At 37.5% G+C, this 287664-nt stretch overlaps 1 protein-coding gene across 1 annotated transcript; it reads left to right on the forward strand.

Annotated features, from left to right (window-relative positions):
* Window positions 1-5479: 5479 nt before the first annotated feature.
* Window positions 5480-236568, forward strand: TRDN (triadin). Its single transcript, XM_087719027.1, has 80 exons — window positions 5480-5944; window positions 19130-19336; window positions 28952-29089; window positions 32982-33011; window positions 34866-34895; window positions 46067-46126; window positions 46604-46672; window positions 56088-56192; window positions 57936-58049; window positions 62268-62327; window positions 67124-67180; window positions 72346-72525; window positions 80224-80283; window positions 92852-92917; window positions 102002-102031; window positions 105055-105117; window positions 105238-105297; window positions 109086-109148; window positions 109798-109860; window positions 149109-149144; window positions 151383-151439; window positions 156566-156604; window positions 157475-157507; window positions 157626-157664; window positions 158400-158432; window positions 158537-158575; window positions 160018-160050; window positions 160163-160201; window positions 160695-160727; window positions 160848-160886; window positions 161009-161041; window positions 161146-161184; window positions 161974-162006; window positions 162944-162982; window positions 163105-163137; window positions 164417-164449; window positions 164872-164910; window positions 165293-165325; window positions 167561-167593; window positions 167713-167745; window positions 168011-168043; window positions 169194-169226; window positions 169329-169367; window positions 169559-169597; window positions 171284-171316; window positions 171432-171470; window positions 172101-172133; window positions 172233-172271; window positions 172595-172627; window positions 172731-172769; window positions 174285-174317; window positions 174428-174466; window positions 175603-175635; window positions 175758-175796; window positions 176133-176165; window positions 176270-176308; window positions 176851-176883; window positions 176988-177026; window positions 178318-178350; window positions 178465-178503; window positions 178656-178688; window positions 178770-178808; window positions 178896-178928; window positions 179054-179092; window positions 180828-180860; window positions 183485-183511; window positions 185630-185677; window positions 191271-191309; window positions 196024-196074; window positions 196338-196385; window positions 198699-198749; window positions 203256-203294; window positions 213405-213431; window positions 214531-214578; window positions 225145-225183; window positions 225970-226017; window positions 226190-226234; window positions 227408-227452; window positions 228471-228500; window positions 235825-236568. Exons 1-80 carry the CDS (start codon window positions 5923-5925, stop codon window positions 235938-235940), a joined length of 3843 nt encoding a protein of 1280 aa, XP_087575153.1. The 5' UTR covers window positions 5480-5922; the 3' UTR covers window positions 235941-236568.
* The last annotated feature ends 51096 nt before the right edge of the window (window positions 236569-287664 follow it).

A 287664-nucleotide genomic window follows, 5' to 3' on the forward strand; every position in this document is an offset into this window, starting at 1 on the left:
ACCATTTACATTAAGACTTTGATAAAAACGCCGTTGGTCTGATCGAAATTGCTGATTTTGTTTATATTGGATGATTCGTGCCTCATATCTTTCAATTTTTCTAGCTGTTGCTGTTATCTGCTGTTTTACAATCTCTACAGCTTCATTGATGTTTCTTGTATCCAATCTATATCTCCTGATTAGCCGATCTATGATTTTGTTGTTTTTAAGCCGTTGCTCATGCATGTTCTTTAAGTTACTAGCATCTGCCCTTAATTTTTTTATTTTTTGTTCTAAACGGATTTTCCACTTTGGCTTTGATGCTTTTTCTGTTGTATGACTAGGTACTTTAATTTTAATGCCTAGTTCATTAATGACTATTACAGCTGCGCTGTACATTAACTGGTTTGTTTCCAAGATGGATCCTGGTTCAATTGTTGAAAACACTGCATTAACCATTTTCATGATAGGGGCCAAAATTTTCTTCGGCACAGTTTTTAGTGATGGTAAACGTTGCCTTTCCTCATTAAGCAGAAAATGCTCCATGATCTTATCCTTCAATTCTTTTTGTTTTTGAGTTAGTTCATCAGTTGGTTCAGTGATAACTGGTTCTAGTGGTGGTGATGTTATTTCCTCCCCAAGATCTTCTTCTGGGAGTTCTACTATAATGTCTTTAGTTGTGTCTTGAATATCAGTTATTTCCGCTTGTGATATTGTTTTTTGGGTTTTGCAATTTGCCTGAATTTCCTCATGTTCAACTTCACTAAACACTTTATTCCGTATAATAAATCGCCTTTGATCTGCTAGTCGTTGTTCACTAACATTTGAATCTGGATATTGTTGTTTCCATAATTCATACATTCGCTTTAAATAGCCTCTTTTTTCTGGCTCTGAGTTGTAGTAACAGGCCATTATGGCACGGTTTTCATCTGCACTATATTTTTGTCGTTTTGTTGGCTGGTCCACTTGTAGCCCACTTGTCGACGGATGTCCAGGGACCCCAACATCCGCCGCGGCCCTTGTTAACCCGCGCGACGACCGATGCGGTATGGAATTCTTATTTGTTTTTTTCACCATATTGTATGGGTTGGCGGGGGTTTTTTTACGGGACCAGATGCCAACCTGATCCCAACCTTCCTCCTTTCTCATCCGGGCTTGGGACCGGCAATGGCGGAGTTTGGGACCGGCAATGGCGGAGTTTTGGGACCGGCAATGGCGGAGTTATTGGGATATTATAATAATAATAATTATTATTATAATATTATTATTATTATTATTATTATTATTATTATTATTATTTAGTAGATTTATAGGCCGCCCAATCCCCGAGGACTAGATAGATAGATAGATGATAGATAGATATAGATATAGATATAGATTATATATATATATATATATATATATATATATATATATATATATATATATATATATATATATATATATTGTTTTTTATTTTTTTATTTTCATAACATATAACTACATGTATTCTATTACATAACCAACATCATATTGTATTATTAAATGTTTACATCAATTCATCTTACCATCAACTCCCAAAAACAATTATTGGCTCTTCTGCTCTCCATACACCATATTTGTACCTTATCCATTACTTTCTTCTCCCTCTCTCCTGCCCCCTCCCTACCTCCTTTCTTCCCTCTGTCACCCTTCTCTTCTCTATTTCCATTCGTCTCTCCTTCTCCTCGCTCCCCTTTCCACTCCTCCTTTTTCTCCTTCTCTCCCCCCCTGCCCTCTCTCCTATCCCTCTCTTCTTCCCTTACCTCTCTCCTTTACTTCACACTCTTCATCTCATTTACTTGGTGTATTTCACCTTCTGAGCAAGCTCCATTTTATGCTGATGGTATTTATAATTCCTTTTCAGTATACATATTTAATTTTAACATATATCTTCCTCCTTTTTTTTAGAAGAGAGAACAAAAAAGTATACATATGTAGTCATTATACTTTTAAACCCTTCCCCCCACTGCCTAATTTTGGCCGAGATGTACACCTGGTTACAATTCCCAGCTATTCTCATCATTATGTTTTTATAATTATACATCCTCACACGCCCCCACTTTGTAATTCCTTCTTTAAATCTCAATAGTTTCCCATTGTAAGTATATTTCATGTTCCCTCTCCATTTTTCCATATCTTGGTTTAGATTACCCTTAATTGTCTATAAATGGCAATCCTTACTGTTCAATGTTCATTACAATTCCCTTAATCTACTATATAGAATAACAAGCGGTACACATCTCACTTTGTTCATCATCTTAAAAGTTTTATATGTGTCCATATTTCATATATTTTAATCCATGTTTAATTTTTCCTTCTATTGTCATATTCAATCAATTAGCAACTCAGTTTAATTTATATGTATAAAAGTGAATCACATACTTCTGCTTTACAATCTCTCCATATCAGTTTCATATTTGTCCATATTCCATATGTTTTAAACTTCATTTAATTATCTTTCCATTATCATATTCAGTCAGTTAGCAATTCCATTTTATTGTCATATTTAGGAATAAACCCCTTATCTTAGCTTTATATTTTTCCATATAACAATTTCTAATTGTTCGATTTTTTTCCTAGTAAATCTTTTGTCCCACTTCTCTATTTCTGCTTTCTCCCTTTTCTTTGTTTTGATATGTCCACTCTTCAATTTTCCCCAAGCCTCCGTCAAAAAGATCTTTTATATTTCCCTTTGTTGGGGCGTAATCTCCTATTTCAATTTTCCATATGCCACTGTCAACCTCCAAAACATCTTTTGTCTGCTTTTTATTCCCTTTTGTTGAGACAGATCCCCCCACCTTTACAATTTTCCCTATACCACTGCCAAGTCCTATGGAGCTTTTTATTTCCCACCGTTTCTACCCCTTCATTGTCTCTCCCCCTACTTTCTTCCCTTCTTCCTTAAATACCTGCCTCCCTGAATTCAAAATTCTATTTAGGTTTGATTTTAATGATTTATGCATATTTTTTATAATTTCACATAGTTCTTCAAATTCCCACTTTTCCATATTCTCCAGTCCCAAATTTACAGTTAGTCATACAATTCTTATTTCAGAGTTCTGGTCCACCTTAAATTTATCTACATCAGCTGCTGTGGGGAAGGGTAACAGGAGCCATCTTGGTTTTTTGTTTTTCCTTAATGTCCAGTTCCAAAATTGCAGTTAATTATACCAATCTTATTTTGAAATTCTGGTCCACCTTAAATTTAGTTAATTTAACTACTGTGAAACCGGAAGAGAAGCTGGATCCATCTTGATCTTTTGCAGACAAAAAAGAAAAAAAGACTTCGTATTTACCCAGTTCTTGATTTTGTTATTATTTTTCCTTGGTACTTTCCACTTCTCGTTGGTTATAATTGCTCAAAATATATTATTTGGAACAAACTTGCATACAGCCAAATTCGTGTATGTTTCTCTTCCCTCCTTTTCCAAGTTCTGATTTATGGCAGTTGGTTAATTAAAATTTCCCACACAGGAAAGATTAGGTTATCAGTTGTCAGTAAGGAGATGGTGCTTTTTTCTTGATCTTTCTCCCTTGTTGCATTCCAGTTCTCATCAATTGGAGTTGCTTAAGCTCTGTTAGTTAAAAAAAAACACTCAGATGAAGCAAATCTTCATGCTTCTAGACTCCTTTAAAAACACAATCTTTTCAAGACCAAAACCAAATTTAGAGTTTGTGTTTAAGTGGGTTATGTTTAAGTGGGTTTGTCACTTCTCTTCTTTCCCCTTTCTATCCAAATTATTTCAAGCAAATGGCTCTCTCTGGGGCTAGTGATTCAACCCTCCATTTTTCCCCTTCTTTCTTTTTGCAGAAATCCCGATCTGTCCATCAATATTATTTATGCTCTCAAGATTCTTTCCCTTTTCCAAATTTTGATTTATAACATGGGTTAACAGATCTTACCAAGCTTTCATCTTGCCTCTGCAGGCGAGTTCAGCTGCTTTGGCCTGGGGCCAGCTCTTGTGCAGCCATGATGCCATGCTGCTGCCTGGCTCTGATTCAGAGGGCAAATCTCTGACCTACAAGGGACCTGTTGCACTCTTTCTGGATCTGATGAGACGCTGCCCCTTCTTCACCCCCCCAGGGGGGTTCTGATCCAAAAACGGATCTCGGAGACAGTTTGTCAGACAGGGTTCATGTGAGATTCTTCAGAGCTCACATCCCCCATGTCTGTCCAGCTGGAGAACTTCAGGACAACCTACTTGGATGCTATATGAGCTCTAGTTGGGTCAGATCCCAAAAAGAACCAAGCCATTTGGAAAAGCTTGGCTAAAGTTACTAAGAAGCTTGCTTTTTCAACTCCTCATGACCATAAAATAATGATGAGTTTCTACTAGTGATCAGATTTGAGATGAGGTTATCCTCCTGCATTCTAATAATCCACTACCTCTTTTAATTGCTTTCAGGCAAGAGTTTCTGTCATGGGAGAAGAAATTCTGAAATTATTGCATCAACCATCTTGGTCACCTCTGTATTCCACATGCAGCTAAATCTTCTAGAGTCCATTGGAATCATCCAGCCTCTGGAAGCAGGTCATCTTAGTCGATCTCTTTTCCTAATTATTCCTACAGAGAGGAATAATTGCTGGAAAACTAAATCTCAGCAGAACATGGTTTGATTGTAACAAGGGAAGAAATATCAGATCTGATTTTCAGCTTACTATCTTCCTACCTTACACAGGGAAACTAAATCACAGTGGGTCCTGCCACATTGAAGATTTCTCATCTTGCAGTCTGTCCTCCATAACATTCTCTATAACAATATGACATTTGTCCCCTCACAAAAACAGAGTGGATGCACAGAAATACAAGGATTTGAAAATGTATGGATCTAGGTTCTCAAAATGCTGTTTCAAACACATCTGCTCAAAATACTATTTTAAATATATCCCATTGTGAACGCTAGGAAATTCAAAGTCTGATCTAGGCATTATAAAGCATCAGGTAATTTGTTGAAGATTCCCAAACTTGCCTTAGTTGTTTGAGCTTTGACATTGCAGACATTTTATATTAAATTACGAACAAAACAGGCACACAAATAAACAAATTATCTATCCATCAAGAGTTAGACTGATACCAGTGAACGTCAGGACTCTGCATTCACCAGTAACCATAGCTATTAATATGCAGACTCAGAGATTTGAAAATGCATTAGAAGAGATTCATTCTTGGTATGAACCAGAAGATTTCTTCTTAGAAACCGAGGGGCAAGAACTAAAGAAAGAAGCAGAGGGTGAGGTGGAGTATTTCAGTGATTTTAAATATCAGCAGGGAATTCAACAGGGGAAAATTTACCTAAGTTAAATTTTCTTCTTCAGTCACTGTGGCTGACCACGGTGTCCTTCCCAACCCAAATAAGGCCCGGAAAGAATGTGCAAAGAGTATGCTAAGAATACATTTCAGCTTGGTTGGATAAGATTACCGTCAAGTCTGTATTTCATGTTTTCTGCCATAGACCTCAAAGAACTGTAATCATATTAAAAGAAGCGGCTAGGGCTTTGACAGCTCTTTCCAGTTCCTTTGTGCTGCCTTTGCTTTTACCCGCTTGGCTTTCTAGTTTGGAGCTGGGTGCTTAAAACTGAATAAAATAGATCAAGTCCCTGAGTGGTGCCTAGGATGCCAAATAAGCTGAGCTACAGATCTGCTGAGAGCCATGGCTATTTTTATTAGAAGCTGATACTTTAGTGTAGCTGTGAACACTGCCTTGGGAGAGGGTTAGTTTCTAGCGAAGGTGGAAAGGCAAGGCAGGGCTTTGTAGAGAAAGTAGCTCAAAAGAAGAACCCAAAGAAAGTTAGAAGTGCAGAGGACGTCCCACCTTTTAATACACCAACTCCTGCGAGAGTCAACATTGGCCCTGTCAGATCCTCTGAGCTGCTAATACAACTTGACCTTTTTTCACAGTGCATTTCTTACCATCAACATTATGACTGAGATTGCAGCAGAAGGTACTGTAATAATCTTGATGTTCTAATTGTCTGAAAAAGATTTCTACTCACTATTTTTAATAGACTCAGCCACTCAGCATGATCTATATTATATATATTTTAGGAAATCGTGGCTTTGCTGAAGGGCATGCTTGAAGGGAAGAAGCTGCTCCTCTAGCAACTGGAATTTGTACTAGTTAATAAAACCTGATCATCAGTCACCTCTAAAAATAGCCTTGGTCATATAAAGCTTGTAAAGGCAGGCTTAGACAGAGAGGCTGCAGAAATTAAAAGGACAAAGAAATAACAATAAAGCTGGGATGGTAGATTTTAAAGCTCATCCTAGTTGTTTGGCATTTATGTACTTTTCTTCTTTCTGATTCCGTCTTACGCTTTTATTATTTTGATAAGTAAGGCAGTGAACATACTTAATACTTCTTACTCTTCCTGGTTTTTCAACAACAACCCTTGAAGTGATTTGAGCTAAGGAAGAGTGACTTGCTCAGAGTCACCTGGCCAGGTTTCATGCCTAAGGCAGGATAATTCCTGCTTGATTTTATTTATTTATTTTTATCTTTGTATCAAATTTAGAAACCTCCCATCTCCCTCACAGAGGGTCTATGGGCTGAGTACAAGTAAACTATTAAAACATAAAAACTGTATATAAAATTTAGATAAAAGGCAAAAATAGGTGAAATTCAGAATTAAAAAGTGGAAAAGAGGGTCTTTAGGCACTATTCAGCCCCACAATTGTGTGCTTCTCTGTGACCGCCAAGCAAGATGGAGAGCAAGGTGTTTCGAAATTTCCAAAAGGCCAGGAAAGTGGGGGCGGGGCTCACCTCTGGGGAGAGAATGTTCCAAAAAGTGAAGGTAATACCAGAAAAGGCTTCCTTCCTGAGTGCCACCAGTTGAAATTTTTTAACTGACAGGGTCTGTAATATACCAATACTGTCTGACTGGGTGGGACAAGCTGACATAATAGTGTGAAGATGATCCTGCAGGTAACCTGGCCCCGTGCCATGTAGGGATAATTTTAATTTCTTGTTTCATACATTTTACGTTCTGCTGATTTTTGCATTATTCCACTTCACAAATTATATGAGCTCAAAACTAGTTTTCCACCAAAGGTATGCCCAACAGAATAATGGTAGAAATAATGCAATTTCAAATGCTGTTTTCCATGTTGTCACACTATATTTTAGGTTGATGTATACATACATACATACATACATACATACATACATACATACATACATACATACATATATATATATATAATGTATTTGGTTTAACGTGAGCTGCTGTTTACTAAACAAATATTTCTATAGTGCATTTGTTTTCAGATCATGCGTTGAAAATATGCAAATATTTCTCTCCACAAAAAAGAAAAGTCAGGATTCTGATCTCCCCCACTGTGTTTAATTAGGGAAGTGCAGCATGGGTTGTTACAGAAGTAAAATGCAGGATTTGAACCTTGAGGCACAAATCACTTAAAGGCATGATGCAAATGTAAATGCTACACAGTATGCCTTATCAAATTAAATCTTTGAAATACATTCGGTGCTTTGTAAGACTAGATGCTATTAATCCTGAAAGTCTTCAGTAATTATATAGTTTTGGAAGCTGTATATGAGGGTTGCCTGAATGAAGGCTAGAGAGAATAAAATCTGAACTTATAAATAAAGAAATGGTTATCTTGAAAATATCAATAGTTCATGAATAATTTTAATATGTCCAGACTATTAATGTATACAAACGTTTTATTCAGTACAATAATGAAGGATTTTTTAAATGTAGGTTTTTAAATATACTGTTCAATTCTACAATGGAATCTCATAGCATTTTTTTCCATTATGAATCTTTGCATTCTACTTTCCCAAGTTTATAACCATCCTTTCTGTAACAAAAGCTCTTATTCAACAGACCAACACTGTGTCCCAAATCACTGCAGTTGTTAATGAAATATGAAAGCAAAATAAGTTAAATATAATAGAATTTGTATTGGATATTATTGGAGACTGAATCTGTTGCTTTCTATTTCTGGGATGCTTAATATTCATGTTGAGTGGTATGTTTGTGAAGAACAGGCACAAAGCCAATATAGCTGTCTACTTTGATCAGAGTTTGGGTAGATGTAATGAAGTATTTGAAGAAGAACATGTTGAAGCTGGACAAGATCAGGTTCATACAAAAGACCAAAATTCTTTAAAAGGTAACAATCTACTTCCTGGCTCAAAAGGTTGAAACCAGTGACCAACACAATATAAAACTTGAACAGGTTAAGGGATGTAATATTAAATGGATGCTAAATTTTGGACCAATTTTGGCACTGGAAAAAATGTGGACTAAAATTTACTCTGCTCAACAATTTAAGAGACTATCTTTATAAAATTATATATTGATGTCATTTGTCACCTATGAAACAAAAAATGTATAAAAATGTTTCAAGTAAAGTTTTGCAATATGGAAAAGTGGATGGAACCTATTATCATATGCAATGGAATTATGAAGTGACCAAAATTTTTGGTTGATGATCCCCAGGACATTGGAGAAAATAATGGGAATCCCTTTTTAGATGATACCAGACCTTTACTTATTAGAGTCAATGGAAGAAGAACTGAGTAAAAAGTATGAGTCTTATTGTTGCACATTGTTAGAGCAGCAAGATTATTATATCCATAGAAATGGAAAACTAAAGAAGCTTCAAACAATGAAGAGTATCAGTATTTAAATAGTGAAGGCTATTTAAAGTTACAGACTTGTCAGAGATGGACAAAACTTACTTGTCTAACGAGAGAAATCTACAGAGATTTTATTAAAAATTGGAGTTACATTACAAATGTAGAGAAAAATAGTTTTATGATAAAGATTTTTATAGATTAAACAAGGGGAGATCATGGGAAATGTAAATAGTGATTAAAACATTATAAGAAATGGTTAATGGATGCCTGAAGAAAGTAAAGGATGGAAATAGACTATGGAATTTTTTTCACTTACATTAGATGGTTTGTTTTGTATTTGTATGCTTTTGTATGTGTTCTTATGTCCATTTTATATGTAGAATTTTAATAAAGTTTATATAGAAAATTCTCAAGATTTAAGAATAACTGAGTAGCTGATGTAACTAAGAATTCTTTTTTCTGAGAAGAGTTATGGGGAGTTTTTCTACTATATAATTTATTTGATGTAAACATCTGCATTATTATTGTGCAGATACTTACATCTTGAGTCTTGCAATTATTAAATGTAAAGCTCACTTGGAATGTTCTAGTAGAGGGGTAAAATATAAAAGATAGGAAATTAAAAAAAAGAAAAAAAAAGTTTTGTTTGGATTTTAGCATCCCAGAAGATCATGGTAGCTTATAGATAACAAAAAATAACTTTCAAAGGAAAGCAAGGGCTTTGACAGATAGTTGGGGCAGTTGTACAGCGGTTCTTTTTTTTAGTTATATATTTTGATAATATATAATTGTATCAAAATTTTAAAAATAAAGATTACAAGTGAAAAAGAAATGAAAGCAAAAGCTAAACATGCAAGAAAGAGAAAAGAAAAATAGAAAAGAAAGAAAAAATATAAAGACATCTCCAACCTTCTTTACAAGAATTATCCAATCTAATAAAACAATATGCGTGGGTATAGATATAGATCCATAGAACAATCATTACCTAAAAACATTGCATAACAATTATTTTAAAAACATTAAAATCTATAAAAATAAATTAATAAAACAATAAAAGAAAATAATAGATATAGGGATGTGAATAATAGTGGTGCCACTCATAGTTTCACAAATCCTCTGGTTTGGGTTAAAAAAATCCATTTATCATGCTTTATATCAAGATCAATCTTTCTTAAATACTAGTATTAATTTATCAGTAATTTATGCTAGTGTTTGGTAATGGTTTCTTTTTTCTTATAAATAACAAATGAATGAAGGCAAATGTACGTGTTGCAGGATCTAATCTCAGTTTGTCACCGGGAACAGACGTTCAGTCTTCTGAGCTTTTGGGCTCATGCTGGAGCCCATCCACATTCTGATGAGAGAAAAGTTCCATGAGGATAGACTCCAGTATGAGTCCAAAAACTTGGAAGACTGAATCTCTGGTCCCAGTGACTGACCCAGATTGTATCCTGTAATAACAATAAAAAATTTTCTAAAAAAAAAACATAACTGTATTGAGCAACAAATGAGGGTTTTTTTGTCTTCTTCTTCATATGCTGAAAACGGTTTTAAGTGAAAATAAGCAAATAAACAAATGAAGATTTTTTTTACCAGGGTTTAAAAATTACATTTAATTAGCATACATTTATGTAAGATAACTTCCATTATTATCCACAGCAGGGATTCTTTGAGGTTGCTTTCTATATAAAATCTTATTAAGAATATGTTCCTCTTCAAATTACATTTGGCATATTTGTATTTGTCAACTTGTGTATGGTATAATCTCACAGTAAAAGCTGATGAAGTCTTCAATATATAATGTCGTAAACAAATGGAATGATGGAGAGATTTCTATTTAGTTAAAGGGAACTTTTCCAGCATTCATTTGAATATGAGCAAAACATTCCTAACATTCAAGAGATTCTGTTTTCTTGATATCCTTGATTCTATAGAGATTCTGTTGAAAGTAACTTTCTGTGCCTCATTATTCTGCTCAACACGGGAAGTCAGAAACTGAGGCCATGGTGTTAGCATTTGCACAATCAGTTGTCAGAAGAGGCAAACCTCCAGGGATGCTTAAAGAGCCAATACAATACAATATAATGGTAAGGCATGGAAAAGTTAAGAAACTTAAACAAAGGGTATTAAAAAGTAAAGCCACACTTTTAAATATGTTTCAAAACAATCAAGGCCTTTTTGATATATCCCATGGTAGATTAATAAGACAAGAACCATTACATTTAAAGTGAAATAAGAGCTGTGGTGGCATAGTGATTAGAATGCGCTATTGCAGGGTAACTCTGTCGACTGCCTGGAGTTTGATCCTGACCGGCTCAAGGTTGACTCAGCCTTCCATCCTTCCAAGGTTGGTAAAATGAGGACTAAGATTGTTGGGATCATTATGCTAATGCTGTAAACTGCATAGTGAGGGCTATGAAGCACTAGAGAAGCACTATAAAACAGTATATGTCTAAGTGCCATTGCTAAATTGTTAATGATTTTCTCCAACATCTTTAACCCCAGCTTTTTCCAGGTCAGTTTGTAACTCCCTTGAAATTTATTATCAGAAAACTGAATGAATAACAAACTGTTCGTTGTAATTTTTATCTACTATTTACAATTTGTTTCTTTTATTTTATTAAATTATTGGATCAAAGTATCCTATATTCCAAAAAAAACCTAAAGAATAGCATATGAAATCCTGATTGTATTTATGGATTCCTTCATATTTTTCTGGTTTTTTTCCCCAAAATACATGTATATTTCAGTGAATACATTTTGGTTATGCAGATTGAAGTTAACCAAGTGTGGTAAGAAAGAACAATATCCTGTTTATATACATATACATACATATACATATACATATATGTGTGTGTTTGTGTGTGTGTGTTTTATTTGTGCTGATAAATAAATAAAGGGAGACTAATATAGATCTATTTCAAGCTATTTAGCTCTCATCAGCTAGCCATACCCTTACTGGGATTTGAACCTGGGCTACATTACATAGTAGGCAAACATCTTAGCCGTTAGGCCACAGGCTCTTATCCGTTATCAGCAAAGCCAGGATGAAAGGTATCTATTAGATTTTTACAACCCCCGGTATGCCCAAATTATGGGAGGAAGCTTACTGCTTCCATCATCTGTCAATCGGCAGAAACCCAATATTTTTACTGTTGCCTTTGTTATATTTGTGATTTTTATTTGTGCTGATAAATAAATAAAGGAATACTAGTATAGATCTATTTCAAGCTATTTAGCTCTCATCAGCTAGTCCATACACTTACTGGGAATCAAACCTGTGCTGTATTGCGTCTTAGGCAGATGTGTTAACCACTCTATTTAGAGTTAACTAACTCTAAATAGATAGATAGATAGATAGATAGATAGATGATAGATAGATAGATAGATAGATAGATAGATAGATAGATAGATAGATAGATGAGAGAGAGAGAGAGAGAAAGAGAGAGAGAGAGAGAGAGAGAGAGAGAGATAATTATCTGTCAAATACTTAATTTTAACTGATACTTTCTGGGCAAATCTGTATTTTATTCTGATTTGTTAGTTTGAACTTTTCTTCAGAGGTGACTGGTTGGCTTCTGTAAGAAACAAAATGTTGAAAAATGACATAAAGAGAGAAGAACTATTCTTATAATCTTGTGAACATCCTAAGCAAATTTTGTCTGGACAATAACCACATTACCTTCTGGCTTACTGGGATACCAAAATTGTTTTTGTTTATTCTAGAATGTTTTGGGTTCTATCCCCGTCCAAAATCTATAATGATTACACACAAGCTAATGAGATGCAGGTTCCCCTGTTATCAAGTATTACAATAAAATGCACCTTCTAAAATATTCTTATACATTGAAAATGTAAAAATCATTTTGTTGGGACTCATTCTTTCCTGCATGAAATCTATTCAATAATTAGCATACAGAAACAATATCAAAAAGAATAGTTGGCCAGTTATTGTTCCTTCTGGGTTTTACCATCTCTGCAGAAATGACTATACCAAGATGTTTGTGAAACTGCAGGTGACACAGTATACCCAATGAGGAAAAAAAACAGTCAAGTCAGCTCTTTTGTTCTCCCAAGAGAGATCAATCTGCAATCTGAACTTTTGCACCTTTATCTCTTTGCATTAATTTAAAATAGAAATGTTTGTGTGGGACTACATAATGCATTCACAATATGCAAAAGAATTTTGACAGGATCAACAATGCTGTTTTATTTTTTAAAAATCTAACCCCTTTTTGTATTTGAATAATGCTGAAATGCATAAAAGCAATTTAAAAAAAACACAAATAATAGGAATAAAGAAGTGGGGGGAAATTATATGGTTTATATAGGAATTATATTCTTTGCCAAACCCATTCACAGTAACTCAGGATGTTTTTAGCATTCTAATCTAAAAGTACCATGACATTACTTTTAAATTTTAAAGAAAAAATATACTTCAGTATCACCTTATTTTTCTATCTTGAAAAAGTTTACAATTATCTGTATGTGTGGTCTAAATAGATATGTTGCATTGAACTTAAGCGACTTCCATTTTCTCTCATAGTACTCTCAAGGTATTCTTGTGTGTACTTTCTGGAAATATTGAGTCTTTTCTATGTTAGGTTAGGTTAGGTGTTATAATATGTTATGTTATATTATGTTATTTACTGGAGAGACCATCACATTCCACTGGCATTGGCATATCTCACCTGTGCTGCTAAAGGAGGCATGCCGTGAGCACTGTCAACCTGATTATTCCGGTGGGTGAGGTCCAGGACCAGGGCCTTCTCTGTAGTTGCACCTATCCTCTGGAACATGCCTCTCCCGATATGTGGCCAGCCCCAACCCTCCTGATTTTCTGCAAGAGCCTAAAAACCTGGCTCTGCCAGCTAGCTTGGGGCTTCAGTGGGGGGACATCAGTGGGGGAACAACAACCACCTCCATCACAGTGGAGGTGGTTGTTTAACAACAGATCTCACCTCTCCCCCATCCTACCCCCACTCTCACCATCAATTGGATTATAGCATTGGGTTTGTTTTAGCTTATTAATGTATATTTATCTTTTATGATTGTAAACCACCTCAAGTTACCTTATGGTAAGATGAGTGGCCAATAAATTTTATAAATAAATAACTCAAAGGTCATCAAATTATCTTGACTTCATTTGTGTTGCTTACTAGGATGCTAGAATCCATCATGGAAAATCAGAAGGAAACACATGCCATCTTATGCTTAGAATTAAGGAAATAAGAGAGTTGTTGTACCTTAGAATTGCTATGCTTTATTTACTGAAATTCATCTATAGGTAAATTAGATCCAGAGGATGTCAACTTACATTTAACATCTCTTTTCTCCCATTATATCTTACATAAGGCAAGTAATCAGTAGCTTTCCAGATGTTTTGAACTAACTCAAACAATTATTTTCCATCAGATTATTAGTTCTGCCTTCTCTTTATTTAATTCTTGATCAAATGAAGTAGACCTGATCAAATGAAGTAAATTTGTGAATTGAAGTAGAGACACCATTTGAGTGTATTAAATCAAATCATGTGATAACTGAAACATGTGAAAATTGGTTTTGCCTGAAAAATCCACCAACCTAGCTATTTTAATCTCATTCTGTAAAATATAAAATAGAAGCTTTCATATTATAGATTATGGATAAATATTTTATGAATTAAATTATTAAATCAGTTTCCCCTTAGAACTTATTAAAGGACAAATTGATTTGTATTTTCTTGAATCTTAAATTTCCAGTTTGAATGGATCAGTTTGATTTGCCCAAGATCTTTTAATTGGGAATCTACTTGTTTGGAAACATTTGAGATGACCCTGAGCAGAGGTGGTATTCAGCCAGTTCTAACAGGTTCTGGAGAACCAGTAGCTGAAATTTTGAGAGTGGGGAGGGAATGGAGAGTTTGCAGTATCCTTCCTCTGCCATGCCCACAAAGTCACGCCACAGAATCAATAGTAAAAATGTTTGAATCCCACCACTGGCCTTGAGGCACCAATAATTTCTTTCCAGCTTCTAATCTTTTCATCATTTCTTGTCTTCATCATTGCCAGACTTGAAGTATATAGTTAGATAGAAGGAAGCAAATGCACTTTTTTATTGTTGCTATTGACAATTATTAGAATCAGAAACCATAACAAATATAGATATGCCTCATTCAGATACCTCATGAACAATGAATGAGAAATGCTAGAAAAAAGTACTAGCCTTATGATTAATTTCAATTATTAATGTGAAAAATCTATGAGAACACAACTATATTTTACAACACTACCTTCTTCTTATGAAGTACATTTGGATTTATATCTTTCTTTTAAAAAAAAAATTCAAATTTTCCAGGTGTTTTGTTCTTAGTTAAAAGCAATAATAACCTTCACAATAGATTGATGTGGAAATTATTATATCACAAAGGCAGGTTCTAACCCCAAATAGATGTAAGCAGCAGGAGGGGAAGAACTCTGTAAAAGAGATACTTTATATCCATATTAATTCATTTTTAAAATATAAAAGACAGAAGCAATAACAGGTCACATACTGTTTTAAGGAATATTTTCTGTATCCCTTAAAAGCAGTCCTGAAATTGATTTTGTTGTAGATTTTTCTCATTCAAAACTCATTTTCTCATTCAAAGCTCATTTTCTCATTCAAACTTCTGCTACACATTTTCATATAGAAAATGTGTTTGTACATAATTTTGTTTGGTATGTTTATATTAATCCAATTTTTATAGAATAATTATCTCTTCTAGAAGAGATGAAATATGTATAGTATAGTACTTGAATATGGAACCATCTAGAAAAGTCAAATCACTTATGCAGAAAAGGTTATTTAGGTTTTTGAGTGCAAATCTTGCTCAATGCAGAAGGTAAAAGAATACTATACAGTCTCTGCTAAAATGCACTGGAAAAGTACCGTATTTTTCACACTATAAGACCCCCTCCAAATGTGGGTGGAAATATCTGTGCGTCTTATAGAGTGAATATTGCCGAAGCCCCGCCCACCTGCTGGCCCCCATCCATTCTCTGTGGCCTCTGAGCACCCCAATTTTGGCCTCCGTGCATCCTGTGTTTGGCCTGTTCCAGGCAGCAGAGATCGTTGCTGCCTATCGCCATTGTTACGGCTCGCCAACATTGCTTGCTGCTGCTGTTTACCACTGGTGATATGGAACAGGCCGAAAACAGAATGCGCAATGGCCAAAAATGGGGTATCCAGAAGCCGAAAACACAACGTGCAGAAGCCAAAAAAGGGACGGGTGGAGACCAAAAACGGGACATGCAGAGGCAAATGGGATGCATGGAGACTGAAAATGGGATACATGAAGGTGGCAATACGCGGTGGCGGCAATGGGCGGCAGCAATCTCCGCAGCCTGGAGCAGCCGATTGGTGGTATTTCGGGAAGCCAATCAAACCATCAACCAGCTGCTCGTGCTAAATTAGGCTGGAAAACATGCTGAAGCTGAGCAGGCTCTTTGCTACTTGCTACAAGGACGCTAGCCAGATGACTACCGATGGATGCTGGAAACCAGAGGCAGATTTTGTTTTCTTGTTCCCCCCCCCCCCCCCTGAAAAGCTAGGTGTGTTTTATGATCCGGAGCACAAAAAACAAACAAAATGTCTCTATTCCTTCTTTTCTTCTGAAAATGAACGACCTCAGGATCTAAGACATGCTAAAATGGTCATAAATGTGAAAAATGGTCATAAGTCACTTTTTCAGTGGCGTTGTAACTTTGAACAGTCATTAAATGAACTGTTGTAAATTGAGAACTAGCTGTAATTTTTAGCACTGAGTAATATTCCATTTTCAGTATTTAGCAGCAGAACTTTTTGGAGAACTCAGAAATACATCATTTTACCTACACTATTTTTCTTCAAAATATTTCTAATCCTAGTCATCACATTTTTGAACTAAAAGAGAGAACTACAAAATGAGATAAATACATATAACTCAATCTGCATATTAATCCAGGTGCTGCAGAGCAGGTAAACTTGAATCAGAGTTTGCAATCCTTATGCAAAGATTTTTCAAAATGGGGCAAAGGAATCAGGATGACTTCAGAAATATCTGTTTTCCCTTTGATTTTCCAATATGTAAATCAACTGTTGCTCATGACAATTTTAAGGTCTCTGGGCAGGAAGTTCTTTTGTAGTATAATGCCTTTCCAGATAGCTGTTACCTTTGTTAAGTGTTATATAATAATAGTCATCATGAAAGAATGTGTTTAAGCAGCATCACCTGTTGCAATCATACAACTGTTCCACTTTTGATGGAACACATAATGCTACTGATTTGGAATTTGGCATTTTGTAGTAGAGCTTTGTTACTTGGCACACTTTATCTCCTGGAGAAATTTGACGGAACCAAAATTATGCCTTGGAAAGTGGAAAAAGTGTTGCCTTTTAACATGTAAAAATATTTTTAAAAGCATACAGATTGCATCTATGTACATGAGTGTACTAAGTTGAATACATCATTCATCAATAACTCCCATTTCATACAGGTGGCAAAAGCTATGCCAATTTTGTTCAGCTTACATGACATTTCAAGGTAGAAATCATAAGTTTCAAACAAATCACTTGATCAGCAGAAGAATGTTTGAAAAGAATGCAAATGAAAAGAAGACAAAGAACAAGGGAAATTGTGTACAATGCAAAATGGATAAAATTGTCCTGCTGATAAGGAAGCCATTTAGAATTATGTCTGTCGACTTTGAAAAGCATTAGAATCTTTTCTAGCAAAGCTGGGAGATTGTATTATCATCATGAATGATTGTAAGGACACATATGAACGACTCTAATTCTGAAAATTGGAGGAACTGTTTCAAAATTTCAGTCACCACATTTAAATCTGCAAAGATTTCACTCTGCCTAAAATCTGCAGCAAAATAACTTAAACAAGCATTGATTATCATATTGACGTGGGAAGTTATTGCACTCATTTGGGAATCATGGCAGAAGTACACTTTCTTTCCTTAGATACTGTTTATCACTTCAGATTATATGTCATTGTGTAAACCTAAAATAATGTACACTTGATTTTTTAATGCATTAAATTATAATCAAATTTTACCACATTGGTAAATGTTATGATTTACACTGAAATGATAACTTAAAGTTACATTGTACAGAAAATCAAATTATTTCTATTATGATTTAGTAGAGTTGTTTAATGTTTGATATCTTATCTGATATAAAAATAAACATTAGGAATAAGGTACAAATTTCTGTACAGAATAAATAATTTGTATAGAAACTCTTAATGAAGTTACTTGTGAGACATCAGGTAGAGTTTATTCCTGTTCTCATATGGCAATCTTACTTTATATATGTTGCCCAAATAAAGTTTAAGTCATTGAGACAAGCCACTCAAAATGAGGGCAATGCCAATTTGCCAATTTTAGAATCATTGCCTTCAGTTATATAAACTTATAGGCAAAATTTATTCTCTGGATAATTGAATCATATGTTATTTAAGTGCCATCCTTAGGCTGCTTACTGGAATGCTGTTGTTATTTATAGGAACATATTCCTATAAATCACCAAGAATCCAATTTGTCTCAAAAATGACTTTTGACTGTAAATATTCTCCATATTTTTTAAAAATCTGTTGCATAATATAATGCATTTAACTGTCAAAATAGAAGTCTGCTAGGTAATCTTGTACTTAGGATATAACTTTCATTGGATCAACAGACAAGTTGTAACAACAAATTAATTTTCACCTTAAACTTGGCTTATTATTTCTGGAAGATGCTTGATAATAGGCTTATCTATGTGGACAACTAAAATAGGGTTAAACAGAAAGCAACTTACAAATAACAAGAGTAATGAAAGCCAAGGTACAATTGAAGGCAAACTGCAATCAAATTTATAATCCCAAACCACAGCAAGATGGAAATTATGGTTTGGTAGTACTGAAAAATAGTTACAACAGCTATAAAACATTTCTTTAGTGTACAGTATTATTCCTTAAAGAAAGCTTCTGGATTCTTTATTTTTAAAACCTCTTACAGTAGAGTTAAGTGTTCACTGTAAATAAAAGAAAAACAATTTCAAATGTAAATTTGAATAAAAACCATTATACATTTGCCTTTATAAAATATGAATATAAAGAACAGCAAGAAGCTAAAACATTTAAGGGTTCATTTTACTGTAGAATATACTTATAATGAAAGAGAGAAATTGGGGCCCATTCTACAGGGATCTTTCAAAAGCTTGCTGTTTCCTTTCCCTTGGTCCTGTGGATGTTGTCTTTGACTTTTTTTAATTCTGTGCTTTTTCTTTACTTCTTTTCATATTCTCTTCTCCTTTTCCCTATATTTCTCCTAAGAATGATGGTTGGTTGCCAACTGTCTTAGGAATTCCTTTCCTTTTGGCTACTTCCCCTGTCAATCTTTGCTGCATTGAATGCTTCACTTCCTGCATTCTCTTCTCTTTTTCCTCTTTCTGTTTTAGTGGAAATGCAGAGTAATGGTGGAAATGCAGTGTCAAGACACTGTGCACTGATTTAATTTATTTTACTTGTTGTTAGGACACGTGTCCACAACGACTGTCATAGACAACAAGAATGGATCAGTTCCTGTGCCGCATATGAAAATGTCCAAGAGATCAGTATCAGAAGATTTTGCAACAACCTTCAGTTCACCTGCAGCATGGCTCCTTGTAGTTGCTCTTATCATTACCTGGTCAGCAGTGGCTATTGTCATGTTTGACTTAGTGGATTACAGAACCTTGGCAGGTAATATTCATATTCATATATGCTGTAAAATATAAGGTATCCATGCATGCAGCAGAATCTGGTGAGAAGTGTTATGTGGGAACTTACCAAATTCATTGTTCTCCACAAATTAACAGAGTTATGAATCAACATAAACCGTTAACATTAATTTCAGTTTTAAAATATCTGGGATATCTAGTTATGCTACCTTATTTCTTTTTATTTAATTATTTATCAAATTCATATATTATTGTCCACCCTAGATAGTTCAAGATTTTGTTTACAATCTTTAGCTGAATAAAATTCTATCCTTTCAGACCTACCTCAGAAACACAAAGAAATGCGGAGGTGGAACTGAAGCACATGTGTCTGTTAATCTCAAAATATTCTTTTTGTGTAGAACTGAAAGATCTTAAAAGTAGTTTAGCACTTTCATTTAATTTATAGAAGCTTGCATAACAAATAGTACAATGGGAAAGTTCTTCTGTAGAATGTTTTCATTTGCTTGACTTGGGGCTACAATATAAATCAAACTTTTTAAAGCTAAAAAAAATTGCTAAAATACTTTGACTAAGGCCAAAGAAGTGAGGAACAAGGAAGAACATTCCTTGTTTGAATTCAGTGTAAATGTAATTTACATTTAATTCAACTAATGTGATTTGTTTCTTTCCATATGACAATTTTCTTTCCTGTGAAATTAAAAATTACAGTTTGACATAAGCTTTTGGAAGGATTCTGGGATGTAGTCTGCTGTAATCTTTTAGTATGATTTCTTAAGAACTAGCAATAGGCAATGCTATAATACTGGTATCATTATTGTATTGCCCATTGCTGGTACTGTAGAAATAAGAAGTTATTATCTAGTCATATGTTAAATCCAATCCATGGGCCAAAACATTGCATGAACATCCCTTTCCTTCTTCTCTGTCCTGTTATCTAAATTTCATCCCAATCTGTGCCTGAGATAGTTTAAGGTTATCCTTGGCTTCTTTGTATTTCCATCTTCTACTGGCAATTTTGCCGTGGTTAAAATCTAGTATCTTCATTGACAAATTGGTTGCTGACATGGTCAGACCTTGAAATTTGCTCAGCCCTTTCAAGATTGCTTTCAGTTTCTGAACTTATTATACCAAGAAATCTTGATGCTCTTTCATTGTGTGATAGAGGATAATTTTTTTCTGAATATACAAATTTCCAAAGAATTCTGAAATCTGCAAAATTCAGCTGAGCTCTAATTATCATTGTTCTATATTAACGGACTCACAGATTTGTCTGGGCAAATTTCATTTAGCTTTCCAATCTTAACGAGACCATTGAGGATTAAACTTTGGTCTCCAGTTCATTTCTGTGCTTGCTAAATAATTATAAATCATATTTTAATGGTTTGAATAGACTGCACAAAGATTTGTTTAGTATTTTTTCAATTATATGTGAGTGGGGTAATATATTTAATGCAATAAAATAACTGCAAATGAGAGTAATTTATGCAGGCAGGATAGATATCTTCTTTGCTAATAATGGCAAACTGTTACTGTATATGTGTGTATTCTCTTAAATTATTTTTTCCCCGGATATTGAAAATAGGAAACACTTTCATTAAATCATATTTAGCATCTGTGAGCAGCAGCTGATGCAAAATGCAGCAGCCCATACATGTGCCTCAGTGTGTGCATGTTGCACATTAGCTAAATGAGCTTCATTGGTTGTTGTCTCTAACCAATGGCAGCCCATTTTCCCCTGAGCTTCAATTGGCCCTAAATCTACTGACCCTTCTAAAAGCCCTTAAGACTGATCATGTTCCAGGCATGGGAAACATCATTTTAGTGACAATATGTGACATGCTACATTGTTTAGATTGGTTTAGTCTCTTGATTGTTTGGGGTGTAGCTGTGTTTTATAATATGTTTTGTATTGTTTTTGCTGCTGTAAGCTGCACATAGCTGCTATAACTGAGATGGGCAGTTATATAAATCAAAGAAATAAGGAATGATAAGGAGAGTGACATCATTGCACACTGCTGTAGTTGTATATTTGCATCTCATGTACTCTCCTGACACTCCTATTTTCATTCTTTCTGACCCCCTCCTTTTTTCTTTGAACTGCTGTTTTCTGATTTCTCCTCCTTTTTCTCTGTATTTTCTACCTGGTTAGAAGAAGCAGCTCAGCCTTTCCAAAGATCTATTTTTCCCCGCTCTCATAGGTTTTAAAAAAAATTAGATTAAGAGTTGTATTATATTAGGCAGAGGTTCAAAAGAAGCTGCGGAGCTTCACATAACTTCCCCCTGCTTTTAAAGAAGTGTATACATCCTCCATTTGGCTTATGTACATGTGGCTGGAGATATAGTTTGTGACTAAAAGCACATTACTTGTCTTCTCCAAACATTGTCTAATAGGGTTGGGGAATTTCTCAGAGCTGTATCTATAATTCAAGAGTGGCCTGCTACTTTGATTCCTCCAACGAAATGAGTCTATGTGGGGCTTTTGTCTTTTAGATGAAAGATAGAGAAATTATGAAAGAGCACTCAGAGGTATATTAAAAAAGGAGAGAGCTTCTGATAATTATAAAACAACACAGATAGTTCCCCAATGTCTTATAAATAATAATAAAATATAGAGTGCAATAAAAATAGTGTGCTTCATCTTCTAACAAATCATCGTACAATTTAACAGCTTATTTCAATCCATCCTTAAAATCATCAGATTGATTCAGTAAGCCCCATTGGTTGCCATAAAGTCATTGCTTGAAGTTTAGTATGTATACAGTAGGTTTACCTAGAAGCCCAGAATTTGTTATCATTATCGGTGGGTAAAGGTTTTTGTTGTAAATGAATTCTTTAAATTTGAAAAGTAGAATTAGATACACAATTTTGGAGTAGGTCAAAGTGCTTTCCTGAATTGTGCTACTAAGAAGTGCTTTTGCCAAAAGGTTTTAGATCTCTGACTTCCTCTGTGGTTGGGGCTTTGATTCTCACAGTTTCTGCAACATTTACTTGCTTGAGTGATGATCATTAGCACAGAAATTTATACACTCATGCACTGTGGTCTGGATACTGATATTTAATGGAACAGTAATCACTGAGGCTAATTCATGGAGACTGCACAGTATGGGCAACCTTGATGTCACATGATGCATTTTAATATATTTGAATTTCCCAGGTTTATTCAGATAATTTGAATTCATTAGAATCTTCCTTGTAGAGGTAACCCATGTTCTTCATTGAAACAAATAACTACTCATGCATCATCTGGTAAGGTTCTTAATACCAATACAAAGTTGATTTAAGACAAAAATGTAAAACAGCAATATGGGAAGTCTACAACCAAGCTGTTCAGATATGTTTCTAGCAACAGATGTATTTTGATTTCAAAGTTAGAACTCCTGAAATGCAGCTTTTACTTTAACTAGTAACTATAAATTACTCTAAAATGCGGTCTTAAAAATACAAAGGAATATCCCTTAACTAAAGACAGAAGGGTTTACCCTAGTGAATATTTTAGATGTTCATGCTCACAGAAAAAAATTGAGAGCCAAAGAAAATGCTAAATTAGAAAGGTGTTGTTTCATCATGTGGTTGATTTTACTAACTATGAAAAAACAAGTTTCCTTTCATATTTTGAACTGAAGTGAAGTTTTTGCAACAATGATATAGAAAAGCTACAAAGAAGTTTGATTTAAAAAAAGTTTGATAATTAAAGCTCACTAAATGTGATTATCAAAGAAAATCAAAGCTAATTCAGATTTTATTGCATGAAATGGGCAAAATAAACTCTAGAATAATAGTTTTAGTTTTTTAATAATTTTGTTAGGGATAGCTCAGATATTTAATTAGACACACACACACACACACACACACACATTATTTGACTTAATCTATTTATTGGATAATTTCTAATATTAAATTGTTGAAACTCTTTTATAAAACAGCCTAAACTAAATCAGATTAGAAAGATATATAGTCCCAAACTAGTTGCAAAAATGAAGATTCAAGCCTATCTAAATCTGAATTACATACAAGTTTTAATTACTACATAGCTTAAGAACTCCAGTGAGAAAAATCTATGAAGCTGTAATTCAAATACAAGAAAATCTATGTACAGTTTATAAAAACAACAATAGAAATAAAAAAATCTAACTGATAAGATACAAACATGAAAGTACCAAAAAGTATCCCAAACTTTCTGGTTTTTCTTTGAAGAAGTTTCTCCATAGACATCATAAAATACGATACATATTCAATAGCTGAAGAAGCTGTCAGAAAAAAGAGTTAAAACCACATCAGGGAGACAAAAATGCCACTCTTGAAAAACATTGACCTAGCCCTGAAAGTCACTAATAAAGGCATCTAGTAAATTCAGAAGTCAGTTTCCTTTCTCGGGGTTAAGGTCTCCTTAGTGGCAGTTCAGGAAGAAGGGCTTTGAAAATCCCCCAAGGATAAAGATTAAGAAATAACCAAGAACCGGAGGATCTTGAGACAGAGATGTTAGCTGTATCAGCAACCTACAAGCAGCTCAGTTCAGGCCATGGAATGTAAAGTGTTTTTTGAAATGTGGAGCAGGGAAGAATACGTGCATTATGGAACTGTAGCCTCATGCTGACAGCAATCAACTGCTTAATATGGTTTCAAAGTACAAATGTATTTTGCTAGAATAGGACCAGGATCAGGTAAATATATGGCTGCTTTAAAGAGTTGCAGAAAAATGCTACACTTCTTCCTCTGAGAGCTCTAATGCATTTTAGTATGGATCTTAGGGTTCCTTAGGTAATTAGTTCTTACACCAAGTAGAAAAAGTAGCCTCTTGAACTGCACCACAGACAAACTGATATTTGATTAAGGGAAAAATAGAATTGGTATAAATAAATAGATAAATAAGAGAGATAATAGATAAATAATAAATATAGGAGACCCAGTGGTAGAATAATTAGGATGCAGGCTAACTCTGTCCATCATCTAGAGTTTGATCTTGACGGACTCCAGGTTGACATAACTTTTCTGAGGTCAGTAAAATGAGGACCCAGATTGTTGGGAGCAATATGCTGACATTGTAAAATGTTCAGAGAATGTTGTAAAGTGCTATTGCTATAAATAAATAAAGGCAAAAGGCTTTAATACAAGGTTACCATATAAAGGAGTTTAGCATTGCAAAGCAGGAATGAATAACAATGTAAATACTTGTTTGAAATTTTATCACAAATATCTAACTGGAGCAAGTTTGTAATTCTACAGGTAGTCCTCATTTAAGCAACCACAATTGGAACTGGCAACTTGGTCCTTAAGCAAAGTGGTTGCTAGTGAACCCATACTGTAGTTTATAATTTCACTTCAGCTACCCTTTGCTTAGAGATCTGCAAAAGTTATAAATGTAAGGATTGATTGCAAAGTTTTTTTTTCATTACCACTGTAACTGTAAATGGTTGCTGTATGATAGAATCACTGAGCAAGGACTACCTATAATTCAGGGATTTTTTTCCCCTACTATTCAGTCACATCGGATTCTTGGAACCTGTCTGGAGATGTCCTTGCAGTTTTCTTGGCAAGATTTTTTTCAGAAAGATTTTTTCCGAAAGCTGAGAGAAAGCAACTGGCCCAAGGTCACCCAAGGTGGTACTAGAACTCATGGTCTCCCAGTTTTTAGCCTGATGCTTTAAACACTACACCAAACTGGCTCTCTATTTCAGTTTGTATCCCATATCAATTTTTGTTGACCCATATTTCTGTCCCTGATCTTGTTTCCAAGATCAGGAAGGTGTAGCAAATTGAGCTTTACTGAAGCAAGTGATAGTATCTATCTATCTATCTATCTATCTATCTATCTATCTATCTATCTATCTATCTATCTATCTATCTATCTATCTACCTACCTACCTACCTACCTACCTACCTACCTACCTACCTACCTACTTACCTATCATCAGAATCAGACAATTGAATAAATTCTAGCATGATAATTAAAAATGGTAGTTGTTGACCAGTTTGAAATATAGCAGCCTGGGAAGCAGGATTTTAAAAAAATCCATAGTTCAGTGACCAGCTGTTGGTGGGATGAATACTGTGGCTATTTGGAACTGAGATTGTCACTAAATAGAATAAAGCATTGCAGACCACTATCCTGAAGGGCTTAAGATGGTTCGGGTAAAAAAGAAAAACCTGAAGAACAGCTGGAAAAAATAAGTATGGAATATACTAGGCATGGATTTAAGATGACATCATCTGTTCCTATTATTCAAGAAACAGTGGGTGGCTTATATTGCTGGTGGGACAAGCAGAGAATGCAATCTGCCCTAAATGTTCATGTTTGCAGTTTTTAATAACTTCCTTATGGCTAAAATATCTATTAGATCAATTTTCTACTCGATCATTTTTAGAGGTATCCCTGCTACCATCACCTTTCCTGAGTTGTATTCAGACATTATGTTTAGTTATAGTTTGCTGACTACGCCATCATATCCTGATTCATATATCATACTACCCCAAACTAAACAGACCACAGTATAATTTAGCACAATCTCCCCATTGATGCACTTTAGATTATATTTAATTTCTACAATTTTCAGTAATGACCATGCTTTCTGAGAGATGTTTGGAAGATGTAGTTTATCTTGATATGAGAATGTACCTTATTACTTGTAACAGTAATGATAGGAAATAACTTCTTTCCCCAAATGAATCTATGAAGAGTGAGAGAATTAGTTTTTTAAATTTATACTTTTTTCTGTGCTGGTGGAAATGCTAATCTGACAAGCTAATCTGAAATATCAAGGTTAGAATAACTATTCTTATTTTAACTTGGGTGATTTGAACAACAGAGGCAGAGATGGGTTTGTGAAGGTTTGTACATCATATGTATAGGTGTCCATTTCTAACCACAGCAATGACAAAATGGCAATGTATGTATTAGGATGTTGTGATGCAAGCTGTATGCTTTAATATTTGCATCATGATGTTGCACAAAATGCATGAGAGGCAGAGTTTGAATTGACATGTCCTGACAAACTTTTTATCTCTTTATCACTATTCAGCTCCACCAGTACTTATAATCCCACAGTGACTTGCCTGCCTAATGCAAAGTTAGCAGATCTTACATTGTTTTACATTGTTTAAATAAACAGACAAACAGTGTGATGGATAAGGCAATGATCCTGGGTCTCCTTTGACACAAGTAATCTAGGAAAATGCAGTTAGCCTGTCCTGAAAAATCAAATTCAGGCTGCTAGATAACAAATCGAAGCCTAGAAATTAGAAAGTTCATTACATTCTTAGACTGCTACCTGCTCTACTCATAGGAACAACTAGAAGGGCAGAGCTCAAGGCTATCAATGTCTTGATGAAATGTAGTACCCAGTGGAAAGATTCACATTTGACAGGCCTTGGGGAACATTTCTGGACAAACAGAATTGGAGGGATGGACTCTCCTTGACCTGAAGTGGAATCAAACTGCTGACACTTAACATCAGCACACTGCCAAAGCAACTTTGAAGTAATCCCCTGGGGGGAAGTTAACAGGGTCTAAGCAGTGTCAAGTTTGGAAGGGTGAGAGGTTTCAGAAAATAATATAAGGCAATATATTGTTGGTAGATGTCACCAGAAAAACTGTCTAGAATGTTCAAATTTCTGTTGTAAAAAAGCTAGACCGTTTCAGATTCAATCACATATAATAATTGAGAAAATAATAAAAATTTAAAGATTAGTACACAACTTAAACCAGAGAGTTTAAGGGACTGATGGATAAGTAGATGGGGAAAAATATGGAAGTTTGTTTTTATATGCGACAAATGCATATATTTACTCTGAGAAGTAAACTAACAGTATATCTGGGCTTGTCTGCTGAAATTAAGCTAACTGCTTGTGTTTGCCTGTAACTCTCCTGCCTTGTGTTTACTTGGAAGAACCACCTGTTGTTATTGTATATTTATTCATCTATTCTTATGTATATAAAGAAGTTAATGAATCCTGCTGCATCAGTTATCTGTGTATGCTTCTGGATTTGAATTTATGCAACAAACTCTGACAATGTTACTTTTTACTGAGTAAAGTTATAAAACCTAGTCTATTATGAAGATTGGTCTCCTCATTGGATTCCTGTACAAGATCTTTAGTCAGAAATATAAATTAGATCTAGAGATACATTATCAACCACTAGATCAAAATGGTCAAGTCATGCAAGAAACTGTTTATCTTTATGACATGATTGAAAAAACCAAATTTCTTGATTCACTAAAATGAATGTACTTTAGAATACTATAAAAGGAAAATATTCCAAAATGAATGGATGGATGAAAAAGAAATTGAAAGAAAAAGTAAACATAACCAATTCCTTGATAGTGTGTGTGTTTTTTTTAAAAAAAGTAGACTTAATTGAGACTCAGCAAGAAAAATGGATAGTCCTCAACTTTGGACCACAATTGAGCCTAAAATTTATGTTGCTAAGTGAGACATTTGTTAAGTTTTACTCTGTTATGACCTTTCTTGCCACAGTTGTTAAGTGAATCACTGTAGTTGTTAATTTGGTAACATGGTTGTTAAGAGAATTTGGCTACCCCATTGACTTTGCCTGTAAGAAGGTCATCACATGACCCAAGGACACTACAGCCATCATAAATATGAGTCAGTTGCTAAGTATCTGAATTTTCATCACATAACCATGGGGATGCTGCAACCATCATGTGAAAAATGGTCATAAGTCACTTGTTTTAATCATAATTGTAACTTTGAACAGTCACTAAATGAATTATTGTAAGTCGAGAACTACCAGTATCACATTGTAAGAAAGGATCAGCAAATCCAGGAAGCTAACCAACATAGATTGATTGTAGTGCCCAGGAAACTCTAAAAGTAGAAAGGCTTTTTTCAGGAAATAAAAAAAGTTGTTACTTATATGTATCATCATTAGAAGCACAAACTCTTAGAAAAAGTAAATAATAATTAGTAAATATGCACTGTGGGAAATGTATATTGAAATAGACAATTAGCTAGAACACCAAGAGAGAATCAGGACATTTTAGCCTTGTCAGTTTAATGCTTTTTCTGAATGAAACAGTAATTATACAAGAAGAGGGAGAAGAAAGTGATGGATAAAGTACAAATATGGTGAATAGAGAGAAGAAGAGCCAATAATTGGTTTTTGGGAGTTGTTGGTAAGATGAATTGATGTAAACATTTAATAATACAATATGATGTTGGTTATGTAATAGTATACATGTGATTATATGTTATGAAAATGAAAAAAATAAAAAACTTTAATTAAAAAAAAGAAACAGTAATTATATAAGCAGTAATTAAGTGTATGGAAGGGTAAGTTCTACTGAAGGAAAATCAGTATGGATTTTTCAAAAATAAATCCTGCTTCATCCACCAATCTTCTAGAGCTGTTTGAAAGAATCAACAGGCTCTTGGATGAAGGTAAAACCCAAAAGCGACTGTGAAGAATTGAAAAATGTTCTCTTTAAATTGGGTGAATGGTGAACCGAAAGATCCAGCAGGGCTCCTCTAATGCTGTAGTCTCATTATAACTTATATCAAGGATAACTCCTTAGAAGAAGTATTCTTTTAAAGGGGTTATAAATCAGTTAATTAACTCAACGTTAATCAGTTTTTACAATATTTCTTCTTTCCTCTTATCTTTCTATTTTGTATTTAGGACAGTCCATAAACAAACTCACCACGGATCCATTGAGAATCATGCATGGTGCTATGGAAGAGAGCACCAATTCCATTTATGGCTTTCTTTCTTTACTGTCTGACCTCATATTTGAAGATGACGATGAGAATGGAAAAGGTAAGTTTAAGTTAGTCTGTTGATTTGATTTATCTTGCTGCACAATTTTTTAAGCAAAAAATGGATATGAAATGTGACTCTTAAACCACTAAAGTTTACAAAATGGCCAGCATAGTTCTTTTTCTTATTTTTGTAAAATAAATCCATGTGCTATTAAGGGAAGAACGCCAGAATTAAAACGTTAGCAGTATTTTCAGCCTTTCTCTAAAATATATAAAAATGATAGAACTACAGGACAAACATGCTGCCAAGGAATTAGCTTCAGCAGTACTATTCATAAGCCTTACATTTTAATTTTGTGTGAGAGAGGAATATTTGAGCAACAGCAGTTCTAAATGGACATTGGATGCTTTCAAATCTAAGGGTGTTCACTTGTCCTACCTCACATTTTGTATTAATCAGTAGGTGTCAGAGCTGCTGGCATCAACAATAACATTTCAGTCCAACTGAAAGAAAATCTGAATGCTAATATGCTACCTGTGGCCTTGTCAACATATACATTGGCAGTAATTTGGGGAAACTGCATAACTAAGTCCAACAACTCAGAGGCTTTTGATTGTTTTGTCTAAACAACAGCTCATGTTATGGGCTTGGGGAGCTTGGGATGTAATGGGGACTTTCCCCCCCTTTTAAAGCAATTTAAAAATTGGTTATGTGCCAATCCTTGTGAACTTCTAATGAAACTCACAAATAAATGGCTTAACAGCTCAGAATTAGCTTCTTTTTAAATGAATTCACCAAACCAGATTTTTTTTCTATGGCATGGTAGGAATTATTGTTTAGACATAATAATAAAACAGTACATATTTGAGGCTCATGTTTGTGTAGTTGATAATTTCTAGGCAAAATGATAGCTGTGACAATGAGGGGTCTGTAGTGGGTAGGTTCTTGAGTGATAATGGAATTTTTTGTGTATGCATATATATGTATGCTGGTCTTGTTGTATTTGGGTCTTTTCCTGTGTAAGATTGAGATTGTCTTGGCAACATTTCGGCGAGGTCTCACTTTCCATCCTCAGGCGAGGTCTCACTCACCAACACCAGCCTGAGGTTGGTGAGTGATACCTCGCCAAAACATTGCCAAGACAATCTCAATCTTACACAGGAAAAGACCCTAATACAACAAGACCAGCATACCTACACCCATGAAAATCTACGAATAGATAGATAGATAGATAGATAGATAGATAGATAGATAGATAGATAGATAGATAGATAGATGAGAGAGAGAGAGAGAGAGAGAGAGAGAGAGAGAGAGAGAGAGAGAGAGAGAGATAGAGAGATAGATAGATAGATAGATAGATAGATAGATAGATAGATAGATAGATAGATAGATAGATAATCCGGGCCACACAAACAAGTAAAACCCCATTCACAGGATGCATGCAACACATGAACACATGAAACCACACCTCCTCCAGCCTGCAGAAAACCTCTCTCCACATAACCAGACCCTGGTGCCAAAAAGGTTGGGGACCTCTGAAGTACAGGTAGTCCTCGATGTACGACCTTAATTGAGTCAAGAATTCATATTGCTAAGTGAGAAATATGTTAAGTAGGTTTTGCCCCATTTTACAACTTTTCTTTCTAGTTTTGTTAAATGAATCATTGCAGTTGTTAAATTAATAACACAGTTGTTAAGTGACTCTGGACTCCTAACTGACTTTGCTTGTCAAAATATCGCAAAAGATGATCAAATAATCCTGGGACACTGCAACCGTCATAAATTTAAACCAGTTGTCAAGCATCCAAGTGTAAATCACATGATCATGGGGATACTGCTATGGTCGTAGGTGTAAAAAATGGTCATAAGTAACTGTTTTCAATGCTGTTGTAACTTTGAACAGTCACTAAATGAACTGTTGTAAGTCAAGGACTCCCTGTAAGCAATGATTTCATGATTGCGATGTTTCTTTGTAGCCCAAATCACGTCTTTTTAACTAATATATTGTAATTAAAATTCAGCTGGAACAAAAACACCACTCCTGACAAGGACATTTGACAGCTTGAAGTAGCACCTAATTTCAGCCACTGCGGGATCTTCGATTAGTAGCACCTGCAAATACTAACCATTATGTTGTTTTACCACTGAGTCCCATTTCTTGATAGAGTGTCAGACCATTTACCCATGTTTACTGAAGCAGAAATGCAGCTCTCTAGTCCTTTCTAAACAAGAATTGTCACATAAGAGTTTTTCAATTGTGACAATAAAAGTGTAAAACTGTAATAACAAAACATAGAGTTACTGAGAGAATTTCAGTTGCCATTTACATCCTTTATTTTATTTGAAAAAGAATTTAACGAATTATATTCTTTCTCAAACGCAGCAATACTTTCAAAAGTCCGTAATTTCTAATTAAAAATGTGTACATTATAGTAATAATGTTCATAAGAGCTCAAAACTAAGGCAGATTAGAATTTTAGCGTTTGAAGATTCTTTGATGTTTTTAGAAACCATGAACTGCATACACCAATTAGAAACTCCAAAAGAGGGAAGATACTAGAAGTTTTCCTATTTTTAAGACTTGATTGAAAGATATTTTTCTTTTAAATAGAAGAACTGCCATTGTCATTATTAGGAACAGACAAAACTTTGCTTTCCAAAACATGAGGAAATACAAACATAGCACCTCTCAGATATTTTTAATGCTGCTTCATCTTTTTCCAGGATCATGACAATTGCAGAGGACATCTACATAATCCCAGAAAATGTATTTATACATTTATAAAATGAATTCATTTATTACTTTAGTCTACACACACACACACACACACACACACACACACACACACACACACACACACACCTTGCAATTGCAGACAGATGCTATGTTACTGCTTCCTTACACGTTGAAGTACCATTTAGGAATTACATTTGAAGTAGCCCTGGTAATGATAGCAACCTTTAGCAATCTGATACACTCATTATATTAGGTTGCAATTCATGAACATCTGGGAATTATGAAAAAATATCATTCAGCTTATCTGAAAGGTCAAAGGTCCCAGACGGGAAGTAGTTGACTTCAATGATAATTTGTTCAAATTAATTGTAGTCAATGAATGTCAAAATCTCAAAGTTAAGGGATTTTTAGAGGCTTTTTATTTAATTAGAGCTTTCCAAACTGCCCAAACAATTGTAGGACATATAGGGGCAACCCAGGGCTGGGGTCAAGGAAAAAGCCCTAGCTTTCCCAAATAATAAAAAAGAGCCAAAACATTGCCACCATATCATCTGACGCTATCAGGACAAATAAAAAAGATGACAGAAAAAGAGATGTGAGCATGAGTTTAGGGAGTGAAACCAGATTTGGCACAATAGATGCTATTGGAATGAAAAATACTGAAATTGCAATGAAAAAAATCTGTTTGGTGCTTGGACTACTTGAATTCCATGTATAAAGTCATATTTGTCCATTCCTATCTCATATCACAATCATTTCCATAAATCCTCAAATGCTCATAAAAAATAACAGTACAAAAATCTCAAAATGGAGCTTCTCTCTCTTTTTTCTATTTACCAGTCATAATGTTTGAATGCATTTAAATGTGACAATAATCTAGCATGTAATAAGAATGCAACTAGATTATTATTATTATTATTCAAGATCTGTGGTGGCGCATTGGTTAGAGTGCAGTACTATAGGCTACCTCCGCTGACTGCTGGTGTCTGCAATTTGGCAATTTGAATCTCACCAGGCTCAAGGTTGACTCAGCCTTTTATCCTTCCAAAGTGGGTAAAATGAGGATCCAGATTGTTGGGGGCAATATGCTGATTCTGTAAGCCACTTAGAGGGATGTGTAAAGTACTGTAAAGTGGTATATAAGTCTAAGTGCTATCACTATTGCAATTGCTGTTCATTTTATTCTGCTTATTATTTTCTCTCTTGTCTTAGGTGAAGGAGAGCCATCTCTGAAAATAAAAGGTTTGTTGATTTTTTAAATAAAAAATCACATGCTTTGTGCAATTAAATGGGTATTAGGGCAGAAACAATTCAGCTTTGTACTGTCAGGACTTTGCTAATTATGCACCTCCCTGCTAATTGCACGTTCCTTCTCTGGATAAATGGATAAATATTATTTGAAAGCCATGCAGAATAGTCAGCTTCTTGCATGTTGCATGCCTGAATAACTAAAGGTATTCTGTAGTAAAGGTAAAAGCCTAAGTAAGTTGCTACTGCCCTAAATGGTTTGTTTTATTTTTTGGTAAATTTCCTGTGTCTTTAACAGCTGTGTGATATTTAAATAGGAGAAGACATTTTCCAAACAATTTTTATATTTGGAAAAATTGAATATGAATTCTTTAAAAACCAAGGAAAGTGGCTGCTTGCCCATATTTAAATAATATTATATCAAAGGATCACTGATCTAGGAAAACTGACTTTTTAAAGATTCCTTGTATAGAAATCTAGTTGATCAAGTTGACTTTCCCCAAATGAGGAAGTCTTTTTCATTAGATTTTGTCTTAACTCCTATAAGTACCCTACAAAGAACTGAACAGAGACTGAAATGGCATGGAGCTTAGCACATTTATCTACATTGTAATGCCTTTGCAACTAGGGCCTCTTCTTAAGCTTGTGCAGTTCTACCAAAGTTAATGCAGAAAATGGAAAAGAAGCAAATAAGGCTGCCCATTCAGTGGAGCCGATGGCTTTGTCTGAATGTAGTGCTTTCATTTTAAACTCTATAGGCCACCTAGCTGAAAGATACTGTACAAATTAATGACATTGCATTTTGCATAAGAGATGCAAGTACTGTCAGAGTATTAATGATGGACAAGGATTTATTACTTGAAAATATTCTTCCTTATTAACTGTGAAAAAACAACTGATATTTGTCCCTCGCTCAGGAACAAATTATGAGGTCCCTATAGTGGTGGGTTGCTCCCGGTTCGGCCCAGTTCGGCTGAACCGGTAATACCGGCGGCGGGAGGCCCCACCCACCTGCATTGCGCATGGGAGCTAGCCCAAACTGGTAGTAAAAATATTTGCAACCCACCACTGGATCTCCGGCCCTGATGGAATCAGTTCTCTATGGAGGAGAAACTTAGCAGCTTTCAGTTCATGTCCTCCAAAATGGAGAAAAGTGCTCTGATATCCAGTTCTTACCATATCCAATGAAATAGCTTTTGTCCAACAGGATGGCCTGTATGAACAAGAGGGAAAAGGAACATTTAAATGGAATTTATCAGGTTTAGCTATAAAGTAGGATCAGTGAAATTCTTCAGACTCATAAACTGGTGAAGATAGTGAATCAGCAAGAACCCGTATATGCCATTGTACTTAAATTTATAGTGCTTCATTGCTGGAGGTTTTTAAGAAGAGACTGTACAGCCACTTGTCTGATTTCCAGAATGATGTCGTATTGAAGAATGTGAGTCAGCATTAAAGAAGCCAGTTTAGTCTAGTTGTTAAGGCATCAGGCCAGAAACTGCAAGACTGTGAGTTCTAGTCCCTCCTTAGCCATGAAAGCCAGCTAGATGACTTCAGGCCAATTCTTCTCCTTCTCAGTCGAACCCATCTCACAGGGTTGTGGTTGTGGGGAAAAGAGGAAGGAGGAAAATTAGGGAAGATCATTGCCTTGAGTTGTTTATAAAAAACAATACAGTAGAGACTAAAAATAACATATAGAATCAGTTACTTCAAAGCTCATCCTATTCAGACAGAAGTTAGGCCCTTCGTTAATTTTGTCAGAATTTCTTTCTTTTTTAATTGTTTAAGACTGCAGAAGAATGCCTTTCAAATTCACTAGTAACTTTGTGTTTTTTTTCTCCCATGCAGAAGAAATTCAACCACCAGTCAAAAAGAAAGGTGAGCAAATTTAAGAACAAATTAGGTTTCATCTTTTATCTTAACATTGGATGGCAGCTTTCTGTTGATTTACTTTATGGGTCACAAAACAGTGGAAGAATAGAGAAAACGATGAAACGGAGTGGGTGGAATAAAAGTAATAACTACCTTTGACAAGTAGAAGAGCTTTTGGAAGAAAGAGGATTTTCAGAATTCCCTGCCCTGTTAATTTCTCACCTTGAGAATAAAAAATTAGAAGAAGCTGAACTTCCTTGCAGATAGTGTATTAGTGGAGATTCTGATAAGAACACAGATAAGGGTTCAGCTATGTTAAGACAAATTTGTTCACAGCTCCCTAAAGATACAAATATCTTAGCTTATAGAAGACAGAGAAAACGGGGCTTACCTGTTCATTCATATCCTGCCTCTTTCTGATTCATTTCCATTGGTAAGCACCTGAACACTTTGTTGATTTTCCTTCTGTAGTATTTTCACAATTGCTAAAATTGCCTGTCCTACAGATTTCACAACTACAGTAATTTCTTTTCGGCTTCTCAGGAAGCTCAAAAAATCTCAGGACATCTGCCAAAGAGAAGGAAAAAGGATGGTGCTACAGGATGTAGAAGATTAGAAAAGCAAGACAAAAGGGACTTTGATGGAAATCACTGAGTTATGTCCTAGATTTTATTATACATTTGAGACATATGATGCCTGGAAAGCCATTAAAAAAGGTCTGGACCAATAGAAGTGAAGTTGGGAAAAGGCAAGACTCTGAAATGTTATACTAATATGAGAACCTGAAAAGACAGGCAGAGAGAACAAACAAAACAAGGGAATTTTTTTAAAGTGTGTGTGTCTGTCATTGTCAATCATGACTTCCTCTTAAAATTTAAGTACTGTTTAAAATTTGTGACAAAATATTACAATAGAAAGCTTTTCATGCTATCTAATTAAGCTTAGTCTTACATTAAGGAGTGTGTCTTAATAAGATTAAAGAGAGTTTATAAATGTGCTGTGCTGTAATAAGGAATCTTTTTAGTTGTTCAGTATGAAGGTATAAACTAAGGAACTTTAAAATATAAATAATAAAATATAAAGGTAGCATATATTGTACAGAGCCCCGATAACAGAGATCACATACATCACACACACACACACACAAACAAACAAACAAAAAGAGAAAGAGAGGGAGGGAGGGAGGGAGGGAGGGAGGGAGCGAGAGAGAGAGTCTTTTCCAGTACATCTCCCTAAACTTTTCTTATGCCTATAAAGGTCAAGATAATATGTTGTAAGAACTGAGTCATTATGGCTGGAATATCATGGTTTATGACTTCATGTTATACCCAGTCACCCAAGTGTGATTTATTTACAAACCATGACTTGGTATGCTATGTGAAGCCGTAAATCACCATGCTTTCCGCCTTTCTTTTAACCATAGTGATTGTAAACAATACTGAGATTTCCATCTTTTTAATGACATGGTTAAAACAAGCAATGAAAAATAGAAAACAAGACATGTTTTAAGCTGCAGAACAATTTAAAATACAGGCCATAGAACAGCTTGATTCTCTCCTGAAAACCTGTGGACTTGATAGAGTTTGCCAGTATGGCAGATATTGGCACCAGTTGGCTAATTAGTTATTCTATTCATTCCTCTCTAAAGAATATCTCTATTTGCATATTTAGTGCTTTCAGAGTTTAGCTGATTTTCTCTCTATATCTCCATATGGCAATGTGCTTTTTTTGTATTTGAATTGCTTTTGCCATGTTTTGGAATGGGGCTTGCTGTCTCTTAACTGCTTCCCACTGGCTGGTGTTTTTAGAATCTTTGTTCATGTTTTTTTCTGTTGAAAAATACAGTTTTATTTCCAAAGGTTCCTGAATTACATAAATATTCCCTTGATGTGCTTGCAAAGCTTATTTTAAATTTTGTCTTCTAAATATTGTTCTTGATTATTTGCATCACCCATGATTAATGCAAGGTTTGGATCAGAGCTACCCATTTTAGTGAACACATTATTAAAAACTGTAGGTGGCAGCTAGTGGCATTATACAAAGCACTACACTTTATATATGTCAGGCCATTTGTAAGCAACATTGACTGACTGACTGATTGATTATATGCCATCAAATTGTTGTCAACTCTTAGCAACCACATACATTTTCTCCGTGATGATCTATCCCTAAACTTCAGCTCTTCCAATAGTGTGCTCACTGCCATTTAACCAAGTCCATCTTCCTTGCTGCTGGTCATCCTCTTCTTTTTTTCCTTCCACCTTTCCCAACATTAGAACTTGTTTCAGAGAGCTGTGTCTTCCCATAATGTGTCCAAAGTAGGTTAATTTTAGCCTGGTCACTTCTGCCTTGAGTGAGAAATTTAGGTTGATTTGTTTGATGGCCTATTAATTGGTTTTCTTGATTGTCTATGGTGTTCTCAGGACACTTGAACAACAAGAATTTTAAAAGCATCAATAAGCTTCCAATCATGCATATTTGAAAGCCCATTTTATTTCAGATAGATGACCCTTTGATAAAATGAAGAGTAAACCCGTTCTTTTATTTAATTCAGTGTATTCTATATGATACCTATCCTACTTTAATTAATAATACAGCTTTGGACCAAAGAAAAGGCAGATATACCCATTTTATACCACTGATCTGCAGTCTTTATTAACTGATCCTAGCAAATGGTTCTTGAATATGTATGCATACATGCCTGTATGTATGTATCTGCTGCTTAGTGCTTATACTTGTTCTATAATGATCAATGCCTCAATGCTGGTTTTTAAACAGTCCTTTCCAACCACTGGTAGAATTTCACAATGTCTGCTACTATAGTTAACTGCCAAAGATACACCCTATGCAGGGTCTTCTCTTGCTATGGCACTTTCTCTGCTTGATCTTCCTTTCATTTCTATTGTTGCTACGGGCATTTTTGGATGCCATGTTACTGCTGTACTCCTAGATGCTCTTTGGGACCTGTCTTATATTTTGATGGGTATTTGATTTTTGCTTGGGATTTCTGTGGTCTGCTCTCAGGGTCTGCCTTTGCTTTGCACTGGTGTCATGTGGCTTTTCTCCTTAGCCTTGTAGCCATTGCTGTGATACTTTAGCAATCTCAAGGAGGGTCAGATGGAGCCAGGCTATTGTATTTTTTTTTCTTCAGTAGTTGAGACTTATCCTTAATAATGAAATGCTTCTGTAATTCCACCAGCTGACTAGCTTCTCTCCGAGTTGCCTTGATCTTAACCAAGCCAAGACAATGTTAATTACAGCCAAAAACCAGAATTGTAACCTTTTATCACACTTTCAAAGGGTGGTGGTGGTTATGTACTGCTGTTTTTCCAGATTGTGTAGCCTGTCACAAAACATCTGCACACCAGAAATGGAGCCAGTTGCCAAGATATGACAAATCAGCCTACTATGACCATCCAGAAGCCCAAAGGCCTTGGAAATAAATAATTTTAATTTGTAATTAAAACCGTAATATTTTTATACCATGTAGATCAGGGGTGGTCAACTTTTTTATACTTAGCGCCCACTTTTGTATTTCTGTTATAGTAGTAAAATTTTCTAACCGCCCACCGGTTCCACAGTAATGGTGATTAATAAAGTAGGGAAGTAACTTTACTTTATAAAATTTATAAAGCAGAGTTACAGCAAAACCCTGCCGCCCACCATGAAAGCTGGAATGCCCACTAGTGGGAGGTAGGGACCAGGTTGACTACCACTGATGTAGATGGACTAGGAAGCCTTATAGGCACCAAAAAAGGCACCTAGAGACACTTTGTTTTCCCTAAGCATCACAGTACCTAGCTCTACCTCAGTTTTAGCAGCTTTTATTTTATTGTATCCAACTCTAGGCTGGAATACTGCAATGTGCTCTACATGGGGCTGCCCTTGAAGAGCATCCGGCGACTTCAGCTAGTCCAGAACGCGGCCGCGCGAGTGATTGTGGGCGCACCGCGGTTCGCCCACATAACACCTATCCTCCGCGAGCTGCGCTGGCTACCTGTTGATCTCCGGGTGCGCTTCAAGGTGCTACTTGTCACTCATAAAGCCCTCCATGGTAGTGGATCTGCGTACTTGAGAGACCGCCTCCTGCCAATTACCTCCCTGCGACCAATTAGATCGCATAGATTAGGCCTCCTCCGAGTTCCATCTGCCAGTCAGTGCTGACTGGCAACCACACGGAGGAGAGCCTTTTCAGTAGTAGCTCCGACCCTTTGGAACGATCTCCCCATGGAGATTCGTACCCTCACCACCGTCCAGACCTTCCGCGCAGCCCTTAAGACCTGGCTAGCCCGTCAGGCCTGGGGATAAAGATAATATGTCCCCACCCGAATGATGAATGAATGTTGCTTACTATTTTACTTTTATGTATTCTTTGCGTCTATTGTCTGTACCCTCCCTTCCTTATTTTATGTAAGCCGCCCTGAGTCCCCTCAGGGAAAAGGGCGGCCTATAAATACTAATAAAATCCTAAATCCTAAATCCTATCTCCTGATAAGAATTGTCAAATTAAAAATTATTGATTAAATCTGAAAAGGTCTGTTTAAACAAAACCAAGAAAGCAGAAACAGAAAAATTGTGAGCAACTACTTAATATTTCATAATGCAAAAATTCTCTTTCTGCCTTATTTTTTTGCAAAACAGCTGCTTGCTCACAGGAGAACTTGTTGTAAAGTTGGATCTGGGCCTCCTTGTTATAGTTGAAACATTTATTTAGGATTTTTAAAATAAATTTTAGTCCGGTTTTAATAATTTTTATAATCATGAATATTTGTCAGGTGCTTAGAGCTACTGGGATCTCTATCTCTCTTTCTCTTTAAGAGACTTGACAGTTTTATTTAAGTAAGTATTTAATAAAAGTGCAAAGGAACTTTCATTTTATTTTCAAGGAAAGTAAAAATGTAAAGGAACAGAGCTGGTTGAAGAATCTGTATTTAGTTTTTCACAATAGATTCTTCACAATTATCTCATACATGTTTGACAAGCTAAATAAATAAAATAAATAAACAATAACTGCCAGCAGCTTCATAGGAATTTTAAAGAGCATATTGTACAAAATGGAACACTGCAGGAAACAGCTAAATAGAAATACTTTTATTATTCATTGCATCCACATTCTTAAAGATTTTCTTCCTATATATAGGAATTTATACTTAGCCACAAATGTCATGAAGGCTGCATACTAGACACATTTATAGGAAAATGTCTTTGATTTCTCAATCAACATAGTTTTGATGACAAAATAAGTAGTCTTCACTGCATTAATGATAAAGAGCTGACATTTAGGAAAGTATAACCGTTCTCTTGCAACCACTTTTAAAATCTGCTGTGTAGACATTTTAATAAGTTTGTGTGGCTTATTGAATTGGTTATACTTATGTTTGATGTTGTTTTGTTGCACTTTATTGTGTTGTTTATACTTTTAACTATATGCTATTGTAGGAATCAAACTGAAGGGCTATTCACATTTTTCTACATAAATAAACATAAGCCTTCGCCAGATCTCATGATGCAGATAGTTACTGTCAATTTGCCAAAATACTTAATGCTGTCCATACCATATATTTACTGCACTCAGTTCTCATTACCAATGATTTTGCAGCACAAGATCACACTAATTAAATTCAAAGTCACTTTTTTGGGAACACAGATTCTCACTTAGTTTCACTATGTAGTGCCTGGTATCACATGAAGCTTAGCACGATGTCAGTACAGGCAAAGCTTTGTGATATCATTAATTCCTTCCCCTCTGATCAGGTAGGAGAAGAATGAGTGGAGCCAGTGGAAATACTATTGTACTATATTAAACATAATTCTCCTTTAAAAAGAATGCAGTGTCTTTTAAATCAGACCAAAGTTCAATTTGGATTTGGATCGGATGTCTCATAGTGGCCAGCTAGCTAACTTTCAACAGCTCACAATTGAAAGTAGAAAGGCAGTTGAGTTTCCCAATTAATAAATGATTACCTGAATGCAATTTGTCAGTGAAGTGAAAATGCTTTGCCATTATTTATTACCAGGATATTTTTTCTATCTTTGCAATCTAACCAACAGATCTGAAATTCCTTGAGGATCTCCCATGTAGAGCTTAACTTCCAAGATCAGTCATAATTCAAACAGCCACACTGTGATTAGCATTCCTTTTGAATTGAGATTGACTCCTGAAGATTAAGATGGAGGTATCCATACAACTTTCAGCAATTACAGTAATTTGCCATTGTTGTCTTCTCTAGACAACTCAGCAAAAGCTGGCCTTCATTCAGCTACTAGTAGATTTAACCCTGTTTAGCTTTTTAGATCAGCCAGATGATGATAGATATCACCTATTTAGATAGCTCATAAATAGGCCTATTGAACTTGAGGCCTTTTATTGTTGTTATTTTGAAGAATGTAAGTCAGTCACAATGTGAAAAGGATAACTACAAAATGATTAGGGTTTCTATCTAAATGCATTGTAAGGATGTTATTTTTGCCGTTTACCAAATCTATAGAAAATGGTTTTAAAAGTGCTTTCATGCAGTGCTTTTTTAGACATATTGCCCAATAAAAATAATCAAAAATAATTCCTTCAAATCAAAGTATTTGCCTCTGTGGGAAGTATGATGTGTTTGACTTGCCTGCAGTAATATTTTCATCACTGAAGACTTCTGTAGAACTATGCACAGTGAGAAAAATGCTTAAAATTCTCAGCAGTAAATCCCTAATCCATGTTAAGTCTGTGTTGTTCACTTCCTCCAAACAAAATAGTGTTAATATTCGGCTGCATCATAAAATCATACCGTATCGAGTACCTTCTTGGTAAACAATGAAGTACTGATTTTAAGACCTACAGTTGTTTGCTTCTCAGTTATATAACTATGTTGTTCTACAATGTTTAAGTATATAAAAGAAGTCTACTTTGAATTTATTTGTCAGTAAAATGGAGCAATCTACCACTATAAGTTCCATCATAGCTCAACCCAGCTCAGATACTTGTAACATTGATAGATTTTGGTTGAAAAAAATCAAGCAATATATGTCTGAGGAATTAAAGTATAAAAAGATGCATACTTTGGAATGTTGTGAAGAAAAGAAGCAAGTTACTAAGAACTGCATATAAAATGAATATTAAAATCAAGTCTCATTTGAGTGAAGCTTGAGTCCTGGTGATCTCTTAGACATGGTTGGGTAACCTTGGAAATAGTATAGAAATTATTTGTCATTGCTTGCTTTCAGGATATTTTTTAACATCTTAGTCTTGGTTACAGATATGCTATCGCAGGACTGCTTTTCTTTAGTTGTTTTTACCTATCCTATAAAATTAGACAAAGTTGGAATACTTTACTGATGGGTTGATATATCTTTTTATGGGGTCTACGAAGTGAACCTCCTCTGCAGCTATGCTTATTTTGACCATATAGATCTTTAGGAAGGCACTTAAACCTGGCTCTTCCCAGAGACATTGAATTAGCGATAATGTGCATTTGTGCAAACCCACTAATTGTGATGTAGGTTGCTTCTTCTTGGTATAGTTTATTTTTTATTATTTGTTTAACTTGTTCTTATTTCTACAAGTTGCCTAAAGTCATTGATGAGTGGGCAGTCTTAGAATCTGACTAAGAAAAAAACAGAAAAGAAGAAGCAGATTTTCTTGTGATTTTTTTAAAAACCTAACAGATAATTAAAGAAAAATAAGAGATTCTGGCACAGACCATATTTAGACTGATCTAAATATTTACACATTTTTAGTGATGGTGATTCCAATTATTTTTCTACAGTTAAGATTTTTACCATAGATTCCTTGTTTAGTTTGGCATACAAATGACTTAAAATTAGCACCACAGCACACCTCCCAACAGAATGACAGAGTGTAAATTCCATCTGTCATTTACACTGAGCATGTATTGAAGACTTTAAATTGTTGCAGGTCAGGATACCTTTACTTGCCTTATACATTTCTTTTTTCCCCTCGCAAATGAGTTTAACTTGCTGAATTCACATTGCATTCTGTAGGAAGTTATGTGATTCCTTTTAGATTGCTTTTAACTAGTGTTCTTGTAATATCTTACACAAGAAACTGTGTAAGTGGGAACATGAGCTAAAAGTTGTAACAATTATAAATTCTTCAGGTTGACTATGGTGTATGGTCATGTATTAAGCCAAGTGGAAATACCTTCTGTGGAAGGAAATGCTGTCAAGACTCATAAGAGACTGAAATGCTTTGAAGAACTGAGAAATAGGATCTTTCAAACAGTTAAAATAAGCATGTTAAGATACTGTTCTCATTTCTAATGAGGAAGAAAATAGGTAGATGATAGTGATTCCCATTACTATCTGATAAGACGATTCTTTTACCTAAATGTCTCTTGCCTTATACCTCTCTTCTCAACTGTTTTATGCAGGGAAAATATCAAGATACTGTAATTATTATTATTTTTTACAGCTTTAACATTTTACAGCATTAACATACAATATTTTTTACAGTTTTATATTTGTTTGGATATTATCAAAGACATTAATAAGTGTGAGATTTATCTGGTCACTTAATATCAATCTACTTTTCTTGAAACAAAATTTGTACTTTTCAGTTCCATATATTTTAACAGATTATATGTCTGTATTGCACTGGATTGCATTGCACTTACTATATTAGGTAACCTTACCTAATCTCTCTCTTTCAGTCCAGTTCATCTCACAAGGTTGCTGTTGTGGGGCAAATAGGAGGAAGGTTTGTTGGATAGACACACTGCCTTGAGTTATTTGTAAAAATATAAAGATTGGATATAAATAAACAAATAAAAACATTACTATATGAACACATTACATGTAGTGTAGTCATTTGCAAAGGTAACAGGTTGCGCAAAATAGAACAAAAATGAAAGAAATAGAACAAAACTAAAATTGCTGAAGGAGTTGTAGCAGTACTGTAACATCAATTGATCAAAGATTTTGTGTGATATATTTTATTTAAAAGCTTTCCTTTGCATTGCACCTAGTGTTTGTAGCACACTAGAATATAATTTTTTTTTGCATTTTAAACCTGGAAAACATTTTTCTGAACTGTCTATGGACATAATTTGTTACTTCTGTGCTTTTCACATTTGGCATTACATGGGCTATATAGATCAGCCAAAAATATTGAGAATCATATCTTGACAAATGGTTTCTCAACAAGCTTTTAGTTTACAGGATATAAAACATTTATTTAACTATAGTGTAAGTACTTTGTATCCTCATGTCATCAGTGAGGAAACTTTTATAAAATTGGCAATTTAAGAAGCTGTGGATTTCCCCCTTTTTTGCTCTGTTTCCTTGTAGCTAATGAAAAAGGAGCAACGGAATACATTTTAAATACATACTCTCTCACAATAATTTAATAAACTGTGGTGCCATCTCATGAAGAATCGAGGTGGTTGCCTTGGTGACAGAGATTATCCTTGCTGCTGAAGGATTCTGGCAGTTTTCTAAAAATGAATTCATAATATTTTGGATTTATTAAAAAATATGCTTTTCTGATGGAGATAAATTGCATCCTTTCAGCTGGCCATGTAATGCTTCTACAAAAATACAACGACTTTAGCAACTCAGCAAAAATATATTATGTGATTAGTTGGAAATTAAAGTGCATGCTATTTTAAAAAGTGAAAGGAAGCTTCGGAGAATGTGATTCATTCCACATTAAATTTTTAGCATTCCTTTAGGTTGCTGACTGCCCACACAAATAATTTCTGTAGGATCCAGTCTCCATGTCAGCAGTGCTACATTTTGACAGCCTTGCATTTTGGAGAAAGAAATCCACAAATATATATTCAACTCACTCTATATCAGTTATCCACTTGCTGTTTCTGGCCACTAAAGGTGGCAACTATGTTTGCCACAGATGACTGGCCTTTTTATAAAACTCTATCATCATGACTAGGAATTGACCATCATGGATTAATGATTAGGTTAAATGGCCTAGACTTCAAACCTCCCCCACTTTCACCTATTCAGGTGACCCATTAGTTACTTCAGTTTCTCAGATTTCAAATTTTAAAAAGAGCAAATTTCACACATAGAACCCAGAAAAAACTTGCTTCTTCTTTCGTGGTGAATAACTAGAAACTAGTCTTAGAAACTAAGGAGAAATTTCCTGACAGTTACAACAATTAATTAGTGGAATAACACGCCTCCAGAACTTGTAAATGCTCAACACTGAAAGTTTTTAAGAAGAGATTGCATAACCATTTATCTGAAATGGTATAGGGTTTCCTGCTTGAGCAGGTGTTGGACTAGAAGACCTCCAGGATCCCTTCCAACTCTGTTATTCTATTCTATTCTATTCTATTATTGACTACTGACTGAAAACTCAATAGCACTAATTTTGAGCAGTGCTTTTTTCAAAGGGTAAACATATTTATTTATGAATCTATTTATTTATATCCTGCTTTTATTATTTTTATAAATAACTCAAGGCGGTGAACATACATAATATGTGTTTAGTTATATTAGTTGGTCAAGATCCTCTGAAATCCTAACATCTTGTTGGTACTCACAGAGGCAAACAATTCCAGCTCTTAAGAAAAATTCAGTTGGCTCACTTTTTAAAGCAAACTTGCTCATTTCATAATGTCTGAACCACCAGAGAAACCACAACATATTGTGCTTACTATTTTCCAAATTTTGTGACCAACAATCTGTAAGGAAATGTATAGGAAAGATAGTATATCATGGAAATCTAATATTTATAATTAGAATTACATATGAAAATGTTTATATGTGCCAGTTTCTCCCATCAAGAGTTCCTAGTGATAGTGATACATTTTGCTGTTTCTCTCAGTGAAAGAATAGGTCTAAAACCAAACTTGGAATTTGATTGAACTGGAATGGTAAAATCCATTCTATTGCAATCTGATTAGACACAGAGCACCTTACCCAAGGATTTTTTTCTTCACATCTTGAGTATATTTTCAGGCAAAGCCACTGAGAGAAACAGCAAAATGTATCACTATCACTAGGAAAATGGCTCAGAGCAGTTCCATTACATTTCTCTGAAAGCCAATTCTGAACTGAATGTTGAGGTTTTACCTTAAGTGATTTTTTTTTGATGGAATACATTTTGAAAGCAGAAATCCTACCAAGAGCAAAGTATAAGGAGTATCTCTATACTTCAAACATAATATTATAGTCATTATGCCTCTGTAATGTTTTCTCTGTTCCAGAAATCCAGATAGACAAGGCTGAAAAAATAGAGAAAGTAGAAAAGAAGCCAACAACAAAAGGTAATATTATATCTATTTCAGTATGTATATATTCTGTGCTTTGGCATATCTGGTATAGCACTATCTTGCACAAAGACATACAAAGGGGTTATAGTCGATGCCCTCAGCAAGCATTAAATGCAAGCCTTGAAACCAATTCTACCAGAAAATGCATTTTTTGTTGTCTAAGTTATCAAGCAGAATCAAATGCCTGATCAACATAGTCTCCTCTCATTTTTATTGGAAAATAATCCACAACAGCATACAGGAAAAAACCCTATTCATTCCTACTCACCCACCCCCAAATTGTGGATAGTTAAAATAGGACTTATCAGGGATAATGTCTTATCCATTTGAGTATATTATTGAACAGAACTTCCTATATTTCAGTTGTGCATTTGTCAACTTTGATGTATTTGCACTGGACTTCCTTCACAGTGTTCAAACCACAACCGTTTCCTTTTCCTCTAATTAGCTGGTTTTCTTCTTTGCTTGTAGAAATTCAGAGAGACAAGGAAAGGGAAAGGGAAAGGGAAGAGAAAATAGAAAAGAAACTACCGCTCAAAGGTAATTAGTTTCATTTATTTTATCATCCAAATGTTTTATATACAAGAATAACATACAAAACTGCCCCAAACTTTGGGAAACAAAGACAGTTACATGAAGGGTAAAGTTATATAAAGTTTCACAAAGCAAACTTTTTGCACAATAGATTTTCCCATGACTATATCACACATCATTGATCTGCTCTGGGAGATTAATGGGTTTGGTAGTTGTTTCATCAGCTCACTCATAAACATCCTTGGATATAACCTGTGATTAAAATAATAACTGGCCAACTAAAAGTAGATGAAAGCCTTAAGGATACCTTGAAGGAAATGCCTATATATTTCTCAGTCAGTTATGGTGAAGAACCTTATAACAAGCACCTGAAGGCAGGACAAGGAACAATGGATGGAAACTAATAAAGGAGAGAAGCAACCTAGAACTGGGGAGAAATTTCCTGACAGAACAATTAATCAATGAAATGACTTCTGTCCAGAAGTTGTGAGTTTTTAAAGAAGAGATTGGACAACAATTTGTCTGATGTGGTATAGGGTTTCCTTCCTGAGCAGAGGATTGGACTAGAAGACCTCCAAAGTCCCTTCCAACTCTGTTATTCTGTTATTAGTCTAGCAGTTTCTTCCCATGAAGGCTAATCAGATAACAAAATAATGAAAAATTAAAGAGTGAAAAATCTCATTGTTTGAAAAGTTAATATCTTGGCTAAGTCTTTATGAACACTTCAAATAAAGATGTCTTTGTTAACATTTGCTGGTTTTTTTTAAGCTATATTAATAAAGTATTCTGAATATATTACCTTTGTCTATACAAAAGCAGACCTTTTTAATATGTGTTTAAAATCTTTATATGATTTGTTCTTTCTTTATATGTTTCATTTTCTTGTTCTTACTTTTCTTATTAATTTTATCATATTACATTCTGAACATTGGAGTTATTGCATTGATCAGAAATGGCACTAAACCACAGTAGAACCGTCTGAGCACTGGTTTAATAGCACAAAGAAAAATGGAAGAAATGAAAGCTGGCAGTATCATTTGAGTCTGCAAATGCTGAATATTTTAGTCTTTTCACCTGGATTGCCATCGGCTGACCCATTTCTGCCAGGGCCACCTGCTGCTGTCTGCCATTTGCTAAACTGAGCCCAGATTAACTTTTGACATTTGATTGCAGCTGCTCCCAAAGCTGCAGTGGCTGCATTTAAGAGCTTTGAGATTCTATTTAATGTGTAGTGGGCAGCAGTGGGCAACATGTAAATAATTTCTTCCATGTCCAATTCATTCCACGCTTGCAGGAAGACAGCAAATTGTTTGCCCTAGGCTTGCTCAAACTATGCAAATTAATGCTTAATTATGGCTATTAACAATGTGGTCCTTCCTAGATTATCTCAGTCTTGAAGAGAATAGTGTGGAGTAAACCAAATTAGGAAAAAAAGAAATATGTTTTAATTTGTGCCAAGGTGTTAATTTTTAATATGAATGTGTATGTGTACACACAAACACAGACACACACACACACTAGAGGTGGGTTGCAAATCCCGGCGCTACCGGTTTGCTCATGTTTCCTCATGTGCTCGTGCTTGCTCGGGTCCTTGCTCTAGGTGGGTGGGCGGAGCCTACTGCTGCTGCCATTACCAGGCCAAACCGAGAGCAACCCACCTCTGAACACACAGATTATTAAAAGCATTGCATTGCAAATGTGCCAGTTTAAGACAATAGATGTTTTGCTTCAAGTTTTTTAAAAAACCTACATTAGTTTGAAGAATTGCTAAACATAAGAAAAGAAAGAAAAAGAAAACACAAATCTTTGTAAGTACGATTTTAAAACCCCAAATAGATCTATCCCAAAATCTCTGTCTTCAAATAATGATAAAAGATAATATATTAGAAATACTTTGTTAATATGATTAAAAATAGAAAACAATCTTTAACTGAGGTGTTTTAAGACTTAATCCTAAATGCTGGATTAGTAAAGCGGTGATATTGCTTCTACAGACAGTACCAAATTACCTGCCCCCTTTCCTTATTTACAGTTTGTTGTTGTTTTTATAGATTTATCTATATTCTTGCTAATGTCCGAACACTAATACTACAGGACTGTACAAGACTATGCTTTATCTCAGGGAGACACTTTGCTCCACAAAGGTGATTTCCTTGTAAAATTGCAGGTGTGATAAAATTAATGTCACAGAGCTGAGGAGGCTGTGCAACCATAGACAAGGTACTTTACATTCTTATAAAACTTTATCAAGTAGATAAGTTTTCAAAGCAATACTCTTCACTTCAGGAACCTTAGTAGGTGTCAGGCATGCCTCCATCAATAACCAAGAAAGAAAACTCCCAACTTCATTGTTTGTGGATTAAAATACTTTTACTGGTTATGAAAAGATAGCAGCAAAAGTAAAGCAAGATCTGAGCCAAAAGGCACGTACAAGTACATATCAAATGATAACCCAGCCCCCTCCCTCCAACGACCCCACCCCAGCATCCAATCTGCAACTCCCTTAGGTGTCATGTGGATTGCATCTCCAAAAGGCATCATCATGTTGGTATGCAGGATGGTTGGCCTTGACCAGGACCAAACACCGGCCACCAGCATGCGCAGAAGATGGTGAGAAGAAAACTCCCTTTTCCATATCACATCCTGTACCCTTTATTCCCATCCCAAATACTATGCCTCACCCTCCCCTTTTCTATCGCAGTCAATAGCAAGTGAGCGTAGCAGAGGCTGACATCAGGTCAAGATGTTTCAAACAGGTGCTCCACACAGACCACTGAAGTGAAGCATTTCTTTGAAGCTTTGCATAGCACCATCCTTTAAAAAGTCAACCCACTTTCAGCAGATACTCTTCTCTTTAAATGTGCATTGGTAGCAATGTGACAGAGGCCACACAGAATAATTTGGGGGTAAGGGAGGGAAATAGTGTGTGAGTCTAGATGTTTACTAAACTAAAATAATCATGGCAAAATTATATTTCATTTTTTTTAAAAAAAATCCCGGTATAGAATTTTCATGGAGATCATACTGGCCTTGGGTTAATAAACATACGCCTGTGATATATGGTATATTTAGCTGACCTTTTTTTTTTTAGTTTGATCTGTTTTCATTAAACTAGAGATGATTATCTCTCCCAGAAGAAGGAGAAAGTGATTACTCACTTGCATAATTCTAATGTATACAAATGATTTTAATTTAAAACTGCTTGTATAAATTAGAATGCTATAAAACAAAGCCAAGCATTATAGGTATTCCTACAACATTGTACACAGCCTCCGGCTCATGGCAACTGCATTTAGAGGCAGTTAAAGGCTGAGCAGGAAATAAATGGATTAATAATATTTTGGTATGTCTAGGGGAAGTCAGGCAAGGGAGCTTCTGCTCTCAATTTAATGTTTCTACCCAAAGCATTGCATATGACAGTAGCTTCAATGGCATTTGGAATTGTTTTCTGAGATTAATTCTCAAAGTGCCTAAAAGTGTGCCTGCTTGTTTCCTAAGAATGAAAACCAGGAGCTATTTATGGTTCTAGGACCTTTTCCAACTAGTCTTTAATTACTGGCTAAGACTTAAAGAGATGCCAAATTGCCTTCCCAAGATATGCTTACAGGAGCAACTAAGCTTCTGTAAAGGTGACACCTGGCATTAGCACGTGATGCTATTGATACTGAAAATGGGGTTCTCTAACGTTTATTTTGTGCATCAACGTAGTGCAAATGTCAACCTTGAAATTAAGACTTGGATCCAGGATATTTTAATACAAAATTATATTTCCCAGCTTAGGATAAGAAAACTGCACCATTGCTTATGATTCTCAATAAGATTTTGAGGCTTTGGTCACAGTCTTTTGTCCATGAATGGAGGGCTATGGCACAAGGTAAAACTTATATCAGGACAGTATGATACGGTTTTGGTCATTCTGTCCACCCCACACCCTTGTCCTTCTCTGTATACATTATTGCCAAGGTTAAAATGCCTCACGTTCAGAGCTGGATTGGTTCAGAGGGAAGTCGGTAATCTGAGGAGAGGGCTGATGCTGACAAGGTTGAATATCTGTGGTGCCAAAGACAATTTTAGAAGAGAAACTGGCAGGGGTTCATGTGAGTTTGGGTTCTAGTCTTGAGGATCGGGCAACAAAGAAGATCTCTATCACTTACAGCCCCTTCCTTCAAAGTATCCGGAATAATTAAGCTGCAGACTTCATCAGTTACAAGAGACCCACCAAAGATCAATTCTTTTATGCTTTTTAATACAGATGCCAAAAGGGGGATCCACATTCTGCTTAAAGCAGAAAAGGGTTGTTAAAACTTTTACACCTTATATTGTGAAAATTAAAGTGAAACAGTTGACAGTTGACACACTAAGTAGAGATTCAGCCCAAAATTTTACAATCTTGTATCTAAATAAACCATTGGTTATAGATTTTATGGTAGCCTCTAAAAACGTTATGTACAATTTTGTTTAACCTTTTGTATAAATAGTTTTGCACACTTCACTTGATCAATCTCAGGAAATTTGTAAGTTTACACTGGAACGTCTGTGGTCAGTGTGAATGGTGTCTTAGAGTTTTAACAGAATTTTGAACATGTGATAATCTTTGATTCTTTATTATTTTACTCTGATTGGTGTGGCTTATGTTCAGATAGAGTTGACTTAGGTTTTAAAATTGCAAGTCAAAGTTGACGTTAAAAGATGAAAGTGGGTGTGAAAATGAAAATGTTAAGATTGGTCTACTTTAAACTAATCTCACTATATTAGAATTTCTAAACTAGAACAAGACCAATGAAAGCTTTCATTTCATGTATATAGTTTTCAGAACTATTTACACACACATGCACACACACACACACATAGATACACACAGATTCACAGAGAGATACACACAAACTAAAAACCCACAGACACACGCAGAACATACACACACACAAATATATCTCAGTGTTATACGCTGTATGTGCTTGTATCCGCCAGGGGCTAGAAAGTGCTGCCTTGATGTCTCTATGAAGCAGTAAGTTAACTTGCTAAGTACAGTGGAATGTAGATTAGTTTATGTAATGAATAAATATATATTTTCTACTGGTCAGCATTGGATGGTAATGTGGTTTGAAAGCCCTGCTCTTTGGATCTTGGCATCCTGGTTATGATAATCTCAGGCTGTAGAACAGTGACCATTAGTTCCTCATAAGGACATGGAAAGAGGCATAACTTCAAGCTATGTTCTTATCTAGCACAGCAGGTGTTGGCAAAATAAGAAACCTCAAGTTTCAATGATGATTACACATTTTGACAACTCTTCCTTGGTGACACTGAATATTTACAGGCCATGGGAATATCAGGTTTTTTTTTGTTTAGAATATGTGTGTGTTTGTGTTTGTTTATCCTGGTATCTTTTTGTATATTTGCTTACACACATGCATTTATAATGCTGTTATTAGATGACTGTTTAAGACTTTGATATGATTTAACTTTGGCATTTTGTATTGGTGGTGAAATTGTAAATAGCTGCTGTACATAAAAATTCTACTGAGGTCAGTATATTTTATTTCAGGGAATGAGCAACAGCCACCTGGAGTCTTATAAATAATAGATTAAAAAACAAATTGTGGGGAATGGGTTATTCATCAGATATTTATTTTTGTTTATTATAAAATGTATATCATATTCTTCAAGTGCTTAAAAACCACCTGCAGCAGCTAAGTGAATTTGGTCTAGTTGTTAAGGCACCAGATTAGGAGAAAACTGTGTTGGATATATTTTCTGCCTTTTGTTATTCATAAAAAATAATCAAGTTGGGATACAAATAAATAAAATAATACACATCAAAAATAAATAACAGAAAGCTTTGCATATTTCCTAGGCTACCAGATATTGGATGTAAAAACTGATGATCATTAGATTTAAAAAAAAAACCTCTTTGCAGTTATATAGTTGTCATTCATATTTTAGCAAGCAAGATATGCAAGTTGTTGATTTTTGTTAAAGGTGTGGGCCAAGGAGTGGGCAAAAGAGAGTGCCCAGTGAGGCTTTATAGCTGCAGGCTCTATGGTGGCTACCTACTCATCCTTTACTGTACCTATAGCACAGATAAGCTGCTGGAGGAATTGTTGGACTGAGATATGGTTACTAATGTTCTGCTGCCATCAGTGAGACATCCGTAGTTTTACAGTCATGATATGATAGACCAATTCTAATTCCAACAAGTTTCAATTTGTTGAATTACAAATTGGTCCAATCTTTCAGTCTGGTGGTCGTAGCCTAGCTTAAAATTACAAATAGCTGTGCCATTGATATTTTGGCATTTATTGGAGGGGACCTCAGGACTGTAGGTGGCCTTAGGTCTCTTGTGTTGCTGATCTGAAATAGAACCATTAGTTCCAAAGAAAAAAGAGCAATAGTCATCATCATCAAGTCAAACCACAGTGGTATGATAACTTACAGGTTCAGTCACTAGTATACTATCATATACAAAATCTTTATGATCATAACAGTGCATCAAGTCATCTCCTTAGTAAGTAGATATAGAAATAAATCAATTTCTACTGAAAAAAAACCCATCAACTAGGGGTGCAATTCTACTGCTTTAGCAACTGGTTTGCTGAGCATGTGCTCTCTCATGCGCACACCTAACATGCCTGACATGTGCATGCGCAATTCACAGGAAAACAGTTGAGGCACAGCAATCTACTCTGCCACGCCTATCAACTGGGCTAAAAAACCAGGGAATATAAGTGAGTATAGCCCGGGGCGGGCAGGTGGGCCCACCTGAAGGTCAAAGTTGAACTGGTTCACTCTCAGCTGATCTTCAGGCCTACCAGTTTGCCTAAACCGGGCCGCACCAGTAGAATCCTCCCTCTGCCACCATTCCCCCCAATTTTGTAATCACCAGATAAATTGGATTTCAAATTCTCAACATTTCCAGTCAGCATAGGAATTTTAATAAAAAAGCAAGAAATAGGGAATGCATTGTTTCTACTTATATTTGCTTCATCAAATAAATTTAGCCTTGTGTAATAAGGAATATTGTTTGAGGACACAAAAGTGTTTTTTTCTTTGTGAAGCTAGAAACCATTTCCTTAATGAGCTGAACAATTTTCTCACTAGTTTCAGAACAAACTTAAGAATCTTAAGCACATAAACAGGAATGACATCGTGGGTGATCGAACAGCTGTTTGTGGGTGTTGATTCTGTACGTCCACATACAATAGTCCCCTAGCTAGCTTGATTTAAAAATGCAATGCATCCTGAAGATGTGTTTAAAGAACACCCCATTGTTAACTCATGTCCTTGCAGCTGAACTATTTTCCAAAAATAAAAACTTTACTTGGCAGGCAATGTGTTTTTTTGTTAAGAATAGAAAGTTGCATTGGTAAATGGCAATCCATTGAGCTAGCAAATCAGCATACTGATGTAATATGAAAAGTTAGATTATGCAACAGAGAATAGGTATAGCAATAGCACTTAGACTTATATACCATTCCATACTACTTTAAAGCACTTTCTAAGAGGTTTACAATATCAGCATATTGCTCCCAAGAGCCCTCATTTTACTAACCTTGGAAGGATGGAAGGCTGATTCAACCTTCAGCCAGTCATGATGGAACTCCTGTCAGTGGGCAGTTAGCCTACTGCATTCTAATCACTGCACCACCACAGTTCCTAAGGTCTGGAAAACAAACAACATCAATGTAGAAATATCCATTTTGTAACATCTACAATAAGCACATGGATGAGGGAAATCCCACCATAATACACTATATTGCCAAGAGAATTCACTCGCCTGCCTTTACTCGCATATGAACTTACTGTAAGTGACATCCCATTTCTAATCCATAGGGTTCAATATGATGTCGGTCCACCCTTTGCAGCTATAACAGCTTCAACTCTTCTGGGAAGGCTGTCCACAAGGTTTAGGAGTGTGTTTATGGGAACTTGTGACCATTCTTCCAGAAGCACATTTGTGAGGTCACACACTGATGTTGGACGAGAAGGCCTGGCTCTCAGTCTCCGTCTAATTCATCCCAAAGGTGTTCTCTCAGGTTGAGGTCAGGACTCTGTGCAGGCCAGTCAAGTTCATCCACACCAGACTCTATCATCCATGTCTTTATGGACCTTGCTTTGTGCACTGGTGCACAGTCATGTTGGAAGAGAAAGGGGCCAGCTCCAAACTGTTCCCACAAAGTTGGGAGCATGGAATTGTCCAAAATGTCTTGGTATTCAGAGTTCCTTAGCCCTAACCCTAACCTCACACCATGATCCCCCCTCCACCAAACTTTACACTTGGCACAATGCAGTCAGACGAGTACCGTTCTCCTGGCAACCTCCAAACCCAGACTCATCCATCAGATTGCCAGATGGAGAAGACCAATTTGTCACTACAGAGAACATGTCTCCACTACTCTAGAGTCCAGTGGCGGCGTGCTTTACACCACTGCATCTGATACTTTGCATTGCACTTGGTGATGTATGGCTTGGATGCAGCTGCTCAGCCATGGAAACCCATTCCATGAAGCTCTCTGTGCACTGTTCTTGAGCTAATCTGAAGGCTACATGATTTTTGAAGGTCTGTAGCAATTGACTCTGCAGAAAGTTGGCGACCTCTTCGCACCATGCGCCTCAGCATCTGCTGACCCCACTCCATCAGTTTACATGACCTACCACTTCGTGGCTGAGTTGCTGTCATTCCCAAACACTTCCATGTTCTTATAATACAGTTGATTGTGGAATATTTTGAAGCAAGGAAATTTCACGACTGGATTTGTTGCACAGGTGGCATCCTATCACAGTTTCACGCTGAAATTCACTGAGCTCCTGAGAGCGACCCATTCTTTCACAAATGTTTGTAAAAACAGTCTGCATGCCTAGGTACTTGATTTTATACACCTATGTCCATGGAAGTGATTGGAACACCTGATTCTGATTATTTGGATGGGTGAGCGAATACTTTTGGCAATATAGTGTATCTCTATTCTCTATGTATCTATACTACATGCTGATGGGATCCAATAAAATCCTTCATAGGTACAAGTAGAGGTGAAGGCATGTAGACATGCCCATTTTGGCGCATAGCAGGGTTCAGGCAGGGTTCATGCAGGCCTCCTAGGCACAAAATAGAGTGGGGGGCACCCTTTTTGGCTCCCAGCAGGCTTCAGGCAGGCCTCCCACCTAGTATGGAACTATGGTTGACCTACACGTGATGTGATGTAACTACTTTTACTGTGATGTAATTAAAATTTCAAAACTGGTACAATATATTGTATACAATCTAGTCTAATATTTGTGTTGAATCTCATTGGTTAACTCATCTTTGTCATGCTATTATACTTCAAAAGGGCAGCTTTACATTTGTATTTGATAACATTTCATGTTATGCTTCTAAACTGTAGATCACTTAGAAATGTCAATGTATTAATATTGTTATTTATAGAAATTCACAAAGAGAAACCTGAGAAATACGAGAAGCCTAAAAAAGTAGAGAAGACCAAAAAGCTTGAAAAAGTAGAAAAACCTCAAAAAAGGGAACTTACTAAAGGTGAGAACTAACCACTGATCATAACCTTGGAAATCAGATTAATCCTATGGTTGCTTTTTGGCATAGTAGAGTATGTAATCCACTGCTGAAATTTAAGGGACCAAAACCAGAATAGAACAACTTGACATAGTCAACTTGTTGAGCCAACTTGCCATGGCCAAAGTGCTACAACCAACTCACCATGGCCAACTCGTTGCATGACAACTTGCCACAGCCATGGGACAAGTGGCTGCGGGAAAATTTAACAATTCAGTTTAATTATTTAAAATAAATAAACAATTATTTTATTTTTTGGCACTTGAATTTCATTCTGTTCCTCCTTTTGCATCCTTTCTTTAATGATTCTATCCCACCATTTATTTCATATTAATGTGACTCTTGTCCCGCAGCAAGTTGTCCCATGGTGAGTTGGCCGTAGCAAGTTGGCTGTGGCAAATTAGCCATGATGAATTGTCATAGACCCAACCAAAACAGTACTAGAACAGTTTCTGCTCTTTTCGGAAATGTGAATTGTCAGTTTTTCCAACAGATGCTTAGATAAGATTATATTTAACAGGATTTGTCACCTCTTTGCTTCCTAACAAAATGGAAAAATCCAACCATATCACCATTGCAAGAGGAAAAAATAAACTCTCTCTCTTTCCCCCCCCCCTCTCGCAACTACAGTATGATGAAGACCATAGAGAGCTTGAATCAACAGCAAAGAAACAATATCTGGTTTTAATTTCTAATCAAATGAAGAACTGAATGAGAAAATGTGAAAATAATAACAAGACTAGATTTAGAGGAAGGATTATTAGCTTTCTGATGAATGGCTACCATTAGAGGGTTAGAATACATTCACATTCCTGAATATCTTCCAACAATTTGCATTCTTTTAGTCAGAATTAGAAGCAATTTTCTTGTCTTCTTTACCTTGGGTTTTGCAAAAAATTAAATTTAACTTTTTACTATACTTGTGGTTCTGTGCTGCTGCAAATGTACCCACAGATACCGATTTCTATAGAGAATGGCATATTAATGTTCACTGTAATAAATTGCAAAGCTCGCTACATCCTTCTTTAATAAAAAAATCCAGCATTTTGGAATCAGACTTTACTTGATTTATTTGGAAATATATTGATCATATTGTCACATTTTTGAACTGATTTATACTGTGACAGTATTGAGGAACATTTCATAAACCAATAAATTGGATCAGCAATAAGAAGTAACTTCTGTGAATAGGATTTCTATAGAAATCTACTATACCAGGGGTGTCAAACTAAATTTCATTGAGGCCACATTGTGTGCATGGCCAAGGTGGACATGGCCGGCTTGACATCACTTGTGTGATCAAATGCCACTTTTGCTAGTAGTGTGTTTTGCTAGTGAAATCAGAACTCATGAGGGCTGTGCACAGCCCATCTGGGCTCCGTTTTGGGCTGCAACATGCGCCTGCAGCCCTCTGCCAGTGAAAGGGAGGGCTGCATGCAGTCTTCCCAGGCTCCATTTTTGCTGGCAGAGGCACCATGGGCTGGTACTTTGCTGTTTCCAGGGTGGTCTTGTGGGCCAGATCTAAGCACCCTGTGGGCCAGATGCAGCCTTGAGTTTGACACCCATGATCATGAACAGAAGAGAAAATGTAGCAGAGTAATGTAGCAAAATAAGACCAATATCAATAGTAATTCAGAAAATGTAATTGCACCATTTTGGTAAGATGACATTTTTAATTGTATATCTAAATATATTTATTTGCTTTAGTGATACACAAAGAAAAACCTGAAAGACATGAAAAAGTTGAAAAAAGAGAAAAACCTGAAAAGAAAAGCAAATACGAACAACCTGAAAAGATGGAAAAGAAGGAAAAAGCTATAGGTAATTATAATTTTCGTTAATTCTAAAGGTGAACAATTCAAATTGTAATATGAAACCCCATAGGAGATAGGGAGGAAATATTCTGTTCCTCAAATCAATTTTTGCTGAGAGATGGAACATGAAGTTAAATTTGACTTTCATTTTTATTTCATTGTGTTTCTCGGAAATTAGTTAAAATCCACAACTGAAAAAGGACCAATTCCTTTTCCTAGACAAGGTTTCCTAGACAAAATATATTCTCTTATGACTTAAGATGAATTCTCTCATTCTTTTGTTATTCTGCTTTTTGTAGACAATCATTGCTTTCATTTATGGGAAAACAGTGGGTGATTTACACCACTTTCAGTTTTTAAAACCGTAACATTTTATCTGATTAGTTGCAAGCTATTGAAATTTGAGGAAGGGCAGTGAGTGACAGAAGAAAAGAAAATAAGTTTTAATTAAAAGAGATAACAAACCATTGTGTTGCAGCACACTAAGCGGGTTTACAAAAGACTAATTCATTTGGCAATATCCAAACTGTTTATAGACAGTATCATGCTCGGTGTTAATTCCTTTATTCTTTAGGGACTTGGATCACCAAAGTTCAAATTGTTGCCTATTAATAGGCCTTTTTGGGCACCTCACTGCTCTTGCACCACAAAAATATGGTTTCCTGTTCAGTAATTATAATATTATTCTCATGATTTTTACAAAGGTATTTAGGGGGAGATGTTCCCACCATATATAAAAAATGTGCAACAATACAGTATGTTTCTGTTTTTATTGAGATCTTAAATAAACGTTATGGTAAGCTATGAATATCCAGTTCAAGAGAAATCAAAATTGGTGTATCACATCTGTTGTGACTGTATTTAATGAGTAGATCTCCGAGTATGCTGCATTTTTCCATTCCTCCCTTTCCCTCTCCCCTACATAGCCCTAAAAATCTGTTCCAGAGGATCCCAAGTCCCCAAAGTAGAATTAGGGGTGCTGAAATCTGCAGGGAAAGATTAAATCCATTCCATTGGCAGATGTCTTTTCTTCAGCAGATAAACACAAATTGCTCCCACCCATTATGATTACTCCACGAAATTGTCATGAAAATGATGGTGCTCTCCCAGGCACAAAACCCACTTGTGTACTACTTTGAAAGTTGATGGATGATAATAAAAAGCTAATTATATTGTACTTGCCTGCAAAGAGAATGACTTGCTTAAGGCAAGAGGACATATGGTATTTGTAGGAGCACTTATGGTCATTTTTCACTGTAGTGTATTGAATTTAACATTTCTTTATGGCACAATCATGGCCAATTGGGGCTAAGGATCATATATGGCAGGAAATTGAACTATTGACTGTCATAGCTATTATTGGTGTGCATCATTTCAGTTGATAAGGCAAGTTTTAAGAGGATTTTTAATGGAATTAGCACTGCAGGAAAGGGTTTTTATGTATATTCCCCTGCATATTTATAATAGCTCCATAATCATTCGTGTTTCTCTTGTGGTTATATCTTAAAATGTAAAGGCCTTTATTTAAAAGCTGGCTATTTTGAAATCTTACAAGTGCATTAAAATATTTAAAAGTCCTAGTGGTAATAAAAAAAGGGCAAGGAATCTGAACAAGTGTGGTGTCAAAAACCCTAACCCTATACCACTTCAGATAACTATTTGTTTGAAATGGTATAGGGTTTCCTGCTTCAGCAGGTGGTTGGACTAGAAGGCCTCCTAGGTCCCTTCCAACTCTGTTATTCTGTTATATCTCACAATTTAATGAGCTGTGAGTGAATATGAAACAGTTTAAGCTGAATTCATATTCTTTCCCCATTTCTGAAGAGATATTTCAGATGTGGGCTTTTTAAAACAACAACAATAACAGCAATAATAACAACATGCACCTGTTTCAATACTCTTTAAAAACCAAAAGTAAATTAAGAACTTATTTTTGGTGGCAGAAATATGGGAATTTGTAGAAGCCACACAAAAGATTCACAGTTTATACTTGCTGATTAGGCTGGCTCTGATGATTATTTGCTAGCTTTGAAACCATATGCTTGGCTCTTCTCTATTGCTACCAGTAGTTCCTCTGGTTCCTCTCGAAATGGGGAGAAGATACTTTTTCAAGTAGTTTTTTTTAGTTAGCAGGTGAACACTTTCAGTCATTAGTTCCCAGTGCTTCAAGAAACAAACTGAACAATAGAAATCTGAGGTTGCTAGATTAGGATATTTAATGGTGTAGTTCAAATACCTCCTCCTAAATCCAAACCAAGTGTTTGTTTTGAGGAGATGAAGTGTGTGAGAGAGAAAATAATTTTCTATGTACACCCAAAGAGTAAAGACCTTAAAGTAATGCTAATAATGTTGTTGGGCTTTGTAGAAATGAAGTTCAAACATTTCCCTCTAAGGAGGCCATTTGTATAGTACTCACTTTTTATGCCAAAAGGAAAAATAAGGAAAATGTCCTTGTTTGCACACATTTATATAGTGTTTATTTATGTATCTATTTATACTGCCCATGTCCCCTATTCGTGTTCATATCCTATCACACTGTTGTTTTGCTCTTTTCTTTAAATCCTCGCTGGTATGGCTGTTTACCTAGCACTTCACCCCCCAGCAACTACAAATGAAGGCAGCAAATGAAAGCAGCAGCAACAGTTATTTTTCTTGTAGTTGTAGTTGGGAAAAGTGGGATGCTATTATATGGATGAGTACTGGGCAGTGGCTGATTCCTTATATAATAAGTAATTTGTTATTGAGTTTGTATCTTCTCTTTCTCCCGAGAGCTTAAAATGGCTTAAGGTGACTTCCATAATTATATTGCCAACAACCATCCTATTAATTAGGTTGGGCTGAGAAAAGATGACCCAAAGTAATGCTGTGAATTCAGTGATTGATCTTAGAGGAGTACTTTAAGCGATATATTATACAGGCTCTTTGCATATCTAGAAACATATGGTATATCTATATTTACACCCAGTCCACTATTCACATTAAGAGTATGTAACATCAAACAACAGAAAAAGGAATAATAAATTGTTAGCAAAAGAAATGAATAGATGATAGATAGATAGATAGATAGATAGATAGATAGATAGATAGATAGATAGATAGATTGATAGATGATAGATGATAGATGATAGATTGATAGATGATAGATGATAGATGATAGATTGATAGATGATAGATGATAGATGATAGATGATAGATGATAGATGATAGATGATGATAGATAGATAGATAGATGATAGATAGATAGATAGATAGATAGATAGATAGATAGATAGATAGATAGATAGATAGATAGATAGATGATAGATGGCAGGCAGGCAGGCAGGCAAGGAAGCCAGCAGGCAGGCAGTAGAAAAGAAATGATTACAGATATAAAAAGGAGATACATAAACTCTACATTTGACTGGATTTAGTTTAGCAACCTTTGGAGTTTAATGGGAAAAATCTGCTGAAGAAGTTTATGCTGTGCTAGAATATCAGCAACAATTGAGGAAATGTGGAGATAGGGCACTGGGGATATCAGCGGGCTGTTGGGGTTCACTTGGGATTACTAAGAGGAAGAGGAAAGAGATGGAACACACTCGTCTTTGATTGCCATTTCCCCACACCTACTTAAGCTGAAGACAGTTTGGTGCAGTGCTTAAGGCATCAGTCTGGAAACTCAGAGAGCACGAATTCTAGTCCTGCCTAAGGAACAAGGCCTGCTGGGTGACCTTAAGTCAATCACTCTAGCCCTAGGAAGCAGACAGGGGCAAACCACTTCCAAAAAGATTTGCAAAAAACTGCATTAGCCTCTCCAGGCAGTTGCCAAGAGATAACACTGTGAACACTGACTTGAAGACACAGACACGCATACCAAACCCAAATAAAAAATATATTAACAAATATTTTGCCTTTATAGCCTACTTTGAATGGGATTCATACACTTCATCTATAGTGCATGTCCATTCACCCAAATACATGGTATAGTGTGATATCCTGTTACAGTATTATACAATTGTTGGCATTTCATTCTGGTGACAAGAATGTAATGGGCAGTAATATGCATAAGAGGTTCTAAGAAGTTCTATACTTCACTGACATATATATCTTTTGTTTCTTTATTATTTTCTAAGATCTGTTACTGAAATATAATAATTTTCTCTTATTGTTGATTTTTCTATATTATATTCTTGTTCCATAAAGGGTCCACATTTATATGGTATTCTTTTTTAAAAAAATGTTTCAGTATCTTCCAAGGAGAAGACTGCAGAGCAAGAGAAAAAGAAAGCAGCTCCTTCCCTAAAAGGTAATTTTACTAATTTTACTTTACTGAGAAATAATTCAACAAGTAGCACATTTTTGATGGAAGGAGAACTGAATGCAGATGCTCCTTCCCATGTATCTCTGTTGACAAGGGAGTTTCCCCATATAACTGCTATTGAAATAGCACTTGTGAGTCCAGCTATCTTCTGCATGATCTGTGTCGAGGTATAGATCCCCTCTTGAGCTTTTTATTTTGGATTTTCTTCTCCAAGAACTTCAATCATGAATACCATAGGAATGGTTTAACTTTAGGCTGTCTTTATTTAAAGAGCAGGTATTCTTTCATTGCCCATATTTGTTTCATTGTCAGCAGATTGCCTGTGAAACTTAGCAGGTGACAAAATTGTTGTGCACAAATTTTTCAAGGCAAATGCCTCTTTGCAGTCAGAGGCAAGACATTTGCCTATTTGTATCCCATCTGTATTATTTTTATAAATAACTCATGAACATATCCAACACACTTTCCTATTGTTCCCATAATAACAATCTGGTGAGGTGTGTTGGGCTAAGAGAGTGACTGACCCAAGGTTGTTACCCAGCTGGTTTTCATGGCTAAGGCGGGACTAGAACTCACAGTCACCTCCTTTCTAGCTTAATGTCTTAACCACTAGACCAGGGGTGTCAAACTTGCAATGTCACGGCAGCATCATGTGATGTATTGCGACCCCCCCTTTCGTTAAATCGGGTTTGGGTGTGGGCCACGGGTTTGACAGCCCTGCATTAGACCAACCAATTGTTATTTTCAGAAGTGGTAATGGTGGTGGTTTTTTTTCTCCAAAATTAGTGGCAGAGAAAAATTTATAATAAACCTTTTACCTGCGTATTACTTTTAATTAAGTAAGAGTCAGGCTATTTCCAAGGTTGTTTGAATTGCTTTGTATATGACTTTCATCTAAAAATAGATGTTCACTTTATGCTCTATTATTTACTACATCAAATATTTACCACATTACTACTGTATTTTTTTGGAGTATAAGACGCACCGGGGTATAAGACAAACCAAGGTTTTGAAGAGGCAATTTTTTAAAAAAAGTAGGTAGGTAGATAGAGGGATAGAGAAGGAGAGAAATAGAGAAATACAGTAGGGAGGGAGGGTTGTTAGGTAGGTAGGTAGATAAAGGGAGAGAGAGAGAGAAATAGAGAGAGGTAGAGAAGTAGAGAAATACAGTGGGTAGGCAGGGGGAGAGAGTGTAGGTAGGTAGAGGGATAGAGATAGAGAAACAGAAAGAGATAGAGCAAGAGATAAATACAGTAGATGGGGGGAGAGAGAGTAGGTCGGTAGGTCGAGGGTTAGAGAGAGAGAAAGAGAGAGAGAGAAATACAGTAGGTAAGTAGGGAGAGAGAGAGAGTAGGTAGGTAGGTAGGTAGGTAGGTAGGTAGGTAGGTAGGTAGATGTTTCCAGGTATATTTATCCATGTGCTGGAGAAGGAAATTGCTGACAATCTGCAGCATCTAAGACTTTATTTCTGCTGGCACAGCACTTGATCAATCTAATTCTCATCAATCAGTTAAAGAGCTTTCCAAAAGGGGGAAAAAAAGGTTTTGCACTCTGCAAACCTCCCAAAATGGCCTGTTTATTTTCCAAAAAAGAAGCATGAATAGCCTTGGGGGAGCTTTCAGAGTGCTCTTGAGAGGTGGGCGGCAAAAATGAGCAAAAAACGGTCCATTTTTCATGAAAACGGGCCCGTTTTTTGTAAAAAAAATGCATGCATAACCTTATGGAGATTTATAGAGTGCTGCTGGGGGCTGGGGGTGCAAAAAATGTCCTGTTTTTTGCTCATTTCTGCCCTCCCCAGCCCCCAGGAGCTCTCTGAAAGTCGCTATAAGGGTATGCATGCAATTTTTTTGACAAAAAACGGGCCCGTTTTCATGAAAAATGGACCGTTTTTTGCTCATTTTTGCCCCCCCACCCCTCAAGAGCACTCTGACAGCTCCCCCAAGGCTATTCATGATTCTTTTTGGTGAAGGAGCGGGGCTTCGGGAGGCAAAAAATGCTGTATTCAGTGTATAAGACTCACCCAGATTTTCAGCCTCTGTTTTGAGGAAAAGAGGTGCGTCTTATACTCTGAAAAATATGCTAAGTTCTCTCACTGACAGTTTATTCTACCACTGGGGGTGGGGAGATGCTAGGATAAGCTGTTCATTAAATTGCCACACACCTTGTAGGGTAAAAGTTCTGAGAGAGGAAGTTTGCAATTCCTTTTATTGGCATTGTACTTTTAAATAAACTTTGGGAGAAAGTACAGAGGAATCTATATGTTTCTCATTGGTTTCACTTTTTCACTCTTCATATATGTGCAAGGGTAAAACCTACCCTTATAGTTTTTATATTTAGGTGCTTACTATAAAAGTGTTAACTCTACCTCATATTCCAGTTAAATTGGATATTTTTCACGTGTCTACTCAAAAGTAATCTTCACTGAATTCAGTAGGGCTTATTCCAAAGAAAGTGGATGCAAGATTGCAGTAATCCTATTGAATGTCCTATTGAATCCTATATGATCTTTTCCCTGATTTTTGTCATTTAGAGAGTGCCACTTATCTTAAAACAAAATAAAACACCAACTTAAACATTGACAGCAATCATTTGGTTGAATCCTCATTTTAACAGAGTAAAATGTGGGGAAGTATAGTCAGGAATACTAGTAAGACATTGTGGGGTTATTCTTGATAAATAATGACTTGCACAGAAATGATGCAAATGGCACAAATTCTGTCATTTGCATAATGGTGACATAATGCAAATTATATAAACTGTATATTTTCTGCAGCTTACAAGGCATCTTGCATCAAGTCTGGTAAAATTAGGTTTGCTATATTAGGAACTAAAGCCTCAAGCTCTGCCAGTAAATAAACCAATAGGTGTCTAACTTTCCCAATATAAGCAGAATAATTCCTAAGGCCTGATTGAGGAAGAAAAACAAATTGATCTTATTTCAGCAGGCCACATCCTAAAATAAACTGCATTAAAAACATTGCTCTTGAAATCTTATGTCTGTTCTGTCACAAAGAACAGTATTCAGAGTTGGAGCTGTTCTGGTTAACACTGGTGAGAATGAAACTATTATCAAGAGAGACAATTTTGATGTTGTTTGGAGAGTGCTTGAAAAATAAGTCCCAACATTTTGAACTAAACTCAGAATAGGCTTGTTTTTCTTAGTGATTCATTGGAAAATTAGTGTAGAAGTCATGTGGCACAGTAGTTAAAATGCAGTATTGCAGGCTAATTCTGTTTACTGCCAGCAGTTTGATTCTCACCAGCTCAAGGTCACTCAGCCTTCTATCCATCCAAGATCTTTAAAATGAGGACCCAGATTGTTGACTCTATAAACCACTTAGAGTGGGCTGTAAAATACTATGACGCAGTATATAAGTCGAAGTGCTATTGCTATTGTGGCACCAATTTTATTTGTAAGCCTTCCAGAATGGCTTTGCAGAGTAATATGGGAGGCATATAAATTTAATACATAAATTGTGTGCAAGTTGTGATCTCCAAATTTCCTTCAAAGGCAGTTCAGAGTAAATGATGTTAAAATAAACTCCGCAAGGGGTCTCCTTCTCTGACAAACGTTAGAATTTGAAAGTTACTCTGCTCATTACTGTGATCTGCTTCTCTATATTTAGGTAGCAAATTTCTCATCTTCTATAATTCTTCTACAATTTTCCAAGAGCCAAGAATTACTTTATTAACCATACCTCTATGTTCTGTCAATTTGGCTTAATCATGATAAGACTGTAAGAGACGCTCTTGCATGTTTAGTTAATGTTGTAAACTCTTTTAAAATGTTTTCTTCCTCCACTGCGTATGAAGCAAGTAGTTTATAATAAAAGTAGTATGGAGAATGCCCTGAAAAATCCAGAGTCTCAGGTTAGGTGGGAAGTCCTATTTTGTTCCTGAGATGGAGAAAATAGACTTGAGACTTAACTATTGTCTATCATTTAAAACAAACTTTTGCTTTTCCACAGCTGGAGTAACAGTTATGCAATTTGCTGTTTTCTGCTTCAGTATAAAATATAATACAAATATAGTATACATTTGTTTTGCAAATACATGTTCTTAATCAACTAGGAAAAATGAAGTGATGTAGATGATCTCAGTTCTTCTATTCTTTGTCACTCTGTATTGATGGGAATAGTTTGCAGAAGTTTGTTTTATCTAGTTACATCATTCTACAGCTCTGGGAACTCATATCATTCTTATAGATAAGTTTTCTTTTTAAAATGGAGCACTTGCAAATGATTTGTTTATACAAAGATTGATAGTATATAAATAGTGTTATTGTCTGTTGTATCAAATTACTATATTACTCCACAGTTTGTAATTTGCACCAAACATACCAGGAGAACTGATCTGTAAATCATCATAAAACAATTACATACATTTATGTCTGCCATTGAAAACCCATTAAAGCAAATGTGTCTTTACCTATCTATATTGTTAGGTGGCAGATAATTGATGTGATTACATATGTAAGTGTTCTGCATCTCATTCTGCATTTTAAAGATAATGGAATTAAACAACAAAATTACCTGTAAAAAAACCTTTTCAAAGAAATTAAGGATCATGTATCTTAGTATACTTCTACATATTATATAAAGCGCTGGTAAAGTAATGTTAATATCTTTAGTGATGATTACATAAAATTTTATTTAACTCTTTGAATTAAATCCACAGGCGTGGGGTTCTCAGTGCATATCAATTACTTTTTCTTAAATGAACAAATTAACAATTGTGTTTAATAGATTGACTGGTAAAACAAGATCGTTTTCTCATTTTAGTAACAGAAAAGAAAACTGAACAACAAGAAAGGATGGGAAAAAAAGTTGTCACAAAAGGTATTTCTTTAGTTGTTAATAATATTGAGGAGTGAACTTCTTTAACTTCTTTAATCACACAGTAAGAACAGGAATGCAGAGGCCAAATCACTCCAGGAGGCTATTGGTAAAATAATGATAAAGCCAGCAAGATTTAAACATTAGTATGAATCACATCAGATATGGAATTCAACACTCCAAATTCTAAGCAATAATTGTGAATTCTATGAGTTGAAGTTTACATATCTCAATATGGCCAAGCTGGAAAATCCTTGTCTAAACATTACATTATTCTTCTATTGGGCAGAATTTAAATCTTAAGATTAATTGTTGTTTTTAAATATTAAGACATCTAAGAATTTATTTATTTATTTTATTAATAGAATTTATATGCTGCCCAATCCCGAAGGACTCTGGGCGGCTTACAAAAAGAAGAGAAAGAACGAAATTATAAAAAAGACAGATTTAAAAGCACAACACATGCATTCATTCTAATTGGGGCTGGACCTCAACAGTGAGGTCAACAGCCCCAGGCCTGTCGGAATAGCCAGGTCTTAACAGCTTTTCTGAAGGCCATGAGACTGGGTAAGGTCGGGATCTCTGGGGGTAGCTCATTCCAAAGGGTCAGAGCAGCCACAGAGAAGGCTCTCCTCTGGGGAACCACCAGCCGACATTGTCTGGCTGACGGCATCTGAAGGAGGCCCAATCTGTGGGATCTCACCGGCTGCTGGGAGGTATGTGGCAGTAGGCGGTCTCGCAGGTACACTGGCCCTAAGCCATGTAGGGCTTTAAAGGTAATAACCAACACCTTGAATTGCATCTGGAGACCAATTCGTAGCCAGTGCAGCTCGCGGAGGATAGGTGTAGGTACACCCAATATCGCTCGCGCAGCCGCATTCTGGACTAGCTGCAGTCTCCGAACACTTTTCAGGGGTAGCCCCATGTAGAGCACGTTGCAATAATCTAGCCTTGAGGTGACAAGGGCGTGAGTAACCGCTTGAAGTGCCTCCCGATCCAAATAGGGCTGCAATTGGTGCACCAGGCGAACCTGGGCAAAGGCCCCCCTGGTCACAGCCAACAGATGGTGTTCCAGTGTCAGCTGTGAATCCAGGAGGACTCCCAAATTGCGGGTCCTCTCTGAGGGGTGTAAATTTTCATCCCCCCAGGATTAAGGATGGACTGTCTAGGCTGTCCTTTGGGGGCAGCATCCAAAGCCACTCAGTCTTATTGGGATTGAGTACAAGTTTGTTCACCCCCATCCAGATCCTGACAGCTTCCAGGCATTGGCACATCACGTCCGCCGCTACACTGAGGTGGCATGGGGCAGAAAGATACAGTTGTGTATCATCCACATATTGATGGTACTTTACCCTGTGCTGTCGTATGATCTCGCCCAGCGGCTTCATGTAGATGTTAAATAGGAGGGGGGACAAGACTGAACCCTATGGCACACCACATTTAAGGGGCCTAGAGGTCGACCTTTGCCCCCCGACTAATACCGACTGCGACCTGTCAGAGAGGTAAGAGGAGAACCACCGTAAAATGGTGCCTTTCACTCCTACCTCCTCCAGCCGTCGCAGAAGGATACCATGGTCAATGGTATCGAAGGCCGCTGAGAGATCAAGAAGCACCAGGATAAAGGAATGACCTCTATCCCTAGCCCGCCAGAGATCATTGGTCAGTGCGACCAAAGCTGTTTCCGTGCTGTACTCAGGCCTGAAACCAGACTGAAAGGAGTCTAGATAATCCACTTCATTCAAGGTCCGTCGGAGTTGAAGCGCCACCACCTTCTCGACAACCTTCCCCAGAAAAGGAAGGTTGGAGACAGGATGATAGTTCTTAAGAATATCTGGGTCCAGAGAAGGCTTCTTGAGGAGGGGTCTTACCACTGCTTCCTTTAATGGTTGCAGGAAAGACCCCTCCTGCAAAGATACATTCGTAATCGTCTGGAGCCAGCTTCGTGTTACCTCTCTGCTAGTCGAAACCAGCCAAGAGGAGCACGGGTCCAGTAAACAGGTGGAGGCACTCATCGCTCCCATGGCCTTGTCCACTTCCTCAGGGGTGACAAACTCGAACTCATCCCAGCAAATCCGATTAAGACTCTCCTTCGGCATCTCAGCTGGTATTGCCCAAGTGGAGTCCAGGTCTGCCCGAATCTGAGTGATTTTATCCGACAGAAACTGAACGAACTCCTCAGCTCTTCCCTGCAGGGGTTCCCCCGCCTCCTCACCTTTCAGGAGGGAGGGGGTCACCCTAAACAGGGTGGCTGGGCGAGATTTCACGGACGCAATAAGAGCGGAAAATGTGTACATTTTGCCACCCGTATCACCACTAAATAAGTCCTGATAAAGGCTCTTAATAGTGCTCGGTCAGATTCAGTGTTACTAGCCATCCAGAGTCGTTCTAGGCATCTCTTGTGGAGCTTTATCTCCCGGAGTTCCTCAGTGAACCAAGGTGCCCTCCTGGATCCACTGCCGCGGAAAGGCCTCAAAGGCGCAATCCGATCCAGTGCCTCAGCCGCCGCAACATTCCAGGCAGTGACCAAGGACTCCGTTGGATTGTGGACAAGGGAGTCAGGTATCCCTCCAAGCTCCCTCTGAAATCCCTCCGGGTCCATCAAGCGCCTGGGGTGGAACCACTTAATCGGCTCCACCTCCCTGCAATGGGGGAGTAGCATCCCAAAGTCAAGCCTCAGCAGGGATTGATCTGGCCATGACAAGGGCAAGATTTGTATTCCCCTTAACTCTAGATCACGTCTCCACTGCCCCAAGAGAAATACAAGGTCAAGTGTGAGTCCTGCTCTATGAGTTGGACCCTGAACTACTTGGGTCAAGTCCATGGTTGTCATGAAAGCCATGAACTCCTGTGCCCCGTCGGAGTGTTCACCAAGAGACAGCAGATTAAAGTCCCCCAGTACCATTAGTCTGGGGAACTTCACCGCCAACCCAGCTACTGCCTCTAGGAGTGCAGGCAGGGCTGTCATGACGCAGCTGGGAGGTAGGTACGTCAAGAACAAGTCCAATTGAACCCCTAGGTCCAACTTTAAGAGGAGAGACTCACACCCCACAATCTCTGGGGCAGGGATCCTGCGAGGAGCTAACGACCTTTGGATGATAACTGCTACTCCCCCACCCCTTTTTCTGGTGTCGTGGTTGGTGGAGCACCTGGAACCCATCTGGGCACATTTCTGAGAGGGGGACTCCTCCCTCTTGGCTCATCCAGGTTTCAGTTATACATATCAGGTCTGCCTCCTCGTCTAATATTAAGTCCCGGACGAGGGGAGCTTTGTTCACCACAGACCTGGCATTTAGCAACAGCAACCTGAGACCAGGGCCCTGATCTCCTCTGCCACCAGGTTCTTGAGTTGAGCCTGAGGGGCTGGAACAAGGAATCGCTGTATTGTAGCGAGTCCTTCTTCCCTGGTAATGGCTAGCCCTACAGCTCCTGTCATATCTGCCCCTCCTGGTCGTAACCGAAATGTTCCGACCCTCCCCCATCCCCGTAGACCCTCCCCCCTCTCCCATGGCCCCCATTCTTCCCCGCAGGCCACACACACCATTCACTCCAGGATGGGAGACGAATCTGGGCCCCCATCCACTTCTGCTTCTGCACTCAGTGGAGGGGGCTCCAGGTCACACTCCCGATACTATCATATGCACCAATCAGACACTCTCCTCATACACACCCCACAATAATCATTAAAATACAGTAAAATAATGCAATAATTAATTAAATTAAAAAGTGGGCACATTCTCTCTCACATTCATACATTCATACACTCAGCAAACTGGCTAAAAACACAGTTCTTAAATCCGCAAAATGGTCAGTGCACGTTCGAAGTGGCTGGGGCCAGTGGTAGTTTGGGAGGGAAGGGTTCCTCATTCTTCCCTCCTGCGGGGCCTGGAAGAATGTCTGAAAGTCTGAGGCAGCTGGGGGAGTTGGTGCCAGTTGGAGGGGGGTAGGCTACCCGTCCCCGTCCTTCTCGTCCCCCGTCCGCTCCCTCTGTGATGGCTGTGAGTCACAGGACAGAACGCAAGGCAGCCGGCATGGCAAAAGTTTCCCATGGCCGCTGCAGCAGCTGGAGCGGCGAGCAAAGAAGGCCCCCACAGCGGTGTTGTCCAAGGGGCCAAAGCGGAGGAGAAGAAGAGGCCGCGTCTGGAAACAGGAGCGCCAGAGGAAGATGGCCGTTCGATCTCAGGGCACACCAGCTCCCCGGAATGGCGGCGCAGAGGCCGAGGCAGCCGGAGAGGGTGGTGCCGCGTGAAGAGCCACGCCCGGACAGCAGCGGTGGCGACGGCAGAGGAAGCTGGCTGCAGGATCTGAAGAAAACTGAGGCCGCAGTAGCCAAAGTGTCGGGCAGAGAAGGCCCCGTGACGGTGTTGCCCGAGAAGCCTCGCATCGGTGGTGGTAGAGAGGCAGAGAGGCCACGGTGGAAGCAGAAGAGGGGGGAGGGGCACGCCCGGGGCGGCAGCGGTGGTGGCAGAGGAGGCCGGCCGCCTAGTCCTAAGGCACACCAACACAGACTCACCAGCTTTCCGAGGCAGCGGAGCACAGTGGAGCACAGGCACACTGGCCCAGGCTCCCCAAGGCAGCGGGGCCGAGGTCGTGGTGGTTGGAGCAGGAGTCATCGTCCGAGAGCAGCACCGTCCAAGAGCAACGGTCTTCCAGGTAGCCGCTTCTCCAAAACGCTCTTGTATTGTTCTTGAAGAGTTCTTCACTTCACTGCAATTCCTAGGCTCCGGCTCTGTTTATTTTTTGGCCGTTTTTTCCCTCTCGAAACCTGAGCAGCAAAGCTCAGGCAGCCATCTTCCTTGTGCATGCTTTAGCAAATCTTGTTTGATTGTGTTAGTATTTTGCTATTGTCATGCTATTGTTTTGTTTTACTCAGAAAACTAGATAAACAATATTTCATTAAATACAAGTGTGTCCAAGTGCAAATAAAAAAACCTAGGCATTATTCTCTTGAAATTGCTTTTAAAAAATCTGTAGCTATTTGAGCTAAGAATTAGGTGCTGTTTAAACAGTGTGCTTAAAACAGTTGTCCTTTATGCTTTCCACTTATGGTTAATAATGACACTGTGGTTTTTAAAAACTTCATAAGCTGTACTGAAGATATTTTTAATGCCATATGGCAGGGATTTGTGAAAAAGTGACTTTTGAACCTAAAATATTTATGTTGTATGCAGATAAAAAGAGCATCCAAGTTGAAGAAAAGATAAAAAAAGATGTGAAAGAAAAAAAACCCGAGGCCAAGGCACCTGAAAGACTAAAGACCAAGGAAATCAAAGCAGCGGAAGTTACATCATCAAAAGCCAAAGAAAAAAAGGAGACTGTCCTGGCAGTCAGAGAAAAAATTGATCATAAAGGTAAACAATATCAGGAGGAGGTCACTAAGAAATGTTGAAGTGCAGGAAGGAATTCAGATTCCCCTTTTTAGAAAGAATTAATCCATAGTTATGAGAAGGAGGGGGGATGTCTTCCTCTTGGATCTACTGATGTCTAGTTTTTTAAAATAATAATTCTTTTAGGAACAAATTTCACTACAAAAACATTTCCAGCATAGGAACAAAAATGTGAAACCTCTTAACTTTGTCTGTTAGCGCCTATTAGGCCCCATCTACAGATCTTCACATCTTCAGATTCTTAAATCTAATCAGAAAATTTGTCAAGAATTGGAATGAGAAAGGGACAGGGGTAGGCAGAATTTGGGGAACATAGATTTTGAGTTACATGAAATTTATCTCTCTCTCTACAATATGTGCAATGAATGAGGAAAAATGTGGGCATGAGGAGGATTGATCTCTCTGAATGCTTTTGACATCATCAGCCAGCCAGCCAATCATTTTGCTGGCTCTTCTGTGAGATGTATGTTTCTGGAATGTATATTTATTTATTTTTTAATCCATCCATTTATTCCTCATGTACCAGTCTCAGGGCTGTTTTCGGGTGGGTTAAAATAGAGGTCCCTAGCCCCCAGGTCATGGCCTACTACTAGGCCTTGAGCCAATCAGAAGCAGGCTGCAGAAGTGGTGAACGAGTGGTGAATGTGTGAGCAGCAGGTGAGCGTATGTGCTCCATTTGTATCACTCTAATGGAACCATCCCCTCTTCCCCCACCTACCAGTGCACAAAAGTAGAAAGGTTGGGAAAGTCTGGGTTAAAAGAAACATATATAACAAGGAGATAAAATCCAAAGTATAATTTAAAAAAGACTTAAGTAACCTTGTGCAGTCTGGTGCCAATCTCCAAGAGGAATCCCTGAGGGAAAGGGTTCTTATAAATTCTAAAAACCTATCTAGCTTATTAAAAACAACAACAAAGTAGCTAGTTGAATGCAATAGGACACATATAGTTAGGACACAATTAATATTTGATTACCAGTTTTGGACTCAATCTGGACTTCTTTCCTTCTCTCTTAGATAGATATTTTTACTTATCCACTTCCACCCAACACATTCCATTTTCTCATTGCTTTCTTTTCCAAGTGATTTAGTTCTTGCTTGTGGTTCCAGCCAGCCATTCTCTTTAAAAAAATATTCCAATTCACAGGTTCTAATGTTCATTTCCTCATCTTTGTAGTCAGCCAACCTGATTTTGGTGAGTAGAATGGAAAGTCAGTCCTAAATGAGCTGTTTTCAACTTCACTTGAACTTCCCTTCCCTTTGAAATTCCATTCCATATTGGGTTATTTTTTCTTTTTCTTCTTCAAATGTTGAACCTCTCCCAAGACTGCTGATGCTTTTCTTTTAAGCACAAATGGTGGCATTTTGAAAACATCAGGATTCATACAGGGAAATGGTAGTCAAAACATATTATTAGCATGCATGATGTATCTTTTTAATGACTTACAGAATTTTGAAAATTTTATACAAATCTTCAATTTGAGCTGCTTAAGATTTTTGTAAAAAAAAACCACATTTTTTTCTTTTTAGAAAAAGGAAGGAAGAGGGAAATGAAAGTTTTCCTATTCACTTTCAAGCTGTGCAAAAACACTATATTTTTAAATTATTTAAGGTTAGATCCCATAATCTGAGTTATTTCTTAAAAATTATTAGGATTATCTCTTGAGTAAATTGATATCAATGTAACTAAAATGACAGCACACATCAATTTTTTAAACTCTTCCTATTCATTTGAAAGGCTATACAACATTTTAACATTTCAAGTCCTCTTATAGAAATCATTTTCTTTGAGACAACTAAACCCGTCAAGAATGGGTTTTTCAATTTTTTTAAGTTTTGTCAGGCACGAACAACCAGGCCCACATGTGCAGAGTTTGAGCTAACTACTTTATTATAGTCTGCATATAATACAGGAATCTCCCTAGTCTGGTAGTTCTTTCCTGGGAATAATTACATAGAGAAGGCTCCAAGGAATTCAGTGGGGGCTGTTTCTGACCCTTTTAGAGTTGCATAGTGGCTCTAGCCCTGTGTTTTAGCCGTCCACCCTGCCAGTCTGGATGATTCCTAAAAAGTTCAAATAATTCATCCCAAATTTGTATTAAAATTATTGGGCTTTTTGTTTGGATTTCTATTCTTGCATGCATGTTTCTGCATACCTTTCCTGGTATTTGTATTTCTCCAACCAATTTCTCATAATATTATGTGCTTATGTGCATATTTATTCCAATAAACACATTTTTGTGCTCATTATTACCTAATATATGCATTTTATGTCTTTTTATTTCCTTGTGAATTTTCATTGAACTCAGGACAGTGTTAGTTACATCCAGAAAGCTTGAAGGGTGTGAATATTGTAAATCTGTATAAAAATTAGATTGAAAAATATATATGTCCCAATTAATTGCACTATGAATATGGATATTATTCTTTAGCCATAGCAAATTAGGAAATAAAATCAAAATTTTGATTTTTTTAAAAAAAATCTTTAAATCTTAGCATTACTATCCCTTCACATTCGTTTTTCTGACCTGTTCAATCATTTCTGTCTTTTTGACAGATGTGCCATATAGAAATTGGGAGCACTTGTGGTAAGCTCATATCTGAAGAGATTGCTCTCATTACTCTCTGAATGGGCTTTCAGTTTGAGTAACATGTACTGAGCTGACAAAGGGCTGATAAGGTTATGGAAGAAAGATTGTATGAACTTAACATTTCTTCCTTTGGCAGAGCAATCCTGAGTGCAGGATTGCCCTACAAGCTGCAACCAATCAGAACAAAAATGAAAATTGCTAGATTTCTGCATTTCCCCTGCTATGTCACTTCTGCATTATAAAAAAGAGATTTCCCTGCTCTAGATGTAGAGGAAGACGGGAACATATGGTTCCTGAACCCTTTCCCAAACATTTTCCATTCCATTGCTTCAGATTTTGTGTTTCCCTGAATTTCAGTCGTCATTTTTTTTAAAAAAAACCTATTAACCGTCTTTAAAATCTGCACTTTATGATCAAATACGGTTAGAGGTGTGTTTATCAGATAATGCCTCTATAAATATTTTATGAGGAAAATATAAACATATATTTAAATATGTGCTAATGTGTGCATTTTGGTGGAAAGCTTTACAAATATTTTTGGCAGAATGGTACATTGAAGTTTACACAAGTTTACACATGAAATAGTGATGAAATATACTGTATTGATTCCCCCCCATCCCTAGTGGTAATCTATCAGATCAATGTCTGATAACAAACTACAGTACAGGTACCAGCCCTCCATCTACAGTGTTCCAGCGCAGCTCTTTTTTGGCCTTGATTTTCAGCCGTTTTTCACCCTCAGGAGGCTTTCATGAAGCGCAAACCAGAAGTTCGGGAGCAGACTTCCGATTTGTGCATTGAACTTTTTTTTTCGTCCTCCGGAGGCTTCAGGGAAGCCTCCTAAAGCCTCCAGGGAAGCCTCCTGAAGCCTCCGGAGGGAGAAAAATGGCCCAACAGGCAACCTGGAAGTCTGTTCTCAAACTTCTGTTTTACGTTTTGGGATGTTTTTCTCCCTCCGGAGGCTTCAGGAGGTTTCCCTGAAGCCTCCAGAGAGTAAAAAATGGCCCAACATGCAAACCAGAAGCCCAGAGGCTTCATTGAGGCCTGCGCACATGCGCAGGGTGAAGGGCATTGCATTATGGGTGTGGGCATGCATGCGTGCGACTCCCCTCCATGCGCCCTCCGTTTTTGGCACACCTTGATAAAAAGGTTAGCCATTACTGTGTTATCCAGTTTGTGTTGGAAAAAAATATTTTATTGATAGCTAGAGTGAGATGTAAAACTGGTAGTCTTCAACACCAGATCTTTTGCCAATTCCAATTTCCTGTGAAAGACACATCTTAAAGGTGAACAAAAATTAAAATTAGAATTATTTATTTGTCAGTGCACAACATATATACAATGAGATTGATTAGTTTCACTTCAACCCCCCACCCCACCCCCCAAATAGGTCTGGAAATGTAATTCATGATGTAATAGATTGAAAGAGAATTCAATTGAAATATACAGTGTAAAGTTTTTAAATTGATAACTGACATACATGTGTCATAAGCATAAATCAGCCCTTTATCGCAATGCACATGCATTTTTCTGACTGGATTTTTTTTTTTTAAAGTCAGGAGGTAATATGCATTTTCCAAAGCCATTCAGAAAAAGTGGATGGAAACTGCAAAGCAAAACTAAACAACGTGCAAATTATATAACTGCTGCAATTAGTCATGTTAAAAATAATAATTTTAAGATATCAGGATTATGTTTGTGATGTGAGAAACCTAATGTTTTCCCCAAATTCCTTTGATTTTTTTTAAATATGTTCATCCTGGACCTTGGTTCAGTACAGACCTCCATATCCAAGTATTGCCTGCCAAGGAGTATGAGCTTTCAAGAACAAAAATGCTGGGGGGAAAGGGTTACATATCCTCTTCTGCACCAGTTGATCATAATGCAGAGTGGCCCTTAGTGTGCTTCTAGGGAAGCCAGGAAAATCGCAGATTGGAGCAGGGCAATACAACTTGTGAGTTATCTAATTTAGACTTCAGTGGAAACCACAGCTGATGTTTTCGTGCATTCCTCTTCCAGATGAATATCAGAGGTGGCAATTCATAAAGCTTAAAATCCAGTTCTTTCCAGTGGAATTAGTAGAAAAGCATTGCTAATGGAAATAGTCTGTGAAGAACCCAGAAAGGCAAACTTGACCTGAATTCTTCAGCAGGAGCCCAACATTCTCCATCTGTTGAATGCGGTAGCTTTTATTTTGTAGCAGCTGCAGATAAATTAAAAATAAACTTAATATATTTTATTTAATTCAATAAGAAAATAAATTAGAATCGATAAATCATTTTCTGCTGCACAGATTTATCATGCAGTTAATTTTCTTCTGCCTCCAAATGTTTTAATTTTAAATGGTCTGCAAACTCTTTTTATAATTGGATCACAAATGCTACCCCAAGGAAAGGGAAATTTATTTTTGTGGAGCAGAAAATGAAAATTATGCTGAAATGACCACTACAAGCTCTGCTGACAGTCCAATGGCCATTGCTGCTTTCAAAATTGCCATATAGCCCTGCCAGGGACTAGAGACAAGAACTTAGAAGGGATGCAAGGAACTTGGCCCTGGTGAAAGGGAAAAAAATGTATCTGAGATCTGATGGTAGTAAATTTGAAAGTTGTCTTTCAATACAAATACTTTGTGCCAAACAGAAATTTATCTTCTGAATGCAAATTCTTTATAGGAGTCGTATAATCACAGAAGTTAATTCTTTTTGGATTTATGGACTTAGCATGTTGCATCAATTCTTTTGCAGATGTCTATTTTGTACATGCAGATTTACCTTGTTTTTTTTTTAAATGTGCTTTTTAAAATAAAGATGTAGAGCCAATTTGATGTAGTAAGTAAGGTACCAGGTTAGAAACTGGGAGACTGTGAGTTCTAGCCTGCCTTAGATATGAAGCCAGCTGGGTGACTTTGGGCCAATTCTTCTCAGCCCTAGTGCAGAAGATGAAGCAGAAGAAGAAACATAAAACATAGAATAATAGAATTGGAAGGGACCTCAGAGGTCTTCTGATCCAACCCCCTGCTCGAGCGGGGGACCCTATACCATTTCAGTCAAATCTTCAGTGATGGAACACTCATGACATTTGAAGGCAAGCTATTCCATTGATTGAGTGCTCTCACCATTACAAAATTTCTCCTTAGTTCTAGATTACTTCTCTCCTTGGTTAGCTTCCAACCATTGTTTCAAGAAAAAGAAGGAAGAGGAAGAAGAAGAAGAAGAAGAAGAAGAAGAAGAAGAAGAAGAAGAAGAAGAAGAAGAAGAAGAAGAAGAAGAAGAAGAAGAATAGTAGGAAGAGGAGGAGGAAGAGGAGGAGGAGGAGGAGGGGCATTTGATGCACTGGCTGTCAGGCCTGCATTTATATTCCTTTTAGAATTTTGGCCTGCCACAATTTCTCTTATTTCATTATGCTGTTTCTTTAAGTATAGTTAATGGGAGGGGGGATTAGAAGGAGTAGAATTTTGGAATGCATTGTTTTTTATTCTTTGCTAGAAGCCAAGGTCATCCTTTGTCTCCACACCAGTATACCTGACCGGAAGAAGCTGGGCATGGACACCAGTGTAGAAGAAGGAGATTGTACCATGTGATGGATTGTGGGTGTGGGGACAAGATCATGAACTTTTAACTGGGTGGGATTCTGATGTAACTTCCAGAGTTGGGATCCCACAGCTATGTGCCAACATGGCTGCTTTATTAAATTGGAACTTTAAGCATAGTTTTGCCTTCAATTCTGATTTGATTCTACATGGTATTTGGAACGCTGATACTGGCTTTCAAATTTATATACTTTATTAAAATGATTGTGTGTAGGCATCCTCTGAAGTGCAACTGACAAAATTGACACATAGAATTGTGAGCTTTATTTAACACTTATTTCCACATTTTAGCCTATATATAAATTTGTCACTGTTTAATTGATAAATTGCATACATTTGCTCAAGGTAGAGTTCAGTGGTTCTCAACTTGTGGTCTGTGGACCCCTGAGGGCATACAATGTCATCACAGGAGATCCATGAAGGCTTGAAGAAATGTTATGATTTAAATTTTGAGTTAGGTCTTGGGGTCTGTGGCCGTGGGCCTTGGCCACAAAATGTAAGGGGTCTGTGGTGAAGAAAAGGTTGAGAACAACTGGTCTTATTGTCTATTTTCACTTGTCCATTAATATTTTTAATTATTATTTTAATGGGAATTCTAGTCCTTTAACAGAAAATGCTCATGGCGCTGCAATAAGAATTTGTTTTTATCTATTCTCAAAGACCAGTATTGAACAGAAAATATTAAATTTTAAATTAAAATATCTATGGTTATTTAAAGTGACTTAAATCAGTCTTGGAATGGAAATAATGATTAACAAGTAGATGGCTCAGTGGCTAAGATACTGAGCTTGGCGATCAAAAGGTCGACAGTTTGGCGGTTTGAATCCCTAGTGCCGTGTAATGGAGTGTTCTCTCGTTACTTGTCCCAGCTTCTGTCAACCTAGCAGTTTGAAAGCATGTAAAAAGGCAAGTAGAAAAATAGGAACCACCTTTGGTGGGAAGGTAATAACATTCCGTGTGCCTTTGGTATTTAGTCATGCCGACCACATGAGCACGGAGATGTCTTCAGACAGCACTGGCTCTTCGGCTCTGAAATAGAGATGAGCACCATTCCTAGAGTTGGGAAAAACTAGCTCATATGTGTGAGGAAACCTTTACCTTTACCTTACTGTTGTCTTATAAATAAATACCAGAAACATTCCATAGTTCATGAATAGCCCATTTCATGTTGCTGGACTCCAGACACTCAGCTTTACTCCCCATTGAGCATGATAGCTAGGTGATTTGGTCCTTAAAATTAAACGTGATTTAGAGCGTCCTGGCCATTGGAAATACCATATTGGTGCAGAAACCTAAACAAATTTTCTATGGAAGAGTCTTTAAAAAGATACAGAAATACCAATGTTATCATTTATTTCATGATTGGTTACTTCAAGAAATAAAAGCTCATTAAGTGTTCCAGTGCAGTACTCTTTTTTAAATCTTCATTTTAAAAAAATCTAATTATGTCTTATTGCTCTTTTTCTCCCTTATATTCTGCCAGATCAATTTGCATTCTGTCGTTATATGATTGACATGTTTGCACACAGGAATTTGTACACAGGTACTTGAAATGAATACTGTCAATGAAATGTTTGGTTTTTCTCAGAGCTTCTACTATTTTGTGCTCTTCAAATATCTCTGTGTGTGTTTGCGTGTGTGTGTTGTTAAACATGGAAACTGAAGAGTGCACAGGTTAAATAAAGCATATTAACAAATGGCTTGATCCATTAAAGCTTCTAATAATTTTTTCTGTAGTTGCATGCATTTAAGTTAATGTCAATATAAAAAGATGAAATCAGCAGAGATTTGATAAAGAAGTAAGATGCTTTCCTTAGAAGATGGACTGATTGTTTGCATGATGCTTTTATGCCATATAAAAGATAAAATATTTAATTTAGGTAAGATTTTGTTTGTATTTTCTTAAGATAGTAGAAAACATCAAAAGCAGCGACAAATATCTCATAAAGATATTTTAAAACCAGTTGCAGTTTTTATGGTAAAAAAAGTGATTTTGTGTGTGTGTGTGTGTATTATACTGGTATATAACCACACAAACAAACAAACAAACAAACACACACACACACACACACACACACACAGGAAGTACCAGGACCATAGATAAAATCTCCTTTCTGTACAGTTTGCTAAAACTTTCTGACCATAGCTGATAACAATTAACATCATCATGTCATCAATTTTGAGATGAATAACAGATGAAAAAATTGTATTCAAAGCCAAAGAGTGGAAATATAACATTTTTTAAAATCCAAAAGAAACATCCCAATATTTTCCCCCAAACTCTGTCCCTCCCATCTACTTTGCAGCTCTGAAGCTTGTGCCATTGTGATAATAAGGACATGATTGTTTCTGGGGAGGAAAAGTATGGCGACTTGCTAAAATATTTTAGGAAACTAATTATAGTCAAGAAAAAACATGAATTAATTTAAAGTGTGTGAAACTTGAAAGACATTCAAATCCTCTATGTAATAAATATAGTGATTAGGTAGGCTGCCTTTGGAATATGAATAACAGCTCATTTTTTTCCCATTGATCTTGATGAGATTCAAGGTTCTTCAGCTTTTATGGAAAGGGATATAATTACCAATGCTACTTGCCTCATGTTTGTTGACAAAATTAAAATACATTGTGCCTCATGTAGGATATACATCCACTTCCTTTTCTGATATGGCACCCTCTTCCCTATCTTTTCCTAGAATGCCATTTTAAAAACAAGCAGAAATGTATGTTTTTCTGAGTATTGCCAGTTTAATAGACCAAGAATATAAATGTATTGCTTTTGTACCTGGGCATTTTAAAGTGAGTTGCAAATGCTAAAAAAATCCTACAGAAATATTTCCAAGGTTTGTTTCTCAGTATTTATATTCCTAAAGAGCAAATAATTCAAAAAATGCAAAGAAGTATATTCCTAAGAATGTAGTTCTTATCCCAACTAACATAAAGTAAAAGGACTTAAGCAAATGGTTTCTTATTGTTTAGAATGTCAAGACCAAACTCCAATCCACTTCTGAGATATTCCGACAGTTTCCACAACCAAGTTAGGTAGGACTGATAAGGATTGAAGGATGCTAGAGCGCACCAGTTTATTTAATTCCACTATAAATAAAAGGGCTGCTGACATAACCATTTACATGGTTTGGGTGGGAGGCCTATGCATAAGCATAGAAATTGAGAAAATTGACCAAGCAATTAATCATGGTGTGGTTATAGTTATCTAATTCCCATGCTCAACTAACTATGAATCTGAGGGTTAATTGTCCCTTCTGACTTCTGTAACTAAGGCAAACACCTAGAATGGCCCATGAAAATGTAACCTTATAGAATCATAGAGTTGAAAGGGTCTGCTGCAGTCATATGATTCAGTGTCTGGCCTCTCTATATTCTTTGTGACTTTTTGGTCTTTATCCTCCCTCAATTCTAATGGGTTTGAAAAAAGGGACAGAAATGGAAAGGAATGGTTCCTTCTAAACTTGTCAGTAGCAATACCACCATCAATCATTGTGCCACCACAATTGAAGAAGGAAATAAACAGGAAGTGGGCAGTAGGTAATAACCTCCTGGCCTTTTTGCAGTAGCTGCATGCTACTGCATAGTAATCCTGAATAGCATGCTGTTGTGTTTGCTGCTGCACAAAGTTGAGGTAATTGGCTCTGTGTTGCTTACATTTCATAAGCAAGTGAATGTCCTTTGGTAGAGTTCATTCACTAGATTCCAAAATGTAAATAATAACAACAGATCACAGTGAATGAAAATGTTTTTCATGGATTTTATAAAATTTCACATCCTGCCATGTACATAAGTTAGGTTACTCTTTAGAATTCTTGTGAGCTTTAACTGAAGAATATATATTCCTGTTTTTGCATTCAGCAAATATAATTTCCCTTTATGATGGCCTGTTATATGTGGAAAATTCTTTCCTCTGTACTTCTATATGCAAGGGGTTTTGTAATATGCATAATACTGTGCAGAACTGAGGAAAAGAAATACTTCATATTTTACAGTAATGCTTTAAGATAAATCTGGGAAATCTATAAACTTGAAGATGTTTGTAAACAATAATTTCACTAATTCTTGACCATCACTTGAGGCTCCGTTGCATCTTCAAGATATTTATGTTTATTTTAGATCGATGAAATGTTTAATTTCCTAGTGACACAAAATTCATTTTCACTTTCTGTTGATCTTCTGATCAGTAAGAATAAGTCTCCATCTTGTTGCCGGTGGGTCAGAACTTGCAGAAAAATAACCAGACTGTTTTTGTCCCCCCAAAAAATGGGTATTATGTTTCTCATTCAAGAAGCCATTTGGTTTCCCCATATTCCTCAAATGTCCATGACTCTTGCTTGAATCAGTTTATGTTTAGCAAGTATAAAATGAAACCTGGACACTATTACTGCTTTTCCCCCAATAATAATAATATTTTTGATTCGAAGTGTTATTCTATACATATATCCAATCAAGAACTAATTTGAGAAGTGAGGCTCCACAAACAGGTTTCTTAATGCAAGACAGTTCTATCCAAAAACACTAAGCTGAATCAAATGTTCATTCTATAGCCCTCATCAACCCAGGAAAATTTTCAATTACTGTTTATGTCTGCTAGTAGCCACCCCATTAAGTTACTTCAAATGTTTCCCATATTTATCCCATTCTCCTGCAATCTATAGAAATTTTAACCTGCCAAAAAATGGCTTTACGGACCAGCAGGGGGGATAGGAAATGGTTCTGTGCCAGCAGCAGACAACCGCATGCACAACTTCATTTGTGTGAGCGGCAGGCATGCACACCCACCACTCACACAAATGGTGCATGCCCTCATGTGCGCATTTGCTTCTCACGCAAGTGGGGATGTACACTCTCACCCACCACATCCGTGGCGTGGTTCTGAATGGCTCAGGTCCTGGTAGTGGGCCGCAGCTTGGGGATTGGGTATCCCTATCACAGATGACATATTAAATGCCATTCAGTCATGAAATTAGCAGGTAGGTTTGGACGGTTCACACTTTCACAGTTTAACCTAGCTCACACAGTTGTTGTGAAGAAAAGATAAAGGGGTGTGGGGGGGGGGGAGACTGAGTTCCCAGACCAAAAACATATACCAATGAAATACTCTTTGGCTGTAGTCAGCACAGCATGTGGCTTACAACTGGAAATTATGCTTTGCACTGTCCAAGAAACACCTACACTATCTAATTATAAAATACAATAGCAGAGGTGGAAGGGACCTTGGAGGTCTTTTAGTCCAACCCCCTGCCTAGGGAGGAAACTCTATACCATTTCAGACCAATGGCTATCCAATATCTTCTTAAAGACTTCCAGTGTTGGGGCATTCACAACTTCTGGAGGCAAGCTGTTCCACTGATTAATTGTTCTAACTGTCAGGAAATTTCTCCTCAGTTCTAAGTTGCTTCTCTCCTTGATTAGTTTCCACCTGTTGCTTCTTCTTCTACCCTCAGGTACCTTGGAAAATAGTTTGACCCCCTCTTCTTTGTGGCAACCCCTGAGATATTGGAACACTGCTATCATGTCTCCCCTAGTCCTTCTTTTCATTAAACTAGACATACCCAGTTCCTGCAACCGTTCCTCATATGTTTTAGCCTCCAGTCCCCTAATCATCTTTGTTGTTCTTCTCTGCACTCTTTCTAGAGTCTCCACATCTTTTCTACATCGTGGTGACTAAAACTGAATGCAGTATTCTAAGTGTGGCCTTACCAAGGCATTATAAAGTGGTATTAACACTTCACGTGATCTTGATTCTATCCCACTGTTTATGCAATTAGAATCCTTTACAATGAAAAAAAGTAAAAACAGTAAATCATGTTCAATGGGTCCACAACTTCTATCAGATCATGATTCTTACCCCTAGAGTCAATTAGTCCAAGGCAGGGTTTTGGAGGTTTCCATGTATAAAACGATTTTCTTCTTTACAATTGACCCTTTTTTTTTAAAAAAAGAGGCCCCTTGAGGCTTATGGTTGATGGCTGGTTACTCCCAGTATGCTGTTTTAACAGCCGTGATATTTATATTTAATTGTCAACTTTGTAATTTTTTTATTTGTAGCATAAAATAACCAACAAATTATACCAAAGCCAATTAAAATTATTAAATATAAATAAAAACAAAAGGACCAAAGAGATTACAGTGTCGTAGAAAAGAGAGTCAGAGTTCACTTAGAAAAGTGAACACATCACAATAGTACAGGTAGTCCTTGACTTACGACCACAATTGAGGCCAGGATTTATATTGTTAAGTGAGTTTTGCCCTGTTTTACAACATTTCTTGCATCAGTTGTTAAGTGAATTACTGCAGTGGATAAGTTAGTAATTTAAGTGAATCTGGCTTCCCCATTGACTTTGCTTGTTGGAATATCTCAAAATGGGGGACACAGCAATGGCCATAAATATGAACTATTTGCCAAGCATCTTAATTTTGATTACATGATCAGAGGGATGCTGCAAAGGTAGTAACTGTGAAAAATGGTTGTAAGTCCTTTTTGCAGTGCCGTTGTAACTTCGAACAGTCACTAAATGAGCCATCGTAAATTGAGGACATGATGAAGCAGTTGGGAATGCATTTCCAAATGGAAGCAGAAAAAACTCATTTCCTATGTCCAACCTCTTAGCAAACCTGCACGGTGCTTCTCCTGGCAGATCAGCTGGAACAGGTAGTTGTAATCAGGGAGAGGAAGTCTTCAGATAACCTGGCTCCGTGCCATGTAGGACTTTCAAACCAGCACCTTGAATGGTAATCTGGAAGCAAACAGGTAACTAGTGCAGCTCTCGAGCAGAAGTATAATGTATGTCCTTTAAGGGACACATATCACTGCCCATGTTACTGCATTTTGCACCAGGGTAGCCCATGTAGAATGCATTAAAGTAATTCATTTTGGAGGTGACTAAGGTATGAGTGTATAAACCCCATAATCCAGGAATGGGCACAACTAGCGCATAGCACATAGCACATAACACAAAGATACACAAAGGGAGGAGAAATTCAAAACGAATGGAGAAATTATGAGAATACACATAAATGTTTCTGATTTGGCAATCAGATGTAGAAAACAGCTGAAATGAATTTACAGATAGGAACAAATGAGACTAAGCGTAACTAAATTGGAAATACTCTCCTTCTGCTACTCAACCACATGCCTTCCTTTAATTATGCACCATGCTTTAATTATGTGTCTGTGGGGAATTTTAAAAATTCTAAGTATGGAGGGAGCAATATTCATTAAGACCACAGTACATGGGGAGGGGAAGTTTAATTCTAACAAAATTGCCCTCATGCTGTAATTAGCATCAGGGAAACAAGTTCTCACTAGTGTCACTAGTGTCTAGTTTTAATTTTAGTGCTTGGAGTAGTTTTTATCAGGATAATGACTGGAGAAGAAGGATTACATTTCTCTTCCCCCTATCCAGATTATTATTTTTTTTAATTTCCTGAATTGCTTGAAAGATACTGCATTAACTCAATCACTGTTGCTCAGCCTGGTCTACCTAGGAGATTGCTATGAAAATAAAATCCTGGCACCATGGAAGAAAGATAGGATATATATTTCTAATTGTACATCAATAAAGTGGCATAACAAGGAAATGATTTACTTTGCAATTTAATGCAATGTTATTGAATTCTGCTCCTTTGAACCATTATGTGAAATGTGTTTTTATTTTGATATTCACTTTCCGGAATTGTGTCATGCTTTTCCCAAAGAAACGTTATGTATAAGAATCTACATTCTGTTGGCTTTTCCAGCAAACCAGCCTGGCCTGAACAAAACAAAATAAATTATTGATCACTGTTAATTTTAATTCGATTTTTTTAAAAAAAATGTCATTGTCAATTTTAATTGGGTTTGGGATATTCTATTTAATATTTTTTTAACTTTTGTATTATGTGTTTCTTTTAATGTTGTACGCCGCCCTGAGTCCTTGGGAGAAGGGCAGCATATAAATCTAATAAACCTAAACCTACATGCATATGCTATGTCTATTTAGTTTTCAGCTGAGTAGGCAGCCCACCCTTAATAATCAAATGACATCCCATATTGATGGCAAAATGATCTATATTAGATACCATGGTTTGCTTTATGAAAATTGTGTATAAAACTGCATATGAGACAATGAATCCAATAAAAATACACACAAATCTTCAGAGGTTTTTTTTTTTAATTCCAAACTGAAATCTAACTAGCATTAAGAATGAGGAAAGGAGAAATAGGAAGAAGAATTGAAAATACTTCTGTAGAAAATGGTTTGAAAAGATCAATTTGTGAATTGAAGGAATCCATGAATATGCCAAGTCAATTGAACTATGTTTTCCTGAAAATAAAGGTATAATCCTACTACTCCAGTTAGACACAACAGCTAATATCCATTTAAACATATTTATGTAGATAGTTAGGCCTGAATGCAGTATGCCTCTGCCAAGCCTATATTTTGCATGCTAAAAAAACATGACCAATATGTTGTAAAGAATTATAGAAAACAAGATTAGAAAAAGCTTAGCCTGCGAACTTGAAGAGTCATAGCCACTTAAAATACTAAGTAGGTATGCTGTATTTAAAAAGTAACATTTCCTTTAAGTTAAGCTAATCTTCATAGACATGTTCATACAAATTGTGCTGGATAGATTTTTCAGGTTCCAAACTCAGGAATTCCTGGTGATCTAAGTCCATCCTGCTTATCTTCTGAACCACAAAAACCAGATTTCAAGGTGCCTAACACAATATAAGGTCCTTCTATGCACTATGATCTCAAGGTTTATGATCTCAACACTGCTTCTAAATCAAATTATTTCGGAATGACACACAATACCAATAGCATCGATAGAATTTGCCTCAAAGAGGTTTCTTGGAGATCATGCTTGAAGATTTTCCTTAAAAAAATAAGTTAAGTAACACATACTAAATATTTTGAGGGTAAAATTTTAATCACATAAGAAACAGATAGATTTTTAAATTATCATTCATTTTGTCTCTGTTTGTTTATATGTGTGTGTGTTTATGCAAGCTTCTAGGAACATTAACCCTCTGTCAAAAATAACTGTAGTATACCGATAGTAAGAGTAGAAGGACATCCTATTATCTTTCTCTGCTCAATAGCTAATCTATTAGATTTCATAAGCATGTAAATGATTAATTGCACTGGTGCTTATTATTTCTCACTAGACGTATTATAGGCTCCCCACAGGACAAACTGACCTCATGGTATCCTGCAGTGTGCAAGATATCAGCAAGAATATTTTCATTAAGCATTTTGATTACAAACTGTGTGTAGCACTCAGTTGCATTTGGAATTGTATCTAATCCCCTGCTTCCGAAGATAGCTGCAATAATGGGATCTCATTATTTATGAGAACTCTACTTTTAAGCCAGCAGTGTTCACAGCAAACTAAGATGGTGCCAGGGATTTTATTACACAAAGACTTCCACTGTATCCTGATAGCTGATAGAAGTATATAATTCACAGCATTTATATGATGATCTCCCTATGCACATATTGTAGTTTGTGGTTCCTCAAGATTTGCTACAAACTAATAAGAAAGATATAGTTGAGTGAAAAGCTGGACTTAGAAGTTTTGCCAGACTGTTGAATCATTATTTGAATTTACACAACCCTTGAGTTTGTTGACCATTTTGTTTTTACAAGGAATGTTCTCTCACACAGAGAATTAATTAATATGTTCAAGATTTTTTTTTACAATGAGATAGTTTGCAATGACACTGAGAATACCCCATTTCCTAATAAAACAGACTAATTAATAAACAGTTACTGCTCTTTTCTTTTTCCTGCTGCTTTTCATGGTAGCAGAAGTTGCCTTATTTCTATAATGTTATGTGTATTTATTGTACACATTCATTCTCAAATCACTCTGGGGAAAGTATCTGCAAGCATGAATTAGTTCTATCATAATTGCAAACAGTGGTAACAAGGTCTTTTATTTGACTTCCACCAGGCCTTAACTTTCTGTATTTTTACCCTGGTTTTCTTCTTAACTCCTTAACTTCCTACGGTTGGAATGTTGGTTTAGGTTAACCTTGGGCATTTCCTTTGTCTTCTTGTCCTTATTGGTTTTCTTATCTTCATGATTTGCCAATTCATAAATCTTTACACCCAGCTGTTCTTCTATCCTGACTACATTATGACTCCTTGAGATTTCCACCACTTTCTTAAACTCTGTGCTCAAAACTAAACTTCTCATCTTTCCTTCAAAAACTTTATTCTCCTCATTACCTTCTGTGTCCACTGGTTGATATACCTCCACCTCTCTATCAGGTGTGAAGTAATGTTGTTTATAATCTCCTTTCTCTCAAACCTAGTTACCTAACATATTTAAGTATCTCTAATCTTGTGGATTCTGACTTCCTATAGGATATTTTAGAGAACTGCTTAGACCCAAAATTCTTATTTGTCCCCAAAGGGAAAAAATAGTGGAGAGATTATTAAAGAAGATGTACTTGGGATGCTAATTTGGCTTTTTGAACATAACTTGTTTAAATGGAAAGGTATTGCATTTTGTACCAAAATGGTACAAAATGATCCTTCAGGCTGGGATCTCCCACATGGGTTGCAGGGTTCCTTGCAGTCTAGATGTTCTCCCAATCTGGAGCCTTCAGTCAAAAATGACATGTTCACATAAAAGGAAGAATAACATGTCTTTTGCTTTAGCTTTGTCCTGTTGTTGGTTAAGCAAGTTCTGGCGATTATAGAATGATAATGCTGAAAATAAAAATCTCAACCAAAAGATTAGTATTATTGGCCAATATTTTCCCCAGATTGGTGACCCCTCTTTACAGAAAATGTTCTCATTTGCTATTGGCTAATATATTGTAATTTACAAAGTTAGAGTCCAGGGAAAACTTTTAAGGTGGCTTGTGTTTTAAGCATTCAAAGCAAATGAGATAGGAGAAGAATGTTATTTAAAATTACATAGTGATCAGGTGGTGGAAAATATGAGTTCTAAAAAGAGACAAATGTGAAATTGTTTCCTAAGAAAATGTGCTGTTTCCTGAAAAATGATTCAGCCTGTTCTTACAAAAACGTCTGTGCCGCTTTTGAATTTATTTGGTACATCACGCTTTCTCAAAATATAATGTATAAATGAATCACATTATTTTTTCTAGTAAAACCTTACAAGCATACAACATGTAAAACATTTGCAGACATAAACACAAGGTGCAAATACACGTACATACCCTGCTCCTGTCTTTGTTTCCTTTCTGGAGACAGGAAGAGCATGCTGAAACCCACTTAATAGTTCCTCTTGCAATTTTGTACCCAATTCTCACAATTTTTCAGTCATCTGCTTCTACCTAAACCTGTTCTCATTTGGGCAGCATTTCCAGAGCAGAGCTGAATGGATTCAACTTTGCTGCAAGTGGGAGGCAAGAGAGGGAAAGTTACCCATTATAAAGCAACATCTGAAATCTGAGCTATCAGGATAGAATTAGATGGATGCTTACTGTATATTCAAGATTTTAATTTCAGACTAAAACCAATCATCACCTAGTTATAAGGGGTGGGGAGGAAACTGTATGAAGTTTACTGAGCTGCAATGTTTGGAATGTATAGTTCCTACATTTTGATATGCTCTGGTAGTCTTATACAGGACTTCCTGGGGAAATAGGCTCATAACTAGGTAATGCTACCCACTTGCCCTTTTTCCATATTCCTGTTGGTCAGAAGGTTTGGTCATCAAAAATATTGAAGGGAGACAAAAAGTAGGCAAGATAGGTTTCAGGCTGCGGGGTGTCTGTGCATCATTGTTTAGCTCCAATAGAAGTTGGATACCTTGTCCAAATACTCAAAACTGCCTATGTTACCATTGTTCAATTCTGTGGAACAGACACTCTGAACCTCTGAAATCCATCTCATTCTAGAAGAAGAGAGTTTGGTCCTGGCTATCCAGGGACGCAATGGTTCAGTGGCTAAGACGCTGAGCTTGTCGATCGAAAGGTCAGCAGTTCAGCGGTTCGAATCCCTAGTGCTGTGTACCGAGGTGAGCTTCCGTTACTTGTCCCAGCTTCTGCCAACCTAGTAGTTTGAATGCACATAAAAAATACAAGTAAAAAAATAGGGACCACTTTTGGTGCAAAGGTAACAGCGTTCTGGGCACCTTTGTCATTTAGTCATGCTGACTACATGACCATGGAGACGTCTTCGGACAGCGCTGTCTCTTCGGCTTAGAAACAGAGATGAGCATCTCCCCCTACAGTTAGGAATGACTAGCCCATATGTGTAAGGGGAACCTTTACCTTTATCCAGAGGATGGGCTTCAGGGTTTTTTTTTTGTTTTTTTTTACAATCTAGAACAGCCATTCCCAGCTTGGGAATCTCTTTGTGTTGCTCTTCTCCTAAACTGAAACCGAACAACTTTGAAGTCCTCTCATATGGAAGAGGAGACATCAAACTAGTTGTGGGTGAAGTATCCCCCTATGGTTAAGGGCTCTTCGATTTAGTCATTCTTTCATGGATTCTGGGATTCAGCGTAACCCAAGCTGGTGCGGTGCAGAATGTGATTCCTCTTAGATGCAATGTGGAGAATGTATGTCTCAGCTTTCTCCCACAGTGCTCACTGAAGAAGTTCCTGTCAGCCTTCTTTTATACTGCAAACTGTGAGGAAAAAAAACCAAGGGAGTCACTGAAGCAGAGCCACATAGCCACATCATTTAGCTCTTGAAAGGGAGCAGACCAGGCAGGCTTCACTAAGCAGCTTCAAGGGACTGCTTGGTTCAAAGCCTTGTCAAATTGAAGCATGTTGAAATTCCTTTCAGAATGAAAGTGTACCAGAATGACCTCATCCATGTTCAGTCAGAAATTGCATTATATATTTCATAACTTATATCTCCCTTAAAAACTGAGATTTTAAATTCCCACTTGAGAATAGGCAGGTGGGCTGAGTAGGTATTCAAAGTTAAAATGTAGAAGAGGTAAACTATATTGCCATATGTTTGTCAGTGTAAATATATTGCAAATTTGTCAAGGTAAAAGTTTCTATGCCAGTGTGTAATAAAATAACCTAATACGGCAGGCATAAATTTTTATGAATGCATTTGACTGTATTATCTCAAAACTTCAAAGCTTTGGCTGTCATAATCCTGATTTATATCACTAATCATTTTTGTGAGTTCATGCCTGTTTTCAAGATGTATGGAAAGTAACAATAGAAGAAATAAGTTATATCAAAGTATTGTATTATATATATTTTATTAGAGTGAAGGTGGAAAATAGAGGGTTCATGTTTAAAAGAGAAACTAGCAGATTCAGAGGACATTTATTGCCAATATATCCCACATGCAATGGGGTGAGAAAAACATTTTAGCCAGAGTTAGTCTACTTTAGTGGACAAAGGTTTTCTTAACCAAATTAAACATGATTTTGCCCTTGATCCTGGAGAAACAATTTTTTAGCTTTGGTTATGACTCCAGTTATGTTGCCTATGCTAGCCATCTTCTAGAATGGATCATCTGTGGCTGTGGTCACTTGTGGAAAATGTAGATGTCTTTTGCCTGTGTATTCTACCCAAAATGTGGAGAGTAGTAATTCTACTTCTTTCCTTTCTTCACAAAATGATAACATCTTTCACTGAAAAATACATCATCTGCTCATGTTACTCTACAGCTGTTGTCATGCTGACATTTCTACAAAGGTTTGGTAATATGCTACACAAAGTAAAGCAGCTATTAAAGAGTTTATGTCTCTACAACTTGGTAGATGTTCATGAACTAGAAAAGTCCTTTCTATTGCAAGTAGAAGGAAACGGGCTTTCAGGCCAACAATCAAGGGCTATAAATGTGTGATACTTGATTGTATAGATTGATGCTTTTTTTAAACCCTGAATACAAAGTGATCAGCAAATAATTCAGCATTTTTAATTTATATGATTTCACGCTTACTCATCTAAAACTTCAAATCAAAGGGTTTTATTTGTTCTGCCCTCTTTTATTTCTAGGAGATACTTAGCAATATACACAGCAATTCAGAAGAAACTCAATTTTGCTGAGAGACTGGTTTTTGTTTTTAAAGTAATCTCCAAGTGTACTTCATTATATATTATGTATTATTTTGCATATTATTATAATTAATAGCCTTTCATGCCTCTCTTGTGTTCAGAATCTTATCCCCCCTTATTTTTGGAACCGACCTCGGCAATCACAGCTCTTCTCCCAGCTGCTGAAGGTAAGTTCAGTTAACTTCTATTAAAAAACCATTCAGATATTTTTACAGATTATTTTGACCAAAATAGATACTATTATTCAAACTAATATTAGTATCCTATCCTGGGTCAGGGCTGGATATGGAAATAAAGGAAAGCTTAACTTTATCATCCAGAGTCTAAATTCAAAATAGTGCTCAGGATCAAAACAATACAAAGTTTCTAAATTAATCCAAAAACCAAAGCTAGACTACTCCAAATCTATGCTGAGATTCCAGGAAACACAACACAAGAGACAATGCAAAGGAATCCACTCACCAGGTTTCACAAGCAAGCTATTGCTTCCAATAATAAACTGCTCTCATGAAAGAATGTACTAAAAGTTATAGTTACATGATCAGTTGGCTTGAGGTTTGATCTGCCTTAAGCTCTACAAGTATTGAGCAATTCTTAAATGTACTTTTATTTTCAAGACCTTCTCTTGTACATTTGCACACTGATATATCTTTATCGTCTCACATTTGATTTTACATATCTGCCATTTTCATGGACTGTGCTGGTAAATATGGGTCAGAGTCTTGGTCAACATATTCTGGGTTAGTGGAAATTGATTATGGCCAGAGACCATCTGGGTCATGTGATCCAGAGAGCTTAGTGAGATCCCCTGACTCATCCTCTTTATCTCAGAAGTCTTTCTCAGATAAAGTCATAACAATCAGGTTTAAGCTACGAAACTAAAATTGAATCAGCTTTGTTCATCCATTTTTTCTCCAAGATTACCTCTAAATTTGATGACATGTAAAGATTCAGGTTTTAGTCCACTAAAATTTACAGGACCTCTCACTTTTAGAATGGTGTGGGAATAAATGTTTGTCTTTTCCTGATGTTTTTTTGTTCTACTGATGAACATAGTGAGTTAAAGGAGAGAGAAAAGAATTGCCTCCTTGTTCCTTCCCTTGTCATATGCATAGCAGACTACTCTTTGAAATTTCTGCAAATAGAAGCATATAATAATAATTTTGTAAAACTAGGCAAGTAATTGTCAAGTTCTTCATATTACAACATCCTTTAACAATGTCTTTATTTCTGTAAGAAATAAGTAAATAATTAAAAATGGAAAATATGCTCCCAGAAAAACTACTACAACCCTAGCAGGTATAGAGTGGTGGTGATAGTTGTTTTGGTGCCTGACTCAGCATTGGCTTCTGGGGACTAGACTAGTCCCTGAGTTTTCCTTGGCAAGATTTTTCAGAAATGGTTTGCCATTGTCTTCTTCCAAAGTCTGAGAGACAGTGACTGGCCCAGTTGTCATCCAGATCCAAGGTCATCCAGTTGGCTTGATGTTGAGTAAATCATGTTCTCTCAGTTTTTAATCTTGTGTCTTAATCACTGACGCAAACTGGCTGCCATTTCATATGCCCAGTAGTACAATTGTTTAATTCTTGCTGTAAGTATATTTCCATTTCTAGATTTTTTTCTCTCTCTAAACATACTTTCTCTTAGATAAAGACTGGAATGTCTCATTCTTTCAAGAATATCTAGAAATAGGGTACTTCATTAATCAATTAGTTTCCCTTGAAAAAGTTCCAAGCAAAGCTTTTTTTGGTCACTCAAAAAGCCATGAGTATGAAGTATTTAGAGATCTAGCATTGTATGATTGAATAGGGTAAGAGTAGAACTCCATGTAAGAAGCAGGATGAGAAGGTAATAAGAAGCAGATCAGTGCTTACTTTAATGAGACTGTAGCACCTGAAGATGATAGTTTCTTTCCAAAAATTGGATGATAGTTTGACTTCCATTTCCTAGTAAAATATTCTCATATAAATATAGAAGGTAGAGCTGAATTCACAATTTAGTCCCCAAATGCATGATGCTAGGGAGGACATATTGCTTCTGCTTTTGATGAATGCATCTCTTCAGCTTATAAAAAAAACAAAAAACAAAAAAAAACCTTAAGAACTAAATGCTGTTGTGCCACCCTGTTTGTCATAATGGTAAATATTCATTGTGTTAAGTTGTAATTAGTGTTTTAAGCTTTAAATGCTCTGATTTAGTTCCTAATTTTCAGAATTATGAGTTACATTTTGCTTTTGCTGATCCTCAAATGAATTGTAGCCATTATGGGATTGGTTGTGTATATGTTTAATACCAGTGGTGCTATATGCAATCATATTCATAAATTGATGCATGCTGCTGCAGAAATTGAGAAAATATAGCCCCTACACACAGTTGGATCCATATAAAAGTCTATGGACCCAATTTTTCAATAATCCCAACATCAGGAGTTAATGAAATTCAATCAAAGAAAGAAGGAAAGGAAAATAATAATAATAAAATACATGCTTTTTGTAAAGTCCCAGGATAGCTGTCAGGCAGTGATCTAAATTTCAGAAAGATGTAAGAGAAATGTTTCTGGACATTATTTCTAAAGTATTAAAACCTAAATTGCTTCCACCTGTCCTATCTGATCTCGCAAGAAAGGGCATACTCCGCATATAACTACTAAGGAATGATAGCTAGCTAGATCCAGAAGGCATGGGTTAGAGCCCATCTCTTGGTTGTGTGAATGATTGTTAGTTTATGCCTGCCTGCTATGTGTTTTCTTTAAATGTTTGCTTCTTATATTTTGTGTTTTATTTATTTATTGTAAGCGTATACAAGTGAGATAGGAGACTGTATAAATCAAATAAATAAATGCTATTAATTCTGTAAACTGAAGATAAATTTAGTGTCATATGTAACCGATGCAACACTTTGCATATGAAAAGCTCTGTGCAAAGATTAACTAGATAAAGATGAAAAAGAAGGATAATTGTTCTTCCACTGTGAGAGTAATAAAACCATTTGCTGAACTGACATATAAAATTATAGGTTAGGTCTAGTCCACTGCATCCACATTAGAATCTAGATATAGAACTATATCTCTGATGCTGGTCTCTTACTCCTAATGTTAACACAGTGCTATGTTTTCTCCTTAGACTTATTTACAGTTTTATATGACTCATTTCTGTGAAGCTATTAGAAGCAGCCTGCAAGCAGGTGACAATTTAGAACAGGGATCCAAGAGTCAGTGTGATATTTAATATAGAGACAAACAAACAAAAATCAATATGAAGCCTTCAAATTTGGAAGCAATTCTATACCAAGCATGAGTCCAGAACAGAGAAAAAATATTTACCCCATTTGATGTCTAATGCTGACAATGGTATCTATAAAAGTGAGAACAGTACAGATGTTCCAAGAAGGCTGCACAATATGACTCAGTACTGAAAGCAATGTAGAATGGTTTCTACATAAAACTAATTTCAGAGTTCTGTAATATATATATATATTGGGTTTCTGCCTGGATGGTCTCTTGTGACGAGCCGAAGGACAGAGAATGGAAGTAGTGATCTTCCTTCCATATTTGGGAGACTGTAGCACCTGAAGGGGGTTTGGGATTTCCTTCCATATTTGGGAGACTGTAGCACCTGAAGGGGGAAAAATAATAATTCATTAAGAATTTTTTTTCCCAGACTAAGTACTGATTAATATTTTTGCATGATTATCTGTGCAAGTCTAGTCCCTATCAAATTAATTATGTCTCTAGTATGAGAAACATCGCTTTTGGTTCCATTTCTCTGAAATTGCTATTTTTATTTCTTTTTTATACTAAATTTCCATATGGTGTTGGCTCCAAATCAGTCTATTCCAGTATTTCTTTGCTACTTCCATGTCCCGTCCCCCCACCAGCTTGTGGCAATTTTCTTCCAATCTTTCATAAAATATGATGGCATGTCTATTGTGGCTTGTAAGAATGATTCTATGTTTAATTAAGTTAGGCTGTCTCTGATTCCTTTTCACAGTAGCTTGGGGATAACTGATGAATTGCCCATTTACTCATCAATTTCTATTTCTCTCAGGGAGCACTTTATTTATAGTTTTTCTTCCTATTATAATGCTATTTCATTATTTAAAAAATATGGAAAAGTAATGAAAAACTTTAGCTACTCAGCTAGGATGGAATACAGAAGCATGTTAATTTCTTAACGCATTATGGTATGACTTGGGCCCAGAGATAGGACCAGCATATTTATTTACACTTTTTAGTATAGTAAGCCTTCATTACTCGGAAAACCTGGCTTGGGAACTTGATCCTTGGGAAGGTGAAAATGAAGTTCAGTTGTGGGACTATGAAAAGTCAGGTAGATGCAGGGGTGGGTTTCAACCGGTACGGCCCGATACAGCCATACCAGATGGTGAAATTTAGCATGCCTTCCCGTACCCGTTGGTCAGGAGGCCCCGTACCAGAATGCTCCCTCCTCTCCTTCACTCTTTCACTCGTCCTGCCCATCCTCACCATGCTGCCAAAAAGTTCTCAAAAGAAGAACCAGAAGAAGAAAGAACTGGTGAGTGGCTGGGGTGGGGGTGGGGAGGATGTTGGGAAAGAGGGAAGAGGCAGAGGGGCTGCTAGAAGAGTGTGTGCTGTGCACAGGCTGTGAGTTTTTAAAACTTCAAGTGAATCCAGGAAGAGGGAAGAGGCAGAGAAGCTGGAAGTGTGTGTGTAAGATGGTCAGTAATGTTGAAGACCGGCAAGGACAGCCATATTTCCTCTGTAAGTAGCTATTTTATTGTTTTGTGTACTTATTTTATTCTTATTTAAGTAGTAAGTGCACAAAATAATAAATTCCTTTTTTATATCTTCTTTTTGTAGGTCATTCTTTGGGGCAAAGAATTCAGTGACATTGACTTGGCCACTCCCACCCAGTCACATGATTGCCAAGCTACTCCCACCTGGTCACATAACTGCCAAGCCACTCCCACTCAATCACATGACTACCAAGCTACTCCCAACTGGTCACATGATCACCAAACCACTCCCACAAAACAGGCCACACCAGAATAGGTTCTAAAAATCTTTGGAACCCACCACTGGCAGATGACCTGTAGAAGTCTCTTGAATTTACTGTTGAAATCTTTTCTATAAAAAGAAAATGTATATAAAATAAATCTCCCTTGTGGGATATGGGCAGTATAGAAACATAAAATATAAATAAATAAATCTTCTGGGAATTTTTTTTTAAATGATTTCATTTGTAGCTTACTCATAAACCTTGTTTCTGATTTGGTCATCAACAGGTTCACAATTACAATAAAATGCCTGGTATACAAATAAAAGAATAGGCAGTGGAGTTGTAGCATTTCCACTGCATCCTTGGCATTTTTATTTCATTTTACATTTGGCATTCACTGCCAATTAACTTTGGAGAGCCAAACTTCCATATTATACTTTTAAATCTGAAGGCAATTTGTTTTCTGCTAGCTACTACCTTCCTTAATGGGTTACCATATTTTAAATGACTTTAGGTATTCTGACCTGTGAAAGAAGATTTTAAGCTCCTCCTCTCGACAGCAAAGTTGAATGCTCACGGAAGATCCATAACAAATTCACATCATTTGAGTATTAAGAATATTAAATGCGCCTTAGCCATCTACTATTCCATCCCAATAGCAAATAAATTATAGGTTGGAAAGGCAATAAACAGCAGAGTAGATGATTTCAGATACTTAGGGAAGCTATGCTATCTCCCAGAATGACCTATCTGCATCATTATACCTTAGCTTTCTTAGTCCCAAAGGGTTTGGTTATATCCAATCCAAATAACAGACAATGTGTTTAAAACATTAGATTAATGTATACTATAGTTATTGCAGATAGTTATTTCTGGATTAGCATTCTTGAGACAAGTCAAACAGATGGGATTCAGAATTTAAAAATATAGCTACTCTCAGAATCTCAGATTGATTTTATTTACATTTCCTTGACCTTTGTAAACTGCCTGATTACATCAGGATGGCACAGCTATGCAATGCTGAAGAGAAGAATAGAAGCGAAATGAAACACTCATTAAAAAAAAGAATGTTTGAAGAGACCCTGTCAGATGAGATGAGCTCAGAGGCACAGCAGGCTTCAGAGAAGTTCTAATATACCAGGAATATTATTTCTATTCTCAGCTGATTTCAATGAATATTAATACTTTGAATACTTGGAATCTGAGAATAGCCAATATATTAACTGTTTCATAAAAGGAAAGGAAATATCCATGCTGGTTAGGAATTCTGGAAGCACCAGTCGCAATATTTCTAGGCACCAAAGGTGAGGAAGGCTGAAAGAGAATATACCTTTAAATAGTATAAATAGAACTGAACTAGATAAAATGAAATCTAGCATTAATTTTAAAATTATTTCATGCTGAACTATATCTCAATAATGCTGTATTAGTGGGGACTGATATAGATATGAAATCAAGATCTAACTCAAGCTTAATCTGTTTTGTATTTGGAGGGACAAACTTCCATATTATACTTTTAAATATGAAGGCAGTATTTTAAGGGATATCGAGCTACTGTCATGTGTCCTTCACAAAAATGTGTTTCCATAACCATTCTTACAGTTTTGATCAGAAGCACCAAACGCACCCAGGCTTCAAACTGAAGAAAGCTTCTTTTTGCTTCCATATGTTCCTCTTTATCACCAGTCTTTTGGGCCCTTTTTCTTACCTCCTCCTTTTGCTGATGATGGATGGGCAGCAAGCTGTTTCTGAATCAGCACTAATGTCACTTACTTACTCCCTGTATCATCTTGGAACTTAAAGTGTGAAAATACAGAGCTTGGTAATGTGTCTCTTCGGAGAGTCTCAGTTGTGTAGCACTATGCCATCTATCTCAAGTGCTTTGCTATATTTAGAGATTCTCATCACAGGCAGATCAACAGGCAGTTGCTGTGCTCTAATCTACTTTGAAGGACACTTGGCATAAATCCAGTGCTGCTCCTCCTTGCCTTCTCCCATCTCTTAAAAGCACTTGACATCCCTGGTGGAAGACATAAGATGTTGTAGAAGTCATTGAAGACCATTTTAGAGCAATGTGCCTGACCTTTTGAGGCTTAAATTAAAACCCTTCTTATTTTTCTCATCACATCTTTCTCTCCTTCATTGATTTTCCAGTTATTATTTTTTTACTTTAGAAAGAGATCTTTTTGATTTGGGAATTTTCTAGGAACTTGTTCTATTAATGTGGGGTTATGGAAAGTAAAACAAAATTTGAAAAAAAAGTCACATTCAAGGAAAACCTTGGTAATAGTTCTTTGTTTCAGATAAGATCCTGCATTCTGAACTGGAAATGGCAACTCTTGTTAAAATTGGATGGGGTCATGTGCCATGGCAATGTGAATGTGCAGGATTCGTTTATTCATTTCTATTGTGAACTATTAAATGTATTTTGTGTTTATCAGGCTATGGATGGGAAAGCTTTTTTATTTAGCAGATCTATTTTGCAGTAGGTGAACAATCTGGGATTACATGCAAAATTGGCTTCTGGGATCTGGCTTCTGCATATTTAGTTGGCTTCTGCATACTTAAAATTAAGAAATCTTAGTGGGAAAATATCTCACCACATGTTCAGGCCCAGAATGACATTTTAAGAAACACAATTACTTAATTTATTTAAGGTATATATCCATTTCTGGCCACCTGCAAGCTACCTTTGTTTATTTAGCCTGATTTTCAACTTTTTGTAACTTGTGAAATGCAAAATCTATGCTAAGAAGCATATAATACATATTAAAATTGAGTGGAGTGACTTAAAATTATTGTCCAAATCAAGTTATTTACTTTTCAAAGAACATGCACTAATAGCACCATATTTTCTACTCCATGTTCCCATTGAATGCTGCATATTATTCTCCCTTAGTCTCATAGTTTATGTTTGCCAGTTGCTTTTCAACTTTCATTATTAGGGTCACTTCATACAATTCCTTAGTTTGCTCATATGGGACTTAAAATGAATTTATGGAATGGAATGAATTTATGACCAGAATTATGCTAATAAGAATATTTATAACAATGATTACCTGATAACCAAAAAGGATTCTTACCTGATATTTAATTTAAGAAGAAATATGTGCCTCTCACTAAACATCACATATTTTTTTATTATGTAAAAACTTTGCCACATTTTTTTCTGTGATCATTTTTTCTTCTGATGGTTCTCCTAGTTTCCAGATATATGTGTATATTGCATGAACTTAGCGCGCATACTTGCACCTCGGGGTTTTTAAGCACACAAAAAAAGTACACCTTTGGTTCACCTTTGTCCAGGAAATTCAGGGAGTTGCAGTTCCAAAGGCACACAAAAGAAGGAAGTCTGCTAGTGTCTAATAGTATTGCACATCTGATAGAGATGAAAGTAAAGGCCTTAATTCTGTTACTGTCTAGACCAGGGATGTCAAACTCAAGGCCACGGGCTGAATCTGGCCCACTGGGTGTTTAGATCTGGTCCTTGGGGCCAAACTGGAAACAACAAAGGACCAGCCCGCAGTGCCTCTGCCACAAAACAAACCTCATTTTCCCTGGCAGAGGGTTGCAGGAGGCTGCTGGTGTTGAAAGCAGAGCTCAGGAGCCCGTGTTTGCTGCAGAGCGCTCAGGTCACCACAAGCGCCCCTGACATGAGTGACATCAAGCTGGCCATGCCCACCCTGGCCACCCCCACCCCTCTGAGGTCAAACACAATCCTGATGCGGCACTCACTGAAATTGAGTTTGACACCCCTGGTCTAGACCTTTCTAGTAAATGTGCGTGAAACCAAATGCAAACAAAGTTTTTGCTTCTTGGAAATTTTTACACTTGGGTAGACCCTTTGTGTACAAAGAATGTATCTGACCTATTGATATATTTGTGTTGGATTGGAATAATAAATCTGAGTTGGTTCATGGCTGTGAAGTGTAAAGAAAAATGGTATATATATTTAATATAAAAGAAACTACTCATAGCTGAAAAATTTAACAGATATTTTATTGCACTGTGGGTATCCCAATATTGGCATACAGACAGAATCAATTTTGTAAATCTCTTCCCTCCCATAGCACATGGATGGTGCTTATATTTATGGAACCAATATGCAGAAAGACTATAGGGTTTATAGCTTTTAAGAACATATCTACTTTGTAATACTCGCAATCATATATTTGCTGGTGCTTCTGCAAACATGCTGTCCTTTCTCATCCCTTGAAATTCATTGTTTGCATTCCTTGGTTTAACTTATTAAAAATTATTCTTTTGCTCATGCAGTGGGAAAGCTTAACGTGACAGCTACAAAAAGTAAGTAGTGCATATTGTATTCTGTTGTTTGCTTTTGGCTAGATAACTGTACCAGTTCCACCTGAAATGGTCATGTGATTTGTGGATAGACTCTTCTCGTATCCAGAAAAACAACTTGTGTATTCAAATCAGCATGTGTGGGGAGTGTTAGGATGTGCCCAAATAAACCATGATTAAGCTAACTTAATCCTGTGTCCTTTGAAGGGAAATGCACAGGATTCCAAATCACAAGGATATTTTAAATGTGGTTTCAAAGGTCCTCCTCTGAAGATAATCAGGTTGTATAAATGAATGGAAGAGGTCAGAACAGAGTCTAGTTAGTGCCATTCTCTTCTCCCTTTGTATGTTGATAGAATGTGTGAAGCATTTCTCTGTATGTTGGCAATAAATAACAAAATATGTTAATATTAGTGACACTGAAAGTGACACTGAAATTGAGGGCAGAGTTAAAGATAAAACTTCATGTTTGCTTTTACTTTCCTTCTCTCATGCCTAAAGTTTCTTAGTCATTTGTGAGAGAAGCAGCTCCTCATCATGACTGATCTGAAGTCCATAAGAAAATATTTTAGCAAATTAACTGAATATGGGTTTATTAGAAAAACAGCTTCCTCTCTTACTTCTTTTTCTTCTTTCCAGACACTTGGTATAACCACATGCTGTGTTAACTGCAATATATAGTAGGTCAACATAGCATTTCAGGTTGCAAATGGGAGCACATATGATTGAATACTTTTTTTAAAAAGTCCTCTAAAGACAATTCATTTGAATGATTTGGAGCTAATCTATCCCCCAAAATTTTGAAATTATTTAAACCTCTGTTTCTGTGTCTGTTTGCCTTTGCCTTCATCTGCATAACTCTGTCTCAGTCACTATCTCCAGCTTTATCCATCTCCTTCACTGTCTCTATAATTATCCATCTCTGTCTCCATCTCTGCCTCATTTACATCATCCGTATTTGGATCTATTATCCAGTCTGTATCTGCAGCCTGAAGGGATGTAACTGAGACACAAACTGATGAAACTGAAGCAAGGCTAATTGTCTACTCTTTCAGAGGGTTAAACAGAGCTCCCTTGGACCTGAGGGAGGCCTTTTAGATGGGGTTTCTCAACAGAGACGGCCTTAGTAGCAGCAGAGTTGAGCTGAATGATCATTGACCTGTACCTCATCAAAATATTTTCACTTCTAGATCCAGAATGGATCTATCTCCCTCCTCTTCAGAATACCGCCATACATATTCAAGATCCTTCCCTCAGATAACCCCCTGCAATCACCCTTAGACTTATTTAGCTAGGGTGGAAAGCTCTGGATGAACATTAAAGGGCAGCAAAGAGTTTTCAGTCTCTTTCAGCTGCCATCACTCCCCCTTCCCTTTTTCCTTCGGGAGCACAAGAAAAGGAAGATAGCATCCAGGAGCAATCAGCATGGAAGTTGCCATAGACTCTAATGGTTCTGTTTCCTACACCTGCCACAACAGCCACAGCAGTGTTAGTGGCTCTTCTGTCACTCATTCTGCCTTCCTTTAGAGCTATCAAGCAGCATGTAGTTGACAATGGACGTGGCAGCAAAGAGAAAAAAGCTGACTTGGCTTCCATCCAATCACTGCCAAATATAGCAAACCAGATAGGATAGCCTTAATCACCTTACCTGGTTTGTTAAAGGTGTGGGCTAAAGAGTGGGTGACAACCAGAAACCTAGTGGAATCCCCTTTATTAAATGTACAGCATTACTCTTCATCTAATCATCTTTTTAAAAATGTGCTATTATGTGGAGAAATGTAATATAATCTGAGACTGGGCAAATGCATCAATATATACATATGTAAAGGTTTCTCTGTCCAGTCATATTCAACTCTAGGGTGCGGTCCTGATCTCTATTTCTTGGCCAAGGGAGTCAGTATTGTCTGAAGACATTTTCTGTGGTCATGTGGTCAGCATGGCTATATACCAAAAGCACACAGAATGTTGTCACCTTCTCACAAAAGTGGTACCTGTTAATTTACTCACATTGGATGCTTTCAAACTGCTAGGTGGGCAGGAGCTGGGTCAACAACGGGAGCTCACTCCATTGCATGGTGCAGACCCAGGCTGTCAGTCAGATTTCCAGCTGATAAGCTCAGCATTTTTAACCTCATTTACTGAAAGAGCACATCTAAACTATGAATCTGAAATTTCGGAGAGGTCTTATGCCATCCAGCATAGAACTGTAGATTGCCAGGACCATCTTATTCCTTGTGTGGAAATGTTTAAATGCATTTGCCCTCTTCCATTTCATTATGAATACAGGTATCAGATATCCATATCAGATGGCTGAATCTATTTGGATGAAAAAGAGAGACATAGAAATCTAGAAGTATCAAAGCTTTAAAACCTGGATAGTTTCCTAGTGTAGTTTATTATATACAGTAATTATATACAGTAAATAAAGTGAGCAATGAGATAGAGAGACTACCTTCCAGGACCACTTTTCCAACAATGTCAAGACTGACCATTAAAAAAAATGCTGCTAAATTCTATCCCATCCAAATGCTCTGATTATCAGATATAATGGCTGAAATCCAATGGTACTGAAATTTTGCCTTTCAACTCTAAAGAACAAAATAAACACATTATTTGTGCCCAGTTATCATCACAGATGATCAAAGTACTTTCTGTCCCTAATGAGGTAAAAATGAAGTGTATCAAAATTATCCTGGATGGTCCAGAAATTCAGTTATTCCTCCATTCCATTGTCAATCAACTGTACTGCTGTTCCACAGTATGGCATTAGTCTACTTTTTTTAATTTAAAAAAAATCCTTCTGAAGTTGTTTTTATTGTCATTCCCCCACTTCTTTGTGAAGTCTTTTTCCTCCATTAAAATGAGTAGACTGTTGACCAGGCAACATTTTGTGCTGGTTTTTTTTTAAGATTCAGAGGTATTTTATTTCTCCAAGTATAGAAGTAGAAAGGGTTCTGTCATTTTGACTACTAATTCTTGAATAAAAATGCACTCTGAAATAATTTCCTTTTAAATTTATTCTTTAGAAGTGGAAAAAGGAAAAAAAGCTGTTCAAGAAAAGAAAGCTATTCCACAAGTTATAAGAAAAGGTAGGTATTTATTATTTTAAAATAAAGCAATTAATTTGATTCATCTTTAAAGGGCTCTGATCTGCCTATTGTATTTAAACAAAATGAAACCAATTAATTACCCTTTGATTTATGTCTTAGAAGAAGAGAGGAAAAAAGTAACTGCTGAGAAGAAAGGTGTTCCTGAAATTAAAAAGAAAGGTAAGTTATTTGCATAAGTATTGCATTACTCGATCGCTGCTGTATTATATAGGTATATAGTTATTTCTGAAGCATCACAAATTTGAATCAAATAATGAAGTAGTCATAGAATCACCACTTTATTAAGATGGAGACTAGAATATACAGTATGTGATGCTGATAAAAGGAGAGTGAAGCTTCGATTGCACAATCACAGTTGACCTTTTTTAGAAATAGTTTTTTTTATTTTTTTGTTCTCTATATATACATTCACATAATTATTCTTCTTTTTTATTTTACATTCATGATTCTAATACATTTGTCATTCCATTTATGGAATTGTAATATTCCATTTGGGTTGTTTTGTTTACCATCCCTCGCCTATTTTGACACCCCTTCTTCTCCTTTCCTTTTCTCCCTCCCTCCCTTCTCTACTTCCTTCCTTCCTCTTTTCCCTTCCTTCTTCCCTTACCTCTCACCTCTTCCTCTCTTCCTCTTTGCCTTCCTACCCTCTCTCCTTCTCCCTTCCTCTTCTCCTCCTCTCCTCTCTTCCTTTCTCTCCCTCTCTCCCTTCTCTACTTTCTTCTTTCCTCTTCTCCTTTCCATTCCTTCTTCCCTTACCTCTCCCCTACTTCTCTCTACCTCTTCCCCTTCTTACCCTCTCTTCTTCTCTGCTTCCCCCTTCCATCTTCCTCTCCTCACTTTCTCTCTTCCTTCCTTCCTTTTCCTCTCTTCCTCTCTTCCTTTCTTTTTCTATTGTTGCGGGTGTCTCTTCCAGCTCTTAATTTCTATTTTCTTGGGGTGGTATTTGCGCAAATCCAAAAATCTTTGTATATCATTTCTTGGTTTTTTTTTTTTTTAAAAGAGAATATTTTTCTTACAACAAATAACACATGGAACCTTCTTCAACCACGTACTGCATGTTGTTTGGTTGTAAAGTTTTTGTGCATCACTTCCATAGTCCTCACTTTCAAATGTATGTAAGATCAGAAATTATCAACCCATTTCAAACAAATTCTCACATCATCAATCCAGTATATCTAAAAAATATTATTAAACATTCATTTGATTATAAATTGCTTTTACATCCTTTTGTATGAAATATCCTAAATTTGAGGTAAAACTATATAATAGCATTCCATTCAATAACATTTCATCTTTCTAACATATTCTAAATAAAAATTGATTATATTTAATAACAAATACTTTTAAGTCTCCTCTAGTAGTCCTCATTTGCGGTTTGTATATTATTATTGGTTTTTTTATTATTGGTTTTGTATGCCTCCCACTCCCGAAGGACTCCGGGCGGCTCACAATAAACAGGGGAGGGAATAAATAAGACAATACAAACAATTTTAAAATCCACAACAGTCACAATTAAGACAGGGATGGGTGCTTTAACAGTCCCCAGCCTGCCGGAACAGCCAGGACTTAGTAGCTTTATGGAAGGCCGGGAAGGTAGTAAGGGTCCGGATCTCCACGGGGAGCTCGTTCCAGAGGGCCGGAGCAGCAACAGAGAAGCCTCTCCCCCGGGGGGTCGCCAGCCAACATTGGCTGGCAGATGGAACCCAGAGAAGGCCAAGCCTGTGCGATCGAATTGGTCTTTGGGAGGTAATTGGCAGGAGGCGGTCTCTCAGGTACCCAGGTCCGATGCCATGTAAGGCTTTATAAGTAACAACTAGCACCTTGAAGCGAGTCCGGAGACCAATGGGCAGCCAGTGCAGCTCACGGAGGATAGGTGTAACGTGGGTGTACCTAGGTGCATCCACAATCGCTCACGCGGCTGCATTCTGGACTAGCTGAAGTCTTCGAACACTTTTCAAGGGCAGCCCCATGTAAAGCGTATAAAATTTCACATCCTCAAACTAGTACCAATATATGTATTATTATCAATATTACTCATTTATATGACTATATATAATACTCTAAGTTTGACTTAATTTTTATTATAAACTTTCACTGCACCAATCTGTATCTTTCCAGTAGTAGTGCAGTTTTATATCTTGTGTCATTTGTGGAAGTAATATTCTGGTTTTTTTCTTAATGGGTCTTTTGTGAACTTCTTTTCACAGCTTGTTGCTCATTATATATCTTATGAGCACTTGGAACCCTCGGTCTGTTCTTTTCATCAACTTATCTTTGCTTATTACCATTGTTTTAGTCAAGATTTTTCTCCTTCCATCAAATTTTCTCTTTTTTCTTCTTCTGTACTTTGAGGTCTGAGGTGGAGTTCCAGTCCACCTATCTCCCCTTTCCATAGTTCACTCTTATTATTTCCAACCACAGTCAGTATGCTGTCAATATCCACAATTTTCTTATCTCTTTGTTCCTTTTTTTCCTTCAATTTTTGGAACTCTGTCCTCAACTTTCTTCTTTTGATAAATATTCTCAATTTTTCCATCTCTTTTTGTTGTTCTTTGTTCTGTGGCATCCCTTCTCATCTCAATTTTCTCTGTTATTATTAATATCTTTTGAATTTTAAACATAATCATTTGCAATATTAATGTTTCTTTTTCATGTTGCACTATCCTTCCAACTTATAAACACTGCCACTATAGCATTCACTATAGCTTTTATTGTATTCCAAACAAGTGCATTATAATCTTTCAAGTCAAAACTTTGCCTTCACTGCAAAAACTCCAAAACAGCAGCTATATAAACAAACCATGCTCTTTCCACTATCACTCTCAATAAACAAACTGAAAGGAAGTCTGATGATCAAAGAGCAGAAAGAAGATACAATGAAAGGCCTCCAGCCTTAAAGTGGCAGTGTTACTTTTCTCTCTCTGCTATTACAGCCCTTTTTAAATAGTAGACTTACGGAGAAAAATTCTTAATTAAAAAAAACAATCCAATCAAACATTGTAGAATAGAAAGATTTTTTTAATCCACAAGTATATATGGAAAAAGTAAAAAAATGTAGAAGACAAACTGAGCCTTTCAATTTAAAAAATAGGAAACATTTGCAGAACTTCCATTCGTAAAAAGAGATTTTTTTAAAAAAAGGATAACACACTAAGTTTAATGTAGCTTAATTTTGCCGCTTGTTTTCTTTTGTCTTCAATTTTGATTTAGTTTTAATTTTCTTTGGGTAGTCTCTTTTCTAATAATAAAATTTTCTCACCAATCTGACACACTATTCTCTTCCATTTTCTTTCCGTTCCGGAGCTGTCCCAACTTCAGTAGCTTCAGGGCTGCGTTTCTATCATCAGGAAAAAGAGCTTCTCCTGGATCAATCAGACACTTTGCAGTGTCCTTGAGATCAGCAGGACGTACTCTTCTTTATTACCGTCTCTTCAGGATGGTTTAGGTCCAAAAGGACTGCCTTGACCTTTTTTGACTGAATTCCATGAACATATTTGTAGCAATTGGAAAGAGAGGATCAGACTGAGCCCGAGGATGAGGGTCAAACACATGATCTCTCTGGGATCCTATGCCCCTGAAAGAAACCTAAGTGCAGAGAGGCAGGGTGCCTAGTGGTGAAGATCCTCACTTCCCATTCACAAGGTTGAGAGTTCAGTCCTAGGTAGCAGCAGCAGCAGATATTTCTCTCCTAGGGCACAAAGAAAAAATATCTGTTGTGAACTTCCCATGTAGGTGTCAGGAAATTATTTTGTAGGAGATAACAGTTTAAACAAAAGAATACATACATTCATCATGAGATGTAAACTAAATGCCTGCTGACACAGAACTCTAAATTACAGCTGTTTGTTTTAATGTTGAATGGACAGAATGAGTTGAGCCTCTTTTTCAGTTTATTAGCTACTTCTGAGCCTATGATCCAAAGCCATGTTTTTTTCATATTTTAGAAGTGGAAGAGGAAAAAATGGTAATCCATGAGAAGAAAGATGTTTCCGATATTCAAGCAAAAAGTAAGCTTTTGGACTGTGATTTTTTTAAAATGTTATCATTTAACATAATAGTTTAAATATAAGGGATTATATATAAATATAAGAGATTATATATAAATATAATCTCATTACACATTACATCCTCTATTAGATGTGTTGTAATCTGTACAGATTATTGAATCCCACTGATGTCAGTGAGCATCTCCCAGGTACATAACATTATTTACTTTCATCATTAATCAGAAAAAAATACTGTCAAAACTAGAATTAAAGCCCTCTCACTGTGCTAATATAAAAATAACTAAATGTAGGGAATTATAAATATAAATTTATCATTGGCACATAATATCAATGTCATTACGATTATAAATAAGTAACCTATGAATGCAGTGCTACATAAATCTATGTATACTATACATAGTATACTATTTTACACACACACAAACACACACACACACACACACACAGAGGGGGGGTAACTAATGATAAAATTGATGTAAACATATGATATAGATACATATAGGATATAGATAGGTATATCTCCTCCAAATATGTTCAAGTTTAGACTGAATTCAATATTCAATCATTTAAAATGATAGCATACATTTTTCATAAACTTACTGAAGTATGTGATTTACTTTCCCAGCATCTTTTTTAAATTAATTTTTAGGGAAAAAAGAAGAAAAAAGGAAAACTCCTGAGAGGACAGTACTCTCTGTAGTTAAAAAAGCAGGTAAGAAATACTGTATATTCTGTTACTCCGTTCAGTGAAATTTGATTTCTACTTGAGTGTATTTTTTAGATTTTTAACTGGGTGGGTATGTAAATGTTGATTTTTAAATCAGAATTTAGTATTTTTTTAAAATCAAAAATGATGTTTTACTTCATTTTGCCCAAACCTGAACTTTTAACTTGGTCTTTTTTGTTTTAAATAGAATTCATTATTATAAAATTATCATATCCTTGTATCTATGGCATAAATTACAGCAACATTTTCTTAATACAACATAATAAGGCATTTTGCTAGCAAATTTTCATAGTATAAATTACTGAGAATTAGTCAGGGCTCGTACATACATAAACAGTCCTTTAAAGAAATTAATATTTATAGAATATAAGTATTTATAAACAATTATGACCATAATAACAAAAAAAACCTTTACGACAAGTAACTCAGTTTGTGGACTGGTAGTTCATATATATTAATTCTTTTAGTTGCATGAACTTTCATCAAAACCTTCACTGAAATTTGGCTGTGCTGGAATGCTACTCAGGATACTGGGATGACACAGCTGAAAGTTTATATGACCCACATCATCTCCATCCCTAGGGACATCTGTAGGAGAAGTAAAGAACAGGCACTATGGCAGCCATAACTGCACAATCAAAGCCCCATTCTCTTTTCTATGCAGAACAAATGTGACCCATAGAAAAAAGGGCAGAACTTCTGTTAGGAAGTTGCAGCTGTTATCTTCATGTTTCTGACCCTTTCTTCTGCTCATATCTACCTACCCTTGTACTAATTGCGGCACCCTTCTAGCTCTCCTCTAAATAAGATATCAACAAAAAGCTGGGTGGAATTATATCTAAGTTCCCAAAGTAGAAAGTAAAACTACAGTATAACTATGAAAATGCATTGCACTCATTTGTCAAAATCAAAAGATATTTTGCATATTGGGAATTGAGCTCCCATTTTGTTCATACCTACTTGAAATTAAATTCCACCAATCTCAGTAGGCTTATTTCTGAATAAATTTACAATATGTAAGATTTCGTTGGAATAGAAGAATCTTGCAGCAGTAACTCATAACTTTATTTTTTAATAGTCTTATTTTTATTTTTTAATAACAGAGTTATCCTGATGGTCCTATAGAGCAGTGTTTTTCAACCTTTTTTGTGCAAAGGCACACTTTTTTCATGAAAAAAATCACGAGGCACACCACCATTAGAAAATGTTAAAAAAATTTAACTCTGAGCCTATATTGACTATAGGCAGGTGTTTTTCCCACGGCACACCTTACACTATGTCACGGCACACTAGTGTGCCGCGGCACAGTGGTTGAAAAACACTGCTATAGAGAATGATAGGGTGCTGAAGGTGGTTTGACTTTATGGTTCTATGGTTTTATCTATTCAGGTTTAGTTTTACCATTGATGGTTTGGTTTGTATTGCTCTTAACTTCTGTAAACCACCGAGGGCCTGTATGTTTGTGGCAACAATAAAATCTGATTAAGAAACATATAAATATTTAACATACCTGTATCTCCAGATGCTTTTCCAGTCAATGTAAGTTGAGGAGAGAAATTGTTATGTATTCGTCTGTAACATTCCCAGATACTCCTCTAAAACTGTTGTAAATGGAAAACTCTGTGTGTCCATTCTAGCTGAGCTCTCCTGGAATTTGGCTAGTGTTTCTATGAGCATCATTCCCCCCCACACCCACACTCATTTACAGTATATCAGGGATGTGCAGTCAGGGGAGGCAGAGCCTCACCACTGTCATCATGAAAAGCAAAAAAAAGATAAAAGGAAAAAAGGCAAGAGCTGATGTCAGGCTGAGCTAGTTGCTGTCAGAGTCACTGTGGATGACTCTGCTTAGTGCTTAACTGTTTAAAAAAGCCTCTAAAAAAGCACCCTCTACAGGAGGAGGCAGGAGAACAATGTGCCTCATCAAGTCTGACTTTAGGCGTTTTATGATCACTCGAGCAGAGTTAATCAAGGGTTAAAAGCCTAAAAATTCCTGACGTAGGTGAGGCATGTCGTTCTCCTGCCTCCTCCTGTAGAGGGCGCTTTTTAGAGGCTTTTTTAAACAGTTAAGCAGCGTCATCCACGGTGACTCTGGCAGCAACTAGCCCAGCCTGACCTCAGCTCTTGCCTTTTTCCTTTTACATTTTACATGGTAGGCAAGAGCAGAGTTGAAATCCTCTCTGAAACAGCTAGAAAAGGTACGTGTGGGTCAGAGGGAGGGGGAGGAATTCAAACTTCATCCTCAAGTGTAGATCCCTCCCCAAGTGTAGTTTGATTGCAGGCAGAGCCATGTTGCCTTTTCAAACACACACACACACAAACAAACACACACACACACAGAGAGAGAGAGAGAGCTGGATAAAACTATTTAAGCCCAGCTTCACTGATTACAAGTTTGAAAAGGCGACGTGGCTCCGCCTGCAATCAAAGGCTCAGATCGGCTCCCTTCCCTCCGGCTTCTCTGCCTCTTCTCTCACCCCAGCCTGCAAGCAGGAGGTGAGTGGGTGGGTAGGCTTTATTGCATTTCAGGCATTTCCCACCCAGACAGCAGGGTGCATTTGCAATGGTGGAGACTTTTCTCTCTGTGTGTGTCTGTTTGAGAGAGAGGGGAGGGAGGGAGAAGAAAAAGAATGAAGAAAACTTTTTTCACAAAGGAGAAAAACAAATGCTGTTGATTTAAATCGGAACTGAGCACGCCTGGCTGTGGAATTCTGGGAGTTGAAGTCCACAAGTCTAAAAAAATTTGAAACCCACCATTGTGTCAGTGCCTCACGAGCCATAAACCTCACCGCACATCACTGCAGTATATTGAGAGAAGGTTATTGTGCAAACAGGATATGACTGAAAGTTGCATTGTAATTCCAGAAATCAATATATTGAAAATGATTTTTGTAGCATTATTTAAATTTCATATGCAGATATTATAGTTGTCATGCATGGCATCATGACTACTAGCAATATATAAAAATTGGTCAGTTTATATGGAGTTATTGTTTCGTCACACAATCAGTCAGATGGATTCGGCATTTTTGCCTACCTATTGAATCCTTCCCAAGAACCTGAGATATTATATATGCAATAATATGAAGTCACAGCTGCCAGTTCTTTATTTGTTATTAGCCTTCATACTCTTTGAGTTCATTCCAAGATTATTATTTTAGGTCACTCTGAAAATACAGGGCTTTAATTATGATAAAATAGTTCAGCTATTTCACTGCTGAGTTTATGGGTGCAATTTATAAACAAGTAAACCAGCATATCTAGGTTGACTCAGCCTTCCATCCTTCTGAAGTAGGTAAAATGATGATCCAGATTTTGGGGGCAATATGCTGACTCTATAAAACACTTAGAGAGGACTGTGAAACACTGTAAAGTGATATATAAATCTAAGTGCTATTGCTATATTGATATGTAAGCAATCATAATGGATAGCATTAGATATGCATATCTGGATTTAATTTTCATTATTAAAAAGAGGAAACATTTATTTTCATGAAAAACCAATGTAGAACTCTAGAGTTATCAGTTGTGAATCCCTAATATATTTAAATTCAAATTATATAATATATAAATACAATATTTGCAAACTTCCTTGCTACATAACGAGTTGTGGTAGTGCAGTGCTTAAAGTACAGTACTGCAGGCTAACTTTGCCCACTGCCAGAAATTCAATCCTGACCAACTTCAGGTTGACTCAGACTTCCATCCTTCCAAAGTTGGTAAAATGAGGACCCAGATTATTGGAGGGAATGTGCTGGCAATGTAAACTGTTCAGAGAGTGTTATAAGGCACTATGGAGTGGTATATAATTCTAAGTACTATTGCTATATCTTAATTTAATATTTAAATGCATTAAAAACAAAAACGCCACTATAATAACTGCTTGTTCCTTCCTGATTATTGAAAGCCCAGATAAAAATATGAAAAATTATAGTTAAAAGGGTTTTCTCTAAAGTGTACAGAATAGATCAAAAGATGTGCCTTGGCACATACCACTGATTGTTAAATATAATCCACTTGCATGGTGTTAATTGTATCTTTTGAATTCTGCAGTCTTTCTTATAGTTTTATCTCTTCTTTTTCTTAAATTTCTTACACTGGTTTGGGTAGAAGGTTTATTATTTAATTTATATAGTGGCCATCTGATAGGCATGTGACTCTGAGCAGCATACACAATTAAAGCAGAACTAAACAATATTGTTTATCCATTTAGTCAATTAAAATTATATTAACAAAAGACAGAGAAGAATGCAGTCAAACTTAACTATTTAATGGCCCATATGCTTCCATGGGATCCTCAGCCCTGATGACAAAACCAAGTTTTGAGGGCCTTCCAGAAAGCCAATAAGGCTGCAGTCAACATCAACTTGAGGCTGGGGGGTTATGTTTGAGATGCTTAGCTGCTGCAACAGAACATGTTGTGCTCCTTGCTCCCATTAAATGATACTATTTGGCTGATGACCCACAACATGCCCATTCTGATTGGGCAGATAGATGTAATTGAGTGAAGTGACATCTCAGATAACCTGCCCCCATGTCATGTAAGGCTTTAAAGATCACAGCATCTTGAATTGGACCCAGAAGCAATCTGGTCACCAATGTGGCTCATGGAGAAGAAGTGTAACACACATAATTACCTGCATCACTGCATTTTGCTTAACAACTTCAGCTACTGGATACTCTTCAACAGCAGCCCCGTGTAGAATGTATTACAGTATTCCATCTGAGATGTGATTAGGGCATGTGACTTGACAGGAAGGATTGAAACTGACAGGCAGCATGAAGCTGTGCAAAAGTCCTCCTGGCCATGACTGCCACGTGCACTTCAAACAAGAGTCATGAATTCAGAACAATTCCCAGATTGCACATTGGGTCGGTCTGGAACAATTGCAACCTATCTAAAGCCAAATATGGTAAATCCTGAGATATGGAAGGTTCCCCAAAACCAAAGCTACTCAGTCTTGCCAGGAATAAGCTGAAGTCATTGTTCCCCTTCCAGACATTCCCCCCTCCCCCGGGTCTCCAGGCACCAAGAAAGGATATCAACAGCATCATTTAGCTTAACAGGGACAGAAGTGTATAGCTGGTTATTATTATTGATGATACCTTACCCCGTGATGATCAATAATCTCACCCAGTAGCTTCATATAGATGTTAAACAGAAATGGAGAGAACACAATGCAGCAAAAGTGCTGGTATAGTAGCAACAACTCCAATTGATCCTTAGAGCTCAAATTAATGATCAGGGCCTCATAACTTAATGAACAGAGAGGAACAACACTCCTGGCAGGGGCCTTAATGCTGCCCATCCACATACAAACTCTTGGACAAAAGAATGAGCCAGATAGAATTCAAAAGGATGGAATTTGCTCTGTATTTATTAAATTGATGCTGACAATTCTAAATTTGTGCCTTTACATCGTAGCTTGCTACATGCAAATTGTCAGTATGCAGGTCTGCAATCCTATTGTTCTCATTTTGCACATCTGTTTTCTTTTTCCCAGTAAGAATAATTGGTTATGCCAGGTAGCAGCAGCAGCTTCTGACTTTCAGAATTCTTGTGGGAGAATGTATTGAGGATATTGTGGAAACATATAGACAGATGCTTAATTCAATGTATTTCACAGTAAAATACAAAGAGGAGGGAGAGTGTTTGTTAGATTACATTCCCCTGTTCCTCTACATGTCCTTACACATGTATTATTGTTGCATCTTTCAAGATTTAAAGGGATGGGTTTTGTATATGTCTAGCTACATCAAACATCTAAATAATACATTTTATATCCATTATGATTAAAAACAGGTGGGTTGTAAGATAGAAAATATTTGATGTTTGTTTAGCATATGTTTGTAGCATATATCAGTTTTTCTCTAAAAATCAAAGTGTCTTACAGCAAGGTTTCCATTCCATTCCGATTCTGATGGGACCAAAAGTAAAATGAATAGAACCCTCTCCCAATAAAAATACTTCCAAACTAAGGAAATTAATTTCATACACCTTTTCACTGTGTTAGGATTCCCAGAAACACCCCCAGCAAAATAAAACTCCAAGCCCTGAATTTCCTCAATGTTCCAATTTATCATGTTGGCACATCTGGGAAAACCCGAATCTGAAAGCTTCCAGGTTTTCCCCATCCAGTTTTTAGGATTTTAGGATTTTATTGAGGATTTATATGCCGCCCTTTTCCCTGAGGGGACTCAGGGCGGCTTACAACAATGAGGGGAAGGGAGTGCAAGACAAGACTTAAAAAGAAAAAAATCGTGAATAAAAAGAAAAGTTGAAAGTTCACAATCCTTGCCCCATACCCACAATCCTTGCCCCATACCCACAGGTCCATCACATGGTCCAATCCAATACTCCAACGCAACTGGAGACAATCTTCAACCACTCCCATCCAGGTGCAGGCAAGTGTCGTTGATTCCCAGAAGAAAGAATGTTGTTATGGATAACATTCTACCGCTCCAAGCAAACCCCCTCCCAAATTCCCAGGCTAACAAATGTGGCAGTCAGGAAGCTACAAAAAGGGGAAAAAATGGCTTCCAAAACTGACATACTGCACACCTAGATAAATTATACCTACTGTAGGTGTGCAGTAAATACCTATACCTGTACATAACTCCCAGGTGTATAGTTACAGATGACTTGAAACTTCTTTCCTTCTCTTTTGTGTGATGTGGAAATCATGAGACTTTTGTTGCTGCAAGAAATATATCAACTTCAGATAGAAAAGAGGAAAATTTGCCCAATTAAACATTGAAATTGTAGAGGACAGCAAAAGCAATGCAATGAAACTAAGGATAACAACTACATCAGGAGGAAAGGGAAAAAAGGTGAATTAAGAAAATTGCAGGAATAATGGAAAATATTATGCAAAGATGGGCATAATAAAAGGCAAAAAAAGGTAAAGGTCTACTGGAGAAATTCAATATATGAAAAATAGGGCATGGATAGACCTGATAATTGTACAAAAATGATCCCATCTCAGAATTAATGATATGCATGGAGGTTTGATCACTGGACTACAGCCAGAAGGAAAAGTGAGGTTAATGGGCCTTCGAAAACATTGCTTCATCAAAGCTGCAGGAATTGATGAAATACCAGCAGAACTATTTAAAAATCTTAGATGATGATGATGCCATTAAAGTGCTTCATGTGGTTTGGAAGTAGCTGCTGAAAACATAGCAGTGGCCTAACAGAAAAGATCAATACCCAAAAGGGCAGTCCTGAGAAACATCCAGACTAGTGAGTAGTTGTGCTTAATTCACATGCCAGTAAGATAATCCTCAAGATGCTGCAAACCAGAATTCAACAGTGCATGAAATAAAAACTGGCAGAAGTACAAGCTGCATTCAGTAGAGGCAGGGTCACCCAAGATGACATTGGTAACTTCTGATGGATAATGGAAGAGGGAGAGGAATTCTAAACAGGCATTCTATGTTAGCATTGCTAATTATTCAAAGGCTTTTTGTGACTGTGTAGCTCTCACACACAAAAATTGTGGACAACCCTTAAAAACATGGATATAGGCTCCCTTGTCTGCCTCTTGAATAATTTATATGATCACCAGAAAGCAACATTTATAATGGAGGACATAAATAGATCAGAATCAGGAAAGAAACATACCAAGGCTATACACCATCTCTTTATTATGTGCAGAATTTATCACAAGAAATACTGCCCTAAAAGAAGCAGAAATTGGAATCTTATTTGCTGGAAGGGACATCAGAAAGTTCAGATATGCTAATGATGCTGCTTTAATGCCTGGAAACAAAAGGAGATAAGCAAGAAGGAGATAGAGAATGTCTTGTTCAAAGATATTGCACAACCTGGCTTGCCACTCACCATGTAAAAAACCCCAAAATTATGTCAATAAGGAAAGCTAGTCAAATGTAAGCAAATGAAGATGAAACTGAGGTGGTAACTTATTTTCTTCAGTTCAGAAAGTCATGGGAATGATCATCATAGCTATGAATGAAAATAAATTATGGTAAAAAGGATCTAAACAAAATATTAAAGTGTAGGGAAATCACACTCATAATAAATGTACTGATTGCCAAGACCATTGTTTTTTCATTTGAAATGTATGGTTGTAAAAGCTGAACCATCAGCTGAATGAAGAAAAAGGACCCTTCTGATTGTGGTGCTAGAGAATATGGTTATCTTACTGGCATGTGAATATCTTGGACCATAAGAAGAACAAATAATTTGGTAGCAGATACAGCAAAACTAGACTGTGCCTTTGAATACTAAGCTATGTGCTGGTCATGACTTCCAAGTGCATTGGGTCATAAAGGTAAAGGTTCCCCTCACACATATGTGCTAGGTGTTCCCGACTCTAGAGGGCGGTACTCATCTCTGTTTCAAAGACAAAGAGCCAGCGTTGTCCGAAGACGTCTCCATGGTCATGTGGCCGGCATAACTAAATGCTGAAGGTGCATGGAACACTGTTACTTTCCCACCAAAATGGTGGGAAGTGGTCCCTATTTTTCTACTTGCATTTTTACATGCCTTAGAACTTCTAGGTTGGCAGAAGCTGGGACAAGTAATGAGAGCTCACTCCATTACGTGGCACTATGGATTTGAACTGCCAAACTGCCAACATTTCTGATTGACAAGCTCAGCGTCTTAGCCACTGAGCTACTGCGTCCCTTGCATTGGGTCATAGAGTACCTCAAAAGCTTCCAGGTGTGAAAAGCTTTGCATGCACTGCTGGGCCCTGTAACTGATCAATCCTTCCCATTGAGGTAGAGAGCAAAGTGAGAGTCTCCAGAGCCATAGCAGTAGTTGGCTGTAGCCTCCTGGATGTCAGAGAAAGGAGCAGACCTGGGCCTCCTGGGCTTGGTGGTTTCTGCATCATGAAGATTTAAGTTCTATTTCTGCACCTCACAGAAGGGTATCATCTTCCATCCATCCCTTTCACCTGCAATTTTCCCTGTTGGCTTCCCCACTGACTTCCTGGTGAAGCTAGCGGAGAAAATTGGAAATGGTGATCACATGATTACAGGCAACTTGACAACCAGTTGTAACAGCAAACATGTCAAGAGCCCGAAATGTGGTCACATGACTGCATTGCGTGGTGTGTGTGTGTTTCAGTGTTTTATGACATATGGAAGACACCTTCTGAGGCTCTTATAAATTTGACTGTTTGCTAAGTCATAAATGAAAGATTACCTGTAGGATTGTAGATTTCTTAAACAGGATTAAACACAACCAGTTGCCTTTTGAAAGAGCACCTTGGGATTAGCATTACAATATATCTTTATTTAGTTGCAAGTGATTTGCACTGAAGCCAACCATGAGTGGCTCCATTTTCATCAATTCAGATTAAAAACAAAAATAAACATAACAATAGTAAAAGAGAACAAATACATATATTGGTTAGATCTTTTCATTGTTCCTTTCAGGCAAGGATGATATTTTTTTTGAGATACACACACACACACACACACACACACACACACACACACACCAACAATTAAAACATCATCCTCACATGAAAGAACCAATTAAAATATCTGAATCTTGGTCAAATGAGCACCAAATCAACATGCCCCAAAGATGCTACAGTGGTGCCTGTGATTTGAAAAAACAGTTTAAAGCAGTTCAGAGACACTTGACTGATTTCAGTCAAGGTATGTATTTTTTTTTCTAGACATTCTAAATCAGTCTGATGGAAAATCAATTGCTTTTGCCCATTCTGAAAAGGACAAAATGTTAGTGAAATTCCTGCAGATTGTATGTGATGACATTATTCTTAGTAGCACTGATGATGGGCTAGCACTTATGGTGTTACCTAGTTTGGGTAGTGAAACATCTGTAAGAAAATAGCCAAGCTCAGAAAGTACCAAGTTTAAGGGTGGGCTGAGGTTGAGGATATAGTTATGTCTTCAGATGCCATTTCTCCATCTATATACTACTAAAGCTCTTCTGACTATTTGTCTGATTCTAATCTTCAATTAGCCCAAACAGTGCATTATAGCACAATAATTTTTAGTCAACCCATTGACTTAAAGAAATATGTGCAAAACCCAGGACTCCTGTGGAATTGAAAGAATCTTCAAACCAGTTGTATTCATAAAGTTGTGACTGCTGCAGAACCCCTGCAATCAGCCTCAGTCACATGATTATGATTTCTGATGCTTCTTGCCAGCTTCCCACAAGGAAGCTCAATGGGGAAGCTGATAGGAAGTTAGAAGTTACTCCTTCTTTTACTGCTTTTTTGCCTGCCTGTGGCCATTCTGCTTCTCTGATTAGGTGAGGAAATGTTGCTCAAATGAATCGTGAGTTATCGAGTAGTTTCCTATATTTTAGTTAAGTTTCAAGTAAGACACTATAGAGAAATTCTTCCTTTTTTCATAAAGGGGTGGGCGGACAATCAATGTCAAAGACACAACAGAGCTATGTAGATAATTGGGGAAAAACATGAATACATTTTGCAACAATAAAATAATCTTTAAAACTTTACCAAAAGAAATTGGTAAGGCAAGTGAGGATGAGGTACTAAAATAAATATTTCTATTCTACTTCTACTAGGATAGATAAGCTTCCAGGAAATTTGGAAGTAAGTTGTAGAATTATCCAGCCCTATTAAATTAGGTTGCGGTGGGGCGGTGGCTCAGGAGTTCAGCAGCCCAGGTTTGAGAACCTAGCACCATGCGATGGAGTGAGCGCCCGTTTTCACCCCAGTTCCTGTCAACCTAGTGGTTTGAAAGCATACAAATGTGAATATGTAAATAGATACCACTTTGTTGGGAAGGTAGCAGTGTTCCATATCATTGTGCTGGCTGCATGATTGCAGAAATGTCTTTTGACAGTGTTGTCTCAATGGCCTTGAAACAGAAATGAGAATTGCTGTTGAGCTGAGATCAGATGTGTATCTGTGCAAATGAGGAGTCTGGGTCCAGATCTCTCTTGATAAATGAAACACACTTATTCAGCTGAACAAAGGTGGGTCCTCCATAAGATTGGAAGAAACCTGAATACAGTGTGAAGCAAGAATTCATGGATTTCTGATTTTTACTTAGTTACATGAGAAGAAGCCATCACACAATAGATAAGGTATAGATGTTATAAAAACATATATGACTTCTGTAGTTTGGACCTCATGTTTAACTCACAGACTTGTGCTTCCTTATGGAACTTCCACAACCCTAAAGGCCTGGCTAAGGCCTGAACTTTAATTCTGCCATCTCAACATAAGAACTTTTAATGAATCATCAGAGTTATTACAGTCCTGATCAACACCCTGTATAGAATAATATAGAATAGAATAGAATAGAATAGAATAGAATTCTTTATTGGCCAAGGGTGATTGGACACACAAGGAATTTGTCTTTGGTGCATATGCTCTCAGTGCACATAAAAAGACATGAAAAGATACATTTGTCAAGAATCATAAAGTACAACATTTAATGATAGTCATAGGGTACAAATAAGCAATCAGAAAACAATCAATATCAATATAAATCATAAAGATACAAGCAAGAAAGTTACAGTCCTGCAGTCATAAGTAGGATGAGATGGGTGATAGGAACGATGAGAGAACTAATAGTAATGCAGCTGTAGAGAATGGTTTGACAGTGGTAAGGGAATTATTTGTTTAGCAGAGTGATGACGTTTGGGGAAAAACTGTTCTTGTGTCTACTTGTCTTGGTGTGCAGTGCTCTATAGCATCATTTTGAGGGTAGGAGTATATCAGCAATGACTAGCGGAGTAAAATCCATGAGGACTCGTTTATCTTTTTTTATCTTTTTGTATTAAGTTAGCGTAACTATACCAGGCCACAATTATTTTTGATGAACACTAGAAATCTTTTAACCTTTGGCTGGCATCTACTAGCTGGTTAGAATTTTGCTTTCTAGTTATGGTAGCCATAAATGTTGCATTATCCTTAGAAGTACTGTATTAAGGGATGGCAAGCTGACAAATTGATTGGCTTGGGAGTTTTTCAATTCTACTCTCTCAGTAAAGAAAAAAAATCAGCCAACCATGTATTTTCTACAATAATGTCTCAGTCAGAGAAAATAAGGCATTCAGAGAGAGTAACAAATTGAAGGAAGAAATTAATATATCTAGATTTTCCCCCTCCCCCAAATATCCTTTAATCCACCCCAGAACAATTCCAGTTGACTTAAAAAAGATTGCCTGCAATGGTTTGGGAGGAAACACTTGGTAGAGGGAATTTCTCTCCCAATAATTGAAATACCACCTATGGAAAAAGTATGTTGGGGAGTTATAAAATTGACGTCCTCACCTGCATTCATCAAACTGCTTACTTCATAATGGCTTCTCAGAATGGGATTACGGCATTAGGGAGTAATTCAAAAGTCACTTATCAGTCTCTTGATTCCAGCAGGAGTACATACATATGCATGAGCAGTGAATCATCCCCTCAGGTTGCCTTTCTAAATGCACATTTGCAGAAATAAATAGTAATGCCAATGTTTTTCTTGGAACTTGATATCGGTAGTATGCTGGGAATAATAAAAGTGTGCCATACCAAGAAAATGTAAATCCCAGTAAATAATAAGGGTTTTTAACAAAAGTGAGACAGATAATGCATACTGTTGAAACTAGCATCAATGACTGTCATAGTATCTAAACATGGAAAGCAGTTGTGTTAAATTCAAGTTAACATCCACTTAGCTGTTTTGGTGGAAGGATCTCGTGGCTTTTCTTTATAGTTAAAAAAAGCCCAAGCCTTAAATGAGAATATTAGCCCCAGCACTAAAACAAACATTTGACTTGATAGCATGGGTTTTGCCAGAGTAAAACATGATGGGATTGTGTGGATGGAAGATTCAAATCAGTCACAATCCAGTTGCTTAACATTCAAAAGGTTTATTTTTCTAAATTTGGTATGAAAATCCTATTTGCTTATAATAACATGATCTTATAGTTCATGTTAATGTAGTTAATTAAATGCAGGAGTAAAGCATTAGTTGATGCTTGATAAGCATTTTGCTTCATATAGGCACTTGGAAAATGTACTTTTCCAAATCCGAATGTGGCATTCTAGAAATTGAACACTACAATCCATATTCTACTATTTATTTTATCATTTTCATGATTCATTATACAAGGTTGAGGAAAGCCAAATGTAATCACTTCCTCTCTTCTCAGTGTTTCTCCATAAACTTGTGAATTGCAAAGAAGGCATCAATACCATGTTTCCCTGAAAATAAGAACTAACCAGAAAATAGGCCCTAGCCTGATTTTTAGCCTGCTCCTAATATACGCCCTATCCCAAAAATAAGCGCAGTTAAGTTAAGGTAAGGTTGTCAACAGTGGGGGGTGGGTGGGCAGGGCCAGCATTGGAGTCAGCAAGGGTGTGAGGACCAACAGTGTCTGTGGCAGCAGCCACAGCCCACCCAGTGCAGGTGAGTTGATTACAGCAGACGGAGGCAGAGGCATGCAGTGTGGGTGGGATGCAAGTGATCCAGATGCACCACACGGGCTGCAGGAAAGCCAAGAGATAGTTGGCTGCGGCAGGCAACTGGCTATGGGAGGCTCATCTTTGTGTGGCAGCACCAGCAGCAGACAGAGGCAGAGGTGTGGGGGAAAGACAGGCAATCCTCATGTGCCGCACATCTGTGGACAAGCTAAGAGACGGTGGGAGAGGTGTGTATCCCACCATGTCTCAGCGTATGTGTGGAGTGTGACACATCAGGATCAGTTGCCATCCTCCCGCACCTCTGCAAGAATCTGCTGCTGCATGAAGATGAACTTCCTGCAGCTACCCACCAACTCATGGTTTTCCCATGTGGTGCGTCTAGATTGCCTGCCTTCCCCCCCCCCCCCCGGTGCCTTTGCCTCTGTCTGCTTCTTGGACAGGTAATTAACTCACCTGTGCTGCCTAGGCTGCACAGCTCCAGATTGTGCCAACCAAGGGGACAGTGGGCTGCAGCTGCTGCTGGACACTGTTGGCCCCCATGTGCTCACTGCCTCTTGTGCGCGCACCGGGGAAGAGGGCACCCAGCTGGGCTGATCATCTTGATATCATGTTTTCTCAAAAATAAGCCTTAATGTATCTTTTGGAGTTAAAAATAAATAAATAAGACTGGCTCTTATTTTCATAGAAACACAGTAGTACGCGGCTTTGACAAAGTTGCATTGATTGGTATTGATTTTTATGATGTCATGTATTTGATTGCGCAAGACGGCATTTGTTGATCCAAAAAGCAGACCCTATGATGATGATGACGATGATATGAAAATGGTTTTCATTATTCATTATAATTGTTATGACCTGTGTTTCAGCTTTAACAAAATCCCAGAATGGTTTAGTAAAAGAAAAAAGGACATGAATGCCCAAAGCACTTGGATTCCTTCCTCCCAAGTTTGGAAACAGGGATTATCTTTTGGAGAGGAAATCCAACATTAGACCTTTTGTTTAACCTCCATACTAAGCTTCTTCAGCTAGGTCAATGCAAGGTTAGGAAACCCAACACTGGAATTTTTCAAAATGATTAGGATAGCTTTGGTTGATTAAAAACTGTCACAACATGTCACCATGACTGAAAACACCTTTGGAAAATTTTAAAATGCCTCCTATCCTGGACAAGGTTTTCAAAAAGGGGGAAATGAAGACAGCAGGACAAAGCTGGAAAGCCACCAATACTGCTTTGTTGATGTCCTGGACCTAGCAGGACCTTGGAATCATTTGAAAATCTGAGATCAGATAACTCTGCTAAACTTTATATCCAGTTCTCAGGGGTGGGATTGAAACAGTCCTTTTTTCCAGACTTCCAGAATTTCCAGGAGTCCCATTTTTTGCCCTCCCAGAGCCTCTGGGCGAGCCCTTACCTGGCATGATGAACGGGCTGCGTGGAGACTCCTGGGAGGGGAGGGGAAGGGATGGGCAGGGCTAGCCAGTGCTTACAATTACCAGTTCAGTGAAACAGATGTAAAATTAACATCTGGTTCTCCTAAACCAGTCCAAACCAGCTGAATCCCACCCCTGCTTCTCCTACAAACTACACCTCACTATAAAAGGATACAGAAGCTGTATTTGGATGACATGCTCAGGCAATTGCAATCACATGAGGGTACAAGCAAGACTGTGGCTGGCTCCATCTCCTCTGTTGCACTGAAGTGTTTGGAGAGCCAAGGTCTATACATGGAAATTTTCAGCATGCTTTCCCCTTCCACACGTGAAAAGCAATGGGATCAGGTGGCAGGGATATCATTGTATATGTACGAAAATGCATGAATCTGATTAGAAGTTTTGGAATATTCTACTTGAAGACTATTACAGTATACAAATTATTATAAAATAGTGTACGTTTTTGTTTTTACAAGGTTTTTTTAAAAGCTTTTGAGTCATGCTTCAGATGTCTATCTAAATAGAGAATTCAAGTCAACCCCGCAAATACAGTTTTTAAAAATGTAGCATTAAAAATGATAGCTACCTGTTCTGACCCCCTCCTCCGTCCAGTAACGAAAGCCGAGACTAGCGTAAAATGGAATGTCTTTTAATAACAAGACCAGACTCTCAGGGGCTGAAAGCCAAATAAACAAACAGATAAGGTCTTTGGCAGCAAGTCTGACAAACCTTGGCAGCAATGCAAACAAACTCTGGCAGCAATCCAGCCTGCCAAGTTTGTTTCTCTTTAGTCAAATGTTGACTTCTGCAAGAAGGGCGTGGCACAAGCAGTCTCTTTTATAGTCTGGGAGAGGAGCTTAATGACCATCAGCTGAGCGTAATTACCTCCTGTAATTATGTAGTTGTTCTTGACGCTGAGTAGCCCTTCGACGGCGTGCATCCCGGAACAACTCACAGGTGGTTTCTGGATCACTCTCTCTTGTCTCCTCCCCACTGATCCAAGGCTTAGGCACCACCTGGTGGCCAACCAGTCTCTCTGTGCCCTGCTCGGAGTCAGAACCCTGTCCAGGGTCCTCCACATCCTCCAAGGCCGACTCATAGGGCCCCTCGCTGTCGGAGTCTGGTGGTAGCTCCAACGGCTCCTGCCGGGCCACAACAGCTACCCATGCTGTGGATATTTGCCATTTCATATATACTTTAAACGGGTTTTCTCTTTTGAAATGCTAACTTGATAGCATTTTTAAGCTGACTATAATTGTCATGTTTGCTCATCAGATTAGTGTAGTGTATAATGAAGTTTCCAATTAATGTGTGTTCATAGTAACAAGGTATGGCGGGTTAGGTTTTCATTTTCCTGAAAAACATGTGGCTGTTGCTGCATATATTATTAGCTTTTCTTTGCAGCATTTGGGTTGCAAAATAGAAATCTACGAGCACAACAGTACAAACACTGTTTCTGGCAGTATTAGAAATCTTAGAAACTCATTAAAACTCCTTCCGTTCTTTTCTCATATTTATGCATGTCACTTATGAGTGCAACATTGTTAAATTATTATTTAACTGCAGCCATATGTTTCTTTCCTCTTTGTATATTACCTTGAAATTAGAAGGGTTTTTTATTTGTGTTTGTGTGTATGTGTGTGTGTGCGCACACGCGCGCGCAGTAAGACTACAAAGAGTTTAACTATCACATGTGTGACCAAGAAATAGAACCTAAGAGGCAATTAGACACATAGAAGTTTTGTTATTTCCTGTTTGAAGTCACCCATAGGAGAAAACTGGTTTATCTTTTGCCCCAATGATATTTTTATGTATTTTTGATGGTTTCATATACATGTCTTTGGGGAAGAATGAAGTGGTATTGCATTTATAATCATAGAAATAGTAAATGTAATAGTAATATCTTGCCGTCAGTGAAGTATGAGTAACAACTCTTGGCAGCCAGTAAACACTTATCTTAGAATAATATAAAAAATATTGTAGGCTTCCTACTCGTAAGAAGTTTGTAATTGAAAATACTAAATGGAAAGCCTATAGAGAGAGATAAAGACAAGTTATAAAGGAAAGGATGCGAGCAAATGCTATTTCTATTTCAAATAGAACATTTTAGTTACAGTTGGGAATGGCAATAAACAGATTTTTCTGCCAAAATTCGACAGAGCATGCTAGGTTGCCAGGGGCTTAAGTGGGATGCTAATGAGCTTGTTTTTGCTTACCTCTGCTTCATATATTAAGGGAGAGATGCGTAGGGAAACCTGTGATAAAGGTCTATGCTATAATATATTCTTTATTTTGGTAGGCGCTTACATGTTTCTGATCTCTGGTATTTCACTTTCATGTATGTTGGAATTATTTCTAAAATGCTTCTAAAATGCTACATTCATGCTAACCCTGAATAAATTGTTTAAAAGATTTTAATCATTGCAGGATACTCAAAACTTGCTACCAAATCCGTCCACACATTTTTTTTGTTGTTGTTCAGTATCCCTGAACCTGCCTCTAATCTAGGAATAATCAACAGAGTGTATACAACTAAGCCTTTATGAAGAGCAAATCAGTGCATGAAGTTTGGAGATGAGCCCTGGGCAGAATGTCCCTCCCCATATAACATAGATCCTTTGACACTGTATGTTAATTGAGTTATCTCCACAGAGTTCAAATAGAGAAGAATTAATTGCAAAGATGATTAGCTGACTGAGGGTGTTCAGTCAGATGTGCACAGCTCTAAATCATCACACCTTTTTTTGGCAGTTTATTGTTTGACAGGAACACAGAAATGATTAAAAATGAGATGAGTCAAGGAACTCATCTTCATTATAGAAAGTTTAGTTAGGCTATTTTTCCCATGGTCATGATGGAAGAGTTTTCAGAATGTGACTTCACCTTAGAGTACCCTCCAGACTTATATCATAGTTCTTGTAGTTGCCCCTGCATCCAAAAACCAATCTCAGAAAACTTCAAATAGATTGTATAAGAGAAAGCCGCAACTGCCATTTCTTTTATTTATCTTGGCAGAGGCAGAATTCAGAGGAGGTAGAACAGATCATTGAAATGAGAATGCCTCCTTCAAAAATGGCTCCAAAGGAAAATAAAACAAGAAAAGAATTCCAGATTTTCTTTGTGAACTTTCTTTACTTGAATCTTTCCCTTGCCAGAATCTTTCTTTGAAGTCTCTTACATGATGTCACTAAGCAAAATAAATTACTTTCAAAAGAAGAGAGACACGGGCAAAACCCTAGTTAAGATTTAGTCCAAGTTATAATCATAGGGATGCACTGAGCCTTGAAAACTAAAACTGGATAGTTAAAAAGCAAGAGAAGGCTAAAGTCAGTTGGACAGGGCACTGAGGTGGGGGGGAGATGAAGAAAGGGCAAGAAGTAGATGCACCTGACATGTAAATGGCAGGAAGGAAAAGATCAGGGCAGAGCATAGACTGGCTTTGAATGGAAGGCAGGTATCCATGGACCAAAAATGTATAAAGCAAAAGATACAAGTGCAGATATACAGCCACCTATTTCCAAGACAGAGGATAGTAAAAGGGAAGAATTTGTATTGTGGATAATAATGAATAACTGGGGATAAGAAAACTCAGCAATGCAAAATAGCCAATGTATACACAGATATTAAGTACAGATCTTAAGGCTAACTGGTCATATCAATTAGTCAATGTAGCTACACTAAAAGTTCAGAATCTAAGTGTAAGATTTGCATGTGTTTGAAAGTAAAGATGGTAACCATCTGGAATGGCTGGGGAATTTATACAGGCACATGGCTACCAATTATAACTGGGCAGCATTATAAAATGAGCATTATAATGAAACAAGTTTACAGCTTTATTTGTCCTTTTGCCACATAGGCAAAAACTTAGCCCAAATGGAATAAATACCCTTTCTACAACATTTTAAAAAGAACATTGAATCAAACCAGGTAGAATTGCTGTCCTATATTTAGGGATAGTGATTTGCCTTTGATATCTGGCCAGTCTGGTCAACCTTACTGGAAGACAAAGAAATATAGTTAGAAATAAATCCTTGGGAAGAAATGCCAAGTCTAATTGAATGCTAATATCCTTAATTAACAGCTAGCATTGCTTTCATTGCTCTCCCAAATTTCTCAAGTTGCTTTTCACTTGTATGAATTCTTAGAGCCCATATAAATTATTTGGAAAATCAAGATTGCCCATCGCCTAAAATATCAATGAGTGGGATGCAAATGCCTCTCCACTTTTGTTTTTATTCAGCTAAACGTTATTGTTTTGCAGTATTATTAAAAGGCTTTTCAAATTGTTGAATAACATTTTAGGATCCTTCAAAATCATAAATTCTTCTCTTTCTTCCAATGTGTATCTCTGAACCAAATCTAGATAAATGAGATGCATTTCTATTTAATTTTGCTTTGTTTTTCTTTATTGTCTCTTATTTATTGTAGCATAAGCTAATGTTGAATATTTCACTCTTCAACACAAAATAAAGTCAAGGATTCCTCATCAGCTTCTTTTTTAAAATATTCATGTAGATAAAGCACATTAATCCCCTGACCTGCAATAATGGAAAACACAGTAGTAATTAGTCTAGAAGAAATAACAACAGACAATTCTGTTCTCGTTTGCTAAAATGAGCACAATTGGCAAAACAGGTATCTAGTAGAATCCTCTTTGATACTATTTAAAAGCCAGCACTACTTTGCTGTAGACATGGTATCACAGATGCACAAATCTCTCTAATGGATGAAACAAAAATAAGGACCTGGAAAAGAATCTAATTGCTATTCAAGATATATGTATTTTTTTAAATCATAGTTTGTTTTAGACTGAATCAATCTTTCTTCAATCTGGTATCTGTAAATGAACTTCAGATTTTATAAACATGATATCCTTAGAGGAAGACTAATTCATTCACTCTAATTCAATGAATCTATGGCTGCTCCAGTTCCATCTTCATTTCTTTAAAAAATGCCCAGGACTATAGTTATTAATCCTGAAAGGGGCCACTCTTAGATGGTTGTGAGGCTAGTTAAGACCATCAGCTTACTCAGAAAGGGAAAATTCACAATTTCATTTTGCTATTTCAATGTTCCAAGGACTGTATTAGAGTTAAAGTTGAAAAAATAAAAATCTGTCCTTTGATTTAAATTATATCTTCTGGTTTTAGCAATGGAATTGTGCTCACTTTCTTTCCCATTGTATGTGTGATAGCATCAGGCTAGATAATGTCTTCCTTTGGGAAATATATCAGTATCTTACTTTCCCTATTAAGAGGTGCCAGTGAAAATAGCAATAGCAGTTAGACTTATATACATAGGGCTTTCAGCGGAGTCAGCATATTGCCCCCACAGTCTGGGTCCTCATCTCACCCACCTCGGAAGGATGGAAGGCTGGGTCAACCTTGAGCCGGTGAGATTAGAACCGCTGAACTGCAAATAACAGTCAGCTGAAGTAGCCTGCAATACTGCACCCTAACCACTGCGACATCTCGGCTCTAAAGCAATATTAGTGTGAGATTACATTCAGGAAACCATTTGCCAGCTTTTACTCTATCTTTGATTAATTGTTGTTCTGTTGGCTATTTTGTTTCATGAATTTTTAGCTATGTTGAGAGTTTTTGGAAATAGAACTGAAGATTATAGATGTTTTAATAAACATGTGTAAAGAAATTCATCTGAAAAGTGGTGATTACCTGAAGAAAAAGGTTCTAAGTAGTCACAGGTTATTTGTGTGTGTGTGAATGTAGTGGAACTATGGTTCTTTTTTGCACTGATTTGTTGCTTTTCACCCAGACTGGACTTGCCATAGTTACTTGGTGGTATCAAGTTCTCAGAATCAGTGCATCTCAAACTGGAAAACTAAAGTTCAAGAATAATCTTGTACAGTAACATAGCATATTATGCAACTTGAGCTAAGATCTATAATGTTTACTTAAAGCTTCCTAGTATTCCTTTTTATTTTCTGTATAGGAGATACACAAGCTACTTCCTCTGTCAGAGACCTGCAGCAGTAGTGCCCAATATAACGACGTCTTTGTTATAAAATAGACACCCTTGAGAGCAATTTAAGGCAGCATGTGACTAACAGCCCTGTATGAAGTAACACAGATTTGTTTTAACAAAATGGTGCAAGTTATGGAAGTGGTCTGGTTTGCTTTACTGAAGTGTTGAAGCTTGATATTTTTAATTTCTTGTCCTAGTATGTAATGGGGAGAAGGAATAATCTTGAGGACCACATCAAGACAATTATATAAAAGAAGTCTGGGGCAGAAATATAATTGGAGAAAGCATCTCTGACTTGATAGCCTTTAGTTCTCATGAAGATAAAGGGTGGGACAGAGAGGGAAGCAAATTCAGGTATACAGAGTTCAGCTGTAGTAGCTTTATGATATAAGTAGTATTCATAAATTTGTTTTTGTGGTCTGGTCTACCTTGAAACTTCAGTGATTCCAGGATGAGCTGCTTCAGGACTGCCTGCAATTTTTATTAAAGTGACTACGCATGGAAGACTTTCAATGTGTGTTGAGGAAAGCCCTTGGGAGCACTTTGGCTAGCAATATAAGAGAAGGCTTCTTAAAGAAACATGTTAGGCCTTTAGGTGCCTCCTCTTGATGGGAGAAGTTCTTTTCTCTCCCCAGGCCTCTCTCAACAGCTGGTCAGCTAGGGAATAGCTCAACAGTGTGAAAGAAGCTTTTTTGCATAGCTGACATTTCTCATTTTCTGGCAATAGTGGGAAGAATGTAAGCTATATAAACACACAAAATAATGGATCCTTTCCTGCCATTTGCCTCTCTCAATTGTTGGTCCTCTGAGAAATGATTCAGAAAGTCTAACCTAGGAGTTTGCTTTTAAAGCAGGACTCTACACACAAAATGCATTAAAATATAATACCATTTGCAGAAAATGCATGTGTTAGGAAAGTTCATGTGGAAATGCCCCTTCTGGGAGAAATGCGAGACTTTGAAGAAGCATTATACTGCCAGTGCTTGTTGTATAGCTGTGAAAGTTCATATGCCCCCTTTTTGCAAAAATAATTTTAATGAGGCTACATGTGAAACATTTGTCAGTACTTAGATGCCATAGATATAATTTGAATACATTATCCAAAAACAACTAGACAACAATTCTACAGCATTATTTCAGACAGTAGTTGTGGAAATAAGAATAGAATAGAATAGAATAGAATAATTAATTAGCCAAGTGTAATTGGACACACCCAAGGAATTTGTCTTTGGTGCATAAGCTCTCAGTTTATACAAGCAACAAGTGGTACACATAATCATAATCATAAGATTCAATCACTGTAAATCATAGATACAACAGTCAGTGATAGTCATAGGATACTAATACAATCAACATAAACCATAATAGGATACTAAATAAAACCAATCACCATAAATCATGAGATACAACAAGTTATAGTCAACGAACTTAAGGAAATAGATAGTAGGGCAGATGAGAAGGATAATAAGTAGTAGAGCCCTACTAGGACATCCAAGGCATAGGCAGTTTGTGGAAAGTAGTTGTTTAACAGAGTGACAGCATGGGGAGGAGGGGACTATCTTTGTGTCTAGTTGTTTTGGTATGCAATGCCCTATAGTATCATCTTGAGGAAAGAAGTTGAAACAATTTATGTCCAGGATGTGAGGGGTCTGTACTTATTTTCACAGCCTTCTTTCTGGCTTTTCAAATGTTTACACATAGAAATCATTCCTTTCTACTCCAATGAGTACTCAAGGAGTACATAAGTGCAATAGCTTCACACCCATGAATCATCCAATAAAATATTAGGTGTAAATATCAGCTGCTTACAGGCATGCTTATTTATTTTATTTTTATCTATTTAATTTGTATTCTACCTTTATTTTTTACAAATAACTGAAAATGGAGAACACCCCTTCCTCCTCATGGTTTCTTTGCATCACCGCATATATCTGAGAGGCAAGCTGCAGGAATTTTGCCTGGCAGGGTCCAGGGCCTTCTCTGTTGTGGCTCCCACCCTATGGAACATCTTATCCCCCTGAGATGAGATTAGCTCTTATCCTTCTGTCTTTCCACAGGAGCCTGAAGGCTTTGCCAGATGGCTTGGGACCTTAACAGGGAGCATCACATTGGAGGTGGTTATTGAATTAAAAGGTCATTCCATCCCCACCCCATAGGCATCCTATTCACTCCCTCCATCTTTTAACAATATCTTGATTGGGATTTCTATTTTTATTCCTTTAAAGATATTTATTTGTTAGGTTTTTAAAGTTTTAATAGTGGAAGCCTCCCAGAGTCATTTGCTATGAGATGGGTGGCAAATAAATTCAATGAACAAACAAATATTTTTATTGTATCATATTACCCTCTCAGGAACCTCTTATGTGTTCTTTCCAGAATACGGCAATGGGCTTTTGCATTTCCAGAAGTCATTTTCATTATAGCTTGTAATTTTTACTTGTACATATCCTCTATGACCGGGCTGATCCTTCACATCAAGTATAATGTCATGTTGATTTGTGATATGGAGCAGTGTGCTTGTAATCCTTGAAGCTTAATGTATGTGTGAACTAGGCTGGTTTAAGAAATCATGATGAAAACAAATTGTGCTTTAGCAAAATATGTGGTCCCCAGCCATCTTTCGTATCTAAGACAGGACCAGAACCTCTGACTTTTAGCCTAGTGCCTTAGCCACTAGATCAAATAGATTTAGTAAAATTCTACTCAAATTTACTCACTTTCTGCTCAAGAAAGTACATGCATTTTGTCCCAATAAATACATTTCTTTCCAATTTTCCAACATACACATTTTTGCAGTATTTGTTCTCCAATATATTGTTTTTCAAAATAGCAAAAACAATTGTGACAATGGATATGAGTCATGCTTTAGGCTAGGGATCCTAAACCAGCTGACTTTAAAAACTCCAAAATATTCCTCATTGTCTATAGTTCTAACCCAGCCTGCCCAGTGACTTAGAGTTACTGAACAAGCTGTGGCTGCACTGGGGTCAAGGGTATTGCTTGGTCTCCATGGACTTCAGTGATAAAGCTATGTTTGCGTTGCCTGCTGCCTTTTTGCCTGGGTGTGACAATGGAACATACTGTCACCAGGGCTCTGATGTTTAAATGCCAGCTTCTGCAGCTTTCCAAAGGCCATCAATACATGGGATACATGGGAAATGAGGAGAAAAGGCAAAATTGATCTCTCACACATTCACCTTTGTTACTCTTTGTATGCGTGCCTCTCTATGTGAGAGAGGAGGAAGGGAAAGAGAAAGGAAGCAATGTTTGCCCATATTTCATTATTAATAGCTTAGGGTGTTGCTTATACAAAAGAAAAAGAAGCACTGGTGACCCCTTGTGGCTGCACCCGTGATTTGCTTTGGGCTTTAGTGTTTGCAAGGATGATACTGTTTCTCCTCCATTAAAGTATTTTGGCACTCCAAGCAGAGAGGATCACAGTATAATGTTACAGTTGTGAATATCTTCCCAGTGGCTGGAATTAAAAGGAGGTCAGGTTAAAGACTTTGTGGTAATTAGAGTTTCCAAGTGACAAAGGTACAGAAGAGCATAATTTTTATTTTGACAATCTGGAGCCCCTGGTGTACAAAACATCTGAGTTTCAGCTCATGCAGCGCAGACTGATTCATCTCTGTTTTGTCAAGAGTTCCCAGCACTATTAGCATCAATATTTCCTCCCGCCTCCTACCTTGTACCCACCAAGCTTGCGGTATGATTCATCTGCTTTTCCCTGGCATCTTCCAGGAGCTGCCTTTTTCCTCCTTCAGAGATGAGCAATCACAGTACCAGCCTTCAGGAAAAGGAAATGAGTTCCCAAAAGTACCCATCTGAAATTGCTGAAAAATCTGCTACAACATTTGATGCAGCTTCTGGGGATAACACTCTTGATGCAAATTACTGATTGGTTGCAATGTTTTCTTTTAAAACTCAAATATATAATATATTAGCTGGATACCTGTGCTTCGCTACAAAACTATGTGACCGGGCTTAATAAATTGGCATGTAAAGCTCACAGGCTGGATGAGTCACACGCTGGCCATGCCTACAACTGGTCTAGCGAGGGGGAGGGGGAGTAGATCATCTAACTCCTTAGCATTGACGTGTGTTAATATAATACTGTATAAGGAGTACGGATGATATGATGGTCATTTTGAAAAATCCTTTCTTAATGAGCACCTAGAAGCCAAGAGGAACATACATATGTGCCAAATTTCAAGTTTGTAGGCTTTACCATTCTGGAGATTTCGTGATGAGTGAGTGGCAGCTGGCTTATATATATAAATTGTAAAGCTATAATTTTGCTTAAGAGTTACAAAGCATAAAAACATTTTTTCCCAGGTTCCAGGCAATGCTGCTTATAAGATTGTTCTCTAAGTATCTGATCACATCCACACTTGAGGTGCCAAGTAGATTAGTCCAGCAAGAGCTCTCTGTTGCCACTTGACTTATGACCACAATGAAGCCTAAAATTTCTGTTGCAAAGTCAGTCATTTGTTAAGTGAGGTTTTTGCCCCATTTTACGACCTGTGTTGCCAGAGCTGTTAAGTGAATCACTGCAGTTGATAAGTTATATGGTTGTTAAGTGAATTTCGCTTCCCGGTCGACTTTGCTTGTAAGAAGATCATAAAAGATGATAACATGAGACCCTGGGACACAACAGCCATCATAAATATGAATCAGTTGCCAAGTTTCTGAATTTTGATCACTGGTTATGAGTGCAAAAAATGGTCATAAGCACCTTTGGGACAAACATGACCTGGATGACTGAGAATCTCTACATACTTTTAGCTATACAATTTGGGATGAACACCATTTGAATGGTGTGGGAATAATAATGGATTTCCAGAAAGAAATTGCAGACTACAGGAACCAGGACCACCACTCAGGTGACCCTGAGGACACAGAAAAACCTCCAAGTGCTTCAGCGACCCACTAAAAGGATGCAAACAACCAGCTTTCTGCAAAGAATATAAACCCTTCAGTTCCACACTATCCTGTCAGAGCTGAAGAAGCTTCTTGGTTGAGAAGCGAAACATTGTCAAAGAAAAAACAAGAAAGTCCACTTGCCTCTAGAAAAAGCACCTTTGGGACTTATAATTGCTACTGTTTATTTTGTAGAAAACTATGAATGACAGAATCAAAAACAAGTTTTTTTTAAAAAAAAACCCTCACTCTAGAGAGTCTAGAACCATGATGGCGAACCTATGGTACGCGTGCCACAGGTGGCGCACAGAGCCATTTGTCAGGGCACGCGTGGCTTGCCCTGTCACTTCTGGTTTGCTCATAGAGTCATTTTTTGCCCTCCAGAGTCTTCAGGGAAGCTCCTGAAGCCTCCAGAGGGCCTTTGGGGTGCGGGTGGGGATGCTGTTTTCGCCTTCCCCAGGCTCCTATAAAGCCTCTAGAGCCTGGGGAGGGTGAAAAAAACACGCCAAAATGGGGGACCACTGTTTGTGCACGCATGCATGTTGTGGTCGTGCACATAGCATTATGGGTGTGGCACACCCATACATGACTCTCCTGCGCTCCCCCCGTTTTTGGCGCGTGAGCCAAAAAAGGTTCACCATCACTGGTCTAGAAGTATTGAGCTAGGAAGGAAATTAATATACACCAAAATGGCCACTGGTAAAAGAAGTGATATCCTCCAAAGTTAGGGTAAAATGCCTTGTTTCTGATTTTTCTCTCTTCTGTCTAGGTAGCTAAGGTAATCTTTTAATTATATGACTTTTTAAAAATTATATCTTATGATATATAGACATATAACATTAAATGATAAATTCAGCATCTAGTGTACAGGTATGGCATTTATCTCTGAAGGTGCATTTATTAACTCACTCAATCATACAAAATTGCAAATGCTGAAATGTGGACTGATCTTCATGTGAACTTGTGCATGAAGGCAATGGGCAGGTTTAAGAGACCCAGGGAAGCAACAAATAGTATCAGAAATAAGTGGGAGATATTCTATGCTGCTCCAAATTATATTACTATTTAAATATATGACCAGGTTTAACCAACAGACCTGTTCATTTTTTTAAACTACCACCTTAACATCTTTTTAATGTGAAATTTTAATGGATTCATTTTAAGGAGTTTCATAAAATGATTGGCAGATAGTTGGTAGACAGAAATTTGCCGCAGGCCTCATTAATATGCAAAATGTAAAGCAACAACTTAGCAGATATAAATATTATACGTGAAAGACTTGTTACCTGTAGTTGAAATGTGTCTCAATAGTAGCTGCAATTTTACTGTACACAGATTGTTTTAATCTGTGAGAAAAACCTAGTGGTTGGGTTCAAAAATTTTTTTACTACCAGTTCTGTGGGCATGGCTTGGTGGGCATGGTGTGGCTTGGTGGGTATGGCTTGGTGGGCATGGCAGGGGAAGGATACTGCAAAATCCCCATTCCCCCCTACCCCACTAACCTGATTTTCAGTTCCGTTCTCCTGTTCAGGGCAACAAAAGAAGATCAGCTGGGAGGCTGGGAGACAGCAGGGGTGGGGCCAGCCTATTTGCCAGTTCTCCAAACTACTCAAAATTTCTGCTACCAGTTCTCCAGAACCTGTCAGAATTGGCTGAATACCGCCTCTGGAAAAACCACTTGAAAACCAGAAAGATACTTAGGAAAATAAAAAACACCCCAAAGAAGTGACCCTGACTGCCCTAAAAAAGATACAAGGGAAAAAAGATCACCTACCTACAATTATTGCATAGAACCCATCTCCCCTTTCTTGTTAACTAAGGTTGCCAAATCCCATTGAAATAAAACATCAAGTGTATATGCATTTATTCCATACTCCAAAAAAGGACAAGACCAGAACAAAAATTTAATTGTTATTTGAATTAATAGTTATTGATCAAAATTGTCTGAAAAATAAAATATCTCATATATAAAATTTATGGAACCACATTTGCACATATGATCACCAAACATTCTCTTTCACCCAAGCTTTTCTCTCCCACCCCTCACAGATACATATAAACACTTAAAGTGAGAGACTGCAAATATCTGGGATTAGTGAGTATCAAGCTAGACAGGCTTCTTCCCTTTGAGTTTGTTGTGGATTCCTCTAATTTTGTGTAGGCTGTTGCTCTGTTAGGAATGACCTTGTTTAATTCATCTTATTTTTGCACAATGGAATGGATACTTGGAAAGAAGAACTATGACGCCTACAGTCTCACCTAAGCATAGTACACAAAAATTTTCTGCTACAACGTCCTACCTGTCAACGACTTCTTCAGCTTCAACCACAGTAATATATGGGCAAACAGTAGATACAAACTCAAGGTAAACTGCTCCAAATGTGATTACAGAAAATATGACTTCAGCAATAGAGTGATCAATGCCTGGAATGCTCTACCCATTGTTACTCCCTGTAACCCCCATAGCTTTAACCTTAAACTGTCTACTGTGGCCCTCACACCATTCCTAAGAGGTCTTTAAGGGGGCATGCATAAGCGCACCAGCGTGCCTACCGTCCCTGTCCTACTATCCCCATTTATTTGCACTCATTTCATGTGCTCATGACCATGTTTATACTTATACCTGTTATCTTGTACATGTTTGACAAAACAAGCAAACAAACAAACAAACAAATAAAAGAGACTCTAGAAGTAGGAAGGGAATTAATAAGAGCCTTTGTATTGGGCTACAGATATCAATAAATCCCTAATAAATCCCTTTGTCTTCAGTAATTCTTATGTGCATGCATACACATGGTACTCTAAATGCTGGTCAACAGGACTTTCCTCTCGTAATTTTCCATATACAGGAAGTAAATGTCTGTAATGGAGCCTGTTTCATCCATGGAGACATTTCATTGATGAAAGAGATTGACTTTATTGAGACCTCATTTGTATAGTTAGAGGAGGGTTTCCACCACAGACACGCATTTTCTGCACAAGAAAGGTTGACAAGAAGACAATTCTTGTTCTGTCTCTGAAACGGCAGTATAGTAGCTGCTCTTTGCCCCCCTCCCCACATCCTTTGCCTCAGTTTCAGTCACTTGCTGGAAGCATTTAGCCTTTCATCTTTCAACTGAACCTTTCTTTGTTTCCATATTCTCAGTAATTCCAAATCAGAAATAAGTATTTGAAGAAAAAATATTGTGTTTCATCCAGAACACTTTCAACACTCCTCTGTAAAAAGAACAAACAAAACAAAAATGTGGGAGCTGATAATTTTGCTCTGTTGTACCCACACAAAGAAATACTGTATAATGGCAGACTTATGATGCATCTCTTGAGCAAGGTGGAATATTCAGTACTGCTCTAGAAAGTGCTCTTTTATATTTCAAGAAACTTAGAGCTTGCAAATATGATCTGAATACTTCAAAAAGCCATTTCCTTAATAGATTGCTTAACGGAAACCAAGTTTTAATAGCAGCTGCGGTAAAGGGCCAACAAGACAGAACCTTGAACTAATGACTTTCATCAAGCTGCTCTCATGTCAATAATTAAATATCCTAAGCCAAATTTGTGTCTAAATGGAAGAAAGAGCAATTGATTTCAATTTTTAGAACTCAGCCTAGAAGTTGGCAAAAAAAGCTATAAAATAACTGAACGATGAGTTTAAATCATGAGAATGTCAAGGCTGAAGATTAAAATTATGACTTTTTGTAAGGAGAATGCATTAAAAATTTAATGTTCTGCAAAATTGTAAACTGGCAAATATTATTGTTGAACTGTCTGTGTTTCTGATTACTGAAGACCCATGACCAAACATTTGAAAAGTCTAATTTGTCCATTGAGCTGATTATTCAAATACCATATATGAGACACATGCTATTTATAGAGCACAGTTACTGCTCTATTACTGTAATTTACTGTTTGCTTTTTTAAGAATACAATTTGGAAAATGTCCTCATTGTCTTCTTGCACTTACTTTTGTCTGGGATAGAACTGTAGCATCTCTTTTGTACAATGATAATAGCTTTTTGTAGCCAATCTGGGTACATGATAGACTGAAGGTGTTAAGAATTCAGCAATTTCATTAACATATAGATGAAAGGGAAAAGAAGCTAGGATATTCCTTGCTTTTGTCTCTTTCTAAAGGTACCGAATCTGAAGGACCTCAAACCTATCAAAAATTATTTATTGTGGAGGAGGCCTAGTATTTCATGGGGAAAATAAAGTAGTTTGTTTGGTTTTTTTACATAATAATTTGCTACTTAATATAATTTTTATAGTCCCTCTTTCAGAATCTCAAGGCATCTTTAAAGGAATTGAAGAATTGTAAATAAAAATACAATAACTATTACTGAAAAACAAATAAAAGATCTTTCCAAAAAGCTTTTTTATGACAATGCCCTCTGCTCAGGCAGAGTTGTTTGGGGTGATGTTTATTGACCCAACTCCCTTCTCTTTTTAGAGGTCCTTTCCAAAGGGAAAATGGTAGCAGGGTATATGTTGGGGAGAAGAATCCAACTGAGAAAACCTTTATGATGCTTATTGCTCATCATCTGAATTTATGGCAATCACTCTGGCAAGGGAATAGAGAAAGAGCTTAACTGAGCAGCTTTGGAGAATGCTTGTCCAATGTACTTTGAAGCTGAAGTGTTGTCATTTGAATTGTTATGATCCCCCACCCCCTTCTATGCTAACTGATAAACACCCTTCTGTGATTGGAAGCAATTAGTTTTCTTCCTTAGAACATTTAACACATTCTAATTCAATAGGTTATATCAAAGGAATTATCCACAGTGTTTCTACCTATCTGAAACCTTACTTGCTCATAAGCCTCCATAACTCTGTGTTTCAGTTAACACTGTTAATTAGCTCAGTTAATAAATACAAGTCCATCAGCTAATATAAAGATTAAGTTGTGGAAGATTTTGCTGTTATTAGAAACATTCAAGTATGTTAGCTAAAATGTCTGCTGTTTGATTGACCTTAGCTCCAGAGTGAAATAATAATGATGGAGTGCTGCATAAATTAATGAAAGGCAATAATGTGCTCCAGAATCATACATGTATTCCTCAATAAGCCTATTAATTATACAAAAAGGCATAATTAATAAACAAATCCACTAGTCTAGGAAAAAGTTATTAATGTTTGCCAGCTTGCTATTCTGCCTTAAATGAATTTTTCATTAATTAAAATTTTGAGCAGAGTTTGTGTTAAATTACTCTCAGTTGATGTATGGTTGTTGATATTTCAAATTGCTCACCCCCACATGGTCTTCTCTTTATTCTTAAACAATTGCATAACGTATGGTGCAAAATATAGGATATTCATCTTTTGCAGCCAATTTTGCTGTAAGTGTAGGGTTATGGACCATTACAAACACTCTTCGTCTTCTAAAGACAGGTTCATTCTAAAGCAGTTGCTGTTGATTGTTTAATTTTCATGCTGGCAGTCACATGAAAAGGAGATGTCACTGTACACCACAGAAGCAAATAGGGCCATCTTAGTTGCTGCAGGGTGCTGATATCCTTGGAAAATGAATGGTATTCTAACTTCCCTAATTAAAGTGGGCTGCATCACTTGATGGAGATGTCTTCAGCGTATGTTTCTGCATGTAAATAGCACCGTCACCACCTCAACACTGGCACGTAGGAAGTGGAATGTCATTTCACTTTGCAGAGCTGCATCAAATGGCCTTTTGACTGAAAGCTCAACTGCTTCCTAAGCAACCTGGTTGCAGGTTATATATCAACACTCATTGATAATATTTACATAAATTTAGATCCATTCATCTTCCTCCATTGGGGCATAAAGTTCCTAGTCATAAAATTTCAGCACTGGCCTAACTTCATATCGTCACTGATTGAGACTGTGGGTAAGTGAAGACTTTGCCTTATACCCTCACTTATACACTTTGTAAGTATCTGCTTTTTTCAATAGAATGTATGTAAACATTGACTAGGTATAATCAAATTGATTTCTGAGATCATAAGAAGAGCAGCCCCCTCCTCTGTTGACTGGGGGAATAGCGATCAGGCAGAGCCATCTAAAACCTTTAAATATTATGGATTGTCTTCTTTTAAGGGTACAGTGTCAAAACAACTTAAGAAATCAGTTGATTTCATATGTATTTAAATATATCAGGATCAAACTAAAGGCCTGCATCCTTCAATTATTTGGTCAGGTAATTTTCTATAAAACGTTGTCTCCTTTTTTTTGTCAAAGTGGTTCTTTTATAGGTAGTTCTCACTTACCTACTACTTCAATCAGTGATCATTTGAAGTTATTACAATGCTGAAATGTTATGACTAATGCCCACATTTATGACTTTCAGAGTGTTCCTTTGTCATGTAATTGCCATTACAGTCAATATGTGTTGTCTTGTGCCTGATCTGTTGTTTTTTGACAACTTAAATAACATAATCAGATAACTGGTTAAATTCTCAAGTTTTGCATTATTCTGAACCACATTCTGGGAAAAATATTTTCTAAATATTATTTTCATTTATTAGATTTATAATCCACATTTTCGTTGGGAATTTAAAGTAGTTTACATATCTTTCATTTCATTTGTATAACAGTTCTGTGACTAGACTGGCCTGAAAAAATGTTTAGTCCATAGGCATCCAGTGAATTACCATGGTGAAAGTAGAATAAACCTGCGTTTCCCCATTCTTAATCTAACATCACACTATTCCTTACCCCTGCAACTTTATCCTTCCAGGTTCCAATATTATGTTGTTGTTCTTTTTTTAAAAACTAATTTAGTTATAATATTTCTTTATAAGAATAGGTTAAGAACTGTAGAAGTGCTTCATAGTTTTTTTCTACTCTCTATGGCCATTTTATTTGTCATTTTATTTAGCTATAATTTCCAGTTACCATTAATGGAATTCTACAAAGTTATCTGGTTCTTAACAATCCAGCAAATCTCAAGTACTGTTCAAATTTTCATTTTTATTATTGACAGTGACTCCTTCTTGTAAAGAAGTTCTTAATAAATTATCCAAGATGAAATCCTCTTCATGGATTTCAAATCTGGATTACTTGATAACCTATCTAAGAATAATCTCTGTGAAACCACAGAAGCCCACTTGGGAAAGTCTGTTCATGTTTATAATATTCTGCTTTAAAACAAGCTGGTCATTTCAATTTTACTTTTTATAATAGTCTGAAGATATGTTGTCAGAAATTATTATTGCAAAGATCGAGTGTAATCTAGAAATCTGTTAAAGTAAGCAGTGTCAAAAGATTTGAAACCAAATCCTCTTATGCTGTGAATAAATTATAATGAACAATCATAAGGAATCCAGTGTCTTTTATTTATTGGTGGACATGCACAATCAGAATAGATGTGATAGGCAGGATATGAAGAGCTAAACCTCTGGCATGGAATGAAGATCTTTCATTTTGCTTTTTTCATGATCAAGTCAAGTTTGTTGCTTTAATGAGGCAGCTTGGAATATAATACATGAAATCAATAATTATTGCATATTCTTTTTCAGATAGTTAATAAGCATGGTAAAAGCTGAAATACATTTGAACAGAATATTTAATGAGTGCTGAAAAATCCTGACAAAGAAATTAGTCAATTGCAAACGAAAAAAAGGAGCCAAAATACCATAATCAGATATTATTTGCTCTCTTCCTGATCTATAGCAAAGCAGAAGAATATGCCTTTGCTGTTGCAAACTGAAACCTTCACTAAGGAAGGCTCCTGTCCAGATTTATCTGAATAGGAAGATGAGTGGCATATAAATGTAGTAAATAAAAAATAGACAAATCTATTATAAATGTAACTTGAAGTAATGGGGATTATTTCTGTGTAGCTCCATAGACAGTTGGCCAAATTGGAGATTTTGCAGTTGAAAGATAAGAATCCAATGAATTGATGTTGACTTCAATTAGCCATCTCTTGAAGATAAGCCTTATGCTGACATTACTTAGGACAGATATAACTGGCATGCTAAGAATAGCACAACCTCCCATTTAGTTTTTAAACTATTAAATCAAGTTAGATTTCATCAGCTGTCTTTACTTGCTAATCAGTTGTACTTTCTGTGAACTCCTTGCCTAAAGTATGTGACATTAACACTATGCATACCCTCCAGTTAGGAAAAAAGTTGCAAGTGTTTGTGACCAAGACCTTTTTCCATGGGAAGGAAATTTAGTGAGCCACAGTTCTTGATTATAAAGATAATTGTACTTACTGCCTAGTGTCCTCAATGTTTTGCAGGATTAACGTCACAGCTTAAGGCTGGGATGGGATATGGTCAGTGTCTGGGATAGGGGAAGTTCTCAATATTTTGAATATATTCAAATAAAGTCTGTGTCATTTGGGTAAAAATGAAGTTTGCTAGTACCCACAGTAGAAGATACACAGGTTGTAATTCAGGTTGTAAGTCACTGCTGTATTGTAAAATTAATATTATGCAATGGATATGTGAGAAGAGCAATGACAAAAGCTTGTCACTTCTAAAACTTCAGCATTCACACGAAAGAGAACCAGATGTATGGGGAATGGAGAACAGGTTTTTCCAAGCTTCTGTGCTACTTCTTATGCAAGAGAAAAATGAAGCAAAGTGACTGTTAATGTACACATATATTGAGTCATCCAAGAATAAATTATGAAGCCTGAAAACAGATGCTGGTGCTCTAATGATACAAAGAAAGATGCTTTGTATACACTACTGTGTATTAGAAAGCATCACTTTTGAAGATTTTGCACAACTTTACTAATATACCCAGAAGCATTGGAAATCTCCCTCTTAGTGTATGTACATGGGTATGTGTGACCAACTAAGTGAAAGTGTAAGTGCAAAAACTATAATTAAAAAAATTGGGGGGGTAAATTTATTAAGAGCTGCTAGCACCAATACTACAAATTCTCTATCTGTCTCAGAATGAGGCAGATATAATAAGAATAGCCTTGCTGTAGGATCCAATCTGAGTTGGTCACTAGGACCAAAGATTTGTTCTTCCAAGCTTTCAGACTCTTGCTGGAGCCCACCGTCAGGGAACCTCTCAGTCGCCAGGATGTTCTGTTCTATGCATAATATTTATGTGGTGTCTGGTTGTATGTGACTTTGAATTGTTGATTGGGGTGTTGATAGCTGGCTATTAAATCATAGATTGTTGATTCCTTGTGCTGCCATGTCCTTGGCTCCTAAGTACCTGGTAAGCCAGCAATAAATCAGCATTCCTGTTGAGTGGCAAGGGTACTATTTCTCAGGCTTCAATTAATTTTCCATATGTTTTTGTCCCTGCTCAGCCAACAATTTTAGTAGCTGCAAAATTGAATGCATGTCATTGTTCATTGCAGGTTACTAATGAGGTTGAGTGTCCTCTTCTAATAGCTCTCTCATGTTCTTTAATTTGGTGGTTAACTTCCACCCTAGCTGTCCTACATAATCATAAGGGCAATCCATGCAGGGAATCCAGTAAATTTCTCCCACTTCCAACCAATCTTTGTGCTGCATGATTTTTTTCTCCTATGGTAGCCTCTGGGTGGTGGGCAATACCTGCTTTCAGATCTTAGAAACTGTATTCTACTGCTTCTGAAATCTTTTTGATATATGTCTTCAAATGTCCAATTTTAAATCTGTTATTATCGATCTAAACAGATACATATTCAGAATCCTATTTTATTTTAGCTTTCCTTCAATTCCTTGACCTACTGATGAAAATTGGCTTAATGATAATTATAATTCAGTACATCTGGCTGGTTCCAGTTTGGAAATGGTTGTTTCACAGGATCCCAACAACTCTTGGTGTGTGAATTCCAATTTGGAGCAATTGGAGGTGCTTTGAAAATATGATAGAATAGATTTAATTTTAATTCATTCTTGGCTTTGGTTAGATAATTACTAGGCTATTAGTTCCTTGAGTAGGGATAAAGCAGTTACCTAGTACTTGACATCTGATGCCCATACTTTCTGAGACAAGGCTGTATAAAGAATTGTCTCTTATTGCTTAAAATACTCCAATGAAAAGCTGTTTTTCAGAAAGCTTATGCCACCTGCTGCAGCTTTTATTTTAACACATTGGAACATTTTGCTAGGGGCAGCAAATGGAACATTAAGTACCATGCATGATGCATTGGTTTAAAAGCCCCCATTAATGTGTCAAAAGTGCAGGAAATGATTTCACACATATGGCTGACATACTGTATCTAGAAACCTTCTGCTTATTCAGTGTCTTGGAAGCCCCAAAGTCTATGTGCTTGTGTTAGTATTCTACATCTATGTAAGTGGAAACCCTGGTCTTTAGATGTTGAATAGAGAATTGAAAATGCCATGGTTAACTTACCATGGTTAACTTTAGTTGAGGTGAGTTCTCAACTAAAATGAAGCAAATTGTTCATTAGCAAATATGTCCTCTGAATGCACTGAGACTCTTTTTCTGAGCAAACATTGTTCTGAGCAAACTATCCATCCATGAAATCAATTCCATGATATGTCTCAAGTACAGAATCACCTGTTGATAAAACATTTGAATTCCTCTATCCCTTCTGCCCATTTACTGAAATATATCATGTACTGATTTTTTAATTCTAGCAAGCCTGATTTTTTAGATGACCAGACACTCCAGCCGATGTGTTTAGCCTATAGGTTTCCAAATTCCTTGAACTAACCTCTATAACTTTATAGAGATTGGGGAAGATTGGCCTATACCAGGGGTGTGAAACTCAAGGCCCCGGGGACCAGATCTGGCCTGCGGGGTGCTTAGATCTAGTCCATGGGGCTGTCCTGGAAAGGACTGGCTCTGCCAGCGAAAATGGAGCTTGGGAGGGTTGTGTGAGGCCCTCCTGAGCTCTGTTTTCATTGGCAGAGGGTTGCAGGAGGCTATCACAGTCGAAAATGGAGCTTACAAGGGCTGCAGGCTGCATACCCCAGCTCTGTTTTTGCTGGCCGAGGAAGGAGCTTGGGAGCCCATTTTTTCTGCCAGAGCACTCAGGCCATCACAGGCTCCCCCGATATGAGTGACGTTGAGCTGGCCATGCCCACCCTGGCCATGCCATCCTGTCTCCCCAAAGTCAAACACAACCTTGACCCGGCCCTCAATGAAATTGAGTTTGACACTCCTGTCTTACACTATAAACAGCTAGTCATTAAATTACTTCTGTCATTGATTACAGTGTCCCTTACATAGGTATGAGGAAAACTATTTGTTCAACTGTTCTCATCCCCCCCCCCATTCTATCAACATTGACTCCATATTTAAGATTCCTAAGACATATCTACCTTGTTTTCTGATAAAAATCCCCAACTGTTGTTATTTTTTGTTGGTAGCTGGCTTTTGTTTATTACCACATATGTTCCATTTGGTGGATTTAGTTCTTTATAAAAAATCACCTTGTTCTCTGTAATGACCATCTATAGTCCCGAAAACATAGTCTTCCTTTTATTGAATATAACCTTCCTTTTATTGAAAACTTATGCCTTGCATATGTAAAAATTCATTCCTGAAATTATTCACAAACCCAGCAAGCAGTCCTCTGAATCCCATAGAGGTTTGCAAAACTGGTTCAGTATTATTTGTGCTGTGTCTATGCATTCTGTTAATCAGTGATGTTTCATAGAGGGAATAATATTTTATCATTATCCATAACGAAGAAAATTGCTTGTTTGCCTAAGGAAACAATCTAAAAACTTGCTCTAGACCCTGATTTTCTCTGGGCAAAGTTGCTGTGGTTTGACAATGCTCCAGCTTTGTGATTGGAAGATTGTTTGTGAATAGTGAAAGCAGTATCAGAGTCACTCCAGATTTTGCCTGAAGTATGTTAATGGAGTCATGACCCACATTTTGAGATTCCTTAGTGTATTTCATTAGGGACCTTAGCAGAAAACTGGTGGAGGAATTGCTGTGAATATTGAATAAAGAACTAATAGCATAGTTCTTTATTCAAGGAGTAACTATGAATGAATAGTAAAAGGGAATAGGGGAAAAAAAACAATTATTCACCAGAGCTTTGTTTCTTGTTTTAATCTTTTTAATATATTACTAGGTGAAAATAAATACATATGAATCAATTCCTCATTTGATAATCCTTAAACATTGGAATGTTTGAAAAGCAAGCTACGCTTGAAACAGAATTGGACGAATCTTCTCTATGAGAAAGCTATTTGAGTAAAAGAACATTCTTATCTAAAACATAAAGAAATAATCCCAATGTATCAGAACTTTTGTAATGGAGCATGTTGTAGATCACATCTGTTGTTGAACATAATGTTGCCGGTGAGTTCGGGTTTTATAGCTTCCAGTAATAGCAGATAATTGTGATAAATGATTCATATCAACTACAAGCGACACTTTTTAAAATTTCCATATCTGGCAATCATAAAGCATTTATGAATGCTTCAATAGACCTCCATGATCGAAAACAGCTTTATGATTAATTTCATCTCAGTGTGGTAATTAGCAGGGTTTGAAGCAATTCCTGGAAAAGAGGCTGATAGAGGCGGAAGATTAACCCACAAACTTTTTTTCCCAGAACAAAGGACAATGTACATATACCCAATAATGCACAAGTTTCTTCTGGAAACTACTAGGCTTTTTATGACCTGAGATGAAAGAAAAGGATCTTACAAAAATAGCACATGAGTCCTAAAGAGCAGAAATCAGAGCAGTTTGGTGGGATAATACACATCTAAATGAAAGCTGGCCTTGAAAAATGCTAGAAAGTGTTTTGTCTGAAATAGCTTTCATTGCCTTTTATTCTAGTTACTACAGAAGGGCAAAAATGCAAATACTTCAAAGTAAAGTTTTTAGGGAGAGTCAGTTTGATCTAGTGGTCAAGTCATCAAGCTAAAAACCAGGAGACTGTGAGTTCTAGGCATGAAAGCTGGCTAGGTGCAGAGGTGGTATTCAGCAGGTTCTGACCAGTTCTGGAGAACCAATAGCGAAAAGTTTGAGTAGTTTGGAAAATTGGTAAATACCATCTCTGACTGGCCCTGCCCCCATCTATTCTCTGCCTCCCAAGTCCTAGCTGATTGAGAGGAAATGGGGATTTTACAGTATCCTTCCCCTGAAGTGGCATGGGAATAGAGATTTTAGAGTATCCTTCCCCTGCTACGCCCACAATCCACGCCTACCACTCTTTCCCCTGCCACGCCCACCAAGCCATGCCCACAGAACCAGTAGTAAAAAAAAATGAATCCCACCATTGGCTAGGTGACCTTGGGCCAGTACATCTCCCTCAACACAACCCACCTCACATGACAATATGAGGAAGAAAGAGTATTAGGTATGTTCAATGCCTTGGGTTATTTATAAAAATAATAAAGCCAGGATAAATAAATGAATAAATTATCTCATATCCCAGGGTTGCATTCTGGCATTCAAATTAGAACACCCATCATTTAGAAAGCTTAGGGTGCAGCTCCCTTGAGAAATACATTTTTATCTTTTGTGATGATGAAATAAATGGTTAGCTTGTGGTGCATATGTGAGAGCCTTTAGCAGTGCTACAGTAACTGCTAATAAGTAACAGTACAATTTTATAATATATTCTTACAGACACAAAAGAAGTCATTTCCACCAAAGACCTGAAAAGTGAGTCTTATTTTTCTATTTATGCTCTTACCCTTGTTTATTTTATTATCACCCTTATTAGTGTTTGCTTTGATACATCCAATTATGCGTATTGAAGTATATCATTTTATACATTCTTTTTTTGGGTGAAAGGTGTCTTGTACTCAATAGGATTTACATCTGGGTAGATCTGCAGAGAATTGTGCTGTAAAATTGTATGAAAATGCAAATATGGATAGAATGACAGCATTTATAATTTTAAAGTGACATGTTTAGACTTAGCAGTTTCTTCTATTCTGAATCAATTTACACTGCATTTTCAGTTCCCCATTCCCATTTGTGACTGACAGTTATTTCTTCCCTTCTCCATTTTCTTTTTTTTTTAAATTACATCTTGAAAAAGCAGATAGGGATTGAAATGTCAACTGTGATCTCAGCTGAGTATTTCTTAGTGGCCATGAGCTAGATAGAAGAGTTCATGTATCTGGTTTCCCATATAATAAGATCTGAAGACTCTTAGTCCTTGAATAATGAATACAAGTCCCTGGAAGGAAAAATGGAACTCATCATTGACGTTTCTGTTTCTGGGAAAGTGATGCAGGAAACAAAGAATCCTGCATTATTTAACCAGGTAAAATGTGGCCTAAAATTGCCCCATGCCACCTTATAAAATGAAAGCTAAAGAGATTTCAGCTGTGTGTAGGAAGTCCTTGGACCTATGACTACAACTGGGTCATAATTTCCATAATTTCCATCCTAAACGAGGCAGTTGTTAGGTGAGTTTCATCTCATTTGACAACCTTTTTTTAACCATGGTTGTTAAGTGAATCGGTCATTAAACATTAGTCTGGCTTCCATCATTGGCTTTACTTGTGCAAAACCAGATGGGAAGGTCACAAATAGTGATCCCACGATCCCAAAATGCTGGACAGCGATAAATACATGCCAATTGTCAAATTATTATCACATGGCTACAGGGATGATGCAACGAAAAGTGTGAGGACTAGTCATAAGTAACCCTTTTTCAGTGCCACTGTAACATTGAACAATCCCTAAACAAATGGTTGTAAATCAAGGATCCCCCTGAATTGCAGAATTGCAGAAGGCATCCAGGTACTTAAGGAAGAAAGAAAAAAAGGCAAATACATCTGAAAGGAGGTCTACTCATTTCAGATCTTTTCCAGCATATTGCAGTTATGTTATTCTCACTGTGCTTCTTTAGCACCTCTAAAGTCTACATACAATTCAGTATCACACGTTTCTCATTTGGGGATCAGGAGGAATCATGCTCTTCCACAGGTGTAAGTATTCCAATTGTGGCATTAAGTTCCCAGGAAGTAGATGCATGAATAAAGGGAAGACTTTGGATCATCAAAAGCAGGAAAAATATATATGAATACTTGAGAACCCCCCAGAGCAAAAGGTCATCACAGGAAAGATAAAATACAAATATGATTGCTCTTTCTTGTTGCTGCTGTTTTCAATTGTTCAATTTGGGTAGCAGATGCTGAAACGTACAGCTTTGATGGACAATTCTGATCCTTCAGCATGGCATCTTCCTCCCAAGGAAAATGGATGCCGCAGTCCATCATGCCCCTGACATAAACGATCATAGTTCAATATTCTCTTCTGAGTAGCACTTATCTTCTGCATTACAGAAGGAGTGTTTGATTATTTTCTTGTCAAACAGGCATGTTTTGCACAGAGACAGGCTGTGACCTGACTCTAATCACACGTAGCCCCGTTGACCTGAAGTGGGGATGGGTATTCCCATTTATCATAAAAGATGGATCAAACACAATCCAGATTGTTCATTGTTTGCACACATACATGAATATCAACGCTGAGCTAGTGTCATTGAGCTGTGGCAATAACCTGTTTTGTTTTATTTTGGAGGAGGAGAGCACAGATTTAGAGACGTTAGTTACCTTCAGGGAGACTGTTATTCCAGCTATGTCTTTTGATGCAAATCAAGTGTGGTTTGTGAAATGACTATTAAATTGTGATGATGAGTTGTATAATACAAAAATCTACATTTGTTAATATTAGTAATTATCACTTGATTTCAAATCACGCTTTCTCCCCCTGTTTTTGACTTAATAGCATTCCAAGAAACAACTTCTTTTAATTATTTCCTCTTTTTTTCCTTATCAGAAGGGTACTAAGGGCAATATTTTTCCTATTTGTTTCCCCATCTTATTTAATTATTTTGTTATGGCATGCCCTGTTATGATTGCTTTAATTTGTTCTCGTTTCAAGAGCCAGCAAAAACTCCTACATCCCCCCAGCCAGTTTCTGTAAAAGTGGCAACACCAGGTAAATAATTCAATTATTTTCTCTTGCTTTGTTTTCAGGATTATTCAATCACCCTTTTGGGCAGCATGCATTTCTTTTTATTATTATTATTCTTTTATTTAATTGCCCCAGAGTGCCATCTGTTGGTTCAAATGAGTAGGAACTCTTTTTGTTCTCTGAAAATAAAAATAATGTAGTGGGTTCCCTGGCAATTTGACAAAACCATACATAATCATTTACAAACCACAATAATTGGATTCACTCATTCTGTTAACTCAAAACTAAGCACACTACCCTGCTCTGTGGCTTAGCCATGAGGAGCGAACCTTGCAAATCTCAGAAGGAAAGCTTTTCTTCACAGAACATGTCCAGCATCTAATTGCTGAGGGTGGAATTTCTTGAAACAAGGGCCATTGGAAGGCAAGCTCAGTGGATGTTCACTGCATTTCTGTAAAATATTTGGCCACGTTTGCAAATATAGACATAGATGAAAGCCTTCCTGCAAAAGAATACATTGGGGTTTTTTTGTGTGTGGGGGGGAGCAAAAGATATATTTTTACTGGCTTACCTCAGGTTTGCTCCTTTTTTCAGAAGATCATCCCATATTTAATGTTATATAGTCATTCTTTACCTGTTTTTGTGGAAAACTCAACAACATGGATTACCTGGTTACAAATTTTCTACTATAATAAGATATTTGGTATTTCTACTCTGAACACTTCACTATGATAAACATTATTTCTAAAGTTGAATCTATAGGCATGAATAAGCTTCTGCAAATCAGTGTCCTTCTTTAGCCACTTTTTTTTAGAAAAGAGGAGGCACGTGAGAAAGTAAAAAAAGAGAGAATAATTTTCTTGAATAGTTTTTGGTTTGATTCTGTGCCCCACAAGTCTGGGCACCAAATAGATGACCCCAATTAAAGAAAAATCTTATCCTTTAAAAAAAATCTGTATAGAGTAAGTGAAAGGAAGAAACAGATGCTGAAGGTATAATATAATTATTCTAAGGCAACAGATTATTCAAAAAGTCCCACAAGAAAATGATTTTGTAAATTGTTCCTCCAATTACAGTGACTCAGGTCATTGCAGATGACTTCAAATATACTCTTCACAATGTCTAAATCCTCATTTATCCATTCTGACTAGTATTATTCCTTTGTGAAGAATATCAACATTAAAAGGCATTCATGAGAGTACATTCATTGCTCTGCAGAATGATGACATCCACTAACAAAATGACATTATAAAGCAATTGCTCATTCTTAAAAACAAACCCACTTTTTTTGCAGATATTTTTAACATCCCAGTCTGCCCAGCTCCCTGAAATATTCAAGTAATAACCAAGCCCAGTTTTGCTTGTTTCTCTGAAAAGTAAGCTACATGCTGCCATCTGCTGAAACAAACTTGTAATATTCATCAGAAAATTTTTTTTTTACAAATTGTTTGTGTCAATATTGCAACAATCGCTGAAAATGCTTATGGGGCTGAATTATTCTAAAAATAATGTATTGTCTGAAAAAATATTTAAATAAAACACAGAGCTTTTGTTGAAACTATATAGTAATATATATGAATGACTGAACAGCTTCAAATGTGAAAGGATTAATGTTTAGGTGAATTCCAGCATGAATTCAAAAGTCAGAGTGATCATAAAAAAATCTGGCAGTAGGAGGAAACTTGGATTTAAGTTTGACTGAAATAAATTTCAATAAATTTCCCATGGAGAAATAAAAATTTTGCACAATAAAATGTTTGCAGTTCAGTTGCGGAAATGTTTATTCAGAAGCAGTTCCTACAGAATTAGTTAGGCTTTCACATATTTGTATATTTTATCATTAAAATCCCATGCATGTATTTTCTTTGAAATTGGATAAACATACCCCCTTCAAAATTGAGTTTCTCAGGAGGACTTACAAAATATTAAAATCATAGTGTATATTTAAATTAAAATAACTATAATGCACAATATAAACAATAAAAGTTTAGTTACACATTGATTAAAATGTTTCTGTATAGTGTATTGCATGTTTATTTGCTTATTAACAGGGTAAAAAGATATGGGGAAAATATATGTAGTATACTTTTGTAGTATAGTATATACTATAATTTTTATTGAAGAAATGCTTAACAAAGTAAAAGCCATAAAAGAAAATGAAGATAATAAATAAAAAATAGTGAAAAAAATAGAAAAGGAAAAAGGTAAGCAAAGGAAAATAAAGATTATAAAGAAGTAACTTTCAATCTTCTTTACAGTAGCTATAAATAGACTTTAATTCTTTCCATTTGCTAGATTCCACACACATGCATCAAAAGAAATTTTCAGAATATGTTGACACTATAAATGGTTTGGATGAGCCTGGAGCCTCTGGACATTACTATTTATATGACCACAACTAAAGTCCATTAAATGTCTTTTTTTAGCAAAAGGAAAGGGGAAAGGGTTATGCTGGTGCACCATTTCATGTTTGGATCACTAACATACTTGAACATTTGGGTGCAACTGCTCAGATATAATCTCAAACTTGCTTTCTCAATTCTTTCCTCAAAATACTCTTCTTCTACTATAGTTTTACTCATGAGAATTAGCCATTTGTGTAAAAAAATCAATTGAAATAATCATCTCTTGTGATTACAAGTTTCAAACTTTACAACTGCAATACTAAGTATATAGTAAAATTGATTCATTGATATTGAGACTTCTGAATGAATCAGGCAGGGGGAGCAAGCTAGCTACAGGAAGAAATCTGCAGGCTGATGAGAAAACTCCTTACTATAGAAGTAACACTGATGAGATTTTGACTTTAAACTATGTGTGATTTCATAGTCTTGACAACAATTTTTCTTTAAAGGAAACAAAATATGTTTATTCTGTCAGTTTCTAGCAAAGCTACTCTAGGGACAATGCTGTGCTTTAGAAAATATTTTCACAAGTTGACTTGCTGTCAATTGATAGCAAGCCTAGGTCTTTTACAAAGAAAGCTTGATGCCTTCCTGATTGTCTCACCACCTGTTTGAGATTTGGGGAGTTGATCTTCTAGATATTCCACAAGTAGCAGATGGGCTTGTCCCACCCTCTTCTGCCAGCTTCCCTTTCCTTCCTGAGCCATCAATATGAGTGATCTCTATTCTCTTTCTGTTATGACACCCCACTGCCTTTTCAAGTAGCGTCAGAGGATGTTGGATACCCAATTTGTGATTTGGAAATTATGTATACTCCACAGCCCATGCTTCAGGAAATGAGGCAATACATAATGCTATTTAGTCACAAGATGTTTGTTAAAAGAGAGATATAACCATTTGCCTCATTCCCCCTTAGTACTACTGGAAAAGAGATGGGAGCTTTCTCCCCCATGAATAATGGTGTGAAGAGAAAGTAGTAGATGTCAGGAAATAATGTCAGATAACCTCCATTATATCCAATTATGCTTAGACAGTCACTGCTGAGTAAATCATGGAGAAAATGTTAATTAATACAGCAACAATTAAATATAATAAAATGTTTAGTCAATTCTATCACATTCATATTATTAATATATTATTTATAATGTTAATCAAAAAATGTAATCATATGATTGCTAATATAACATTGAATTGAGTTCTGAGCTGTGTTGCAATAGTAGCAAGGCTTCAATGTGCATTGAGACATTATTTATAGGGGCAAATATTTTTCTCTAGTCTGAATTTCATAGCCTAGGGCCATTTCTTGACAGGGCAGAAGCAACACTAAATTGGATTCAGCAACCCACTGATGCAATTGCTAGGGGCTTAATGCCGGGATGCCAGATCCTGTTTCCCCAGCTACTTACCAATCATTGTTTCTGATCCCATTTCTAAAACCAAGTTGTTATGAAAACATAATTCTGTGCCTAATGAATAAAGGAAACTAACAGGTAATAGAAAAGTTTATCCAGCAATGATTATTGGATCTATATCAGCAGTGGTGGGTTGCAGGCGGTACGCCCCGATATGGGCGTATCGGAGCCTGCCCAGAGCACCGGGTACCATTCAGGTATGGTGGTCACCTGCCCACCCAAGCTCCTTACCTGTCCTTTAAAGCCTTCAGCGCTTCCACGCACATGCATGGCGCATACAGCACTTGAGCGAAGCTTCAACATGCAGCTGGAGCATCACGGAGGCTTGTGGAAGTGTCACTGGCAGCTACAATGCATGCACGTGTGTCCATGTGGGCAATGCGCAGGCCCACGGTACCAGTTGGAATGGGATCCTGAACCCACCACTGTATATCAGATATCAATATTGGGGTCATTACAGAAGTTAGAAACATAGGTCCATGTTGCCATTTCTCATTGATTCAATGCATGATTTTGCCATATATGGTTAAATTGTAGAATGTTTATAATGGTATTTTGCTCCTTACATGATCTTTTGAAACACTGATCACTCATTTCTCCCATTTTAGAATATTCTGACATGCATATTAATTTAATATTAATTGGCTGTTGTGAGCTGCCCAGAGTTACTTAAAATGAGTGCCTATATACATCTTTTAAATAAGCAAATAAACACTTATTTATTAGTTTGGTTTTCTTGCACATGACTTGTCTGTTTAGAGACAAGAGAAGGACCTTTATATCTCTCTATAGATGATTTGCCTCTATGGCAATAGGTTTTTATTTTATTTTATTTTTATTTTTTCCTGGGAGGAGAGAAGAGGTTCTTGTAAGTAAGTGAGTGGGTTGGACAAGACATTTCTTGTTTGCTGGCATACAAACAATAGTTAGCCGTCATTGCTGCAAAGCTAAGTTGTGATTCATCCTTGGTTCTCTATGAGCACTGTAAACTTACAAAAAAGGAAAATATGTCCTCACTTCTTCTCTCTTGGAATAAAACAAACTAATTGCCCTTTCAAAGTCTTAATTGGGGAATGAGTAAGCTCACTGTCTACAAGCTCACAGTCTATCATTTCATTTTCTGTTCAATGTAGAAACACTACACTGCTTACTAAATACTCTGTAGGGCAGAAACAATGTCCTTGTTTTCCTCTTGCTTTCCAGAACCATACAATAAGAAAAGTTGATAGAAGTAGGAAACTACACCCATTTTCTCACCTCTGCCTTTCCAGAAACATATTGATATAGAATGCCATTGAAAATTTAACTTTATTCTTTTACCCTTTTATTTTAGCAGACAAGCCAAAGAAGGCTGCACATGTGAAAGAATCTGGTAAGACCTAGATATTTCTCCCCCAAATTACACTTTCTATTTTGAACACTTTGTATTAATTCATACAAGGTTGTTGATGTCAGCATGCCATAAAAGACATTGAGTAATGAAATAAAATGACATGGAAAAATAGACTAAATCTTCTTCCTATGAGTTACTTAGGACTAATTCCTAAGGCCCCCGATCCGCTGCCTCAAAATCATCCATATTCTGGTCTTCACTGAATAATTCTTGCTATGTCTTCAATCCATTCACTGAGTCTGAATGAACCATGTCTGCTTATGTAATTGCATTTTTCTTATTGTAATTATTTCCCATATGAAAGGCATTTAAAGGACCCACTGACAAGTCTATCTAATGGGCTTATTTTTTCCATATAGAATTCCATGCTTCTACCAAACTTTGTTTGATAATTTGTCCATTTAAATGTTTATCTTCCTTTGTGTCTCATAAATAGTAGTATTAACATTCTACTAATGAAGAATTTTATTCATTCTGTTACCCATGACAAGCATGGGTTTCTCATTTAATATAAATTTTGAAGAACAAAACCACAATTTACTTTGCTTCATGGCAATGAGGATAAATTTTCCACAGAATTGGAAGAAATAAACAATTCTGTTGATATCTGATTGGCTACTTAAATTTGGAGAATATGCAGCAATAACAAAAATAAACAGCAATATACAGTACAAGTGGAAGAAAATAAGAGCCACTTAATCCCTTCTTTGCTTTAATTATAAAATCACAAGAATAATTAACTGTGATCTTGGTTTCTCATTTCACTAATGATATGTAATATATGGAATAAGCATACCCTTATAGGCTCTGATGGAGAAATCATGCCCTGTTCTTCTTCTTACATCCTAGAAACACACAAAAAAGAAAAGCCAATAGAAATAGGTTAGTATGTTAATATTTTCTTTCTTTTACAATCCCAAAACATGATATTGGACATGGATATAGATTATACATGTTCAAATTGTAGAATAACTAAAATCCTTATGTCTTCTTCTTTTAGCCAAAGTGCCAAAGAAACATGTGCATGTAAAGAAAACTGGTAAGACTGGGGTAAAAAAACATATTTCAGAAATGGTACTGTTCCCTTTGCATACTTAGTGTAAATTAACAGAAGATTTTGGAAATGGATGTTATGCATTATAAGTGATTACCTAGTGAAATAAAGCCAAACATTTGCATAATAAATTACTAGACCTCATTCACACAGCCCTATAGTTTTGGCTCCAACATGCTTGACTTTTCTTGAGGAGATGTCCTCATATTGGATATTGGTATTGAATCCAGATTACTAGAAGAAGGGATAGAAACTGCACAGGCTTAATCTCAAATCAGAAGACATATAAACCTTAAGAAGAAAACCACAGAAACAAAAAAGAATAGATAATAAGAGTGCATTCTGCCAATTGAATCCAGAATCTATTCAATCCCAGATTAGTTTTATTTATGGAATTAAAGTGACCTCAATCTCTCATTTGCTTCTTTGTTAAGTATTAAATTATAGACTGTTTATTTTGAACATTTAAATGCATTTAAAATCATTTTCTGGTCATATAAACCTTGTTATTTTTTTAAAATCAACAAAATGAATATGTGAGTTATGTAGTCAGAGGAGTCTCCTGAATTATACCTTAATTTTAATTGAGGAATTAAATCATTCTGTCGCTAAGTGCCTTCAATGTATTATTTCCTTCTTTGTTAAATATGGAATCATTCACTGTTTATTTTTAATACCCAAATGCAGAAATCAAGTTCAAACCTTCTTCTTATTTTCTAGAACCAGACAAGAAAGAAAAGTCAATAGAAATAGGTAAGCATGCTCTTATTTTCCTTCATTTACTTACCTAAAAGTTGTTTTAAGTCTAAATATTCAACATGTGTGATAATCAATATAGTTAAATCTTTTCATTTCAGCCAAGCTGCCAAAGAAGGCTGTGTATGCAAACAAAACTGGTAAGGCTAAGGGGAAAAAAATCTGGGACATTCAACTTTCTACCTTGAAAATTAATCAAAGACTACAGAAGTGACCATTCTATATGAAAACTATTGAACTAGAATATCACACATTGATAGGATATGATTCAATCTTTTGTCAACCATGCTAAATTGACTTAATGGGGAAATCCAATATTAAAAATCTGGGGGGGAAATGTTGATATGGAAAAATTGGATGAAAATGGAAATATTGACTTTGGATCAGTTGGTAGATGATGCTGGCAAATTTTTAACATATGATATGCTAAGGGACAAATATCATTTATTAGATGTAACTCAATGGCAATATTTACAGCTACAATAATTGTTAACAGCATTGTTTGAATCAGCAGCGTTTTCACTTTCTGAGACACCTTGAGATATGAGAACAACTAGTTAAACCTTTTAAAACAAAGAAACCAACTATTCATTTCAACAGATATTATTAATAAATCAATTCAATATGAAAAATGTAAACGATTAGTGGAATAAAGAATTAGAGGTTCCTGTATTGCCTAGACAATGAGACTTAAGATCTATACCAAGAATATCAATAGATCTCAAATTACTTATAGAACCAAACATAATATTTAGAATTTATTGGGCTCCATTATATTTGTATAAAAAAGAATTGTGTAGGACAGCATTTTGTTGGGATGCAGTAATGGCAATGCTTCTTTAAAAGCATTAAATTTTCAGACAAAATAATGGACTACATAAATGTTGACGGTGCAACAAAAGCTGAGACTTTCTGAGGATAATATCTTAAATTACATACCTAGTACATGGAATTTGACAACTGAACGACATGGATTCTCTGTGCCTTTATTGTAGCTAAAAGACTGATAATGCAACATTGAAAAGATAAATGTGTGGCTTTGCTGGATTGAAAGTCTGATTACAGTTTCTACCTATGAGTGGATTGCCTATAGAATGTATACTTTGTGTGGATAAATATATGAAAATATGAGACTCAGTTTTACAAAGTATTGTAGGTTAAAAAAAGGATGAAAGTCATATAAATGTATTAGAAATATATATACCTTAATAATGTTTGTATTAGATTATATATAGAACTATATCTGTTTATTGTTCTAACAACTTATTATACTCTGTATCCTATTTTTTCTGTTGTACTTTTTCACTTATTTTTAAGCACTTCTTATGCATTGTTTTGATAATGTATGTATCCTTTTATTCCTTTTGCTTTTTTCTGTTGTTGTTTTAAAAGCAATAAAATTATTTTAAAAATGTAGATAGAAGACTGCATTCTGTCCAATAGGATTAATTGGGGAATTAAAAAATTCTATATTTAAGTGTCTTCACTCTATCACTTTTTCTGTTAAGCATGGAGTCACCAATTGTTTATTTTGAACACCTAAATGCAGAAATCATGTTCAAATCTTCCTCTTACTTTCTAGAAGCAGACAAGAAAGAAAAGCCAATAGATCTAGGTAGGTATGGTCTAATTTCCCCACTTTTGCTATATGAAAGATATGGTACGTATATTAATTATCCACGTTCAATATTTATACAAATCAATATTCTTAAATCTTTTCCTTTCAGCCAAGCTGCTAAAGAAGGCTGTGCTTGCAAAAAAACCTGGTAAGATCTAAGTAAAAATAATTCCAGAAAATTCCATTTTCCACTTTGAAAATTAATAAAAGGCTACAGAAATGAGAGTTCCAAGAGAAGTGACTAATTGCTAAAAAAAAAAAACACACCAAATGTTTTGATTCCCTCCATTGCCCTCTCCCATGGGAAGAGATGGCCTATTCTATTAGCCATCCCCAGATGACTGATGAACTGTATGGAGTTCTGAGGGAGCTTATGGTTTACTCTGTGGATCTGGTGGATGGTTTAGGTGAGGTCTCAGTTGTTGCCAGGCAGGGGCACAATATCCCCTATGTGGCCTGTTTCTGTGCCAGGCACACTTTATTGAGGAAACCCCAGGAGATGGTGCACCAAAGAAATGCCAGTCTGATTGAATATGGGGAATTGCTGATATTGCCTTGTATTTCTCCCCTCATCTTTCTAGTCTTTTAGAGGGAGGGTCCCACTCAAATGTTGATATCATGGTTTTCCTCTTATTTTCTAGAACCCCACAAGAAAGAGAAGCCAAGAGAAATGGGTAAGAGCTCTCTCATTTTGTCTTCTGCTCTTCTCTGGAACATATGGGCATTAAAGGGATATTGATCATTTTGATTCAATCTATGTCATAGCCCAAATGTTTGTCTGTGTTTTCTTTTAGTCAAAGTGACAAAAAAAGATGTGCATGAAAATAAAACTGGTAAGTGACATGTAAAAATAAATGCAGAGAATTGCACCTTTCCATTTGAAAAATAGTTATAGGTTAACACAACTTTATGAAGATGAGGGAAATAATGTTTTGGCCTTTCTCTTATTGTCTAGAACCCCACAAGAAAGAAAAGCCATTAGAAACAGGTAAACATGAATTACTTCCGCACATTTGCTTATGCAAAATATATTAATATATTACAACTGTGCAACTTTTATGAAAGCTCAGTACTTTTAACTTTTCATTGTAGCCAAACTACTGATGAAGGATATCCATTTAAAAGAATCTGGTAAGATCTGGATCAAAATGGATCCAGCAATTTACACTTCCCATCAGTTAACACAAAATTATGATGATGAGTTGACTTGAAAAAGAAACTGTGAAAAAAAATTAAAATAATAATAATATAGTGCCTTCTGCCCACTCTTGGTTTTCTAGGACTCATCCCTTTTCCTGCTTTCTAGATCATTTGCTTATCACTTGTTGATGATACTGGTATATCCTTGTATGAGATCCTCTTTCTCAGGGCTCACTTGCTGGAGAGGCTGGTTGAAGCTACTCCAGCTTATCCAACTAGAAAATTGTATTTTCTTTGAAAGTACAGAGACAGACCTCCTCCATGTCTGTTCTGTGTTGCCTGGAGAATGAATCTTTAGTGTTGCCAAAATTCTGGGCTTTAACACCTATGGGAGGATCATATCAATTGGTTATAAATGCTGTCCATAGTTAATTTAAATTTGACAATCAGAGATATTGGAACTTTCACACTTAAAGTTTATCATTTCTTTTCAGGCAGAGTAAGTCTACCCAATACCGAAACCAAAACTGACTGTTAGACTGGAAGAATTGAATACAACTGAAAGGGATCTTGGAGGTCTTCTTGTCCAGTCCCCTGGTCAAGAAGAGACTCTATAATGTTCTCTAAATTGTAGTGCTCCCATCAGTAATCACTAGCCCTTAAATAGAATGTTGTGAGACTGAAAATATTTCTCCTCTTTCTAGTCTTTTAGAAGGAGGGTCCCTTTAGTATGAAGGCCCAAATGTTGAAAACATGTTCGGTTTTCCTCTTACTTTCTAGAGCCCCACAAGAAAGAGAAGCCAAGAGAAATGGGTAAGAGCTCTCTTATTTTGTCTTCTGCACTTCTCTGGAACTTATGGGCTTTAAAGGGATGTTGATCATTTGGATTCAATCTATGTCATAGCCCAAATCTTTGAATCCTTTTCTTTTAGCCAAAGTGCCAAAGAAAGATGTGCATGTAAACAAAACGGGTAAGTGCCACGTAAAAATAAATGTAGAAAATAAGCATCTTTGCATTTGAAAAATAGTTATAGGTTAACACAATTCTATGAAGATGAGAGAAATAATGTTCTAGTCTTTCTCTTATTTTCTAGAATCCCACAAGATAGAAAAAACATTAGAAACAGGTAAACATGAATTACTGGCCCATCTTTGTTTGTGTGAAACTTATATAATATAGTACAACTGTGCAACATTTATTAAAACTCATATTTTTAACTTTTCATTTTAGCCAGGCTACCGATGAAGGATATCCATATAAAAGAATCTGGTAAGATCTGGATCAAAAAGGATCCAACAATTTACATTTCCCATCAGTTAACACAAAATTGTGGTGATGAATTGACTTGAAAAAGAGACTGTGAAAAAAAATTAAAATAATGATGAATAATAGAGTGCCTTCTGCCCACTCTTGGTTTCTTAGAGCTCTTCCCTTGCCCCGATTCCTAGATGATTTGCTGATCACTTGTTGAAGATATATCCTTGTATGGGATCCTCTTTCTCAGGGATGGCTTGCTGCCAGAGGGAGGGGCTCTTTAGTATGAAGATCCCAATGTTGATATCATGTTCTGGTTTTCCTCTTACTTTCTAGACCCCCACAAAAAAGAAAAGCCAATAGAAATGGGTAAGAGCTCTCTTATAAGATACTCTGTGCTTCCCTGGAACATGTGGGCATTAAAGAGATATTGATCATTGGATTCAATCTATGTGACTATGTCATATTCAAAATGTTTAAATCTTTTTCTTTTAGCCAAACTGCCAAAGAAAGATGTGCATGTAAAAAAATCTGGTAAGTGCCGTGTAAAAATAAATCGAGAAAATTGCACATTTTTGTTTGAAAAATTGTTATAAGTTAATACAACTTTATGAAGATGAGGGAAATAATGTTTTGATGTTTCTCTTATTGTCTAGAACCCCACAGGAAAGAAAAGCCATTAGAAACAGGTAAACATGAATTACTGCCCCACCTTTACTTAAGTGAATGATATTAATATATCACATCTGTGCAACATTTATTAAAACTCAGTACTCAGTACTTTTAACTTAAGCTACCAATGAAAGATATCCATGTAAAAGAATCTGGTAAGATCTGGATCAAAAGAGATCTACTTCCCATCAGTTAACACAAAATTATTATGAGGAGTTGCGTTGAAAAAGAGACTGAGGAAAAAAACCCAAATAATGATAAATAATAGAGTGCCTTCTGCCCACTCTTGTTTTCCTAGGATCATCTCTTGCCCTGCTTCCTAGATCATTTCCTTATCAGTTGTTGAAGATATATTCTCATGTATATCTTCTCAGGGCTGACTTGCTTTAGAGACCAGTTGAAGGTACTCCAGCTTATCCAACTAGAAAATCTATTATCTATCAGAGAGCAGAAAAAGACTTCCTCCATGTGTATAATGTTTTGCTTTTAGTGTTGCCAGCATTCTAAACCTAAACTTATAGCTCTAAACCTGTAGAAGGACAATATCATTTGGTTATAGATTCCCTCCATAGTTAATTTAGTTTTGACAATCACAGATATTGGAACTTTCACATTTAAAGTTTATCCTTTGTTTTTTGGGAGAGTTGGTCTACCCAATACTTTAAACCAAAACTGAGTATTCTCTAAGTACAGTACTCCCATCAGTAATCATTAGTCCTTAAATAGAATCTTGCAAAACTGAAGGTATTTCTATCCTCCTTTTTTAATCCTTTAGAGGGAGTGTTCCTTCTGAAATGCTACCAAGACTTCTCCCCCACTGCAGACTAAGCTGTCTTTTATGAGACCACTGACAAGGTTGCTTCTGTCTCCCAAGGTCACTTCCACGTACCATTACAGTACAGTAATCGCCTCACAGCTTTACCAGACATTGTTTATTCCAGGACCATTTCTTGCATAGCTGCCTCTACCCTCTACCCTCTGTTCTTATTCATGTAGTAGTCTTCCTTGGCCTTCCTCTGCCTGCCTGATTCCATTCCCCATTAGAAGCTTACAACCAAGGATGACTCCTTTCCCCCATCATGTTCCTCTTCCCTCTGTTGCCCCTTCCTTTAACTTTGAACTTGGCAGAGAAATTGCTGCAACCCTTGACCTTACCCTGCAGGCGGTTCCTTATCCTGCCTGCAGAATGAGGAACAAACCAACCGACCACTGTCTTTGTGCCAGGGGAAGAACTTTTCCTTTTAGTAGGAACACCAAAATATAACATCATGTTCTGGTTTTCCTCTTACTTTCTAGAGCCCCACAAGAAAGAAAAGCCAAGAGAAATGGGTAAGAGCTCTCTTATTTTGTCTTCTATGCTCAGTGGTGGGATGCTGCTGGTTTGGTGAGCGTGCGCTTTGCGCGCATGTGTGCTTTGTGCATGTGCGCAGTGCTGAAAATGGAGCATTTAGAAGCTCAGCTGCTTACCTTCCAAGTCAGCAATGGTAAGTAAAACAGCTTTGAGGGAGGGGGAATCAGCTGTGCCACATGATTGATATGAGCTAGAAAGCAGGAAAGCAGGACAGGATAGAACAGGGGCGGGTGGGCAGACCCAGGTCATAGTCGGAGCTACCAGTTCACCCAAACCGATCTGAACCAGTAGAATCCCACCCCTGTCTATACTTCCCTGGAACATATGGGCATTAAAGGGATGTTGATCATTTGTGTTCACTCTATGTCATATTCAAAATGTTTGAATCTTTTTCTTTTAGCCAAACTGCCAAAGAAAGATGTGCTTATAAACAAAACTGGTAAGTGCCATATAAAAATAAATCTAGAAAATTGCATCTATCTGTTTGAAGAATTGTTATAATAACAATAGCACTTAGCCTTAATAGTGAAACAATCACCCTTAATAAGGTCACAGTGCTTTACAGCCCTCTCTAAGCGATTTACAGAGTCAGCATATTGCTCCCAACAATCTGACTCCTCATTTTACCGACCTTGGAAGGATGGAAGGCTGAGTCAACCTTGAACAGATGAGAATCAAACTGCCGAACTGCTGGCAGCCAGCAGAATTAGCCTGCAGTACTGCATTCTAACCACTGCGCCACCATGGCTCCAATATAATCATTTATCACAACTCTATGAAGACAAAAGAAATAATAATCTGCTCTTTCTTTTATTGTCTAGAACCCCACAAGAAAGAAAAGCCATTAGAAACAGGTAAACTTGAATTACTGCCCCACCTTTGCTTAGATCAGTGGTTCCCAAACTTGGCAACTTTAAGACTTGTGGACTTCAACTCCCAGAATTCTCCAGCCAGCAGAGTTGAAGTCCACAAGTCTTAAAGTTGCCAAGTTTGGGAACCACTGGCTTAGATTAAACATATTAATATATTACAGCTGTGCCACATTTATTAAAACTCAGTACTTTTAACTTTTCATTTTAGCCAAGCTTCTAATGAAGGATATTCATATAAAAGAATCTGGTAAGATCTGGATCAAAACAGTTCTAGCAGTTTGTAATTCCCATCAGTTAACACAAAATTATTATGAAGAATTACTTTGAAAAAGAGCCTGACAAAAAACATTAAATGATGAATAATAGAGAGCCTTCTGTCCACTCTTGGTTTCCTAAGGCTCATCTCTTGCCCTTCCTCTTAGATCATTGGCTTTTTGCTTGTTAAAGATATATCCTCATTGGATTTCCTCTTTCTCATGGCTGGCTTGTTGGATAGGCCAGTTGAAGCTACTCCATCTTATCTAACTAGAAAATATCAACTGCTTATAAATGACTTCATAGACAATCATAGATATTGGAACTTTCACACTTAATGTTTACCCTTTCTTTTTAGGGAAAGTTGGTTTACCAAAATCAAAACGGAGTGTTCTCTAAGTAGAGTAACTCATCAAGAATCATTAGCCCTTAAAAATAATCTTGCAAGACTGAAAGTACTTATCACTAGTCTTTTAGAGCAGTGTTTTTCAACCTTTTTTGTGCAAAGGCACACTTTTTTCATGAAAAAAATCATGAGGCACACCACCGAATCTACTTGCAATAGGACAACATGGGAATGTTTCCACAAGACATTTATACATGGTTAACCATGGTTTATTGAATTCATCCACTAATTTCTATTGGTTCTCATATAGATTGGGCTTACACAACACTTCTAGCTCTAGCATGGAAAAACTGTTGGCTAATGTGGAATTATGGCAGAGCCCTCCTCCCGCCCCAAAAGATGAGGCAAGCCACGTTGAAGCAAACAGCCTCCGCCACAATTTTTTTTAAAAAAAAACCAATGTCAGTTGTAGGAAAGGGAAAGAATGGCTGGAGGGGGAAGGGATTTTATGAATTACCTCTCTCTCTCTCTCACACACACACACACACACACACACACACATTCTCCCACGCACAGAGCAGGAAAGGCGAGCAGCGACGCCGGGCTGCTTCCTCCGCCGCCGCCGCTGCCTTCACTACCCAGCAGACAAAAGCAAGGGCCGGCCGGCGGGGGCTGCTTTCGCCGCGGCTGTCAGTCCCGGCGAAGGCCGCGCGTTGCTTAGCCTTAGCCGCCAGACCCACTCCTAGCCCTTCTGGAGAGCGCAACGTGCATATTCCCTCTCTCTCAATTTCTCTTGGCTTGCAGCTGCAGCTGCTCTCAGGCAGGGTCAGCCCAGAGCCTGCAATGACAAGCCCCACCCTTGCGCGGCTCCCTCTTTCTCGGGCTCGTCGTCCCCTGGAAAAAATAGGATCACGCACGTGTGTAACGGCCACGGGGCTTGCCTTAGCTCTGGTTCGGGTGAAAGGGACGACGGCGGCGGGAGATAAGCGAATTCGCCCCGAAGGCTCCCAAGACAACAGAGGCCGAGTTCAGAAAGCGCATTTTAAAAACGATTTTTTGGGGGAGGGGGCGAGTGTTTTTCCCATGGCACACCTCACACTGTGCCGCGGCACACTAGTGTGCCGCGGCACAGTGGTTGAAAAACACTGTTTTAGAGGGAGGGTCCCTTCTGAAATGCTTTCTAAGCTTTTCCCCCCACTGGCAGACTAAACTACCTTTTATCAGACTACTGACTAGGTTGCTTCTGTATCTCAAGGTCATTTTCACATACCATCACAGTAATCTCCTCACAGTTTTACTAGACATTGCTTATTCCAGGAATATTTCGTACATAGCTGTCTATATATCCCTTGCCCTTGTCCATATAGTAATCCACCTCTGCCTGCCTGATTCCATTCCCCACTAGAAGCCCTCAATCAAGGGTGACTCCTTTCCCACATCATATTCCTCTTCCCTCTGCTGTACCTTCCTTTAACTTTGAACTTGGTAGACAACCCCTGACCACAGCAGCAGGAGAAGGAACAAACCACTGTCTTTGTGCCAGGAGAAGAATCTTTCCATTTAATATAAACACCCAAATGTTGAAATCATGTTCTGGTTTTCCTCTTACTTTCTAGAACCCCACAAGAAAGAGAAGCCAAGAGAAATGGGTAAGAGCTCCCTTATTTTGTCTTCTGCACTCCTCTGGAATATATGGGCGTTAAAGGGATATTGATCATTTGGATTCAATCTATGTCATAGCCCAAAGGTTTGAATCTTTTTCTTTCAGCCAAAGTGCCAAAGAAAGAAGTAAACAAAGCCGGTAAGTGTCATATAAAAATAAATCTAAAAAATTGCACTTTTCTGTTTGAAGAATTGGTATAAATTAACACAACTCTATGATGATGAATGTTCTGTGAAATCAATGAATTAAAATGATCAACCTGGAATCAGATGTTACAATTTTTGGGTTTTCTATTCAGAAGAACCTGCTCAATTTGGCTTCATTTTGAACATCAAATTAAAGGTTTCACTGACTTCACTGGACATTCCAATGCAGAAATGTTTTGTCTTCCTCTTATTTCTAGAGCCACATAAGAAAGAAAAAACAGTAGAAATAGGTAAATATTCTCATTTTCCTTCCCCCCCCCAATTTGCCTCCCTGCAGCACTGACATGGTGTACTGTTCAAAGTTTATAGTAACCTAAAACAATAATTTTAACCAAGCTTTTCAGAGAAAGATGAGCTTATCAAAAAATCTATTAAGATCTGGATAAAAATAAATCTAGTAAAGTACATTTTCTGTAAGAGTGGTGTGTTTGTGTGAGCTAGAACTTGACTTGAGTTTCTATTAGTTGCACAGGTTTAATATCTATAAAAGAAAAGAGAGTTGCTGAAAGCCAATACATTATAGGAATAGGCAAAGCTAGCTACATCCTACCTGGGGAAAAGTAAAAGAAAATGCATTCCATGCATATATTTCTGGAGCAAATGTAGAAAGAAGGGAACTCAGATTAATAAGCCTATAAAACAAACAGCAGGCAGAATGAGATAGATAAAAGAGGGAAGCAAAACAAATCCTGAGTTATCTATGTGTATCCAGCTTCCCTCTTGTGGTCAGTGAGTGAAGAGATGCTGAATAATCATTGCCATGGATTCATATCTCTCTTTCCACTAAGCACTTTTTACTTTTAGCACTTAATATAAATTAACATGAGACAGTGGAAAATATATGTGGTATAGGAAAAATGTAGAGAGTAAGAAAATGATCTTGATAGTGGTAGGCAAACTCCATTGACAAGATGACAAGGTATGAAACATTTTTTAAGTCCAGAATATCTAAATAACATTTGGTAGTGGCTCAGGCAGATGTCTCCCTAATTTATTAAGGAGGAAGAGGATGAGGTAGAACGCAATCCAAATTGCAAGAATTTTGTTGTTATAACCAAACTCAATAAAAGTAGTTTTAGCCTCCCTGTGGAATTGATTTTCTTCTTTAGGTCTACCGGGAAGAGGTGAGAAAAAAGTGCCTAAAATAAAATGGTTAACGAGAATCAAGTTGGTGCAGGGCTTAAGAGGTTGAACTGGCAACAGGGAGACCCAGGTTCAAGTCTATATTCAGCCAAGGAGCCTGAGTAAATGACTTTGGGCCAGTCTGTCTGTCTCAGTCCAACCAACCTTAGAAAGTGGTTGTGGGAAGAAATGGGAAGAAAGAACACTATTTATTATAATTTAATGCAGAAATCATGTTCTGGTCTTCTTAATTTCTAGAAACACATAAGAAGGGAAAGCCAATAGACATAGGTAAGAATATTCATCCTACCTAACCTTGCCTTCAGTGAAGCATATTGAAATGCTATAATGTTTAAGGTTATCATATCTTAATATTTACACTTTTTATTTCAGCAAAGCTGCCAAAAAAGGATGTGCATGTGAAAGAAACTGGTAAGCACAAGAGAAAAATCAATCTAGATAATTAGAGGGGAGGGAAGGAGGAAAGAAGGAAGGAAGAAAAGAGCTTTTAACATTTAGCATAATTAGTGAATTTCAGCTTATTTTCTGTTGTCTTGGCTTCCCTGAAATATATTGATAGAGCAGCTCTAAATGTACGTAAACCCAATGTCTTTGTTTTTCAGCACCCCAGCCCAAAAAGGATATCCATATTCAAGAATCTGGTAAGACCTGGATTAAAAAAAATAAGTTTAAAGACTGTATAAATCAATAGAAGACTATGGATATGTATAAGATTTGACAAGTGAGTAATCAGTGAAATAAAATGGTAGATGGAAAGAATACAATGGTTATGGTATTGGGCTTACATCAGAGACCTGCACATTTAGCCATAGAAACCATGGTGGAGTTTCAGACAGTTCCTCTGAGTCCAATGAAGTGTCGCTATGTCAGAAATGGGAGGAGTGGACACTGTGCATTGCATAGGAAGAAAAAGGAAAATATAAATCTAAGAAATAAAATAAATTTTGCCTCTGTAAGACTACCTTCCCCAGTTGGAATCTGACCATTCTCCCACTCATGGAGAAAATTGCTTTCAAAGTGCCTTGTTGCTCTCCTTCCTTTAAGCAGGGGCACCAGAGATGAGATTGGTTCCCTCCTTGCTGCAATTGGCTCCCTCCTTGCTGAAATTCTGGAAAGCTATGAAAAAGTGGCTATTCTGGAGAGCCTTTTGGGGTGGATGAGTAGTTTGTGGTTAGTCAAAAGAAAGGTCATATTAACAGATTAACAGAGTTGGAAGAGACCTTGCAGATTATCTAGGTTAACTTTCATTTCATTTCCTTTATTTGTATGCCGCCCTTTTCCCTGGGGGGACTCAGGGTGGCTCACAATTCAAAAAGGGAGGGGGGGGGAAGACAAACAGTATTCCAATATGGAAACAATACAACATGTTAAAAGAGAGCACAACAGTCACACAATTCGGGTGGGGTTGGAATCTTAACCCCAGGCCAGCCGGGACAGCCAGATCTTCAAAGCGGCGCGGAAGGATTGGAGGGTGGTGAGGGTCCGAATCTCCATGGGGAGTTCGTTCCAGAGGGTCGGAGCAGCCACCGAGAAGGCTCTCCTCCGGGTAGTTGCCAGTTTGCACTGGCTAGTAGATGGAATTCGGAGGAGGCCTAATCGATGCAATCGTATCGGTCTAGTGGAGGTAATTGGCAGTAGGCCGTCTCTCAAATACCCAGGCCCACTACCATGAAGGGCTTTATAGGTGATAAGTAGCACCTTGAAGCGCACCCAGAGATCGACAGGCAGCCAGTGCAGCTCGCGGAGGATAGGTGTTACGTGGGTGAAGCGAGGTGCACCCACAATCGCTCGCGCGGCCGCATTCTGGACTAGCTGAAGTCGCCGAATGCTCTTCAGGGGCAGCCCCATGTAGAGCACTTACAGGTTATCTAGTCCAACCCCCTGCCCAAGCAGGAGACCCTACATCTGCATCTACCTAGGATCGAACTCATAACCTCCTGTTGGTGAGGCGAGAGCTCCATCCAGCAATTGTGGATTATTTGTGGTTCTTTTGTATATTATATATATGGAATGTACTGCATTTCAATCCTATTAATGGAAAGAGGTAGGTTAGTCACTGTAAATTGGAGATGGAGGAGAGGAGAGAGGGAGGGAGTAGGGAGGGAGGGAGGAGTAAGGAAGGAAGGAAGGAAGGAAGGAAGGAAGGAAGGAAGGAAGGAAGGAAGGATTGTTGAATCCCAGTTTTATTTTAATTGGTGAATTGTGGAATTGTTGTATGTGCGTGCTCTTGCTCTTATCATTTCACTCTTTGTAATATATGGAATAAACATACTCTTTGCTATATAGACTCTGATGGAGAATCATGTTTTGTTCTTTCTACTTCTTAGAATTACATAAAAAAGAAAAGCCAAAAGAAATAGGTTAGTATGTTAATATTTTCTTTCTTTTAAAACCACAAAACACAATATTGGACATGGATATGGGTTATACATATTGAAAATGTGGAATAACTGAAATCTTTTTATCTTCTTTTAGCCAAAATGCCAAAGAAACATGTGCATGTAAAGGAATCTGGTAAGACTGGGGTAAAAACATATTTCAGAAATCGTGTTGTTCCCTTTGAATGCTTAATATAAATTAACAGAAGAATGTGAAAATGGATGTTACACATCATAAATGACTACCTAGTAAAATAAAGCACAAAATATGAATAATATACTATATTCTTCAAACTGTGGGTTACCTAGGCCTCATCCACACAGTCCTGTTGCTTCAGCTCCAAGACCATTTTGGAGCTTGCCATTTTTAAGAAGATGTCCTCAAAATGGTTCTTGGTATTGGCACCAGATTGTGGGTGATCTAGAAGAAATATTTCCTTGATTACTGGCAGATAAGCACTACCATGAAAACATGGATGTGTTGTATTTTAGTCCTATTACTGGAAGAAGGGATGGCAACTGCTCAGTCTTATTCTCAATTTAGAAGACATGTAAGCCTTAAGAAGAAAAACACAGAAACAAAAAGAATAGATAATAAAGTGCATTGTGCCAACTGAATCCAGAATCTATTTAATCCCAGATTAGTTTTGCTTGTGGAATTGAAGTGCTCTCGGTCTGTGACTTGATTCTTTGTTAAGTATTAAATTATAGACTGCTTATTTTAAAATTTGGAATGCAAAAACCATGTCTTCCTCTTACTTTCTAGAAGCAGACAAGAAAGAAAAACCAATAGAAATAGGTAAGCATGGTCTTATTTTCCCTCCTATGCTTACCTGAAAGATGTGTTACAGGTATTGATTATCCAGATTCAACATTTATCATAATTTTTTCATTTTAGCCAAGGTGCCAAAGAAGGCTGTGCATGCAAACAAAACTGGTAAGACCTGACGGAAAAAATATAAAATATTCCATTTGATGCCCTCAAACATTAATAAAAACTACAGAAATTAATTCCATAAGTAAAGTGAAATAAAACATGAAGCACAGATAGGAGACTATGTTCTGTTCAATGAGATTATCTGGTCAGAAGTTCCTTTTCTATCTCTTGTTTTAAATGTGGACTTAAAAGTGCTGATTTAAAAATTATCTCTCTCTATGATTTTAATCTATTTAATGTATGGAATTTTAAGCACACACCCTGCTTTTATTTTGCACACTGAAATGCAGAAATCACATTCTGATTTTCCTCCTTTTTTTTAGAAACACATAAGAAAGAAAAGCCAACAGAAACTGGTAAGCATGTTGCCATTGTATCTCCTTTAGTTCCCTGAAGCAAATAGTTTAAACAAGTTGTGAATGTTTATAATAACTGAGCACTTGTATCCCTTTATTATAGCCAAGCTGCCAAAGAGTGATGTGCACTTAAAAGAAACTGGTAAGGGCTGAGTAAAACAATTCTAGCACATTATACTTACAACCTTCAATTCCTTCTATAAATTAACCCAAAACTATCAACATGAGTTTGCCTTGAAAATGTGCTTGACTGAAGAAATCAAATGTTAAGTCTGGGTAATAGAGTGCCTTCTGGCCATCCTTGGCTTTCTAGCACTCATCATTTAACCATCCAAGATTATTTGCTTACCATTGCTTGAAGAAATGTCCCCGTAGGAGATGCTCCAGCGTAGGGTTTGTTTGCTGCTGGAATTCATCAGGTGATCCACCCATACAGTGGTGTTTTCCATCAGAAAACAGAAGCAGACCTCCTGTATGACTGAGTTGGCCAAAGAAATAGTCTTTAGAGTTGATGAACTATTGGATTCCAGTTATCCCACAAGAGGACCAAACCATCCTGTCTGGCCATGAATCCTTGTAAATCCAATGTCATGTTAGCTGTGGCTACTAGAAAACTAGGATGTTTGGAGGTAGTCCTTGCTTCTGTATGGCTGGTAGGCCTTGGGTGGAATATTGAACTCATTAATAATCAACACTGGGTTTTCCCTAAATTTATTATTCTTATCTATAACCTATAGATTATAATCTATAATCTATAATGTATAACCTAAAGTGTATTATTCATATCTATAACCAGCCTTAGCAAGACACTGCATGACACCTTCCTCCTGTTGATCTGAGCTTCTTTTCCATCACCTACCTTTTACCTCTTCTTTGCCTGTATCAGTGGTGGGTTTCAAAAAATTTTAGACCCTCTTCTATAGGTGTTGCCTGCTTTGTGGGAGTGGCTTGCCAGCCATGTGACTGGGTGGGAGTGGCTTGCCAACCATGTGACCAAGTGGGAATGGCTTGGCAGTCATATGACTGGGTGGGCGTGGCCAACTTGTAAAATGTGGTGAAACTCACTTAACAATGCTCTTGCTTAGCAACCAAAATGTTGGCTTAGGAACTCTGGCATCAAAGCATGCAAGTCTTAAAGCTGTCAAGTTACAAGACCCTTGCACGCCTAACCCTTTAGGAAAAAAAAACCCAGGGGTGTTCAAACTTAAAAGCTTTAAGACTTATGGACTTCAACTCCTAAAATTCCTCCTCTCGCTCTTCATCTTGAAGATGTGCAGACGGGCAGGGGGAGGGAGCTGGAACTGGTTCTAAACAGCACTGTAGATTTGTGAAACCTCTTCTATAGAAGAGGTTAGAGCTGGCAGGAGCCCACCGCTGGCCTGTATCCTTCTCACATCTCAGCCAAGTATGGATGCTTCCTTATACTTAGTTCTCTTCCCTTAAATGCCATTTCTCTTAAATCTCTGCTCATGGGAGAACTTTACTCTCACATCTGAGAGTATAACAGGAAGAGGAGTTAATTACTATACTTATGTAAAATAGGGAACTTTCTCTTTTTACATCTGTGCCCCAGATGTTTGTAATATATGGGATAATCCCACACTATGCAATGAACACTAAAATACAGAAATCATGTTCTTGTCTTCCTCTTTCTTAGAATCACACAAGAAAGAAAAGTTGGCAGAAACGGGTAAGTATGCACCTGTATTTAATCTTTGCATCCCTGAAACACATGAATATGAATAACCTAGGTTCCAGATTTTATCATAATTAAAATGCATCATCTTTTTTTTATTTTAGCCAAGCTGCCAAAGAAGGATATTCATGTAAAAGAATCTGGTAAGACCTGGGTGAAAACATATGCATGAAATTACATGTTTCACTTTGAACATTTACTGAAAATTAAGACAGATCTGTGGAAATGAGTTTTCCATACTTATTAAGTGACTTAAGAAAAGTGACTAAGTAGTGGAATAATATCAAAGATGATTAATATACTGCATTCTTCCCACTATGGATTATCTAGTTAGAAAAGCTTGTTCAATCTCCATTTTAATTGTGAATTGAGACATCTCACTTTCTATAAGTGATCTTTCTCTATCATTTTATTCTTTATAAAACATTGACTTACTTTACTATAAAACACCCTAGTAAAAAAAATAATGTTTTGGTCTCTGATTTTCTAGAAACAATTTAACTATGTTCTTATTCTGTCCCCTTTTGCTTTTATGAATCATATGGATGTAATATGCTGTTCATATATTATTCTAATATTGGTTTAAACCAATATTTAAAGGCATTTATTTTAGACAAGCTGCCAAAGAAGGATCTGTATGTTAAAAAATTCAGTAAGATATGAATAAGATCAAATGCAGAAATTACTTTGAGTATAGCATTAACACAAGGTTGTGGGAATGACTCAGTGGTGGGTTCTGGATCCCATTGCAACTGTTACAGTGCAACGGGGCCTGGCGTCCACCACATGAACACACGCAGTGTGTGCACAAATACATGCAGTACGTGAATGCATCCTTACCTCTTCAGACGCCTCTGCGAGCCTCCACGACGCTCCAACTGCTCAGTGGAGTGTCGTGCAGGCACCGTGCGCTCCATGCACATGTGCGGAAATGCCAAAGAGCTCAAATACAGGTAAGGAGCTCGGGTGGGTGGGTGGGCCTTCCGGAGCACTGTACCAGAACGGTATCCGGTGCTCCGGGCAGGCACCGGTATGCCCGTACCGGGGCATACCACCTGCAACCCACCACTAGAATGAATATACAATAAGAAAAAAAATAACTAAGAATAGAAATAAAATAACTCCTTTCCATTCTCCTGTTCCTCTTCCCTCTGCTGCCATTTCCTTTAATTAGCAGAGGAGAAGGAACAAATGAGTGTCTTTGTGCCAGCGGGTAGAACCTTTTCTTCCCAACTCCCAAATGTTGACATCATTGTCTGGTTTTCCTCTTACTTTCTAGAACCCCACAAGAAAGAAAAGCCAAGAGAAATGGGTAAGTATTCCTTTATTGTGTCTTCTCTGAAACACATGGGCATTAAATGGATATTGATTATCTGTGTTCAATCTATGTCATAGTGACTATGACATAGTCAAAATGTTTTTGTTTTTTTTTAGCCAAAGTGTCAATGAAAGACATACATGTAAATAAAACTGGTAAGTGCTATGTAAGACTATGTCTAGAAAATCCCTTTTTCCACTCTGGACAATTACTACGTAAACACATGCTGTGGAAATGAATGTGCCATAAAACTAGTGAATTATGCTGAATTACAGTTGCAAAATTGGATGATAGACTACATTCTGCCCCCCTTGGGTTTTCTAGTCAAAAGACCCCACTCAGTCTATGCTTCATTTTAACTGTCAAATTAAAATACTCTCTTAACTTCAAGGTATCTCAGTTTATGATATGATTCTATGTAGAGTGTCACCCACAGCTTGCTAATAAACAACCAAATGTAGAAGTAATTTTCTGGTCTTCTTACTTTCCAGAAGCAAGTAAGAAAGGGAAACAAATAGAAACAGGTAAGCATGCCCCTATTTTCCTTACTTGAATTTTTTTTTCCAAAAACTCATTTTCCATATTCAACATTTGGAATAATCAATATATTTATACCTTTTCATTTTAGCCAAGCTGCCAAAGAAGGCTGTGCATGCAGACCAAACAGGTAAGATCTCAGAGGATAAAACCTGTGAAATTCAAACCCCCCCCCCCCATTTTGAAAAGTAACAAAAGGGTCTTGTCAACCCTGCTTTCTTTTAATTGTGGAATTAAGTCAGATCACTAACTTAAAGTGATCTCACTCTGTGATTTTAACATGTTTAATGTATGGAATTAGTATGTCAGGGTAATGATGATTTAATAGCTGACCAGCTGCTGTAAGGCTGTAAACTGACATGATGAGGCAATGAGAATGAGTCAGCAGAGTTATCACTTTAAGAGGCTGTCTGTATAAGAGAGACCCTGTGAGGGCATCTCTCTCTCTCCATGTGTGTTTCTGTGCTGTTGATGATTGATTGCCTGACTTTGCCTAGTATGTGTATGTATATTCTATGTAGATAAATCACTATTTGAAAGAAAAACCTCTATTTACTGTATTTTGCTCCTGGGTTGTCTCAAAAATAGTCACACTGTGTACACTCTGACATAATATTTATTTTGTACTCTGAAATGCAAAAATCATATTCCGATCTTCCTTTTATTTTCTAGTAACACATAAGAAAGAAAAGCCAATAGAACTAGGTGTGTATGTTGTCATTGTACCTCCTTTATTTTCTTGAAGCAAATGATATGGTAGAGTTGTTCAACATTTATAATAACTCAGTATGTATATACTTTTATTTTAGACAAACTGCTAAAGAAGGATATCCATGTAAAAGAATCTGGTAAGATTTGGGTAAAAACAAATTTAGCAGTTTACAGTTCCCAACAATTAACTCAAGATTATTGAGATGTTTTTGCTGAAATAAAATGTGAAAAAGTGTCTGACTGAAGAAATCAAATGATGAGGGAGGATTGGTTTTTTAACAGTCATTTCTTGCCCTACTTCAACGTAATTTGCTTGCTGTTGCTTGAAGATATGTGTTCACATGAGGTGCTTCATGTTAGGATCTGCTTGCTGCTGAGGCAGGCTGGAATCATCTTCCAGATGATCCCAGGAGGTCATATAGAAGACCTCCTGTATGACTGAATTGGTAAATTGTTGTCCTTGCTTCTGCCTCGCTGGTAGGCTTTGTTTGGAATGATGAACTCATAAATCACCACCACTGGTGAATAATCCCTAAGTTTATTATTTCTATCTGTTATCCTCATGGCAACCTTAGCAAGACATTCACGACCCCTCCCCCCAGTGGTGGGTTCCTACCATTTCGGACCGGTTCAGGTGAATTGGTAGTGGTTTGGCAGCCTGTGTCACTGGAACTGGCAGTGATCCAGGCTTGCCACACCCCCAAACCAGTTCTCCTGCAGCCCCACCATCTTGATTTTCGGTTCTGCATGTGCACAGAACAATTTTCATTACACAAATTTTTATTTCATTTTTTTAACCAATTTCATTGTATTTATTTTGTACAATGGCAATATAGATTATACTTAATGTTTTGCGCATGTGCAGACCTATTTATGTGCAAATCTGCACGCATGTGGAGCACATTTTTGTGCACATCAAACCGGCAGTAATGCACGCACCGAACCAGCAGTAATGCCAGCAACAACCCACCCCTGCCCCCCCATCACTATTGATCTGAGCCTCTCTTCCATCACCCATCATTTACTTCTTCTTTGACTGAATCCTTCCCACATCCTAGCCAGGTTTGGACCCTTCCTTATACTTCTTCTTCCCCCAGATGCCATTACTCTTAAATCTCTCATTGTGAGATAGCTTTATTGTCACATCTGACAGCAGCAAAAGTAGGAGGAGAGGCCACCACTGTGTTTGCACCAGGGGGGAAATCTCTTAATGAATAGATAATAAAGTACAGTCTGCCAAAGCTGAGTTATCTAGTCAGAGCCATCCCTTCAATCCCAATTTAGTTTCAATTGGAGAATTACAACTTTTTTTCCCCCTAAGTACCTCACTCAATCATTTGCTTCTCTGTTATGTATTAAACTATACACTGTTTATTTTAAATACCCAAATGCAGAATTCATATTTTCCCCCATCCTCTTACTTTTTAGAAGCAGACAAGAAAGAAAAGCCAATTGAAATAGGTAAGCACACTCTTACTTTCCTGAAATAACCTTACCTGAAAGATATGTTATACATACTGATAATCTATATTCAGCTTTTACAATAATTGATCTATTTAAATATTTTTATTGTAGCCAAGCTGCCCAAAAAGCCTGTGCAAGCAAGCAAAACTGGTAAGACTTGAGCAAGAATAAATCTGGAAAATTCCACTTGAAAAGACTATAGGAATGTTTCATAAGAGCAGTGGCTAATTGATGAAAATAAACCATCAAATGTAGAAAGGACCATTCAATGAAAAATCATTTTCTTGACTCTTGTTTTCTAGAAACAGACAAGAAGGAAAAGCCAGTAGAAATTGGTAAGTATGCTGTCCATGTCCTATTTCTAATTCCCTGTTTAAAATTTATAATAACCTCAAATTTGTATTATTTAATTTTAGCCAAGCTACCAAAGAAGGATATTCATATAAAAGAAACTGGTAAGATCTTAGCAAAATAAAAAAGTAAAAATGCCTACAATAAGTTATCTAGGATCATCATCTTCAGGTCTTTCTCTTATTTTCTAGAACCAGATAAGAAAGAAAAGTCAATACAAATAGGTAAGCACTCTTTTATTTTCTAACCTTTGCTCCCTTTAACAAATAGTTATGATAGGAATATTGATTATCTACGGTATGTATAAAATTTATTATAACCAAAATACTTATTTATTTATTTATTTTAGCCAAGCCGCCTAAGAAGGATGCGCATATAAAGGAATCTGGTAGGATCTGGGCAAAAATACACCTATGTTTGAATTTGTATTTTCTACTTTTAAGCACTTAGTTTTAAATGAAATAAAATTAAGGGCATATAACATAGTGTACATTTTGACCACTGTGGCCTCAACCACATAGCCCCATTGCTGTACATTCAAGATAGTATATTTGCTGTTTGTAGAGCACATATTTTCACTTAGTTCCTCCCTCTTAGGGCCAGCTTGCTACTGAGAAATAGTGAATTTGCTCCAAGCAATCTAGCCAGACTCTTTTCCATCAGAAAACAGAAGCAAACCTCCTCCATATTCATTCTGTGTTGCCTAGAGATGGATTCTCTAATGTTGGCAAGCCACTGGGTTTCATTATTCCACAAATGGACTGAACCATTCCATCCATCATGAATTGTTTACTATCAAGGAGATGAAATCCCTCCAATTTGTAGCTTGCCTTTCCTTTTGGGGGTGAGAGTGGCAGTGACGTGCGGTCAGCTTTACCCCCGGTGAGGCTGTTTTTAGACTTGTGGACTTCAACTCCCATAATTCCACAGCCAGGCATGCTCAGTTCTGATTTAAAGCGACAGCATTTTTCCCCCTTGCAAAATAAGTTTTCCCATTCTTTTTCTTCTCCCTCCCGCTCCTTCCTCCCTCTCTCCCTCCCTCCCCCTCTCTAAAAACAGACACACGCAAACAGAGAACTTCGATCCCTCTCTCATTCACTCACTCTCAAACACAAACACAGAAGTTGGATTGGATATATTTTCCAAAGGCTTGAAAGCAGCTCCTCTGCCATACCCCCCCTTTCCCTGTTGCCTTCCGATCAAACTTTTGGAATTCCTCCCCCCTCCCCACACATGCACCTTTTCCAGCTGTTTCAGAGACGATTTCAATTCTGCTTCTCCCAGCCCTCCCCTCCCCTCTTGAAAAGCCAGAGCTCTGAAGTCAGACTGAGCTAGTCGCTCCCAGAAAACTCTAAAAAGCGTCTAAAAATGCCCTCTACAGGAGGCGAGAGAATACGTTCCTCATTTGAATAAGAAATTCTTCGCTTGTTAATCCTTGCTTAACTCTTAAAAGGTGAAAAAATCCTTATGCAAAAGAGGCCCCTCATTCTCTGGCCTCCTCCTAGTTAATACTGAGAGCAGACACCAAGCCACTGTTACTTGAAATCTGGTAGCAACTACCCTGGCTTTAATTATTTTAAGAAAATTATTTAAAATCCTTTCCTTTCCCTGAGGAGACTGATGAGGCCCCGCCTCCCTTGCCTCTAGTGACTGCACGTCTCTGGAGAGTGGGGTTAGTTTAAGGGGATCTGGAATTTGTGGAAGACCACAACTGGTCCTTCCCAATTGGTGCTGTTCCCACCAATAAGCCAGTGGTGGGTTGCTACCAGCATTACTGTTGGTTCGCCGCGCAAAATTTTTTGGTCCAACCTGGTAGAAACCCACCTCTGCAATGAGCCCTGCAAAACTTAATAGATACTGCACAGCTGATGGCACTTTTCATTGTGTCATCTTAACCTCTCTTCCCTCTTCCACTTCATAATTCTCCTTCTCTACCAGCCTGGCTCTCTGAGTCACATGAAGCTTTCCAGCCAAGGCCAGATTATTATCTTTCTTCCATGGCCACTTTTATTACCTCTGCCTTTTCTACTGCATCTGACAGCAGTAGTAGATAATCACAAGGGAACAAGGGGGAACTATAAGCATTCAAATGGAGAAATAACTCTCTGATTTTCCTGTTCTAGAACTGCATAAGAAAGAAAAGGCAATGGATACAGGTGAAAATGCTTTTATTTTCTTGTCCTTCCTTGAAACATGATTATGATAAAATATATTGCTTATCCAGCTTCAAAATTTATAGTAACAAAAATCTTTCAAAAATCTATTTTAGCCAAAGTGCCAAAGAAGGATGTGCATGTAAATAAAACTGACAAGTCCTTTGTAAAAATAAACTCAGGAAATTGCACTTTTTACTTTTAATGCCTAGTGTACATTAAGCCTGTAGAAATCAGCATGCCATTTACCAAATGACTGAAAAGTTAAATTTTTAAAAGTTAACTTGGATAACAGATTATACTCTACTCCCTGCAGGATATCTCTGAAATTACATTGTATATCCATGTAAAAAACTCACTAGATTTTTTATGTGTGTCTGGCAATCTGGTATTCTTCAGTCAGAATAGTTCTAGCAAATCAACTTTTATAAAACTTCTTAATTATTCTTCATGCAAACTATGCAAATATGATATTTCATGTTCTGAATATCTTGGCACTCTCCAATCTTAATAAGCCATTTTGAAATGAAATATTTATCTTTTGCTCAATTGTGTGTGTGTTTGTGTATGTGTGTGTGTGTTTGTGTATGTGTAACATACACTTGACAGAATAAAACCTTTTTTAATGCTATAAGTTATGATTGTATCTCAGTAAGTTGGAATGAGGGAGAATTTTGCTCATGAATAGACCTGGTAACATCCCCAATTCAAGAAGCATAGCTGTTATTGCATTGTTCTATTTAGGCAAACATTTCCCAATCTCATATAAGTAGATGGAAATGCATAACACAACATACTATTTTATTAGTAATTCTGTTCCCATATATGAAATGTCTAAACTGCTCTGGGGATGTAATCCTTTTATCACTAAAATAAATATCAGGCATTCTCCAAATATTTTTTTTTCAGTCTTGCTATATTTTTCAGTAGCACTTTATTATCATACATCAAAAATATGTGGATAATCTATATACTAAGCAAAGACTAAGTAATTGAATACTTTATCACATATTGGATCTTGGAGATCACCTTTGGAGGGGGAAATGTCTAATCTGCCTCATGACCTTCATACACAGAGATTGCATGGTGCCACCTCATATTTGGCACCTTTGAGAGAGTACCTTTCTGAGAGTGGCAGAGGCTGGTTTGTACCATCCTGGAGTGAGCCAAATTGTGCCCCCCCCCCCCGCCGGCCGGCCACTGCTGCTTGCTTCTGGGAGAGCACCACATGGCCTCTATATAGGAAGGCTGCATGGCGGATTGGCTGCTTCTTCTTCCCAAAGGTGATCTTCAGAAAAAAGTAAATGAAGTGAGGCATGACAGTGGGGTGGAGGATGCCCAAGGGCTGTGAAGAGCTTCTGTGGGAGGTAAGCCCAAAGGATCCAGCATGGCAGGATGGGGAGAAAATAGACAGGTGGGGTCTCTACAGCATTTCTATAGTTGGTGCTAAAGGCAGCCATATTTTTGTTCATGTGACCACAGGGGGGCTGAAGCAGCTGTAAATTCAGATTTCAGATACAGGTTGTTCAGAGCTATTATAATTTCACATGGCCTCTGAACAAGCAGTTATAAATCAAGGACTATTTGTAATCACACACACCCCTTTGGGAATTAATGGTGTTTTTGTTTTTGGCATATTCATCATTGGGGGAAAAGCCATCATTAATCAAGATGACAGGAAAACCTCTGCATTTTTGAAGCACTGAATATACCCTTCAATCCTAATCCAACAAAAAAGAAAATTAGCATGTAAGAAAAGTTTACATCTAGATGAGAAGAAGGCAATACATACATTTGATCACTGCCATATGCTGGAAGAATATAAAGAAGGCTGCTATGTCCAATGCTGGAAGACTCCCATTTCTGCTCACTTAGCCATTCATCGGCACTGCACTGCAAGCTTTAAACACTTTTCAGGCAAAGCAGAAAACTGATGTGAAAATGCCATGTAGCAGCAACATTTCTGTTAACACTAATTGTTTTGGTTTTGTAGTGATTCAATAAACACAAACATCAGAAATTAAAATGTACAATCTTAAAACCATCTCATGGCGATGGATGCAGTTGCCCAATGTGGAGCCAGGCAACCCTTCTATCTAGGACTGATGCTCCAAGGTTTTCAGGAAAACATGTTATCAATGCTTCTTTTTAGAATGCTCATTATGTATTTCCTTGTGTTCCAGATCCCTACTAAACAGTCTTCAAGTAATTAGATCATGTTCTATTGGTTGAATCCACTTTTGTTAGAATCTTTATGGAAAATCTTAAAAATATTTTTTTCAACTTTCTTCCCAAAAGAATTTTGGGAAGTAAGAGAAATATGCTTTTGTTTTTGTTTCATACCATGGGGATCACTGATTCAAAAACATCATTCTCCTCTCCTACCAGATTCCTCCCTACTTGCTTTTTAAAAAAAGAGTTGAAAATATTGCTTCATTCTACATGGCTACTTATTGGATTTCTCATGAGGATTTTATTATTTCTTAGGCTTTTAAAGCTTTTATGGTGCTTTTAGATTGGGTAGCTGTCACTTGGGACATCAGTGGTAATGTATACAGATGAATATGTGTTGTAAGAATTTTGAGGTTCTATATAGTGTTCAGAATATTTTCTTACTGTATTTGCAGCTGTTGGAGGAACCCACAAGCCGAAAGGTAGGGAATGTTATTTCTTTTTAAAAAATTATATACTTATATTGAGAATGCTGTGCAGTCTGATCCCTAGCCAATTTTCAGAGAAAAATGCAGAGACCTTCATTCAGTTCAATAATTCTGAGAGCTGGGTTTGTAATGTCTCATGAGATCATACACTTCTCTTTTGCACCGTAACAGTTAGTCGTTACTGCTTTTTTGTTAAAAGTGTTTTCAGTCTTGAAGTATCACTTGTATTAAAACTAACATTTTGTAGTTGACTTCCTTCTCTAAATTATTTAGGATCGTATAACAGTTCCAGATTTCTCAGGTCTAGTCCATGTGAACTCAATGTATGAGAAGCTTTCTGTTTTTATTTATTTTATTTATTTATTAAACACTATTGATTTATTTACTTACTTATTAAAAATAAATATAGGTGCCCAATTCACACATACTGTAGGTGACTCCTATTTTAAAATAAGTTTTATTTTTTATATAAATAATACATTAACATAATTTGTGGTTCCTTTTTTTTTTGAAGAAAGACTATGACCTAGATCTATTATGGCTTTGGAATTAAAAACATGCTTATTTATTTACATCCTGCCTTTATTACTTTTATCAATAAATCAAGGCAGCTAACATATGTATATAATATGCCGTCCTCTCTTATTTTCTCTCCAACAACAACCCTCTGAGGGGATTTGAGCTGAGAGTGACTGGTCACCCAGCTGACTTTCATGATTAAGGTGGGATAGAAGTCACAGTCTCCTGGTTTCCAGCCTGTGGTGCCTTCCAGTCTGTGCTTCATTAGCTTACACAGTAGTAGTACCTTGGTATCTGTCAATAATTCGTTCCAGAAGACATGACGAATACTAAAACTGATGCATACTAAGAAAACCACGTGACTTACGACCTGACCCATTATTTTGGCCAGAAGAAATAGTGAGTCACAAGGCAGCCATCAACTACTGGCAGAAAGACGAGTCCTGGGACAATATTTCTGCTTCAAAATGTGCTGAATATCAAATTTGATGAGTGTTGAAGTAGTCAAGTGCCTAGGTAGACTGTATCCTAAATCTGCTGAAGTTTTCCTCAGAAGCTGCACATTCTTCTCCTTTGCCATGCTGCAAGGAGAATTTAAAGAATTATTTGGTTATCTTTAAGATGAACTTCAGCTTACAAATCAGATGCACAGTGATTAACAATTGATAGGTAAAACAGTAGGTAGTTTAGGATTCAGGTAACAAGCCAAATGCATTTAAGAATAGCAACAGATGCTTCTAGTTTATTTCTCACAGTCATTTCAAGGAAGATAACCTCTCAATCTATGCACCTTATGTCTGTTGATTCACAATGCTCTTCTCCAGGGGTGGATTCCGGCCGGCACTACTGCCGGTTCTCTCAGGTGCGTGCCACATGCTCATGCGCAGTACAACTAAAATTGCTCTCTGCATACGCAGAAGCAAAAAACAAGATGGCCCCACCTATAGCTCCACTGGGAGAACCAGTTCAAGGGTGTGTCAGGCCTGGGTCACTGCCGGTTCCAGCAACCAGGCTGCCAAACCACTACCGGTTCAGCCAACCCACCACTGCTCTTTTCCCACTAACTCCCGTTAACTAACTAGGGACACATCCAGGTAAATGCATTCAGGTTGATCAACATACTGTAGCAATGCAGATTCTAAGATCTGAAAGAGGCACTTACTTCAGGTTTCCAGCAAAAAAAAAAAAACAAAAACAGTTACTGCAGACAATGAATTTGCTTAAGGACCATCACCACACACAAAAAAAGATTTTAAAATTGATCATGGTCACCTGATGATCCACTTAACCATCAGCATGATTTATGACCACAATTCTGGGCTCAATTCTGGTCATAAATTGAGGTCTACCTGTATCATGTTCTTTTTCTCTCTGCAATTCTGCAAGATTGTAATCTAGATATACATTTCTTAGAAGACTTAAATGTAATGTTATTGCACAATTTCAAATTATCTGTTGTGATCTAATCAATATGCAGAAATGTCACTTCAAATAAGCGGTAGAGATTTAAGGCTATTTCAAAAGGCCTTTGTTTGCATAAGCCATTCTTTTTACGACTAGCTGTGTTACATGTCCCTTATCTTTGTTTTGCAGCTTTACAAGAAAAGAAAGAAGAAAGGCCTAGCAAGGCAGGAGAACAAGGTAAAAAAAATGAAACTCAGTGAAGCCGATATTATCTAAAGCAAGTGTCAGAGCTGTTTTTTTTAAAAAGCACATTTCATATTTCAAGAAATGGACAACCTTGAATTTGTCTCTTTTAACTATCTCGGTGAGTAGTCTTTTCAATCTGTCTGGGAAGCATCATTCTGACAGAATTCAGTTTGTATGTACCCAAGTGCAGAGACAAAATGTAACTGTTTATCTAGACATGTCATCTTTTGTGGCCTAAATTCTTTTAACCAGCTTGATTTGTGGCATAAAGGCTTTAAGGTGAGATGAACACTCTATGGCATAGGCATTATTCTTTTCTGTTTGAACAATATCTGACCATCTATGTGGATTTTTAAAGAAATTGCATTGCTTACAGGTAGTCCTTGACTTCCAACCATTCGTTTAATGGCCATTTGAACTTACAGTTTTTACAGATGCCTTCCTACAAACCAAGTCAATAGGAGAATGCCAATTTGTTTAACAACTACATGGTTTGCTTGACAACCATGGCAAAAAATATCATAAAATTGGGCCTGATTCACTTAACCATCACTTTGCTTAACAATGGAAATTCTGGTTCCAATTGTGGTCATAAGTTGAGGACTATTTGTATCATAGGGCAAAGGTAGGTATAGAAAGTGGACTTCCAAACGTTTCCATTTAGATGGTAAAATCAGCATACAGGTTTAATATAGAAAAAGGTATAGAATTGATATAAAGGAAAACACTAGATAAAGTGAAGATTTAAATAATTTAAATACATTTCAACATCACGCATTGTTCCTCTGGATGCTGGAGCATGGTTTTGTCTTTTTCCTTCTGGGCACAGTTAATTTTGCATCCTATAGTTTTGTTGCTATTAGTATTTAGTTACCAATTTAAATAATCATGTCTTTAAAAAGTCCTAGGTAAAATTCAATTGCTGGACTTTTCTATGGAAAATCTGTGCTCCTTAGGTTTTGATAATGCTACAAATGGGATATACAGTAGATCTGCAAACAAACCTAAGTAAGATGTCAAACCCCAATATTTATCATTTGTTTCCAAAAGGATTTGTTCCAGCCTCCTATTTAATCATCTATTCCAATTCTGAAATTTCATAAGGTTAGATCTCAGCAGTCCTTTTTGAATGTTTTAAGAGCACTCCTATGTACCTTCAGTTATGTTCATGTGGAGATGAAGCAATAAAAACTCTAAACCAGTGATGGTGAACCTTTATGTAAAGGTGTGCCAAAATTGTGTGTCTGCGCCCAATATCACGCACAAACATGCCCATACCCACAATGCAATGCACCCCAGCCACCTGCACATGTGCGCACGACTCTCTCACATGGGGGGGCTGTTTGCCCTCCCCAGGCTCCAGATGCTTTCCTGAAGCCTGGGGAGGGCAAAAAGGGCCTCCCCCAGCCCCAGCCCTCCAGATGGCTGAAAATCAGCTGGCCAGCATGCGCATGGGCACTGGATCTGATGGCTCGCGTGCTGGCAAATATGGCTCCATGTATCACCTGTGGCATGAGTGCCATAGGTTGGCTATCGTGGCTCTAAACCATATGATACTATATTGTTCCCTGTATAAGGACTCTAGCTTATATCTCATCTTGAAGAAATTTCAGAGTAGGGCATGTTTAATTTTTTTGGGACAGGAACTAGAAAATAACTCTCCAAGTTTTCATTATTTTTTGATTCTGCTATACTTATTTTTTCCTGTTATACCAATATGTAGAAAGATGTGATGCTTCTGTTATGAGATATTTTGTTTGTTCCTGGCCTTGGGGCTATAATAAATTTGATTGGATTTGATATACATATATAAAGTTAATATTAAAGTTAATTCTATATAAAGTTAATATTTATTCCAAATAACACAAACTAAACGTCACGGAGGCCTAAACTTATGAGAGAATTTTTAAAAAATAGTTTCAACATCTTTGATGAACTTACTCGTGACACAATTGTAATTTGTATTATATTTTCTTATCTTTAAAAAGTATTACTTCAAATATTTATGGGATGATAATGACAAACTTAGGTAAAAGATAAAGGTTCCCCTCGCACATATGGGCTAGTCGTTCCCGACTCTAGGGGACTGTGCTCATCTCCATTTCAAAGCTGAAGAGCCAGCACTGTCCAAAGATGTCTCTGTGGTCATGTGGCCAGCATGATTAAAAGCTGAAGGCGCACGGAACATTGTTACCTTTCCACTAGTGGTGGGTTGCAGGCAGTACACCCCGATATAAGTGTATCAGTGCCTGCCGGGAGCACTGCTCCAGAGGGCCCACCTGCCCGTCCACCCTTCTTATCTGTATTTGAGCTCTTCGGCACTTCCAGGTATGCATACAGACCGTACAGTGCCTGTGTGATGCTCTGCCGAGCAGCTGGAGCATCAAGGGGGCATTGCAGGAGGTAAGGATGCATGCGTATGCTGTGCACGTTCATGTGGTGGACTCTGGGCCCCGTTGCACTTTACCGGTTGCAATGGAATCCGGAACCCACCACTGCTTCCCACCAAAGGTGGTCCCTATTTTTCTAGTTGCATTTTTACATACTTTCAAACTGCTAGGTTGGCAGAAGCTGGGACAAGTAATGGGAGCTCACTCCGTTAGGTGGCACTAGGGATTTGAACCGCCGAACTACCAACCTTTCTGATCAACAAGCTCAGCATCTTAGCCACTGAGCCACCACATCCCAATGACAAGCTTAGAAGGGATCAGATCATTAAAGTTATTTTGCTATCAACCAACAAACTATTAGATTTTAAATATAGAAGAAAAATGTGATATTGTAGTATGTCTCGTGAAAATGGCCTTAGTGACTACACCAATAGCTTCATACATAAATATGTAGGCAAACATATTGTTGCCCGGGTCCAAATTCAGATAACTCTTTAGATGTTTCAGCTGCACATTTAGAAATTGTTTATGTTTTCTTTTACTCCTAAGTATTTAAGGCAGTGTTTCTCAAGCTTGACAGCTTTCAGACTTCAACTCCCAGCATGTTGACTGGGGAAAACACACATCTCAAAGCTGCCAAGCTTGAGAAACACTGATTTATGGGATACTTGAGTAGTTTCATTCCCATGTTTCTTATCAATCTTTCTGATTCTATCCAATGGACATCTGCAAAAACTTGCTGCTATTATCACAATGTTATGTTGCAAACTCTGCCCTTTTTTATATTAATGCATTGTTGTTATATCCATACAAACCAGGCAGATCTTTGTGTCATGATGCTGCAACCCTGCCTTCATCATTCTGCTTTGTCTCCTTTCGGCATCTTCCTCAATGAAAACAACTGTTTCTCTAGGAAAAGTGAGAAGAGAAATATAGCCAGGTCTACCCCATGTACATACCATTCACATGAAATCAGTGACAGAGTTGAGTTGCCTTCATGCTTGGTGGCACAGTGGTTAGAATGCAGCACTGTGGGCTATTTCTGCTGACTGCCAGCTGTTGGCAGTTCGGCAGTTCAATTCTCATCAGGCTCAAGGTTGACTCAGCCTTCCATCCTTCTGAGATCGGTAAAACGATGACCCAGATTTTTGGGGGCAATATGCTGAGTCAGCAAACTGCTTAGAGAGGAATGTAAAACACTGTGAAGTGGTATATAAGTCTAAGTGCTATTGCTATTGCTTTTCTGGGCTGCACAATGTGATGTTTATATCACACGGCTGGAGGAATACAGTGTCTCAAATTGTCAGCTGAAAGTGTTTGTGGAAGCAAGATAAATATAAAGTGATTTCTGGGAAAGATACCAGTATTTTTCTAGGCAGAGATACTGAATTGGTATGTCATTGCTCTTTGTATCGGGGATATTTGTTTAACTTCCTAGTCTATTTGAGAATTTGAAATTCCTGGTTATCTTCCATGAAAGTATTGATGTGGTCCAACAACTACTTACTTTCCTGAGATCAGTCTTAGTCAGTGAGATGCTACCACTTGTAATACAGTAGGTAGAAGATATCAGCTCTAGTATTAATCCCAAAAGATCCAGAGGTAGCATCTGAAGTCTTGTTTGTGCCATCAAAGAATGAATGGCCATAAAGTTCATGTTTGTGATTGCGGCAGGAGATTCTTTTTTTTTTCTTCATTAGCTTGGAATTCCTTTTCAGACTGTCTATGGTGGAGACTATGAAAAGGCCTGGAACTGGGCATTGCTCATACATGGATCACCTCAGGGGTGAAATCCAGCAGGTTCTAACAGGTGGTCATGTAGTTCGGACAACCAGTAGCAGAAATTTTGAGTAGTTCAAAGCACCGGCAAATGCCACCTCTGGCTGGCCCCAGAGTAGGGTGGGAATGAGGATTTTTCAGTAACCTTCCCCTGGAGTGGGGTGGGAATGGAGATTTTGCAGTATCCTTCCCCTGCCACACCACCAAGCATGCCCACCAAGACCCACCCACAGAACCAGTAATAAAAAAAAAATGAATTTCAGCACTGGATTGCCTTCTCATAAAGACAGAGAAGAAATCCATCTGTAAACATTTCTAATTTACACTTTTAGGGCAGTAAGTAAACTTAATGCAATTGCCCTTCCTTTCTCCCATTTCTGCAAATTTTGTAACCATATGGGATCTCTAAGCTTGGATGTTTTCATTACCCAAACTAGGTTCCATCATCAGGTCTAGTAAGGAATGAGGTTTGCTCTCAGTTTATATTCTAGTGCCGTAATGGTGAACCTATAGCACATGTGTCACAGGTGGCACGTAGAACCCTCCTACTGGCACACAAGCCATCACCCACCTCAGCTCCATCACACATGTGCATGCGCCTCCCACTAGGCAGCTGATTTTTGTGTCTCTGCCATGCATGCACACGCATGCTCATGCATGCATAGGATGGAAGCTGGGGGGTCATGCACATATGCACAGGGGGCGGGGTGCATTGCATTATGGGTGTGGACACACATGATTTCAGCACGTGAGGAGAAAAAGGTTAGCCATCACTATTCCAGTGGCTACATATACAGTACATATACAAATATTCTTCTTTATTAATTTTGTGATCATTTGCTAATTTAGAATATTGTAAAGAGATGCAGGTACATGAGTAAAGTACTTGTAAGGTGTGAATATTAGAGAAAAATATTGATTAGAATATGTACATTGGGGAAAAGCAAAGAATATGCATACAGAAATCTATTCTAACCTTTTAAAATGTAAATAATTGCAGAAAGGTACTTAAATTACAGTTTCATCTCTCCCTGGTCTTCTTCCCTCTCATTCTTGGGAAACACGAGTAGCATCCTCAAGTCTGAACTCATAGTTTCAAACACATCTTGTAATTGGTTCTTTTTTAATTAAAATCTCAGTCATGATCTTTTCATTTTAAAGTTGGTTTTCTGAAGGGAAGCACTAATAACAGAAACAAAACAATAGAGATTTTGGCTGCTTTCCATTTCAAGGGACGCGTCTTTGAGTAATTTTAAGAATTGATTCGGCACCAACATAGACTTTTAATCTGATGAATTTTACCCCTTGATTTCAATAAATGTATTTTTTCATGCGGTTTCCTATTAATCATATAGTCTTAGGTACTATAAGAGGAAATAAGGGATTTATTATTTTTCTTATTTCTTCTTTTGCAGATAAATCAGACTCCAAAGAAGCGAGTAAAGTGTGTCACAGTATGTATATATTTTATGGATATGATAAATTGTCTGACAGTTTATCCATGAATAATATTTCTCTTTGTTTTCATTATTTTAAAATATTACAAGATCATTTCAAGTCTTCATTAAGAGTAAAAGTAATTCATTTTTTAAAAAAAGAAATAGTCCACTATGCTTCCCAAGTGGACAGTTAAAGAAACTAGAAATGATGGATGTGGGCACAATGAATCATATTTTTGATTGCATGATGTCAATATTATTGAATTTTACTGTTCTATTATTTTGAGCTCAGTTATTATTTTCACAGGCTAGCAGGGACTGCACAATTCTTTGTACGGCAGAAAATATTAGTCTGGTCACAGTTTTATTAATGTGTCGATATATTCATTATTTGTAGGCATCTATTTTATATTAGTGGTGCTGTACTTTTAATTTTCTGGATTAAACAGTAGTTTTTCCAGTTCAGATATGTGATCATATAAAAGTAAGATCACATATACGCTTAAAATTTGGAAATGCATAAATAATACTACAACATATTATTATTACTTACAATCATTTTATAGTATTCAGCATAATTATATTACTGGATCATGAAGCAAATATATCCAAAACCCAGATAACATTGGAGGTTTTGGAAAATGAAAGTTTAATAAAGGAGTTTTGCATATAGGCTTATGAATTCACACATGGATGAACTGCAAATAATGTAACAATAATTTTCTGTATTGTAAGCACCTGTGTTGTATTACGCGTCTCCTTTCCATCCTTCAATAGTCATTTCAGGCAGTTAACTCTTAGGCTCATTATGATGTAAAACCAGAATTTAAAATATTTGTATTTATATTTGTATCCCTTCCTTTAAGGGATATACCTTCTCAAGATGGTTCCTGCAACTTAATATAATTGTATATTTGCAATATAAAACTGCCAGGGTATAATATATGCTTACCCAAATTTCCAACCATCTATAATTTATATGTTCATGAAAATTAACACCACTCTGGTATGTATTTTGTAGAACACATGAAGGAAAAAGAAACAAATTATGTTTCTTTTAAATTCTTTAAAAAGTGAACACTATAAATAAGCAGCTGAAAGCAAACTTGAAATTAAAATATAAGTATGATAAAATTGCCAAGTTCCTCCTGCTTTTGATTATATACAAACAATTAAGCTGGAATAAAAAGGAGTCTAGTCTTGTAATATTTAACTGCAAGGCTAATATTGAAATTTACATGAATGCAGACAGCAGGGGAAAAAAGCATATGTGAAATGAGACTGAAACGCCTTCAGGGGTTCATAAAGACAAAGGATAAAATCATTTACACACATCTATTAAATACCCAATCTTCTCTTTTTCTTTCTCATTTAAATGTAAAGTCCATAGGGAACAACCGTGTGGCATCTGGCTGGGTATTGTTAAAGGCTTTCCTTTGCATTGTACAAATCTTGCTTTCCTATGCATTGTAAATGTATAAGATCCATCAAGTACGATAAAGCTTACTTGGCAATTAGTGTTGTCAGAATTTCAGCCTTAACTGGAAGTCAGCATCTAAGAATACAATGGGGCTCCTAATTTGAGTAAATATGAATAGGATTTGACTGGTGGAACTGGTGCCAAGATAATGATTTTAGGCCCCCAATACATAGTGTCGCTTTGAGAAGATGGATATTATTGGCATAAAAAAGAAACTACATATATAGTACACTTACTGCAGCGATTCACACAACAAATGTGGCAAGGAAAATGGGAAAATGGGAAAAACTCACTTAACAAATGTCTCGCTTAGCCACAGAAATTTTGGACTCAATTGTAGGCGTAAGTTGAGGACTGTAGTAAAATGCCAGCAATAGATTTTGGGATTTGTATGCAATGTGTGCAGAAATGAAAAAGAAGCTAAACAGATTCACTGAAGAAAACAAAGCAAAAGAATGATTTTAACTGCAAACTATGGCATAGACGGGACACATTTATAGGTGAGACAAGGAAAGAAAATTCTGCAACATTCAATGCAGGTAGTTCTCAAGTTATAATTGGTTGCTTAATGACTATTCAAAATTATGCCAGACCCAGTGGTGGGTTTCAATTTTTTTTAGAACCTCTTCTGTAGGTGTGGCCTGCTTTGTGGGAGTGGCTTGCCAGCCATGTGACCGGGTGGGAGTGGCTTGCTGGCCATGTGACCAGGTGGGAGTGGCTTGCTGTCCATGTGACTAGGTGGGCATGGCCAACTTGTAAAACGTGGTGAAACTTACTTAACTTGCTTAGCAACCAAAATGTTGGCTCAGAAACTCTGGCATTTGAAGCACGCAAGTCTTAAAGCTGTCAAGTTACAAGACTCTTGCACCCCCAACCCTTTAGAGAAAAAAACCCAGGGGTGTTCAAACTTGACAGCTTTAAGACTTGTGGACTTCAACTCCCAGAATTCCTCCTCTCGCTCTTCATCTTGATGATGTGCGGACGGGCGGAAGGAGGGAGCTGGAACCGGTTCTAAACGACACTGTAGATTTGTGGAACCTCTTCTTTAGAAGTTAGAACTGGCAGGAACCCACCCCTGGACAGACCTCTCCAGAGCTATATATAACCTGATTTGAAGTTACGATGGCTGTTGCACGCACACACACCCCCATCACATGATTTTGGGCACTTGGCAATCCACTTCCTTCTATAGCCATTTGCAATGTCTTGTGTCCATCTAACCCTGATTTGTAATGTTTTTTCCTGGTTTCTGGCATTTATTTCCAGTTTCTGGGAAAAAGTGCCCATTGGAGAAAATGGATTTTCTTAATGACTGTGATCTTCAGTTATCAACTGCTGCAAAAACTGTGGTCACATGCCAGCTTACAGTCTCAATGATTTACAACCATAATTCTGGGCTCAGTTAGGGTCATAAGTCATACACTCACTACCTGTAGAGGAGTGTAAATAGAATTTCATATCCCCGTGGCATCTGGGAGCCCCTTATCCTTCACAAAGGTGATCATGGTCCCAGCTAGTTATAGCAGCTTTCCTGAACAGGCCTCTGTTAAGACCATAAAGCTACTCTCAAGGTAGCTTATATCTAGCTACCTTATACCTCTGCAGTTGCTCATACTTCTAATAAATCACATTAGCTGTTATCTTTTCTTGCCTAAAAGTTATGAATACCAGCTCACTCATCACATTCTCAATACTAGGTGACTGGCCTTGGCAAAGAATAGAATAGAATAGAATAGAATAGAATAACACAGTTGGAAAGGACCTTGAAGGTCTTCTAGTCCACCCCCCTATCTAGGCAGGAAATCCTACACCGCTTCAGACAAATGGTTATCCAATATTGTCTTAAAAACTTCCAGTGTTGGAGAAGGACTTCTGGAGGCAAGTTGTTCCATTGATTAATTAACTGTCAGGAAATTTTTCCACCCATTGCTTCTTGTCTTACCCTCAGGTGCTTTGGAGAGTAGCTTAACTCCCTATTCTTTGTGGCAACCCCTAAGATATCGGAACACTGCTATCATGTCACCCCTAGTCCTTCTTTTTCTTAAACTACCCAGTTCCTGCAACTTTTGACGATTATGAGGAGCAAACTTGTGGAGAAAGTAAAAGGAAGAAAGTTACTTTTCAAATCTAAGTTTTTACTTTGCTATGCCATGCACAGGAATTACAAAAGAGAAGCTTTTTATACAAGAAAGAAAGAGAGCACAAATCCTCCTTGGTATTACAATGATTTTTTTTGAAATAGCAATACATCTATATTGTTGTTTTGTGGTTTGAGTTTGTTTCTTATATTTTAATCTCATTTGTATTTTGCTATTAGCTACTCCTACTTAGAGTAGGAGTAGATTATAATTGCTGTTAAATAAATGAAATCTTAAATACAGCAGCTGAAAGTTAGTATGAAACATGCAGCTGTTTAGTTAAGTAAAAGTATTTATGATCTGACAAAGTATATCCATCCTCGTATATTCATATATCTAGACATTGTCAGGCAAGTAGGAAATTATTTGAGTATCTAGTACACATGGAGACTTGTCTTAACAGATAGCTTCCACAACTCATTGCTTGGTGTTATACTTTTCCATGGCTTTTAAAAGTCTTGCATTTAAAATGCCACATCGAGTCAGGCAAATTATAATTGAATGCAATTAGGATTGCTGCAAGCTACAGTCTTCTTTCATTCCAGTTGAATGAGATACAAGAAGATCTGAAAAGACCGGGGGGGGCTTTCAAGACATCATTCCCCATTTATTTCTGTCCATCTATTTCTGCCCCCTCTACTTCTGTCAAAGCATTACTAATCCTGGAATCTGAAAGGTCAAAGTGCAACACCAGCCATTATTGACATTCAGTGTGATTGGTCACCTGTTGTTTTTGTAGTAGCAAAAATGTGTAGAGAACCAAGCCATAACGTTGGGGTCACTTTGATGCTTACACAAAGAAACGGCTAATGTTCTTTATGAACAGAATACATATCAGTCAACGGAAAAGTGCTGTGGTCATGGAAAGAGTCGCATAAGTGCAATTCTTTTTCTGTCAACACAAGCTATGTCCAATCCCTGCTTGAAAAAAGTTAGATTACCACTCATGATTTTAACTATTGATACTTAATACTGCTACCATGAAAATAATTTTTAATATATCCAAACTCAAAACTCAGCTTAAAAACTGTGTATCTTTTTGATGCAGCTTCAGTTTGGAATTATTAAGTGCTAGATGTGACTAATGTTTCCTCACTGTGCTTTTACACAGAACCTGAGAAAGAAAAATTAATGAAGACCACAGAAACCCAGAAGCAAAAGGGTAAAGAAATATATAAGTTTTAAGTTTATTTTCAGACTGCAAAAGTAATGAAGAAATTCTTTTCAAGCCCATAGAGTTAACAAAGAATGTGGAAAAAAATTGTGGAAGGAAATAATAATGATTGGTTTTATTTATTTGAACTAGCTATATATATATATAGTCATGTTACATTAATGGAGATTTAAAAGCACCCAGAAATGTGGGGTTTTGTTAAAAAAGAAAAATGCAAAACAAAACAAATGAATTAATGAATATTTTCATAGATATCTCAAAAGAAAAAACAAAGCCTTCTATTGCTGTCAAAGGAAAAGGTAAATATCATTTCTAAGACCTTATTCTTTTTTTTAAACGGGGGCCATTTTAGGATTTCAGAAATGTTTTTGTTGTTGCTAAAGTGATTTAAGCTAGTTATATGAGGAACATTACATATAATATTATAGAATGGGGGTCAGTATTGCCAGTGAACAAACAAGGATCCTTAATTTACCATTGTCCTCTTTTTTGGTGTTAATTTTAGTTCACTTTCATCTAAGAGCTCTTCCACATATTGGGTTTGTACCACTCCCAGCTGGTTCCAAACCCCTCCAAACCCATCTCATGATTTCTATTGGTAGCTTGGTTGATTTACTTCCAACCCTGCTTCAATAGTAGTAGGTCTGAAGCAGGTATTCAGCTGGGAAAAAATGATATTTATGGTGGGCTTGGCAAGAACTTTGGCATTATTCTGTAATTGCTTTCTGATCAATAGCTACTTAGCAAGTCCCATCAGTAGCTATTTAACATTTTAGACATTTGATAAATTGATTAATCAATTTATATGGCCACCCATGTTGCAAATTGTAACTCTGCTTGGCTAACTTAGGGTTAAAACAGAAAGACAAAAAGAAAGAAAGCAAACATAAAAAAGACAATAATACTGAAGTGTATCCAGGCCTAACCACAATCATAATCCCAATCATTACAAAACAAAACTCTAGTAATATCTTGGTTCAATACCAGGGAACTGAGCTGATGAAGGGAATTTTCACTTCACTGGCTCATGTGAAGTGAGAGAAAGTGAAATTTCCTTCCTTCCTTCCTTCCTTCCTTCCTTCCTTCCTTCCTTCCTTCCTTCCTTCCTTCCTTCCTTCCTTCCTATAAACAATAAACAATAAACAATAAAACAATAAAAACAAGGACAACTAGGCTGAAAAACAGCTTCTATCCCAGGGCAGTAACTATATTGAATTTTACTGTATGGTGCAATATTAATGCAGTATCAGGGGTTTCCATTCAATTGTATAGAATATGAAAGATGTGTGTTTGTTTTATTTTTATAGTTTTCTCATGTATGATGTACACTGAGGATGGCATTTAATTTCATTGTATGAGGTGCAATGACAATAAAGTAAACTAAACTTCTTTCCTTCCTTCCATCCTTCCTTCCTCTTTCTTTCTTTCTTTCTTTCTTTCTTTCTTTCTTTCTTTCTTTCTTTTTCTTTCCTTCCTTCTTTTACATTTTTATGCCTCCCATTTCCCCTAGAACTACTGTAACAGCTTTTCTTCTATCCTCCTCTCCTCTTTTGTTGTTCTTAGTCTTGTAAGGGCAATAGTACTGAAGAAAATTGTGGGTTGGTTTCAAATAGCTTTTGAAAAATAGCAAGTTAGAAACCATGATGGAGTAACTTAGTTTTTACTATGGGTTTCATATGGGTATATGAACCATTGATTTTCAATCCCAGCCACCTATCACACTCATATACATACATACATACATACATACATACATACATACATACACACACACACACACACACACACACACACACACACACATGACAACCCTTGTCCCAATGGATCATTGTTTCAGAGCTTTTTTTTTTACCTAAACAAAGGAACAAAATAACCATCAGTTGGCAAAAAAGCATTGGGAGTATAAGCAACTTTCAACATCCTGCAAGCTTCCCTATTGAGTTTCCTTGTGGGAAGCTGGCAGGGAACATTAGAAATCTTCCTTCCTTCCCTTCAGGAAGTGAGGGATTGTAAGTGTAGCACCAGCTTGGCAGCTGAAGCAGTCATAACTTTTCCAAATTTTATTCCTTGGGGAATCATGGGTCCTGGTGGATTTGGGACACATTTTATATTTGTTCAGTTCAGGTACCTTTGTTCAAAAACTGTTGCCCTATGATGTACTGTTTTGCCAGTTAACGGTTATATAAAGAAGAGTTTTAGTAGTATATAGATACTGGATTTCATTTTCACAGTTCAAAAGCATAGCAGTAAAATCTTTAAATGGGCTAAATTATACTTCTAACAATTGTAATGAACTGTGATTTTATGATAAAGAGAGCAAACAGCCTTTTTAATGCTAAATATCTGCAAAGCTATGAACTTTGATAATAATAATCTTCCAGTAGGTTTATAATGAAAAAAGGATAGACATTCATAATATGATATTGCTTTATTCACCTTAACTTTCTGGTTTGCTTTAATTCCTGATTCAGCACACATGCTAACCTTTGTGTTGCTATTGCAAAAATATTGTGATTATAGATTTTAAAATGGGGACTGACACATTCGTACTTAAGCAAGGCAAGACATGCTTAAAATTGCACTTTGCAAACTAAGAAAATTGTATTTTTCAGAGGCAGCAAAATCAAATGATGTAAAGCTTCCCATTGCCAAGAAAAAGAAAGGTAAGTATATTATTATATTAATCAAAATATCAAATTCTTGCATTCACTTTCCTTATCTTCAAATGAAAGGAGACCTTTCCCCTCAGAAAATATTTAAATAAGTGGTGGTGAAATGCAAACAAGATTTTGTTCACTGTTTATGGTTATAATACCACCTAGTAAAAGGTAAAGGTAAAGGTTCCCCTTGCACATATGTACTAGTCGTTCCTGATTTTAAGGGGTCCGTGGTCATGTGGCCGGCATGACTAAACACCAAAGGCACACAGAATGCTGTTGCGTTCCCAACAAAGGTAGTTCCTATTTTTCTACTTTCGAACTGTTAGGTTGGCAGAAGCTGGGACAAGTAATGGGAACTCACTTAGCCACTGAGCCACCGCGTCCCATAATACCACCTAAATTTACCTAATCCAATCTCAGGAGAGTATATCAGAGGCTGGCTAAAGACCATGTCAAAGTAAACTCATGTTTGCACTCTCTGAAGCTCTAGGGAAAATTGGATCTGGGGAAAAAATAACTAGCTTCTTCTATGCAGTGTGTGTATAAGTTTGAGGTCATGATGGCCAATTCCTCTAGTCTGCTGAGAAAGGAAATTCATGAAATTAAGGAATGAAATATGGATGAGTGACATTAACCTGTATCTGTATACAAGGTTATTTGTATCTATTGTTCCAAAGATCAGTGAAACAAGCTCGTATGTTAAATGTAGTGTCTATTATTTGGGGGAAGGGGAGAGATGGCTGAGCCACCAACGTTAAGCAAATCAGTCATGTAGTATGTGTACAATTTTTTGCTATTGTTTAGTGCTGCACATAAAGTTGGATCAGAGATTCAATTAAGCTGCCTGTTATTTTTATGTGCTGTACTTTTTATAATACAAATTGATCATTCTTTAGAGCAAATAATGTCCTTAATTCTTAGTGTGCATGTTAGGTACATTGACGTTTTGTCCAAAAAAAAAACACCTGTTATGTCTAAATCGGTTGCAAGTGTCCATACAGCTTGAGGCTTTGCTATCTTCCCATTCTTTTTTTCAATAATAGTAAGTGGCATGACACATAGTTCCTATGACAGAAGGTTTGAGAAAAATCACAGCAAAATCCTCCAACATCCTCAGTCTAATAAATCACATTTTTCTTTGATATTTACTCTATTGAACAATAACAGAATTTCATTTTGGCATTCCTATTGAGAATTAAGGTCTTTCATGATTTGAGCGGTATGTCTTTTTTGCATTCAGGATCATCAGTATGATATATGGAACATTACAGCATGCATCCCTTTAAGATGTTACATTTTCTCTGCAAATTGACCACTTAATTACCTGTGGAGAACTCAGAATAAATAAAAAGAAGGGGGGAAAGCATGTATTAGTTTAATAAAAATTATTAACAAACATAATCAGTGGGGAAGTCAGCAGGAAGTCCGATTCCCATTGCTTTTTTGGTCCACCCATGGCAATTCTGTTTATTGGTTTTAGGTAAGGAAATATCTCTGAAAGTATGGGTCATGGGTTGCCTAGTTTTTGTTTGTGGTTAGTACAATCACAGGAGAGGAGGAAGATGGCCTGTTTTTTTCTACATCTCTTGCTGGGCCTGGATGTGGTAACTATCTAGGCCAAAGACATGGAAGCCTATTGTTGCATGAAGATTAACTAGCAGTAACATTCTCTTGCCAATGATTTTGCCTCTGACACCCTACTTCTACTTTTACTTCCTGCCTCAGAAGAATAAGATAAGAACACCCTCTCTTGCCAATCCTGTTTTTATTGCTTTCAGCAAGTAATATTTGTTAGATATTGGGAGGATTCTTTGCCAATGGAAAGTGGGCTAAAATTATTATATTTCATTTTTAATGTGTGCCAGTGTGCCTACAGTAAAAAATAACAAGAAAGCTTCTCTCCTCTCCTCTCCTCTCCTCCCTTCCCTTCCCTTTCCTTCCCCGCCCTTTCCCTCCTCTCCTCTCCTCTCCAGAGATGGATTGCTAATTTTTTTACTACCGTTTTGGGCACACAATGCTTCTGGGCATGCACAGAAGTGTCCTGGTGGGTGGGTGGAGCCTCCTGCCACCGCTACTACCAGTTCGCCTGATCTGGGCCGAACCGGCAGCAATCCACCTCTGCTCCTCTCCTTTTCTCCCCTCCCCTCCCTATCTCATCTCATTATAATCTTGCAAGAGAAATATATCTAGAAAATTAGCATAAACATTTCAAGCATCTAAAGTTCAAAATAAGTTATAGTCAATACATAACCAAGCTTCCCAAATCCTCCAGTCCTAAATCTGGAGATAGACAAGAATATAAGAGAGCCAAGTTTCCTGGAAAGAGAAGTTCACTCAGATCTCTTCTGATGAATAGATTTTTCTAGCTACTCAATAGTCCTATGCTTCCTTTTCCTTTCTTTTTTTTTAAAAAAAAGGTTCTCTGGAGGATTGGGGTACTGTCTAGAAAACCACAGTAGATAGTTCTGGGTTTCACAGATAAAATAAGGACTTGGCAAACATTTTCTTCTTTGTGGGGTCCTTGGTGCTTTCTGAGCTTGGTTGAACTCAGAGGCAAGCTCAGAGAACACCAAAGACCTCTCATTTCATCTCTGAATTACAAATATTCTTCTTCTTTTTTCTTTCACTGCCTCACCAAGGACATCTATGGAGTAGTATTATTTACTTAAGTAGTATCCACCTGAGCCTGGTATGGATTATTTTTCATTATCCTTCGCTATCCCTTTCCAGAAACCACTACTGAGTATTGGTCCATGATAGAAATAAGTGGTGTTCTGAAATGTTTCAGTTCAACTATTGCCATTTCCCAATAATGTACTTAGGAGGACATACTTGACTGATCTCTCTTCAGAAACCCAATAAGCCATTTCTGGTTGGAGGTGAAAAGGCACAGATTGTCTACTTTGCTGTATGGAAGCATTCCTTTTTGTTTATTTGTTGCTCCCATCTCTAGGCTTTTCATAAGAGCCTTGGGACCAATTTTCTTATGTCTTCTAGCAACTGTTTAGGTTTTTTTTTTTACCTCTATTGTCTGCAAAAAGTGAGGCACGTGTGCATTAAAAAAAAACACATATTTTCTCCAATCCAAATTTATCTGTTTTTAATAATAGAAATGTCCATGAGGTTGAGGCCGTTCACAAAATATTGTATTGCTGTTTCAGGCTTTTAAACGTTCTTTTCTGCACAGCTATGAAGCCTAATGGCATCTTTGCAATTGATAGCATGGTGCATAAAGCATATCATGCTTCCTAAATTTCCATATTTTAAATAGCACTGTTTGATATTCTCATTCATGCTGACTTGCATGCTGCAGCTGCCAAGCACACCAGGCAACCTTTTCCAATTATGCTTCCTTATTTAAATACCCACTTGATCTGAAGCAAAACCAAATAATGGGTTGAAAGAGGCAATGAAATAAGGAAATAAAGATCAAGAGAAGCTGAAATATCAAACAACCCCACCCCACCCAAAAACTATAGTATCCCTGCAGTTCAGCTGTGAGGAAGACTGATAGTGCAATCATATACATACCATCTCTATGTTATGAGGCCGTGGTCCATGTGAAATGGATCTTTGACAGTGGAGCTTGTGTCATAAGTACAGCCTAGTCTCCCTACACTAGCGAACTAAGCTGTTGCATAGAGATGTTCTTTTTGTTGTCTTTACAATGACAACTAAGAAAGAAATGGGTTGTGTATTGGATTATATACATGCCTGAAGTCAGCTTAAAAATGTAGACTAGACTAGACAAGAAATGTGGCCAGATGAGCTAATTCTATTTGTAAAGTTACATTAACAAATCATGCAAGTCTGAAAGTATAAATCTCTCATGGTCTCTTTTTACAGCCTGATAAGTTGGGGAGAATCCTTTCAGAGTTAATTTTTCTAACCATTATGCATCAGAGAGCTCTACCAAATTTTACCTGATCCTTCCCCAGGCAGCACTTGTAGTTCCCCCAAGGTCATTCCCACATACCATAACATCAAGCAAGGTTAGCAAGTCTGTATATTATTAGTATAGAGCCAAGGTGGCGCAGTGGTTAAATGCAGCACTGCAGGCTACTTCAGCTGACTGCAGTTCTGCAGTTTGGCTGTTCAAATCTCACCGGCTCAGGGTTGACTCAGCCTTCCATCCTTCCGAGGTGGGTAAAATGAGGGCTCGGATTGTTGTTGGGGGCAATATGCTGACTCTGTAATTGCTATTGCTATTTACTCTATTGAAACTTAATATAATGTTACCATATGGTGATGTTAAAAAAAAGCTGAGCAGGAATGGGGAGGAAACATGGACATGTGAGTTCATTCTTTTGTTATCAGTTCAACTATCAGTCTGATTTATAGCTTTGAATAATATTCAAGCTATTAGAAATTATGTAAAAGTGTTTATTTTTCACTTGAGTCTGTTCTACAGTACACTATAGCAAAGATAAGAAATACATTCAAAATTTAGATCGGCTGACAATCTTGAATTTAAAAATAAACTATTGGTTTTTGTTCCTTTTTCTTTAGAAACTGACATTAAAAAGGGGGAAAGCCCAGCTAAAACAGGTAACCAATTGATTCTAAATAATTTGGATTAAAAGTGACTGCTACAGATTTTCTTAATTCTTTGGACACTGCTATAGTGCTCAACCTGAGAAACATAATTTCAGGTGTCAGAGTCGCTAATTTTAATTATTCTTTTATTTGTATTAACAACAACTATGTGCTGTTTTCTCTTAACATTAAGAGACTCAACTCATTAATAGTTGATTAAAAGTACAATTGTCTAAAATCCCTCTTTGTTTAATAATTCTATCATTGTCTAAAACTCTATAATAAATAATGAGGTTTACTGTATTCATTCTGTACCATAAAAGTTGGGATATCATGTCAAATCAGAAGTATTTTGACAAAAATATTGTATATTTTTAAATTTTTCCACTACTTGTAACTTGTTTTTAAACTATCTACAATCATATAATGCAGTGCACAAACTGGTCATACAAATGTTCCCCCTTCTCTTATTTTATGAAAGCAGAATTGTTTTACATATACGAACTGCTGAAGATAGTAATTGGCAAAGAAATGTTTATTTGTCTCTTGGCTGTTTCTTAATCTGTTATAACATCTTTCTTTGTTATAGCTATATATTTAATAAATTAATAGCTCTTCCAATTAAGTGTCTTTGGGTCAAAGATAAATTACTGTTTTACACTTTTGGAGAGCACATAGTTGGAAAAGACATAATAAATAAATATTGGCTTACAGCTTAAACGTACTGATATGTAGGTAGATTTCAAAGAAAACAATTGTTATTTCTTATATCTGATTTACATTTTTTTTAGCCTCTAGTGTGATAAAACAAACCAAGAATATTTCTCACCCTGCCATTACAGGTATGATTTTGTCTCTTGTGGTTTCTTTTTAAACATTGATTTGCTATTTTTCATTTTTCATTCATTATTAGTGACCTAGAGTTGCAGTAGCTAGCTATATAAATAAGTTAGGTATATAATAGAGATAGATGGATGGATGGATGGATGGATGGATGGATGGATGGACAGATGATAGACAGACAGATATACTGACTTTTTCATTTATACATATCTGCTATTAGCAGAATAGACACTGTAAAGAAGATAAGAATTGTGTACTGGATATGGGAAATACCCCAGGACTTTCTAAAACAGTTTGTGTGCAAATGAACTATTTATCCTATTGAGTACTATAGATGCATTCACAGGATTCAGTACTTTCATCAAAAAGACAAAAAGGATGGTTGTACCATACAATGCAAGATCTGCTTCTTTCATACATGCATACAATGTCACAACCATAGCATACAAAAATTTGTTGTTATGTCAGATCAGAGCTCATCTCTAGCTATAGTATGGTGACAGGAATGAAGGGAAGTGGTTGATTGTGGGGGGGAGACACTCCAAGACTCAAAGATACGTGATTGCTACCATTTCATTACTATGTGAGGAGATCCTATTCTCACAAGCATCTTAATTCCAAGGGTTCTTGTAAAGGGCACCTCTCTGTCCCTCTTGATGCAGGGGTCCAGAAATGTAACACATTAAACTGAATGTAGCCCATTGGTTGTGTATGCTGATCCAGTGAAGCCTAAATTAAATCCCATGATTTTGCCCTATTCAGAGGCAATGGATATGCCAAGAGCTTGACTTTATGTTAGGGATTATATTGTAGAGAGCAAAACCAATGGATAACCAAAGTCCCATGGCTTCTCTCAGGTTAGAAATAAAGTGGCTGGAAACCACAGTTACATCTTGAAAATGTTACATTAATCCCTGTTTAATGATACATTTAAGATACTTTTCTTTACAATGTATGCAAATTACTGAACATTAAGTGCCAGTTCTGAAATTAACCAATACAGTACAAAATAATTTATTCTCTTGATCTTGCCCAATTTCACTTGTAATTTCTAGCTAGGAAATGACTGCAGATCCTTTTGTTAATACATGAATGTTCTTCTGAAAGAGAGCACCATGTCTCATTGTTCAAAGGATGTAATTATTAGACCTCTACTTAAGGATCCCTTTTTGTCTTCTCCAGAAATTTCACATAGTACATTCATTTAGCATCACACTGACCCTTGGAAAAAGTGTATTATGCTTGTGTTAAAAGCATTAAAAGGCTGCCAATTTACTTCTAGTTTCTATACAAGATGTTAGATATTACCTTTAAAAGCTCACATGGTCTAACAAGCTACCTCATTCATTGAGAAATGGTCTCCTAATTCTCAGAAATCTACAGATGTTGAAGGCTCATCGTGAGGTGACTTGGAGTCAAGCTTTTTCGATCATTATCAGGAAGGTGTTCCCTAATGAGTTGAGAGCACAGATCTCTTTGCTTTTTTAAAAAAAAGCCCTTTAAAATAAGATACTTTTTAACAGCCTTTTTGATTATTTAAATTCTGGTTTTCATTTTTAAACTTTGGGTGTTCTTATTGAAGAGCATCAAAAGACTTCAAGAGCCAACAGTATCAAAAGTATATGAAGTAAGTAATACATCAAAGAAATAAAACCAAACCAAGACTTCAGAAAGAATAAAGTTATTAATGGTTCCTGATCATTGTCTATAGATTATGTTGAATATTAGAGGCAGGATGCTTCTGACAATGCAGGTCCTGGATAATAAAGCTGGTTAGATACCATGGAAACAAAATGCTACCCCCCCCCCCCCCATTATCTGTTCTGCCAATAGGCATTGTTTATATTCTTTTCTTTATCATTTTTTGGCTTTTTGCTCAGCATAGATAATGATTCTAAACTGATTGTTTTCCTCTTGCCATTATATACATATATTACTTCATGATTTTTTCCCTTATCCTCTCTTTTGTGCATGTGTATATGCATGGACATACATTCTCTTACATATTCTATTAAATGGCTATTTTTTTAAGAGTAGTAAATCAGGAAATATTTTCTGACACTATGGTTCACTTGCTTGAAGAATTTTCATTCGGAAACATTGTATGTGGCTCATTTGCACAAACATAAAAAGAGTACCCATAAAAATTAATACCCTCTTGGCATTCTAGAAAGAAGAGACTAATTAAAACTATAAAATGATTATAAAGAATAGTGACAGATGATACCAAGAGAGGAACCAAAATAGTGTCCAAAATTAATGAGCCCAGAAGAACTGATTATTTTGAAATAGGAGCATGCTTCTTAAATATATGCCTGGGAATTTTGACTTTTACAAGTCCCTCTGATGTAACCAGAATAAATGCTTACATTGTAGACAACAAAAGTAAGGAATTTCCTGAATTCTTTCTGTGCTTTGTCAAACAATGGCATGGAATCACTACCATTAATTTGCTCCCTATGGAACAATACCTTTGAGGCAGACACTATTAATTACCTTATTTCAGCTTTTGTACATTATATGCTCATCTCTTATTATTGGAGTAGTTCCAGTCCACTGCCAAAATGTTTCATTATTGTGAAAAGGAATGTTACACAGGTAGTCTTTGACTTATGACTGGTAATTTAATGATTATTCAGATTTACAGTGGAGGTCTTCAGGGTTACTAACCATCAGGATTTGAAGATCTGACAGCAATCCTTCTCCATGGTTAGATGATCACATTTTGTGCACTCAGCAACCGGGGCGGGGGTATAAGTAATAGGAGCAACAGTGAATGCTTCTTTGAAACAAATTGTGAACATATGCATAGAATCATAGTGATCAACAGATATATTTAGTCCAATTCCCTGCTTCCTGCAGGATCACAAATACAACATTTCCAATAGATTACTTGTCTCCATTTAAACACATTTGGATACTGGGTTTCATAGTGTAATGTTATAGCATTCTACTGGAATGTGTGATTTTGTAACTTAAATCAATCACCCAATCTCCTTCCTTCTGAATCCCATGATATTGGGTAATTTTTACGAGGATGGAGCCAGAAGGCAAAACTAATTCTATCTAGACAGGCATTATGCATCACAACAGATTTAGCAGATTGTAATCTGCTAAGTATTATTATGTATTTCTTATCTATGTTTACATTCCAACATTATTTTATCTGCATCTTTGTGTTATTTTCAGTAGAAAGGTAGAATAGAAAAGTTATAAAGGAATAGTCTGCAATCCTTATAAAAGTTCCACTGACTTTTAACATATGGTACAATACTTGTCCTATGGTGGATGACTTCTGCCAAGGCCTAAATATGGGCAGTGAATCTCTCCTGGTCTTATTTGTTGTCTTAGTGATGTTTGGTACTATAGAGCAGGGCTGTCAAACTCCTGGCCCGTGGGCCGGACGCAGCATGTGCTGGACATGCCCATGCCCAGTTTAGTGAAGAGGGGAAGTCTTAATACGTCAAGTGATGCCACCATAATGATGTGAGTTTGACACCGCTGCTATAGACCATCATCCCCTTTTGGGCCACTTGCAGGGCTAAGAATAGGAGGCATAGAAGGAGGAGCCTATGTCGCTACGAAATGGTCACCCGATCTTGATGCTCCGAGATCACCGCCAATACTTTTTTCACTGGGTGGTCCAATCGGACCTAAACTGTCCCGTAGAGATGGTGAACAGGAAGACTTTGTTCTGCTGATCACGGGGACATCGCAAAGCCCCTGATTGATGCAGGAGAAGGTCTCTCAGCTGGCATTAAAAGCTCAACCCCTAGGCTGATGAAGTATGGATGGCTCCAAAACAGAAGGAAATGGAAGAGAAAATATTTACAGCTGGTGAAGAATTTTTACCCATTTTAAAAGAGCCTGCCTATAAAAAACTTAAAGCTAATTTAAATCTAAGAATAAAAGAAATCAGCAGAATTAAGCTTTGGATGGTTTTGGTCAGTGTGTTATCTTAATTTTTAAATGTTACTTTCATGGATTGAATTTATGCAAACCGTTTGAAATGAATGGATCAAGTTTTCTTCTTCTAATTTTTTTACTATTACTTTCACAACCTACGGACTAAACTTCTCCTTATTCATCACTACATGTGTCTTTTACTCTTTCTGCTCTATTTCATGTAAGAATTTGACTTTTTTAAAAAACTTGGAATATTAAAAGATACAAAAAGAACAAAGAGAATTGCAACAATTGTAACAACAAAGGGAGAGATAACTGCTACTCGAAGACTGGAAACTTGAGTACTGAAAACAAAATACTTTTACTTTCACTACTGATTATTCTGGTCTGGAACTTTAAAGTCTCACAGTTTGTTTATAGAAAGTGATAAGAAGTAAAACACCATTTGTTTATACAAATGTTCCTTTGAAGTATATCCTTAACCAGAGATCTGATGATGAACCTAGCTATAACCTTGTAAAAATCTTCCAAGTCAGAGCAGCAGTGTTTTTACAGCTGGAAACAATGGCTTATTTCCAACAACAAAGAGAAACTTCAGCTTGCAAGAGATAATATTTGCAATACAGAAACTATCAAATACATTTGAGAAAATGTTTGAAAAATTAGAGCACCTAACAGAAAAATATGATGAAAAGGATGGAGATGCTTATCAAATGGGAAAAATAGAGGGTAGAGTCCCAAGCAATAAAAAGAAAAATGACTACAAAGAAATCAAAACTGCTGACATCTCTGGTAAATGGTTTCTGTCTGGAAATGGAAAAAGTGGAATATGGAAAGGGGAACCAGATGGAGGGGAACCTTACCCTAGATGGTTAGACACAGAAGAAGAAAAAAATAAAAGAACTTATGGATTTAAAGGGAGAAATTTTATTAGTAACACCATCGATAACAACACTGACAATTAAAGACAAGCTGATTAAGGAAAATGAAGAAGGGCATCAAAATTACATGAGAGAATCAATAAACAAGGAGTTGCAAAGAAGAGTCCATACAAACTTGATTAAGGAGACGATCAGAGGACTGATGTCACAAATGGCAGAAGACATGAGACTGTTTCGCTACTGGAAAGATACAGTCTGATAGATGAAAGTGTTTAATCTAAAACTAGTTGGACTTAGTGAAATATAGTGACAATAGATATGGTTAAATAAACAATTGAAAATGATAGTAATGTATACATATGTATTGGTATAACAAGTAGTAATTGGGTATGAATATTGAATGGTACCTATGAAAGGAAGATGAGAAATGGTTTGATTACATATAAAGATTAATAAAAAAGAACTAAATTATGATAATGGATATAGTCAAATAAAGAAGAGATAATGATAACAATGTATATATAGGTATGGGTACAACATGGGGAAATTGGATGTAAATTGTAAACAGTGATTTAGAAAGGAAGATTGGAAACCTTTGTTACTAAATGTTATTGATGTTTAGCTAGAATAGGCCATAAGAAATAGTGTTATTGAGACACTAGAAATAGCAAATGAGATGCCAGTATGTGGTTATGTCTTGAGTTTTAGTATGTTTTATGATGAAGGACGTTTAAACAATTATAGTCAAATGAGAATGGGGGTAGGACGATGGTAATATGTGCAAATATATTTGATTTAAAATACTAGAATTAATATGAATCATGGGTGACTGTAAAAGAAATGCACAAAATTTTTTTGTAACCAACTGATACACTTTCTACAGTATGTAAAGAAAGGGGATTTTTTGTGTTGTGTCTGTTTTGAAAAATAAAAACTTATACTTAAAAAAAAGAATAGGAGGCATGGTTTTACAATAGTGTATCTCCTTCAATGGGACTCATTCCATCAATGGAACAGCTTGTCTCTTGGAATTGTGAGTGCTCCATTACTAAAAATCAAAGAAACACAGGGCTGAGAGCGATCTTGGAGGTCTTCTAGTCCAACCCCCAAGGAGGTCTTCAAAAAAAGATTGGACAGCCATTTGACCAGGATGGGATAAAGTCTCCTGCCTTGGGCAGGGAGTGAGACTAGAAGATCTTCAAGGTCCCTTCCAGCTCTATGGTTCTGCAACTTTTTCCTAAAAGCTCCTAAATAACGTTTATCCTTGGGCCGTCAGACTTCTGAATCAGTGGTAGGTTCCTACTGGTTCGGACTGGTTCGGGTGAACTGCTAGTGATTTGGCAGCCTGGGTCGCTGGAACTGGCAGAACAATTTTAACTGGACTGTGCATGCACGTGCAGCACACCTCAGGCGCACAGGCACAGCATGCACATGAGCAAACCAGCAGTAGAGCCTGCCAGAACCCACCACTGTTCTGAATGTAGCAAAACACCATAATCAGGTTTAATATGATAGACTTGCAGGGCCAGCGTAACATGTAACATGCTTATATCAGTGTTATATAATGTTACATACATATATGTATTTGGTAATGTGTGCTAGTTATTACTTATTTGGTTCTAAGGATTTCTTTTTTTCTTTTATTTATTGAGTTATTGAGACGCATTCTGTATTTTCGAGGGGTGCATCAAGGGAGGCTCATTCAATTTCACTGTACACATGTTGTGCATTGACAATAAAGATTTGATTTGATTTGAGCAGGCAGTAGTAGGAAAGAAAAGATTGATCTCTTGAGCACTCTCCCAAGAATGCCACATAGACTGGTCCTCTTAATCCTGCATTTATATGAAGCCATTGAGGGAGATAATTGGTAGGTTTACTGCAGTGGTGGGTTCCAGATCCCATTGTAACCAGTACGGTTGCAATGGGGCCTGGCGTCCTCCACATGAACATGTGTGGCACGTGCACTCATGCAACATGCACATGCATCTCACCTTCCAGCGATGCCTCCGCAACACTCCAGATGCTCGTGGAGCTCCGCGCAGGCGCTATACGTGCCTTGCACGTGTATAGAAGCACTAAAAGCTTTAAAGATAGGTAAGGAGCGTGGGCAGGCAGGTGGGCCCTCTGGAGCACTATACTGGAATGGTACCCGGTGCTCCAGGCAGGCTCCAGTACGCCATACCGTACCGGGGCGTACCACCTGCAACCCACCAGTGGTTTACAACAAAGTGTCTAACAATATGTTGCCACCATGGAGGTGTAATCATCCCGTAATTGGAAACTATAAGTATCTGGATGTGGTGAAAAAACTGAGGTTGAACTCTAACAAGATGTAATTTTGGTTTTTTTAAAAATTGTTTTGGATATTGGAGAGATTAAAACCCTTTGAACTGATAAGTTTTTATTGCATTCATTGGCTGAATTTCTGTCTCCTTAAAAAGATGATGGTGTAAATTTGATTTTAAAAGTTTTAAAAATATATGATTTCTTTTAACTATGCAGCAAAACGATCCTTAGTATAGAAGAAAGTTAAAAATGGCTTAATGGGCCAGAGAAATTTGGAATTGTAGCTTTTTGAATTATTTAGAAGATATTTTCTCATAGGAAAATGGATACTGCTTTGTTATTTTTTAATGATAATCAGACCTTGAAGGCTGAGCACTAGAGCTTGAGAATAAAGAAAATGGAGCAGAATTCCTTAGTACAAACTTTTGAATACTTCTCAGCCAAACCTTTGACATAATGGATCAAATGCTTGATAAAATTGACAGAGCATGTTCTAATGAAGTTGTAAAACAAGAATGAGCTGCAATGGATAGCTATGAAATTAATTTGAGGGAGACAGTAAATGTAATACAAATTGTTCTGAATGATGATTTATTCCCCAAAGGGGATAAACAGATATTAAATCAAGAAACTGATTTGGATTTTTTTTTCTTGATATACAAAAGAGTTCTGTCAAGATATGAAAAGATTATTTTAGAAGTGACAAACAAAAGGGTAAAATTTACTTATTGATACAAAATAAATATGTTAAAATTGTGATAAATGATCAGCCAATTACCTCTGATACTTTTTTTTGAGGGGGTTAAAGAGTAATTTGAGGAAAGTTTATAAGAAGATTATGAGCCTTAGTGGTGCAGTGGTTAGAGTGTAGTACTGCAGGCTACTTCTGCTGACTGCCAGTTGCTTGCAATTTGGCAGTTCAAATCCCACCAGGCTCAAGTTTGACTCAGCCTTCCATCCCTCTGAGGTGGGTAAAATGAGGACCCAGATTGTTGGGGGCAATATGCTGACTCTGTAAACCGCTTAGAGAGGGTTGTAAAGCACTGTGAATCGGTATATAAGTCTGAGTGCTATTGGCCAGGGTTTTAAAAAAGAAAGCAGTTATAGCTGATTGCCCTTACTGGACTTTTGTTGACAAAGCTTGATTGACATAGAATTTTGACTGGGTTTTTATTTTATTTTTTTACTTAGGCGGTATAAGAGAAGAGCAGACAAAGCTGGGGGAAGGGCATCATCACTTTAGAGTCATTGTGTTCAGTGGTGGATTCCGGATCCCGTCGCAACCGGTACCCTGCGACAAGGCCGGGCATCCACCCTGTGCACATGCATTGTGCATGCATGTGCACCTACCACCTGCGATGCTCCAGCTGCTTGGCAGAGCATTGCTCAGGTGCCATACACTGCATGCACATGCGCAAATGGCCCGGTTGGGTGAAATACAGTTCAGGAACGTGGGCAGGTGGGCTCTCTGAAGCACCATACCGGAACGGTGCCTGCTGCTCACAACCCACCACTGATTTTGTTCCCACTAGTGCTCCATGTCCACTCCCTCTTGAATTCTGTTGACCCTTACCTGGCACAATTTAATTTTGAACTTTATTTGACCAGATTCTTGTGTATAGGCTTGAATAAATCTTCTATGCTGCAACTTTATGAATAGTCCTGATTCTTTGTGCCTTATAGGAGATGAGCTATGGGGATAAGAGAGATTATGTTTTATTTAGTGACAGTGATAAGCTACTAAAATTGTTTTTACCCACTGGGATGAAGGAAAAAGTCATTTCTTTTTTCTTTCTCTTTCTCCTTTATTTTTTTTCCTTCTACACATTCCCTGGCTTTTCTTTTTCTTATATTTTTCTGTTTGTATTTTTGCAGTACCCTATGCATCGATTTTTATTCTTTTCATTGATAATTTTTAATAACATTATTTTTTTATTAAAAAAAGGGACTGGAAGTTTTCTTCTGTTTGCTGACACTGTTATGACTCTGATGGTATATAAACATAAATGCATAATTTGGAACACTATTACCATAAATTGCATTTTATTGCTTGGAAAACCATTGCATAGAAAATTACATTACTGTGACTTTTGGCCATAAAAATGTTTCGTTTTGCAATCTTTATTTTCTAAAATTAGAGGGATACAGGAACTAAAATTAATTATTTTATTTTGTTTTTCTCTGTTTCCTTTTTTTTTTTTAGGCAAGGAGGCAGAACATAAAACACCAAGTAAGTCTCTAAACTTTACAACTATTGAAAAATACAGGAATAGTGATGATGGTTAGAATTTGATGATATTTCCAGTTGGATTTTCAATGACAGTAGCAAACATGTATCCTTTGCCTATCTTCTAAACCAGCTGTTGGATTTGGAAATTCTCCAGAGCAGATCTGGAGGTTCCACAAGGAGGTACATTGAGTTCCATTCACATTCATTATTCAAATGTGGTTATAATCATACTTTAGCTGTATGGAGTAGTCACGATAGCTTTACTCCAGTAATATATGTGACTGTCACATGATTTTTCAGACTATATAATAATGTCCTATAGTATGGTGTGATTTTACTGAGCAATAGAGACAAAGTTTTTGCCCCCAGCATGGTCAGTTGGTCCGTCCGTCCATCATCTATCTATCTATCTATCTATCTATCTATCTATCTATCTATCTATCTATCTATCTATCAATCATAATCTATGAATAAATTATTGTGAAGTACAATATTAATCCTGTTTCTTGCAAATCGAACCTAGAAATGTCATGATATTTCTGAAGAAGCAGCCACGTAGACAGGGCACTGGCCAGGATTCTAATACAACTAGACTATTCAATTAAAACCCAAAGTTTTTCCCACACCTGTTTTATTTCATGAAGCTCCTCAGAATGGAGTGGTGCCTAACAGAAGGGCTACAGGTCATTGAGGAACCTGCTCGGTCTAATCATCTTAAAAGGTTTCTCTTCCCTGCAATGGTTGATGGCCCTAGTTACATAGGCTCTTATTCCTTTTATATGAAGGAGATATTATGAAGTTACCAAGACTTACCATTTGCATGTTCTCAACAGACTGCTAATATATAACCATTCCAGAACTATATTTTGTGTAAGCTTATCTTCTCAGAGAAAAGCTATGCATGGCCACACATGTCAGTTCATTATCTACTGTATGCTAGTTTGAGAACATCAGAAGGCCGGACTAACACTATAGGTCTTCTCTCAGTAAATCTGGAATGACTCATTTTACGTGAAATCTGAAAAGAATTTAAAAGTTAAGAGCAAAGACTATACAATACACTGGTTGAATTTATCTTGTATTGCTCCCACTTTTTTAGAACAAGAAGTTCTTGGGCATGAAAAAGGAGCTCATCCAGCAAAACCAGGTATTTATTCTAATATTCACACTTCACACAATCACTTGGCAAAGTAGAAGAAGGAATTGACAAACTGAGCAGAATAATAAGGCCTTGAGCATCTGACATTATTGCTATTATACAATGTATACTTCTTAGGCTTACTTAAATAATAGGGATGTACCATCCTGTCCTTATTCATAAGTAAGCATGATTTTTTCTTTGTTGGTGGGGGGAGGGGCATGCAATATGTGTAGAATCTAAGCCAAGAGCAAGCTTAAGAACTATAACCCAACATTATCCTTTTCTCCTTTTCCTCCATTGAAGTAAGGTTCTTTAATTTCTCTCCAAGTCCAAAGAAATTACAAGATGTATCATGTTATATTTATATTTGCTGCCCTGCTTTGCATGTGAATGCTTTTTCTAAACCTGCATTTTAAATAGTCTTGTTAACTTGGTTGCTAATAATGTCTTTGCTGCTATTCCATCTTTTTCTAAAAAGGTGGTTATGCACTTTAACTTATTGAATTAATAGAATTTCCTAACTATTGTTAGTCAAATATCTTAAATAATGCATTTGACAATTAACTGTGATTAATATTTTACTTTCCTTTATTTATGTCATGTTTTTAAGAAAGCAAATAGTAAAGAATATAAATAGGTCACATGTAAAGAGCTAGAATACTATAATACTAGTGTTTTTTTCAAGGATGCCTTTCAGGAGAAGGTCAAAAGTCAAGGTTGGGTCTACATTCATGTGATCAAAACCTGCCTCTTTTTAACATGCATCAAGATGCATGAAAAAACGGTGGAGCTTTGATTGCATGTTGGCTTTTTTTTTTTTTTTAATATATATATTTTATTATGTTTTCATTCTATACAATCACATATTCACTGTGCTTAATCAGGGCATATAACATAGAAAATGCCCTCTACAATACAAACCCAGTATACCACCTTGACCCGCCATACACCCTCTTTCAACCCCCTCCAACTTTCATTCTTCCTTCTCACACACCCCTCTACGCCTACTTCCCCTCCCCTTCTTTCTAACCTTAACCCTATCACACCCTCTCCATTCCCTCCCTCCCTTCTCCTCCTCCTCTCTCTCACCCTCTCCACCCTCCTTCTTCTTTCACTCGACTCTTTCCTTCGGTATCTATTACCTTCCAGTATATTCGGTTTGTTCTATTTTCGCACTAACATTGAAAAGCCACAGTATACAAATACAATCATGGAATTTAACACATATTGTATTTCCCCCCTCCCCCCTCCCCCTAAATCCCCACCTCCCTTCCCCCCCCCCCGACTTCCCAAAGACCATACGTGGTATAACTTTTGAACAATCACAGTCTAAAATATCTCTACATTGAACTCAGCTTCTTACTGTTACCCAAATTTTAAACAATTTAAATTATTACTGATACTAAGCATAAGCTATCTGGAGTTTCTTAGTCCCATATTTACTTTTTATGTAATCAATCCATTTTTTCCAGTCTCGTTTATATCTCTCGTTTGAATGTTCTTTGAGATATGCTGAGATTTTGGCCATTTCGGCTAAGTTCATAACTTTCAAAGTCCATTCTTGAATTGTAGGTAAATCTTTCTTCTTCCAATACTGCGCCACCAAGAGTCTTGCTGCCGTTATTAAATACAGAACCAAATTAGTCTCTGCTGCTGTAAAATCAATACATATACCCAGTAAAAACAACTGGGGGGTAAATTTTATCCTTCTTTTAAAGATGTTTTGCAGGATCCACCATATTTTTATCCAAAATGCCTTGACATTACGACATGTCCACCATATATGAAAATATGTAGCATCACAAGAACCACATCTCCAACATTTAGGTTGAACATTTGGATACATAGAGGCAAGCTTTTTAGGATCTAGGTGCCATCTATAAAACATCTTATAAAAATTTTCTCTCAAGTTTTGTGCTTGTGTAAATTTCACATTTCTTACCCAGATTCTTTCCCATGTTTCAAGCATTATTGGTTCCTCGATATTCTGAGCCCATTTTATCATACAATCCTTAATCAGTTCCGTTTCAGAATCCATCTGTACTAATACATTATATATCCTCTTTATATGCATTGAGCTTTGATCTCTTATTTGTTTAAACAAATTATCCTCAACTTTTACAAAGCCAATTTTTTGATCTGTTTTCCACCTAGCCTGTAATTGACCATACTGAAACCACGTTTGAACTACCTTCTCTTCTTTAAGTACCTCTAAAGATTTTAGTTCCATTACCCCTCTTTCTGAGATAAGAAGTTGTCTATAGGTGGTTCTATCGTGTTTTTGTTCTACATTCATATTTTCAATTGCATGTCTAGGAATTGCCCACATGGGCACTTTATCATTTAATTTATGTTGATATTTTTTCCAAACCCGCAATAAAGCATTTCTTAAGATGTGATTTTTAAATTTCTTATCCGTTTTTTTGTTAAATAACAAGTAAGCATGCCAACCATATAACAAGTCATATCCCTCGATATTCAGAATTCTGTCATTAGTTAGATGAATCCAATCACTAATTGCAGATAATGCCACTGCGTCATAGTATAATTTTAAGTTAGGTAATTTCAATCCTCCTCTTTCACGTGCATCTTGCATTATTTTCATCTTTACCCTCGGCTTCTTTCCTGCCCACACAAATTTATTGATACCCTTCTGCCATTCTAAAAGATTCGCATCTCTTTTAAGTATTGGTAACATTTGAAAAAGAAATAAAAATTTTGGTAAAATGTTCATTTTTAGTGCCGCTATTCTACCCAGCAAGGACAAATGCAGTTTTTCCCACCTTTTCAACTCCAACTGTGTACTATGCCAAAGTGATTCATAATTATACTTGTATAATTTCCCATTTGAGATTAAAATATTAACTCCAAGATATTTAACTTTTTTAACTACCTCACATCTTAGCATCGCCCCCAGTTCTTCCTTCTGTTTGATAGTCATATTTATAGCTATTATTTTGGTTTTTCCTAGATTTATTTTAAATCCCGAGACTTGACCATATTGATTGATCGTATTCAATAATACCCTACTAGTTTCCTGCGGTTGTTCCAATATTATAACCAGATCATCCGCAAATGCACGGACTCTATATTCTTGCTGTCTAATTTTAATCCCTTTTAGACCGCCTAGGCCCCGTATCTTATTCAACAGTATTTCCAAAGTTATAATAAACAGTAATGGGGACAGAGGACAGCCCTGTCTTGTACCTTTTTCAATTTGAAAGGAGTCTGTCAGACTTCCATTGACAATGATCTGGGCTGTTTGCTGCTGATATATTGCACCAATTGACCGTAAAAAGCCATCTCCTATCTGCATTTTTTGCAATGTCTTCAGCAGGAATTGCCAATTAACTCGATCAAAGGCTTTCTCCGCATCCAAAAATATGAATGCGGCCGGAATTTGATTGTTCTTTCCCAGGTATTCTAAAGCGTTGATAATTAATCTAACGTTGTCCTTCATCTGTCTGCCCTGTATAAAACCAGTTTGATCGGTATGTATCAGTTGTTGAATTACCCCCATTAGCCTATTTGCTAATATTTTAGTAAAAATTTTATAATCTACATTGAGTAATGAAATAGGTCTGTAATTTTTTGGTTGGGTAAGGTCTTGGTCTTCTTTGGGTATCAACGATATGAACGCAGTCTTCCACGAAGGAGGCACTTTCCCTCCCGATTGAATTTTATTGAATAGTTCTCTGAGGGGTTCTACCATTTCTAACTGTAGATTTTTATAATAAACAGCTGTTAAACCATCTGTGCCTGGTGCTTTCCCTAACTTTAATTGTTTAATTGCCTGCAAAATTTCCCCAGAGGTTATAGGTTGATTCAGCTTATGCCTATGTTCTTCTCTAACTAGGGGGATTTTCTCTTTATCTAGGTATTTGTCTATATCTCCGTCCTTAATTTTATCCCCTTTATACAACTCTGTAAAAAATTCCCGAAATACCTTTTGAATCTCTTCCTGTTGAAACACTTCCTTCCCTCTGTAACACAATTTGGATACATTTCGAGCTTTCCTTTTTTTTCTAATCTGATAAGCCAACCACCTACCGGGTTTATTTGCATTGCAGAAAGTATTATGTTTAGCATATAATAAACTAGTAGCTACCTGGTCAGAGATCAGCATATCAAACTGAGATTTTAATATAGCAATTGTTTCCCTAATCTTTGTATCTCCTGGATTCAATGTTAATTCTGACTCTTTCCCTTTAATTTCCTCTTCCAATTCTTTTCGTTTTTGCCCTTGTTTGTGTCTGTGTATTTTGTTTATATTCATTAATACTCCTCTCATATACGCTTTGCTTGCATCCCATACATATTCCAAAGATGTACCCTTGTTCATATTGAGAACAAAATATTCCGATAGCAATTTTTTACAATCATTAACATACTTTTCATATCTAAATAAATTTTCATTCAACCTCCAGGACCTTCTTGCCTGGGCTACCCTTCCCAATTCCATCCATACTGGATTATGGTCTGAAAGAACTCTCGCCATAATCTTTGTCTTCTTCACCCTACAAAGTAAATCATTTGTAATTAGTATAAAATCAATCCTTGAAAGAGATTGATGTCTATTGGAAAAAAAGGTAAAGTCATATTCTTCTGCATGCCTCTCGCGCCAAGCGTCTCGCAATTCAAAATCGTCCAGCATGTCAAAAAAGGTTTTGGGTAACTTAGCTCGAAATTTGGTGTTCGGGCGAGCTGTCTTCTTATCTCTTTTGGTGTCGATCACGCCATTCCAGTCACCCAACAATATACAAGACTCAAAGTCCCACTGTACTAATTTAGCGTGAAGATTTCTATAAAATCCATCTTGTTGTTGATTAGGAGCATAAATTCCCAAGAGTAACGTCTTTTTCCCTTCTAAGATTAAATCTAATGCAATATATCTTCCAAAGGGATCTGCTTCAATTAGCTCAGCTTTAATGTCTTTTCTTAAATATACTACTATGCCATTTTTCTTTTCCATGGCTGAGGTCGCAAAATGTTGGCCCAGTTTGGGGTTAAACAAATATTTTTGATCGGTTGATTTGATATGAGTTTCTTGCAAGCAAATTATGTCATTCTTAAACTGTTTGAGATAATGAAATATTTTCTTTCTTTTCTGTGGAGAGTTCAGTCCGTTAACATTCCATGTCAAAATCTTAGTTGTCATTTTTGGTTGCCTGAAGCTTTTTTAGAGCCTCCCGCAAGGCCTGTCTCACCTTTGGTTTGGCTCCTCCCACAGCTTCTGAGCTTGTTGCAGTAGCCCCTTGATCAATGGGCAACGATTGTTGAGATTGTTGCATAGTAGCTTGTTTATCCGTTTGTCTGGTGGTCTTACGGTTGGATCTTTTTTCCTTGACTCCTTGCCCTTCCGGAAGAGGGAGATGATACATTTTATCTGATGGTTGTGTGGTTTGCTGTTTATCTTGTTCGTCTCGTGGTTTTTCACCATATCCCGAAGGTTCAGGGTATCCCATCTTCAGAATCCTATGATAGAAATCACGAGCTTTCCATACAGAGCTGAGACGATATCTTTGTTTGTCCATTGTAACTATAATACCGAATGGGGCATCCCATCTGTACTGTATCTGACGCTTTCTGAGCTCTTCCACCAGAAAAGCATAATCTCTTCTAGCTCTTAGCATCTGAGGTGGTATTTCTTTCAAAACAATCAGGTCCTGTCCACCAATTTGAAGCTTAGTATTGTAAGACTCTTGTAGTATTATATTTCTAGATTCTCTTGTAACAAAGTATATTACCACGTCTCGGGGAAGTTGCCTTTGTTTTGCCGCCCATGAGTTAACACGAAAAATCCTGTCAATCTGCCAATCAAAATTGGATCCCGGTTTTCCCACCAGACGGTCAAAAGCTTCAGAAAACATTTGCTTTAAGTTCTCCTGCTTTTCTTCACGCAGCCCCCTCACTCTTAATGCAAGCTCCATCTGCTTATACTGTATCATAATAATTTGTTTTTCAGCATTGTCAATTTTTTGTTCCACCATTTCAGTTTTGGATATCAGGTTAGTCTTAGCTTCATTGAGAGTTTCTAAATTATCTTCCATTCCAGAAATATATTCCGTTATCACATTTACAATTCCCATCATATTATCATTCATTTTAGTGACCCTGGTATCGAATTTGTCATATAGAACTTCCATCTCATTCCTTATTTCATCTTTGAAATCTTTAAGCATTTCTAGATTCTGTTCTCTGAATTCTTTAAACATTTCTAAGTTCTGTTCTCTGGATTCTTTGAACATTTCCAGAAAAAATTCTTTTGTTAGTACATCTCCACTAGGGGGCATAGATGGTGGGGGCTGCAACTTTGTACCAGGTATGGGAGACGTTTTCGGAGGTAATTTGACAGAGGTTAATTTGGATGCCATTATATTTTGGTTTTAATTATTTATTCTAAATTACTAATCCACTGTGCTATGTGGAGAAAAAGAAATTCCTCCCCCCCCCTTTTTTTTCCTTCTTTTTTTTTTTTTTCCAAGGGGTTTTACGGAGGATTTCAAAAGAGAAAGTCCGTTTGGAATGTTTGGAATGTCTCTTTATCAACAACAGAGTCTTGAAAGCTTTAAGGGAGTAGCTCTAATTAAATTATAAGAAATTGTTTCTTTGATTCTGTAGCAGGAAGCCGGAGATAACAAATGCAGAAGCTGTAAACGCCATTTTGAAAACAATTAAACAAAAGAGGTTTTTATAACATTGAAGCTGGTATTTCAGATAGAGAAAAGTTTTAAAGTTCACAAGTTGGTCTTTGCTCGTATTGATTTTTAATAGTCTCTTTTCTAAAGATTGTCCTAAGGGGGAGGGGTCCTGTCTAATGCTGTGAATAACAGCTGCGAAGTTCAGGTCGGAGTTGAATGACTCAGCTTTGGGTTGATCCTCCCCCTCCGTCCACAGCTCACAAAAAAACAAACTGTGAACTTCAAAGAAGATTCTTACCAGCTGAGATTCCTCACTGCTTTTTTCTTGTCTGAAAAAAGAGTTATCTTCTTGATATTGAGTAGATAACGAACCTGAATTCTGGGGGCAGCTCTGTTAAGCTGCCGACCGGCGACAGGCCACTCCCCGGAAGCCGCATGTTGGCTTTTTTGATCCCTTTCCCTGCAGACATCCCTGGTTCCATCAACAACTTTCAGGGCTGCCCCATGAATGAGCCCAATGTGAATTTCATTGATATAAGAAGAGTTTAAATGCAATAATTCAATCTATAGGAGAGTGACACATTTGAAACTCTTTCCTTCAGCACCAGCAATGAACATCTTTGTGCTACATATCATGTTTTATTGCCACGGAGAGCATAATATTAAGTAATATAGTAAGAATTAGTTACATTGCAAGGTAAATGTAATTAAAAGAGGCTTTGGATAGATGATGTCAGAGAATGTAAGATGTAGATTTTATCAGGAGGCATCTCTTTTTATGATTTATGGAAATTATCCATGTGCAAAGAAGCAGTGAGTTTCCTGTAGTGAATTGCAAGTTGCAGTTTGCTGCAAAATAAATGTTTAAATATAGAGAATAATTGGTAAAAATTACTGTGACTCTCATATACTTGCTATTATTTTTGTGCCATTATACTATAGCCAGTAGAAGATCTTCTACATATTTTTTAGAGTAGGTGTATGCAGAGTGGTCAATATTCAACCTCCACGGGTCAATGGGACTATCTACTATTATTATTATTCATCACAGTCAGCCAGATGCTCAGTCTGGGTTTGGCATTTTTGTTTACCTATCAAATCCTTACCAAGGACCTGGGATAGACAAATCTGGATGTTTGATGGTGTTACAGATATTGTTGCAGGATGGAAGCAGTGCCAAGTAAAGCTGCCTTCTGCAATTGACTGATGGCAAATTTGTCAATGCCTATGGTGTTCAAGTGGTGCTCCAGTTGTTTTGGGACTGCACCCAAGGCACCTATTACTATTGGTACTCTCCTTTCTTCTTCTTCTTCTTCTTCTTCTTCTTCTTCTTCTTCTTCTTCTTCTTCTTCTTCTTCTTCTTCTTCTTCTTCTTCTTCCTCCTCCTCCTCCTCCTCCTCCTCCTCCTTCTTTCTTCTTCTTCTTCTTCTTCTTCATCTTCTTCTTATTATTATTATTATTATTATTATTAGTAGTAGTAGTAGTAGTAGTAGTAGTAGTATTTATTAAATTATTTTATATGATAAATATTTGGGGGTTGATGAACAATCTAAAAATTAACCCTTATGAAGGGTCAATGAGCTGAAGAGTTCAGAGGGAGTTCACAAAATGAACTCCCTCTGATCACCTCTGATCACATTGTCTCTGAACTTGAATACAAATTTAGCAACACATTATGATAACATGGCTTTCTTCTAGCCAAATTTAGTCTTCATGCCAAAAAAGATTTTGCACCAAATTTCATACTTTATTCTTACTCACTTTGTCAAAAGATTGTAAGCTTTTACAGTGCTGTGTTGATCAATATATAATTGATGTAATATTGTGCTGCAAAAAGTTCTCTTTAAATATTTGTGCTCCTACTTCAAGTACAGAGGGAAGACAGCTACACAAGTATATAGACTGCTGCTCTTAAGAGAATTATTGTGTTGTATAATCAGTTGTCTCCTATCTGTTGGGTAACTGAAGAACGTCTATGAATACCAATGTATTAACTTAGCTAAATGTGAATAATCATTGCATTATTTTAAAATGAGGAAGGTAAAGATAATAACATGAAGGAAACCCTAAATTATCTATTTCTATATCTATCAATAATAATAGGAATGAACAGAAGCAATTTGAATTATATTTTAAAAGTCATTATCGATTTCTATCTTTCTTTCACTACTTATCTATTTTGCTAGATCTCTAAGATGTTTAGTATTTTGGAACTACAGAAACTTTATTTGCATTAAAAAGACTACTGGTGCATTCTATTTTTTAATTATTAAAATCTAAAAAATATTTTCATGTAACATAGCTGCATGAAAAGACAAAGCTCTGCCATCTACATTTATATTTACTTTTTATTTATGTCTTATATTTCTACTCAATAAATGTTAAACTGTTTGATGTGCCCCTCATTTGCAGCTGTAATCAATATTTCAAATAACTTTAGATGTCTGCCATGTTGCAAGGATGTAAAATGGATGCTGACTGGAGATAATCTGCAGAACAGATCACGTTAAAACAATAATATGAAGTCCCAAGGCAAAATCCAATATATTCAGTTTTGGCATTAAAACAGATCAAGCTTTCCTAATGGGCACCCTCCAGCTATCACTTTTATCCTGAACCGGTGTCCATTGATCTTCTGGCTGATGGATTGTCAGAAACATAATCCAACATATCTGAAAGACATTTATTTAAGCAGACTAGTTTATATCTGGAATAATAAGTCTAGACTAGCCCTTGCAAGAAAATAAAATGACAAAAATCTAATTCATAATATCTATAATCTGCCAAAAATTCCTGTCAACTTCTTTATATCTTAAAAAGTTTCCATTTTGACTGCCCTTATATTTTCTCAGATACCTTGTGGGCTAGATTAGGGTAATTCAATGTGTACAGCTTGATGTCTGTGGAGATTCTCAGTCATCCCGGTCATGGTTGCTTTTTCCAAAGGTGCTTCTTCCAAAGGCAACTGGAGTTTGGTTTTCCTTGAAGATGTTTTGCTTCTCATCCAAGAAGTTGGCCAGAACTTAAGAAGCGAAATGTCTTCAAGGAAAATCAAGGTGGCGCAGTGGTTAAATGCAGCACTGCAGGCTACTTCAGCTGACTGCAGTTCGGCAGTTCGGCTGTTCAAATCCCACGGGCTATTCAAATCTCACCGGCTCAGGATTGACTCAGCCTTCCATCCTTCCGAGGTGGGTAAAATGAGGACCCGGATTGTTGTTGGGGACAATATGCTGACTCTGTAAACCACTTAGAGAGGGCCGAAAGCCCTATGAAGCGGTATATAAGTCTAACTGCTATTGCTATTGCTATTGTTTATTGTTTATTGGATTTTAAGTCCAGTTGCCTTTGGAAAAAATATCTTTGGGACGTGTACAGCTTGTTTTTACAAATGAAATATTTCTACATTAACTTAACAAAAGTGTTGTTGTATTCATAGTGTCTGCAATATACATTATACATATAGTCTTTGATTTACAACTGGTCACTTAGTACCCATTCAAAGTTACAACAGACCTACTTTGGGAGTACTTACAGCCCAGATTCAAAGTTCCAATGGTCAGGTCCCCTCCAGGGTCACATGATCGCTTGGCAATACAGCCCGATTGATGGCCATTTGCATCATCCTCTGATCACATGACTCTTTTACGATTGTTTGGCTAAAAACTGGACATTTATTTCCGGTTTTCTGCAAAACCACACCCATAGAGAACCATGGGTTTGCTTAATAACCACCACTTTATGATTACTACTAAAAATGTCATAATATCAGGTTGATCATGTTTTATAAACTTTACAATGTATGACCATAATGGGCAGATTCTATTATAGTCATATGTAAATAACTACCTACATTGAAAACAGCCCCAAATGAAGATTTATATAGATGTACTTATTTTTTTCTTTCTCTTTCTATCTTCATGCTACTCAATAGAAAGACCAGAAAAAACAACAGCTGAACTCAAAGTTGCAGGTAAACATATAGTATATGTACATAGCATATAGTACATACATACATATAACCTATGTAATAAATCATGAGAACGTGTACCTGATGGAGCTTAATGTACCCAGAACTTCACCTGATATATCTACTGAGCATCATAAAAACTAATTATACCTGTCCCATTAAATAATCTGCCTCAAAGTGTCAAATATTCTATTTTTATCAGTCACTTCATCTTCAAGGTTGCTGCAAACTTTAATCACTTACTTAGAATTATCTGGCTGTTAGTGTCTGGAAGGGTAATGTAGCATGTGGAGAGATTATGCTAGGCTGCTCACAGTTGAGCAAATAGAGACTGAAGTTGCATTAAAGTGAGCTGGATCTGGATGGTGGGGAGGGGGGCAGATAGAATGAACAGCTTTATGGTAAACTGCCAACTACCTGCTGTTGTTCTCAGCAGGAAGTATCAGAGTGGCAGCCGTGCTCCAGCTCTGCACCTTAGTTAATTTCAGTCTGTCTCCTTGTATGAAGTCACAGTTGATTGACTGTATTCAGGGATGCCTGGAAAAAAAAGGATGCTGAAGAAAGACATCTGTGCATATATCAAACCACTTGAGATATGATTCAATCCAAGTCCATAGAAGAGCATGTAAATGTGCAAATATAAGATCTGCTCTGTTTCCAACCATGTTTAGCTTCCCTGCTGCTGACAGACGGAAATCACAAGCTTGTTTTCTCCAAGGGTTTGTGAAACAATATGCAAATATCAAAGTCCCCTAAAGTTTAACCTCTATGATTTGGGCATTTTTGCAGATGAGAAAAAAGCAGAAAAATCTTTGAGAGAAAAGAAAGAAAAACATGGTAAGACTGGGGTATTTTCCTCTTTCTAAAAGATTGTATGAAAAGTAATCGTTCTCTGAATTTGCTAATATCTTCCCTTCTTCACTTACCTTAATATTAATGAAGTGGATTGTATGAGCTTCAGTTTAAATATTGCATTTGAGTTTTCTCTTTTTTTCTTTTACTTATACAGGAAAAACAGTTGAAAAGACACCCTTGAAAGTAAAACATGATAAAGGTATGTATGTATGTATGTATGTATGTATGTATGTATGTATGTATGTATGTATGTATGTATAAGGTTTCTATCCAGCCATTCATTCAAGGCAATCTGCACAAACCTTTTTCTATGAAGTAGATTGGGGTGATGCAGAATGAATCCAGAATCATCCAGTGAACTTCAGTGGCTGAGATAGATTAGAGTCTTTGTCTCCTTCTTCTTATTACAGCAACATACAATGGTCCTTACAAACCATAAATCTAGAGAGTTACTTTTAAGAGAAGAACAACAAGCTTCTAGATTTTTGTTTGAAACTGGACTGTTGTGGTATTTAGCTTTTCTAGAAATCAGTTGGTCCTCTGTAACTACTGTATGCTTGGGGATGGGAAATGGAATTAGTCCTGAACAGTCTAGGACAGTGATGGGCAACCTTTTTGGCGTGGTGTGTCAAAAATCGGCAAAAAATCGAGCATAACTCGCGTTGTGTGTCACTTCGACAAAAACATAATTTTGCGCAATTTATAGTTTAAACTACAAAAATGTATAATTGCAATATATAATTGTATTTAATAAACCAAAAACAAATTATTTAACATACCTGCTTAGTAACTTCTTTGTTCATCAGTCGATTTCATATGTTGCCCTTGATATTATTGAACTTGTGTGCACACGGCACGCACGCCTTACCAGCAGCCCCTGCGCTCAGAAAGGGGCGGTGGCGATACAGTAAGTGAGTGTGGGCGGGGGAGATCACACGTCCCGCCCCCCCGTTCCTCCAGCACAGATTCTTTCATCCTCGGCGGCCGTGCAGGAGCCGAGGATGAATCGCATAAAATCCTGTGCGTGTCACCCCAAATGGCTACGCGTGTCAGCACTGACACGCGTGTCATAGGTTCGCCATCACTGGTCTAGGAGAAAGAGGGGGAAAGATAGAAACAACGTCACCCATTGTTCATCATGAGTGAAGACCTTTGATTCCATGATTTTCTGACTCAAAGAAGTTTTCCCTCTAACCTTGATAAAGTCTTGTGGACTTTGATTAAGGGCTAAATACTGTGAAACATGTAAAGTTCTTTGAAAAGAGTAGCTGTGCATCTAATGTGTGTGTTTATGTATCTATCTATCTATTTCTATGTCTATAACTTGTATTTAGAATCCAAAACAATTAAATATTTTTGTTCTGTTTAACAGTTTCTGCAGAAAAAACAGCTCATTTTTATTACAATATGACTACAGGTAATTGGTGGTTGGTTTCCTCCTCCTCCTCCTCCTCCTCCTCCTCCTCCTCCTCCTCCTCCTCCTCCTCCCTTACTCTTTAAATCCAATGGCTATTAAGATTTAGTATTCATTGTTCACTATTGACACCCATTGATCGTAATGAAAAACCACATTTTTACTTGAGTTTACTTGAACTCATATGTGGTTATTTCCCAAGCCATAACTTTCTACTGTTTGATATACTATGGTTTGGGGTGGGGGAGCATTTGTCCAACTTCAGCAGGTGCTCTAGCTGCAGCCCTACCTGGGACCTTCTGATAGTAATCCATGCCCTCATTAACACTTGATTAGATTTTCTGCAGCTATTCTACAAGACCATTCGGGAAGCTGTAGGCAGTCCAAAATGGGGCTGATGTAGAATCTGGCACTCACGCATGGACCCTATGTTGGCTTCCTTAGGTTTTCAGATAAAATTTAAACTTGGCAGCAAGTTAGTTTCAGGGCTGCTTTTACCCATGAGAATCACACCTGACCGATTCAATATTTTTGGGAAAAGTGATCTTTCCTCCTCACTTTTGCATGGTATAGGAGGCTAAATCATGTTGCATTTCTGTAGCAGCACCAGTCTTTTGGAATGGCCTCCTTCTGGAACATAGGCTAGTTCTGAACTTAAATGTCTTTTGGAAGCAGCTGAAAACAGGTCTTTTCTGGAAGGTCTTGGAAGCGGTTTCCATGCGCCTGAAAAGAATATTCAAAAATAGACAAATACAGAATCCTTATGGTATCCAGGAGGATTTCTTATACAACTGTGCAAAAAAAATATATCCTTTCATCCCATTATAAAAGGCATTCATAGTCATAGCTGTTTTGAGTTTCAGTATGATGTGACTTCAAAAATGCTGCCAGATTAAGTTAATTAAGTAGCAAAGAAAGCAATTAAAAGAAAGCAAATTAGCAAAGAAAGCAAAGAATTAGCAAAGAAACTTGCTCTACAGATTCTCTCCCTCTTTCTGAGATTTTCTTTCTTTCTTTTCAGAAAAAATTTCAAAAGCTGCAAAACCAGGAAGTAAGTTAAAGACCTTGCAAATATCTTTGTTTTTCAAGTGACTTTAATTCCTTGTCAGGACATGTAACTTGGTATCCACAGTATTGTTTTACCTCATCTTGTCAGATTAAGAAAGAATGAACAATTTGCCTTTGAAAACTAGTTAATGAGGGAAAGCTCATTTTACATACTTTGTAAGATTAAACTAACATTGAAAGCAGTTGCATTATGTAGGAGAAAAGATACATTAGAAGAAAGAATGTGAACAAGACATCAATTTTTATACATTTCGTGTTGCTACCTGCACATTTACAAGAAGGGATAGTTCCAAAAAATGATTTCCAAATAGGTCAGATACTATATATCAGACTTTTTCCAACAGCTGTGTAATTATTGGAACAATGTATTGAATTCTGCTCTTCAGTTTAGTTGTAATAAAAATGTAACAAAACTTACCTATTCACTCCTTCCCTTTCCAGTAATTGTGTCATAGATTATGGCCATCACATAAATCTTCACATCTCCATCTTCTACAATTTGTTTTTGAAGTTTAGGATGGGAAGGATTTACATTATATTATTATAGTTATTATAGTTGTAGTACAATGATTCTTTAATACCAAGAATAACTCATGTCAGTAAAATTGATTTGTAATCCAGTAATTTATATGCAGCACGGGTTAGAATTTCAACTTTCACTAATTTTTTGCAGTTGAAAATTGTGCTCATGGGAGGCCAAAAGCCCACATGAACCTATTTTTAAAATTCTAAGCTATAACTCTACTAAATGGAAGACTTGCTTTATATTCTTAGAATAATTATTAGCCTTGACTTTATCATCTTCCTTCAAGAAAGAGGGGTTCCTTAGAAGTGCATTAGCATCAATAAAACAATGTTTTGCAACTCTTAAAAATGGACCTGCATAAATGTAAGAAAAGTTCAGATTAGTTGAATAGAATCTGTGTATGGTCCATGTTGATTCACTATTTTTGTAACATTGAAAACCCTTATTTTTATCCATGAATGTGAATCAAATGGCATGTTCCCATCTTAATATCTCAATATCCCTCTCAATATCTCAGGGGTTGCCACAAAGAAGAGGGAGTCAAACTATTCTCCAAGACACCTGAGTGTAGAACAAGAAGCAATGGGTAGAAACTAATCAAGGAGAGAAGCAACTTAGAATTGAGGATAAATTTCCTGACAGTTAGAACAATTAAGTAGTTGACAGCTTGCCTCCAGAAGTTGTGAATGCCCCAACACTGGAAGTTTTAAGAAGATATTGGATAGCCATTGTCTGAAACGGTATAGGGTTTCCTGCCTAGGCAGGAGGTTGGACTAGAAGACCTCCAAGGTCCCTTCCAACTCTGCTATTGTATTGTATTGTATTGTATTGTATTGTAATAGGAAGAGGAAAATGGGTTGCATATATTCACCATCTTGAGTTATTTGTAAAAATGCTAAAGACAGAATATTAACTACTGGTAATTGGAATGGACAAACCACCTAAGTAGATTCAATGGCTTACTTCTTCTCCATTCATATGTCCCCTGCATGAATGATACTGCTGAGAGCAGGGTTGTTTTGTTTTGCTTCTGATGTGAATTATTATCTTAATCTTGTAAATTGATTGCCCCAGTGAGAGGGAAGATGTCTTCACTGAGAAAGTTTCTTTTTAGGGACAGTCTCCTATCTGAACCAGTGTATTAATGAACCATAAAATAAAAAAGACAAAGAATTCTATTGCTTCTCAGCTTTGTTTACGGCCAATTAATGGTTTTGGGAAGTCCTTTAAAGCCTGGTTCATATATGGAAGCTGTTGACCATTTGATGTAATGCACCACTTGTGTATTCACTGAACATGATGTAAATTTCTCTTTCATGAGGCTGCTGAAATACCTACCATTGTTGTCCGGCTTTCTCTAGGAGGCTGGACTGGATCTAATTAAATGGGCATCGAGAATCCCGGAATTTCTGATAAGATAGTTTAATTCAGTGGTGAAATTCAATTCTTTTACTACTGGTTCTGTGGACGTGGCTTGGTGGGCTTGGCAGGAGAAAGATACTGCAAAATCTCCATTCTCACCCCACTCTAGGGGAAGGATACTGCAAAATCCCCATTCCCACCCCACTCTGGGCCAGCCAGAGGTGGTATTTGCCAGTTCTCCGAACTACTCAAAATTTCCACTACTGGCTCTCCAGAACCTGTCAGAATCTGCTGAATTTAACCCCTGGTTTAATTGTAGAAAAGTTAAGGAGCTATTATGAAACAGCGAGGGCATCTTGCATTTATCAAATGCAAGCTCTGTTTATAAGGTTTCATGTTCACATTTTTTTGCATCCATTTCTTCTACTCATTCTAAAAGCAATTATCTTGGTTGGGAGATACAATTTCCATCTGTTTCATATTTTGGTAGCCAGATCTGGTATTTGTCTGTGTGAGAACCTTTACAGTTGTTTGTTTCATCCAGAGATCACAAATAGCTTTCTATAACCACTTTCTGATCAACCTCAGAGTGAGAGGACTGTTCTGTAGCATAAATGTTTTACCCATGAACTAGAGCTAAGCAAAATACCCCCCAGCATAATATCCTAGGATGTTTGGACTTTAATTGCAACCTAATAGTTTCTATAAGAGATGTCAGTATGAGAGCATATCTGTGATATATTGTGCATTTTATGTTGCATTGTCTTGCTTACAAATAAGATTGCTGGTTATAAACACCTAGAGGGAGGAATTAACAATTGAACAAAGAATAACTGGACTTTATCGAATACAGAAATCTAGGGAGTAAACAATAATGAACATACTGACAGTATTAAATCAGATTTAGTTAACATAAGAACTGTTGACTTGTTCAATTATTTTTAGCTAAATGTTTATAATTAATACTTTTTACTCCATTTTGTTGGCTCAATGATAATTTGATTAATAATTTGGTAATATACTTATTACCTAATAGTGGTTAAAAAAACTTTGTGCATCCCAAACAAGACTGTGAACTATACTGTTGGCTATGTACAGAGCCACCCATTGATAGGTACAGTAGGTCATAAATGATGAATTAGATTAAAGACAATCTGTTGGAGAAGGAAATAACAACCTACTCCAGCAGTTTGCCAGGATAGAATATTCAGATTTATGGCAACATGATATTAGAAGACTTAAGAGCAAGTCACAGACATAAGTATTGGTAGTGATCATGATAAGTCTAGATTAGCGCTAAAAGCATATTCAGCTAACTCCCCAGAGGCAAAAAAGAAATTTAGGGCTGCAAAAATATGTGTACGATTTGTACCTGGATTGTCAAAACAAAACATACTTGATGCTGTCAGAATAGAAACATTGAGAAGCAATTACTGGCAGACAATCCTGGCAAAATGATGTCCACTGGGTCATGAAGAATTGGAAGAGACTGAATGATTGAATAACAATACTAATTAGCAACCATGTCCTTTCTCTTATTCCAATAATTGTTGTAGGCCAAAATGTGTACAACTTATGTTTTATTGGTGACATTGAAATCATTGGCAAGTATTCAAACAGTATGCCTGGAGAAACTCCTGCCAACCAATGCAAGGCAACAGAAAATGAGAAAGAAGTCCCATTTTTAATTCTATGAGATAATGGTATAAATAGTAGCTTGATTAAGGCACACATGCAGATTTATACCTTCATATCATATGCTCATGGAGAAATTCATTACCATAATATTATTTCTTTCAATAACAAATCTATTGTGGACAAAACATCTAATATACTTTGCAAACTTCATTCCAGATGCCCAACATATTCAAAGACCTTAATTGCTGCCAATGTAATCTTCGGTTGTAGAGTTGTAGAGAGTATCTTCTTTGGGATTTTTTAAGGAATGTTTCACATGGATTAGGGCACTAAAATATAACATATTTTACTTCTAACTGTTATTTTGGATACTTGTACCCTCGGTCTATCCATCTCAGTTCAGGCTTCCTTCTCCCTCTCTAGCTGCCCATGACACTAATGAAGCTCTTCCTCCTCTTCTTCTTCACCAAAGGCTGGCAATCCCTTTAGAGAGAATTCTTTGAGAAACCACTTCTTTCTTTTAAGTGACATGCAAAGGTTCAGGGAATTGAAAATGCCATAAAGAACATGTCCCTTTGGTCCAGCTAGATAACTTCATCACAGATTGGGCACAGGATATAAACTGAGAGTGGGTTTGGGGGGTTGTGGTTTTGGTGTTTTTGTTTTTGTTTTGCTTTCCTCCACTGTTTTCCTAATGCAAGCACTTTGAGGAAACAGTTTGAGAAAAAAAATAGTTACTATTTATTCTCTTGCAGCCCAAATAACAGTAAGACTGATGTACCTATGACATCATAAGTTGACAAAGGCTTATAACAAACTTATAACATCAGATATTTACTGGTCTTTTACAGTGACAAAGAGTGCCTGGTTATTTCAGATTTTTTAAAAATAAATAAATAAAAGGATCCGGTTCTCAGTGGACCAGTTAATCAAAGTGAACTATGATGTTGTTTCGTGACACAGTGTGCTAATGAACTCTCCATCTGCTTTGCCTTTGCTGCCAAAGTACTTTGCTTTAATGAAAGATGTCTGCTGAGTGACCTGCTCCTGACCCACAAGCATAACTCATTACATATTTGGCTCAAGATGGAATTGCACCGAGATATCTCTAATTAGCAAAAAAAATTATATTCAGGTCAAGATTCAGGGCTTCACATTTAACAGTCTTTCCTAGGCAGCTGCAAGCCATTTGACACATCAAATATGATGACCAGCCTCAAAAATGTGCATCAAGAAAAAAAAGAGTCCCTTTTAGAGGACAAGCATTAATTGTTAAAGACTTGGATCTGCATCAATAAGATTTGTGTTTGAGCAAATCTTACCACATTTTTTCTCTAGTTTAATTGTGTCTGGTATGGAAAATCGAGCAATAATATATCTTCAGATTACTCCCTGTTTGGGGGGGGGCATGCCTGCAGATGTACACAGACTTGTGTATAATTTGTACATCTCCTTGTACAAATTATATAAGAAATATAGGCATGGCACACAGGAGACAACCAACAAAGCAATTTGGTTAATGAAAAGTCTGATGCTAGAGCAGGGGTGTCAAACTCAAGGCCCGGGGACCAGATTTGGCCCATGGGGTGCTTAGATCTGGCCCATGGGATCAGCCTGGAAACAGGAAACAACCAGCCCATGGTGCCTCTGCCAGCAAAAACAGAGAGCTTCATTTTTGCCGGTAGAGGGTTTCAGGACATATCACAAAACAGAGCTCAGGAACCTGTTTTCACTGGCAGAGTGCTACAGGCACACCCTACACGATGTCAAGCTGGCCATCCCCACCCTGGCCACAACCATCCTGCCCCCCCCCCTGAGGTCAAACACAACCTTGATGCAGCCCTCAATGAAATCGAGTATAACACCCCTGTGCTAGAGCCTTCAACCATTCTTCCATTTCCTTTGTGAATGTTTTCTCACCCACTGACACCCATGGGAGATAAGGCAAAGATTCCAAATCCAGGATTGGTATTATCTTCCTGCTGCTTGGGAGGCAGGAAAGCTCACTCTTTTCTTTCCCCTAAGTCACAGGCTCTGACAGCATGAAGACCTGGCTCTGCCAGTTGGTCTGAGGACCTAATGCGGGAATACCATACTGGAGGTGGCTATTAGATTAATCAGCTGACCCCACTTTCCCCTCTGTACTTCCTACTTTTCCTCCTACCCATCTTTTAATTCACATTGTTGTACTTTCATTGTTTATTTTTGTTTTATTGCTTTACTATTGTTACATTTACATTTTTAGTCATTTTTACTATTCTAAGCTGCCCAGAGCAACCCCAGAGTGAGACATGCAGCAAATAAATTTAACAAATAAATAAAATTAATCAATCAGGGAAAGCAGGGCAGAGGGAATTTCCATAGAGGCTGACAGGGTGGATCATCATCACATGCAAAGAAGGCATGGACCTAGGCAGCGATCATTGAACATTGTATTTTGTATCATTGCATCTAATACTATTCTGCACCGTAGTGGTGCAGTGGTTAGAATGCAGTACTGCATACTAACTGCTCACCCCAGGAGTTCGATCCTGACCCGCTCAAGGTTGACTCTGCTTTGATCCTTCCAAGGTCAGTAAAATGAGGACCCAGATTGTTGGGGGAGATGTGCTGACTCTGTAAAACCACTTAGAGAGGGCTGTCAATCACTATGAAGTGGTATATAAGTCTAAGTGCTATTGCTATATTGAGCAAAAACTAATCATTTCTCTCAGTCTGACAAACCATTAGTATTGTTATTTGTTGTTGCTGTTGTTTCATGAGGCATGGGCACAGTGATAGCTGGTGACACAACCGCATTAGATGACTTGACTGAATTTGGTTTTTTTTTCCCTTTTCACCATTCCATACTTCTAAAAGTCAAAATAGAAATCCTCCATCTCAAAGAAGCATTACTTTATCCCTCCCTCCCCCTCCCTCCCTCTCTCCCTCCCTCCCCCCTCTCTTACTTTTGGTGTTGTGAATAAAAACTAGTATTTCCAATTATGCCATCATCAAATTTCATCTATGGGATCTTGGGATCCTTTAATTTCTGCAATGTATGCTCAGATTCTTTAGAAGTGGCAACCGGGGAATCAGGGTCTACATGGAACCCACAGGCCATAGATTTCCCAGCCGTTTGAGAAAGACAACACATTTGAAGCTCCAAAGCTCCATCCAATTATTTCAGACAGCTTGTATATGAAAGTCATATGATAATGAATACAAATGGGCATAAACTGTATCTTGGGTCCATATACATTAGCATTTCCATTGTGTATTTGACTTCTAATTTTCTATTTACTAATACGAGGGAGCCTATTTATAATAATTCCCCCCCAGAAAGGTACATTCTGAAATAACTGCAATGAAGAAAGAGAAATGTCACTTCATAACTGACATTTCTGCTCATGGTCTTTTGTGCCAGTCAATAACATAGGAATAATGTGTGTCACTCAGTCTCAGATTTGGTTGGCAAGGTAAAAAAAAAAAGGTCTTTTTCGATTTGTCAAAAAACAAATATGGGATAAAGCATTGCTTGCCATTTATTTAACTATTAAATGTAACTTGATGCCATCCATGCCTGACCAGGGAAGAAAATGATTTTGGACATTGGTAATGTCTCTCAAATGTCTCTCAAAGTGTTTGACTTCCATTCCTAGAATTTCTATCAAGGAGTTGGTTTGATAGCCACATATTTTGACAACAGGCTAGGGAAGTTGATCTATGCTTTGCTAGATTAGATGTTTTCTCAGTTTACAGCTAAATACACTGATCATTCTTTGTATTCCCCTCCTTTCAGCTGCTGTTCGCTACTATCAATGTGTCTTTGTAAATGGAATTAATGGTTACGCTCCTCGATATTCTGTTACTCAAGAAAAACCTGCTGATCCCAAGTTGAAGGCACGGAAACAATAATGTCCTGCAACCTGTGACATTGCAACAGTTTTGCACTTTGCACCCACTTCAGGGGATTATCTGGAAGTCCACTTGGCACCTGTGACAATGGAAGTATGACCTGACTGATCACATGCACTTGTAAAGGTTGTCTCTTGGTTGTTAGAGCACTAGAGACAATTTGATGGCATTATGTGATTAAAGATATCCATACTACCATATTTCCCTGAATGAAAGCATGGTGCTGAAAGAGTACTTGACAGTAAGTTTTGTGTGCAGGTGTAGGTGTATGTATATTTATATCTTCTGTCAAAGTCTGTTTCTAGTTTCTGTTTTAGACCTAGCTAGTATGGAAAACATTTTCCATGGTATCAGTTTTGGAAAATGTTAAAACGGAATTAGTCATTTGCAGTACAGTTTGCAATCTACAATAGTGCTAAATGAAATCACAAGTCAGTCCATACTAAACTTTTGAGTGACCAGAATCTAATAATAAAACTTATGTTCTACATATGTTTTTTTGTAAAAGCAAGCAATAAAATGTTTGCTATTTACATATTAGAGAGGTATTTGAATTAAGAATATCAATTTCTTTTTACTTCCTATTTGAAATAACAGACTAGTATCTCAACATTAAAAGAAAAAAAATTAGAATGCTCCCAATAAAAATGTCTAAAGATGTTATTCTGACTACCTATTAAAATAGGTTTTGCTTTGTAAATAATACTGTACCTTTGTAAGTAGTTGTTCTTAATTTCTATTAAATGTATTTTGTGTATATAATTTTATACTTGTTTGCAATGTCAAATTGAACAAATTATGTATTGTTTTACACAAATTGTGTAAAGAGAACTCTCTACACAAAAATTACATCTGAAGTCTTTAACTGAATCAATTTCCTAAGTTTCTAAAGGGAGACTATTGTTGAAATGCTGATATTTATTTTGAAGAGATGGTACAGGGTTTAGGTAACTATGCCTAAAGAGGTTGAAGCAATTCATGACAATGTTTGGCTTTCCCTCTCTGTCTCTCTCTTTATATATTTCATATTTTCATGTCTTGGTCATACTAAAATGTGACTGGAATTTAATGCTACCTAGGCAATTTCCATTACTGTATTTGCAACCTGATCTAATATGGTTTTCCCATTGTGAAAGTAATTTATTGGGAGAAAAACAAATACAGATAAATGAAATACTTGATTACTATCAGCTGTGGAAATGGTAAGGTTCGTTCTGTATTAGACTGAAGGCTAAATCACAGACAAGTGATTTAGGATCATTTTGATAAAAATAAAAGAATGTACTACTTAAAGATAGGGACGTGGTGGCTCAGAGGCTAAGACGCTGAGCTTGTCGATCAGGAAAGTCGGCAGGTCAGCGGTTCAAATCCCTAGCACTGTGTAATGGAGTGAGCTCCTATTACTTGTCCCAGCTTCTGCCAACCTAGCAGTTCGAAAAGACATAAAAATGCAAGTAGAAAAATAGGTACCACCTTTGGTGGGAAGGTAACAGCATTCTGTGCACCTTCGATGTTTAGTCATGCCAGCCAAATGACCATAGAGACATCTTTGGACAGCGCTGGCTCTTCAGCTTTGAAACAGAAATTAGCACCATCCCCTAGAGTCGGGAATGACTAGCACATATGTGCAAGGGGAACCTTTATCTTTACCTTACTACTTAAACAATGTATTTTGGCTTATCCCGCTGCTGGATGAGCAAAATGAGGAGGTGCGTCAAGAAAGCAGAGAATTAAAGAATAGACTGCAGTCTTTATGAAATATGTTTTTGATATGTCACAAGGTATATGCACTGATTCAAAGATGATTGGTGTTGTTAATATTGTATCATGATTGATGAAAGCACTCAAACTTTTTATAAATGATGATACCTCAAAAGTGACATGAAAATGTTTATACGTTATGCTTGTTTATCTGGTAGAGTTGTAGAGTTGGCATAGCATTAATGTCACCAACTCAACCATATCAAGAATTATGATCCACTATGAGTGCAGAAGTGTAGAAGTTCCAAATGTAACTTTGAGATCTGCCTCTTTTAGATGGCTCATATCTACCTCTGACCTTCCCAAAACAGAAACCTAGGGTTCTGTTCACTTTTCTTATAATGCATTTATTTTGCTATTTGTAGCATAGTTTCAGTGGCTTTCCAAAGACCTGCTGATTAAAATGGGTGCTCTTAGAGATTTATTGAAATATTGCTAATTGTAGGTAACCTTATTTAGATTATTAAAAGCTGTTTAACTGAGATTTATTGAAGTATATCCCAATTCCCTATAACTGGTTCAAGTGCAATAGCATATCTGAGAAGACATTTCCCTTTGGATATCCAGCTGACTCAGAGAAATTCAAAATATAAAATCTCACATAATGGTCAATGATTCCAAAAGCATTAATCATTTGCTTAAAACAGAAGTTTCTTATTGCATCCATCCAGACATCAGATTAATCAAAAATCCTGCCATTATTTGAATTATATGTTTTTATTCATGTTTTAACTGTTGATTTGCAAAACAAATTATTTGACAGGGCAATGATTCATGATATTGTTATTTATCTTGGTATTTTAATTAATACCAAGAACCAAACAGTAATTACTATGGTCTTTCTATGTGGCCATAGGTTCACTGAATAGTTTGCCACAAATTCACTTAAAATCCTAAAATAAAATTATTTTTCATATTCTAATCCTTAATACTTTCAATCAGATTTCTCAAGACTGAGAACATTTGTTTACTTGGCATCCACATTGATGTTAATAGACAAAGTCTTCATTAGCAGAGGCCTCATTGTGCTGTTATGCATGTATTTCTAACAGCGAATAGGGATGAGAAATACAATATTTCATGATACAGCAGACAAAATAACCCTATAGCAGCACAGTATAAAGAACAGATAGTAGGGACACTTCCTATATCTTATTGATAAGGGCAAAGGAAAAGAAAAAGAAGCGTATATTTTTCTCTCTGTTTTTTAATATTCTTTTTTTCAGAATTTCCCTTAATTTTACTGGGAATGGAAATTATGCCAGTTTCTGGGCTAGCATATTTCCTTTCTGTTTTGTGGATATATTCAAATAATTGGAAGTTTGAACTGATAGCTGTGGGCATGACATCTCTTTTTTTGGCTGAACTTTCCTTTTTCATTAGTTAGACAGCCACAAAGGCTGAAGTGTATACACAATGAGGTTCCTCAATGAAAATCCTCATTGACCTCTTTCTCTATGAAGGACCATCTCTTTTTCCACTCACTGGGAGGAAGGTCTGCAATATTTTATTAATTGTAGGATGCTACTCCAGAAACTGCAGTAGTGTTTATTAAAAGTACAGTGCCAGCTAAGCTAAACAATTATTGTCACTTTCCTACATTCACGCTACTTAGTTCTTTATGACAACTATACTATCTCTATATCTTTAATTTCAAATGCAGGCTTTTTTTTTTTCACAGTAGAACTCAGGGGGTGAATATGTGACATCCTTAATTTCTGGTTCCATTTCATTTATCATGAACAAAGTAAGGGGGAAAAAAGCACACTGGCTAAATGATTCTTGTATTCCTTAGTTTTGAAAATAAGAAGAAAAATATAAGAGCAGTTTGCCAAGCCATCCACTAGCTTTTAACTGCAGCAGATGTCTCCCAATTGTCAAAATAATATACCCATTTATAAGCACCAAATATAAGGCTATCTCAAAGTAAAGAAAGAAGTGGATGTGTTTAAAAACAAAATTGTTTTTAAACACATCCAGATAGATTCATGTGTATGCAAAGTCAGTAGAGGTGTATTTTGAAGGTAAGATCAAAAAGGCCTGGGAATGATTAGAATTAACACAGGCAGGGTCTTGTTTTGAACAAGAAGGGAATGAAATATTTTAATGGATACAAAAAGAAAAGGTAAACATACGAATGGCAAAATGAAGAGACGTACCACCATTGTGAATGGATGTAGTAGAAGGAATTGCTGAGGATTTTTTTTTAAATGTGTTGCAAAGCAATGAGGGCCACACAGATGGGAAGAAGCAGCATGGTAAATAAAGAAAAATGTTTGATATTCAATTTTGAGAGATAAAAACTAGAAAACTGAAAAGCTAACACAGGTTGTTTTCTACAAACTAGAGAAAGTACTTTAGAGGGGACTTAGTTGTAAAATAGTCAGTGGTGTTTTCTAATTATCAAAATAGATTTATATTTAAGAACACAGTGTAGCATTGTGGATAAATGTGGCAGTGGTTGTATGTAGAGAATCAGGTGATGGGTTTGTTCCAATTATCTGCATATAAATAGAGCACCCATCAGAGATAACACTTTTCCAGGGGTGGGTTGCTGCCAGTTTTACTACCGGTTCTCAACCCGCATGCGCACCAGATGCATGCTGCATGCACTTTTCAATGTAAATTGTTCTGCATGTGCAGAACAATTTACAGTGAACTGCACACACGTAATAACCAAAATCCAAAATGGCGGTGGCCCAGCAACAGTGAAAGAACTAGTTTGGGGGAATGGTAGGCCTCGGTCACTGCTGGTTCTATGACCCAGGCCTGAATTCCACTACCGGTTCGGCTGAACCAGGCCAAATCGGGAGCAACCCACCTCTGCACTTTTCCCTTCTTACAATTGTGAAACATATACTGTATTTGATCAATAAGAAGATTGAAAGGCCTGCACATTTTCCGCACATTTATGATCAATGTTCTCCCCTATTCTCAGTACACAGTCATGAGTTCCAAACTGACATTCCTTAACCACACAAAGGTTACCCATCTCTCTCAATCCCTCTAATCTTTGGTATAGTGTCTTTATATAGGCCTATCTAGAAATACCAAGAAAGCAGAGAATAACCTTTGTTATAATCTATAGCAGAGTAAACAATATTGTGCTCATGGATCCTTCCTTGGTACCTTCTGGATTCTAGGCTGCAGATGACTTTTTTTAATAGGACCTTTAATTTTAAAAAAAGGATTATGAATAAAATATTGCCATGTTACAAGCGCCAGGTACTAATATATGGATTCTGTAGATCATGGGTGTCAAACTCACAGCGTCATGTTGCTGTCACATGACGTATTGTGACCATTTTCCACTTTGTGGAGCTGGGATGGGTATGGCCTGCACATGACCCATCTGGCCCATGGGCCATCTGTTGGACACCCCTGCTGTAGATAGTCTTAGAAAACAAAAATGCTAGGCAGCTACAGCTTAGCACTTGGTTTGGAAAAACACTCACCTTTCCAGAAAACATAGAGAAAATGAAAGAGAGTGGGAGGAGAGAGAAAGGGAGAGGCAAACTAGAGGTAATCACAATGAGATGTATTTTATGACTGGTTGTACTGACTATGACAGGCATTTGTAAATAAAGTAGTTTATATGGCAGCCATCTGTAAGAACGTTCAGTATGCCAAAATGATGGCCTACTTCTGAGCCACTCCATGAGTGTAGGTAGTCTGGATTTATAGCTTTATACGAAAATATGTATCACACCATATTGACAACTTTATAAAAAGGAAAAGAGAAGAGCAAAAACTTGTGTAGACTGAGAATGTGGTGATTAGTTGTGAATTTCTCCAAAATTGATAGAACTGCACAAAAAGGATTTTATAATTTCCTGAAGGAAGAGCACTGATCTGAAAAATATATTGTTTAGAATATAATTTAGGCTTCGATCCTACAGACTTTTAACCTACAGGGTTAATGAAATTAAGAAATAGTTGGAGCTCTATCCAGTGATGTCTTTCCCTGACTTAGCAGGAAGTGCTTATACAGTAGAAAGTTATTTAGACTACCAAGAAATATTATTTTATTTCACAATTATATTTGACTGATACAGTTTGTTAAAATATTGGCACTTATTAAACATTAAATAAAGGTTTTCAAAGAAGCAACAAAAAAGAAATGCCAAGAAAATGAATATTTTGATCTTATATTTATATCTTTATGTCTTCATTTGCATTTTAATTTTGTACAACTTTATCAACACTACAAATGTTTTCCTTTCAAAAACTTATTTCATTTTTTTCTCTCCAAGTGACATTCTATATAGAAAATGTTTTATCATGAAGACACTGCATTGACTAGAGATTGTAATTATTTATGTAATACTTCTAACATGGAAAGAATAATTGTTGAATAGCTGAATTGAGATGCAAATTTGAAGCCCTGTAGCAAGGTATTTCTAAAGAGAGTTTGAAAAAAAAGTGTTTGGTTTCTGTCAAATTACTGTTGCAAACCTCGCTGACAGTCTGTAAGTGAGAAAATATCAAGTCTTTTCAATAAAAGGGAAATGTTTTCAACCTCATGTTTCTCCATTTTAAAATTAAATATTATTGCTCCACTGCATTTTAAAATGTTTTTAGTTTCAAACTTTAAATGATCTTTTATAATCGATTGTTTCAAATTCCTAAATTGAATATTCACAGCTAAAACATTTGATGTTGCTTTTTTTTGCACTATTTTTCTATGCACATCAGTGTGAAATCACAGCTGCCAGTTCTTTAGCTTGTGTTAGCTTTCATATTCATCAAGTTCTTCCCAAGAACCTTAGGATGTCACAATGTATCAGTGTATTATTATATGTGAGGATCCCAGCAATATGACCTTCTGTAATTGATATATGAAAATATTTGTCAATGCACAGATTTTCTAAGTCCCATCCAAGGCTTTTGGTATGGCACCCAGGGAGCAAAGAATCATTGGGACCACTACAGTTGGCTTATGCCATTATCCACACTTTCTTTTCAATTACGGTTAAATTTGGTGTGTTAAGAGCTAAATTCTTAGCATATTTGTCAATGACTGGATTTCAATTTCTGATTTTTCATAAAACTTGAGATCATTTATATTCATTTATATTAAACAAATGTGAGAATTTATTAGTATTTAAGAGCCAAGGTGGGTTTTTTTCAATATTACTGAAAGTTGGACCATAACAATGACAAATAATAAGAGTGATGATGATTCACCCTGGAAAATGTCTCTTCTAGTGTTAAGAAGCCCATATTTTTAATTTCCAACCACCAATTCTGTCTTCTTATTTTTTCTATAAAGATTCTGATGTTTTTTTCTGACCCCAGTTGTTTCCAAACATTTCATGATCCAATTATGTGGTAATGAATCAAATTTTTATAATCAATCCAGATCATATGTAAATCATTTTATTAGCTTTTGTAATCTTCCAGTCCTATTCTATCTATCAAAAGTTACTATTTTCTCCCATTGCTGTTTCTTTTATTTCCTTTCTATTCTGTTGATAGATTGTTATTTCTTTCTAAACAATCTTGGATATTGTCTGCTAAATAATCTTGGATGTTGATCCATTTCCAATAGGTGTTTTGCCCAAGCTAAATTTTTCTATTCTACTCCCTATTCCCAAATTATTTTTGTCCTGTAACAACTGAAGTGAAAATTGAGCTTTTATACATGTAAACAGAACTCTCTCCCTTTTACTACTACTTACTAATATTAATCTTTTCTCTAGAATATAAGATAACTTTCCAAGTTTGCTTTACTCCTTTATAGGCTATTTTGGTGGTTATGAGTATGACCAATATCATTGATATTAATTATAAATGGGGTATGGGGGGAAAGAACCTCAATAATAATTTGAATATAATTTTCTAAAATAACAATGCAGGTTCCTTCCTTATTTTTGTTGATAGGATCCCTTAATGGAAATGAACACATGAGCATGCGTTAAAAAATAAAATGTAGTTAATTTTGTTACCTGAATAAAATAGTCAGCAAAAAACCCATCATTTTTCTCATTTGTATCTATATGGTTTAAAAGAGCTCGCGCTCTCTCTCTCTCTCTCTCTCTCTCTCTCTCTCTCTCTCTCTCTCTCTCTCTCTCTCTCTCTCTCTCTCTCCTCCCTCCCTCCCTCCCTCCCTCCCTCTCAACTAGCTGTTAATTATTTTCTTGTGTTCTCCAAGTAAAGTACACTTTGTTGCCATCAGGATTAAATCAGATCCATAAAACAATACATGGAACTTCAAGACTGATTATGGAGCCATTCCATCATGGGCAAGTGACTGAAATGTGCTCTACCACCAGATGAAATATTGACAGAATCCCAGAGCTAACAAGGAGACTGACCTCTCTTATGCAGAACCTGACCCTTTCTTTAAGAGGTATAAATAAATCTTGCGTGGTTTATTGGCATGCAGTATCAGTTTCCTTCTGCGTTTGGATTGCCATGCCACCAGTTTTAAGAATCTGGAAAGACTTATAGCTTTCCACTTTTGCTTTTTGTGATTTTATTCACCTAACAGAGATAGAAGCCAATCCAGTGACACTTCATCGAATAAATCAACCAATTTCAAATCAATTCTCTGATGTGGATACTTTTGCAAATAATTCTCCCACTCCCAGCATAGTAGTTTTTTGTAAAAGGATAGGAGAATTTTATTTTTCCATGCACCCTAACACTTAGCGCAAATCTATTTTAAACATGTAGCTCTAAGCAGGATAAAACATGAGTTTAAAATAAATGTGAACCGGCATGTTTTTACCTCTTTAATTTGCTAATATCAGACCTAGTTCTATCCAGAGTTTTTAAAAAGGCAGATTGAACTTAGCAGCAATTTCTATCCCTCACAGTCAGTTGAAATATCATTTGGCCTGGATCCAATGGCATCCTTCTGATAGGTCAACCTTTGTTTAGATCTTCCATCTCCTTCTAGCACCATAAAATCTGCAATGGTTTGTAATTTGTGATTTTTTTCCTGTTTGGCCAGATTTCTCCAGGCTTTCCCTCAAAAATGCTTCGTAGACCCATCGCTCATAATTGAAACTAAGTGTTCAATCCTTTTTGGACCCATTAGGCATTTTTTTCTCTTGTTTAAAATCCATTGTTTAACCTGGACACTTATTAGAGTGAATTCCACCTTAGCTATTTTTGCTGCCTTCTTTTCCTTTACTCTCCTTTTCTAACATTCTGTCTAGGTTTTTCTTTCTTAAGGAAATGTTTTTCCTTCTTAACTCTACTTCTAATGCAGTGGTTCCCAAAGTGGGCGGTACCTCCCCCTGGGGGCAGTTGGATGACTTAGGGGGGTGCTAAGAGGCAAGGGGGTGGCAGGGGGTACTAAGAGGCAAGGGGGGGCAGGCAGCACCGCCCCCTGGGGGTGGTGGAGTGACTTAGGGGGGTGCTAAGAGGCAAGGGGTGGTGGCAGGGGGTACTAAGAGGCAAGGGGGGGCAGGCGGCAGAGAAGGAGCTGCGCTGAGCCTACAGCTTCAGCTGGCCCTTCTTCATTGATCTACTCGATACAACCACTGCTGCTTCTCACTGCTGTTGCTGTGCTGTCCCAACAGTATATAGCTAATATAGGAATTAAGAGCTGTCTCCTTTAAGAAACTACCTCATGGGAAATGTAACTACCTTATGGAAAATGTAGTCCCATAACATGTGACCACATCTGTGCTCCCTGATTGGGCAGTGGGGTACTCTGCCCAGGAAATTGATTTATTACTGACCACTCACTGAATCGCCTTCGGCTCTACCAGAAGCAGCTTTGCACCAGCAGCATGGGTTAGAGGAATTAATGTCTTTTTACACTATGTGATGGGACTGATCATGGAAAGTCAGAAGAATCTTAACACTGAACTGTAAGTTTTGCTATTAAGGATGCCTTATAATAAACATGGTCTGAAAGATATTCCTAAGCGTGGAGTTAACTGGCTGCCCAAGCAGAACCTCATTGCCTGGGGCAGAACAGTTGCTGTCCGCCGCAGCAACTTAAGAAAAAGCAGAATCAATCCTAACTACCAGCATCCTCAACCACCACCCAGCAAAAGAGAGAGAGAGAAAGAGGAAAAACATACAGAGAGCGTGCAACCGAGCAGAGGAGGGGAGGGAGTCGAAACCACTAAATCGGAAGACACCAAGCCGCTCCTACGTGGCGGCTAGGCACACGCCACTCAGGCTTTTTTCCTCCCTCCTCTCCAGACTGAGTGCCACGCCTCGAAACGTGCATGCTCCCTGGGCCCGCCGCATACATGGGCCACTCCCGTCCTCTCCCCTCCCCGTCCCGTCGAATGGTTGCTTCTGGCCTCTTGCATACCGTGTATTACTCGGGGTAGCCGTCAGTCGATGCACGCTCCGCTGATCCATGCACTGTGCACCAAGGACGGCAGTATCACATTACGCAGGCAGAGAACCCTCTTTTCTGTGGGCACATGAAGGACGATTCCAGGACCGGGGATCCCCATATGTGCGTGTGGTAACTAAAATCCTCCAGCAACACAAAAAAGGGGGTGGTAGGTGGTGTTCCTTGGGTGGGAAGGGGGCAGCAGGGCAATGACCAAATGGAATTTTGACGTGGGCGACGACGAAGCAAGTTTTGCATGAACTCCAGGGACAAACTGGTAGGAAACTGGCTGCTCTTTTTAAGTGTCTTTTAAGCCAAACCATCAGCCCAAATTACTGGAAACTAGAGCCAGGAGTTAATGCCACCGAAAAGGCTCCTCTGATACCGTAATAGGAGAAGAGAGGAAAACAGTTCTGATGCTTTTAGAGCAGTGTCTCTCAACCTTGGCAACTTGAAGATGTCTGGACTTCAACTCCCAGAATTCCCCAGGCAGTATTCCCTGGCTGGGGAATTCTAGGAGTTGAAGACATTGGGAAACTGGTATCACTTCATCAAGCCCATCCATCACATTAAGAATTTACTGAACAGTGAAGTAGTTACTAAATTTTACTGAGTTTACTATGTTATTAGTTACTAAGGTTCTTGATAAATGACTACCAGATTTTGAAAACCTGGTATCACTGGATCATGTTCAACGATTTTGTTGAATTAACATTAACTAAAAAGGTTTTAAAATTGGATTTTGAATAAATGTGCAATTAATTGTTATAGTTTTGAATTTTCCTGTTACAAACCGCCCAATCACATGACCCCCCCCCAGCCACGCCCACCAAGCCATGTCCACAGAACCAGTAGTAAAAAAAATTGAATTCCACCACTGGGTGGGGGGGACTGAGGATCAGTTTGTAGCACCAAGGGGGCGGTGGACTGAAAAAGTTTGGGAACCACTGTTCTAATGTTATTATGGCATCATATGTGTATACTATCTTAACTGTAGTCCTCCCTTCTCCTAGGAGAGTTTTCTTTTGAGAATCTTAATTAGAATTTAGAACTTAGAATAACTTTATTGTCACTTTGAATGTACACTAATTGGCATACATTAAAATGAAATTTCATTGCATACTGTGCTCAAAAGATCTCCAACTCCAACATACACTACATAAACATGACAAAATAAATAAATATGTATGTACCCATATATATATACCCATATATATTATATGACACAGAGAAGCAATACAGTCTGCATGTACACGGCAAGAAAAATGAATCTTGCCAGTTTACCGGTCAGATGGCATAGGGACAAAGTTGTTACAAAATTTGGTAGTCCTGCTAGAAATACTTCGAAACCTCCTCCCTATAAGGAGAGCAACAGAAACAGACCATGAAGTGAGTGTGTGGGATCTCTAACAATGCGTTGAGCTTTAAGCACATAGTTCCTTATCAGTGAAGCAGACGACAACTGTTTTCTTGTTTTCTGGAAGAAGGTATGGATATGTGGAGAATCATATTTATTGAACATTTTCATATAATAATAATAATAACAAACCAAATCCCAAAAATGAAAAAGAAAACAAAACTTAAGAAACACGTAGAAGACTTCTGACCTTCTTTTCAACAGATGATTACATTTTTACTGTTCTTCCACCTTAAGTATTTTACAAGTCCCTTCACTTCTGCATTATTCCTCATCTTTCTTAGTCTTCAAATCTATAAATCACCAATTCATTGCTTTCTTTCAGTAAAAGGTCCATAAGCAAACGTGAACATTTCAGTCTTCTTCCATCATTGTTCATAGATATGTCAAAAACCAATGACAAACTATGAAAGTGGTTCATCAGACCCACTGCTTAGGGAGATGAACTCCACTATCTTTGACCTTTATTTTTATCCTTTCTACCTCATCCAGGAAATGGAGAGGAAGCTTGATCTGGTGAGAATACCTGAAGGGGGAGTGGGGGAACTCTTCCTTAAGGGCCTTACAATTTACCTAACATTGTCTTATGTAAGGTAACACACTCCCCTCAACAGTCTGAAAAAGACAGAAAATCCTGTCCTCATCCCCGAGCATCACATTAATTTGTCTATTGTGATCATTTCCTACCCACTGCAGCCTCTGGCTATCAAAAGATTTGCCACCTGGTCACAAAACCACTTCTCCAAAATCTCAGGATAGATTCCAGTGTTAAGACTCATTATTTATGGATTAAATGATGCTTTATTTTTAGCAAACTATATGTCCCTCCTTAACACCAGGAGCTCAAGGAGGCTTACAATATATTTATTTGGTTTTTTTTTAATTTCCCCCATAACAACAAGCCTGTGAAGTAGTGTGGGCTAAGTAAAAATAAGTAACTGAGTGAGTTTCTGTGGCCGAGAGTATACTGGAAACCTGGGTTTCTCTGCTCAGTCCCACATTTCAGATATTGTATGACACTAAGTTACCTCATCATGTAGCCCATGACATTGAGTTGAGTATATTTTGCCCAAGAAATCCAGTACAATCTTCCTTCACTCTGTTAAGTTGCTAGGTAACACTCCTACAGCATTCCAATTAGCTATGCACTCTGCACAACACAAAACCATTATTGTATTGTTTTGTCTTGAAGAAGTAATTAACCCAAAGCTTTTTCTTTCCTGGTGTCTTCCTTTGCCATCCCTATTCCTACAAGGGCAGTCCTCCAAGGAGCTTCCTCCCACCCATCCTTTGAAGTAGCTGGCCTATTTTCTCCATATGTGTACATTTAATTTGCAATATGTTAAGAATGCAAGAGAACGGGGGTCTATTTCATCCCCTTTCATTTGATATTGAACATTTTTCTTTTGTATAGCATCTGTTTACTCTGCTGAGTGATAAAAGTCACAATAATGGGATGGCAATATCAAAGCCCAAGGCAGACCATACAGTAGAGTGGGAAACGCAACATTGTTGCATTATAATGAAAAGCTCCAATGACAGATCTCCAAAAGAACCCATTTATTCCCTATGGCAATTGGCCTTCCTTAATTTACGTCTCACTGAGGTCACAATATCTCTAAAATTTTAGCCAGGCATTTCTCTCCTTTCTTGTGTTAACTGTTCTTACTGCCATATGTTAAACAACATGCAAATAAATCATTTTCTTGGCTTGTGCTGTAAAATGGTGGATATTGGTAGCTGTACTAATGAGACAAGGTTACTGCTTCAGTAAGATATGCAAAATCATCTATCATAGTTAGTCAGAGTCTACCACCTTCCTAAAGATAACTTGCTCACCGTAACATTTTTCCGCCAGGCAGTAGAAATTATTTGTTACTCTGTAATGAGCAGTATGGGTCATCTTAGAGTGATTGATGAAGGAAAGTCTCTGTCTCCCCCCCCCGCCCCCACTTTCTCTTTCTTCTAGAAACTTCTTATGGCCAAACAGAAAAGGCGGGGGATAGTATAGAATGCTAGAATGACAATCAGCTTTCTTGGTAATAACAGAATAATAGAGTTGGATCAGTCCAACCCACTGCTGAAAAGGAGACCCAACTGTACACCATTCTGGATAAATAATTGTCCAATCTCTTCTTAAAAACCTCCAGCAGTGATGGACCCACAACTTCTGGAGATAAGTTGTTCCATTGATTAATTGTTCTAAATGACAGGAAATTTCTCCTTAATTTTAGGTTGGATCTCTCTTTATTAAGCTTCCAGCAGTTATTTCTTGTCTTGCCCTCAGGTAATAGCAATAGCAGTAGACTTATATACCGCTTCATAGGGCTTTCAGCCCTCTCTAAGCGGTTTACAGAGAGTCAGCATATTGCCCCCAACAACAATCCGGGTCCTCATTTTACCCACCTCGGAAGGATGGAAGGCTGAGTCAACCCTGAGCCGGTGAGATTTGAACCGCTGAACTGCTGATCTAGCAGTAGCCTGCAGTGCTGCATTTAACCACTGTGCCACCTTGGCTCTTGTCAAGGTAGTTTGATGAATGTGTTTTTCTCCTTTGTGACACTGCTCAAATATTGGAAGACTGCTATAATGTCAAACCTAGTTATTCTCTTTATTTGGCTGGACATAGTTCCTGCAACTGTTCATCATATATTTTAGTCTTCAACCCTCTAATCATCTTTGTTGCTTTTCTCTCACTCTTTCTAGTGTCTCAATATTTTGGGGGGTATCGTGATGACCAAAACTGAATTCAAAATTGGAAAATTATGGTTTTCGTAGAATCATAGGTGACTGAAAGAGTTGGGTCTTCAATAGTCTGGTCATCCAACCAGTTTGAAGCTAGGAAGTGGCATGGTCATGAACTAAATGATTAAATTGTAAATTATCTAACATCCAGGTGATAAGAGTGTTAATTTCCCAATACAGCAGTATGGAATGGTTCTGGTGACCATTTCATAAACTGGACTCAAAACTAAGAAGCCTTTCTCCTTTGTAGTCAACTGCTGAAAAATACATATCAATCGTTAAGAAAATATGTTTCTGCTATCAGCCATTAGAAGGTCTTGGCCTTAATTGCAACAAAGAGTAATATTGGAATATTCATTTTCAAGTTTTTAGTGTATACTCAGGTCCGGATCTCAACCTTTGTTAGCACTATTGAGTGGCTCTCTAAATACTGTATGCAAAATTGGAAGAAAACAAATCAAAGTAAATTGCAGGCTATTGAAGTAAATTGCAGTCAGTTGAAAAGATAGGATAGAGCTTACCATAATTCAATTATATCAGTTCTTCAGCAGCAATATTTTTTCATATCTGCTTTTCATTCTAGATGTCATTTTTGAGACCTTTTCTCTAGTATCAAGAAAATTTCAGTTTCTGTTTTCTTACATCTTACTGTTTAACGTTATAGTTATCTACCCACACAGTTGGATGGCTCAGTCTTCCTGAGCTGATTAGTAATGCAAATGACATACTGCACTCTACAGAAATTCCAAAAATAGATAGGCTTCCTTTTAAAATGTAGGTGTAAAGAGGATAACATAAACCATTTAACCAGAGTATGTTTCTGCCATTTCCAATGTTCTCCTAGCCTATGTCATGGTACATCAACTAAGCTTTGGTTTGTTCTAACCATGGTTTGTTCCATAACCCTCATGTACATGTTAGACTAATGTTGATGTGATGTGCAATTAAAGCTTACTTCTTGACATGCAATTCAGCCTAGTTGCACTTATATGAAAGAGTCAAGAATGGGAACATTGAAGCAGGTTATTGGAGTTATTATAGAAATGAAGCCCAAATTTAAATCCCAAATATGGCTTTAAAATAAAGAACCATAAGGCATATATTACTTTCTCTATGAAAGGGCATTACTTCTTATTTTCTAAAAGAATTGCCCTGCTTTAATTTATTAACTCACATGTAATTACCCCTAGGGCAGGTTGCTCTTCCTAGACCAGGGGTCTCCAACCTTAGCAACTTTAAGACTTGCGGACTTAAATTCCCAAATTCCTCAGCCAACTTTGTAGATTTCCTGGCTGAGGAATTATGGGAGTTGAAGTCCACAGGTCTTAAAGTTGCCAAGGTTGGAGACCCCTGTCCTAGACTATCATGAAACCAGGCTTAATGGCTGTGCATCAGAACCTTGTATTCAAATCTTATAAAAACCATGTAGTCACATTCCCTTAAAAAGCAGAGCGGAGATCTCAAAATGGTGTATTATCAATTTATGTATAATTGTGTGCCGGCTATGTGAGCAAGCTACATTGGAAGGATCCAGATACAAGACTTGTTTCTCACGTATAAACTCATACATAGCCATATATATCCAGTGCCTTGCAATTGGCAGGTTCCTGTTTTTTCCTTGTGTGAGTACATTTTGTCCTCCCTTTATTAACAAGCAATACCAATCCCACTTGAAAGGGTATTATGTCCTCAGTACTCCCCCACCCCTTAGTCTCTTATTAGGTCTGAGCCAGAAAATTGTATGTTGGGCAACACACTTGGAATATCATATCTTGGCTTCTTTTCTTAGGTATTCCCTGACAAGAAGGACATTTTCAATAGTACTAATATAAAGAACACTTCTCTAAAATCCTGGTTGTTTGGGAGTTTTTTTTAATCTGGAAAAAAATATTTGATTTGCATTTTGGAGACAACTCAGAGAACATAAAAATAGCAATAAAGACCCAGTATTTCAGTGACTAGTAAAAACAGAAGCCAGACAACTAAATCTTCTTTCCCCCAAAATCAGATGGATATATTTACCCAGAGGGTGGGTAAACATTCTGCTGAGAAAATTCTATGCATAATTATCTCAAATCTGAGGAAAACTGTCTCCTTGGTATAACTAAATGATAGATCTCCATAAGCAAGGAGGACCAATTGAACATCTCTTAAGATAGAGTTCCATTATTGGGGTGAGGGGCTGTCACTGAAGAGATCCTGCTCCTAGTCCCTGGATGAAGCTGTCTACCTGGATCCATTTCAGTCGGGTTTCAGGCCCGGATACAGCACGGAGATGGCATTGGTCGCATTGGTCAATGATCTGGCGGGCCCGGGACAGGGCTGCTCCTCTGTCCTGGTCCTATTAGACCTCTCAGTGGCTTTTGATACCATCGACCATGGTATCCTACTGCGACGACTCAAGGGGTTGGGAGTGGGGGGCACCATTTTACGGTGGTTCTTCTCCTACCTGTCAGATTGGTCACAGTTTGTGTTGACTGGAGGGCAGGGATCGACCCCGTGGCACGTCACTTGTGGGGTGCCCCAGGGGTCGGTTCTCTCACCCCTCCTGTTCAACATATATATGAAACCACTGGGTGAGATCATCCATGGTTTTGGGGTACGGTATCATCAATATGCTGATGATACCCAACTTTTCATCTCTACCCCAAACCACTCAAACGATGCCCTCGACGTGATGTCCCGATGCCTGGAGGCTGTGTGGATCTGGATGGGGAGGAACAGGCTCAAGCTCAATCCCTCCAAGACGGAGTGGCTGTGGTTTCCATCATCCCGATTTGTGCATCTTGTTCCATCTTTGATGATAGGGGGAGAAATTTTAGCCCCCTCAGAGAGGGCCCGCAATCTGGGCATCCTCCTGGATATGCGGCTTAGTTTAGAAGAACACCTGACAGCCATGACCAGAGGGGCCTTTTACTAGGTTTGCCTGGTACCTCAGTTGCGCCCCTTCCTGGATTGGGATGCTCTGTGCACAGTCACTCATGCCCTCGTCCTTTCTCACCTGGACCACTGTAACGCTCTCTACATGGGGCTGCCCTTGAAGAGCACCCGGAAGCTTCAACTGGTCCAGAATGCGGCTGCGTGGGTTATCATGGGGGCACCTAGGTGCTCCCATGTTACACCCCTTTTAGGCGGCCTGCACTGGTTGCCGGTTGTCTTCCGGGTGCGATTCAAGGTACTAATTATGACCTTTAAAACGCTCCATGGCTTAGGCCCAGGGTACCTGTGAGACCACCTACTGCCACCGGTAGCCTCCCATCGTCCAGTGCAATCCCACAGAGTTGGCCTCCTCAGGGTACCGTCGGCCAGATAGTGTCGGCTAGTGACCTCCAGGGGGAGAGCCTTCTCTGTGGGAGCACTTTCCCTCTGGAATGAGCTGCCCCCGGAGCTTCGTATAATAGCAATAGCAATAGCAGTTGGACTTATATACCGCTTCATAGGGCTTTCAGCATATTGCCCCCAACAACAATCCGGGTCCTCATTTTACCCACCTCGGAAGGATGGAAGGCTGAGTCAACCCTGAGCCGGTGAGATTTGAACAGCCGAATTTCAGAACTGCAGTCAGCTGAAGTAGCCTGCAGTGCCGCATTTAAACACTGCGCCACTCCGACCTCCGGTCCTTCCGACACACCCTAAAAAGTTGGCTTTTCCAGCAAGCCAGCCTGGCCTGAACAAAACAAAATAAATTATTGATCACTGTTAATTTTAATTCGATTTTTTTTTAAAAAAAATGTCATTGTCAATTTTAATTGGGTTGGGATATTTATTTATTTATTTTAACTTTTGTATTATGTGTTTCTTTTAATGTTGTACACCGCCCTGAGTCCTTGGGAGAAGGGCGGAATATAAATCTAATAAACCTAACCTACACCTAAACCTAGTCACCACATTATAGACCAAACTTACCAAGGGGCTTCAAACAGGACTTTCCCAACTGGCCTTATTGAGGAGGAAATATGTTGAATCCTAACATATTTAGAGCTTAATAGACTAATAATGACAATTGAGCAATCAACACAGCAATTTTAATATGGGTCATATCTGGTGCTATTTAGTCACTCCACTTAAGAATCAGGCAGCTGTGCTTTGCCCCAATTCCAGCTTCCAACCATCTTCAAAGAAAGCCATAAGGAATACATTACAACAAATCAGACTAGGGGTTATTAAATGAAGGATCATTGAGGTTAGGATATTTCAATCTAGTTAGCATAAACATGAAAGCTGGGTATAGCCATTCCTTATCACTAAAACCATGTGGGCTTCTAGAGATAGATTGGAATCAAGGAGAATACACAGATTGTGTGTCTGTTTTTACTTAGAGAGGATGCTACCACGTCAAATAAAAGTGTCATTTTTCTAATTTCTTCATAACCTCAAGGCAATTGTCAAATATCTGCACCCCTCCTAAATCAAGAAATGGAAAGGAAAAAAGAGAGACGAATATCAGCAGAATACTAATGAGAGCACTTCCAATATCCATTAATTTAGCTATTGAGCAGCAAGGGAGTAATAACTGAGTCCTGGAGGAGCTTGTAATTCAAGAGCCAGGTGTCTGAACAGGAATCTCATTGCCATTCACTTCACCTACAAATAGGAATGGAATTAATGTAACATGATCATTGAGGGAGAGACGGGGATTCAGAAATGTGGAAAATAAATAAGTAAAGAAATAAATTAAAATAAATAATGCCGTCTCCAGGTTCTATTATTATTATTATACAATTGTATCACAGCGGCCAGTTGTTTCGCCGGATTTGGCATTGGTTACTAGTCAAGCCCCACCCAGGGGCCTAGGACGTCGTAACGTATTTTCGTAATATGCGTGCAGATCCAAGCAGTGTGGCTTTTTGCATTTGACTGATGGTGATTTTGTCAATTTTTAACTGTTTTTAGTGTAATTCCAGTTTCTCCTAGTGAAAGGAATGCAGTCTATCAGAAGAGTCCATCGCTATGACAGACACTGTCCATTCTGTGTACCTGGAGTATAGAGTATACTAGACAACCCACAATGCATTTTGTTAGATTGGGTAATGGATAGGCACACACAGGCTTAACAGTAACAACAGCTCTTTGTTGAATACAACAAGTGAGAACAATCCAGCGAAGGTTGGGTCTGACAACAGCCCTTTTATAGAGAGCTGTCAGAGCCTTCGACCAATAGGATTAAACCTCTGTTCCCACTGGAACAGAGGACCTTGGTGGAAACCACTGTAGATAGGGTGAATATCTAACACATTTGGTCATCATTTCAGAGAAAAAGAATGACTACAGGTGGACAAAAAAGCAGTGAGGTGGGAGCAAATTCCCGCCAGCTTTCCAATTGACAGTGCTTCTGGGAAGCTGGCAAGGAGTCTCATAAATCACTCATCCTGTGACCCACAGAACTTTTTGTTACTTTGTTGAGCCGAGAGGAAACAAGGGGAGCTATGGACCACAAGGAAAACTGCATTCCCACTCCTCATTGTATTCCCAAGGAACCCTCCATCCAGAGAGGAAGAGATACAACCTGTCAACAGTAACACACACACACACACACACACACACCGACGGCAGCTCACCCTCACCAGCAGGCACCCAGGGTACTCTCTTGTCCTCTCTCATCACCCACTGCCATCAAGAGATTTCAAACTCAGTTAGCTGATCTCCATTCACTTGTCCAGACTTCTCACCAACTGATTGGATACAGGAATAAGAGGGAGAAGGGGCAAAGGATGGGGATATAGCCCTCCCATCTTCCATTATATCACACAACCTAGCAGTGTGTGCATGGGATGTGTAGTCAGAAGGCGTGATGGTGCTGAAGAAGCATACTTCCTCAAATTTCATTCTCACGGGAGACATGGGCCCTGGCATTCTATAAATTACTTGGTTCAATAATTGTTGCCCTGTACCTTCCAATGTTGCCCACATAAAGGTTACAGACAAACAAATGCAAGAGTTTTTGTAATATATACAGTAGATAGATATCATATGAAATCTATCAATCGAAGCAGGATATTCCATAGCTAAGTAATATTAGTGTGCAGGCCTTTTTCCTTACCCAGGGCATTTTACCAGAATATTTAAAAGTCTGTGGAGGTACATGTGAAGACCAATGTTTCTTTACCAAACCTGTTCCTCTTCAAATGGAGCTTTAAAAATCAAGACCTGAGAGTTCCTAATGGCTCCAAATGAATAAGAACAATTTCCCTTAGGACTTCCTAGGTTTAAAAATGATACAAGTGAGCCAGAGGTGGGTTGCTAATTTTTTTACTACTGGTTTGGGTGCATTCCTGTGCGCATGTGCATGATGCTTTTGTGCATGCGCAGAAGCATCCCAGTGGGTGGGCAGAGCCTCCCGTCGCCACTACTACCGGTTCAGCTGATCCAAGCTGAACTGGCAGCAACCCACCTCTGAAGCGAGCTGAGCAAGCTACATTTTCAGCTAGCTGGATGTTCTGCACCACCTTCAAAGGTAGCCACATACAGTATGCAAACATTGTAGAAACCTAAATGGGTGGTTACAGTACCATTTCTGGACTAACGTAAACATTAGAACTGCAGCATGAGATTTCATCCTGATCCATCCCTTTGCAGAGTTTATAAACATCAGTCTGCCCGAATTATTTCTGTACCATTTTTTCCACTACAAATAAAGGATAAAATATCTCAGCTCACACTTGTTTGAAATAATAAATGATAGGGTATTCTGATGCTAAAGAATAAAAATTTGGAAATGATTTAAACTTTTATATACCAAGATAAAATTGAAGCATTATAAAAATAATCATCTATATAGTTCTGTGCTGGTGTCAAAGTGGCTTTCAACCTGTGAACATTCAAAAAAGCAACAAGGTGACATTTAGCATTTCTAATTCCAAATGATGCATAATACACCATAAATGTTGCTTCATCAGCTTTGTCTCTTATATGACAGTGAAAATGTAAAAGACAAAACAGAATGCAAACATGTTCATGTCTGTAGGCTTCATGTCTTTCAGAATACGTGGGGTTATGCCTTAATGCTGTCAAATTAGCTTAACTGGGAATGCCCTTGAATTGGCCCTGACACTTTGACACTTCCATCATTAAATGGTGTTTGCTGGGTATAACTTAATTAAAATGCTACAGCAAATAGATTGACTGAATTGGCTACAAGCTTCAGGAGCCTAGAACTTCATTTAGCTTTTATGTGGTATTGCAGGGACCTCATCCAGTAAGTACCTCTAACAAGCCCCAAGTTTCCAAGTTTCCAAGTTTAATAGAATTTGTATGCCGCCCACTCCCATAGGGACTCTGCCCCGTTGATATCAAAATGACATCATGAGCATGGACACCATTCTGACAGGGTAGACCACTTCACTTGCAGATGTCACTAAATTCATTATGCTGGCTACAATTTTATAAGATTAAAATGAAGTTTTTTAAAAAAATTGTCTTTTAAATAGTTGTTAATAAAGGTCAGGATACCTCTCACATGGTTAACATTTAGTCAGAATTATATTATTCATATACAGTAATATTTTAAAAAATATTACAGTAATATTTTAAAAAAACGTTTTTAAAATCCCATCTTTAGTATAACTCAATATGGTGAACGCACAAAACATTCCTTCCTCCTCCCATTTACCCCACAAACAACCTTGTGAAGAGAGATGGGCTGAGAGAGAGTCACTGGCCCAAAGTTACCCAGCTGGCTTTCGTACCTAAGGCAGGACTAGAATTCACAGTGTCCTGATTTCTAGTCTAGCAGAACAGAACAAAACCAAGCAGAACCGATTAAGCTCTTCTGCCCTTAACTGACTGTGGACAGCTCCCCTCCCTCTATTAAAAAAAAAGGTGCTACTTACATTGAATAAAAATTTAAGAATGCTGAAATTTATTCTCTCCTGCAACTAGAACAAATGTAGACATTTTGGCTTTCTTTACATACTTTTCTTTCAATTTGTGGCAATCACAGCACTGGTACAAATGTTTAAACAGCATTCTAACATAAGAGCGTCAAAACTGATGTCCTTCCTCCTACATTATACTGAGAAGCTGGGGTTATTTAGAGGTTGATATGGGTTTTTTTTTAATGCAGACTTTTCATGATCGTTCTGCATATTTCAGTCATTTTAATTGGCCTGTGATGAGGAAAAGAATGCACAGATGTCAGGGAAACAAATATGTAACACCTTCTACAAGGAGAAGAGTAAAAGCAAATAAATAATGAAAGCAGGAGCTCTCTGTACAAGTTCCCAGGAAGAAAAAAACTGAAGGAAGTAACTTATATTTAGCAGTTTCTTCTATATAAAGCAGGCCAAATGGCAGCCACAGATGGGATACAGAGTAAATCTTTAACTCTCAATGTATACCCACAGCCTATCTGTGATAGGTTAGACAAGTACTTCTGAATTCACACTTCCGGGTAAAGTGTGGTTGGAAGAAAGAAAACTTATTTTTCCAGTTAATATATTGACACATTTTTTTGCATCTATGTTGAATCAATGGCTTTTTTCTGTTGCTGTTACTTTGCACAATCAAAGGTACTGTAGGGGTTCTAAATCTTATGAATATTGTTTGAGGTAAACTTCAAACATTCTTTAGTGGCAACACTTGGCTGAGCCTGAAAATATTAAGCAGAGTCAGATCTTGGAAAGGGGACCACCAAGGGAATTCCACAGTAAAAAAAATGTACAGATAGTCCTCAACTTACAACAGTTAGTAACTGTTCAAAGTTACAACGGCACTGAAAAATGTGACTTATGATCATTTTTCACGGTTACGATCATGTGATTAAAATTCAAATTGCTTTTGGCAACTGGTTCATATTTATGACAGTTGCTGTGTTCCAAGGTCACACGATCATCTTTTGCAATCTTTTGACAAGCAAAGTCAACGAGAGAAGCCAGATTCATTTAACAACTGGATTTAACTTAATTACTGCAAGAAAGGTCGTAAAATGGGGCAAAAAACTCACTTAGAAAATGTCTCACTAACAACAGGAATGTTGGGCTCAATTGTGGTCGTAAGTCAAGGACTACCTGTATCTCAGAAGCTAGCAAGTTACAACAGCATTGAAAAAAGTTTTTCACACTTATGACCATTGCAGCATCCCTGTGGTCATGTGAACAGAATTTGGACGATTGTCAACTGGCTTGTATTAATGACGGTTGTAGTGTCCTGGGGTCATGTGATCATATTTTGCAACCTTCTGACAAGCAAAGTCAATGGGGAAACCAGTTTTACTTAACAGCTGTGTTTTACTAAATCACCTGCAGTGATTCACTTAACAATTGTGGCAAGAAAGGTGATAAAATGGGGCAAACCTCACTTAACAAATCTCTTGGTTAGCAACATAAATTTTGAGCTCAATTGTGGTTAGTCCAGGACTATCTATAGTTTTAAAAAAGGAAAAAAAATCTTTGCATAGATAGTAGGGGGTAAATAATGTTCAAGACCACCTTAGATTCATTCAGGTCTATAGAAATTTAAATAACCAGTATTAATTTCACTATTTATTCACTTATTTGTGCATTCTTTGATTGTTTTGGTTTTCATCCAGCTTATTACTTTGCCATTTTTTTTTCAATGTTGACTTGAGAAATTGTTTGAGGGACCAACGTTTAATAATAAACAGACAAAAACTATTAGGCCCAAAGTTTTGAATATTATCACAAAGATTATATTGAAAAGTTCTTTCAATGGCAACTGAATAGTATTTTATATTTTTAACATAGAAACAAATTTGAATGTTGACACATTTCCTGAGTTTCTATTTTCTAGGCCAAAGTGTCTTGGAAAGTTGTCAGGATTGGTAGCACTTTAGGAAATGTAACACAGTGAAATGTTTGGTTTTGCTTAGCAGTATTGAACTAAGCAAGTACCAAAAAAAAAACCCTGTTTTATTATTCTTATTACTCCGGAATGTGTTTTCCCTCCATGTAATTTAGAGAGTGCAATTTCCTGAAGATTCAGCTTCTGACAGCTTTCTAAAATTTTTCAACACCCGAGGAGGCAAATTACAAGAAATCTCATAAAAACCTTAGCCTTAGCAGAAATGCAAAAGAATAATGGTATTTAGAATATGTGATTTAGATATCTGGATAGATCTGTTGATATATTCTAATTGCCTCACCCAGGTCTGTGTGACTTTGTTGCACACTGGGGGTGTGTGTGTTCCTGCATAATACAACAATTTGTTTGGAGCTGACCTGAAAGTTATTTCTGGACTGCTATTATTAATGGGTTTGGGGAGCTAGCTCTTAAAAATAAACAGTCTTTTAACACCACAGTGTCAGTTTATAACATCACAACGTTTAGTTTATTTTAAAGCATTAATTACAGAAACATAAAGCATGTATAGATATGAAGTCTTTTATAATAATTTTTAGTCACTAACATCGAATGAGCACAATGGGTGACTCATGCTGGTTTAATTCCTCTTTTAGGTTAGCACTCATCCTTATTGACTTTATGAGTTTGTCTTTGAACAAGTACAGTAAAAAAATGAATTTTCAAGAATTCCTCTTCAGTCTTGGAAAGCCCATACAGCAGAGATACAACCATTTGTTTAATGACTGTTCAAAATTACAATGGAACTGGGGGGAAATGATTTACGGCCAGTCCTCCCACTTATAACTGATGCATCTTCATGGTCATGTGATCAAAATTCGGGCACTTGGCAACCAGCATGTATTTACAAATTTGCAGTGTCCTGGGATCATGTGATCACCATGTGTGGTCTTCAGTCAGCTTCTGACAAACAAAGTCAATGGAAAGCTGGATTTGCTTAATGACTATGTGATTCATTTAACAACTGCATTGATCCACTTTAAAAAAAATGGCAAAAAGATTGTAAAATTGGGGCAGCTCACTTAACAGCCAAACATTGCTTACCAATGAACATTCTGGTCCCAATTGTGATTAAAGGTCTAGGTCAGAGTTCCCTCACTTTTTTGGCTTTGTGGACCGGTGGGGAGGGGAAGGAGAAGAGATGCTTCCACACGAGCAGCAGGCCAGCCCAGCACATGTGTGCAGCACCATTTGTGTGAGCAGTGGACATATGCGCCTGCTGGAGCGTGTCTGTCTGCGCTCACCCGCCACTTCCGTACCCCGGTCCTGAAAGGCTCAAGGTCCGGTAGTGAGCTGCAGCCCATGGGTTGGGAAACCTATATGGGTTGGGGAACAAACATATAGGTCCTTCCTGTATGTTTTTTTCTGCATTGCTTTTTCCCCCCAGTTCCTAAATAGCATTTCACTGAGCTTCTTTTACAGATATACTGATTTTTATTATTAGGCATGGCCCTCAAATGCAATTTTGTTGGCATTTACAAACATTATTACAGGCCTTTCTAACATGCTCTATTTAGAGCATTCATTCTGTGACATAGATTTGATGTCATGGTGAAAGAAAGCTTCTGAGGGTTTTCAGTTCATTTGTTAATAGTTTCAATTATTGATTTCTACTTGCAACTTCCTCTCTGTCGGGATAATGTTTTGCAGACTTACACAGGCCGATAAATGTAAATAAATGCATGGAAATGTATGGGCAATAGATTGCTAGGAACCTAATTGCTTGACTTTTTTTGAAAGGCTATTTGATAATTAATGGACCACTAAAACACTGGTGGCAGTAAAAGCGAACACTTAGTGAAGTTGAAACAGAAAACCTCAGCATTATTTAGCTGACATTATCTATCTTGGGCTTTTGTCTAGCTTAGACTGACAAAGCATAAGTAATGATTGGCTATTGGTATTGACTCTGCAAGTACATAGAAAGCACCATCCTGATTGCATCTGAATTGTTCAGGTGGTAAGGATAATGCAGAGAAATCTCAGGTTAATTTTGTAGTGTGTTGCTAATGAGTAACGAATGAGAACGCTGATGGTGAGGTAGATTTCTAGATTGTTTGCGATTTATTTTTAGCTGGGAAAGAAGGTGACTGAGGACAGACATGACTGAGGTGTACAAAATCACAGCAAGGAAAAGTGGGTCAGGTGACTCTTTTCTCCCTCTCTTCAATCAGGGTCTGTGCAGGGAAGTGATTAGAAGGTAATTTAAAACAGTGAAAGAGAACACTTCTTTACGCTGTGTATAATTAACCAGTGGGATTCAGCAATAGCACTGTAGGCGTCTACATAACTACACAGCCCTCACATCCTGGAATAATTGGTTTCAACTCCTCCTCTAGGGACACCCTATAGGGCATTACATGCCAAAATAACTAGACACAGAGACAGGTTTTTCCCCTCGTGCCATCACTCTGCTGAACACCTAATCCTCATGGTACTATCTTATGTCTAAGCATAGTCATATGTTGTATGGTTGTAATATTATTATCCTTCTCATCCTTTCCTTTTCTACTACCCCGCTCTTATTGGTAACATTATGATTATTGCCCTACACTGAGAGCTTCTGCCCCAGAGACAAATTCCTTGTGTCTAATCACACTTGGCCAAATATTCTGTTCTGTTCCGTTCCGTTCCACTCCACTCCACTCCACTCCACTCCACTCCACTCCACTCCACTCCACTCCACTCTACTCTACTCTACTCTACTCTACTCTATTCTACTATACTCTATTCCACTCTACTCTATTCCACTCTACTCTATTCTACTCCACTCCACTCCATTCCACTCTACTCTACTCTCTTTGGATAGGACACCGGTCGAGGATCCAAGGGTTCTAAATATGTGGTAGCAACATTTCCTTTTACATGTTACAAGGAATTTGGCAGGCAGGCAAATAATAGGAACAGAAAATACCACTCATTAAAACAAAAAACAAAAAGCAAGAAAATGCTAGTCTGGCAGGCAGCTGATGAATTGGTATGCAGACAGAGTAACTATGTAAAACTCAAGGAAGATATGAGGATCCCAAGTAGCCTTTGGTATTAAATTTCAGTTTGATGTGACTCAGTTGTGTGTTGCTACCAGTTCTCAACGGTTCAGGCAAACCATTAGTGGAAATTGCGACTGGGTTGCCGAACCAGTAGGGATGGGAGGTTCGCCGCACCCCTGAACCAGTTCCCCAATCGCAATTGGATTTTTTTTTACATTTTTAATGTTCTGCACATGCACAGACCTATTTACAGGCAACTGTGCATGCACACGGAGCAAACCAACAATAACACCAGCAGAAACCCACCCGTGATGTGATTCTGAAGGAGGAAAGCAGAAGTCTGATAACAAATGGACAGATGAAAAGTGAAGACTAATATAAAAGACACCATCTTAATATGCTTATAATAATAAAGGAATATAAATTAGGATGATGCAAGGAGACAGCTTCAAGGTCTAGAACTGCCTGATCAATTTTTTGCAAATATTTAGTTGGGGCCTTTTTCTGCCTAAGCAGCAGAGGTGAGTTTCTACCGGTTCACTCTGGATTGGGCAAACCGATTGTGGCGGCGATGGGAGGCTCTGCCTACCCACCCTGGATGCTTCTGCACATTGCGCGCACATGAGCGAACTGGTAGTAAAATAAATTGAAACCCCCCCACTGCTAAGCAGATATCATTAATTATTCCTAACAGTTGATAAACTGTTTCTGTCTCTTCTCTAATCCTCAGTCTATCTGTTGTTGGAGCTCTAGGTCAATTTGATTGGGAGCCCAGTAAATATCAGTGTATTTTTTTTAAATAATTGTTTCAAATTTCAATTGGTTTGGTTCATCTTTTAGTAAATCACTTTTCCCCACATTATTGTTATTAGAACTATGTCGTGGGTGGTGTTTGCTGTTGCCGTTTTATGCCTTTGAGTCAATGGATGCAGTTTCCCTGGCCAAGTTTGCCATTGCATCCTTTCAAGGGCTGAGATAAATAACTGGCCTAAGGCAGAACTAGAATTCATGATCTCTAGCCATTGAGTGATTGATTTAGCACACCAGGTTTTCATTAAGTATAAAGAGAAGTAGAATTCTTCTCTAGGTCAGTGACTTCCATATAACTTTCTCTATACTGATAAAAGAGAATATTTGTAACTCAGGATTGAAATGTGGGGTCCTTGATGCTTTCTGAGCTTGGTGGTTTTCTTGCAGACATTTCATTATCCAACTAGGTAACATCATCAATGATCTGTCTGTCTGTCTCTATCTCTGTCTCTGTCTCTGTCTCTCTGCCTCTGTCTCTCTGTCTCTGTCTCTCTCTGTGTGTCTAACTTTGCTCCCAGAATTATGATGGTAAGTACAAAATGATTAGATATTGTTAGTGTAGAGACATATAAACATAATTTTGAAGAAAGACACAAGAACAATTAAATAACAATCAATATAACCTTGGGAAGAAAGAGTGGGTGAGAAAGAAACTCAAAGTAAGCCAGCCTTGGTTCTCTTGGGTATAAGAGGAGGCATAGGGAAACTGAGACTTTCAAGATTCTGTTAATATCTGATAATAGTACCTAATAGACAGATGGATGAGATAAAGATTTAATAAATAAACTAAATAAGTAAATAAATAAATGTTTCCTGACCTGGCTTATCTTGAAGAGCTGACAATTAAGCTCCTGGAGAAAAGGCAGAGTATAAATCTAATCAACAAATAAAAGAAATAATTTCCCCTTCTTTTCTTCCAATGTTGAATAGCAATAGTGGGCCATGAGACTACCCTGCTCTCCCCTCTACATAAAAGCTGTAGTCAGAGAACAGCTGCAATAAATCGTTTCAGTCTGTAGGGAAAAGATTTGATCTGAGCATTGCTTTAAAATAAATGTCAAAGCAGAGTTTCTTGAATAAATCAATATTATTTCCATGATAGTGTATTTTTCCAAAGGCCAAGAAGATCTGCTTGCAGGGTCTTTTCTTTTTTGTATGCCAAAAGATACTGGTCTTTTGGGCTGATTTTTCAAACCTTTCTCATTCAGGGAAGATCATAGTCTATACACGATCTCTGTATTTATGTATAAATCTTTAAATAGACCAAAAAAATTCTGAATGACATCAAATATAATCAAATTTCATTAAATCAATAAATGCATCCATCTGCTATAAATCAATAGTTATTTATAACTGAGCAGACGTAATTTTTGCAGTGAAATATCTCTTTTTGGGTGGGGCATGCTTTTTATCAAGGTGGAGCTGTGTTCTATCCTTTCTCTATTCACGCATCTCTCTAGGGAGGACATCACTACACAAAATTCACACAAATAATTGGATGTGAATCAGACTCTTCAAAAGAAACGTAGATTGGGGGGGCGGGGAGCTTATTTGGTAACTTGGTAATTGTGGCCGACTTACAACTCCAATTGAGTCCAACATTTATGTTGCTAAGTGAGACATTTGTTAAGTGAATGTTTCCCCATTTTATGACATTTCTTGCCACTGTTGTTAAGTGAATCGCTGTAGTTGTTAAGTTAGTAACACAGTTGTTAAATGAAACTGGCCTCCCCATTGACTTTGCTTGTCAGAAAGTCACAAGAACTGATCATGTGATCCTAGGACACTGCAACCATCATAAGTATGAACTAGTTGCCAAGCATTTGAATTGTGATCAGGTGACCCTGGGGATGCTGCAACAGTCATAAGTGTGAAAAACAGACATAAGTTACTTTTTTCAGTGCCATCGTACCTTTGAACAGTCACTAAATGAACTGCTGTAAGTCGACGACTACCTGTAGTGGGATGGCTCAAAGAGAGAGAAAAGTACATTTTGTCACGTTCCGGCAGTCATGCTGAAGAAACCAATAGACAGACAAGTTGTTTGATGCAAGTTTTTATCTCTCTCTAGCAATGAAGTGTTAACCGGCACTGAATGACAACGATACAAAGGTATGCAACTCCAAGTCAGTTCTAACCAAGGTAACACCATCACCATATATATATATATATCATTACCCCACCCAGTTCCACCCACAAATCCACCCAGATGACACCCCTAACCACCAGCACCAATCACCATCACCCTCAGCCACACCCCCACTCAGTGTCATCATTGCCTCCTTCCTTGTCAGCTGCACCCAAGCAGAAGAGTTACTTCAGAGTAGGCAGTTGCACTCGAGTAGAAGAATTACTTCAGAGTAGGCAGTTATACCTGAGTAGAAGAATTACCTCAGAATAGGCAGTTGCACCCAAGCAGAAGAGTTATCTCAGAGTAGGCAGTTATTCCCGAATAGAAGAGTTACTTCAGAGTAGGCAATTACACCCGAGTAGAATTTACTTCAGAGTAGGCAGTTGCACCGGAGTAGAAGCCTACTCTGAAGTGCAGCTGTTGTCCAGGAGGCACACCTGCAGAGTTGTAAGTGAAGCCATGTAGAGCAGCATGCAGCTCCAGGCTCCACCGACATCAGAGAGAGGAGGGGAGGGAAATGAGTATCTTCACCATTGTGCTACCATGCTGCTCAGGCTGTATGAAAAATGAAAACAAAAACCAAAAACCACTTCTGCATTGTTGTCAAAAGCTTCCTGTTGCGTCCTCCTGATGCAGCTGGCAGCTGTGGCCAGAGCCCAGGCTTCTGATTGGCTCTGGTGCACCAGCTGGCTGGTGGGAGAAATACACACCGCCGATTGGCTACTCGCCTGACAGCTGTCAAGTATAAATTCACCTCAGGTCTCGTCTTTAAAACTGGCGACGAGGATGAGCGACACGGACCCCATCCACGTCCCAGCTTTGCCTCCTTCTTCTGTTTTTGCCGCTTTCCGCCCTGAGGCTGAATCCTGGAACGCTTTCCTCGAGCGCTTCAAGGTTTTCCTTCAGGCTCATGACTTGTCTGACTTGCCTGAGGGGTGGAAACGGGGCACCTTCCTCCACTATTGTGGCCCTGAAATGTTTGCCACCGCCAGGGCTCTTTTAGCACTGATCCCGGTGCATACAATGCCCCTTGACATTCTCATGGCCAGGCTCAAGCTTCACTACGAGCCAACGCCATCCAAATACGCCCGCCGGCAGTACTTCAGGCGCTGTGTCCAACTAGAGGGCCAATCTATCAGCCAGTACGTGGCTGCGCTGAGGGCTGCCGCAATGCATTGTGAGTTTGTCTACCTGGAAGATGCCCATTTGGAGCAGTTCATTTATGGACTGTTCAATATCAATCTCCATCGCCGCATCTTGTCCCGCGCTGAACTCTCCATGAAGATCGCGGTGGACAAAGCCCGTGCATATGAGATGGGCGGCCAGTCCACCACTGATGTCCGTCAGTTCCCTGCTTCCACAATGCCTGCACTGCCTCACTCATCTGTCCACTGTCAGATGATGGCTGATGAGCTCCGCGCTGATCTCGACTCCTCCGTCAACCACCTCAGGTCTATGCCCAGTCGGGATGGCGGTGCTTGCCTTAGCTGCGGCGGCTGCCATTCCAGAGGCTCTTGCCGCTTCCGAAATGCTCTCTGCCGCAAGTGCGGGAAAAAGCCACATCGCGGCCGTTTGCCGCTCAGCTCCTGGAGACTCTCGTAGCCCGAGGCCTCCATCGTCTTCTTATTCTTCATTGGCCACCATCCACCGTCCACCTCCTGGGTCTTTTGCCACCTGCCTGGGGTGCTACGCCGTCTCCGATCCTGATGCTCCAATGTCCAACTGGCTGCTCGACTCCGTTGCCTCCTCTTTCAAGGGCCGGGGTAAGATGCACCTCTGCGTCTTACTCGCCGGCCGCCCCTGCCAGATGGAACTGGACACTGGCTCGGCCCACACGATCATGTCCTGGGACACTCTTCATGCCTTGCTGCCACATCTCAAGCCGAGCCAGCTGTCCCCTGCTACCTGCCTTTGAGGGACTACCAGGGCAACCCTATTCCCATCCTGGGTTGTGGGACGTTCCCTGGCTAGTATGGGTGGTTTAAGGGTTCCTTGCCCCTTGTCGTAGTCTGCAGCCTCCTTGCTTCCCTTCTGGGGCTCGACTGGTTCAGTCCTTTTGGCCTTAGAATTGCCGGCATTAATTCCTTACGCCTTGCCACCTCCCTAGACTCCCTCCTATCTGAATTCAATGACATCTTCTTGGATGCCCTGGGCTGCTACAAGGGCAACCCCATCTCCCTTAATCTGAACTCTCTGGTGGCGTCCATTCGCCTTAAGGCGCGACGGGTTCCTTTTGCCCTTCGGGCTTGGGTTGACACAGAGCTGGATAAGCTGATCTCACAGGGCATTTTGGAGCCCATGGATCACTCCCCGTGGGAGACCCCCATCGTGTTGCCTTTGAAGTCCGACGGATCCCTGAGGATCTGCGCGGACTATAAGGCAACCATCAATAAGGCCCTACAAGCACACCCCTATCCTGTGCCAGCTGGATAATTACAGCCAGCTGGACAAGGAGGCCCTTGCAGCTGTTGCGGGGGTAAAACGCTTCCACCCCTACCTGTATGGACACCAGTTCACCCTCCAGACCGACCACAAGGCCCTTCTGGGCATCCTCTCTGGGGACCGGCCCACCCCTCCTATACTCTCTCCCCGCATGGGTTGGTGGTCCAAGTTCCTCTCTTCCTACTCTTACTCCCTTCTCTACCACCCCGGCAAGCACATGAGCCATGCTGACACCCTTAGCCGCTGTCTGCTGCCCATCCCTGTTTCTGACCCTGCACCTGTGGTCATGGTTAGCTCCTGGATGGACGACCTTGCTCTTCCCCTCTCAGCGTCCGACAACTCCCAAGCCTCCCGGTCTGACCCCCTCCTCCAGAGGGTCCTGGATGCTGTTCGCCAGGGCTGGACGGCGGACACTCACTTGGCCGAGTTCCTCCCATTCTTCTGCCGCCAGGACAAACTTTCCATCCTGCAGGACTGTTTGCTCTGGGGCCCTCTGCCAGCAGGTGCTCCGCCGCCTCCATGAGGGCCACCCTGGCATAGTGCGAATGAAAGCTCTTGGTCACAGCTATGTCTGGTGGCCCTCCATGGACGCTGACATTGATGCCTGGGTCCAGCAGTGACCTCCCTGCCAGGCAGTCTGCCCTGCTCCACCCTCCACCCCTGCCCGTTCCTGGGAGATCCCCTCTGCCTCGTAGAGTCGCCTCCACCTCAACTTCCTTGGCCCAATTGATGGCTGCACATTCCTCCTCATGGTGGATGCTCTGTCTAAATGGGTGGACATCTTCCCCATGTAGTCCACCATGTCCGGCGTCACCATCTAAATTTTTGATGCCCTTTTTACTACCCACGGCATCCCTGACGTCATCGTATCTGACAACAGTCCTCAATTTTCCACTGCCCCCTTCTTCTCCTATCTGACCAGCCTGGGCATCCGGCATGCCCCGTGGCCCCCTACCACCCAGCGGACAATGGCATGGCTGAGCACGCCATGCATTCGGGCAAAGAGGGCCTTGCCATGGCCATCCTGCCTCCGGACATACTTCCTGGTGCAACATTCAACTCCCTGCCAGGCCACCAGCAAAAGTCCAGTGGAGATCCCTATGGGTCGGTGCCTACGTACCACCCTTGGCCGTTTGCACCCCTCCTTCGCTCCTACCACATGACCCCTCCCCGTGCCCCCTAGGTCTTTTCTGGTGAGTGAGGTGGTCTTCACGCAGAATTATGCTGGAGACCCAAAGTGGCTACCAGGGGTCATAATAGATCTAACTGGGCCCTGCTCTTACAGGGTCCAGCTCGACGATGGAAGACTATGGTGGCACCATATAAATCAGCTGCGCCCTGGACAACTCAAGTCTCGTCTTTAAAACTTCCTACATAGACAAATTCACAAAGACATTAGAAGTAACAATAGACTTGAAGAAGACTTTCCTAACAATTATCTAGATTAACAAAATTCTTCTGCAATTGTGCACTTAAGAATTTCTTTCACATTGAAAATTAGAATTGATGTTAACTTTTGGTAACCCCAGAGAACTATACCCAAGGTTGTCAAATGTTTTGTGCAGTATTAGGAATTCAAGTTTGCAAGTTTGCTTTAGTGGCATGAAAATTGCATTTGTGTGAGTAGTTAAGAAATTAGTGGAATAGCAATTTAATGGCCCTGATAGGGAGAAATATCAATTGTGTATGTCCATACAAACAGCCATTTCTCTATGACTGGTGTACTTGACATTGTTCTTTTAATATTTGGGTATTAGATTAGCCTCAAGGTGCCCAATCTGGTATGAAGATCAGTTTTAAAGATAACAGCCAAATTGCCTTGTAGACTGATTAGAGGAATCCTTACTGAAATTATAAATTAAATTATAAATTTAAAAAAGATGCATGAAGCTATTTGAAACTAACCCTCCCATTAATACTATTTAAATAAAAAATGCATTATGATCTCATCTACCATCCAGAGGGTCTCAATAGCTAGTATAAAAAAACCACCAACTTCCATCAGTTTTTTTTTTCTGTCTATGTTCTCCCTCTGTGAATGCTACTTGAAAAATGTGAGCCAATGTTGAAATATACCGGTATCTTTCTTCTTATTGAAATGTCCTTATTCTTCGTTTATCCATCTCTGAATATTACCTTAACTTCTTCCCTGTCACTATCAGTTCACTAAGCAAATTCTTAGTGAACTTAGTGAATCCGACCCTCACTTTCCAATTTGTGCCATACTGAAATTTTACTTATTTTCAGCTAATAAATTCATCTGTAATCCCTGCATTGTGTTGCATTTTGTGTAATAATCTCCAGTTTTGACCTGTTATTTCTTTCAATTTTACTACTTTGGTGGGATAGTCATAATGTGAATAAAACAAAGGGCAGATATTATGAAGATTGGAAAAAAAAACCCAGCTCTTTTTATTCAGGTGATTATACAACTGGAGATTTATTGCAGTAGTTATTGAATTCATAGATGGGTGATGGCTGGATCAATAGTTTCCTGTGTTACCACTTGGGACTATTCCATCTTTCTTCTTTTATAAATAATTCTGAATATCCTTGCTAAAAATAAAAAGGCCTGGTTTCATGCCAGATTGCTTCAAAGTGATAACTCTAATCCCAGTGGGAAATATGAGCATCACTATGCAGTACTCTGTGCTCAGTTTTCCAAGCTTATTAATGAACGCTGTAGAAATATTGCCCTGTCCACTCTCAGTTATTCCTGGGTGACACAAAGAGGATACATACATGTAGAAGGATCAGAAAATAAACCAGACTCAAATTTCATTACTAATCCTTTCTTAATTACAGAGGTGTTAGCAATATGTCTCCTTCCTTCTTTCTTTAATAATTTTTCCTGTACTGTTTCTCTCCCTCCACTTTTGGCATATTTGACATATTTTTGGATTGCCTCTTACTTGCTAGTAAAACTTCTTTCTTTCTTTCTTTCTTTCTTTCTTTCTTTCTTTCTTTCTTTCTTTCTTTCTTTCTTTCTTTCTTTCTCTTTCTTTCTCTTTCTTTCCTTTCTTCTTTCTTTTCTTTCTTTCTTTCTTTCTTTCTTTCTTTCTTTCTTTCTTTCTTTCTTTCTTTCTTTCCTTTTCTTTAAAAATGTAGAAGTTCCCATCTCAGAAATCTCACCATGTATTATGAATAAACTATTTTGCCATTTCTTTATTTGTTGTCATAAGCCAGTCTTCCGATTAATAGTAGAGCAGGCTATTATGGACCACTCCCATGTAAAACATAAAGTCTTTAAATTGAGTTCAGTTTCTGGTGACTTCTTAAATCACTCATGTTCTTTTCTGGATTATAATAAAGAATTACTGTCTTTTTCATAGGCCTTCTTTCAAGTTCTCAATTTAGTTGATTTAGGGGAATTTTCTGGTGGTCTCCCATCAAATAATAACCAAGCCTGACCCTAGGTAATATTTTTTGAGGTCACCTGTTAAAAGGAAAATATCTAGTGTTTTATACTGGTAGTTTCTAAACTTTCAGTCAGAGAGTAACTCTCCTCACATTTATTAATCTCTGATCTGTATTTCCAATTAAACCAAACCTTATGAGTTGAATCTTAGGATAACAATTAGAAGCAATGTATCCAGATCATGACAATCCTGGTTTACATATAGAGCCAAATCCAATGTAGGATAAATGAAATGTAATAGAAATGTAGGATTGGGAGATTTGGCTTGGTTAAGGACTGGGAAAAGATTCTAGGAATAGTAGTCTTGGATGAGAAGTGAAATATCTTCAAAGAAAAAAGAAATACAGTTGCCTCTTGAAAAAGCACCTTTGGAACAATCATGAACTGGTTGACAGAGAATCTCCATAGACATCTAGGAATAGTAGTGGACCACTAGCTTAACATGAACAAATAGTGTGATGCTGCAGCTAAAAGTGCTAATGCAGTCTTAGGTTACATTAAGAGAGATACTTAGTTCGACTTCCTGGGAGGAGCCTACTGGTGGGGGCAGCAAAAAATCAGCTGCCTCCGAATTCCTGGCTACGTACCTGTTTAGAGGATCTTCCATCTGACGTCTTATCAGGTTTTCTTATCCTTCAGGCAAGAAGGAAAGAAGAAACTGTTTTGCTGGCAAATGCTCTTCGATTTTTGCAGCTTTTGTGCTTGCAAGGAAAGGGGGGCTAGCCCAAGGCAGAACGGCTGTCCGTGCTGGGAACTTCAAACTGCCTTGTGCAGGACAAAGTAGGTCTCTCCCACTCTGCTCAAAGTTTTGTTTGATTTATTCTTATCACGAGCTGGATCCGTTTACTGTGGACAATAATTGCTTATCAACATTTTAGCTTCTTTTCTTTTTCTCCTCTGAAAAATTATTTACTCAGAGGCTTCTAAAATGGCGCCGAGCAGGCTGGTTTCTCCGGTAATAACGAACACTTTCTGCTAATCCTCACAAGAATTCAAAACAAAAGAGATTGCTTATCACTTGTTTTGGTTTCACAATAGAAGAATTTTACTCCTTCATTAACCTTGCTTATTTGGAAGTTAAATGGTGATGAATCTGCTGAATGGTCTTGTTACAATGTTTACTCACTGAAAGTTTTGCCAAGCCTTAAACTTCAAAATAAAAGCCTCTTTACTTAAAGCTGCATATTCAGGCAATAGAGTTTTATTAACTGCAGGCAGATAAATTTTGAAATGGCCTCAAAACCAAATATTAACTTGAAGTCGTCACCCTCTACTTCCAGGGGCACATCCTCAGTGCCTGGCACAAAGCTGCAGCCTCCGCTTCCTACGCCCCCTGCTGGGGATGTGTTAACGAAAGAATTTTTCCTGAGTAATCTAAGCGAGGCTCTTAATGCACAGACAATTAAAATGGAAGATAAATTTAGAGATAATAGAGAGGAGAGAAAAGAGGAAATAAAAGAAATGAAAGAAGAAATTAAAAGTGAAATAAAAGGACTTAAACAGGAGCTGTATGAGAAATTTGAGGCTAAGGTTGATAAAATTAGAGACGACATGCTGAGTCTTGTAACTGTATTAACAGAACATATTTCTGGAGTGGAAGATACTCTAGAGGTTCTTAATGATGCCAATGCTAACTTGACATTGAAAACAGAGGTGGTGGAACAAAAAGTGGAAAATGCTGAAAAAGAAATTATTATGATACAGTACCGACAAATGGAGTTCGCATTAAGAGTAAGGGGGCTGCGTGAGGAGAAACAGGAGAACCTGAAACAGACCCTATCGGAAGCTTTTGACCGCCTGATGGGAAGACCAGGGACCAATCAAGACTGGCGAATTAACAAAGCTTACCGCGTTAACTCCTGGCTGGCAAAGCAGAAGCAGCTTCCTCGAGACATCGTTATATATTTTACTACAAGAGAGTTTAGAAACATGGTACTGCAAGCATCTTATAACACTAAGCTTCAAATTGGCGGTCAAGACCTGGCTGTTTTGAAAGAGATACCACCTCAAATGTTAAGAGCCAGGAGAGACTACGCTTTTTTGGTCGAAGAACTCAGAAATCGTCAGATACAGTATAGATGGGATGCACCATTTGGCATCATATTTACATTTGATAAGCAAAGATACCGCCTCAACTCTGTATGGAAAGCCCGAGATTTTTATTATAATATATTGAAGGCCGGACACCCTGCACCATCTGGACCTAGAGAAAGACCACAAGAAGGACAGGATAGACAGCAAACTACACAACCACCAGACAAGATGGAGCATCTCTCTTCTCTAGAAGTGCAAGGTGCTATGGAATCAAGACCTAGCCGCATGACTACTAGACGTATGGAGAAACAAGCTAAAAAGCAACAGCATCAACAATCATCGGCCATCGATCAAGGATCTACAACAACAAATCTGGAAGCAATGGGAGGAGCTAGACCTAAGGTTAAACAGGCCATGCAGGAAGCTCTAAAAATGCTTCAACCAACCAAAGATGACAACTAAGATTTTAACATGGAATGTTAACGGACTGAACTCCCCACAGAAGAGGAAGAAAATATTTCATTATCTCAAACAGTTTAAGAACGATGTAATTTGTTTGCAAGAAACTCATATCAAGTCAACTGATCAAAAATATTTGATCAACTCAAAACTTGGTCAACATTTTGTAGCTTCTGCTATGGAAAAGAAGAATGGTATAGTTGTATACTTAAGAAAAGACATGAAAGCTGAATTAATAGAAGCAGATCCCTTCGGAAGATATATTGCTTTAGACTTAATCTTAGAAGGGAAAAAGACATTACTTTTGGGAATTTATGCTCCCAATCAACAGCAAGATAGATTCTATAGAAATCTTCATGCTAAATTAGTACAATGGGACTATAGTTCCTGTATACTATTGGGTGACTGGAATGGAGTGATAGACACTAAGAAAGATAAGAAGATTTCCCGCCTAAATACCAAGATGCGAGCAAAGTTACCCAAATCTTTCTTTGACATTATGGATGATTTTGAATTGAGAGATATTTGGCGAGAAAGAAATGCAGAGGAATGTGACTTCACTTTCTTCTCGGACAGGCATCAATCCCTCTCAAGGATTGATTTTATTCTAACCACTAATGATTTGCTTTCTAGGGTCAAGAAAACAAAGATTGCAGCTAGGATCCTTTCGGACCATAACCCAGTTTGGATGGAGTTGGGAAGGGTAGTGCAGGCAAGAAGGTCTTGGAGATTGAATGAAAACTTATTTAGATATGAAAAGTATATTAATGATTGTAAAAAATTACTATCTGAATATTTTGTTTTGAATATGAATAAGGGTACATCTATGGAATTTGTATGGGACGCAAGCAAAGCGTATATGAGAGGAGTTTTGATGAATATAAATAAAACACATAGAAATAAGCAAGGGTTAAAACGTACAGAACTGGAAGAGGAAATTAAGAGAAAAGAGCTGGAGTTAACAATGAACCCAGACGATACAAAGGTTAAGGAAGCTATTAACATATTAAAATCTCAATTTGACATGTTGATCTCTGACCAGGTGGCTACTAATCTATTATATGCAAAACACAATACTTTTTGTAATGCAAACAAACCTGGCAGATGGTTAGCTTATCAGATTAGGAAAAAAAGGAAAACTCGAAATATATCTAAACTGATTTACAGAGGGAAGGAGGTGTTTCAACAGGAAGAGATTCAAAAGGCTTTCTGGGAATTTTTTACAGAACTGTATAAAGGGGATAAAATTAATGGTTTAGACATAGACAAATATTTAGGCAAAGAGAAAATACCTTCAGTTAGAGAAGAACACAGGCAAAAATTGAATCAACCAATAACCTCGGGGGAAATCCTGCAGGTAATTAAGCAATTAAAGTCAGGGAAAGCACCAGGTACAGATGGCTTGACAGCGGTTTACTATAAAAACTTACAGTTAGAAATGGTAGAACCTCTTAGAGAATTATTTAATATGATTCAAACAGAAGGTAAAGTCCCTCCATCTTGGAAGACAGCGTTTATATCTTTGATACCCAAAGAAGATCAAGATACTACTCAACCCAAAAATTATAGACCTATTTCATTACTGAATGTAGATTATAAAATTTTTACTAAAATATTAGCAAATAGGTTAATGTTGGTCACTCAACAATTGATACATACGGACCAAACAGGTTTTATACAAGGGAGACAGATGAAAAGTAATGTTAGATTAATTATTAATGCATTAGAATATTTGGGAAAGAACAACCAGATCCCTGCTGCGTTTATATTTTTGGATGCTGAGAAGGCCTTTGATCGAGTTAACTGGCAATTTCTGTTGAAGATACTGCAAAAAATGCAGATAGGAGATAATTTTTTACAGTCAATTAAAGCAATATACCAACAGCAAACAGCACAAATCATAGTCAATGGAAGTCTAACAGACTCTTTTCAAATTGGAAAAGGTACAAGACAGGGCTGTCCTTTGTCCCCATTATTGTTTATTATAACTTTGGAAGTATTGTTGAATAAAATACGGGGCTTGGATGGTTTAAAAGGGATCAAGATTAGGCAGCAAGAATATAGAGTCCGCGCTTTTGCGAATGATTTGGTCATAATATTGGAACAACCGCAGGAATCCAGTATGGTTTTAATGAATATGATTAATCAATATGGTCAAGTGTCGGGCTTTAAAATAAACTTAGGAAAAACCAAAATATTAGCTATAAATATGAATATTAAACAAAAGGAAGAATTAGGAGTTATGCTAGGATGTGAGGTAGTTAAAAAAGTCAAATATCTTGGAGTTAACATTTTAACTTCAAATGGGAAATTATATAAGCATAATTTTGAACCACTTTGGCATAGCATACAGACAGAGATGAAAAAATGGGAGAAATTGCACCTATCTTTGCTGGGTAGGATAGCGGCAGTGAAAATGAACATTCTACCAAAATTTTTATTTCTCTTCCAAATGTTACCTATACTAAAAAAAGATGCGAACCTTTTAGAATGGCAGAAGGGTATCAACAAATTTGTGTGGGCAGGAAAGAAGCCGAGGGTAAAGATGAAAATAATGCAAGATGTACGTGAGAGAGGAGGATTGAAACTACCTAATTTAAAACTATATTATGATGCAGTGGCATTATCTGTAATTAGTGATTGGATTCACTTAACCAATGATAGAATATTGAACATTGAGGGACACGATCTGCTATTTGGTTGGCATGCTTACCTGTTATTCAACAAAAAATTGGATAAGAACTTTAAAAGTCATATTTTAAGAAATGCTTTATTGCGGGTCTGGAAGAAATACCAATATAAATTAAATGACAAGATACCCATGTGGGCAATTCCTAGACACGCAATTGAAAATATGAATACAGCACAAAAACAGGACAGAATTACCTACAGACAGCTTCTTACCTCGGAAAGGGGGGTATTACAATTAAAATCTTTAGAGGTATTAAAAGAGGAGAAGGTAGTTCAAACATGGTTCCAGTATGGGCAATTACAGGCTAGGTGGAAAATAGATCAAAAAATTGGTTTTATTCAAGTTGAGGATAATCTGTTTAAACAAATAAGAGATCAAAGCTTAATGCATATAAAGAGGATATATAATGTATTAATACAGATGGATTCGGAAACAGAATTAGTTAAAGATTGTATGATAAAATGGGCTCAAAATATTGAGGAACCAATAATGTTGGATACATGGGAAAGAATTTGGGTAAGAAATGTGAAATTTACACAAGCTCAAAATCTGAGAGAAAATTTTTACAAGATGTTCTATAGATGGCATTTAGATCCTAAAAAGTTGGCTTCTATGTATCCGAATGTACAGCCTAAATGTTGGAGGTGTGGTTCTCTCGATGCTACATATTATCATATATGGTGGACCTGCCAAAAGGTTAAGGCATTTTGGATAAAAATATGGTGGGTCATGCAAAATGTTTTTAAAAGAAGGATAAAGTTTAGTCCTCAGTTATTTTTACTAGGTATATGTACTGACTTTACAGTGGTAGAGACCAATTTGATTCTGCACCTGATAACTGCAGCAAGATTGTTGGTGGCGCAATATTGGAAGAAGGAAGACTTGCCTACAATCCAAGAATGGACATTGAAAGTAACAAACTTAGCTGAAATGGCTAAAATATCGGCATATCTCAAAGATCATTCAAATGAGAGATATAAACGAGACTGGAAAAAATGGATTGACTATATACAAAATAAATACGGGACTAAGAAATTCCAGTTAGCCTATGCTTAAGATCAGAAATGATTTAAACTGTTAAAAGTCAGTTCAGTAAGAAGAAGCTAAGGTCAATCTAGAATGTCATTAATTTCTTTATTTCTTTTTTCTCAATAGATTTTAGACTGTGTTAGTTAAAAATCCATACCGGGTACGGGTTCTGGGAAGTCGGGGGGGGGGGGAGGAGGAAGGGGGTGGGGGGGTGGAGGGAGGGAGGGGTACACACACACACAAAATTGTACTTCAATGTCTTAATGATTGACAAATGATGACATATTTGTGTTGTTTTTTTAAAAGAAAAATAAAAAAGTTCTGTTTAAAAAAAAAAGAGAGAGATACTTAGTTCAAGTTATAAGAGGCAATAGTTTCATTATCTTATATAACTGTAGCCTACATTAGGAGGATTGTGCCCAAAATTTATCATTACATTTTAAATGGATATGAAGATGTTGGAAGCAGTTCAGAGGGAGAGCTACCGGCATGCTTAGGGATCCCTAAACCAAGCCCCTATAAAGCTTACAAAAAGGAAAAATTGGGAGATATACAGTGTGATCTAGAAAAATCATAAACACTGATACATGAAACAGAGGTGGTCTATTGTTGAAAGCAGACCAGGACAAGAATCAAGAGGTTGAAAGGGGAAAAAAAAAAAAACATCAAGAGTTTTCCTGCCAAACTGTGAACCACATAGACAAAGTTTACAGACCAATTTACGCCTTGGTGTCTAGTCTACACATACAGATAGTCCTCAACTTACAAATATAATGGAGCCTGCCCATCACAGTAGTAAGTCATGATGATCGTATTCAGATTTGGTGTCCTTGTGGAAGTGACTCGGGGATTTGCACATGCCAAGTTTCAAAAACCTGAAATGTACAGTTTCAGTTTAGGTGGAACAAAATACTGAGAAAATCCTTGTGCCAGGGGTGATAAATCTTGCCAAGTCTCTCTGATGGAGAGACCGTTGTACTTCTCTTTTACAGTTGTCAACCTTCTTTGAAAGGGATGAGGCTGCCAGCTGTGAACCATCTGGTCTAATGGAAAGATCCCCATCAGCTTTGAATTGCAGTTCAGCAAGGTATGAAAGATTGCCACAAGATTGGTGCTAGTGTGGTTACATTTGTTTTACTTTGGCTAATTACTGTAGCTTTGGCTCTAAATGAACAAAGGAAGGTTGCTCTTTTTCAACAGTGAACTAGTCTTGAGATTTGGTTTCTAGATAACAGCTTCTGAAAATATACAAACTAGGAATACTTTCAAAGTAGCTTCATTTCAATAAAACATTCACACACCTGATTCTTTACGTGTTTTTATTAAGGGTTTAATCCAAATACTCATGGGATCAAGTTCCAGGGTACAAAAAAGAAGAGATTTTTTCAAGTGGGATCACAGAGGGAGATCTTTTTCCCAGTTTTTTCTTCCTTAAACCAACAGGAGGAAAATCCAACATTTGATGATGATGCAGGGCAGTCCTGCAAGCTTAAGATTCAGGAGCTATTGCACCTGAACTGCAAAATGGCAAATGAATATTGTATGGCAAACAAAGCCATAGACAACTCAAATCCATTGTTGTCCAGATTTTTAGCATTTCAGATACAATAGACCTGTTTCATCCCCCCAGCCTGGAATCCAGTCTCCACCATTCTATCATCTAGCTCTGCTTCTGATGAATAGTAATGTTTGTGCATTAACATATCTGGTCTATAAATATCTAGATGACCACAAAATAGTAGCAAATCACTATCCCTCTGTTCACATCTAGTGGTTGCCCAGATTTTTGCAGACCTGATATGGTACTGCTAGAAGAAAAGCGGAATATATATAGGACTAGGTCAGATTACAAATTCTCAGGCACCAATTATCCTATTCAACTATCCATTATGTGAAACCCAGATCTCTGGAGAAGGCTCCTATGTTGGGAAAGGTGGAAGGAAATGGTAGAAGAGCACCACCAGCAGCAAGATAGATGAGCTCAGTTACAGTGGCAAAGGGTGTACTGTTAGAAGTCTTGAAAATCCAGGTTAGGAAAAATGTGTCATAGAGGAGATGTATCTATCTCAGAGGTGGGTTTCTGCTGGTCCTCCCTGGATCAGGTGAACTGGTAGTGGTGGTGATGGGCAGCTCCGCCCACCTGCCCAGACGTTTCTGCACGTGCGTCGAAGTGTCATGCGAGTGCCCATGAGCGCACAAACAAACCGGTAGTAAAATAAATTGAAAGCCATCACTGATCTATGTCATTGTGAATACTTGATATTAATTTGATGGCACATAATCAGATCAGTGTCTGTGGATATTGCTCAATCATCCAGGTTTATGGTTGTCTCAAAGGTGCTTTTTCAAGAGGCAACTGGATTTTCTGGATTTTCTTTGAAGATGTTCCACTTCTCATCCAAGAAGCAGAGCTGAATAAGGTTCTTGGATGAAAAGTGAAACATCTTCAAAGAAAAACCAGAAAGTCCAGTTGCCTCTTGAAAAAGCACCTTTGGGCTAATCAGATTATGCATTGGATAGCTGCCAGCACAGATGCATGTAAACATATGACTTTATTCTTCTGTCATATACATTTTCATTTTAATATTCAGGCATGGATCCGTTATCTTGGTAGATTGTATTTGGGACAATTAGGACACCATATCCTTACCAGAAGTATCACCCACTGTTACTTGTGAGCACTTGCTGAATTGGATCTTCTATTTTGTGGACAACCTTCTGATATGTGCTGACATATACTGAGTCACATTTGGCATATTGATGCTTGTTTAGCAAGATGAGAAAAGATTCTTTCACAGCCAATGTAATGTGTAAACATTTTGTGGACCCCATGAGGAAAAGATAAGTAAAAAGGAAATAAAGAAATAATGCTTTGTAGATATAAGTCACTATCTTTTCCAAACATGGAAGAGATTATTTGCCATCAACATTGCTAAGAGAGAAAATGTGAAAATAAATAAAAACAGGCAAACTATTCTTAATTCTGTATTTTTTTTTCATTTTTGAAAAAAAATCTTTCCTTTTTGTTATTAGGACAAACCTCCTCTCCATAACATTGTAGCAATCTAAAGGAAATAAAAATAGCAGAACTGTTGTAAATGAAGTCACTAAGAACTCTCCATCGCAGCAACCTGGATGAGAATACAATATAAAGAGAGATATCTGGGAAGCGGAGAGAGGCTGTGTCAAAAAAGTCAGTATGTCAGCCCTATCCACATGATCAAAGCCTTCCCCCTTTTTGGTTGCTGGACTCGGATTGTGCAGTTGGAGGTGGGGACAGAGGTGATATTCAGCCGGTTCAGGCCAGTTCACTTGAACCAGTAATGGAAATCGCAGGTGGGCCTGCCCACTCACCCCAGCTCTATGCTATCCTATTTAGGCACATTTTCAAGTCACACACATGCATGCAAGCTGCATGTGTAAGGTGACCAGATGTCCAGCTTTTGGCGGGACAGTCACGATTTTTCAAAATTTGTCCCATGTCCCGTGGCATGTTCAAAAAGTCCCGATTTTCCAAAAGAAAGAAAAGACGCCGAATCATCAATTTTTAAAAGGACACCGTAAAAAAAAAGTTTCTATTTCTCTGAAGTGTCATTCCCGATGTGGCCCTTAGAGGGCAGTGGTTTCCCTCCCTCCGCTCGGCTCGCTCGAAGCGCCCGATGAAGGGCGAGGCTCCCTCCCCTCCTGCATGTGCTGACATGCAACATTTTTGCAACAGCTGTCTGGCGGCCTCAGGCGGGGGGCTTTCTGGCGTTGGCAGCGCGGCAAAGGCTTGGTCCCGAGCCAAGCGGCTCAGCTGTTGGAAGTTTTTTTTTTGCCCGCTTCTCTCGGGTGCCGCTCTCCCTGCAGCTATGCTGTGCAAGCCGCCATCAGCAACTTGGTCCGGGTGAGCCAAGGGGAGGCAGGCGGGGATCCGGTTGGGAGAGGCTGGTGATGCGGGTGGCTTTTGAAAGGGTTGGGAGGCGTTGGGGGAAGGCAATCGGGGGAAGGCCTTTTTTTTACAGCTCAGGTGCTCCGAGCCCCCCCGCCCCCCGTCAATGGTGTCCCGCTTTACCCATCTTAAAATCTGGTCACTTTATGCATGTGTGATCAAGGCACATGCGCCGAAGGCCAAGTGCATGCGTGGATGGCACACTCATATTTGTGAAACAGTAGGGAAAGTACAGTGGATACCAATCTGGAGAGGGGGGATGCTAATTGATCCTTTCATCTGCAGGGAAAACTCTTTGTTATATTGATGCAGTTTAAATGGATGGTGAGAAATGGGGACTGTTGTCAGAAAACTGCCCCTGGCAGCAACAAGGAATTTCCTTTAGAAATTCCTGTTAGCTGCCATAATAGCAGAAAATACCAATTCAATGGTCAGGAACATTTAGGAAAGGAATTATAAATAAAGCAACCTCTGTTTTCCTTATGGCATGCTTTTAAGTGACAACCAAAAAGTTAGAAGATTAGGGATTTTGCAAACGATAAAATAACTGTTTTTGAACGTGACAGTTGATGGAAAAATATCACCTTGCTTATTTATTTATATTTTTTTCTATCCTGACTTGCTAATGCATATTGATTTAATTTCATGTACGGACATTTCAGAAAGCTACTATTTCAAAAACCTAGATGCAAAATGTTGGTTTCTAAATAAATAATAGCTTGGAATGATTTGCAAAATTTTAAATGTCAAATAAAACCAGGATTCTCTAAAGCTTTTTTTTTTCATCAAAGCTTTATTTTGACAAAATTGAAGCCCTCTGCACTCATTAGCTTCAGCAGTTTATTTTTGTTCAAATATATATTGTTTATATAAACAGTGAAAAGGCTTGTTACAATTTTCCAAAGAGTTTTGTGTGAATAAATGGTTATGAAAAAGTTCTATTTCATGTACATATACTGATCAGTTTTGGCACAAGTGTAGTACAATAATTGCAATTTTTCCCAAACAGTACAGAACAATAAACAAGATCTCTTTCAGCAAAATCCTTGTCTGTGGTGTGGTTTGGGCCCAATTCACACAAACATTCAAAAGGTCATTTTACTTTGTCAGTTTTGTGAGATATCAATCTGCCTGGGGGCCTGAAATACTTTAGGACAGTTAAGCAGGCATGTGTCACAACAGCATCACATAAATATATGCAGTTCATAAAATAATTCACCTTCTGAGCTTAATAAAAAAAGCAATTTTGTGAAAGTTTTGTTTCATCAAATAAAGGGGAATTTGTTCTCAACTTAAAGTGTTATATGAGAACAGATTTAATTTCTTAAATCTCAGCATTCGGTCTGATTTGCAAATAAAATGTTAGAACCTTTTCATGAAGAAGAAATGTCATTTTTGTCCCCAAAGTCATTGCTATGCACCATGCAAAATTCAACATTTACATATAATTAGGCTGACAAATGTTCTGCATCAAGAAAATGTAAACATTATTTTCTGTATCATTTCTTTCCTCTATGCAGTTCTATTCTACCCATAAAAAATCAACAAGGAAAGTAACCACGGATGTCTTGGGGTAGGGAAAAAAATACCTGCAGATATCCTGATGTCTTTCTGCAAATGACATGAATTACCATACATATTTGCAATAGAAGTGATGATGTAGTTATACAACTGCTTTATTTGCAATATGACATCAAGGCGTATGTACCATTTGAGGTAACTGTGGCTGGTGGGTATAACTAATGACTAAAAAACAACAGAAAATCTAACAATCATGAAAGGTATTTGAAGTCAAGATTAAGCTGTGCATTATTAAATTATTAAGTTGTAAACATGGGTATTTATTTATTTTCTTCCATCTCCCATTACAATAAGTTGATTAAAGGCTTGCATTAGAGAATCCCCCCCCCCAATTTACATCAAGTTTCATTTGTTTTCTTACTTGGCACTGGGGATACCATGAAAGGTCTTTTTCTTGTTTTTTTTTAAAAAAAATACGATGAAATCTACAGTTATTAATGATAACGCTGATAATAATTCTGAATTTTCCATGTTTAACATTTCTGAATTTTCCATGTTTAACATTTGTAACATTAATTACTCAGTCTTCTCTCCATGCAAATGTTATTTTCTTTGGTGGGTTTCTATGCCACCTTTTCTCCCTGAGATCAAGGTAGCTTACATGGGGCTTTCTCTTTGTGCTATCCTTGGAAAAACTTACCAAGTAGGCTAAACTGAGAGTGATTGGCTCAAATTTGACCAGTGAACTGCAATAGCCCAGTCCGAATCCAACACTTTAACTGCCCACACCATACTGACATATGCAGACCATCCAGAGGTGGTATTTAGCCACTTCTGACAGGTTCTGGAGAACCGGTAGCAGAAATTTTGAGTAGTTCGGAGAACTGGCAAATAGGCTAGGCCTGTCCCTGCTGCCTCCCAGTTTCCCAGCTGGCCTTTTTTTGTTGCCCTGAACAGGAGAATGGAGTTGGAAAGCAGGTTAGTGGGGTGGGGAGAGAATGGGGATTTTGCAGTATCCTTCCCCTGCCACGGCCACAAAGCCATGCCTACAAAACCGGTAGTAAAAAAATTTGAAACCCACCACTGAGATAATCTGAGAAGCAGGCGACAGAACTTTTGTGAAGCACAGAAAAATAAAAGGAAACCAAGTTGCTTACTAGTGAAATGTTGACAATGGGGCTGTAGGACATATAGTATATATTTATGAAACTTTTGTTGTGATACACAACTGCAGTAGACAACGTATGAGAGAAATGGGTAACAGATATGGATATTTTAGTTTTGAATGTGGTCACAGAATGGGGTACAGAAATTGGTGGCTTATTAGTAACAACTAGGTTTGGCTTCTTGGATACTTCAAAATGAGATCGCTGCTCAGAGTTACATGCAGAATTCTTAGTTGTGGAGGAAGTAGAGGAAGTCCTTGATTTACAACTATTTGCTTAGTGATCATTCAAAGTTAAGGGTGGTGCTGACAAAAATGATTTATTACTGTCACGAGTGTGAGGTTCAAACTCACACTAACTCCTCAGTTACAGGATCAAAATTTGGGGACTTGGAAACTGGTTATGTATTTACAACAGTTGCATCATCCTGGGTCATGTGATCACCATTTGCAACTTCTCCTTGGGGCTTTCAACCAAGTTAAAACAATGGGGGAAGCTGGATTCACTTTGTGAGCTTGGCAAAAAAGATTGTTTAACTAGGTGTGACTTGTTTAATAAGTGCATCTCTTAGTGACACAAGTGCCATTCCCAATTATAGTTGTAAGTAAATGACTATTTGTATTATTTTCAAAAAAATTCCAAAATTTGCCCGAATTCTTTCCATATTTCCAAATTCTGAATTCACATCAGAGTGTAAAATACAAATAAGATGGTTTTAAGTGGTTTTTCAGTACTGTGATTAATTATGGTTCAGCAAACTAAAAGGCTATGGTTTTCCCAGTTGCAATGTATGACTGTGAAAATTTGGACCATAAGAAAAGCTGAGCACCAAAGAATTGAGGCCTTTGAACTATGGTGCTGGAGAAGACTCCTGTGAGTCCCTTGGACTGCAAGGCGATCAAATCGGTCAGACCTAGAGAAGATCAACTCTGACTGCTCTTTAGAAGGTCAGATACTGAAGATGAAACTCAAATACTTTGGCCATCAAATGAGAAGGAAGAACTCACTGGTGAAGAGCCTAATGCTGGGAAAGATTGAGGGTAAAAGAACAAGGAGACGACAGAGAATGATGTGGCCATCAGTGGTGGTGGTAGGGTTTATGCCAATCAACAGCAGGCAATATGTCCCTCCTCCTGCTGCCTTGTTTATAGTTTATAGTTTATAGTTTATTTATTTGTATGCCGCCCTTTTCCCTGAGGGGACTCAGGGCGGCTCACAAGTTAGGGGAAGGGGAGGACAAAACAAGTTATGATCCTTGTGGGAATTGCCAGGCCTGAAAGTCACAACTGGGGATATAGGATATTATGTAGCATATTCAGAGGACAGGCTTTCCCCATGTGGATGCAGGAGGAAGAAGTTGCCCATGAAGTAAGGATTCAGAGTAAGATCCTTGGGAGGGTAAGAATATATGTGCTGATGAAATGCAGTGGTGACTTCTTCAGTCTGATTGAATCAACAAAATTAAGACAGAAGTTGGGAGTCTATAAAAGCCATGAGGATGGATGGGCACAGGTGATCAACAGAACTGCCCATCTACTTATAGATTAAATATGGGATCATGCTCTCTATTTCCTCAATCCCCACTATCACCCTCTGCCAATCTGTAGCTTTTTTATACAGGATGTACAATCCAAGTGGTATTTGTCACTGCTCTCAGAAGATCATACTTTCTGCAAGGGAAATATTTCCTCTGGAATAACTCTATTGTTGCTAAAAGATGGAAGATGAATTATGCATAATCAATCTGTTACATCTTTCCAAATGCTCCTTGTAGTAATTGATCAATTAGACACTTTCTAAATGGCAATTAAGCACACAGAGTTGAGAATACTAACGCAAAAATAAATCCCAAACAATATCAGACACAGTTTTGTCTTGGTCTATGTGGAACCTTTCAAGTGTGATGTTGATCACTGACTACTTACATTAGACTAAATAGTTCTTGATCCCAAGAAAAAAACAACCTGAATCTCTTATAGCTGTGAATGAGAACTACGGCACAAACATCCTGTTTTACAAAAACTGCATACAGTTAACCCTTGACTTACGACCAGCGGTGTAATCGTCTAAAGTCTGCTACCGGATCGATGAGCCTGCTATCAAGCATGGGCTTTGCATCTGCATGCATGCTTTGTGTGCATGCGTGCCTGAGGCATGCCTGCACAGCACTAAAAAGGGTACATATTGAAGCCTTCCGAGTCTGCAAAGGTAAGTAGAATGGTGAGAGGGTGGGAATCCTCTGTGCAACACGATTTAGATTAGCTAGAAAGCAGGAAATCCGGTGATTCTAGCTAATATAAATTGTGCATCACAGCTGATCGTCACCCAGCTGATCGTCGGAAATACTGGTTCGCAGTGACGTGCGATGAGGATTATGGTTGGTGAGGCAAGAGCATGGCAGCAGCAAGAAGCAACGTCCCCACAGCTGTGTCCAACAGGCCAGGCGTCTTGTGTTTATGGTGGATATAAACGCGAGATGCCTGGCCTGTTGGACACAGTGACGAGAATGTCCGTGCCGCTGCTGCGCTCTGCCGCCTCGCCCCCCGCCTCCTCCAACCCCACCTCTGTGTCCAACAGGCCAGGTGTCTCACATTTATGGCAGACATAAATGTGAGATGCCTGGCCTGCTGGACACAGTGGCAAGAACGTCGCTACTGCTGCCACGCTCCACCGCCTTGCCCCTGCCTCCTCCGACCCCACTGCTGTGTCCAACAGGCCAGGCATCTCGCATTTATGGTGGACATAAACACGAGATGCCTGGCCTGTCGGACACAGGGGGGGGCGAGGCAGCAGCCGGCAAAGAAAGGGGAGAGGAGGAGGAGGAAAGGAAGAGGGGAGCAAGACGGGGCTCCCAGTGGGGGGGAGAGGGCTGTCCCTCTCCTCTCAAACAAACTCTCAAATTGAGAGAGTTTGTTTGAGTGAAGAAAGAAACACACGGACACACAAACACACACACACACAAATTAGTCACAATAAAAAATTACAAATTAAATTACAATAATCTTGAATTCCTCCCCCCTCCCTCTATCCAATCAACATACCTTTTCCAGCTGT

This window comes from Thamnophis sirtalis, unplaced genomic scaffold, assembly GCF_051295495.1.
Source record: "Thamnophis sirtalis isolate CommonGarterSnake01/CBP01778 unplaced genomic scaffold, rThaSir2_p1.2 scaffold_6, whole genome shotgun sequence".
Taxonomy (NCBI): Eukaryota; Metazoa; Chordata; class Lepidosauria; order Squamata; family Natricidae; genus Thamnophis; species Thamnophis sirtalis.

Bases quoted from the DNA above. Each gene is read 5' to 3' on its own strand.
- TRDN (XM_087719027.1), top strand. From the start codon at position 5,923: ATGACTGAGATTGCAGCAGAAG. The intron at 46,673-56,087 runs GTAATTAGTTTC...TGTTATTTATAG, and splicing joins AAAGAAACTACCGCTCAAAG to AAATTCACAAAGAGAAACCT. The intron at 161,185-161,973 runs GTAAGATCTGGA...CTTACTTTCTAG, and splicing joins TATCCATTTAAAAGAATCTG to AGCCCCACAAGAAAGAGAAG.